Here is a 262,463-nt window from a genome sequence, read left to right on the forward strand (position 1 = left end):
TACAACTGAAATGGTACATTGAACAAACCTAGATTGTTAAGTTTTTCATCATTAAGAAAGGGTTTTCTGCTAAAAGATGAAAGACTTAATAATCTAAATTTGTTCAATATATCATTTCAGCTGCATGACACTGTGGTCTTTTTCTATAAAGTCCGTGTCTTATGGTCCTGCTCCACAGCTACGTGAGGAAGAAGCAGCGCTCGAAAGCTAGTGCTTCCAATTAAACCTGTTGGACTATAACCTGGTATTGTGTGATTTGTAACTTTGACAACCTCCTCAACTCTGTAAGTAGCCTTTTACATCTTACCTTGAATCCATCCCTGCTCATAGTGGTTCCTCTGCTAATGGAAAAACTACTTTCCTCTCTATGCCCCTCACGATCTTATGTAACCCTATCAGGACTCCTCAACTTTCCCCTTCTCTTCTTTGAAGATTTGTATTGGAGAAATTGCTCCCCTTTGTGGACTCTTGTGTAAGTCAACTTCCTCTGCCCTGCAGCTCTTCAACCATGTCCTGAAACAGACTCGCTACCTGTATTCCTGATGAAGGACTTTTGCCCGAAACGTCGATTTTCCTGCTCCTTGGATGGCAGTCTGAACTGCTGTGCTTTTCCAGCACCACTCTAATTCAGAATCTGGTTTCCAGCATCTGCAGTCATTATTTTTACCTCATGTGTAAGTCAGTCTATAGGACAGTGCAGCAGTGCAGTGCTGAGGGCAGTGAATTGTTCCCGAAGATTCCCGCGCTTAAAACGTTGGAGTGGAACTTGATATCAAAATCTTTTAACTTGGAGATGTGTGTGTGCGAGCGAGAGAGATATCTATCAAATGAGATTTAGCCATGATGTCATAGAGTCATAGAGATGTACAGCAAGGAAAAAGACCCTTCGGTCTAACCTGTCCATGCCGACCAGATATCCCAACCCAATCTAGTCCCACCTGCCAGCACCCGGCCCATATCCCTCCAAACCCTTCCTATTCATATACCCATCCAAAAGCCTCTTAAATGTTGCAATTGTACCACCCTCCACCACTTCCTCTGGCAGCTCATTCCATACACGTACCATCTTCTGTGTGAAAAAGTTGCCCCTTAGGTCTCTTTTATATCTTTCCCTTCTCACTCTAAACCTATACCCTCTAGTTCTGGACTCCCTGACCCCAGGGAAAAGACTTTGTCTATTTACCCTATCTATGCCCCTTATAATTTTGTAAACCTCTACAAGGTCACCTCTCAGCCTTCGACGCTCCAAGGAAAACAGCTCCAGCCTGTTCAGCCTCTCCCTATAGCTCAAATCCTCCAGCCCTGGCAACATCCTTGTAAGTCTTTTCTGAACTCTTTCAAGTTTCACAACATCTTTCCGATAGGAAGGAGACCAGAATTGCACACAATATTCCAACAGTGGCCTAACCAATGTCCTGTACAGCTGCAACATGACCTTCCAACTCCTGTACTCAATACTCTGACCAATAAAGGAAAGCATACCAAATGCCTTCTTTACTATCCTATCTGCCTGCGACTCCGTCTTGTTGAGAAAAATTTCAAGGCTGTGTTTTGTTTCTGTCGCTGCTGGTTTGGTGTGAGTGTCAATGCTCTTTCCTTGACAATTTGCCTCAGGGGTCGTTAACTGCAAATTGCATTCACTCCAAAGCATTTGAGCAGTGAGATCAAACACAGCAATTGGAAATCTGTCAGCATAGATCCCAGCAATCAACTTAACAGCGAGCCTATGAAACACGCTGTACCCAATCTTAATTATTGCATTCAGAACATGTTGCAGTAAACAATCAACACTCACACAGGGCAAAGGACAAAATAACTGCACAATGAACAACTTCTAAACAATTGCATTTTGGAAAGACAAATCAGGGCAGGACTTAATGGTAGGGTCCTGGGGAGTGTTGCTGAACAAAGGGACCTTGGGGTGCATGTTCATAGTTTCTTGAAAGTAGGTAGGCAGGGTAGCGAAGAAGGCATTTAGTACACCTACATTTATTGGTCAGTGCATTGAGTATAGGAGATGCAAGGTCATGTTGCGGCTGTACAGGACATTGGTTACACCACTATTGGGATTCTTCATTCTGTTCTGGTCTCTCTCCTATCGGAAAACTGTTCTGAAACATAAAAGGGTGCAGATAAAATTTGCAAAGATGTTGCCAGGGTTGGAGGATTTGAGCTGTAGGGAGAGACTGAATAGGCTGGAGCTGTTTTCCCTGGAGTGTCGGAGGCTGAGGGGTGACCTTATAGAGGTTTATAAAATCATGAGGGGCAATGGATAGGACAAGCTCTTTTCCCTGGGGTCGGGGAGTCCAGAACTAGACGGCACAGGTTTAGGGTGTGAGGGGAAAGATATAAAAGGGATGTATGGGGCAACGTTTTCACACAGAGGGTGGTACATGTATGGAGTGAGGGAGTGGTGGAGGCTGGTATAATTGCAACATTTAAAAGGCACCTGGATGGGAATATGAATAGGAAGGGTTTGGGGGATATGGACCGGGTGCTGGCAGGTGGGACTAGATTGGGTTGGGATATCTGGTCGGCATGGATGAGTATGACTGAAGGGTCTCTTTCTGTGCTGTACATCTCTATGACTAAGTTGAACAGGTGTTTGATTAAATTTGCACTTACCTCTAAGGCTTTGGTTTGTTGCACTTTTTAAACTACACGCAGTGTATTCCCTTCCAGTCGGCATGATGACAGTGACGGTAGGTTGAACGAATTCAGGGGCGCTGGTAGATTGGACGTTGGTTCCAAAGTGAGCGATGACTGCAGCCTGTGTCAGTGGGTCTGCAGTCCCATCTCCCCGAGCACAGTAACGTGCTGCTGTCTCACTGGAGTATGGCACTCATTCTCCTACACTGGGAGAGATTAGGTCCTTGAAGTCCCACTGTAGGACACTGACACTGACACAGATAAAAACAATGACTGCAGATGCTGGAAACCAGATTCTGGATGCACTGACACAGATAAACTAAGCTGACCCTCGAGTCTGGCACTCAGGCTTGGCCCTGTCACAGTTCCACCTTCCAGGTAAAACGTCACATTCTAGCTCCACCACCTTTCCCCACCTGCCCCCCACCCCCATCCCACACCAAGTAGATGGAATCATCTGAGGGACAAATTTGATTTTTGGGTCTTGCTGTGTCCAAATTCAGATGCTGTGTTTGGTACCATGTAAAATCAACCATATTCCAAAACATATTTCATTGAGTGTGAAGCATTTTGGAATGGAGTCCTGATGAAGGGCTTTTGCCTGAAACGGCAATTTTCCTGCTCCTCAGATGTTGCCTGACCTGCTGTGCTTTTCCAGCACCACTCTAATCTCGACTCTGATTCCAGCATCTGCAGTCCTCACTTTTGCCTAAGCGTTTTGGAATGTCCAGTGGCTGTGAAATGTGATTTTAAAATCCCCATAGACCAAGTGGCCATAATTGTGAGGTGCTCACTAATATGGCATGGACTTGATGGACCAGATGTACCCACCCAACCCCCCCCACCCAACCTCCCCACCCAAACCCCCACACAACACCCCCATCCAACCCCCCACCCAACCTCCCACCCAACCCCTCCACCCAACCTCCCCACCTAAACCCCCCAAACAACATCCCCATCCAACCCCCCATCCAACCTCCCACCCAACCCCCCCACTCAACTCCCCACCCAACCTCCCACCCAACCTCCCCACCCAACCTCCCCACCCAAACCCCCCAAACAACACCCCCATCCAACCCCCACCCAACCTTCCACCCAACACCTCCACCCAACCTCCCCACCCAACCTCCCCACCCAAACCCCCCACACAACACCCCCACCCAACCTCCCCACCCAACACCCCCCACCCAACACCCCCCACCCAACCTCCTCACTCAACTTCCCCATCCCGCCCTGTTTCTGTGTTCCATCACTTTCAAGATTTTTAAAGTCAGCAGTGAGCTCAGGAAAACCACATCACTCGGGCAGCATTAGAATGAGGAGCTCCGTAGCGTTGGGAACTGAATGGGAGAGATTGGTCAATGGGGAAGCTAGCCCAAACCACAAGGGTAGGGGAGAATAGGTTTTTCAGGAGAAATAAAGGGATAAGGAGATAGATTGTTCAGGTGTGATGGAGGGGTGGGGGAAGGGAGGTTGTTTGGGCGAGATGGAGGGGTGGGGGAAGGGAGGTTGTTTGGGTGAGATGGAGGGGTGGGGGAAGGGAGGTTGTTTGGGCGAGATGGAGGGGTGGGGGAAGGGAGGTTGTTTGGGCGAGATGGAGGGGTGGGGGAAGGGAGGTTGTTTGGGCGAGATGGAGGGGTGGGGGAAGGGAGGTTGTTTGGGCGAGATGGAGGGTGGGGGAAGGGAGGTTGTTTGGGCGAGATGGAGGGTGGGGGAAGGGAGGTTGTTTGAATGAGATGGGGGGCGGGGGAAGGGAGATTGTTCCGGTGAGATGGAGGGGTGGGGGAAGGGAGATTGGTCAGGTGAGATGGAGGGGTGGGGGAAGGGAGGTTGTTCAGGTGTGATGGGGGAGTGGGGTAGGAAGGTTGTTCAAGTGAGATGGAGGGGTGGGGGAAGGGAGGTTGTTCAGATGAGATGGAGGGGTGGTGGAAGGGAGGTTGTTCAGATGAGATGGAGGGGAGGGGGAAGGGAGATTGTTCAGATGAGATGGAGGGGTGGGGGAAGGGAGATTGTTCAGATGAGATGGAGGGGTGGGGGAAGGGAGATTGTTCAGGTCAGATGGAGGGGTGGGGGAAGGGAGGTTGTTTGGGTGAGATGGAGGGGTGGGGGAAGGGAGGTTGTTTGGGTGAGATGAAAGGGTGGGGAAAGGGAGATTGTTCAGGTCAGATGGAGGGGTGGGGGAAGGGAGGTTATTTGGGTGAGATGAAGGGGTGGGGGAAGGGAGGTTCCTTTGGACGTGAAGGTGGCGTTTGCTAGTTGGGAGATTTCTGTCCAGCTAAAGCCTACAGGTTGAAGAAGGCTTTAGCGAGGTTTGAGATTTGTGCGAGGTTTTCAAAGCCCTGAGTAGGCTGGCAGAGAGAAGCTGTTCCTGCTCATAGAAGGAACCAGAATGAGAGTTAAAAGTGATGTACAATTGAAGCAGGGACAATGTAAAGGAAACCATTTTTCACAGAACCCAGGAGTTAGACTCTGCGAATGGACTGCCTGGAAATGGGCTGCAGCCAGGGTCAGTCAAGATGGTAGTTGGGATAAAACAATGTGGGAGGGTTTGAGGAAAGGGCACTAGGTCATCATGCTCATCTGAAGAGCTGGAGCAGGCACAAGGGACCGAATGGCCTGGTTCTGCACTGTTCTAATACAGTCATGTCTGGTGCCAAAGTCTCTGACAGACGGACTGAGCAGGGTCTTGCTGGGATCTCTCTAGCTGGTTAAGAAGGTGTTTGCTGGGATATAGTCTCACACATACATTTACGGTACCATTTTCCGAGCAATCCAATGGCTGACCCTGGTGCGTGGGGAGATTGCAACCAACTCAGCCTGAAGCCTGAACATCTGGAACCCAGTCACAGAAATCACGTTTAGAGCAGGCAACTTTCTATACCGTAATCGCTACACTCTAAAGGACAGGATTTCGTCAATGTTGATGCAGGTTAGTGATTGAAAACTGATTGTGCTAATCTATCACTGTCAATAGCTACTTCAGTTACAGTGCGTACATAATAGGGAAAATGAACAAATTATATGTTTATATTTCCTCTAACAAATATGACATGTAGGTCATGATATGTCATTCATCTCCTGTTTACACCTGCTGGTTGAAGGCTCATCCTCATCATTATGGCATGCTTGGAGAGATCAAATGCAATAAAAATTTAACAACATCCCACAAATTTAATTCAACCTTCAATTCCTCATCTATCACTGTAACTCTTTCGCACACTGTTGCCAAACTGTGCCTGAAGTACATGGGATTGACAGACACAATTCACCAGTGGATTCCAACTAGTTTCCCCCAACACTGTGATATTTCACCGTTATCAACATTTTAAATCCTGAGGGATCTTGACATGGTAGGGAGTGGATATTTGTGGTTGTGGTGCCAATCAAGGGGGGGCTGCTTTGTCCTGGATGGTGTCAAGCTTCTTGAGTGTTGTTAGAGCTGCACCCATCCAGGGCAAGTGGGGAGTATTCCACCACACTCCTGACTTGTGCCTTGCAGATGGTGGATAGGCTTTTGGGAGTCAGGAGGTGAGTTACTCGCTGCAGTATTCCTAGCCTCTGACCTGCTCTTGGAGGCACTGTGTTTTATGTGGTGAGTGCAGCTGAGTTTCTGGTCAATGATAATCCCCAGGACGTTGATAGTAGGGGATTCAGCAATGGCAATGCCATTGAATGTCAAGTGACAACAGTTAGATTCTCTGTTGTTGCCTGACATTTGTGTGATACGAATATTACTTGTCAGCCCAAGCCTGGATATCGTCCAGATTTTGTTACATTTGAACACGGACTGCTTCAGTATCTGAGGAGCCGCAAATGGTGTTGAACATTGTGCAATCATCGGCAAACATCCCCACTTCTGACCTCATAGAGTATTACAGATGTACAGCATGGAAACAGACCCAAAACCTTAATTCTTTTTTTCTCTCCACAGATATTGCCAGACCTGTTGAGTTTCTCCAGTACTTTCTGTTTTTGTTAAGCAACTTATTGTTGAGTATCAGCAATACTTAATAAACACACGAGAACCTAAGGTTTAAGCAAAGACAAACGTCTACCCTGTATATGTTTAAATGTGAAACAAATATCAAGCAGGAGACAAGCTGTCCATAGAACTGTGGTTCTCAGTGGATTACTATGTCTTGATAGAGCTATGTAAAGTAACAGTTGGAATAGTAAAGGTTAATCTTCCAACTAGTTTCATGTTAAACTTGACTGTAAGACAAGGGGGAAGCAGAGGAACCACCTGGTGAATTGCAAATTCTTTATGTCAGGAAACACATTGTACAAATACATTAGGACAGTTCATGTTGTTAAATGGGCTCTATTAATGTGAGTGGTTTTGTTCTTAAACAAATGGCCTACTAGACTGGAGGGCGCTGACTGGAGGGCACTGATCATAGAGTAGTGATTGGAGCATGATGGGATCATGCTGGTTGGAGGCTACCGATTGGAGGATGCTGATTGGAACGTGCTGATTGGGGAGTAGTGATTGAAGGGTGCTGATTGGAGGGAACTGATTGGAGAGTGCTGATTGGAGGGGACTGATTTAAGGGTGATAATTGGAGAGGGATTGGAGCATACTGATCTGGAACTAAATGTGAGTATGAGTAAATATTTATTTCTATCCTCTCCTGACTGTAATTATATCTGCATAATATATTTTTCACAATCCTCTTCACCTCTGGAGATATTTCCCTAATCAAGTGTTCAGAGATGTTAGTATTTAATTTGATTTGATTTATTCTTGTCACATGTACCAAGATACAGTGAACAGTATTGTTTTCTGTGTTAACCAGACAAATCATATCTTACATAAATACATCTGAGAAATAGAACAGAATGCAGAATATAGTGTTACAGAGACCGAGAAAGTGCAGAGAGAGGTCAATTCTAATATATGAGAGTTCCATTCATAACTCTGATATCAGTGGGGAGGAAGCTGGTGAAAATCTATTGGTATGTGTTTTCAAACTTTTGTATCCTCTGCCCAATGGGAGAGGTGGGAGGGGGTCTCTGGTGATGCTGGCTGTTTTCCGAAGCAGCAGGGGGTGTAGGTGGAATTAATACAGGAAAGGCCAGTTTGTGTGAGGGACAGGGCTGTGTACCTACTGAGCAAATGGGACTTGAACCCAGGCCTCCAGGCTCAGAGGTTACGATGCTACCACTTTACTACAAGAGTCCTACGGCCTTCATATCTAGGCCCTGAGGCAGATAAAGAGAAGCTCTCGTTCTGCTGACTACGACCCAATAGCCCAGTGATGCCCAAAGCTCAGTGATTTATACCTTTAGCGGGCTGTGGTTTCAAATCCCACGCCTGGCCGTTAGAGCAGGTAATCCACTCCGTGCCGATGTACTATACTGAAGGGGGTTGCACTGTCAGAGGGGCTGATTTTTTAGCTGTGATATTAAATCAAGGCCCTGTTGGCTCTCTCAGGTAGGTGTAAAGGATCCTCTGGAGCAATTTGAAGACAGACAGACAGCTAAGCTGAACCATGGAGGCTGACACCCTCTTTCACTTTCCATATCGAGGAAAACTTAAGAGCCCAGAATGAAATTTGAATTTTGCTTATTTTTGACAGCTTCTGGATTAGTTATTTTTGACAGGGTGTGGTGCTAATGTCCCTGAGCTGGTAATTCACAACACCAGGCTCAAGTCCCAGGATGTGGGTTCAAATCTCACCAGGGCAGATGATGAAATCTTAAAAAAAAATCAGCAATAAAGAGCTGGTCTGATGGTAGGTATGTCATCGATAAATGTTTGTATTTGGACCTGTCTGTAGTATTCCCCTACAGCACAATGGGCTGATGGGCAGACGTTGGGTGACTGCTAAGCACTGGGGAAACTGTCGCAGGGTCTCAGGGAGTGTTTAGGTAGGATATATAAACCGTTCAATCCTTGGTTTGGTGCAAAGGTCAAAACAGCAAAGCATTAAACAGAAATATAGGTTTCATTAAGGATTAACCAGACTTGGAGTTCTCACAGCAGGTAGTTGTTTATTCTTGTATAGAATGCACAGTAAGGGTTTTTAATGGCTTCATTTGGTAGGTTCAACTGAGGGCATGGGATGATTATTGTTTCTCTTTCAATGTGTAAGGGTATGGTTAAGGGCAGGAGAATAGCCCTAAGTGATCATTTGGAGAGCCGGGAGTGCAGATATGATGGGCCGAATATCCTTCCTCTGTGCCATAACACTCAGATTCTGATATTGTGAAGTCCCATGTTTAATCCCTCAATTTTTCTCACATCTACCTCAAATCAAACCTCTTCAATGTTGTACAATCCCTACAGTGTGGAAGCAGGCCGTTCAGCCCTTCGAGTCTGATAATCCCACCCAGACCCACCCCCATGCCCTATCCCTGTAACCCTGTGTTTCCCATGGCTAATCCACCCTAACCTGCACACCTTTTGGACTGAGGAAACAGGAGCCCCTGGAGGAAGCCCACGCAGACATGGGGAGAAATTGAACCCAGGCCCCTGGCGCTGTGAGGCTGCAGCGCTAACCGCTGAGCCACCATGTCCCCCTAAAGGTCACCCTGTGCCATCTCTTTCTGCCTTCCGTTTTTATTGCGTGACAGTCTGGCCCAGTCCCAGTGTGTTCAGCTGCTAGTTGGCAAAAGCCAACACTTAGACAGCCAAGAAGGCTGGATAATGGTGCACTTCCCTTTATACATCAAACTGGGAGCTCCTCTCCCTTACAGGATGAGCAGCAGCTGAATACTCTGGGACTGGGCCAGACTGTGACCCAACAAGGACTGCAGACATAAAGAGAAGGCACAGAGTGTCGTTTAGGGGGACACGGTGGCTCAGTGGTTAGCATGATAGCCTCAGGGGGCCTGGGTTCGATTCCATCCTTGCCTGTGTGGAGTTTGCATGTTTTCTACTTGCCTGTCCTTGCAGGACTAACAGGAGTCAAGTGGAAAGTTCCCAACTGTTTGTGTTGAGGAAGACAGTGACTAACCCCCCCCCCCCCTCCCTTTTTAATTTCAAATCTGACATGGATTGAAGTGTCAATGAATGTGTTCTTAAAAAGGAAATTGAATGTCTTACTCTTAGAGAACAACATTACAGGATGCAACGCAAATCATTTTGAGATGTGGTTTGTGTAATTCAGGGGGAGCGTGCAGCATTCTGAGCCACAGGGAGCAGAGGAGGCCATTAAGCCCCTAACATTCAGTACAATCAGGACCAACCTCCATATCTGGTGTGTTCAAGCTTTCCAGCCTCAAGCTAAGCTGGCCTCATGCCTGGGTCTGTTCCAGACAGCTCACTGGAGATTACTCATTCTGACTGAGTCAGCCATTCTGATTGTGTTGTATTGTGTGACCATTACAATAGGAGAGAGGACTGGGATGAACTTTGTTTTATCTTTGACGGCCTCATTATGTCCCGATGATGGGTGGATTTATTGAATAAAGGGGGTGCCAGTTTAGCAACGACAAAAACAGAAGCTGCTGGAAAAGCTCAGCAGGTCTGGCAGCATCTGCGAAGAGAAATCAGTTAATGTTTCGGGTCAGGTCATCCTTCCTCCGAACCCGAGTGCCAATGTAAGTCTGAGATGAGGAGGTTTTTCTTCTGGGAGAGGGTCGTGAGTTTTTGGAACTCCTTGCCACAGAGGTGTGGGGAGGCACGGTGGGGGTGGAGGGGGGGGGCACAGAGGGGTGGGCGGGCACAGAGGTGTGTGTGTGTGTGGGGGCACAGAGGGGGTTGTGTGTGTGGGTAGGGGCACAGAGGGGGGTGTGTGTGTGTGTGGGTAGGGGCACAGAGAGGTGTGGGGGGGCACAGAGGTGTGTGGGGCAGGGTCCTTGTGTTTAAGGATGAGATCAATTCTTGATCAGTTGGGGAATCGAGGGTTATGGAGAAAGGGCAGTATAGAGGATGTGAAGAATGTTAGATCAGTCACCATCCTCTTAGACATTCTTATCTCCAGACAGCAGCCTAGATTTCACCGGACTGGCCGGTTTGCACCTGAACTTTGGTGCAGCCACACTACACACTGTTCCCAGAAGAACAAGAACAATAACCGGTTACATTTTCATGTTAATGTTTGAACAGGTTATAGTTTGGAAAAGCGAATGTGGACAAGGTGCAGACGGTGCTTAATCCTCTCAACTCGACACATTCTGTCCTTCTGCAGCTTCTTTCAAACTGACCGTCCAGCAGTTGTTATTGGTTAACCTTCTTTTACACAGGAAGACGAAGGGAAATTCTAATCCAATTTGCTGACTACAGCCAAAAAGCAATTGAACTTTAGTGTCTACAATTTGGATGTAGAGGTGACAGTGTTGGACGAAGTCAGAGGTCACATGACACCAGGTTATAGTCCAATAGGTTTGTTTGAAATCACAAGTTTTGAAATCACAAACTGATGTCATGAGACCTCTGACTCCAGTCTGGAGTTCAATAGAAGGTGTCAGCAAATAGAGCTTGGGCTCTAAAGGGTCACCACCTCTGAAACCAACGGGAAAATCATCTTCTGTCACGGATACATGATCGAGATTGGGAAAGTATCTTAGTGGGATTATCATTTGGTAAAGCCCAGGTTTCAGGGAAAGCATTTACAGTCTATGGCCTGTGAGGGCAGTGATGTATGAATTAAATTACGTGTTTGTTCATCTTTAGCAGGTTTAACGTGGACAGACGGGTAACATTGTGGCACTTGACAGAACAGTCTGCTCAAGGTAATTGTGAAAAATCATTGCCATGTCAAACTGAAGTAATATCAGCCGAGTGTCATATCGTGATGTGGAGGGGCTGGTGTTGGACTGGGATGGACAAAGTCAGAGGTCATACAACACCAAATGATAGTCCAACAGGTTTATTTGAAATCTTTCGGAGCACTGCTCCTTCATTGCCACTTCACCTGATGATGGAGCAGCGCTGCGAAAGCTTTTGATTTCAAATAAACCTGTTAGACTATCACCTGGTGTCATGTGACCTCTGACTAATGTAATATCAGTGTAATGTCCTATCAGGTGTAATACCAGAGCGATGTAATATTGATGTCTACTCCTAGTGCTTTCACCTAGTTTATAGCAACTTTCATAGAATCCCTCCAGTGTGAAAACAGGCCTTTTGGCCTACCGACCCTCTGAAGAGTAACCCTGCCAGACCCATTCCCCTATATTTCCCCTGACTAATACACCTAACTTACACATCCATGAACACTATGGGCAATTTAGCATGGTCAATTCACCTAACCTGCATATCTTTGGACTCCTGCAGGAAACTCATGCAGACACGGGGAGAACGTGCACCGAGACACCATGCCACTGTTAATCATGTTTACTGAAACAGCCTGGACACTAGGAAGAACGCCCCTACTCTTCTCCATTCTCTTTCCAATTGGCAGGCGAGATGACCAAGGACAGGAGTACAAGGCTGGGGTGGCTGGAGGTCATGAGACCTACCAGAGTGGCCATCTTGAAGATGAAGCAACCATTAAGAGCCACCAAAGGTTCGCTGGTGGAAATTGTGTGACACCCTGGCAACCATTTTCAACCCCCTATCCCCACCCCCCTTGTTAGCAGGGACGGACAGAGCGCGGGATCTATATAATTGATCCACTGGAATTGTTTCCCTCTTACTGTCAACTCCCACTTAACCTGGCCACGGGAGCTAGTTGATTGTTAATGGCGGCACGGTAGCTCAGTGGTTAGCGTTGCTGCCTCCCGGCGCCAAGGACCTGGGTTCGATTCCAGCCTCGGATGACTGACTGTGTGCAGTTTGCACACTTTCCCCGTGTCTGCGTGGGTTTCCTCCGGGTGCTCTGGTTTCCTCCCATGGTCCAAACATGTGCAGGTCAGGTGAATTTTCTGTGCTAAATTGCTCATAGTGTCCAGGTGGATTAGCCATGGGGAATGTGGGGTTACAGGGATAGGGCTGTGGGTCTGGGTGGGATGCTCTTCAGAGGGTCGTTGTGGACTAGATGGGCTGAATGGCCTGCCTCTCCACTGGAGAGATTCTATGATTAATTGGTTGTGGGTCTTCATTAATCCATTCAAATCAGAATCTGAGCACATTAGAGCGACCCACAGATACAGTAAGAGCAACAGGTAATGGAAGACTGTAGCTTCGATTGCTCTGCCTGTTGTGTGCTTTGACAGTGTCCTAGTCTTTATTCAATGTCTTCAAGGCAGAAATTGATAAATTCTTGATGTCACAAGGAATTCAGGGCTACGGGGAGAATGCGGGTAAGAGGAGTTGAAATGCCCATCAGCCATGATTGAATGGCGGAGTGGACTTGATGGGCCGAATGGCCTTACTTCCGCTCCTATGTCTTATGATCTTATGGTCAATCTGACAGTTTCCTCTGAGGTTATATCAGGGAGATTATCTGTGTTGGGTTTATCAATCACTGCACAATGATTTTTCTCTCTGAGCAGTGAAGCAAGTTTCCTTAAGTGAGACAAAGGAGTGTGACACTAAAGAGGGGAAGTGGAGTTAAATCACAAAGGGGATTTAGCTGTCACCTAACTGACCAGCAAACAGTCCTGAAGGCTCATTCCATCCCTCAGCTCCCAATCCACATTTCCAATTCTTGTAAACTTCTGGTTTCTCTGAATCTGGTAGACATGACTGAATCGCTGAAAATATAAACAGATAAGACTGAAAATACTCTACCAATCAGGCAGTTTCTGCAGAGACAGCAAGAGAGAGTTTTACACCAGTGACTGTGTTGTAAAAAGTCCCATTATTTGACCTGATATTTCAGACTGAATCACGTCACAGTCAGGGTTACGCCAGAGGTTAAGATTGAGCCAAAAAAACCTTTAATGTGAAGTCAATTTGTCTGTATTGTCCAACTTTAACAGGAAGTGGGTCAGTTATTTTACTGCTATAATAAAAGACCCATCTTTTGGGCCTGGTCTGTTTTGGGCCTGGTCTGTTTTGAACCTACTTTGGTCTGAGTGGAGCAGGAAGCAGCAGAGAGAGATTCTGTGTGTGGCCAAGTCATCAAACCCAGATGCACCACGTCGCAGTTAAAGACCGAATAAGGTACATCTGCTAAAACCCTCTCTGGGTATCAGGAGTTAAAGAACAAAGAACAATACAGCATAAGAACAGGCCCATCAGCCCTCCAAGTCTGCACTGACACATTTTGTCCTTCCGTACTAAAACCATCTTCACTTACAAGATCCATATCCCTCTATTCCCTTCCTATTCATGTATTTGTCCAGGTGTTTCTTGAATGCTGCTATTGTATCTGCTTTCACCACCTCCTCTGGCAGCATGTTCCAGGCACTCACCACCCTTTGTGTGAAAAACTTGCCTCACATACTACTTTTAAACTTTTCCCCCCTCGCACCTTGAACCGGTATCTCCTAGTAACTGACCCCTCTACCCTGGGGAAAAAGCCTTATACTTTCCACTCTATCCATGCCATTCACAATCTTTTAAACTTCTATGAGGTTGCCCCTCAGCCTCCTGAATTCCAGTGAAAACAAATGCAGTCTAAACAATCTTTCTTCATAGCTAAAGTTCCCCAGAATGTCCTGAAGAAGGGCTTATGCCCGAAACGTCGATTCTCCTGTTCCCTGGATGCTGCCTGACCTGCTGCGCTGTTCCAGCAACACATTTTCAGCTCTGATCTCCAGCATCTGCAGACCTCACTTTCTCCTTATACTCAATGGCCCTTCCAATGAAGGCAAGGATGCCATAGGCCTTTCTCACAACCATATCTGCCAGCGCTGTCACCTTCAGTGATCTGTGGACCTGCACACCCAGAACCCTCTGCATACCAATATTCCTAAGGTTCTCCCATTCACTGTGTATAGTCGTTAGGACAACACAACTCTCTCACTCCCTCTGTTTGAGCAGAGTGGTGAATTTGTTTTATTTTCTTGATGGCATTGACCTGTCTTCTAATAGATAGCAATAACCGGTCACTTCATGATTTAGCTTTCTTGTTTTGAACATTGAACTTTCATGTTACTTTGTGACTTTGCCAAATATTGTAGCTTTAAACTGACAGAGGCTAAAAACTGATGTACAGCAACATGTCAAGTTTCCGATCGCTTGTGTGCCCCATGTACTAAGACCCTTCATCCAAATAGTCGTCTGTGCTTTTCGCCAGACAGAATATATCAGCCCGCCTCTCTGCCTATTGAGTCTGAGTGACAGTGGGTCACATTCTCACCTTTACATCAGAAGGTGCTGAATTCAAGCCTCAATCCAGAGGTGTAAGTACAGGTCACTAGGCTGAAGCTCCAGTACAGCACTGAAGGAGTGCTGCTCTGTCTGGTACACCTGTCTCCGATGAAATGTTAAATCAAGGCCACTTCCTCTCATAGATGAAATAACTTCCCAGAGGCCGGTATCCTGTCACCAAGTCCACCTTTACACACGGAGAGTCCTTGACACTGATCCAGCTCCCTCAGAGCCTGCTCCCTCAGAGTGAACAGAACCTCTGACACTCCTGTTTATATCTGTCAGCCAGGGCTCCCTGATTGAACCAGGTTAACAGCCCCAATCAGGGAACTCATATTCTGAGGTGCACCCAGCTGACCTTGTTCCAATCACTACAAGAGACACAAATGAATGCATAGCACTATTCTGAAGAAGGGTATGGAGTGGTGATGGCCTAATGGTGTTATCACTGGGCTATCACTCCAGAGAAGAAAGTGAGGTCTGCAGATGCTGGAGATCAGAGCTGAAAATGTGTTGCTGGAAAAGCGCAGCAGGTCAGGCAGCATCCAGGGAACAGGAGAATCGACGTTTCAGGCATAAGCGGCTTATGCCCGAAACGTCAATTCTCCTGTTCCCTGGATGCTGCCTGACCTGCTGCGCTTTTCCAGCAACACATTTTCAGCTCTATCACTCCAGAGACCCAGGGAATACTCTGGGGACCCAGGTTCGAATCCCACCACAGCAGATGGGGGAGGTTTGAATTGAATAAAACAAACCTGAAATTGCCAATTGTTGGGGGAAACACCCAACTGGCTCACTAATGTCCTTTAGGGAAGGAAACTGCCATCCTTACCTGGTCTGGCTTACATGTGACTCCAGACCGACAGCAATGTGGTTGACTGTTAACTGCCCTCTGGGTAGTTAGGAATGGGCAGCAAATGTTGACCTAGAAAGCGACACTCTCATCCCGTGAACAAAGTTTTTAAAAAATCACCACCTGGTTAATATCAATTCCTCAATTTGATTGTGGGACCTTGCTGTGCACATCAGTTACCACTCTTCTGTATTGGCTATAAAGCCCATTGGGATACCTGAGGTTGCACAAAGTGTTGTGTAACTGCTGGCCTCTCTCCTATGTTATGTAACTGTTTTGGGGTAGTTCTTGGCTGGTGCAAGTCTCACTCACAATGTTATCGTCTGCCAACCCTTGCCAACAGGTAAGGACATCACACAGTGGTTCGTGTGCATTATGGGTAATATTCAGTAACAGTGTTGCCTGAATCCATGAGGCTTGTTTCACAAGAAGCAGTGGTTGTGTACAAGTTAGGATAGTGCTCTGTGCACCAAGATCTAATTATATCAACAGCAGAAACTCACACAAGGCAGAACAAACCAGGTCAAAGAGGCCATCTGTTCTACAAAATTCATAAACTCATCATTAATTAACAAGAGGATGGATTTCAAGCGTTCTGGTCCAGGCTCCATTGAGCTTTCTTGTGTCTGCTGGTTAATTTGTATTTGTGTGTGATTCTGGGCATGTCACTCATTGACCATTTCACACGCATTGAATTAGATAGGGGTCTGGAATCCACTTGTGAATGATCTACGGGAGCTTGAAGGACTGAACAATGGAGGTCCTCACCAGTCCTGCTCTGTATTTAAAGACTTATAAAGAGTCAGGATTGACTTAAAGCAAGTAATTCCCGGTGTGCCCTTGTTCCATTGCTACAGCCTCAGGACAGAGACTTCACCTTAACGCACATGGTCTCAGGTTCAGTGAGAGTTGGGACCAAGTTTCAATGGGACAAACTATCCTGTTTTTGTTGACACTGCTGCTTATTAACAGGACACCAGTGTCAGTCAGACTTGATCTGGATGACTCCGTGGTCTGCTGGCTCAGGGAGTTGTGGGTTCAAGTTCCACTCCTTGGAGTCCTGTACAAATCCTTCAGTGACGTGTCAGTGCAGGGAAGAGGGAATGCTGCACTGTCACAGATGCTGGTGGCTCAGGGTGAGGTGTTAAACCTGTGCGCCCTTCTCAGAGGGACATCATACAGCCTGTTGCCACTCATCTTCTGAAGAAGACCAGGATTGTTCTGACCAATGCCACTCCCTAAAACAACACCTAAATATAAGTTGTCTGTCACTACCTTCATGTCACTGGACAAGGGATAAGGTGTTTCCTCCAAGATAGCATTTCAGAAAATATTTAATTGGCTGTAAGGTGATTTTAATGCTGTGAAAGGTGCTATACAAATGTACATGATGCATGATTGAATACTGCAGACTTCAATACAAGGTTCAGCTCTTTGATGCTGATAATGGTATGGCTGTCTGTGAATGTTGTTAGGAAAGAATAGAGTAGAATAGAAATATCTTGTCAAGTGTACTTTTACATGAAAAATACAGTGAAATGTTTTGTGAGTCTCCACATCACGGTGCCTACCTCAGTCACACCATAATAATAAAAAGTAAAATTAAGACAAAGTTCAGCACAGGATCAAGATCAGAGTGGTGCTGGAAAAGCACAGCAGGTCAGGCAGCATCCGAGATGCAGGAAAATCAACGTTTCGGGCAAAAGCCCTTCATCATGATCCCTGATGAAGGGTCTTTGCGCAAAACGTCGGGTTTTTTTTTTTCCCTTGCTCCTCGGATGCTGCCTGACCTGCTGTGCTTTTCCAGCACCACTCTGATCTCCCGAATCTGCAGTCCTCACTCTCGCAAAGTTCAGCACAGTTCAGTTAATAGCTCCTGGGCTTGTGGAAAGCTGATTAAGGAACGATGGAATACCCAGAAGCTGGGACAAGGCTGCCATTCCGGGCCGCTGGAACTCTGGGCAACGGTCTCTGTTTGAATTTCCGCCTTTGACATAATAACATTATCTGGACTCCCACAGTGAGGAAGGGGGCAATGGACTTGAAACCTTGACTCTGTTCCTCTCTCCACAGACACTGCCTGACCTGCTGAGTTACTCCAGCAAGTTCTGGTTTTGCATCTTCCAAAATGCTCATTCACCACAAAGCAAGTTGGTTCAGCCCGTGGATGTGGAAGGTGCTACGTAAAGGCATCTTTCTCCATTGTTATTGTAGTTTTGCATCACTGATTTGAAGGTCTTACCAGGATAATTCTTGTCACAAGTAATTCATGTTTACACTGAAAGTCTGCATATCACACAATACCATTGTGTGAACATATTATAGAGATAGATTCAACAAGGACAGATTCACTCTAGGGTTTGGAAACTCCGTGTACCTGCCAGGTGTTTAAACCACATCACCTTCATTCACTGGAGTTCTGGCCTTATTGCATTTGTCCTTTCATCTTTCATCCACAGACATTGAGATCCTTTCTTCTCCATCATGGTGGCTCAGTGGTTAGCACTGCTGCCTCACAGCACCAGGGTCCCACGTTCAATTCCAGCCTCAGGCAACTGTCTGTGTGGAGTTTTCACATTCTCCCTGTGTCTGCGTGGGTGTGCTCTGATTTCCTCCCACAGTCCAAAGATGTGCAGGTCAGGTGAATTGGCCATGCTAAATTGCCCATAGTGTTAGGTGCATTAATCAGAGGGAAATGGGTCTGGGTGGGTTACTCTCCGGAGAGTCGGTGTGGACTTGTTAGGCCGAAGGGCCTGTTTCCACACTGTAGGGAATCTACTCTAATCTAAAAAAAATCTGTGCTTTGTGATTTCTCACCTTGGTAAGCAGCCCCCGAATGGGCCTTCAAACCTTCACTAAGGCTCATTAATTTAGCAAGAACATCAGCGTTTAAGATAAACTCAGCCTGTCATAATAAATGACAAACATTGCTGCTTCTATGTGGAAAGGTGATGTTCTCATAGAACTTGAATAACCTGAAGAGAATTCTACATCTGTGGGGGTCACTGTACTGATATATCGCATCTGATGAGGAGGGAGAAATCAGCTGACCTTTTATTTGACTTTCCCCCCTCATGGTTAGTCAAAACAATTACTTAATTTCCTCTTAGCATGAATTAAATTAATATGATTAATTAGTTAACAGATTAATTAGTTAACAGATCAATTAAAGTGTAATTCTTTAGATGTAAAAGAAACCGCCAACTACAAGGTTTCCTTGAGTGGAATAGAGTTTATAAAGATTAAAAATGTAAAAATATAAATAGGAATTTAAGAAAAAAATAAAGAACTACGTGTCAAACAAACACACAACTCCGGTAATAAGTTTTAGCCAGAGAAGAGGGAGTGGTACAGACAGCGAGATGGAAGGCGAAGCTGTTTAAACTTCTTAGAGTTTTTGAGAAGTTAGATTTTAAACTGGTGCCACAGTTGGTTAATTTATCACTCTTATCTACAGCAGCAGCAAAAGCAATACGCACTTTTGCTGTTAAAGAGTCATGGAGTGATGCCACATGGAAACCCTCCATATCTCTAACTCCCTCCAACTCCTCTATCCTCCCTATCTCTATAACACCTTCCACCTCCCCCACACTCCCTATCTCTGTAACCCCCTCCAACTCCTCAACCCACCATATCTTTGGTCCAACCAGTCCATGCCAACCAGGTTTCCTAAACTAAACCAATCCCACTTGCCTGTGTTAGTCCCATGTCCCTCTAAACCTGTCCTATGTACGTACCTGTCAAATGTCTTTTAAATGTTATAACTGTACTTGCAATTATCACTTCCCCTGGCAGTTCATTCCACATACGTAAAACCCTTTGTGTAAAAAAAAAACTGCCCCTCAGGTCCCTTTTAAATTTTTTCCCTCTCACCCTAAAATCATACCCTCCAGCTTTAAATGGCCCTAACAGATGGAAAAGACCTTGTCTATTTGCCCTCTCCATGCCTCATGATTTTGTAAACCTCAATAAGGTCACCCCTCAACCTCCGACGCTCCAGTGAAAACAGTCCCAGCGTATCCAGCCTTTCTTTATAACTCAAACCTTCCATACCCAGCAACATCCTGGTGGATCTCTTCTGACCCCTCTCCAGTTTAATGATATTGTTCCTATAACAGGGTGACCAGAACTGCACACAGTACTCCAGAACAGGCCTCACCAACATCCTGTACAACCTCAACATGACATCCCACCTCCTATACTCTGAGCTATGAAGGTAAGGATGCTAAACACCTTCTTAACCACCCTATCTACCTGCTGGATTTCTCTTGCATTTTCCATTTTAATTTCTATTTGAATGGAGCCAGTTATGCACAGCATACCGTCACAAACATTAATGGGATAAATACTCAGTTTTTTTGGCGTTGGCTAGGAGAGTAGGAAAGCTCCTTTGCTTTTTAGTAAATATTACCCAAGAGATCTCATAGAGTCATAGAGATGTACAGCACAGAAACAGACCCTTCGGTCCAACTTATACATCCTCCTGGGAGTACAGTCAGAGATTATCGTTCCCTGTAAAGACTGAGTCCTAAAACAGAGGAGCACTCCCTCAGCTCCACTGTGAAATATCAGCCTGGTTTATCTGCCCAGGATTTTGATGCAGGGTAACGTTGTCATTTCCTAAACTTTGAAGTACCCTTCCTAAACTTCCCTTTATGTCTTGTGTCACTCCCTCCCCCCCCCCCCCCCCCCCATTAAGGACGAACCTTTAACAAACTGTCCATTTGACCAGGACATCTACTCAAACCTAGACTCGTGTGGCTCAGTGTCAAACTGTGTTTGGGACTAAGTTAAAGGTGCTATATTAATGCAAGTTGTTGGCAATCGAAGCATTGAGCTGAGGTGTCGGGAAAAGCCTTGTCAGAGTTGATTATTCAAACACAGCTCCAGAGCAGTGCAGAGTGGGCCCTGCCACAGCCTGCCTGTGCTGGTGTTGTCTCCATAATCAGTCAGTTAATGGGAGGGTACACACTAACTGCAAACAACATCATTAAGGGAATTGGAACAGAATGGAAAAGCAAAGTTGCTTCAGTAGATAAGCTTGGATAAACAAGATAACTGTTTAAATAATCCAAATTAACTCAAAACCTACAGTCACTAATAATCCAAATGACTAACAGGATATAAGCATAGGGAATGATGTGATAGTCGGTAGTGTAACGGTTACACTATGATTTCATTGGACCACAGCTCACTCCCTCCAACTCCTCAACCCTCCCCATCTCTGCAACCCCCTCCAACTCCTCCAAACTTCCAATCTCTATAACTCCCTCCAACCCCTCAATATATCCTATCTCTGAAACCACCTCCAACCCCTTCACACTCCCTATCTCTGTAACCCTTTCAACTCCAGACCACTGCTTAAGATTCCAGGTAAATGCCATGTAGCACATCCATTCTGAAGAAAGGCCACTGAACCTGAAACATTAACGTTAAATGAACCGGGAGTTGTTAACTGGGGTAAAGGAATAATAGGGTTTCAATAAAAAAACTATTTTACAGCTTGCCTTTGTCCCTCCTCTGCCTTTTTCAGAAATATGAAAAACAAATCACCTTTTTCCAATTCCTTTCCATTCTGAAGAAAGTCATATTCAAAGTGGAAACGTTAACTCAGTTACTCTCTCCCCACAGATGCTGACAGACCTTTCCAAAATTCGCCATAAAATACAACAAAAACCTGAGGTCTGAAACACACAAGGGCACGGGGTTAGCACAGCAGGTCTGGTGGCAACAGAGAAGCAGGGTTGGCATTTCGGGTCCAGTGTCCCTTCTTCAGAAGAAAGGTTCTGGAGTGAGTGGGAGTTGGGTTGGGGGGGAATGTGGAGAGGGGGCAGGGGTTACTGGACTTGAGACATTAACTCTGTTTTCTCTCGCAGATGCTGCAGGATCCTGCGATGTTTCGCCTACAATTTCTGTTCACATTTCCGATTTTCCACCATCAGCTCTGGTTACCTCACGGCCGGACTGACGCCAGAGTACCAGAGAGGGTACGGGGAGGTTCACCAGGATGTTGCCTGGGATGGAGGAACTGAGCCATAAGGAGAGACTAGATAAGGCTTGGGTTGTTTTCTTTACAACAGCGAACACTGAGGGAGATAAGATTGAGGGGTTTGGAGAGAGCAGCTGTTCCCCTGGGTGAGGAGTCAGAGATTCAGAGGGGATTTGAGAAAAAAAACCTTTCACTCAGCGGGCGGTGGGAACCTATAACCCTCTGTCTAGGAAGGTAATGGAGGCCGAAAACCTTATAACCTCTAAAACATATTTGGATGAGCACTTGAAATATCATAACATTCAAGAATATGGAGCAAGCACAGAAAATTGGGATTAGAGCACCTTTATTAGTAATTATTTTGATACAGCATCGATGGGCCAAATGGCTTTTTTTGCACTGAATGGCTCTATAACTCCTCAACCCTCCTTATCTCTATAACTTCCTCCAACTCCTCAACCCTCCCTACCTCTATCACCCCCTCCAACTCCTCAACCTTCCCTACCACTATAACTCCCTCCAACTCCTTAACACTCCCTACCTCTATAACCCCCTTCAACTCCTCAATCCTTCCTATCTCTATAACCCTGTCCTGACTCCTCAACCCTCCACATCTCTAACTCCTCAATCCTCCATATTTCTATAACCCCCTCCTGACTCCTCAACTCTCCCTATCTCTATAACCCCCACCAGACTCCTCAGACCTTCATATCTTTAAAACCTTCTCCAACCCCTCAATCCTCCATATATCTATAACCACCTTCAGCTCCTTAATCCTCCGTATCTCTATAACTCTGTGCTGATTCCCCAACCCTCCATATCTCTATAATCCCCTCCAACCCGCTAACCCTTCATATTTCTGCAACCTCTTCCAGTTCTCCAGCCTTTGATGTTCTCCATGGTCCAATCTTTCCCAATTCCAGTCTTTTGCACATTCCTCACTTTGCGCTCTCCACCGTTGGTTGCCATGCCTACACTTGACTACATTCTAAGCTCTGGAAACCTCTGCTTTCTCCACCTAACCTCTTTCTCGCGACAATTTGTCGAACACTCCTCTTCAACCAAGCTTTTGGTCAGTTTTCCCCAGATCTCCCGATGTTTGACTTTATTTGAAAATGTTGCTCTGAAGTAGCTTGGAACATATAACTAGATGATGGCTGCTATACACGTGCACCTTGTTGTTGTTATTGGCTCTATTGAAGGGTGATTGAGTTGACCCAGCAAGTAGCAGGGATGTGTAGCTCATGAAATTTCAGAGCTCTGTCCTGATGTGCCTAGTCATTAAATAATCACAAGTTGGGAAAATGGAGTTAGCGTGGAAGGACATTTTGGTCGGCATGGACCAGTTTGGGCCAAAAGGTCTGTCCATGTGCTGTGCGACTCTAAGACTCTCTATAAGTTGTCTTTAACAATCTTAGCTTTGAAACATACAGTAGGAAAATTGGGAGATTTCTTGGGCAAAAACAATGATCATCTCCAATAAGAGACAATCTAACCAACAGCCCTTGACATTCAATAGCATTACCATGACTGAAAACGCCTAGGATGCTGATAGTGGGGTAATCATTTATTGGAAATTCAATTGGATTTGCCATATAAATATAGTGATTATAAGAGCAAGCCAGAGGCTGGGAATCCTGCAGTGAGTAACTCACCTCCTGACTCCCCAAAGCCTGTCCACCATCTACAAGGCACAAGTCAGGAGTGTGATGGAATACTCCCCACTTGCCTGGATGGGGGCAGCTCCAACAACACTCAAGAAGCTTGACACCATCCAGGACAAAGCAGCCCCCACTTGATTGGCACCGCATCCACAAACACCCATCCCTCCACCATTGGCGCTCAGTACACACTGCTGCTACTATCTACAGGGTGGACAGCAGAACGTCATCAAAGATACTTAGACAGTACCTTCCAAACCCACGACCACTTCCATTCAGAAGGACAAGAGCAATGGAACACCACTCCCTGCAAGTTCCCCTCCAAACTACTCCCCATCCTGACTTGGAAATATATCGCTGTTCCTTCACTGACGCTGGGGCAAAATCCTGCAATTCCCTCCCTAAGGGCATTGTGGGTCAACCCACAGCACATGGGCTGCAGCGGTTCAAGAAGGCAGCTCCCCACCTTCACAAGGGGGGCAACTGGGGACGGGGCAATAAATGCTGGGCCCGGCCAACAAGTGAACAAACAAAATGTTGCAGGTGTGTGTTTGAGATTTCTTCAGTTCCTGTAACTGAGAATCTGGGATCCCTGTTGGGATCTGTGCACCAAGGACACTCAGTTGGGGCCAGAATTGGGCCTGGCAGTGAATCCACCATAGTCTCCCGCAAACAATGGTAGGTTTTGCCAGGCACGAAGAGCATTAATGTTGCTTCATGGGCTGATTACCAGACTGGGGAGGATGGGGGCACCGAGACAGACATGGGAGAGAAGAACGATATGGAAAGAGGCAGCAGAAACAATATTTGAGCGGACCCAACAGGAAGTATACTGCCTCCCTGTCCCTTCAAATCAAATGGATCATTCTTTTCTTCAACTGCTTCATTGACCACTCAACGTGCTAAAGCCTTTACTCCCTGCACCCACGAGGGTCATTGTTCTGCAGTTTTAACATGACAGCGTAGTTACGGTACTTGTTTTCTTTGTGATGTATAAGGTTTTGGCAAACATGATCCGAATGAGATAGTTTGTTGTAGGAACATGACGACAAACAGGCCATTAGCACTCTCGGCAGGTCAGTGACCTGTTTGTGTAATGTTACTGAGCGGGAAGCAAACATTAATCAGGTGCTTAGAATTCAGCAGGAAAACACAACTTGGCAGTGCACCTTACCACTTGTAAACCGATTGTTCTGCTATATCGCGTGTTTCGTCAGCGCAAATTGGCTATAACGTGATTGATGAATTGTGGATGGTGTTTGGATAACGTAAACTTTCAAGTGAACAGTTATAGCGATTTTCGATTAGTGAGCATCTACAGCAGAATTTTCTCTCGCGGTTTTCCATTGAGCGACTGTCCGCAGCATGGCATTGCAGAGGAACTCAGCTGTTGAAACTTTATTGCTGGAACAGCACAGCAGGTCAGGCAGCATCCAGGGAACAGGAGATTCGACGTTTCGGGCACAGGCCCTTCTTCAGGAATGAGAGCCTGAAGAAGGGCCTGTGCCCAAAACATCGAATCTCCTGTTCCCTGGATGCTGCCTGACCTGCTGTGCTGTTCCAGCAATAAAGTTTCAACTTTGATCTCCAGCATCTGCAGACCTCACTTTCTCCTAGAGGAACTCAGCTGCCGTGTTATAGCAGATCGGCCCGTTCTCACTTATTGAGCTTCTGGATGGAGCTGGGTCACGGAGGTGACTGTGGTGATGGGCATTGCCAGGTCTGGAGTGTGGCAACAGCTCGGGGCCCAGAGTGGGGTCTGGAATGGTCGGGGATTGAACCCGAAGGGGGAAGAGCGAGTGTAACACTGCGGCGGGGGAGGGCCCTGGGATTTGCGGAGGTGGCGAAAGCAGGCAGTCCATGGTCTGCTGGGAATGGGTCAAGGCAGAGGAGATCAGGCCCTGCAAGGGAATGTAAGCCCAGGATGGCTAAGAAAGACTCTGGAACTTTTAACTTCTTTACTTTTCTATTTAGTTTCTAAACCGCACTGTAATATTTGGGCTTGTAGCCTTATTTCTTTATTTTTCTACTGAAGATTTTGTGTATCGAAGTTGGTGCTGGGAATGGTGATATTGTACACATTTCCCTGCACTCCACATTCTGAGTACATGTGGCAATAAAACCTCCATTCTAATTCAATTTTAGCAAACAGATTTTGATTCTTATTTGGCAGGAGTGATCGGCTGCATGTACCTTCTGGGTATGGTATCAGTGAAGGAGAAAGGATTACGTTTTGCTGGGAAAAGAGAACATAGTTAACCCTGAATCTTTGCAGTTAATGTTGGCCACATGAGTTCAGCTAAGAGTAACACAGCAATCCGAGAATCAATGTTAATGATCCTCCATGTCCCACCTAACCCCATCAGACCATAACGAGTGGAAAATCTTCAATCTGATGAGAATTTCCATTCTTATGGTGTAACCCCCTGTAAAATCCTTGAGAAAGTTTCACCTTATCCAGGTGTAACTCAGTTTTTAATGACTTCCTAAATTCCAAATGACTTCTAAACAGTCTCTCTGGCCCTGAAAAGATTACGTTTGTAGAATTTATCCATTAGGGTAAAACGTTCCATAGATTTTTCAAAAGACGTGAAGATTTGAAACAAAAATGGAAATTGCTGGTGAAATTCAGCAGGTCTGGCAGCATCTGTGGAGAGAGGAACAGAGTTAGCGTTTCAAATCCAGTGACTTCCCCAGAACATTTCTGAAGAACGGTCCCTGGACAATTGTTTTTAACAGTTTATTTGTCTTTGTTTGAGCTTCTATCATCATCTAATACAAATGATTTATTTCACAATCTGAACATTGAAATTAAAAGTGAAGGGATTTAGTGCTTTTAACATCCCCAGTTTTGCTGTCTGTGGGAATACTCCAATGGGATTGTTTGCTTACGTCATTGTGCTGGTGATCCTCTTGATATGATGTTAAATCAGGAAAGGCAATCCCCATCTCACAAAGATCACCAGATCTTTGTCACTCGTTTCCCTCAAGGTCAGCAGGATCTGTTCTGCAAAAACACAAAGGATTCTCATCATCAACCTTTTTTTTTAGATTAGATTCCCTACAGCGTGGAAACAGGCCCTTCAGTCCAACCCGACCCTCCGAACAGCAACCCACCCAGACCTATTCCCCTACATTTACCCCTTCACCTCACACTACAGGCAATTTAGCATGGCCAATTCACCTAACCTGCACATTTTTGGACTGTGGAAGGAAACTGGAGCAAACCCACACAGACACGGGGAGAATGTACAAACTCCACACAGACAGTCGCCCAAGGGGGCAATCGAACCTCGGTCCCCGGCACTGTGAGGCAGCAGTGCTAACCACTGAGCCACCGTGTCGCCCATTTGTTTATCAAAAAAGTTTTCAATTCAAATTTCTCATTTGTCAATAATGTTTTAAAAAGTTTAGAAGCCTCTGTGGGATAACTATATTAAATGTCTTTGAAAATTCAGAGCGCTTGTGTCTTGAATCATTGATCTAGGTATTTCTTCAAAGAGTCAGGTTGATTCTCCAATCAGAGCTTGCTCCTTCTAAACCGAAGTCTGACCTTTGACTTCTGCCTCCTCCGATAAGACTCACATTCCGGTCAGACCACATTCGGAATATTGTGAGCAGGTATGGGCCCTGTATCTAAGGAAGGATGAACTGGCCTTGGAGGAGATCCACAGGACGTTTATGAGAATGCTCCTGGGGATGAAGGGTTTATCATTGAGGAGCGGTTGAGAACTCTGGGCTTGTGCTTGCTGGAGTTTAGAAAGATGAGAGGGGAATCTGACTGAAACATGCAGAATATGAGAGGCCTGGATAGAGTGGACGTGGATGAGATGTTTCTATCAGTGGGAGAGACTATGACCCGAGGGCACAACCTCAGAGTGAAGGCACAACCCTCTCGAACTGAGATGAGGAGGGAATTTGTTCAGCCAGAGGGTGGGGAATGTGTGGAACTCCATGCTGCAGGGGGCTGTGGAGGCCTAGTCACTGAGTGGATGTAAGACAGAGATACATAAGTTCTTGATTAGTAGGGGGAACAAAGGTTAAGGGGAGAAAGCAGCTGAGAAACATCAACAATGAGTGAATGGCAGAGCAGATGGACCGAATGGTCTAATTCTGCTCCTATGGCTTATGGTATAAGACATTTTGATCTCTTTGACTAAATTCCTGATCATCTGCCCCACTATTGGCTTCCGTGATGCAATTTCAAAATTTACTCAGTAACACTGTGGACTCGATGGGCCGAATGGCCTGTTTCCACACTGTAGGGATTCTGTGTTTTATACAACTCCCAATCTTCACCAGTTCCAGTTTCCTTTAATTTCTTTTAAACAACTTCTCTTTACAAGACTCAAAGATATAAGGGAAAATTTAGGTAACATGTCGGGGGTGAAATAGCTCTCCATAGGCTGGTATGCTGAGACCACATTCCCCCTTCATTTACACACGGAGATCCTTGACACTGATCCAGCTCCCTCAGAGTGAATTGAATCTCTGACCCTCCTGTTTACATCTGTCAGCCAGAGCTCCCTGATTGGACCAGGTTAACAGCCCCAATCAGGGAACTCCATTCTATGACGTCCACCTGGCTGACCTTATTACAATCACTATAGGAGGAACCAAACATAAGTGACAGTCACTAATAGAAAGGCTTTAAAATCCCTCTGTCAAACGATAAGGGGTGAGGACGGTAAGGGGGAGCTGAAACCTAACATCAAGCATGGTTGTGTTGAATGGCTGCACAGCAGGTTCGATGGGCTGAAGGGTCTACTCCTGCTCCATTTCTTATGTTCTGCTGCATGAAGAGAGGTAAGGCAGGTTTGTGCTATATCAGGGCAGTGTGGTCTCCATACCTCCAATACACCGTCCGGACTGTGCCCAGCAGGCAGGGACTGGGGAACTGAAAGGTGAACAGCTCTTTGAAATGTACACGTTCAGACAAAGTGTGGAGATCAGACTGGCTGTAATGGGGCTGCAGGTAGGTAGAGCTTTAACAGGGCACTGGCTACCTTGACTGGCTGAGAGAGGTTACAGTGCAGAATGGTGGCTCAGTGTTCGCACTGGTGCCTCAAAACACCAGGGATCCAGGTTTGATTCCAGCCTCAGGCCATTTGTGGAATTTGCACATTGTCCCGTGTTGGTGTGGGTTTCCTCTGGGTCCCTCCCACAATCCAAAGGTGTGCAGGTTAGGGTGGACTGGCCGTGCTAAATTACTCATAGTGTCCAGGGATGTGCGGCCAGGTGGGTTAGCTTTGGGAAACGCAGGGGTAGGGTAAGGGGGTGGGATGCTCTCTGGAGGGTTGCCATATTCCTGATGGGCCGAATGGCCTGCTTCCATGCTGTACAGATTCTTAGAGTGAGGAAGACAAACAATTATAAGTTTGGATAAGTCCCATGATTCTCATTGGTTGCCCTGGAGTTTCCCATCATGCTCAAAGGTCAAACCAAAACAAACCGGTTTTATTAAAGCTGTGCTTTCCTTTTGCCATGTGGTCTCCACTCGTCGTCTCCAGTTTCTCTCTGAGACCGACAGGATGGTGGCCATTGGCAGTGAGCCCGGCCACTCTGGCCTCTATCTGGCTCTCTCTCCAGAGTGGCCTGGGGTTTTCTACATCATCCTCAGTGTTATTTTCCACTGCTCCTTCCTGCTTCTATTTATCCTTTCAGTTGCATGACACTGTGATCTTTTGCTGTAAGTTCTGTGTCTTACCATCCTGCTCCACAGTTACCTGATGAAGGAGCCGCGCTCCGAAAGCTAGTGGACTATAACCTGGTGTTGTGTGAGTTTTAACTTTGTACACCTTCCTGCTTCTCTCTATCTCTCTCTGTGTGTCACGATGCTCAGGCTTTTCCTGTGACATTCCAGGTGCCGAGTGATGAGGCGAAGGGGATGGCTTCTGTTTCCCTCAACTCCTTCAACTCAAGGGAATGTCAGATCCACCAGAACCCGGACACAGACGGCAGGATCCATCGGGAGAAGTAAGTATGATTATGATGTGACATTTGGCTGACACACCCCACATCTCACTGAGGGAAGCCTATAATATCAACAGAGCAGGTTTAATTTCATTTGGGGCTGCAATTGTCCAGCTAGAAAATGGAACTGTAAATATAACAGGCAGCAGCAAGGGAATACTGGAAGGGATGAATCTGTTACTGAAGTAAACACACTCCGCTGTGTGTAAAAACAGCTTCCTGAAAGACCTCATGCAAATTTTTAAATCTCTTCTGGATACAGTCATGGGAGAAAAATCGTTCCTCTCAATATACTCTTTAAACAAGTTAAATACCTCAAATTGCCCGAGAAGGGATCACCAAGGGGTTACAAGCCTTGTTTATGCAACTAGTTATAATTTAACTATTTTAATCCTACCTGATGAAGGAGCATCGCTCCGAAAGCTAGTGCTTCCAAATAAACCTGTTGGACTATAACCTGGTGTTGTATGAGTTTTAACTTTGTCCACCCCAGTCCAACACCGGCATCTCCAAATCATGTTTTAATCCAGTTCTCATACTGCTCAGGATTGAACACAGTAAGTCAACCTGATCTTCAATCAACTGTGGCATTAATTGCGGTTCCATTGTGTTGCAAATGCAAATTCTTCCACTAAAGACATCGCCTGATTCAGAGGCAATGATAGGTTTTCGAAATACACCAGTGTTCACTTCAGTACAATCACAGTGGGATTATTTTCTAGACTGCCCGGAGATGTGAATCTCACACTTATCACAGTGTAAAATGAGGCCATTCAGCCAACTGTACCTGTACTACCTCTAACATAGAGTCGTAGAGATATACAACACGGCAACAAATCCTTCGGTTCAACCCGTCCATGCCGACTAGATATCCCAACCCAATCTAGTCCCACCAGCCAGCACCCGGCCCATATCCCTCCAAACCCTTCCTATTCATATCCCCATCCAGATGCCTCTTAAATGTTGTAATTGTACCAGCCTCCACCACTTCCTCTGGCAGCTCAATCCATACACACACCACCCTCTGTGTGAAAAGATTGCCCCTTAAGTCTCTTTTTATATCTTTCCCCTCTCACCCTAAACCCGTACCCACCCCAGGGAAAAGACTTTGTCTATTTACCCGATCCGTGCCCCTCATGATTTTATAAACCTCTATAAGGTCACCCCTCGGCCTCCGATACTCTGGGAAAAACAGCCCCAGCCTGTCCAGCCTCTCCCTGTAGCTCAGATCCTCCAACCCTGGCAACATCCTTGTAAATCTTTTCTGAACCCTTATTATTATGTAGTGCCAATCTTTTGTCTTTTCTGCATACCCCTACACACCACTATTATGCTCAATAAAAAACATCGAATGCTTTCTTGAATGTCTGAGTGAAAATGCCTCAATCCCATTTCCAGACAGCGTATTCCACCCCCAACCACTCACTGAGTGTTTCTTTTCCCCGCACACATCATTCTCGCTTTGTTTTCACATCGATTTGAAGGGATTTTAGGGTTGGATTTGATCAAGTATTTCCACCTGCAGCTAAGCGTCAAACTTTGAGATAGTTCATGGTATTAAAGGCCCTTTGTAAATGTAATCTATTGTTCTTCGTGTCCTTTCACGGCAGAAATGCAAGCTTCAGCTGATGAATTTGAGTACTATGCATTTTCTTTTCATGGTGATTGCACTGAAACCCCGGTGGGCTCTGAACTCCTGCAGAAACGTGTTCCTGGACGATGAGAACATAATCCCATTGCTCTGAGCAAATGGATATTGGTCAGGGTCAGCATATCATCGCCCTCTGCTGGCAATGCACGCAGGTGCAGCAGCTGCATGGGGCAGAGATTCACGCAGAGACAAGTCATGTAGCAGTAGCAGTGCAGAAAGAGGTCCATCGGCCCGTCGACTCAATGCCAGCTCTTAGCCAGAGCATCCCCACGAATGTGTTGGCCTCAAACATTTCCTGTGGCAGAGAATTCCACAGGCTCCCCACTCTCAGGGTGAAGAAATGTCTCCCCACTCTCAGTCCTAACTAGCCGACCTTGTATTCTTAGTCTGTGACCCCTGATCTGGGTTCCCCAGTCATTAGGAACATCCTTCCTGCATTTATCTTGTATAAACACATTAGAATTTTACAGGTTTCTATGAGAACCCTAGTCATTCTACTGAACTCCAATTAATTTAGTCCTAACTGATCCTCTCTCTCCTCATACGTCTGTACTGCTATCCCAGGGATCAGTCTCTACTGTACCCTGTCCCCACTTTGAAAATTTGTCAATTTTGAAACTGTGCATTGATTCCTGAATCTATTAAGAGTCAACTTTAGGGATGGAAACTGCATCCTGGCCTGGCCTACATATAACTCCAAACCCACAGCAACATGTGGTTGATCACAAACAGCCTTCTGGGTAATTTGGGATGGGAAATAATTACCAGCATAGTCAGTGATACCCATGCCTCATGAATGATTAAGAGAAAGTCATTAATAAGGATTGGGAACCAATAAAAGAACAATCTCAAATCCTGCTGAATGATTAGGTTCGCATTGCTCCAATGGCTGACTCTAATACACACTGTTCCACAGTACTGTTACAGCCAATGAAATGCTTTCTGATGTGTGGCTTCCAGTGCATTGTGGGAAACAAAGCAGTCAATTTGTGCACAGCGCACGCCCAGAAACTGCGATGTGACAATAGTCAGATGGTCTGCTTTGTTGCGATGTCGGTTGAGGGATAGGCATCGAGCTGGAGATTGGAGAGAATTTCCCTGTTCCTCCCCTGGTTATGAATCCGTTTACAACCCCTTGAGCAGGTCCTCCATTTAACATCTCCTCCGAAAATCTCTGTAGCAGACCATTTCCCACTTTTCATCAGTCTGAGTTGACCGATGGCAGCACTGTTTACAAATCCATTGCCAACTTTATCCAATTTATTTCCATATATTTATATTGAGAATAATTCTGTTCCACACAAATTAATAGCAGCCGTAAAAGGCAAGGCAAAGCATTTGAGTAGATTCATTTGAGTAGACTACAACTTGGTTGGAAGTTATCATTTAAATGTGTATGTATTAATTTTGGTTACATGTGGTAGACGGGGAAAACAATATAAAATCAGTGACAGGAAAACATAAGAGAAAATTACAAAACACAGGAAAGCTGGTGGCTAGAGAGTCACCTTTCCTATTTAATTGTTTATAAAAGCAGCAAATGTGGTAATTGGCCACTTAAGGAGTTCTGGTACAAGAGCTCTGATCAGAGTTTTGTTTATTTTAGTGAACCCATTCAAAGTGGCAGATGCTCATGTGGAGAGCAGAGTATTTTCTGATAATCTCGACCCAGTGTGACTCTCCATCATTCTCCGGAACAGAAACCTGAGCAAACGTGCAGCTGGCTGAATCGAATTCATTCCCCGTTGGGCCAGGACTTGTGTTTCGGCTCAGTGAGCTCAAGATATGGTAAATCGAACCGCAACACATGTTGTCTTTCGATGCCCTCAACTGTTTATTTCACCGACAGTAATCTGAGTTCTTTTTCCCGCGGAGAAATGAAGGAGAGGTGCAGGCTGAAATACCCTGCCAGCTAACAACGAGGCTCGGGTTACACCTCCGCACTGATTGGAAGACCGAGGAACATTTGGGAGTACTGTGCGCAGTTTCATGCCCCACATCACAGGAGGGATGTACTGATCTTGGAGTGTGTTCAGAGGAGCTTTACAAGAGTTGCCCCAGGAATGAAAAGCTTAACCTTTGAGGACTCTGGGTTTATACTCAATGGGGTTTAGAAAGATGAGGGAGGATCTAATTGAAACATACAGAATACTGAATGGCCTGGACAGAGTAGATGTTGGGAAGGTATTTCCATTGGTAGGTGAGACTAGTCCCTCTGACACAGCCTTAGAGTAAAGGGAAGACCTTTTAGAACAGAGATAAGGAGAAACGTCTTCAGCCAGAGATTGGGGAATCTATGGAATTCACTGCCACAGAAGCTGTGGAGACCAGGTCATTGAGTATATTTAAGGTGGAGATAGATAGGTTCTTGAGTGTCAAGGGGATCAAGGGTTACGGGGAGAAAGTGGGAGAATGAAGTTGAGAAACTTATCAGCCATGATTGAATGGCACAGCAGACTCAATGGGCTGAATGGCCTAATTTCTGCTCCTGTGTCTTATGGTCATACGGACGTTGCAAAATCTTGAGGGTGTCAGATTGACTGTACAAGGCAGAGTGGTTAAACCTGACTTCAGCAGAATAGGCTGGTAAAGAAGACAGAGAACATGCAGGAAGTACAGATAGAGCTTCAGGCAAAAAATACGCAAGTTCAACATGTTAGATGTATCATAACAGACAGGGTGAGCATTAATCAGCATTTCATTTGAACACATCTAAAGTGACACTGACTGAAACTGTGGTGCTGTTACATTAGCAGGTACATGCATTTACAAAGTATCACACTGTTAATAAATAGAAGACTGAGGAAAGATTGGATCCAGTTCAACCATCGTTTAACAACTAGCTTTATAGATCAGAATGCAACGTGGCACTGGTATCCCAGTACTGGGGAGAGGAGGCCTATAGATGTTATCGCCAGACTATGAAGCTAGGGACCCTGGTAATATTCCAACAATCTGGACTTCAATCCCACCAAGGCAGATGGTGGGCTTTGAGTTCAATACAAATCTGGAATTAAGAGTCTAATGATGACCATGAAACTGTAGTCAATTGTTGGAAAGTCCCATCTGATTCACCAATGTCCTTTAGGGAAGGGAACTGCCAACCTTACCCAATCTGGCCTACACGTGACTCCAGACCCACAGCAATGTGGTTGACTCTTGAATGTTTGTCTGGGCAATTTGGGATGGACATCAAATACTGATCATGCCCATATCCTGTGAATGATTTTTTTTTTTTAAAGTACTGATTAAAAAAGAGTGACAGGGTTTATCCCCAAAGTGACATGATTTTCATGTCAGTTGAAATGAAATAATTATGATATGGTATTATTTTGGTGATCCAAAAATTGTGCTGTTTAGCTGTTAGTCTAATTTTGCACTGTTTGACTTTCTCTTCATTTTTCCTTTTTAATTTATATTGTGGGAGGGAGAGGGAGAGGGGATTCCACAGAATTTCACCAAATATTCTAGGATTCCTTTACCAAAAAGGGGTCCAACCCAGGAAGCTAGAACGAGAGGAGGGCTGTTTAATTCAAGGGGATTAGCCGAATGATATCGTAGAGGAGCCAAGTTCCTGGGTACCCCATCCAATCCTGCGGGATGGTTTTATATTACCTTCCCTCCAGCCCTGTGCTTGCCACCAGAACACATTTCAACAATGTTTTTTACATTGTCTAAACCCAACGCGATCAATAACCAAGTACTCCCTAGCAGACTTGACAACATGCATTGCCTTATTTCACTACATGTTGACAAACCCAGTGAACTCATTACTGCTTCACAAAGACTGTCCAACCCCCTCAACTCTTGGCTGACCCCACTGCAGACTGTAGACTGCACGTAACCTGTAGACTGCAGGACTCTGAGAAGGAAACTCCAGAGATCATTAAAAATAATGTTTTGGTACATATCCAGGAACTAAGATTTTAATAAGGGAAGTCTTTGCAAAGATGCATCTGTCACATGGTGCCATGGCTGCTCTGCTGAGACAGGTAGACTTAGGAAATGGGAGCAACAGCAGGCCATTCAGCCCATTGAACTTGCTCTGCTGGTCAAACAGATCATGGCTAATCATCTATCTCAACACCATCATCCCGCACTATCCACACCTGGAAATCTATTGATTTCCTTTCTGGAGCAGTTTGAATTGTGAAGCATGCTCAGCCCTCCATGGTCCAGAATTACAAAACCTCATGGCACATTAGGTGGAGAAATCCTTCCTATCTCAGTCCTCGATGGCCTTGAGCCTTATTCTGAGAGTGTTGCTCTGGGTCTGGATTCACTTGCCTGGGGAAACATCCCATCCCAACCTGGCATGCTGATCATGGTAGGACTTTTGGAAGCTTCATTGAGATCATCTCGAGACAATAGCCAGAAAGTGAGGACCGCAGATGCTGGAGATCAGAGTCGAACAGTGTGGTGCTGGAAAAGCACAGCAGGTCAATCGACGTTTCGACCATAAGCCCTTCATCAGGAAAGTGAGGGAGGCCCAAGAGGGCTGAGAGATAAATGGGAGGGAGGGAGTGGGACTGGGGTGGAAGGTAGTCGGGAATGTGATAGTTGGGTGAGGGGGGGGGGTGGGACAGGGGTGGAAGGTGGTCGGGAATGTGATAGTTGGGTGAGGGGGGGTGGGGCTGGGGTGGAAGGTGGTCGGGAATGTGATAGTTGGATGAAGGGGGGTGGGGCTGGGGTGGAAGGTAGTCGGGAATGTGATAGTTGGATTGGGGGGGTGGGGCTGGGGTGGAAGGTGGTCGGGAATGTGATAGTTGGATTAGGGGGGTGGGACAGGGGTGGAAGGTAGTTGGGAATGTGATAGTTGGATTGGGGGGGGTGGGGCTGGGGTGGAAGGTGGTCAGGAATGTGATAGTTGAATGAGGGGGGGTGGGACTGGGGTGGAAGGTGGTCGGGAATGTGATAGTTGGGTGAGGGGGGGTGGGGCTGGGGTGGAAGGTGGTCGGGAATGTGATAGTTGGATTGGGGGGGTGGGACAGGTGTGGAAGGTAGTCGGGAATGTGATAGTTGGATTGGGGGGGTGAGGCTGGGGTGGAAGGTGGTCAGGAATGTGATAGTTGGGTGAGGGGGGGTGGGGCTGGGGTGGAAGGTGGTCGGGAATGTGATAGTTGGATTGGGGGGGTGGGACAGGGGTGGAAGGTAGTCGGGAATGTGATAGTTGGATTGGGGGGGGTGGGGCTGGGGTGGAAGGTGGTCAGGAATGTGATAGTTGGATGAAGGGGGGGGGTGGGACTGGGAGAATGTTAGCTGTGAATGCAATAGATAGATGAAGTTGAAGGCATTACTGCCGCCTTCACCTACCTATCGCATTCCCAAATACCTTTCCCCCAGTGCCACCCCCCTCCCTCCCATTTATCTCTCAGCCCCCTTGAGCTGATGAAGGGCTTATGCCCAAAACGTCGATTCTCCTGCTTCTCGGATGCTGCCTGACCTGCTGTGCTTTTCCAGCCCCACATTCTTCAACTCTAGAGAAAAAGGCCCAGTTTTCTCAATGTCTCTTCAGAAGAAAGCTCTGCCTCCCAGGGTGAACCTCAGTCACATCCCCTCTATGTCAAGTGTATCCTCAGATGTGGAGATTGGTGAGTCAGGCAGTAGTCAGCTCATCCATTTTATATTGACTGTCAGCAGGAGGAGAGCGGTTAACAGATATTTCATCATGCTGTGGGAGACTGGAATGTTTTATCTTAGTGAGATTTTAAGGCAGAGACTGTGGCATCTTTTTTTAAAGGGGAAACTGTGTGAGTGTTTCACTCAGAGGAACATGCTGGGGCTGTTTGGAGAGAGATGTATAGGGGGATAATTTTAGCCACTCTTTCCATCGATCTTGTAGATAAAAAGGAAGGCACATTTCAATTTATTCTGGGAAACCTCACAGTCAGTTACACGCAATGGACTGGCAGCAAGAAATAGCCCATATTCCACACTATGTTGTTGAAAGCGGACTGCAGGTTTTATAAGGAGTCGAAAAGTGTGGTGCTGGAAAAGCACAGCAGGTCAGGCAGCATCTGAGGAGCAGGAGAGACGATGTTTCGGGCATAAGTCCTTCATCAGGAATATTTTATAATCCAGAGTGGTCTCAGGACCTCAATGAACTGAGCCTCCAATGAAATGCACTGTCTGAAAGTGTGGTGGACCCTGCACTGGAATTGTAACTTCCAAAAGGCCACTTGGCACAAAATTCTTTATTCTTTCACTGGACGTGGTTGTGGCTGGCTGGGCCAGCATTAGCAATCCCCCCACTCCCGTCCCTAACTGCCCCTTAACCTGAACGACATGCTCAGCCATTTCAGAGGGCATTTAAGAGTCAAACACATTGCTCTGGGCTTGGAGTTACGTGCAGGCCAGACCAGGTAAGGATGGTAGATTTCCTTCACTGAAGGTGATCCATTAGTGGTCACCATTTACTGAGGCTAGCTTTCAACTCCAGATGGTTTACCTTAACAGTATTAAATTCAACCAGTCACTGCATCCCCATGCATTAGGCTGGCTCGCTCGACATCACGAGCAACATTATTATTATTTCACCAGTCTCTGAAGGAAGAGTATGGGTGCAGAATACACAGAACTGTACAGAAAGGTCAGGAACTGGCATTTCTTGACCAACATGGACACATTGTCTTCCCTCTGCTCTGTGACACTGTATGACGTGACACCCCATCCTATTGTATACCCTCTTCCCTTCTTGAATACTGATCCAGAAATGGACTCTGAGCTTTCCTAATGCATTCTCAACCAATAAAAGGGAAAACGTTCCTGTGGGCTAGGGCACGTCTAAAAATGCGACCGTATCTTGAGTTTGGAATTTTTTGGTGTGGCTCTAACATCTCTGAGCCGAACAGTGGGGTGCTGGAAAAGTACAAGTGGGTCAGGCAGCAGCCGAGGAGCAGGAGAGTCAATGTTTTGGGCACAAGCCCTTCATCAGGAATGAGGCTTGTGGGCTGGGAGGCTGAGAGATAAATGGGAGGGGGATGGGGCTGGGGGGAAGGTAGCTGAGATTGCGATAGGGAGATGAAGGTGGGGAGAAGGTGATAGGTCGGAGAGGAGGTTGGAGCGGATTGATATCTCTGACTCTGGATTGGAATATTACTGATGATGCAGTCAACACCAATGTTGGGTTGCCTCCGGGTGCTCTGGTTTCCTCCCACAATCCAAAGATGTGCAGTGGAATGGCTGTGGGAATATGCTCATAGTGTTCAGGGATATGCAGGAGAGGTGTGTTATTCTTGGGAAATGCAGGGTTACAGGGATGGGGTGGGATGCTCTTCAGGGGGTCAGTATGGACTGAATGGCCTGTTTCCATACTGTGGGGATTCTATGATGCCCTAGTCATAGAGTCATAGAGATGTACAGCATGGAAACAGACCCTTCAGTCCAACTCGTCCATGCCGACCAGATATCCCAACCCAATCTAGTCCCACCCTGCCAGTACCCGGCCCATATCCCTCCAAACCCTTCCTATTCATATACCCATCCAAATGCCTCTTAAATGTTGCAATTGTACCAGCCTCCACTACATCCTCTGGCAGCTCATCCCATACATGTACCACCCTCTGTGTGAAAAAGTTGCCTCTAAGGTCTCTTTTATATCTTTCCCCTCTCACCCTAAACCTATGCCCTCTAGTTCTGGACTCCCCGACCCCAGGGAAAAGACTTTGTCTATTTATCCTATACATGCCCCTCTATAAGGTCACTCCTCAGCCTCCAACGCTCCAGGGAAAACAGCTCCAACCTATTCAACCTCTCCCTATAGCTCAAACCCTCCAACCCTGGCAACATCCTTGTAAATCTTTTCTGAACCCTTTTAAGTTTCACAACATCCTTCCGATAGGAAGGAGACCAGAATTGCACGCAATATTCCAAAAGTGGCCTAACCAATGTCCTGTACAGCTGCAACATGACCTCTCAACTCCTGTACTCAATACTCTGACCCATAAAGTCTTTGGAATATGAGACAATCATCAATCCTTTTAGAATTATATTAATTTGAAGCTGCTGAATTTAAAGCTGTTGTAAATTTGCATTTTATCAGGAGTCAATCAGAAAACGGTGTGAATGTTATTAAAAGAGGATAAAGGTCTTCGTACATATCACTCCAGGAGATAGCCAAGGATGTGCATACATCAGATTAGCATCACAATATGGTCCAACTGAACTTCAATTGCTTGATAGATACTTTCACATCAACCTGTTCAAAGATGTAATTACACACAGGTGGGACTTGAACCTGGGACTCCTGGCTCAGAGGAAGAATGGTATTCGAGGCAGTCCAGGGAAGGTTCACCAAGCTAACAGCAGGTATGGGGGAGAGGTTGAGTAGATTGCACCTATACTCACTGGAATATCGAAGACTGAGAGGCAACCTCGTTGAAATATGCCAGCTTCCTAAGAGATTTAACAGGGTCGATCCAGAAAGGTTCTTTATCGGAAAGTTTAGGTCCAGAGGCCAAAGTCTCAGAATAAGGTGTTGCACACTTAAAACAGAAATGAGGAGGAATTCCATCTTTCAGTGGGCATTGACTCTGTGGAATTCCTCACTGCAGAGGGTTGTTGAGGTTGGGTCATTAAGTATATTCACAGTTGATGTAGGTCTTTATTCACTGAGGGAGTCAAGGGTTATAGGGAAGAGGCAGGAAGGTGGAGTGGAGGATTATCCAATCAGCCAGGATCTCACTGAATAGCACAGCAGGCATGATGGGCTGAATGGCCCACTCTTGCTGCTACATCTTGTGGACAAACCCCAGATCCAAGTGTGTTTCTTCGAAATTCCTGATTATAAACCTCCTCCAGGTTCCCTGATCTGACACTGTTATTGAGATAATGCTGTCAGGACACTGAGTAATGACAGGTCCGGAACATCCTGGGGATTCTGACTGGGAAGCCATACTCCATCACATCTCAGTGTTCCTGCCGATGGACCTGTCACCAATTCCACATCTAGGAAAGAGAGCACTTGGTAATTAAGCTATTGACAGTCACTACAGGTTTTGCATGGTCCTACCAAAAGTTCCTGTGCATTTGATCATCTGAACCTTAGGGAAAACTGGTATGCAGTGGTATTGGCCAATTGACTGTCCACAGCATCTAATACTTTCCATACAAGTTGATCTACTGTGACGTTGTTCATTGGGTGGTCCCGAGTCTCAAACGTAAATGTAGCCTTTGACCTAGCTCCTTTTTTTAGTCACAGCCCAAGCTTCTGTTTGCGGGACAATTGGTCCTGAGGTCAAATAAATACTGAGCTCCAGCTGTTGAAATTACCTTCCTCTCAGGACAGCTCCCCTTTGGGACAGATCAAATTCAGAAATAAAAAATCACAGCATCAAGGAAGAGCAGGAGGCCGTTCTGCCCATCATCCCTGTACTGGCTCTATTAGAATCACCCAGTTTATCCCATTCCCCTGTCATTTCCCACAGTTCTGTGGGTCCTATCATCCTTCATTCTGGAATTTTTATTGAGGATCAGATGGCTCAGTGGTTAGCACTGCTACCTCACAGTACGAGGGACCCAGGTTCAATTCCCACCTTGGGTGACTGTGTGTGGAGTTTGCACATTCTCCCTGTGTCTGCGTGGGTTTCCTCTGGTTGCTCCAGTTTCCTCCCAGAGTCCAGAGCTGGTCAGGTTAGATGGATTGGCCATGCTAAATTGCCCCAGAGTGTTCAGGGTAGGTGGGTTAGCCATGGGAAATGCAGGGTTACCAGGGTAGGTGGGGTCAGACATCCAAGAAAACCTTTTTGAACCCTGATCATTAATATAGGAAATGTGAACTCCATGCAGAATGAAACCTCATGGACTGTAATCATGATTAAAAATGAGAAAGTCTGGCTCTATATTTGGGTGATGTGGACTAGTGGGGAATTAATACTGGCTCAGACCCCTGGGGAGAATTCTTCTTACTAATAGCTCCAGGGTCTGATATCTCAATGAAGACACTGCACCTCTGACAGTGCTGCATTTCCTCAGCAACTACACCAGGATTGGTAGGCCAGAGTTGCTGGTTAAGTCTCTGGGGTGAACACAGCACCTTCTCAGCTTGGACATAGCAACAGGGACCAAATGGCGGCTACAGCAACACAGAGGAAACTCTGTTTAAGTAAAGTCACCAGAGCGACAACTGATGCTAGTTTAACCCGAGGGTCAACATGCCTCAGGTGAGGGGAGAGGTTGACAGGGAGAGTCCTTCATAGAACTGACCCCAGAATGTTAGCATCACTAATCAGCTGTCCAGTGATCTGAACTAACCAGTTGATTAGATTAGATTAGATTCCATACAGTGTGGAAACAGGCCCTTCGGCCCAACAAGTCCACACCGACCCTCCGAAGAGCAACCCATCCAGATCCATTCCCCTACATTCATCCCTGACTAACACTGTGGGCAATTTCCTATAGCCAATTCACCTGACCTGCACATCTTTGGACTGTGGGAGGAAACCGGAGCACCCAGAGGAAACCCACGCAGACACAGGGAGAATGTGCAAACTCCACACAGGCAGTTGCCCAATGGCAGGAATCTAACCCGGGTCCCTGGCGCTGTTAGGCAGCAGTGCTAACCACTGAGCCACTGTGCTGCCCACTAAATGGTGGTCACCACGCTAATCTATCCCTGGTCAGACCCCACTTGGAGTACTGTGAGCAGATCTGGGCACCACACCTTAGAAAGGATGGATTGGCCATGGAGGGAGCACAACGTAGGGTTTACATGAATTATACTTGGAGAAAGTGAGGACTGCAAGGTCAGAAACCCCCTGGTCCTCACCTTCCACCCCACCAAGCTCCACGATTCTCCTGCTCCTCAGATGCTGCCTGACCAGCTGTGCTTTTCCAGCACCACACTCATGGTGAATGATAGCTGAACTTCAGGGGTTAGGTTATGAGGAGAGATTATACAAATGAGGCCCATTATCTCTAGATTTTAGAAGATTACGGAGTGGTCTGATTGAAGTCTTCAAGTTATTAACAGGAAAAGACAGGGTAGATAAAGATAAACTATTTCTACTAGTTGGGGATTCTCAAACTAGGGTCTGGACTAGGTACAAATTAGGGTCAGACCATTCAGAAGAGATAAAAACTGAAAGAACTGTGGATGCTGTAAATCTGAAACACATAGAAAAAACTCAGCAGGTCTGGCAGCATCTGTGGAGAGAAATCAGAGTTAACGTTTCAGGTTTGAGTGACCGTTCAGAGGCTGAACAGGCTGGGACTGTTTTCCCTGGAGCGTCGGAGGCTGAGGGGTGACCTTATAGAGGTTTATAAAATCATGAGGGGCAATGGATAGGGTAAATAGACAAAGTCTTTTCCCTGGGGTGGGGGTGTCCAGAGCTAGAGGTTTAGGGTGAAAGGGGAAAAGATATAAAAGGGACCTAAGGGGCAACTATTTCATGCAGAGGTATGTGTATGGAATGAGCTGCCAGAGGAAGTGGTGGAGGCTGGTACAATTACAACATTTAAAGGCATCTGGATGGGTATATGAATAGGAAGGGTTTATCATAGAATCTTAGAATCCCCCTAGTGTGGAAACAGGCCAATTGGTCGAACAAGTCCACACCGACCCTCTGAAGAATCACCCGCCCAGATCCTTTCCCCTACCCTACTACTCTACATTTGCCCCTAACTAGTGCACCTAGCTCACCCATCCCTGAACACAATGGGCAATTTAGCATGGCCAATTCACCTAACCTGCACATCTTTAGATTGTGGGAGGAAACTGGAGTGCCCGGAGACACAGGGAGAATGTGTAAACTTCACACAGACAGTTACCCAAGGCCGAGATCGAACCTGAGTCCCTGGTGCTCTGAGGCAGTGTGGGCTAAGTGCTGACAAATGGGACTAGATTAGGTTGGGATTTCTGGTCAGTATGAACGAGTTGGACTGATGGTCTGTTCCCGTGCTGTACATCCCTATGACTATGTGACTCTGGTTAACTCTGATCTCTCTCCACGAACGCTGCCTGACCTGCTGAGCTTTTCCAGCAATCTCTATTTCTGTTGGTTCAAGAGAGACACTAGGAAGCACTTCGATACAGAAAGGGTGGGAGAGGTTTGGAGCTCTCTTCCACAAACAGCAGGGTTGGTAGATTAGTTGTTAATCTTAAATCTGAGATAGATAAATTTAGTTAGGCAAAGATATTAAGGGATATTGGCCAACATCAAGTCACGATGTCATTGATAGGCGGAACAGGCTATAGAAGTGCCGAATGGCCTACACTAATCCTGTGAGGGGATCCGAGAGGGGTCTCCTGGGCTGAAGCATTGAACAGCCCCTTGTTTGAACAGACTGTCCCCAGCGATACCCCAACTGCACAATGTTCACACTGGCTAGTGCCCTTCCCCCCCCCCCCCCCTTCTCCTTCTGCAGACCTTCCTACCTCACCGGTAAACCGGTATCATGAAATCTGAGTGAGCAGAAACACAGGTAATCCTTCTCCAGTACAGACCCCATACTGGGTCCACAGTGGGGGTGATGTAGAGAGAATATAACTCTGGTCCAGCTGACTGGAAAGGTAAAAGCTAACAGCCCCAGTCCCTCTCAGACGGTGCAGAGATCTATCTGCTCCTGCTCCCCTGATCCAGTCGTCAGATCTCCCACAGAGAGACCGTCCCCAGTCCCTGACTGCTCTCAGAGAGATCGAGATATCTCACAAAATAAAACAACTCTCATTTTCCAAGACGTTCCTCCCCATTCCGAATTCATTCTTTTCATCCCAACGACCCATTTGGCGCGGATCACGTCAATTGAACAGAGACGGAGAGCCTGTGGGGTGCTGGAGATCTGAGCTTAATACAGGAAGTGCTGCAGAAACTCCCCAGAGTTTACAGTCCCTGTATCAGCAGTTAAAGGGTCCGGAACACAACCCATTCCGCGTGGGAAACAGGAACTCTGTTTCGCTCTCCAAACAAAACCTGCAGAGTTTCTCCAGCACTTTTTGTGTTTAGTTCTAATCCATTGGGCGATGACTTTGCAAAAGATTTAAGGTCTAATCTGCGGAGCAAACCTGAAAAGTCACAGTGTACTCCAAAACAGGACAGTGTGCGTGTGAGTGTGAGTTACTGGGAATGATCTCTCACCAAAACAGGACAGTGTGCGTGTGAGTTACTGGGAATGATCTCTCTCCAAAACTGGACAGTGTGTGTGTGTGTGTGTGAGTTACTGGGAATGATCTCTCACCAAAACAGGACAGTGTGTGTGTGAGTTACTGGGAAAGATCTCTCACCAAAACAGGACAGTGTGTGGTGAGTTTCTGGGAATGATCTCTCTCCAAAACAGGACAGTGAGTGTGTGAGTTACTGGGAATGATCTCTCACCAAAACAGGACACTGTTTGTGGGTGAGTTACTGGGAGGGATCTCTCTCCGATACAGGACAGTGTGTGTGTGAGTTACTGGAAATTATCTCTCTCCGATACAGGACAGTGTGTGTGTGAGTTACTGGGAAGGATCTCTCTCCAAAACAGGACAGTGTGTGTGTGTGAGTTACTGGAAATTATGTCTCTCCGATACAGGACAGTGTGTGTCTGAGTTACTGGGAGGGATCTCTCTCCAAAACAGGACAGTGTGTGTGTGAGTTACTGGGAAAGATCTCTCTCCAAAACAGGACAGTGTGTGTGTGAGTTATTAGGAGGGATCTCTCTCCAAAACAGGACAGTGCGTGTGTGAGTTACTGGGAATGATCTCTCACCAAAACAGGACACTGTTTGTGGGTGAGTTACTGGGAGGGATCTCTCTACAAAACAGGACAATGAGTGTGTGAGTTACTGGGAAAGATCACTCTCTAAAACTGGACAATGTGCGTGTGAGTTACTGGGAATGATCTCTCACCAAAACAGGACAGTGTGTGTGTGAGTTACTGGGAAAGATCACTCTCTAAAACTGGACAATGTGCGTGTGAGTTACTGGGAATGATCTCTCACCAAAACAGGACAGTGTGTGTGAGTTACTGGGAATGATCTCTCTCCAAGACAGGACAGTGTGTGTGTGAGTTACTGGGAATGATCTCTCTCCAAAACAGGACAGTGTGTGTGTGAGTTACTGGGAAAGATCTCTCTCCAAAACAGAACAGTGTGTGTGTGAGTTACTGGGAATGATCTCTCATCAAAACAGGACAGTATGTGTGTGAGTTACTGGGAATGATCTCTCTCCAAGACAGGACAGTGTGTGTGTGAGTTACTGGGAATGATCTCTCTCCAAAACAGGACAGTGTGTGTGTGAGTTACTGGGAATGATCTCTCTCCAAAACAGGACAGTGTGTGTGTGAGTTACTGGGAATGATCTTTCTCCAGTACAGGACAGTGTGTGTGTGAGTTACTGGGAATGATCTCTCTCCAAAACAGGACAGTGTGTGTGTGAGTTACTGGGAATGATCTCTCCCCAAAACAGGACAGTGTGTGTGTGAGTTACTGGGAATGATCTCTCTCCAAAACAGGACAGTGTGTGTGTGAGTTACTGGGAATGATCTCTCCCCAAAACAGGACAGTGTGTGTGTGAGTTACTGGGAATGATCTCTCCCCAAAACAGGACAGTATGTGTGTGAGTTACTGGGAATGATCTCTCTCCAAAACAGGACAGTGTGTGTGTGAGTTACTGGGAATGATCTCTCCCCAAAACAGGACAGTGTGTGTGTGAGTTACTGGGAATGATCTTTCTTCAAAACAGGAGTGTGTGAGTGAGTTACTGGGAATGATCTCTCACCAAAACAGGACAGTGTGTGTGTGTGAGTTACTGAGAATGATCTTTCTCCAAAACAGGACAGTGTGTGTGTGAGTTACTGGGAATGATCTCTCTCCAATACAGGACAGTGTGTGTGTGAGTTACTGGGAAAGACCTCTCTCCAAAACAGGACAGTGTGTGTGTGAGTTACTGGGAATGATCTCTCTCCAATACAGGACAGTGTGTGTGTGAGTTACTGGGAAAGACCTCTCTCCAAAACAGGACAGTGTGTGTGTGAGTTACTGGGAATGATCTCTCCCCAATACAGGACAGTGTGTGTGTGAGTTACTGGGAATGATCTCTCTCCAAAACAGGACAGTGTGTGTGTGAGTTACTGGGAAAGACCTCTCTCCAAAACAGGACAGTGTGTGTGTGAGTTACTGGGAATGATCTTTCTCTAAAACAGGACAGTGTGTGTGTGTGTGTGTGTGTGAGTTACTGGGAATGATCTCTCTCCAAAACAGGACAGTGTGTGTTAGTTACGGGAGTGATCTATATCCAATACAGGGCACTGTGTGTTAGTTACTGAGAGTGATCTATCTCTAATACAGGACACAGTGTGTCTTTTTTCTGGGACTGATCTATATTCGATATTCGAACACTGTGTCTGATAATTACTTTGAGTTGTCTATCTCCAGTACAGGACTGAGGCAATGGGCAAGTGCATGTCAGAGGGAGTTAATCAGGTGAGAGTGATTGCCCTTGACATCAAGGCAATATTAAACCAAGTGTGGCATCAAGGAGCCCTGGCAAAACTGGCATCAGTGGGAAATGGGGAAAACTGTCTGTTGGTTGGAATCATATCTGGCACAAACGAAGATGGTAATGGTTGTTGGAGGTCAGTCATCTTTGCTCCAGGACACCTTTACAGAAATTCATCAGGGTAGATAGTTTCCCAAAGTTCAGATCCATGTTAAGACACACCTCAACAGCTCTTGTCTCAGAGGTAGGGACACTATCACTGTACCAGAAGATCCCACAACCTCCTCCAATCCCATTTTCAGCTGCTTCACCAATGACCTTCCCTCCATCACAAGGTCAGAAGTGGGAATGTTCGCTGATGATTGCACAATGTTCAGCATCATTCACAACTCCTCAGGTACTGAAGCAGTCCATTCTCAAATACAGCCCGATCCGGACAATATCCAGGCTTGGTCTGACAAGTGGCAAGTTATGGTCGCGTCAGACAAACCCCAGGCAATGGGGTGGCACGGTGGCTCAGTGGTTAGCACTGCTGCCTCACCGCAGCTGGGAGCTGGGTTCGATTCCATCATCAGATAACTGTCTGTGTGGAGTTAGCTCCCTGTGTCTGCGTGGGTTTCCCCTTCAAACCACACACCATCCTGAGGTGGAAATATATTTGTGGTTCCTTCCCTGTTACTAGGTCAATATCCAGGAACTCCCTCCATAAGGGCACTATGGGTCAAACCCACAGCATGTGGACTGCAGTGGTTCAAGAAGGCAGCTCACTATCAACTTCTCAAGGGCAAATAGGGACGGGCTATCAATGCTGGTCCAGCCAGACACACCCACATTCCAAGAGACGGTAATAAAAAGTCCCAAGTTGAGCTGGGGTGTGAATGGTTATGCACTGCCTGGGGTCACATGAAATAGTCAGTTCAAATCCTCGAAATGCTAAACAATTGTTAGCCAACAGGGAAAGTGCCAGCAGTGGTACGTTGGGTTGAATGGCCTCACACTGTACGGTAATGATATTTGTGGGGGGCGTGGATCGCTGCGCATGCGCTCCCTCCCCTTGCTGGGGAGTTTGTGTCCGTATTGCCCCCAGTCAGAGAGAGAGCGGAAAGCAGGCTGCAGCTCAGCTAACCCTCCAGTAAACTTTCCTCACTTCATCACCTCCTGCAATTGGACTCTGGGATTATTTGACGCGTTGGGGAAAGAGAGAAGGGGAGAGAGAAGGAACTTCACACTGTGCTCAGGAGCAAGATGCTGCTGCCAGTTCCTGTCTGCCTCAGCTCCTGGACGGTGAGTTACCCACTCCACGTTTCTCAATATCTGCCCGTGTGTGTGGATCTGTTAGTGTGTGGTTCTCTCTGTGTGAATGTGTGTCTGTCTATTTGTCAGTATGTGAGTGTCTGTCTCTCTGTGTGAAATTGTGTGTCCGTGTGAGTGTGTGTCAGTGAGAATGAGAGTGTCTATGTGAGTTAGAGCCTGTGTGAGTGTCTGTGTGAGTGTGCCTGTGTGTGTGTATCTGTGCTTGAGTGTCTGTATGTGAGAGAGTGTCTGTATGTTTGATTATGTGTCTGTGTGTGTTTGATTGTGTGTCTGTGTTTGATTGTGTGTCTGTGTGTTTGATTGTGTGTCTGTGTGTTTGATTGTGTGTGGATCTGTGTTTGATTGTGTGTCAGTGTGTGTTTGAGTGTGTGTGTCTGTGTGAGAGTGTTTGAGAGTGTGTCTGTGTGTGTTTGAGAGTTTGTGTGTATTTGAGAGTGTGTGTGTGTTTGAGTGTCTGTGTGTGTTTGAGAGTAAGTGTCTGCGTGTGTGTGTTTGAGTGTCTGTGTGTGTTTGAGTATCTGTGTGTGTTTGAGAGTGTGTCTGTTTGTGAGTGAGTGTCTGTGTGTCTGTTTGAGAGTGAGTGTCTGTTTGTGAGTGAGTGTCTGTGTGTGTGTTTGAGAGTGTGTGTTTGAGAGTGTGTCTGAGAGTGAGTGTCTGTGTGTGTGTTTGAGAGTGCGTGTCTGTTTGAGAGTGTCTGTGTGTGTTTGAGAGTGAGTGTTTGAGAGTGAGTGTGTGTTTGAGTGTGTCTGTGTGTGTGTTTGAGAGTGAGTGTGTGTTTGAGTGTGTCTGTGTGTGTTTGAGAGTGTGTGTGTGTCTGTTTGAGTGAGTGTCTGTGTGTATGTTTGAGAGTGTGTGTGTGTCTGTTTGAGTGAGTGTCTGTGTGTGTGTTTGAGAGTGAGTGTGTGTTTGTGAGTGAGTGTCTGTGTGTGTGTTTGAGAGTGAGTGTGTGTTTGGGAGTGAGTGTCTGTGTGTTTGAGAGTGAGTGTCTGTGTGTGTGTTTAAGAGTGAGTGTGTGTTTGAGAGTGAGTGTGTGTTTGAGAGTGAGTGTCTGTGTGTGTGTTTAAGAGTGAGTGTGTGTTTGAGAGTGAGTGTCTGTGTGTGTGTTTGAGAGTGAGTGTGTGTTTGAGAGTGTGTGTTTGAGAGTGTGTGTTTGAGAGTGAGTGTCTGTGTGTGTGTTTGAGAGTGAGTGTGTGTTTGAGTGTGTTTGAGAGTGTGTGTTTGAGACTGTGTGTTTGAGAGTGAGTGTCTGTGTGTGTGTTTGAGAGTGTGTTTGAGAGTGTCTGTGTGTGTGTTTGAGAGTGTGTGTTTGAGAGTGTGTGTTTGAGACTGTGTGTTTGAGAGTGAGTGTCTGTGTGTGTGTTTGAGACTGTCTGTGTGTGTTTGAGAGTGTGTTTGAGAGTGTGTGTTTGAGACTGTGTTTGAGAGTGAGTGTCTGTGTGTGTGTTTGAGACTGTGTGTGTTTGAGAGTGAGTGTGTGTTTGAGAGTGTGTGTGTGTTTGAGAGTGAGTGTGTGTGTGTTTGAGAGTGAGTGTGTGTGTGTTTGAGAGTGAGTGTGTGTTTGAGAGTGAGTGTCTGTGTGTGTTTGAGAGTGAGTGTGTGTTTGAGAGTGAGTGTGTGTTTGAGAGTGAGTGTCTGTGTGTGTTTGAGAGTGAGTGTGTGTTTGAGAGTGAGTGTCTGTGTGTGTTTGAGAGTGTCTGTGTGTGTTTGAGAGTGAGTGTCTGTGTGTGTTTGAGAGTGAGTGTGTGTTTGAGAGTGAGTGTGTGTGTTTGAGAGTGAGTGTGTGTTTGAGAGTGAGTGTGTGTTTGAGAGTGAGTGTCTGTGTGTGTGTGTTTTGTTGCTTGTCTCTCTGCGGCTGTTGTTGGAGCTTCTCCCGGTGTCGGTTATCTATTGAATCCTGCCACGGCCCGGGACAGTTAATCCCAGGGAGAGCGAGAGCGATCTGGGAGAGGGAGAGGATCAGGGAGAGGGATAGGGACAGAGAGAGGGATAAGGACTGGGAGAGGGATAAGGACTGGGAGAGGGATAGGGATAGGGACTGGGAGAGGGAGAGGGACTGGGAGAGGGAGAGGGACTGGTAGAGGGATAGGGATAGGGATAAGGACTGGGAGAGGGAGAGGAACTGGGAGAGGGAGAGGGACTGGGAGAGGGATAGGGATAGGGATAAGGACTGGGAGAGGGAGAGGAACTGGGAGAGGGAGAGGGATAGGGAGAGGGACTGGGAGAGGGAGAGGGACTGGGAGAGGGAGAGGGATTGGTAGAGGGATAGGGATAGGGATAAGGACTGGGAGAGGGAGAGGAACTGGGAGAGGGAGAGGGACTGGGAGAGGGATAGGGATAGGGATAAGGACTGGGAGAGGGAGAGGAACTGGGAGAGGGAGAGGGATAGGGAGAGGGACTGGGAGAGGGAGAGGGACTGGGAGAGGGAGAGGGATTGGTAGAGGGATAGGGATAGGGATAAGGACTGGGAGAGGGAGAGGGAGAGGGAGCGGTTCCCGCGGTCTCGGAGCGGGACGGTGGGAGTTTGGGCTCTGTGCTTACAGTGGGGTGAGGGTGAGGATTCCCCCCTCCCCGCGGTTAGTTTCGCAGATTGGGAGGGGGGTCCATCAGAGAGTCCAGGGCCACACCATCCCAGCCTCAGGAATACAGCGTACTGGGAATGTTCAGTGTCTCTCTGCATTGCTGTGGCGCCGCTCTCATCCTCGCTGCCTGGTTTGAGAGGCGCGGATCAAAAACCGCAGCCCCATTCCAGACCCAATCCGGGCCCCGGGTATTACCCCCACCCTCAGAGTATTCCCCCCGCCCCGGGTATTCCCCCCGCCCCGGGTATTCCCCCCACCCTCAGGGTATTCCCCCCGACCCGGGTATTCCCCCACCCCAGGGTATTCCCCCCGCCCCGGGTATTCCCCCCACCCCCAGGGTATTCCCCCAGCCCCGGGTATCCACCCCACCCTCAGGGTATTCCCCCCGTCCCGGGTATTCCTGAGGGTGGGGATGTTTTGGGAGTTTTGATGTTGAGGTTGAGAGTCTGGGGGTGGGGGTAAGAGTGTGAGGGTTGGGGGTGAGAATGTGGGGGTTGGGGCTTGGGGGGTGAGAGTGTGAGGGGGTGGGTTTGAGAGTGTGGGGTTTGGAGTGAGAGTGTGGGGGGTGGGTTTGAGAGTCTGGGGTGGGGGTGGGGGGTGAGATTGTGGGGGTTTGGGGGTGAGTGTGGGGGGTGGGTTTGAGAGTGTGGGGGTTGGGGATGAGTGTGTGGGGGGGTTGGGTTGGGGTGGTGAGAGTGTGGGGGAGTGGGTTTGAGAGTGTGGGGTTTGGGGGTGAGTGTGGGGGGTGGGTTTGAGAGTGTGGGGGTTGGGGATGAATGTGTGGGGTGGTTGGGGTGGTGAGAGTGTGGGAAGGTGGGTTTGTGAGTGTGGGGTTTGGGGGTGAAAGTGGGGGGATTTGAGAGTGTGGGGGTTGGGGGTGAGAGTGTGGGGTGGATGGATTTGAGAGTGTGGGGTTTGGGGGTGAGTGTGTGGGGAGGTGGGTTTGAGAGTGTAGGGGTTTGGGGGTGAAAGTGGGGGGGTTTGAGAGTGTGGGGGTTGGAGGTGAGAGTGTGGGGTGGGTGGGTTTGAGAGTGTGGGGGTTGGGGGTGAGAGTGTGGGGAGGTGGGTTTAAGAGTGTGGGGTTTGAGAGTGTGGGGGTCGGGGGTGAGAGTGTGGAGGGGGTTTGAGAGTGTGGGGGTTGGGGGTGAGAGTGTGGGGGGGTGGGTTTGAGAGTTTGGGGGTGTTGGGGGTGTTGAGAGTGTGGGGGGATGGGTTTGAGAGTTTGGGGGGGTTTGGGGTTGGTGAGAGAGTGTGGGGGTGTAGGTTTGAGAGTGTAGGGGTTGGGGGCGTTGAGAGTGTGGGGGTGGGTTTGAGAGTGTGGGGATTGGGGGTGAGAGTGTGGAGGGGGTTTGAGAGTGTGGGGGTTGGGGGTGAGAGTGTGGGGGGGGGGGTTTGAGAGTTTGGGGGTGTTGGGGGTGTTGAGAGTGTGGGGGATGGGTTTGAGAGTTTGGGGGGGTTTGGGGTTGGTGAGAGAGTGTGGGGGGTGGGTTTGAGAGTGTGGGGTGGCGGATTTGAGAGTGTGGGGGTTAGGGGTGAGAGTGTGGTGGGGTGGGTTTGAAAGTGTAGGGGTTGGGAGTGTTGAGAGTGTGGGGGGATGGGTTTGAGTGTGTGGGGGTTGGGGGGCGTTGAGAGTGTGGGGGGTGGGTTTGAGAGTGTGGGGGTTGGGGGTGAGAGTGTGGGGGGCTGGGTTTGAGTGTGTGGGGGTTGGGGGGTGTTGAGAGTGTGGGGGGATGGGTTTGAGAGTTTGGGGGGGTTTGGGGTTGGTGAGAGAGTGTGGGGGGGGGGGTTTGAGAGTGTGGGGTTTGGGGGTGAGAGTGTGGGGGGGGTGGGTTTGAGAGTGTGGGGTTTGGGGGTGAGAGTGTGGGGTGGCGGGTTTGAGAGTGTGGGGGTTAGGGGTGAGAGTGTGGAGGGCTGGGTTTGAGAGTGTGGGGGTTGGGGGGTGTTGAGAATGTGGGGTGTGGGTTTGAGAGTGTGGGGGTTTGGGGGGAAGAGTCTGGGTGGTGGGTGTTACATTTGGAGCTGGCAGTGTGTTTGGTGAAAGATTTGAGGTGTATTTTGGGGAAGGTGGGAGTTGGAGCTGAGATAAGTGGGACGGGGGGTTAGAGGGTGGATTTATACCCAGACTGGGAGCACAATTCCCCCCAACCTGCGTCTCTCGGTACGTCTCCCCCAAACTTCAGCGGGACATCCCGAGGGAATGGTCAGCGGGGTGGGGTGGGGAGTTACGAGAAAGAGGGGAGAGGAGGGACATGTGAGGAGGGAGGGGAGAGTGGGGGGAGAATGAGGGAAATGTGAGAGTGGGAGGGGGAGAATGGGGTGAAGGGAGGGGACAGTGTGAGTAGAAGCCCCCCGCCCCCAGACCCTGAGGCTGTGTCTCTCTGAGGGTCTCAGGTGAGAGCTCATGATCTATGTCAGGGGCTCAGGGTGAGGGGTAGGGGATGGGGGTAATTCCAGCTGGGACCTGGAGTCTGACATCCCCCCCCCCCCCCACACCAGTCTACACATTCCCCCACTCTCCCATCCCTCTCCCCTTCCCCTTGCCCTTCCCTCCCCTTCCACTCCCCCTCCACATTGCTCCCTCTCTTGCATCCCCTCGACATTCCCGCTCTCCACCTTCCCTTCCACAGTTCCACTCTCCCACTCCCCCCTCCAACCCTCTCTCCGTTCTTCATCCTGTTCCCCCTCGACCCTTCCTCTAACCCCTCCCCCGAACCCCTCTCCCTTCCCCACCCCTCCCCCCTCCACCCTTCCATCCTTGACCACTCCCCAAATCCCCTCACCAACCCCCTTCCTGCCGCCCTCCACATCTTATTCCCCATCCCCCTGCCCCTCTCATTCCTCCCACTGGCTCTGAGCCCCCTGTTCTCTCTGAGCCCCCTGTTCTCTCTGAGCCCCCTTGTTCTCTCTGAGCCCCCTTGTTCTCTCTGAGCCCCCTGTTCTCTCTGAGCCCCCTGTTCACTCTCAGTCCCCCTGTTCTCTCAGTCCCCCCTGTTCACTCTCAGTCCCCCCTGTTCACTCTCAGTCCCCCCTGTTCATTCTGAGCCCTCCTGTTCTCTCTGAGCCCTCCTGTTCTCTCTGAGCCCCCCTGTTCTCTCTGAGCCCCCCTGTTCTCTCTGTGTACCCCCTGTTCTCTCTGAGCCCCCCTGCTCACTCTCAGTCCCCCGTTCTCTCTGAGCCCCCCCGTTCTCTCTGAGCCCCCCTGTTCTCTCTGAGCCCTCCTGTTCATTCTGAGCCCCCCCTGTTCTCTCTGAGCCCCCCCCATTCACTCTGAGCCCCCCTGTTCTCTCTGTGTCCCCCCCATTCTCTCTGAGCCCTCCTGTTCATTCTGAGCCCCCCCATTCACTCTGAGCCCCCCTGTTCTCTCTGAGCCCCCCCTGTTCATTCTGAGTCCCCCCTGTTCTCTCTGAGCCCCCCCATTCACTCTGAGCCCCCCTGTTCTCTTTAACCCCCCCATTCACTCTGAGCCCCCCTGTTCTCTCTGAGCCCCTCACATTCACTCTGAGCCCCCCTGTTCTCTCTGTGTGTCCCCCATTCTCTCTGAGCCCTCCTGTTCATTCTGAGCCCCCCCATTCACCTGAACCCCCCTGTTCTCTCTGAGCCCCCCTGTTCATTCTGAGCCCCCCCTGTTCATTCTGAGCCCCCCGTTCTCTCTGAGCCCCCCCATTCTCTCTGAGTCCCCCCTGTTCTCTCTGAGACCCCCTGTTCTCTCTGAGCCCCCCCCCATTCTCTCTGAGTCCCCCCCATTCACTCTGAGCCCCCCGATCTCTCTGAGCCCCCCGATCTCTCTGAGCCCCCCTGTTCACTCTGAGCCCCCCTGTTCTCTCTGAGCCCCCCTGTTCTCTCTGAGCCCCCCTGTTCACTCTGAGCCCCCCTGTTCTCTCTGAGCCCACCCGTTCTCTCTGAGCCCCCCCGTTCACTCTGAGCCCCCCCCGTTCACTCTGAGCCCCCCCCCCGTTCAATCTGAGCCCCCCCCCGTTCAATCTGAGCCCCCCCCCGTTCTCTCTGAGCCCCCCTGTTCTCTCTGTGTCCCCCCCGTTCACTCTGAGCCACCCTGTTCTCTCTGAGCACCCCTGTTCTCTCTGTGTCCCCCCTGTTTACTGAGTCCCCCCTGTTCATTCTGAGCCCCCCCCCATTCTCTCTGAGCCCCCCCTGTTCACTCTGAGCCCCCTGTTCTCTCTGAGCCCCCCGTTCTCTCTGAGCCCCCCTGTTCTCTCTGAGCCCCTCTTCACTCTGAGCCCCTGTTCTCTCTGAACCCCCCCATTCACTCTGAGCCCCCCTGTTCTCTCTGAGCCCCCCCATTCACTCTGAGACCCCCTGTTCTCTCTGAGCCCCCCTGTTCTCTCTGAGCCCCCCCATTCACTCTGAGCCCCCTGTTCACTCTGAGCCCCCGTTCTCTCTGAGCCCCCTTGTTCTCTCTGAGCCCCCTTGTTCTCTCTGAGACCCCCCCCCCCGTACCCTCTGAGTCCCCCCGTTCCCCCTGAGTCCCCCCGTTCCCCCTGAGTCCCCCCGTTCCCCCTGAGTCCCCCCGTTCACCCTGAGTCCCCCCGTTCACCCTGAGTCCCCCCGTTCTCTCTGAGCCCCCCGTTCTCTTTGAGCTCCCCGTTCTCTCTGAGCCCCCCTCTTCACTCTGAGCCCCCCCTGTTCTCTCTGAGCCCCCTTGTTCTCTCTGAGCCCCCCCCGTTCCCCCTGAGTCCCCCCGTTCCCCCTGAGTCCCCCCGTTCCCCCTGAGTCCCCCCGTTCCCCCTGAGTCCCCCCGTTCCCTCTGAGTCCCCCCGTTCCCTCTGAGTCCCCCCGTTCCCTCTGAGTCCCCCCGTTCACCCTGAGTCCCCCCGTTCACCCTGAGTCCCCCCGTTCACCCTGAGTCCCCCGTTCTCTCTGAGCCCCCCTCTTCACTCTGAGCCCCTCTATTCTGTCTGAGTCCCCTCTTGTTTGCTGTGTGCCCCCTGTTCTCTCTGAGCCCTCCCGTTCTCACTGAGCTCCCCCGTTCTCATTGAGCCCCCTGTTCTCTCTGAGCCCCCCGTTCTCTCTGAGTCCCCCCTGTTCACTCTGAGCCTCCCTGTTCACTCTGAGCCTCCCTGTTCACTCTGAGCCGCCCTGTTCTCTCTGAGCCCCCCTGTTCTCTCTGAGCCCCCCCATTCTCTCTGAGCCCCCCGTTCTCTCTGAGCCCCCCATGTTCTCTCTGAGCCCCCCATGTTCTCTCTGAGCCCCCCCATTCTCTCTGAGCCCCCCTGTTCTCTCTGAGCCCCCCATGTTCTCTCTGAGCCCCCCTGTTCACTCTGAGTCCCCTTGTTTGATCTTTACCCCCCCAATTTGCTCCATGCCCTCCCTCCCCGTTCACTGCGTATCCTCCACCACACCCCCGCCCCCCCACAGGAATCTGTGACTGACAGCAGCCCCCAGTACAGCACCCCCTGTACTGCCCAGTTCCCAGCCTCATGTTCCCTTCCCAACCCCTCAGCTCCAGCCCTGGCTCCAGAACCCCTGTTCACCTTTTAAACCCTCCCAACCTCATCCCCATCTCTCCTCTCTCTCTCCCTGTTCCTTGCCGGCTTCCTAATCCCCACCCACTCCCCTCCCTTTTCCTATCTCCCTCCCTTTCTCTATTCCCCTTCCCTCCCTTTCCCTACCCATCCCTCTCCTATTCCTCCACCCTCCAACCTTTGCCCTACGTTGACCAGGCGTTGGGCTGCTTGGGGTTATGTGGCCTCTGCACTGAGGGTGCGGGATGAGGGTGGGAGGGAGAGAATGCTCACTTGCAAACTCTGCCTGCGCGTCCTGTGCCTGTCCCTGCTCCCAGAGAGTGAGGAACTGCCAGGTCGATTCTCTCTGAGTGCGAACCTGCCTGTCACCTTCCTAACCAAGGCATCACCCTTCGTACCTCAGCTGCCCCACACTGCAGCCGTTCCTCAGGTCGTCAGTCAGGGTCGGAGCTGCGTTGGTCTCGCTGTTTATATGCAGTGGTTTGATCTGGAGACAAAAGGGAATATTGACATTGTAGCTGTGAGACTGGTTGGCATCAGTGGGGAGCTGGCTGTGGGTTCCTCTACAGCACCAAGGAGATAAGTTTTAATGATCTAGGATTCTCCATCCCAGGGTAAACTCTGAATGTGGTGAGATTTTCCCTTGTCTTTATAAGGTAATCACTCCGATATTCCTGGTTGCTTGAATTCAGGCATTGCAAACTCAGTAGCTGACTGTATTCGAGAGGTGACTGTGTGTGTGTCTGTTTGTGTAACCATGTCCAAATGTGTGAGCACGTCATTGTGCCTGGCTTTGTCTGTATGTATGTCTGCCTGCCTGGGAGACCCTGTGTGCGCCTGTGTTTCTGTCTGCTTGTCTTCATGTCTGTGTCCATCTGTGTCTGCCTGTCAGGCTGTTTGGCCATGTGTTTCTGTCGAGCTGCCTGTGTGTCGAGTTGTGTGTGTCTGTGTCTGTGTGTTTTTGTGTGTGCGTGTGTGTGTGTATGTTTGTGTGTGTCTGTGTGCGTGTGTCCCTGTGCTTGTGACCGGCAGTCTGCCTGTCCATCTGGGTGTCAGTCTGCATGTGTGTCCAGCTATGGGTGTGCAACTGACATCCAAGATTCTGTTTGAATGAAAGGTTGTGCATTTATATAGCCCTTTTCACATTTTTAGCACATACCAGCATGCTTTGTAGGCCACTTAATACTTTGGAAGTTACCTCTGTAGTAGTGTAGCCGAGAGTGTGTTGCTGGAAAAGCACAGCAGGTCAGGCAGCATCCGAGGAGCAGGATAAAGGGCTCTGCCCTTCGGATGCTGCCTGACCTGCTGTGCTTTTCCAGCAACACACTCTCGACTCTGATCTGCAGCATCTGCAGTCCTCACTCTCTCCTGTGTCATAGTATAGAACAGACAGCAGGTAATTTTCACACAGCAAGATCCCAAAAACAACAATGATCACATATTGATGCAAATTTCTGGAAGGGTCCTCAGAGTTACCTGCCAAGCCTCCCTGTTCCCTGGCCAATATCTGCCTCAGGCTTGCTGCAGTGCTCCAGTGATGCTCAGCATAAGCTGGAAGAACAGCACCTCAGTCTCTCTCTGGTGCCTCTCAGCTCTCAGCCCTCAGCATTCAGTTTAACAGTTTCAGAGTGTGTACAGCCACTCCATATTCAGTAACCACCCCCCACGGCCCAGGTCCTGTTCCTTTTGGGTTGCTCTCAGCATGGACAATACCTTTTCAATTATTCACATTCCTCATTAGCACCCATTTCAGCGTTTAGCTCCCTTTTGGCTTATCATCAGCAATCCCTTTGTTGTCTGTGCGTTTTCTTCTCTCTGTCTCTCTTTCTCTCTCTGTCTCTCTCTCTCTGTCTCTCTCTCTCTCTCTGTCTTTCTCTCTGTCTCTGATTGTTGATTGATTTATTGTCACGTGTACTGAAGTACAGTGAAAAGCTTTGTTTACGAGCAGAACAGGCAGGTCATAGTAAGCATAGTACAGATCAGAAGGATTTAGACAGAGGCATACAGGTTACATTGAGGCTAGAGAGTCCATTCATCAAACTTGGGAAGAAGTGGTTCCGGAACCTGCTGCTGCCTGTGTTCAGGCATGTTCGGATAGTTCTTTCTCTCTACACTGTCTCCTTGTACAGAGGAACCCCGGTTGTCCAAAGGGCATGGGCACAGAGTATTTCGTTTGGTTAATTGAATGCCGCATAATCGATGCTGGATAACATAGTTGGCCAAGCATCGGGACCTTGTAATCTTGTTCAGATAATCCGAAATTCAGTTAATCGAATGCTGGATAATTGAGGTTTCTCTGTACTCTGTTCACTCCCTTCTCCACCCCCTCCCCCACCAGCTTTTCCCACCTGCTTCCTGATCCAGGGTCACTGGACCCGAAATGTTAACTTTGCTCCTCTCTCCAAAATACTACCAGACCTGCTGAGTTTCTCCAGCAATTTCTGTTCATGTTTGATTTCCAGCATCTGCAGGTCTTTCTGTTACAATTTCAACCATCTGTTTTAGTCTGTTACATGGGAAGGGAAATAACAACACCATATTTATATAGCAACTTTAATGCAATGATGTGATTGAAGGCACCTCCTGGAGGGGAAATAGGAATTAAAGTAGGAGAAATAAATTACTTGGGAAGAAAAAAGAGAAATTGGGTAATTAAATGATCAAGAAACATAAAACAAAACAGTTAAACACTTTAAAAGTATATCAGCAAGAAAAAGAAGGTGAACATAGGAAAGGAATGTGATGAGGGCGGGTTGGATGATCCCACAGGTAACCACAGAGAAACAGCAGAAATCACAAACATTAAGACCAGAAGACAATGATTGTGTTTCGCTATTTACCTGAGAGTTTAGATTAGATTAGATTAGATTACTTACAGTGTGGAAACAGGCCCTTCGGCCCAACAAGTCCACACCGACCCGCCGAAGCGCAACCCACCCATACCCCTACATTTACCCCTTAAACCTAACACTACGGGCAATTTAGCATGGCCAATTCACCTGACCCGCACATCTTTGGACTGTGGGAGGAAACCGGAGCACCCGGAGGAAACCCACGCAGACACGGGGAGAACGTGCAAACTCCACACAGTCAGTCGCCTGAGTCGGGAATTGAACCCGGGTCTACAGGCGCTGTGAGGCAGCAGTGCTAACCACTGGGCCACCGTGCCGCCCACAGGTAGACAGGATGACACGTAGTGGAGTCAACAGAGTAGGGGCCTGTATCCATTAACTCCTGACTCACAAGGTGAGAGTGAAGCTCACAGGGCTGGCTAGGTTGAGGGTCCAATGTGCAGATATCACTGAGGGGTTATCGAAGTCCACAGGTAGAGCCAGCCTGACAGATCGAGGTGAACTGAGACACTTTCTCAGCACTTGGCAGGGCCATATCACTGCTAATTCCAGCAATCAGCATTACACTGTCATTAATATAACTTGGAGGAGCAGGGGTGGACAAAGGTAAAAACCACACAACATCAGGTTATAGTCCAACAGGTTTATTTGGAAGCACTAGCTTTCGGAGCGCTGCTCCTTCATCAGGTGGTTGTGGGTGAAGGAGCAGTGCTCTGAAAGCTAGTGCTGCCAAATAAACCTGTTGGACTTTAACCTGGTGTTGTGTGATTTTTAACTTTGTCATTAATATTTAATTTCACCAAAACAATTTATTAGGTTGTTGTGGTCCCGATTTTCTGTGATTTGGTGTTTGCCAGGGTTGGTTTGCCGTGATCTGTCTGCGTGATCCGTCTGCGTGATCTGTTTGCTGTGATCCTGTGTTCTCTGAGATACTCTGGGCCACCCACTGAGGACAAAATTGATGCCTTGCAGGAAGCTGGGTTTGATCTGATTTGACTTATTATTGTCACATGTACCTAGGAACAGTGAAAAGTTGTGTTTTGCGTGCAGTACAGGCCGATCATACCATGCAGAATTCGTAAGGTGATAGAACAGAGCGAGGAACATAAGGTTACAGCTGTGAAGACAGTGCAGAAAAAAAATTCAACATTCGATTTGAAATTTGAGAGGTCCATTCAGAAGTATAATAACAGCAAGTAACAAGCTGTTCCTGAGCCTCATAAGAATCCCTCCAGTGTGGAACCAGGCCCTTCGGCCCAACAAGTCCACACCAACCTTCCAAAGATTAACCCACCCAGACCCATTCCCATACGTTTACCCCAGACTAATGCACCTAACCTACACATCCCTCAACACTGCAGGCAATTTAGTTCAGCCAGTTCACCTGGTCTGCACATCGTTGGATTGTGGGAGGAAACCCACACAGATATGAAGAAAATCTGCAAATTCCACACAGACAGTTGCCCAAGGCTGGATTTGAACCTGGGTCTGTCAGGCAGTAGTGCTAACCACTGAGCCACCGTGCCACCCCAACTTGTTGGTACCTATGTTTAAGCTTTAGTATCATCTGCCTGATGGAAGCGGTTGAAAGCGATTATAACCGGGGTGGGAGGGGTCTGTGATGATGTTGGCTGCCTTCCCAAGGCAGTGGGAAGTATAGATGGAGTCAATGGATGGATGGTTGGCTTGTGAGATTGATTGGGCTGTGTTCATAACTCTCTGTAGTTCCTTACGGCCCTGGGTACAACAGTAGACATACCGAGTGGGTGGTAATAGCCACGAGGGTCTTCTATTTCTAACACCCAGATCAAAGGCCTGGGGATCAGCTGTGGTCCCCAGCTTCTAGCTTCACAAACAGAAACCACTACAGAGGGCAGCAGCGGGTAGAGGCACCTTCACCGTGGCCTGTCCACAATCTGTAATACACAGTTGCGAGACCACCTCCAGGCGCTGGTGGGTAGGCCATTGACCAGTGTGGACCCAGCAATGGTCCCGTGATGATTATCTTTAAAGTGGGTGTGGTTCTGCCCACTGTCACATGGTAATCTCTTCAGCATGGCAACACCAAAGGAAATGATCGCAATCTAACAGTAGCCCCTGACGTTGGAAAATGATGTTCCTAAATATATAGAACAGGTTTAGTTAGTGGTATTAGGAGCTGCAGGGAGGGTGACACTCCCAGTGGATAGTGCTTGTTTCCTGCACTTCCCTTACTCTCCTCTAGGGGAGTGTGTATGAATGATGGTAGCCTGAGGAGGTGATGGCCCAGTGGTACTATTGCTAGGCTATTAATGCAGAAACCCAGATGGCTTTCTGGGGACCTGGGTTCAAATCTTGTCACAGCAGGTGGTGGAACTTGAATTCAGTTCTTCAAGAATCTACCGATGACCGTGAAATGATTGTCAATTGTTGAGGAAAAACCCATCTGGCTAACTAATGTCCATCAGGGAAGGCAAACCTGGTCTGACCTACATGTGACTCCTGGACAACATGGTTAACTCCTCTGAAATGGCTTAGCAAACCATTCAGTTCAAAGGCAGCTAGGAATGGGCAATAAATGCTGGCCAGCCAGCAATGCCCATGTCCCATGAAGGAATAAAAATAACTCCTGTGTTCCAGTGAATACCTTCCCTAAGAAATTGTGTGGGTGTCACACAGGACCAAAATGAACAGATGCAGTTCATTTTCATTTGGCTACTTCAGGCACTTGGACACTGGGGGGGGGTGCTGCAAAGGTGAGGCAGCCACCTACCAGATGAGGTGCTACATTGAGGCCCTGTCCCCACTCTCAGGCGAGGGTAAACGGTCTCACGCTTCTATTTTGGGGAACGGGGGCACTCGGCCTGGAGTTCAGGCCGAATAAGTTGGATTCAATGTCATCAGATCTGTCCATCTAGCCATTGCCACATTGCTGTGTGTGGGAGCTTGCTGTGTACAAACTGGCTGCACAACCCCACTTCCAAAGTTCTAAAAGGGGCTAGTTTAGGTAGCCGTAAGTTTTCAGCCTGATGAAGGGCTTTTGCCCGAAACGTCGATTTCGCTGCTCCTCGGATGCTGCCTGAACTGCTGTGCTCTTCCAGCACCACTAATCCAGAATCTGGTTTCTAGCATCTGCAGTCATTGCTTTTACATAGTACGCTTTCAGCAGTACAGACTGAATGGACCGAAGGACCTTTTCCGTACTCTGTGCACCTCATTGGCTACGAAACACTTTGGGGGACCTGGAGGTCATAAAAGATGATGTATGGAGTCATAGAGATGTACAGCACGGAAACAGACCCTTCGGTTCAACTCGTCCATGCCGACCAAATATCCCAATCCAATCTAGTTCCATCTGTCAGCATTTGGCCCACATCCCTCCAAACCCTTCCTATTCATATACCCATCCAGATGCCTTTTAAATGCTGTAATTGTACCAGCCTCCACCACTTCCTCCGGCAGCTCATTCCACACACGTACCACCCTCTGTGTGAAAAAGTTGCCCCTTAGGTCCCTTTTATATCTTTCCCCTCTCACCCTAAACCCATGCCCTCTAATTCTGGACTCTCCCACCCCAGGGAAAAGACCTTGTCTATATACCCTATTCTCAATGCATATTATTTATTTTGACATTCTGCAATAAGTTTAAGCAACAAGTTTGGGGTGGGAGCGGAGATAGAAAAACAGAGGGACTGTTTACTTCTTGTTGCATTTCCAAGACCAACACCAGCATTTGAGGTAAAGGATGGGAAAGGGCTGAGAATTGAACCTGCTTTTGTTGCTATGTCCCTGAAAGGGGAGTGGGTGATTAGTCTAGAGTCTGTGCGGTTTATAGGGAGATATTAAGGCGAGCCTGGATTAGCAACAGATGGGGTTTCTGAGCTGCCAGTAACATTACTGTGACTACAGTGTCTCAGCAGTAAAAAGGGCATGTGCCTGATTGTCCACATTGTACAGTAGCTATTTGCAATGGGATTAATGTGACAGGGCTACGGACAGATTTATTACCAGTTATCTTCACTTTGCAAAAGAAAACAAGGTGGATTTTAAATCATGCTACTGAGCTATAGCAAACAGAAAAATAAATATGCTGGATTTAAAATATTCATCTGACATTTCAAAACAAGCTCCCCAGTGAAATTGAACACTCCCCCCCGAACTGAAACAACCAGCTCCCTCCCTAATGGAATACCTGCAATCTATCAGAGGGGAAGAGGAATAGTAAGAATGCATTATATAGCAACACAGAGGTACACAGGGAGAAGAGAGAGAGACTGTACAGAGCGTCTGCAGAGACAGTGGGAGAGCAGACAGTGAAATGTACAGAATAAGGGAGACACAGAGTTGGAAACCGAGATAGGTTTGGCTGGTGTGAATGATTCAGAGAGAAGAAATGAGAGGGAGACCAAGAATGGAATGCAGAGAGGGAAGAAAACTGGCAGGCAGGATCGGCACGGTGGCTCAGTGATTAGCACTGCTGCCTCATGGCGCCAGGGACCCGGGTTCAATTCCAGCCTCGGGTGACTGTCTGTGTGGCACTTGCACATTCTCCCTGTGTCTGCGTGGGTTTTTTCCGGTTTCCTCCCACTCTTCAGCGTGGTCTTGTTGGGCCAAAGGGCCTGTTTCCATACTGTAGAAATCTAATCTTTCAGTTTACTGAGCTCTGCTTAGAGAAGACAAGTGGGGAGTACTCCATCATATGCCTGACTTATGCCTTGAAGATGGTGGACAGACCTTGGGGTGTCATGAGATGACTTACTCACCGCAGTGTTCCTAGCCTCTGACATGCTCTTGTTTACATAGAGGAGTCCAGTTGCTTTTCTGGTCTGTGGTAACCCCCAGGGATTCCGTGATGGCAATGCCATTGAATTTGAAGAGGTGACGTTTAGATTTTCTCTTATTGAAGATGGTCATTGCCTGACATTTGTGTGGTACAAATGTTACATGCATCTTTCCAGCCCAAGCCTGGATAATGTCCAGGCCTTGCTACATTTGGATAGAATGCCCCAGTATCTGAGGAGTCACAAACGGCACTGAACATTGTGCAATCATTAGCAAATATCCCCACTCTGACCTACTGATGGAAGGAATGTCATTTGGAGTACTGTGTACAGTTTAGATCTCCTCTCGTAAGAGAGAAGATAATCACATTTGAAGCAATTCTAGATTGGATCACTCGGGGATGAAGCCTTTAATCTTAATGAGGAAGCATTGAGTCTGCATCCATTGGAGTTTAGATAAAAGTGAGATAATCTTTTTGAGATAAATATGAGATCCTGAAGGGGCTTGGCAGGGCGGATAGTGAGAGGATGTTCCTTTTTGTAGGGGGAGCGAGAACAAGGAGTCAGAGTTTAGAATGACCCCCTATTTAAGACAGAGATGAGAAATGTTTCCTTTCAGCTGTTATGGAGTCTTGGGAACTCTGTTCCCCAGAGTGTGGTGGGGGTGGGTCATTGGATATTTTAAGGCAGAGATGGTTAGATTCCCAACCAATAAGATAGTTAGTTAGGGGCTTAATTAGGTAAATGGAGTGAGGTCATAATCAGATCAGCCGTAATCTCATTACATAGCGGAACAGGATTGAAGGGCTGAATGACTGACTTCTCCTGATTTATATGTTTGTATCAGTGGAGCAAGTTGCAACTTTTAAACCAACTCACAGTTTTAAAGCATTAAATATCCCAAGGTGCTTTCCATGGATGTGTGAGACTGGTCGAAAGAGAAGGCTTAAGAAAGAAGGCTTAAGAAAAGTGCCTGATAGAGTCATAGAAACATAGAGATATACAGCATGGAAACAGACCATGACCAGACATCCCAACCCAATCTAGTCCCACCTGCCAGCACCCGTCCCATCTCCCTCCAAACCCTTCCTATTCATATAGCCATCCAGATGCCTTTTAAATATTGCAATTGTACCAGCCTCCACCACTTCCTTTGGCAGCTCATTCCATACACGTACCACCCTCTGTGTGAAAAATGAATTTGCTTTTTAAAGTAAGTTCGTTAGAGAACTTAACCAGGCTGTGGTTACAAGCAGTGGAAGTCAGAAAACATTGCTGGGCATGTCAAAGGTCAAATTTAACATGGATTTGAAAACAAAATTCCAGATAATGAGCCAATGGTTTAAACAACAAAAGCCTACTCTAATCATTAATAGCTACTGTTCACTCAGAACAGACTCCACAAACATACAGAACCTTAATAATCATGGAAAATAAATATGTGGCAATGAAACTTTAAAATCCTGGGCATGATAAAACTATTTGAGTCAGGACTTTGGGAAGAGTTATGTAGCAGTTTTTATTTAACTGCTGAGTCAGCAGGGGTGAAAGTTCAGATTTTCTTAATCACACAGATACAATGAGCATGATGGAAAAGCACCAGACTGATCACTCAATATTATTGTCTGATGATGTTCATTCCAGAACAGTTGGTCCTGTTGTTAGACTGACAGTTGATTATGAGCATCTTTGCCTGTTCTTTGCAGTCAAATTAAAAAGAAAGATAAATTTAGCATTTACATAGTGCTGTTCCCAACTGCCAGATATCTCAAAGCACTTGGCAGTCAATGGAGCACTCACAAAGAGTAATCATTGCTCCATTTACACACTGTAAACTTCTACATCAGAAATGTAATAATGACCAGAAAATCTGTTTTTCTGATGTTGATTGAGGGCTATATATTGGCCAGGGAACTATACCCTGTGCTGATCTTCAACATAGCATTGTGGCATTGTTTACATCTGTCAAGGAAGCAAATCAGCACTTAAACCATCTGACAGACAGCACCCCCAATAGTGCAGCACTGCATCAGTACTGCACTCGAGGGTTAGTTGTAATCAGGCGTGTGAAGGTTATAACACTGAGATATGAATGGGCAGCACGGTGTCTTAGTGGTTAGCAATGCTGCCTCCCAGTGCCAGGGACCCAGGTTCGATTCCAGCCTTGGGCAACTGTCTGTGTAGAGTTTGTACATTTTCCCCGTGTCTGTGTGGGTTTCCTCCAGGTGCTCCAGTTTCCTCCAGAGTCCAAAGATGTACAGGCCAGGTGAATTTTCCATGCTAAATTGCTCATAGTGTTTGGTGCATTAGTCAGAGGGAAATGGGTCTGGGCAGGTTACTCTTCGGAGGGTTGGTGTGGACTGGTTGGGCCAAAGGGCCTGTTTTCACACTGTAGGGATTCTAAAACAAATGAATGCTGCTAATTGAATCACAACTGATAGACATGGGACTGGGAAAGATCGTGAAAGCTGTTTCGATATTGAAACTGACATGCCACACAAAGTTGCTCAGACGTTATTCATGGTTATGGAATTAAAATCCTTGTCCCCTCAGCCTGTACACATGGTGGTAGCCCTTTTGTCACAGATATCCTCACAATCACCTTCTTGGGGCATTTAGGGGCCACCAATAATCCTGAGGATTATGTAGAGTGAAACAAAGATGTGACTGGCAAGGAGACGGGCTCAAAGGGCTGGCAGATCTGAGGGGAGCACCACCCAATTCAAAGCTAAAGGCAATCAGACTGCAAGAGTGAGGTTTGAAAAGTGAAAGATTAACAGGAATAGAATAAAGGACCAGTGAGTCATGGAGTATGGGTGAGCTGACGCTGGGATCAGAGGGAGATGCAAATTTATTCTAAAGCCCACTAGCTTTAGAATGTTAAAAATCACACAACACCAGGTTATAGTCCAACAGGTTTAATTGGAAGCACACTAGCTTTCTGAGCGACGCTCCTTCATCAGGTGATTGTGGAGGGCTCGATCGTAACACAGAATTTATAGCAAAAATTTGCAGTGTGATGTAACTGAAATTAGACAATCAATTCTTCAATGTATAATTTCAGTTCCATCACGCTGCAAATTTTTGCTATAAATTCTGTGTTAGGATTGAGCCCTCCACTATCACCTGATGAAGGAGCGTCACTCCGAAAGCTAGTGTGCTTCCAATTAAACCTGTTGGACTATAACCTGGTGTTGTGTGATTTTTAACTTTGTACACCCCAGTCCAACACCGGCATCTCCGAATCATAGCTTTAGAATGTGCTGTTTGAGCTATATTACAGGGCGAAATTCCTGATGAAGGGCTTTTTCCAAAAACCTTGATTCTCCTGCTCCTCGAATGCTGCCTGACCAGCTGTGTTTTTCCAGCACCACACTCTCGACTCTGAGTTATATTACAGGGGAGTTTGTCACACGTGGGGATATAATGGACTCCTCTGTTTGCACACACTATTTGGTCAAGTGTGTATGTGCAGAGCTTTATCAGCAAACAGATCACAGCCAATCAATGTCAGCAGAGTTCAGGGCTCTCCTCGGAGACAATAAAAGCACCGATGCTTTGCATTCTTGTAGTCATCGGCTGGACGAGCACCAAGTCAAATAGTGAAGTCCATCTGCGGAAGACAACCTTCAGGTTGTTTATTTGCAGAGACGGCATTTATTTTTCCCTCTTTTGCCCCCTCTCCTCACCTCCATTTTATTGTTTGAGAGCTCTCAGCTGTAATGTAGGACACACTGACACGGTGGGAGTCAATGACAGCGGCAATGCCCTCATGCAATGAGACAGATTGACACTGGGAATCACTGGCACAATAGATAGAGATAAAGTCTTGGAGATGTACAGCATGGAAACAGACCCTTCGGTCCAACCCGTCCATGCCGACCAGATATCCCAACCCAATCTAGTCCCACCTGCCAACACTCGGCCCATATCCCTCCGAACCCTTCCTATTCATATACCCATCCAGCACCTGGAGTTCTTTGGGGTTTTCATTTTGCCCAGGGTCTATGTTTTGTAACAAACTTAACTTCAAAGTAAGTTTGTGCCATTAGGTTAGATTTCGGTTCTTTATAGGTTTGGGGAAGGAGGGGGATGATGTGGGGAATGTGTGGAATATCTATGAATTCTCCTTTCCTGATGGTTTCCTCTCCGATTTAAACAAATGGCTGATCTGTGCAAGGGAGACAGGCAGGAGGCTGGAAAAACACAGCAAGCCAGGCAGCATTAGGAGGTGGAGAAGTCAACGTTTTGGCTGTAACCTTTCTTCAGGACTGGGAGTGGGGGAGTTGGTGGGGGGGGGGGGGGGGGGGGGCTGCAGATCTGTGCAAGAAGCCAATCCTAGTTCACCCAAAGGAACCAGCTGACTGGGCTGAGATTATCTGTTCAATGTCCAATTGGAGAAGGAAATCTTGTCAGTTTGAAGGTACAAGCTTATTGGGTAGGAGGACCCAGTCAGCTAAGGGCTTTGGCGGTTCAGTGGTAGTGTCTTAGGTTCCCTACAGTGCAGAAAGAGGCAATTTGACCCATCAAGTCCGCACCAACCTTCCCAAACCCACTCACCCCATCCCCATAATGCTGCATGGGGTTTTGCCCATGGCTAACCAGTCTAACCGGCTCGTCCCTGGACACTATGGGCACGAGAGCACGGCCAATCCACCTAACCTGCACGTCTTTGGACTGTGGGAGGAAGCCCACACAGACACGGGTAGAATGTGCAAACTCCACACAGGCAGTCACCTGAGGCTGGAATCGAACCCAGGTCCCTGGTGCCATGAGGCAGCAGTGCTAATCACTGAGCCACCGCCCTCACCTCAGGGTCAGGAAACCCGGGGTCACGTCCCACCTGCTGCAGAGGTATGTGTTAACATCCGTGAACAGGCTGATTAACATATCTTCAGATCCTGGGTTAGGAATACCTCTCTTGGATCAGGTTGATTGGCCTCAGAGAGCTGGAGGAGGCTTAGTCCATCAGAAGGTTTGACTCTTGAAGTCGCAAGTAGAGCATCCCTCAGTGGGAACACTTAGTCAGAGAGTCAGAGTGATGTACAGCATGAAAACAGACCCTTCGGTCCAACCTGTCCATGCCGACCAGATATCCCAACCCAATCTAGTCCCACCTGCCAGCACCCGGCCCATATCCCTCCAAATCCTTCCTATTCATATACCCATCCAAATGCCTCTTAAATGTTGCAATCATACCAGCCTCTGGCAGCTCATTCCATACACATACCACCCTCTGCGTGAAAAAGTTGCCCCTTAGGTCTCTTTTATATCTTTCCCCTCTCACCCGAGACTCCCCGACACGAGGGAAAAGACTTTGTCTATTTATCCTATCTATGCCCCTCATGATTTTGTAAACCTCTATAAGGTCACCCCTCAGCCTCCGATGCTCCAGGGAAAACAGCCCCAGCCTGTTCAGCCTCTCCCTATAGCTCAAATCCTCCAAACCTAGCAACATCCTTGTAAGTCTGTTTCCATCCTTGGGTAAAAACAATGACTGCAGATGCTGGATACCAGATTCTGGATCAGTGGTGCTGGAAGAGCACAGCAATTCAGGCAGCATCCGAGGAGCAGCAAAATCGACGTTTCGGGCAAAAGCCCTTCATCAGGAATAAAGGCAGAGAGCCTGAAGTGTGGAGAGATAAGATAGAGGAGGGTGGGGGTGGGGATAGAGTAGCATAGAGTACAATAGGTCAGTGGGGGAGGAGATGAAGGTGATAGGTCAGGGAGGAGAGGGTGGAGTGGATAGGTGGAAAAGAAGCTGGGCAGGTCGGACAAGTCCGGACAAGTCAAGGGGATCGTGTTGCTGGAGGTTAGAAACTAGGATGAGGTGGGGGAAGGGGAAATGAGGAAGCTGTTGAAATCCACATTGATGCCCTGGGGTTGAAGTGTTCCGAGGCGGAAGATGAGGCGTTCTTCTTCCATGCGTCTGGTGGTGAGGGAGCGGCGGTTTCCATCCTTGTAAACCCTTTGAGGTTTCACAACATCCCTCCGATAGGTTCAGGGAAGAGTGATCATAATACCATGACGTTTACATTAATGATGAAAAAGAACAAGGAATGGGGAGATGGTGCATTCCATGAGCTGCAATAAGACCTGACCCAGGCAGATTGGAAATGCAGGGTGATGGGGAAAGGTTAATGGAGCAATGGAAGGGCACCAAGAAGAGACAGACTCTGATCAATGGGGATTCTGTTTCCTACACCCAACTGCTGATCCTGAGTACGATTATTGTTCAGCCTCCAACTCTCTCGCTGCAGGCACTGTGAAACAGAGCTGGTGTAGGTGACCAGCATCGATTCCATGCAACAATCAGGAGCCCTTCTTCCTGCAGTGATAACGAACGCCATTAACCCCAAAATACAGAAGCTGGTAAACTTTCAACCAGAGCTTCTGTTCGCAATGTGTCCTGTGACCTGGCACAGGGTCCTTATTACGAAACATGGATTTTGGACTTTTTTAAAAAAACAAATGTACAATGTTTGATAATTGTCCTTCAAAATGTGCCTGAACTTTATTTACACATTGGTTCTGAAGAGGGGAAAAGTAAACTGTCACAAGGGGCAGAAGGGGAGAGACAGCACAAGGTTGTTCTGCTGGGAGGTAGAGAAGGAGTTTAAATGACCACGTTGCTGTAGTCCCACTTTTTAGCATCTTGCAGTAGATTCCTGACCATTGTGCCAGCTCTCCCCATCACTCTACGGAATATATCCCAGTCTATCTCACTGGAGTTTCGGAGAATGAGACGGGATCTCATTGAAACGTATCAGATTCTTAAGGGGCTTGACAGGGTCAATACTGAGAGGATGATGTTCTTCATGGGAGAGTCGAGGACCAGAGAGCACAGTCTCAGAATAAAGAGGCACCAATTTAAGGCTGAGATGAGGAGGAGTTTCTTCTCTCAGGGGGTTGTGAGTCTTTGGAACTCCTAGCCCCAGAGAGAGCTGTGGGGGCAGAGTCCTTGTGGATATTGAAGGCGGAGATAGATTCGTGATCAGTCAGGGAGTCGAGGGTCATAGGGAAAGGGCAGGAAAGTGGACTCGAGAAATCTTAGATCAACCATGATACTAGAGAATGGCTGAGCAGTTCTAATCATAGAACATACAACAGTATAGAACAGGCCCTTTGGCCCACTATGTCTGTACTGACCATAAAGCCATCCTAAACTAATCCCATCTGCCTGTATGTGGTTCATATCCTTCTATTCTCTGCCTGTTCGCATGCCTATCTAAATGCCTCTTAAACGTTGCCATTGTATTTGCTTCCATCACCTCCCCAGGCAGCACACTCCATTTACCTTCTGGATGTCTCCTTTGAACTTTCCCCCTCTCACCTTAAACCTATGCCCCCCGCCCCGTATTTGAGATTTCCATTCCTGACTTTCCACCCTATCCATGCCCCTTCTAATGTTATATACAGATCAACCTCGGTTATCCAAACATCAATTATCTGAACAAGATCTCAAGATTCTGTAAAAACAGCATTAGGAAACTCAGCATTCAGTTAAACAGCATTATGGTGTGCGTTGCCAGATAACCGTGGCATGTTCAATAACCAGCACTCATAAATCACTGCTTGTTTACAATCAGATCAATTATCCGAACAAAATACCCCCACCCATCTCGTTTGGATAATCAAGCTTGTTTTGTACTTATATCATGTCGCTCTTCAGCCTCCAATGCTCCTAGTGAAAACAATCCAAGTTTGTCCAAACTCTCCTTATATCGAAATCACTCCAATTCAGGCAACATCCTGGTAAATCTTTTCTGCATCCTCTCCAAAGCATCCACATCCTTCCTATAGTGTGGTGACCAGAACAGCGCACAACACTCCAAATGTGGCCTGACCAAAGTCTTACACAGTTGTAACATAAATTCTCAACTTTTAGAACATAGAACATACTATATTAAAATGCAGTACAGGCCCTTCAGCCCTCAATGTTGTGCCGCCCTGTAAAACCAATAGGAAGCCCATCTAACCTACACTATTCCATTCTCATCCATATGCCTATCCAATGACCATTTAAATACCCTTAAAGTTGACGAGTCTACAACTGCTGCAGGCAGGGCGTTCCACGCCCCTACTACTCTCTGAGTAAAGAAACTACCTCTGACATCTGTCCTATATCTATCACCCCTCAAGTTGAAACTATGCCCCCTCATGCTAACCATCACCATCCGAGAAAAAAGCCTCTCACTGTCCACCCGATCTAACCCTCTGATTATCTTATGTGTCTCAATTAAGTCACCTTTCAACCTTCGATTTTCTAACAAAAACAGCCTCAAGTCCCACAACCTTTCCTCATAACATCTTTGCTCTTTACCAGGCAATATCCTAGTAAATCTCCTATGAATCCTTTCCAAAGCTTCCACATCCTTCCTATAATGCGGTGACCAGAACTGCATGCAGTACTCCAGCATCTGCAGTCCTCACTTTCTCCTAGTACAGCATCTTACCCATGTTAATAGATACACCAGTGAAAGCATCCTAACTGGATGTTTCACAGCTTGGTATGGCAACTGCTCTGTCCGGGGCCGCAAGAAATTACAGAGAGTTATGAACACAGCCCAATCCATCCATCACCCAAACCCAGCGTTCCATCCATTGACTCCATCTCCACTTCCCACTGCCTCAGGAAGGGAGCCAACATCATCGAAGACTCCTCCCACCCAGGTTAGACTCTCTTCCAACCTCTTCCGTAGGGCAGAAGATACACAAGTTTGAAAATACAGATTTAAGACCAGCTTCTTCCCCGCTGTTATGAACAGACCTCTCATATTATTAGAGTTGATCCTTCCTGAACCTGCTCTGTCGCTGTAATGCTATCTTCTGCATTCTGTTCTATTACCCTGATGTACTTATGTAAGAGATGGTTTGCCTGGATAGCACACAAAACAATACTTTTCAATGTATCTCAGTATGTGCATCAATAATAAATCTGTCTGTGTGGAGTTTGCACATTCTCCCCGTGTCTGCGTGGGTTTCCTCCAGGTGCTCTGGTTTCGTCCCAAAGTCCAAAGATGTGCAGTTCAGGTGAATTGGCCATGCTAAATTACCCGTAGTGTTAGGTGAAGGGGTAAGTGTAGAGGTATGGATGGGTTGTGCTTCGGCGGGTCGGTGTGGACTTTTTGGGCCGAAGGGCCTGTTTCCACACTGTAAGTAATCTAATCTAATCTAAAAAAAATCACTCCCTCGGAGCTGTGCTGGAAAGTTTGCCGTGATTTTAATGTTCAGGCCCTAGAGTGGGATTTGAAACCAGAGGTGTCTGTGTGTAAACTGTAAGGTGCAGTTCCAGAGATGTAGAGGCATTGAACAGGGGAGTACTGAACACTGGAGGAATGAGAGCATTAGGATCCTCTAAAATACTCTCATTGAGAATGGGCGTGTCCTGCCTATCACTCTTAGTGATGATGTTACACAGTGTGATAACAGGGCAGTAAGTGGAGCCCTGTGTGAGTGATCCCATTTGATGTGGAGTTTATTTAACGTCAGATCCTGCTAATGCTGCTGCATGGAGAGGTACCAGACTGGACACTGAATGTTGGTATAATTTGTTGCAGTGGTTGAAAGCTTTGGAGGCACCTTTGATGGTTGGGATGTGGTTGTTTTCAGTCTCCCTGTGCACTTACCTGCCACTATTGCTGAGCAAGGAAACATCCTTTGAGCTGATAAATACAGAGCTGAGGAGAACGGGCCAGCCTTCGGTACCTCTGCTACTCCCAGTAGGAAGTACATTCACATGGGAATTATGCTGGTGATCTGTGACTGATCTCCTTGACAGGTTCAATAGATGACCCTTCCCTCACCTCTGACCTTCCACCCTTGTCTTCATTTTGCCAGTTGCTATTTATTTACTGCTCCAGGAATCACTCTGAACTCTTATAAATCGATTGTAAATCTCCTTGAATTTTTCACATTGTTTAAACTCATTCCTTCCCGCAGTCTCTGTTCGGAATGCCTCGGTTCTTCAGCTTTTCCTCCATTTTTCTTTCCTGCCTCAATCTACAGTGTGGGAGAGAGTGGGGACTGCAGATGCTGGAGATCAGAGCTGGAAATGTGTTGCTGGAAAAGCGCAGCAGGTCAGGCAGCATCCAAGGAGCAGGAGAATCGACGTTTCGGGCATGAGCCCTTCTTCAGGAGAAGGGCTGAAGAATTTCCTGAAGAAGGGCTCATGCCCGAAACGTCGATTCTCCTGCTCCTTGGATGCTGCCTGACCTGCTGCGCTTTTCCAGCAACACATTTCCAGCTCTCAATCTACAGTGTCTCAAGGTGGTGCCCCCTGAGCTATTGTTCCGTACACCCTTCCTCGTGTGCTCTTCTTTTCAGTCACGGGGCCTAGTTCTTCAAGAATCCATGGGATTTCTGATAAGTCAGATGTGAGCAACCAATGCTTGGACAAGTCACTAATAGAGGACATCTTAGGTTCGATCCTGCTCTGATGTGAATTTGATCTCCATCTGTTTTTCAGAGGCTGTGTTTGTAGTGTTGCTGTAACCTATTAAGGGGCAGTTAGAAGGCTCTGTCAGTTAGTTAAATTGCTTGCTGCTGCCCATTGGGTCCGGTCAATGGGATAGGGGCACCCAACCTCAGAAACATCAGTCCTAAATGGATCCTAGCTCAGAATCTGTCATACTATTGGAAAAGGAGACACATTGTTCATCAGGACAGGTACCAAAACCCAAAAGGCTACAAGTTATAAATTGTTGTTCTCTTTTGAGTTTTGGTGTTCTTGCCATTCAGTCCTGATGGGTGCAAGATGAGAAGCTTTGCTAGCCCGTCTCCTGTTTGTTCTCGATGATCATTCTGATCAGTGGTTCTCACGGTGGGCTCTGTAGACCACTGGTGTTCCTCCAGGCACCTCAAAGTGACTCCCTGCACAGGTTACTGATGCTCAGCTGAGGCTGAGACCTCAGAATGTTCTAGAAGCATTGACTGCTCATGTTTTGTCACGCACCAGCTCCCAAGTGCATGGCATAACTCATGATAAGTGTGAGTAAGTGTATTATTGTTTGATAAGTAAGATGTATATTGCTGCTGATAGTGTTTGGTTAAACTGGCTGCAAGAATAGTCTCAGTTTTTCAGAAGATAATGGTCATGATGATTTCACAATACAAATTAGATTGTTTCAAATAAATGTTTTCTCTTGTATTAATGTTTATCATATGAAAATGTTTTTATGGAAATAATTAATTATTTTGTGATTGAAATGAATGAATATATATTTATTGCATTTAGTGGCAGTGTTTCATTGACCATTTCTGTGAAATCCCATTCATTCTGATGAGTTCTTTTTGGCTGGGTGGGGAGAATGACTCGGCTAGGAGCACGGGGCTGGGGGCGCAGGGTCTGCATGGCTCATGTACCATCTCATGGGTCTGTAAGTGAAAGGGTTTGAGATTCTTGGATATTGGAGCTCCCCATTTTGGATTCCTGCCCAGATATGTGGTGATTCTATTGTTGCTTTGAACTAAAATCATGTAATTTTGCAATCATTTTTGAAGTTATTTGCTCATGTTCCTTTCTCTTACCCTTTCCCTCTCTCTCTCCCTCTCTCCCTCTCTCTCTTTCTCTCCATCTCTTTTTCTTTCTCTCTCTCTCTTCCCCCCTCTCTCCTTCTCCAAGTCTCTCTCTCCCTCTCTTTCTCCCTCTCCCTCTCCATCTCCATCTCTCCCTCTCCATCTCCTTCTCTCTCTCTCTCTCTCTTTCTCTCTCTCTCTCTTTTTCTCTCTCTCTCAGACTATCTGACCAGGCGGTTTTGTATCATTGTCAGGAGGGGGCAGATTCCGTTAGTGATCTCTGAACAGAGGGACTCTCCCGCAGATCAGTTATCCTGTAGGAGGGAGATGGGAACACTTTCACCTCTACTTACCAAGTCACCCACATACTCACACTCTCTCACTCACACACTCACTCACACACACACACACACTCTTACACACACTCTCTCAACACACACACTCTTGTGTCTCACACACCCACTCATTCACACACATTCACACATACACTCTCTGTCAAACACACTGTCTCTCTCTCTCACACACACACACACATACATACTCTTACACACACTCTCTCTCAAACACAGTCTCTCACACACATACTCACACATATACAACACACACATACTCTCTTTCTCTCAAACACACACACTCTCTCACACACACACACACACAATCACACACACTGAGATACACAGACACACACGTGCAAACACACATACTGACTCTTAAACACACAGGCACACACTCATTCTCATGCACACACCCTCACTTACACAAACCCACACTCTCACTCTCACATGCTCTCACTTGCTCTCACACGCTCTCACATGCTCTCTCATGCACTCTTGCATGCACTTTCTCATGCATGGATGCACACACTCTCACACTCACTCTTGCTGACGTGACCACAAAACATGGAGCAGAAGTAGGCCATTCGGCCCCTCATTCATTGAAGGTGGGTTAAAATGCTGCAATTTTGGAGTCACCTTTACCCCTCAGACTGAGGCAGATAGTGAAGACGTACCCATTCCATCAAAAGGGCAGTTAGGGCTGGCTAACAAATGCTGGCCTCTGCAGCCACACTTGCACTCGGTAAATAATGGAGCACGGGGCTGGAATTTAACATTTTCATTAAAACTCCACTGCTGCATAGTGAAACTGTCACGAGGGGAACCCAAAAGGGAATTGGAGTTAGCGAGGGGTTCATGGGAACGTGGACTTTGTAAACAGACCAATCAGCCAAGATCAGACTCAAGGGGCTGAATGGTCTACAAGATCCTGCTCCTATTCCATCTGTGTGGCCTTAATGCCATCTCAGTACAATGATGAAGTAGTTGACCCTTAGCTCCTTTCCCAAGTGGTCTATATGACCCTGCTGTTGTGCTAGATCAAGGCAAACAGGTTAGAAAAGATACCCGCTGTCTGACTGACAGAAATAGGAAAGATGAATACAAGTTTTATTGCTAAAGAATCAAACAGGGCTGAGTGGGAGAGTTTAAAATCAATGGAAAGAGAATTCGAAGAGATGTTATAGGGTCACAGAGATGTACAGCACAGAAACAGACCCTTCGGTCCAACCCGTTCAATGCAGACGAGATATCCTAACCTAATCTCGTCCCATTTGCCAGCACCCGGCCCATATCCCTCCAAACTCTTCCTATTCATATACCCATCCAGATGCCTTTTAAATGTTGCAATTGTACCAGCCTCCACCACTTCCTCTGGCAGCTCATTCCATACCCGTACCACCCTCTGTGTGAAAAAGTTGCCCCTTAGGTCTCTTTTATATCATTCCCCTCTCACCCTAAACCTATGCCCTCTAGTTCTGGACTCCCCGACCCCAGGGAAAAGACTTTGTTTATTTACCCTATCCAGGCCCCTCATAATTTTGTAAACCTCTGTAAGGTCACCCCTCAGCCTCCGATGCTCCAGGAAAAACAGCTCCAGCCTGTTCAGCCTCTCCCCATAGCTCAAATCCTCCAACCCTGGCAACATCCTTGTAAATCTTTTCTGAACCCTTTCAAGTTTCACAACATCCCAGATGTTTTTCAGTAAGCGTTGTCAGGAATGTTCTCCCTGAAAAGGGGCTGGGCGTAGTATCCATCATGGTGGACGGATACTCAAAGATGTTCGCCTGCAGGGAGTTGGTCAAAAACCAGGGATGGCTGTGAAATTACACAAACCTGCCCGGTCAAAGAGCTAACTCAGGGGCAACTCAATGGCCTCCTCATCTGCACTCTGCTTCTATCACCACAGGAACAGAAGAAGGCCACTAGGATTGTGCCTGATCCAACATTCCTCATGTCCAATTTCCTGCCCTTTCCCCATAACCTTTGACTCCCCATGCAATCAAGAATCTCTCTAACTCCGCCTTCAATATACACAAGGACTCTGCCTCCCCAGCTCTCTGTGGCAAGGAGTTCCAAAGACCCATGGCCCTCTGAGGGAAGAAATTCCTCCTCATCTTAGCCTTGAATTGGTGCCCCTTTCATTCTGAGACTCTGTCCTCTGGTCCTAGACTCCCCCATGAGGAGAAACATCCTCTCAGCATTGACCCTGTCAAACCGTTGAAGAGTCCTGTGGATTCCAATGAGGTCTGGAATGAACTTTATGAAGAAGTCTATTCTCTGGTACATGGGTCAACCTCACAGTTCTGCTTCTTTCCCCTTTCCCCTTTCAAGGCGGAGTATGAAACCTTTTAAGGAATATTGTAATCCCTTTTTCTACTTCATGCAATGCCTTCCAACTCTCTTCACAGCTAAACATGATTCCTAACTTCAGGCCATCTGAAATTGAGGTTAGCATGTTCCCCCATGTCAAGGCTGTCTCAATATTAAGAGAGAGGGTCCAAGCATCACTCCTGGAGGGGTTCCCGCTGATCACACCTTTCTCTCCCAAAATGCAGCCATTAGACACAAATCTGTTTTCTGTCCTTTAGCCAGATTCCTATCTAAATTCTCCCGCTGCCTTAAATAACATGGGCTATAATTGTATTAACCAGACTCCGATGAGGCACCACTCCTTTACAAAATACACATGTACAAGATCCTCATCACTTTCTCTAACAATCCACTCCTATTGCCTGTGAATAATGAAATGCCTTTGAGTGCATCTGGGAAAATTAACAAACAGTGAAATTCACAACTAATCTTGGTGGAACTGTTGGGTGAAGTTCACAGCACAGAATCAGATCAGTGAATTGTTTTAAGTGTGTGGATTCTTTCTTAATTATATGTTTTTGGAGATATGTCTCTTGATTAAACTTAAAATATAAGCCATAGCTATTAATTTAACCTGGGGCAATGTTTGTAGAGGAACAAGACGGTGTTATTTTCTGGGTCTGTAGATTGTGAAGGAGCAAAAATGGCCTTTGCAGTGATATGTACTTCTTGTCAGATGTGGGAGTTTAAAGAGAGTTTAAGGGTTACTGCGGATTATATCTGCCAGAAATGCTGTTGGATGCGAATCTTATCAGATCGAATGGATTGGTTGGAGAGACAGACAGAAGCGATGAGGAATTTGCAACAACAACAGTATGTGATGGATGGCAGTTATAGGACGGGGGGAAAGTCTCAGCTACAGTCATATAGATGGGTTAACTCCAGGAAGGGTAAGAGAGGTCGGCACCTAGGGCAGGAGTCTTTTGTGGATATACCCATTTCAAACAGGTATGCTGTTTTGGAAAATGTAGGGGGTGATGGATTCACAGGGGAATGTCGCACAAACAGCCAAGTTTCTGGTATTGAGACTGGCTGTAATGCAACGAGGGGTACGTCGGCTTCCAAGAGATAAATTGTGTTCGGGGATTCTGTAGTCCGAGGTACAGACAGATGTTTCTGTGGCCAGCAGAGAAAAAGCAGAATGGGGTGTTGTTTCCCTGGTGCCAGGATCATGACATCTCAGAGAGGGTGCAGAATGTTCTCACGGGGAGAGGGGCCAGCAGGAGGTCATTGTCCACATTGGAACCAACGATGTAGGAAGGGAAAAGCTTGAGATTACAGAGAGTTAGGCAAGAATTTAAAAAGGAGGTCTTCGAGAGTAGTAATATCTGGATTACTCCCAGTGCTACGAGCTAGTGAGGGCAGTAATAGGATAGAGCAGATGAATGCATGGCTGAGGAGCTGGTATATGGGAGAAGGATTCACATTTTTGGATCATTGGAATCTCTTTTGGGGTAGAAGTAACCTGTACAAGAAGGACAGATTGCACCTAAATTGGAAGGGGACTAATATACTGGCAGGGAAATTTTCTAGAGCTGCTCGGGAGGATTTAAACTAGTTAGGTGGGGGGGTGGGGCCCAGGGAGATAGTGAGGAAAGAGATCGGGGCCCAGGGAGATAGTGAGGAAAGGGATCAACCTGAGACTGGTACAGTTGAGAACAGAAACGAGTCAAACAGTCAGGGCAGGCAGGGACAACGTAGGACTAATAAATTAAACTGCATTTATTTCAATGCAAGGGGCCTAACAGGGAAGGCAGATGAACTCAGGGCATGGTTAGAAACATGGGACTAGGATATCATAGCAATTACAGAAACATGGCTCAGGGATGGGCAGGACTGGCAGCTTAATGTTCCAGGATACATATGCTACAGGAAGGATAGAAAGGGAGGCAAGAGAGGAGGGGGAGTGGCATTTTTGATAAGGGATAGCATTACAGCTGTGCTGAGGGAGGATACTCCCGGAAATACATCCAGGGAAGTTATTTGGGTGGGACTGAGAAATAAGAAAGGGATGATCACCTTATTGGGATTGTATAATAGACCCCCCAATAGTCAGAGGGATATTGAGAAACAAACTTGTAAGGAGATCTCAGCTTCTGTAAGAATAATAGGGTAGTCATGGTAGGAGATTTTAACTTTTCAAACATAGACTGGGACTGTCATAGTGTTAAAGGTTTAGATGGAAAGGAATTTCTTAATTCCGTACAAGACAATTTTCTGATTCAGTCTGTGGATGTACCTACTAGAGAAGGTGCAAAACTTGACCTACTCTTAGGAAATAAGGCAGAGAAGGTGACTGAGATGTCAGTGGGGGAGCACTTTGAGGCCAGCGACCATAGATTTAAAATAGTGATGGAAAAGGATAGACCAGATCTAAAAGTTGAAGTTCTAAATTGGAGAAAGGCCAATTTTGACGGTATTAGGCAAGAACTTTCAAAAGTTGATTGGGGGCAGATGTTCGCAGGTAAAGGGACGGCTGGAAAATGGGAAGCCATCAAAAATGAGATAACGAGAATCCAGAGAAAGTATATTCCTGTCAGGGTGAAAGGAAAGGCTGGTAGGTACAGGGAATGCTGGATGACTAAAGAAATTGAGAGTTTGATTAAGAAAAAGAAAGAAGCATATGTCAGGTATAGACAGGATAAATCGAGAGAATCCTTAGAAGAGTATAAAGGCAGTAGGAGTATACTTAAGAGGGAAATCAGGAGGGCAAAAAGGGGACATGAGATAACTTTGGCAAATAGAGTTAAGGAGAATCCAAAGGGTTTTTACGAATACATTAAGGACAAAAGGGTAACTGGGGAGAGAATAGGGCCCCTCAAAGATCAGCAAGGTGGCCTTTGAGTGGAGCCACAGAAAAAGGGGGAGATACTAAATGAATATTTTGCTTCAGTATTTACTGTGGAAAAGGATATGGAAGATATAGACTGTAGGGAAATAGATGGTGACACCTTGCAAAATGTCCATATTACAGAGGAGGAAGTGCTGGAAGTCTTGAAACGGTTAAAGGTGGATAAATCTGCATGACCTGATCAGGTGTACCCTAGACCTCTATGGGAAGCCAGAGAAGTGATTGCTGGGCCTCTTGCTGAGATATTTGTATCATCGATAGTCACAGGTGAGGTGCCGGAAGACTGGAGGTTGGCGAACCTGGTGCCACTGTTTAAGAAGGGAAGTAAAGACAAGCCAGGGAACTATGGACCGGTGAGCCTGACCTCGGTGGTGGGCAAGTTGTTGGAGGGAATCCTGAGGGACAGGATGTACATGTATTTGGAAAGGCAAGGACTAATTCGGGATAGTCAACACGGCTTTGTGCATGGGCAATCATGTCTCTCAAACTTGATTGAGTTTTTTGAAAAAGTAGCAAAGAAGATTGATGAGGGCAGAGTGGTAGATGTGATCTATATGGACTTCAGTAAGGCGTTTGACAATGGTCCCCATGGGAGACTGGTCAGCAAGGTTAGATCTCACGGAATACAGGGAGAACTAGCCATTTGGATACAAAACAGGCTCAAAGGTAGAAGACAGAGGGTGGTGGGGGAGGGTTGTTTTTCAGACTGGAGGCCTGTGACCAGTGGAGTGCCATAAGGATCGGTGGGTCCTCTACTTTTTGTCAGTTATATAAATGATTTGGATGTGAGCATAAGAGGTACAGTTAGTAAGTTTGTAGTTGACACCAAAATTGGAGGTGTAGTGGACAGCAAAGAAGGTTACCTCAGATTTCAACAGGACCTTGACCAGATGGGCCAATGGGCTGAGAAGTGGCAGATGGAGTTGAATTCAGATAAATGTGAGGTGCTGCATTTTGAGAAAGCAAATCTTAGCAGGACTTATACACTTAATGGTAAGGTCCTAGGGAGTGTTGCTGAACAAAGAGACCTTGGAGTGCAGGTTCATAGCTCCTTGAAAGTGGAGTCGCAGGTAGATAGGATAATGAAGAAGGCGTTTGGTATGCTTTCCTTTATTGGTCAAAGTATTGAGTGCAAGTGTTGGGAGGTCATGTTGCGGCTGTACAGGATATTGGTTAGGCCACTGTTGGAATATTGCGTGCAATTCTGGTCTCCTTCCTATCAGAAGAATGTTGTGAAATTTGAAAGGGTTCAGAAAAGATTTACAAGGATGTTGCCAGGTTTGGAGGATTTGAGCTACAGGGAGAGGCTGAACAGGCTGGGGCTGTTTTCCCTGGAGCGCCGGAGGCTGAGGGGTGACCTTATAGAGATTTATAAAATTATGAGGGGCATGGATAGGATAAATAGACAAAGTCTTTTCCCTGGTGTCAGGGAGTCCAGAACTAGAGGGCCTAGGTTTAGGGTGAGAGGGGAAAGATATAAAAGAGACCTAAGGGGCAACATTTTCACACAGAGGGTGGTACGTGTATGGAATGAGCTGCCAGAGGAAGTGGTGGAGGCTGGTACAATTGCAACATTTAAAAGGCATCTGGATGGGTATATGAATAGGAAGAGTTTGGAGGGATATGGGTCGGGTGCTGGCAGGTGGGACTAGATTGGGTTGGGATATCTGGGCATGGACAGGTTGGACCGAAGAGTCTGTTTCCATGCTGTACATCTCTATGACTCTATGATTTAAGTGGATGCTGGTTCCCGTAAATCGTCCGAAAAGCTAAGTGACTTTATGTTTTTAACAAAGCATCAGTACAATTCAGGTGAAGGTGCAAACAAATCCAATTTCCCAATGGATTGTGTTCAATTTCTCAACCGTTACTCAAAGCCAAGTGCTGAAGCAATAGGCGAAAAACAAAGAACAGCAGGAAATCTGAAACCGAAACAGAGATTACTGGAGAAACTCAGCTGGTCTGGCAGTATCTTGACACAGCCAATTCTTCAAGTCCAGTGACCCTTCTTCAGTTTCTCCAGCTCTTTCTGGTTTTGTTGATGAAACCATAGGCTTTCATTCCAACATCCCCGGTCCATCTGAATACCAATTACACAAAGCCGAACCAACCCAACACGGTACACCTTTTAGTTCTTTATTGAAGAAAGGTACATTGCAAAATACTGCAGTAATCTTATATATCATGACCTTAAGTTATCACGAGAATGTGACTTCCAAGAAGTTCTGGGATTTACATATTAATGAACCAAAACCTGCAACCCAATCTAAAGGATAAAAGACTTAACAGCAATCTAGGTTTGCTCAATATATCGTTTCAGTTGCATGACACTAATCTTTTGCTTATAAATTCTGTGACTAATGATCCTGTCCCATAGCTACCAGATGAAGGAATAGTGCTCCAAAAGCTAGTGCTTCCAAATAAACCTGCTGGCCTATAACCTGGTGTTGTGTGATTTTTAACTTTGTCCAACCCAGTCCAACACCGGCACCTCCACCTCATTGTTCCATTATAACAAAACCTTGGACTTATCGAACAACTTAACACAGTACGACCACGAGGAACATCCCAGGAGTTCAGTGCTCAGACTGACATTTGATATGTTTGGGAAAGCTTAGGGGTCATAATCCAAAGCTCAACCAGAGAGTTATTGTTAAGAAGTCTCTCAGAAGAGGAGAGAGAGAGGCGGAGAGGTTAAAGACACAGTGTGGCAGCCCCTTCTGCTCGCTGCTTTTGCCCATTCAATAGACAATAGATGCAGGAGTAGGCCATTCTGCCCTTCGAGCCAGCACCACCATTCATTATGATCATGGCTGATCATCCTCAATCAGTATCCTGTTCCTGCCTTATCCCCATAACCCTTGATTCCACTATCCTTGAGAGCTCTATCCAATTCTTTCTTAAAAGTATCCAGAGACTGGGCCTCCACAGCCTTCTGGGGCAGAACACCCACCACTCCCTGGGTGAAGAAGTTTCTCCTCAGCTCTGTTCTAAATGGCTTACCCTTTTTTAAACTGTGTCCTCTGGTTTAAGACTAATCCATCAGCGGAAACGTGCTTCCTGCCTCAACAGTGTCCAATTCCTATTGACTCTTTTGACACTCTGCCTTGGCAACTCCAAACAGCTTCCCAGTTCCAATGAATAAGTGCATTTATGTCCATGTCCATGTTTACCTTGCACAGTCCCAAGTACCACCTTAATTTTCCCAAACGACATCTAGAGGAAACTTAGCCTCAACCCAATGTTGTCCCGGAAGCATATACAGAGGGGTATCTAACCTCTCCAAGACAAGACTCTGTCTATCCCACTGAGTCCACAAAGTTCACAAAAGCACGTAGGTGTTCTGCTTCAAAGTATCTACGGTGCTTACTGGAATTGGAATGCATTGCCACAGAGAGCTGAAAGAGCCAAGTCATTGAGTGTATTTAAGCCTGAGATATTTAGGTTGCTGATTAGGGGTCAAAGGTTATGGAGAGAAGACAGGAGAATGGGGTCGAGAACCAGAGCCAGTGGGCAGAATGGCCTAATTCTGCTCCTTCTGGTCTTGTGGCTTACTAACTTCAGCCCCTCTCTGTGATAGCCCCATTCGATACATTCATCACTCCAGGCAGGATGACATTTCTCCTCAATTCCTGCTGGATTCCTCAGGAGCTATCTTATTTCGCGGCTTCTTTTCCTCACAATAGGAGACACTGTATCCACTCGATCAAAACCTTACATCATTTGGAAGATCTCTGTTCGGGTTTTTTTGTTCTTAGTGACACAGCCTGTCAATCCATTCCTGGAATCCACTCCTCTTTGGGGTCAACCTTGCAACTTTTCTCTGTCCCCCACCTCTCCTGGCTCTGTAGCCATTTCACGATGATTATATTCTAGGCGTGGTCTGACTAAGGCTTGATATGGTTTAGCAAATCTCCCTTGCTTTACAGACCTGGCTCTCTGGAAATGAAAGCCAGCGCACATGGTTTGACTATTTTTCGGTGTACGTATGAACTCTGATCCTTATGTTCATGTACCTCACTGAGACATCCGGCTTCCAAGTAGGAAGTGACCTCACTGATCTTCCTCCGAAAGTGTACCCCTTCATATTTATATGTACTGAAATCCATTTGTAAATTATTTGTCTATTCTGCAAGTTTAAAAAAGCCCTCCTGTAATTCTTCACAATCCTCCTCATTATTGGCGATCTCTCCCAATTTGGTGTCATCCGCAAATTTAGAAATTGTGTTTTTGATTTCAAAGTCCGAATTGCTGAGGTAAGTTGTGAACAGCAATGGTCCCAGCATTGATCCTTGCAGACGGTCAGCTTTTTTCACCTGTTCATGAGACGTGGGCATCGCTGGCTGTGCCCAGTATTTATGGCCCATTACTAGTTGCCTCTTGAGAAGGTGGGGCTGAGCTGCCTTCTTGAACCGCTGCAGTCCATGTGCTGTAGGTAGACCCGCAATGCCATTAGGGAGGGAATTCCAGGATTGTGACCCAGTGACAGTGAAGGAACGGTGGTACATTTCCAAGTTAGGATGGGGCATGGCTTGGAGGGTAACTTGCAGGGGGTGGTGTTCCCATGTATCTGCTGCCCTTGTCCTTCTGAATGGAAGTGGTCATGGATTTGGCAGGTGCTGTCTCAGGACCGTTGGTGAATTTCCGCAGTGCATCCTGTAGATAGTACACACTGAGCTGCTACTGAGCGTCAGTGGTGGAGGGAGTGGACGTTTGCAGAAGTGGTGCCAATCAAACAGGGTCTGCTTGGCCTGGATGGTGTTAAGCTCCTTGAGTGTTGTTGGGGCTGCACCCATCCAGGTCAAGTGGGAAGTATTCCATCACACTCCTGACTTGTGCCTTGTAGATGATGGACAGGTTTTGGGGAGTCAGGAAGTGAGTTCCTTCTAGAATGTCTAGACTTGCTTTTGTAGTTACAGTATATGTCTCATTCAGTTAATTTTGTAGCCAATGGCAACATCCAGGCAGCTGACATCCCACCTCTGTCAGTCCAAACAACTCCCTTTTACATCCCCTCTCTGTTTCCAGTCCTGAGGTCATCTGTTTGACTACATGTCCCCCATCTCCACATTCTCCTCTCTTACCCATTTGTTTATTTGGGTGCACCTCACCGAATGCCTTTTGCAATCCAGACCATTTTCATCTATTACCATTGTATGCTAACTTGCTCAGCTCCTCAAACTTGCAGAGTTAAGGCCTGTAGGTTGGAATGTATAAAACACAGTGTGGTTACCTTAAAGTATGATTGAGTTTTAAAAGCCTATGAATTTGAGCAAGGAGGTGAGACGGGGTGGGTGAAAAATTCCGCAGTTTTGATGCTTTGGAGTAGGAGAGTAACAATGTGGGTTTGTTTCAACCCAGTGAGGGTCGGGACACAAGGAGCAGAGATTCAGAAGCAGTCTGCAGTGATTAGAATGAACTGGAGAGCAAGGTTCGGGATGGTTCAAAGAATTGTAGTGCCAATGTTTGGAGGAAAATGGACGAGGGAATGGAGACCAACTGAACGTTTCTCTCTTTTATCTTCAATAGGCAGGAAGTGAAGAATGGCAGGAAACCAGGAGAGTGAGGGAGACAGGGAGACCAGGAGACGGAGGGAGAGAGGGAGGAGAGACCAGGAGAGTGAGGGAGAGAGGGAGACCAGGAGACGGAGGGAGAGAGAGAGAGGAGAGACTAGGAGAGTGAGGGAGAGAGGGAGACCAGGAGACGGAGGGAGAGAGAGAGGAGAGACCAGGAGAGTGAGGGAGAGAGGGAGACCAGGAGACAGAGGGAGAGAGAGAGGAGAGACCAGGAGAGTGAGGGAGAGAGGGAGACCAGGAGACGGAGGGAGAGAGAGAGGAGAGACCAGGAGAGTGAGGGAGAGAGGGAAACCAGGAGACGGAGGGAGAGAGAGAGGAGAGACCAGGAGAGTGAGGGAGAGAGGGAGACCAGGAGACGGAGGGAGAGAGAGAGGAGAGACCAGGAGAGTGAGGGAGAGAGGGAGACCAGGAGACGGAGGGAGAGAGAGAGGAGAGACCAGGAGAGTGAGGGAGAGAGGGAGACCAGGAGACGGAGGGAGAGAGAGAGGAGAGACCAGGTGAGGGAGGGAGGGCGAGAGAGAAGAGACCAGATGAGGGAGGGAGGGAGGGCGCGAGAGAAGAGACCAGGTGAGGGAGGGAGGGCGAGAGAGAAGAGACCAGGTGAGGGAGGGAGGGAGAGAGAGAAGAGATCAGGTAAGGGAGGGAGGGTGAGAGGTAGACCAGGTGAGGGAGGGAGAACAGTGAGAGAGGAAGAGAGAACAGGTGAGGGAGGGAAGATATCAAGCAAGGGTGAGAGAGAGAGAAACCAGGTGACGGATAGAAAGGGGCAAACCAGGTAAGGGAGGGAAGGAGGGAGTGAAGGAGGGAGACCAATAGAGGGAGGGAGGGGAGGAGGGGTGGGGAAGAGAGAGAGAGAGAGAGAGAGACTGAGAGGGAGGGAGGGAGGGAGAGAAGCTTGGACAGGGAGGGAGGAGAGAATGGGAGACCAGGAAAGGGGTGGTAGGAGGATCAGAGACTGCAAGAGGAAGACTAGGAAACTGGGAATGAGATGGCGGAAGACTGGAAGATGGATGTGTGGAAAATGTTGTCGCGCTGTAGTGGTTGACGAACGGGTTAAGGTCGTCAGCTGTGAGCTTCTAGGCTTCTTCACTGGGTCCCAAAATGCTTTGACTAAATATAGCTCGAAAGTCAGAATGACAAGGTAGTATGCGGGTGATTAATGAGCTTTTACTATCGAAGACTAATTTACTGTTTATCCTCCCACACAAATTTGAACAAAAGCTGACAATGTTGTCAAATGTCTTGCGAACATAAAAGGAAATCTTTCTCTTTCCTATGTCAAAGAGCCGCCATTCGAAAGCAGGAATAGTCTTAAAGGGATAAGATTGTGAGTTGGAGGAGGAGGCCTGGGATTCTCATTGACACATGGTCCATGAGTGAAGTAGGCCCGATGTAGAACATTTTCCTGCAGCTAATCTTTGTAAACTGTGTGGAAGGAATTGGTCCTTTAAGAGTTTTAAACTGATTGGGTGAAATAATAAGCAAAAACAGAGCTTGACCTTCAGTACCAAAGGATGTGTAACCACAGATATAATGCTGGGTGTTTTATTGTGGTATTTTCACAAAAGACCACTGCCGGTGCCTTGTCATTTCCACCTCTATATATAAAAAAAATGAAAGAACTGCAGATGCTGTAAATCAGAAACAAACAGAAGTTGCTGCCAAAGCTCAGCAGGTCTGGCAGCACCTGTGGAGAGAAACCAGAGTTAATGTTTTGGGTTCGGTGACTCTTCAAGTGTTCCCATGTATCTGCTGCCCTTGTCCTTCTTGATGTAAGTGGTCAGGGGTTTGGAAGGTGCAGGTTTAAGGAACGTCGGGTGAATTTCTGCAGGGCATATTGTCGGTGGTAAGCACTGCTGGTACTGAACGTCGGGTGTGGAGGGCGTGGATACAGTGCTAATGAAGCAGTTTGCTTTAAACGTGAAAATCCCATAAGGTCATTCTGCCTGTTGAGTCTGCATCACCATTCGATTGTGGCTGATCGGTTTCTCAACCCCATTCTCCTGCCTTCTCCCTGTAACCTTTGATCCCCTCAACAATCAAGAACTTGTCAATCTCTGTCTTAAATACACTCAGTGACTAGGCCTCCACAGCCCCCCTGTAACAATGAGTTCCACAGATTCCCCACTCCTAGCTGAAGAAATTCCCCCTCATCTCCCTTCACTCTGAGACTGTGCCCTCAGGTCCCAGTCTCTCCTGCTGATGGAAACATCTGCTCCATGTCCCATCTATCTAGGCCTCTCAGTATCCTGTACGTGTCAATCAGATCCACGCTCAGCCTTCTCAACTCCATTGAGTACAGGCCCAAAGTCCTCAAACCCCATTGAATCGTGAGCTGTGAATGCCTGTTAATGTGATCATGATGGATACAGCGGCCTGATGGCCATTATCTCAGTGTATCACTGAGTGAAGTGTCAGTGTTAACTGTATGTGAGCCAGCTGTCAACCTGAAGCCAGCAGAGATACTGAGAGAGGCCCCTGTTTGATCAGTATAACTCCTGATGCCAAACAGCCAGGTGCCAGGGGACAGTTGTCCGTGTGCTCTCGTTGCCAGGACATGTGTGCCTTCCTTCACCGTGATACTACTTTGGCCCTGGGCCAGTCTGTCACAACAACTTAAACTGGGTGAGGGGACGAACAACGGTCAGTCCGCTTTGAAAGAAATGGTTTCTTTCCTCCTAGCTTCATGGTATTCCCATGGAAAATTAATTCTCTCTGAGGGGGCAGCGGAGGGTGGGGGTGTGGGAGGGGGCAGCGGAGGGTGGTGTGTGTGGGTATGGGAGGGGGCAGAGGGGGGTGGTGTGTGTGGGTGTGGGAGGGGGCAGCGGGGGGTGATGTGTGTGGGTGTGGGAGGGGGCAGCGGGGGGGGGTGATGTGTGTGGGTGTGGGAGGGGGCAGCGGGGGGGTGATGTGTGTGGGTGTGGGAGGGGGCAGCGGGGGGTGTGTGTGGGTGTGGGAGGAGGCAGCGGAGGGTGGTGTGTGTGGGTGTGGGAGGGGGCAGCGGGGGGTGATGTGTGTGGGTGTGGGAGGGGGCAGCGGGGGGGGGTGATGTGTGTGGGTGTGGGAGGGGGCAGCGGGGGGGTGATGTGTGTGGGTGTGGGAGGGGGCAGCGGGGGGGGTGATGGGTGTGGGAGGGGGCAGCGGGGGGGGTGATGTGTGTGGGTGTGGGAGGGGGCAGCGGAGGGTGGTGTGTGTGGGTGTGGGAGGGGGCAGCGGGGGGTGGTGTGTGTGGGTGTGGGAGGGGGCAGCGGGGGGTGGTGTGTGTGGGTGTGGGAGGGGGCAGCGGGGGGTGGTGTGTGTGGGTGTGGGAGAGGGCAGCGGGGGTGGCGTGTGTGGGTGTGGGAGAGGGCAGCGGGGGTGGCGTGTGTGGGTGTGGGAGGGGGCAGCGGGGGGGGTGATGTGTGTGGGTGTGGGAGGGGGCAGCGGGGGGGGTGATGTGTGTGGGTGTGGGAGGGGGCAGCGGAGGGTGGTGGGTGTGGGAGGGGGCAGCGGGAGGGGTGATGTGTGTGGGTGTGGGAGGGGGCAGCGGGGGGGGGTGGTGTGTGTGGGTGTGGGAGGGGGCAGCGGGGGGGTGATGTGTGTGGGTGTGGGAGGGGGCAGCGGAGGGTGGTGGGTGTGGGTGTGGGAGAGGGCAGCGGGGGGGTGATGTGTGTGGGGTTGAGAGGGGACTGTGTGGGTGGGAGGGTGCAGCAGGGAGGCAGTGTGTGTGGGGTTGGGAGGAGTCATTGGGGGGCAGTGTAGGTGAGAATGGGCAGCAGGGGGTGGTGGGGGTGGGGGTGTTGGTGGGAGTGAGGAGTGGGCAGTGGGGGAGTGTATATGGGGTTGAGAGGGGGCCGCGGGGCGTGGGGGGAGGGTGTGCGATAGGGGACTGTGTGGGTGGGAGGGGGCAGCAGTGAGGCAGTGTGTGTGGGGTTGAGAGGGGGCTGTGTGGGTGGGAGGGGGGTAGCAGGGAGGCAGTAAGGGTGGGGCTGGGGGTCAGTGGGCATGATTGAGCCCGAAGTCAGGTGGGGGGTGGGTTGCTGTCGGTCAGACCCCTGTGAGGGGTGCAACCCCAGCATGGCCAGACGGTTATTGTCTGTGCTGATGAACTGTGTTTCTTTATTTTTTTATTTCTTTAGTAAGATGAACTGTAATGTTTAACTTTTTAACTTTGTTTTCTTTATTTTTTCTGCTTTGTACCAAGAATCTGTCCCTCGGTACCTTTGTGCCTAAGGATGACGCTGTAAGGGGCGATTTGTAAACTTTTCACTGAACTCATGTGAGTCCATGTGACAAGAAACCAAATATAATTCAATTCCATTCAGTTAACAGAGCAACTATTTGAGCACATTATCTTGGAAGTGCTGAGTGTAAGATACATCTGCTCCCTTGAAAAGCTGCAGTCAAACCGTTCATGTCCATCCCCAGACAGTGTGTGTGAGAGACATTAGGAGAGTGGGTGTAGCCAATATAACGTGAACATTAAACCCTTCAGCAACGTAATTACACAAGGAGGGTTCATCTGTCTAACTGCAGAGTGCACAGTGATCAACTTGGAAAGACAGTGATCAGAGCTCCTATTAATTCACTGGGGAAAAAAATGGGGCTTTTAACCTCAGGGTGCAGCTTTTGCATTATTTTGTAAATAATTTCAAGATACATTTTTATTGATTTTGTTTGGAGATGTGGGTACAATTACAACATTTCAAAGACATTTTGGATGCATGAATAGGAAAGGTTTGGAGGGATATGGGCTAAGCGCAGGCAGGTAGGACTGGTTCAGTTTGGGATTATACTCGGCATGGACTGGTTGGACCGAAGGGTCTGTTTCCGTGCTGCATGTCTCTATTACACATTAATAGATTATAATTTGAAAGTCTGAGACAGAGCTGAGATCATTCGTTGCCAGTAAAACTCCAAAATAGACCTGGGTTTGTGCCAAGATTAATTTGTCATCGGTTTTTAGTTTTCTGTCTTCATTATTTATGGTTAAGTATAAATCCAGTCCACTTCTTCCAATGGTGCTGTATTTATGTCTTTATTTTCTCTGTAAAGAAATGGGGAGCTCACTCACTGATCCAGTTGGCCAGAATATTGCTAACTGTGACATAGTGTCAGAGCAGCAACAATCAGGATCAGAAGCTCTAAGTCCATAGTGAGCAAATGTAGTTTGCCAATGGGATTTCTCCCTCAAGGCGGTAGACCACAACTCTCTGACATTTTGTCATTTTAAGGAAGGGAAAGGACAGACTATGTTTAGAGTGAGTAAGCAGTTTTGTTGAATGCTGTTAATTTGGATAATCAAAGCAAAATATATATTTGTTCATAGAATCCCTTCAGGTACAGAAACAGGCCATTTGGCCCAATAGGTCTATACTGACCCTCTGAAGACTACCCCTCCCCAACCCATGGGACTGGAGCTTACAGCGTCTGGTTGCTCAGACCTTTGAGTGTAGGACTTAGGCCGTCATGTTGTACAGGACACTGGTGAGGCCCTCGCCTGGAGGGCCGTGTGCAGTTCTGGTCACCCTGTTATAGGAAGGACATTATTAAACTCGCGAGGATTCAGAAGAGATTCGCCAGCATGTTCCTGGGAATGGACAGTGTGAGATATAAAAATGGACCGGGACATTTTCACTGCAGTGCAGGAAGTTGAGGGATGACCATGTTGAGGTTTATAAAATCATGAGGGGCATGGATAAGGTAAATGATGAGGGTCTTTTCCCTAGGGTGGGGGAGTTCAAAACTAGGGGGCAAATTTTTAGGGTGAGAGGAGAAAGGTTTAAAAAGGATGTGAAGGGGTAACTTTTTTTACACAGAGAGTGGTTTGTGTGTGGAATGAGCTGCCAGAGGAGGTGTTGGAGGCAGCTACAGTTACAGCATTTAAAATACATTTGGATAAATTAATGAATCAGGAAGGTTTGGAGGGATAGGGGCCAGGAGGAGGCAGGCAGGACTAGTTTAGTTTGGGATTATGGTTGACATAGACTGGTTGTACCGAAGGGTCTGTTTCCACGCTGTGTCTCTCTCACTATTTGACTCGAGATCGCACTCTACCCACTGACCCCACAAGACCTCAAAAGGAAGAGGTTGCTACTAACAGTCCAATAAAGTATTGCAGAAATGTCTTTACCCGGTGAGTTGGTTGAATTTGGAATTCATTACCACAAGAAATGTTTGAGGTGGGTAGCATTTACCAGAAGTGGATAAGGGAGGAAGGAATCTAGGGTTTGATGGTAGGGTAAGATGAGGAGAGGGCTGCATAAACACCCACTGTCAGACTTGAGAACTAACATTCATCAGCCATTTTCACTCAGAACTGAGGGAGAGGATTCAGAAAAGACTGACAAGAGTAGATCAGGAGATAAGCGACCGCAATTCCACAGATAGAATCGTGAAGTTGGGACTGTTCTTAGAGAAGAGAAGGTTTAGAGGAGATTTGACTGAGATATTCAAAATCATTAGGGGTCCACACGGAGTTACTGGGGAGAAGCTGTCCAGATAGACAGATGGATTATCAGAGGATGCCAATTTATTGCAAGTGGCAAGAGAAGCGAAATGTGAGGGAAGGTATTTGGGCCCTGTCAGTGTGGCGGTGGCAGGTTCGACCAAGGGTTTCAAAAGGAAATTGGATCCTTACGTGAAGGCAAAAATGCTGCAGTGTTAAAAGGCAGGTGAGTGCCTTTAGCTGAGACACTCTCTCAGAGAGCTAGCATAGAAACAATGGGCCAAAGGTCCACTTTCCACAATGTAACCAGGCAATGATTAGATTACTTACAGTGTGGAAACAGGCCCTTCGGCCCAACAAGTCCACACCGACCCGCCTAAGCGAAACCCACCCATACCCCGACATTTACCCCTTACCTAACACTACTGGCAATTTAGCATGGCCAATTCACCTGACCTGCACATCTTTGGACTGTGGGAGGAAACCGGAGCACCCGGAGGAAACCCACGCAGACACGGGGAGAATGTGCAAACTCCACACAGTCAGTCGCCTGAGTCGGGAATTGAACCCGGGTCTCATGGCGCTGTGAGGCAGCAGTGCTAACCACTGTGCCACCGTGCCACCCACAATGATTCTATGAAAGATTGGTGATGTAGGAGCACTGACTGATTACATGTGGCTTCTAACCCGGTGATACAGTCACGAGAATGTATGATGGCTGGGTCCATGTCTGGCTCTTGAACCTGTGGAATTCTCAACCAGGGAAGGTCTTGGAGGCTAAGGAAGAGATCAACGTTTAGAGGGTCCGGGGGGAAAGCAGGAGTATGTCATTGAGATAGAGGATCAGCTGTGAGTATATTGAATGGGGGATTAGGCTTGATGGGCTGAATGACCTACTCCCCCTCCTAGTTTCTGTCTCTCTGTCTGTCTCTCTGTCTGTCTGTCTGTCTCTCTCTCTGTATTTTTGTTTGTCACTGACCAAATCCTGAGAGTGACTCCGCCTGAAACCTTCAGACATTCCTCAGGCGAGTTTGTCTCTTTTTTCACAAGTGGATTCAGTCACCCATTGGTGGCCACTAACAGTCCCCATGAATAGCTACTCACCCTCCCAGCCAGATCGTTATCGATTCCTTTATCTGTCCAAGTGTTCTTCTCTTTCTTGGGCCTGTATCATTTACTCCTTACCCCCTGCCTGCCCCCCACCCCATCTTCTGCATACAAACCAACCCTTTCCTACCTCCCATCGGTTCTGAGGAAGGGTCACTTGACCTGAAACGTCAACTCTGATTTCTCTCCACAGATGCTGCCAGATCTGCTGAGCTTTTCCAGCAGTTTCTGTTTTCGGTGCGGCTCAGTGCTCTGCTCTCCCCCTCCTTTTCTTGAGTGAGTGTCCCAATCTCTGAGCCAGGAGGGGCTGTGTTCAAGTCCCATCTGCTCCATAAGGGCGTGATACCTTTCCCGAACAGATGGGTCAGAACATATAAATGGGGTCTTTAGGTTCCCCCAACACAAGCTGTTGCTTCAAGCTTCCCCCCACACCTCCCCGACTCTGATCATTCTGTGAAACTGCAGACCATTCTCCCCCCACACCTCCCCGACTCTGATCATTCTGTGAAACTGCAGACCATTCTCCTCAGGATAGATAGCAGAGGTGGATTCCAGCAGGAGGTCTACAGGGTGGTGCCTCACTGCTGTCGTCTGATCCTCTCTTCTCTGAAAGGCTGGGACTGTTTCAGTCAGAGTGGGTCACCATCCATCACTGGCGCTGCTTTCCCGTTCTCACTGCCTGTCTGACCCACCCCCCACAATCACAGGCAAAGATTCCTTCCCCTCTTTGCTCTCGGCTCATGCTGTCTGAGGAGGAGATTGCAAAGTGACAAACAAGTGGATTTATTTGACAAGCTTGCTGCCTTACACTCACAGCCTGCACTTCATCCTGTTGAAAAGCAGCGCAGTAATGTACACAACTTAACACAGCCATCAATTGCCACTTGACCCAGTCAGCTGTACGGAACAGAATGGGAGCTGACCCCAATAGCTCAGCCAGGTAAACAGAGTTAGAGCATCAGGAACTCTGCCCTGGAGAGCCGTGAACTCGGGCCACACACTCTCAAGAGTTTACCCCTCCTACAGGGTAGCAAGTGGAGGGACACGCACTGTTGCATGAAGGAAACGAGGGTGAGTTGAGGTCCTATTGCCCTGGGATAGAGAGAGATGGTGGGATGAGGTCCCATTACCCCTGGGGTAGAGTGAGAGGGTGGGATGAGGTCCCATTATCCCTGGGGTAGAGTGAGAGGGTGGGATGAGGTCCCATTACCCCTGGGGTAGAGTGAGAGGGTGGGATGAGGTCCCATTACCCCTGTGGTAAGGGAAGAGCCAAAACTTCCTTCCATTTCACAAACAGCTGGGAACATTTTCTTGAATTATTGTAGTCAGTAAAGAATAAAGCCAAGCCCAGGTGATGTCACAGCAAGATCATTCTAAGTTAGAATCACCTCCAGGTCAGTGCCTGTTCCTTCATTTCATTTCTGCAGAAGAACATACTATTGGTTTTCATTAACTTCACTCAAATGCTGCAAACTAATGAGAGTTTGGGAACCTTTTTAATTGTTTGGGTATCCCCATAACTTACAATGGTGAACCACAGTACAATGCTAGTATTGATTTTTGTGCTAAATGAATGCATTGTTATGTGATGCGGATTGACAGTTATTTCTCATTAATCAACTGCTATCGATCACTTCATATCAGTTAAAACTTTACTATTGTTACCTAAAGAATGACCATTGTTGGCATCCACCGCACCATATAGAGGAGGAGTTAACATTGAGTTTAACAATTTCAGAACATGAACATCTCTTCCATCTCTGACCTATCCCATACCCAGCTCCTGCACTTGGCTTTCAGCACAGCTGATGTCAATTCTGTTGCGACAATACAGGACATTGGTTAGGCCACTATTGGAGTACTGCATTCAATTCTGGTCTCTCTGCCACAGGGACAGATGTTGTGAAACTTGAAAGGGTTCAGAAAAGATTTACAAGGATGTTGCTATAGGGAGAGGTTGAATAGGCTGCAGCTGTTTTCCCTGGAGCGTCAGAGGCTGAGGGGTGACCTTATAGAGGTCTATAAAATCATGAGGGGCATGGAGAGGATAAATAGACAAAATATTTTCCTTGGGATGGGGGAGTCCCAAAGTAGAGAGCACAGGTTTAGGGTGAGAGGGGAAAGATTTAAAAGGGACGTAAGGGGCAACGTTTGCATGCAAAGAGGGTGAATATAGTCCTGTTGTCCCTGGGATAGAGAGAGAAGGTGAATTGAGATCCCATTACCCCATGGGGTAGAGACAGAGTGCGTGTATGGAATGAGCTGCCAGAGGAAGTGTTGGAGGCTGGTACAATTACAACACTTAAAAAGGCATCTGGATGGGTATATGAATAAGAAGGGTTTAGAAGGATATAGGCTAAGTGCTTAGAAATGGGACTAGATTAGGTTAGGATATCTGGTTGACATGGATGAGTTGGACCAAAGTTTCTGTGCTGTACAACTCAATTCACTATATAACCTCCTCATAGTCCCCATTATCACCTATCTAGCTTCTCTTCTTCCCTGGCTTACTCTCAACAATGCCTCGGCCAGCCCACCCCTTCTCTGTCTCTCCTTCTCTGAATCCCCCCCCCCCCCCATCCACAACTGCCACCGCCATCATCACCTTAAACACTGCAGTTTCCCAGCTGCGCTCAGTTCCGAAGAAGGGTCACTGGTTACGTTTTCTCTTCACGGTTGCTGCCAGACCTGCTGAGTTTCTCCAGCAATTCCTGTTTTTATTCCTTCCAAACTCAGAATGCTAGCCAATGTGATCCAGCTGACAGAGCCAAGATACCGCTTGGAGATATTTTTTTATCCGAGGTCCCAATGTCCTCTCGAATTGTTAGACATTTTAACGGAGTGGGAGAGAGTGAGAACTGCTGATGCTGGAGATCAGAGTGGGTAAAGTGTGGAGCTGGAGAATCCCAGCAGGTTAAGTAGCATCACAGGAAGAGGGGAATGATGTTTCAGGTCAGACCCTTTCATCAGGACTATTTAAAAGAAGCCCTTCACAAACACCTGATGAAGGAGCGTCGCTCTGAAAGCTAGTGCTTTCAATTAAACCTGTTGGACTATAACCTGGTGTTGTGTGATTTTTAACTTTGTACACCCCAGTCCAACACCGGCATCTCCAAATCATATTTAAAAGATAACCATTTAAAGAATACCTTTCTTGGGACGTGGGACAAAGCAGTATTAGTTGCCACCCACTAAATTATGAACACTGAATTGGTAAATCTGCCCGGTGACCAGTTTGCCTATGACACTATCTGTGTCTGTTTTAAAGGGTTCACTTTTCCCTAAGGATTTCTCTTACTCTTCAAGTACTTATAAAATTCCACTACCAGCCTTCACATTACTCATTTGTTTCACTGAGTCCTTATTTGCAGTTCTGATACTAGTGTATCCTTTATGTTTTTCAATATTTCTCTTCTCTTTATGAATTGGTCATTCGCCTGCTAATTAGTTTGATCATCCTTTCCTCCCAGTCTGTTGAATCATCACTTTCCTTGGCATTTTAACCTTATGCTGCCTGTGATAGCGAGACTTTCTAAGTCAAGGCTTTACTCAGGAAGGGGAAGCATTTGCATTGGATACCTCTCAGTTTTCCCCGAAGGTGTGCAGCTGACACTTTGATGCAGTTTAACGTGTTCAGCTTCTGCTGCGTTCTGTGAAAGTCAACCTCCCTGAGGTTAACTTTATAACCTTGGATCGCATGTGATCTTTCTCCTTCTCAAACTCCGTCGTCGCATGGTCTCTGTTCACCAGATGCTCACTTCCTGACAGTTTACTCATTCATTCAGATTGGTTACACCGTACCAAGCCCAATGTGGCATGGTCCCATATCAATCCTAACACATTTTATGAGAAGGTGGATCCGGAAACATTGGAGAAACTCATTGAGATATGCTGAGCATTAGATGGTCGATGTGAAAATTAAACTTTCCTGTGATGGTGATTTTGCCTTTGCAACCAATTTCACTGATCCACAGTCAACAGATTAGATTCCCTACAGTGTGGAAATAAGCCCTTCGGCCCAAACAGTCCACACTGACCCTCCGGAGAGTAACCCACCCAGCCCCATTTCCCTCTGACTAATGCACTAACACTACGGGCAATTTAGCATGGCCAATTCACCTGACCTGCACATCTTTGTGACTGTGGGAGGAAACGAGAGCACACCCACAGGGAGAATGTGCAAACTCCACACACACAGTCACAGGAGGCTGGAATCGAACCTGGGACCCTGGTGCTATGAGGCAGCAGTGCTAACCACTGAGCCACTGTGCCACACTAAACATGAGGCTGGAAAAGCATAGCAGGTCAGACAGCATCCAAGGAGCACCTGAATTCCAGCATCCACTGGAATCCAGCATTCCTGATGAAGGGCTTTTGCCCGAAACGTCGATTCTCCTGCTCCTTGGATGCTGCCTGACATGCCATGCTTTTCCAGCACCACTCTAATCTTGACTCTAATCTCCAGCAACTGCAGTGCCCACTTTCGCCTTCCAGCATCTGCAGTCCTCACTGTCCCCAAGTCTCTGATCTACATATCTCGATATTGTGTTCCGGCATCACTGGTGTCAGCTCCCACCTGCTTTGTTTATGGGAATTGGGCATCAGTTAACAACGTCTGCGCTGCCTTTGTAGCTCCTTTCCTATCTTGGTTTCTGATCCCCACCCTCTCCTTTCCCCATTTTAAGGTTATCAATTTTTTAGTCACCTCTAGACAGAAACTTGGCAATAAAACCAAGGAAGAGACACTACCAGAGCCTGATGCCACACCTCACCGACTTTGGCAACGCTACATATTAGTCAACCCCTGTTCAGAGATGTTGTGACTTACCTCTAAAGTGGGTTGGACTTGAATCTAGGTCTCCTAGATCAGAGGTACAGACACTACCACTGTGCCACAAGAGCCCATTCACGACATATGTACACGTATGTTAGTTATATTTGTGAAGAGTGTTGTGTACTGAGGTACTAGAACCATATACAAAGAGAGGCTGGGGTTTCATCTGGGTAATTGTTTGTCTTGGGGGAAACCTCCTGTTTAATTTTTTTTCCTTTTTCCTTCAGAGTCAGTGCCCTAAACTGGGGAGACTCTAATATATTTTTTTTTGGTTTTTTTCTTCCTTTTACCTCCACACTACCACCTAACTGCGGTAGTGCTTATATTATCCCCAGCACCGATGTTGTGTATGTGCAGGTGTGAGACACAGTGAGAGACACAAGGTGCACAAATCTCTATTCAATTCCCACCAGCAGGAAGATAGGAAACATTCAAGTCGTCAGTGACAAGCAGTGCCCTTCACCTCAAAGGGTGGGGGAGGGCAAGGATTAAATCAAAATAGAGTTGGAGGGCCAAATAAAACACTCCACTTCCCCCTCTCCCTGAACAGCTCAAGAGTGTTGGTGGACACCACGTGCTCCTTCTCCAGAGACACCCGGGCTCTGAAACCTCCTGTTTATAAGGGGCTGCCATCTCCTGGGTTTGTTGGTCTAACTAATTTATTTAAAATGGGGTGAAGAGAGGCTGCTGTATTAGTCAGTAAAGAATAGACAAATGTATTGCTGCAGCCTGTCACAGTACCTACTGTCAGGACCAGTATTAGTCTCCAGTTTCATATTTCACCAAATAGTTTGGGATCAAGTGAACGTGGCAATGCCACACATTACAAACCTTATGTGTAACCCTACGGACATTGGTGTACAGGTGTAAACTTTGTGTCTTCTTTCAGATTTCTTGGCAACCATTTGCTTCTGTCATTGACCCAGTGGCTCTTACCATATATCTACACTCTAACCTGAGTGTACAGAGTTACAGTCCTGGCCAAGCTGAGGAAAGCCAGCTGACTTTAGTTTACACTGAAAGACTCAAAGGTTACCCACTTCCCCATACCCAACACCATCTAATTTGTGTGGCCAATGTCAGGGCATTTGTTATTCCTGAAGTACAGATGGGGACCGTTCACGACCTGGACTCACATAGTTATTGTCCAGGTAGAATGTAGTTACCTCGGGACTGGCTAATCTTTCTAGCCCCATCAGAATGCCTCACGTGCTGCTACTGCTGCATCAGTCCATACAGACGGACTCTGAAGTGATTCATAATCCTCAGTTTATCCTGGCTTTACTGATACTTACCTTTTGTTTGACGTGCCCTGGTATACATGCAAGTTCCTTGATTGTTATCAATCCGCAACTGAAGGAGAAAGTAGGTGCCCACCTGCCTCAGAGAGAGGGAGAGGGAGTGGGAGTGGGAGAGGGACAGGGAGAGGGAGACAGAGAGGGAGTGGGACAGGGAGTGAGACAGGGACAGGGAGAGGGAGGGGGGCAGAGAGAGGGAGAGGGACAGGAAGAGAGAAGGAGAGGTCTAGGGAGAGGGAGAGAGGGAAAGGGACAGGGAGAGGGTCAGGGAGGGACAGGGAGAGGGACAGGGAGAGGGACAGGGACAGGGAGAGGGACAGGGAGAGGGAGAGGGTCAGGGAGAGGGGGACAGGGAGAGGGACAGGAAGAGGGACAGGGAGAGGGACAGGGACAGGGAGAGGGACAGGGACAGGGAGAGGGAGAGGGACATGGAGAGAGAGGGACAGGGAGAGGGAGAGGTTCAGGGAGAGGGACAGGGAGAGAGAGAGAGAGAGAGAGAGAGAGGGATGGTGAGGGGGAGAGGGAGGGCGAGGGGGTGAGGAATCTGTGATAAATGCTGGCCTTGTCAGTGACTGGCATGTTGCAAACATTTTTTTAAAAGTGTTTCTGTGTGCTGCGTACTTTTGTTTCACTTGTTTGCTTGGTTCTGTGTATAAAAGCCCTTAGCCTGCCTGCCACTTTCTGTAGAACTGAGGTCAAGCTGTGTGGCAGTGTTTACAGAATATGAGTCAGCTCATTGGTGACTGGTTTAGCAGATAGTTTTATAATCCGTCCTCTCCACATCAAATCAGGGTTTCCTTAACCTCACCTCGTTAGCCCAATCTCCCTTTTCCCGTCACATGACGGTGGGACCAACAGCAAGTGTCACCATTGGCTCAACAAACTGGTAGCTCTGATGGAAGATACCAACCCGCCCTAAAGGGCAGCTGAAGGCAGAGAGAAGCGTGCGCATTCCAGAAGCTAAACAATGACAGAGAGCGAGGTTTGAACTTTGGATTAGAGCTGAAACCAAGTGACCCATGTTTCTGTGTATATGACCATGAACTTCCCAACAAGAAGGAGCTGGGCCTGGGAGCTGGCTCCATCCTTTCTGCCTTGTGTGCTGTTGGGTATTTTAATTGTGAGCTGGCTAAATGACTAAATGACTAAACCACCTGCAGTAAAATGTGCTGACAGGTCAGGTATAACTGACACTCGACTGACCATTGTAGCCATTGGCATCTGGCTGATTACATATTGAGAGCAAGAGTAACACCATCATCGTCCATTTTATTGGCTATTTCTAAAGCCACGGAGGAAGCAATGCAGCTGCTAAGGGGTTTGGTCAGTTCAGTTGGCTGGACGGCTGGGTTTGAGGTACAGTGTCGCCAACAGCGTGGGTTCAATTCCTGCAACTGACTGGGGTCACCACGAAGGAATCTCCTTCTCAAAACTCCTCCCCCTGGAGGCATGGTGACCCTCAGGTTAAACCGCCACCAATTCCCTCTCTCTCCCTTTGTCTTAATGCTGGCTAATGTATTCAAAATACGGCTGGATATAACACTTGGGGTGAATGGGATCAAAGATAATCAGGAGAGAGCAGGATTAGGTTATTGAATTGGATGGTCAGCCATGATCATAATGAATGGCGGAGCTGGGCCGAATGGCCTCCTCCTGCACCTATCTTCTATATTTCAAAAGGGTCTATGCCAAGGGATAGAAACTGGTCCAGTGGCCGAATGGCCTCCTCCTGCACCTATCTTCTATATTTCAAAAGGGTCTATGGGAAGGGGTAGAAACTGGTCCAGTGTTTGGACAAGCAAGTGACTGACGCACTGTAAGGTCAGAAAGTGTGAGGTTGTTAATGAGGAAGAACAGAGCAGTAGATGCTTGAGAAAGTGAGGGACTAGTAAATGTTGCCGGGGTGAGTTAGCTGAATGCTGATTTGATGCAGTCTTACGGCAACAGGATGAGTCCAATCCGCAGCAGCTGAGGTTACCGTGAGAAGTCTCCTTCTTCCCCCTGCCCAGTTGTGCCTCTCTAATGGGAGAGTGGTCCTCTAGACCATGGCAACTTTAGTAAACATCGATATCTGGAGGGGAATTGGTTATCCTAGTGCATGGATCACAGAACTGTAACCTACAAGGACAGAAAGGAAGAGACATGTTAGCTCTAATGGCAAGAAGATTGGAGAACAAGAGTAAGGAAGTCTCATTATACAGGGTTTGGTGAGTCTACACCTGGAATATTATGTGCAGGAGGATATACCTGGCTTGGAGGGAGATCAATGACGATTCATTAGATTAAGTAGCAGCACAGTGGCTCAGTGGTTAGCACTGCTGCCTTACAGCGCCAGGGATCCAGGTTTGATTCCAGCCTCGGCTGACTGTCTGTGTGGAGTTTGCATGTTCTCCCTGTGTCTATGTGGGTTTCCTCCCACAGTCCAAAGATGTGCAGGTTAGGGTGGGTTGGCTGTGCTAAATTGTCCCATAGCGTCCAGGGATGTGCAGGTTAGGGTGGATTGGCCGTGCTAAATTGTCCCGTAGTGCCCAGGAATGTGCAGGTTAGGGTGGATTGGCCATGGGAAATTATCCAGTAGTGCCCAGGGATGTGCAGGTTCGGGTGGGTTCGCCATGGGAGGCATGGGAATAGTGGGGAGGGTCTGAGTGGGGTCAGTCTCCAAGCTTCTTGTAGACTCACTAGGCTGAATGGCTTCTTTCTGCATTGTAGGGATTCTATGATCATCCTTGAGATGGGAACATTGGCCAACGTGGTGAAGTTGAGTCAAATGAGCATATGCTCTCTATGGTTTAGAAGGACAAGAGGTGATGTAATTGAAATCTATGCAATTCCTGGAGATGCGTGTCATGGTCAATACTGCATGACCGTTCCCTATGGCTGGGGAGTCTAGAGAACCGAAATAAGCAATTGGCTGTTTTGGACTAAGATGAAAATGTCTTCCCTCAACATTGTGATTCATTGTAATTCTTTAGCCCGGAGAGCAGTGGATGTTCAGTCACTGAAGTATATTCAAGACTGAAATGGAGCGATGTTTGAACACTATGGGAATTGGGGGATATCAGATGGGGTGTGAAATTGGATTTGCTGTAAAAGTTCAATCATTATATTGAATGGCAGAGAGGACATGCCCTATCTACATCCATGGAGCTGAGGCAGAGAGGACATGCCCTATCTACATCCATGGAGCTGAGGCAGAGAGGGTCAAGAGTGTCAGGTTTCTCGGAGGGACAATCACCGATGATCTGGCCTGGACCATCCACGTGGGTGTGACAGTCAAGAAGGCGTAGCAACATCTCTTCTTTGTCAGCATGCTAAGGAAATTCAACATGTTCACCAACTTTTACAGATGCATTATTGAAAGCATACTGTCCGAGTGCATAACAGTCTGGTACGGTAACTGCTCTGCTCGGGACTGTAAGAAACTACAGAAGGTTGTGTGCACGGCAGGCCATCACGGAAGCCAACCTCCCATCCATGGCTCCATTTACACTTCTTGGTGCCACAGAAAGGCTGCCAACATCATCAAAGACCCCTCCCACCCCAGTTATAATCTCTTCCAACCTCTTCCCTTCGGCAGAAGATACAGAAACTCCAACACACGCATCAACAGATGCAAAAACAGCTTCTTCCCTGCTGTTATTAGACTGATGAATGGACTTCTCTAACTTCAGATAATGCTGATCTTGCTTTGTGTCCCTGTTGGCAGCTGTAACCCTGTGTGCCTCTCTGTCTGTCTAGGCTAGCTGTGATATGTATGTCCTTGTATGATATGTTCTGCCTGTTCTGCTCACAAATCTTTTCACTGTACAGAGGTACATGTGACAACAATAAATCAAACCCCACCCCCTCTCCGAGGGTCAGTATATCCTGCTCCTGTTTCACAGCCAGCGCTGAAGGAGGCTATTGAGCCCTGACAACTCAATTCTAGCCCCTTCCCCATGTCTCTCATAATATTATTCCCCATCAACCATTGAGCCAATTGTCCTCTGAAAGTTATGCTTGGATCTTGCTTCCAGGCAACTCCATCCATACTCCTTGTTTGAATGGTCATTTGGAAAATCAGGAGTTGGGTTGAGAGGATTTGAGCTATAGGGAGAGGCTGAACAGGCTGGGGCTGTTTTCCCTGGAGCGTCGGAAGCTGAGGGGTGACCTTATAGAGGTTTACAAAATTATGAGGGGCACGGATAGGATAAATAGACAAAGTCTTTTCCCTGGGGTCGGGGAGTCCAAAACTAGAGAGCATAGGTTTAGGGTGAGAGGGGAAAGATATAAAAGAGACCTAAGGGGCAACCTTTCCACACAGAGCATGGTACGTGTATGGAATGAGCTGCCAGAGGAAGTGGTGGAGGCTGGTACAATTGCAACATTTAAAAGGCATTTGGATGGGTATATGAATAGGAAGGGTTTGGAGGGATATGGGCCGGGTGCTGGCCAATGGGATGAGATTGGGTTGGGATATCTGGTCGGCATGGACGGGTTGGACTGAAGGGTCTGTTTCAGTGCTGTACATCTCTATGACTCAATGCAGGAAGATAGGGTCGAGGGTAAAAACTCAGATCAGCCACCATCTGATTGTATAGCAGATTGGTTTTTTAAGGGCCGAATGGCCTATGATTGTAAATTGTTCATACTCCAGATACCCCTCGAGTCAAACCCGTCTCTCCTCATTGTGCTGCTGGTTGTTTTGACCACAGTCATAGAATCAACGTTAGCAAATCACCAACTCACCAGCAACAATTGATTCTGACGAGAAACTTTGTGGTTTTGAGCATTTCTAATAAAGCACCCCCCCCCCCCCCCCCCCCCCCCCCCGCCCCCCCATAGGTTCTCTGCTTAAAGGAGAATAATTCTGACTTCTCTGATGTCTCTGTGGAACGGAAGCCCCTCATTACTGCTACCGTTCTGGCAAATCTCCTCCACACTACCCTCCTTTGCACGTTCCCCACTGCCCTGGTATCCTGCCTACAGAGAGCTGCGGAGAATTCAACTGGAGCTGGGGCAAGTGACCTGGGAATTTGAAAATGGGGAAAGAAGGGAACGTTTCAGTCAGTGTTGGAGACATCCTTCAGAAATGAGTTACCATCAACCATGAGGTGGTCAGGTGAGGAAAGGTAGCCCAGTACTGCTGGTCTCTGGGAAAGCTAACAAGTCAGTTCGGAATCGATGGGCTGAATGACCTCTGTCTAAGCTGAAATGTAATTGCACAGTTAATGCCTGCCCCAATATCCCCTTCACTGTAATTTATTTATCAAGACTCCCCCTAAATCTGACACTCAAATGCAGGACGCAATCCTGGCCAAGAATAACTAAAGTTCTCTACATTTGATCCATTAAATTAGTACCTTGCTAACAGTGTGTAACAATACAATCTAAATGAATATTTTGCCAGTGGCTCATTACAGTACAGTATAAATGGGCACTTTGCTAACAGTATGTTGCTGTTCAGTATAAATTAATGCTCTGCTAACACTGTATTTCAGGACAGTGTAAACTATTACTGGAAACAGAAAGTGCTGGAGATCACAGTGGGTCAGGCAGCATTCATGGGGAGAGAGCAAGCTAACATTTTGAGACCTGCTCTGATGAAGAGCCGAAACGTTAGCTTGCTCTCTCTCCACGGATGCAGCCCGACCCACTGGGATCGCCAGCATTTTTGATTTTCAGAGCAGACTCCAGCATCTGCAGTAATTCGCTCCTGCAGTGTGGATTAGTACTTTGCTAGCAGTGTGTTACAGGACAGTATATATCTGTGTGTGTCCACAGCTGGTTGCTCCTGCCGTTCACTCTAGGTTAGGTGTTTGATGTGATTGACTGATTGATCAGTGGTTCCTGTGTTTCAGGTGGCTATGTTAGCAGCTCCCATACCCTCAGCCACTCCATGTGGGCACTGAACGTTACAGGACGCCCCCTGATGCACCAATGATTTTGGCAGCACTACAGAGGCATGTTACAAGCACGATTCCTTATTCTCCTTGTACCGTTGTCCATGAATTTTCAGGTAAGGGTGCCATCTTTGTCCAAAACTGTCTCTTGCCTGATGAGCACTTGCTGTGGGTTCCATCTGTGTTGAGTGAGCTATGTCTGACAATGGCCCTCCAATGTGTGTTTACCAAGTGTCAGGCTAACACAGTGTCTTTAAATATGTGATTAGTACCTGTCAATGATTATTGCTTTAATAATCATTCTCTGGATGTGGGTCATTTATTTCAACAAATCTTGGAAAGCTAAGGGGAAATAATCAAACTGACCTCGATACTAACTGACCAGAGAGCAAAGGTTGAATCAAATGATGAAGCGAGTTTACACAGCCTTCCCTGAAATTCGGTGATTTGATCAAAGTTTTTGAGCTATTGAAAGGGACCATGTTAGGGTAATTTGAGAGAGGCTATTTTTCCCCTTTTAGGAAATCCAGGATCAGGAAACATCTTCAGGAAATTGCACCTTCACCTACCTGTCGCATTCCCAGCTACCTCCACCACTCACCCCCCCCCCCCCCCCCAACTCCCAGCCCCACACACCCCTCCCATTTATCTCTCAGCCCCCTTGGGCCACCTCCCATATTCCTGATGAAGGGCTTTTGCCAGAAACATCGACTCTCCTGTTCCTCGGATGCAGCCTGACCCACTGTGCTTTTCCAGCACCACACTTTTTGATTTGGGAAATGATGGAAAACTTAGATGCAGACCTTTTGGGAGGGAAGGTGCTACAAATGTTTTATTCATTCATGGGATGTGGGCGTCACTGTCCAGGCCAATATTTATCGCCCATTTCTGATTTCCCAGAGGGCAGTTAAGATTTCACCACATTGCTGTGGGTCTGGAGTCACATCTAGGCCAGAGCTGGTAAGGGTGGCAGATATTAGTGATCCAGGTGGGTCTTTTCGCAAAGCCCGGTTGGCATTTGGAATTCCACTGCATTTGGAATTCCCCTCCACAAATGGTCATTGATGCTAGATCAATAACTAATGCTAAGACAGAGTTTGAGAGAGAATTTTGTAAACCACAGTTAATGAGGCATTCGGGACAAAGACAGGGATATAGAATGAACAATCAAAACCTCACTGAATGGCAGTATAGGCTGGAGGGGCTGAATAGCCTCCCGCACTTCCTAGGAACAGATGTTACAACACGTCTCAACAGGAAGTAAATGATTGGACCAAGATTGTCCACATCAATAATGTTAGAAATAGATATAACAAACGCAGGCAGAGATAGAATCTACAATAACAGGAGATTCTGAAAGGTAAAGCTCAGAATAAAACTGCTCATCAAGGGATTGAAAAGCAGATTGGTCAGATAGCTGTGTTTGTGGGAATTATCTTTAAAGTAAACAATTACAGCTCTTTATACAAGGCCACAGTTTTCAAAGGATTCTGGGTACTGATACATCATGAGGTCTGATCTGTGCCCTGCACCTCTGATGTAATCAACTCAGAGATACAGAGAGAAAACTTTTCCAGGGTTTACTTGAAAAGCCTGGAGGATAGAGAACTCAGAAAGCTATTGTCAGCGCAATGAGAGAGCATCGTCTGATTAAGGTCTGTTCATTACACTTCAACATTACCTATCTCCTGGTTACCCAATCCATGTCATTGCAAACCATGCAAAAACCATGCTGGACAGTCAACCCAACAGCTGCTGGTTGATCCCTAGTTAATTCTGGAGAAGGTGATGGTGATGGTGGTCGTGATGGCAGTGCTGGCGGTGGTGGCAGCGATTATGGCAGCGATGGTGGTGATGGCAGTGATTGTGGTGGTGATGGTGGTGACAGAGATTGTGGTAGTGATGGTGGGGGTGGTGAGGGCACCACCCCACCACCACCACCCCTACACCACCACCACCACCTCCCTAACACCACCCACCACCACCACCACCTCCCCAACACCACCATCACCCCACCACCACCACCACCACCTCCCACCACCACCACCACCACTCCCCCCCACCACCACCCCCCACCACCCTCCCACTCCCCCCCACCACCCTCCCACAACCCCCCACCACCAATCCCCACACCACCCCCCCACCATCACCACTCCTTCCACCATCACCCCCACCACCACACACCCACCCACCACCACACACACCCCCACCAGCACATCCCCCACCACACCACCACCACCACACACACCCCCACCAGCACCACTCCCTCCACCACCACCCCCCACCACCACACCACCACCACCACACCAACCCCCTCCACCACCAACACATCCCCCACCACTCTGCCACCACCACCACCACCACCCCCCCACCACTCCCCAACCAATCACCACCACTCCCCCAACACCACCACCACTCCCCACCACCCCCGCCCCCACCACCCCCCCCCTCACCACCCCCCCATCACCACCACTACCAACCCCCCACCACCACACCCCCCCACACCCCCTCCACCACCACCCCTTCCACCACCCCATCCCTCTCCACCACTCCTCCACCACCATCACCACCCCACCCTCCTCGACCACCCCCCCACCACCACCCCACCTCCCCCATCCACCACCCCATCCCACCCCACCCCCCTCCACCACCACCACCCCCACCAACCCCCAACCACCCCCCACCACCGCACCCCCCACCACCAGCCCCCCTTCACCACCCCATCCCATCCTCCACTACCACCACCACACCCCCTCCACCACCACACCCCCCACCACTCCTGCACCACCATGTCCCCCCCCACCAATCACCACCACTCCCCCAACACCACCACCATTCTCCCCCACCTTCACCCCACCACCCCCGCCCCCACCACCACCCCCCTCACCACTCCTCACCCCCACCGCCTCACCACCACCACCACCAACCCTCCACGACACCCCCCCACCACCACCACCCCACACCCCCTTCACCACCACCCCACCCCCCCACCACCACCCCCCTCCACCACCCCCCATCACCATCACCCCACCCTCCTCCACCACCCCCCAACATCACCCCACCTCCCCATCCACCACCCCATCCCACCCCACCCCACCCCCACCAGTGTTGTACTGTTCTATGTTCCACCCAGAGAAGTTTCAGTTCTCAATCGGAAAAAAACTCGGCCCCTCTGACAGGGTCCGCATTCCCTCAGTGCATTTCCAAACCCAAAACCCCACAGAACCAACCGACAGTGCTGGAGAAACTCAGCAGGCTCTGGCAGCATCTGTGGTGAGAGGAACGGTGTTAACGTTTCCAGTCCGGTGGCTCTACTTCGGAGTGCTGCATGGGCTGAAACAGTGACCAAAAATCTCGGCAACATCTCGGCCGTTCAGATATCTGCACAGAACCAACGTTTCAGAGTGTTGAATAAACGGGCCTCATTAACTGGCTTTTGACTCGGAGGCAAATATTACAGGCATCAAGCCTGGCACCCCTGTAAGGAGAGAATCCTGTGTGACCCAGATAAGTGTTCACTGGGACATTTGCCCAGTTTGCGGTGATCTTGTTTAAACGATTTAGACAGCGTACAATATATCATGGTGGAGTTTTGAAATATTTATCCTCCATTGACTGAGTGGGCTTAAGGCCATTTCAGTGTACGCTGTTTCTCCTCATCAGGACGACAGTAATGCAGAGGGAGTGCAGGCCGATTGTGCCTGGCCCAGATAGTGCAGGGCTCCACACCAAGCAGGGCCTGTGATGGGAGCACAGAAATACTCATTGCTTTCTTCCAAGCACAGCAGGCTCAATGGGAGGGAAAGACTGAGACCAATATGTATTGTAACTCATCGGAATGAATTGATGTGGTCCTGTAACCTGTGGGTAAGAGACCCTAACTAATACAGGCACCATCTGAATAAAGCTCAGTGTCTCCCCTCTGTCCCTGGATGTTGTAAGCATTGGACCGCAGATGCTGGAATCTGAAACCAAAGGAGCAGAAGGTGCTGGAGTAACGCAGGCACAGCGGCTGGGTCTCCCTTTCCATTTCCGTTGCATGCTGCTGTTATTGTTGGAAATGTGGCTTACGGGGGGTTAATCCTTGTTAGAGTTCAAAGAGCGCAGCCACTCAAGGACTTGTGGTTGAATAGAGACAGATATTGCCTCCTCACCTCAAGTTGTCACTCTACCCACCCCCATCCCCACCCTCCCATCCCGGTTCTCCCGCTGGGATTTGGGCCCCCTTGCTCTTGCCAAAAGCTACCTTGCTGCGTCGACATGGTTATGGAGGGAGACTCCGAGAGGACGAGGGAGCAGATGCCAACTGCCTGTGGCCTGGCGCTGAGAGTTAACATACAGCAATGAAAGGCAAATTCATGGAGCTGAAATAACTAAACAACACGTACTTAGAGAGCACCTTGGACATGATGAAGCATTTTAAGGAATTTTCCAGGAATGCTAGCAAGCAAACCATGACAATGAAAGAGAAATAACATTAATATAATGCCTATCGTGACATTGGGATGCCCCGATTCTAGTGGAATGGAATTAAAATACAGGAATCAGATTCCTGGTGAAGGGCTTTTGCCCGAAACATTGATTTTCCTGCTCCTCGGATGCTGCCTGACCTGCTGTGCTTTTCCAGCACCACTCTAATCTAGAATCTGGTTTCCAGCATCTGCAGTCCTTGTTTTACCTATTTCATTAATCAGCACTTAAAGAAGCAGTTTTCCCAAATCCTTGTCATGGGGAAAGAAAATAAAAAAGAAACAAAAAATAAACAGCCTCCAATTGTGTCAGGGAATCTATTACATGATTGGCTAGGTTCTTTAAAATGTCTGACCAGGTCTCCTAATGTTGGCCTGGGAAAAATCACTTCCTATTGTCATCTTATTTCATTGATGCACTCGGACACTGGAGTGACAGTATGGCGAAGGGAGTATAGAATATAGATATATTAATAAATTGGGCCAGTTCTGTGAAGGTCTTTTTTAATTAAAAAGGTCAGAAAGTCATTCTGTAACAGTGATCCAGAACAGGACCTGAGGAAACCAATCCCCTCTTCCACCACCACCCCCACTGCAATCTTGATCTATAAGATGTTTATACTGAGGAGATTATGACTGGCAGAGTAAACTAACACCATTATTGGGTTTGTTTTGACTTCAGAGCGCAATATTCTTTTTTTTACTTCAGTTTAGAAAAATTCCAGAGTTCAGTTGAAAAGACAGAATAGTTTCAATGAGCAGGGAAAGCTAGGTTTTTTAATCCCAGTTCAGCTCAGGGAAACCAGTCACATCAGAAGAAATGAGTTCTTTTTAAGTTTTCAAAATACTTTATTTTTGATGCTTTTCACACACATCATTAAATTCAGTTGCAAATATATTAACATTTTCCTAAGGTTGTACAAATATCGGAAATTAAAAAGGATAAGCAGCAGAATAAATCCACTTAAGACACCAAGTTACAGTTTTAAATGCAAATAAAATTTATAAAACAGACTACATTTCACACATGCATACATACCCACACGCACAGACACACGTCGCATTTTACATTCAACACCTCTGCTGATTCCACACTGACAGTAGGCTCTTGATAGGAGAGAGTGAGCACTGCAGATTAGATTAGATTAGATTCCCTACAGTGTGGAAACAGGCCCTTTGGCCCAACAAGTCCACACCGACCCTCCGAAGAGTAACCCACCCAGACCCATTTCCCTCTGAATGATGCACCTAACACTACGGGCAATTTCCCATGGCCAATTCACCTGAGCTGCACATCTTTGGACAGTGGGAGGAAACCGGAGTACCCGGAGGAAACCCACGCAGACACGGGGAGAATGTGCAAACTCCACACAGACAGTCGCCCGAGGCTGGAATCGAACCTGGGACCCTGGAGCTGTGAGCCATCGTGCCGCCCTATGCTGGAGCTCAGAGTCGAGAGTGTGGTGCTGGAAAAGCACAACAGGTCAGGCAGCATCCAAGGAGCAGGAGAATCGACGTTTCGAGCATAAGCCCTTCATCAGGAATCAAGTAGGCTCTTGATATCAGTGTGACCTTAAAGAATGCCATCAATGTAAGTAACCAGCACACGTGCTTTTCAAAGAGGCTGCTTTGCAATGGAATTGAGTTCCATTCTGTGAAGCTACTGCACCAAGGATGCTTGTATCGAGTCTTCGATATGTCAGAATTGAGAACGCTTCAACCTTCAGAATTGTGAGGGGTTCGTGATTGCAAACTTGGGAATCACAAAATTATCTCTGTGGCCCCCGCAAAGCAAAAACCCAGGAGGCAATCAGTTAGGTCCAAACTTAGAGTTGAGATTGGTGTCTAATTTCTCTGGCCTTGAGTCCCTGTGATGGATTGTGTTGGGAAATAACTTGAAACTTTGTTTTGCTGTTTGCATTCGTTTCGTTCTGTGTTCTATTGTTGAGGAACATCTGCAGCCTCATGTGCACATTTTTCAGTCGCGTTCGCTACAAACAAAATTAGGAAGTATGATCTATCAAGCCAGCTTTCATACAGGGAACTGATTTGTCCAACACTGCCTTCAGCTGAAATTGTAAAGAAATGGATAAGATAGAAGCTGGGAGGTTGTTTCCATTGGCAGGTGAAACTAGTGGAAAGGGGTATAGCCTCAGAGTAAGGGGGGGAGGGGACAGATATAGGACTGAGTTGAGGAGGAACTACTTTACCCAAAGGGTTATGAATCTGTGGAAGTCCCTGCCTAATGAGGCTACCTTGTAGAATATTTATAGGCAAAGCAATTGATTTTTTGACCAATAAAGGAATTATGGATTATGGAGAGTGGGCGGGTCAGTGGAGCTAAGTCCAGGAAAAGGATAAAGTCCTTACAGTGTCAGATCAGGCCATTCAGCCCACAAAACCCTCCAAAGAGCATCCCACCCCCGTAACCTTGCATTCCCCGTGGCTAATCCACTGCTAACCGGCACGCTACAGGTGATTTAGCATGGCCGACCCACCTAACCTGCACATCTTTGCACTGTGGGAGGAAACCCACGCAGGCACAGGGAGAATGTGCAAACTCCACACAGACAGTTGTGCGAGGCTGGAATCGAACCCAGGTCCCTGATGCTGTGAGGCAGCTGTGCTAACCACTGAGCCACCATGCCGCCTTGCTATGTTGGTGTGAAGATCAGCCGTGATCTTAATGAATGGTGGAGCCGGCTCGCTGGGCCAGATGGTCGACTCCTGCTCCGTGTTCCCACCTAACAACAAAAACATTAACCTCCCTCTCCTGATGCACCTTCCATCCAGGTTGACTTGACATCCTGTTGGGTACAGACAAAATGCATTTGCTCATCCTGAGACACCCACCGGTCTGGGAGAATTGAGCAGATGTGAACGATAATTTCAAAGCTCAAAATTGCAGCAATTTGTCAGCAAAATTACATGATTAACGTCATCATCCACGGTGTGGGATTTTCTCACTATTTCATGTTCACAATCGGGCCTACATGAATCCTTTAGACAGATCATGGTCAGTGAATTCTCTGGTCCTGTTTTCCCAGTGTGTGTTCCTGAGGGCTGCACAATGGCCAAGCCCAGGAATGATTGCCAGGTCGTTCCTCAGCATGGCGTGTGTTTAGGGTGTGCTGGGCTAACGTTCCACAGCCATTCTCTCACTGGGAACATACGGCATGGATTTGTGTAAAAGTCTTATTTTTTGACACTAATTTTCTAGGCTAAAGGTCGCAGGGTAAACCTTTACATGGGACAATGTTTCACGGAGATTGACATATGTGAGCCCAAGTGAAACCCAAAAAGGCTCATAAGTGGAATTAAGTAAAAACCAACGAGATTAAAGAATTGATTACAATCAGAGTTTGATCAGTTTCATAATTAGAATAAATAAAACTAGACCATTAACATTTAAATGTTTTTAAGCATTTACTTGCCAGTATACAATTTTGTTAGCATTAATTTCATGAAATCATTATGAATTTGGACCTTTAGGTATGATAATGCTTTGGTTTCTAATCTAATTGTTGGCTCACAGTAGATAAGGTTACACATAGAAATTGACATGTTGCTGCAATGTCTGCTTTTTAACTTATAATGTGTTTTACTGTTTTAAATAAAGTACCCACAGGTAGCTGATTAATTGTTCAAATATTGTCAGTAACATGACACAGCCAGACCACATTGACATTGTTCAGACAGCTAAGTCACAGCCCCTGGTCATTCCTTTGTTTGGCTTAGCCACAGAACTCCTCCACTGTGGAAGCAGGCTGTTCAGCTCATCAAATCCACACTAACCCTCCGAAGAGCATCCTAACCAGACCCACCCCATTGCTATGTTTCTCATCGCCAATCCACCTAGCTTAGGTATCCTATGGACAATTTCCCATGGCCAATCCATCTACCCTGCACATCTTTGGACTGTGGGAGGAAACCAGAGCACCTGGAGGTGACCCACACAGACATGGGGAAAATGTGCAAACTCCACACAGACAGTCACCCGAGGCAGGAATTGAATCAGGGTCTCTGGTGCTGTGAGGCAGCTGTGCTAACCACTGAGTTACCGTGTGACCATCTAATCCTGCTCAAGCATGTATCATCCCTCCTGTTCACAGCACCATTAGCACCGTGAGCTGGGACTGAGAGACCTGAACAATGGATTTAACTATCTTTGGGAGTCTTAGACAGGAATGGGAGGATGTTGGAAAAGGGTGTGAATGGTGTTGAGGTCCCACACTTGTACCGGATCCAGTCTGTCAATGTACCTGACAGAGGGAGGGTTATTCACTCGGTCTGTCAATGTACCTGACAGTGGGAGGGTTATTCACTCGGTCTGTCAATGTACCTGACAGAGGGAGGGTTATTCACTCGGTCTGTCAATGTACCTGACAGAGGGAGGGTTATTCACTCGGTCTGTCAATGTACCTGACGGTGGGAGGGTTATTCACTCGGTCTGTCAATGTACCTGACGGTGGGAGGGTTATTCACTCGGTCTGTCAATGTACCTGACGGTGGGAGGGTTATTCACTCGGTCTGTCAATGTACCTGACAGTGGGAGGGTTATTCACTCGGTCTGTCAATGTACCTGACGGTGGGAGGGTTATTCACTCGGTCTGTCAATGTACCTGACGGTGGGAGGGTTATTCACTCGGTCTGTCAATGGTACCTGACAGAGGGAGGGTTATTCACTCGGTCTGTCAATGGTACCTGACAGAGTGAGGGTTATCCTCCCATACCCCCCTCACTGTTTTCACCCTCTGTGTCCTTTCTCACTTCCATATGAAGATACATGGAGTGTGGAAGCATTTACAATCTTCTGCTGTCTTCCAGGGAGCGTCCGTTGAAGTCCTAGAGAACACAGTGGAAAAGTGGAAAAGATATTCCGATGAATGTTTCCGAAACATGTCCCGGACCTCACAGCCGAAAGGTAGGATGACCCCCCCCCCCCATTCCCCCAATCCTTCCCCTCCCCCAACAGCCCCACTCCCCAACCTGAACTCCGAGGTTGTGATATAGTTTGAGGACTCAGGAGGAGACTCCTGGATTTGTGTCTCTGGGAGAGGGGTGGAGGCTGGAAGAGCTGTTACAGGATGATGAAAGCCTAATGGGGCACATCACCTCCCCAACCTGGATAGCCCAGCCTTCCCCATTTCCTTAAACTGCCCCCCCCATCCCCCTTTGGGAGTACATGCCCCACTTTGATTCCACCCTCTGTTTCCATCCAATGTGACAGCCTTCACAGCATTCTCCTTTTCCACCATCAGAATCGCTGACATCATTTGTTGTGAAGGGTAATAATAATTAATGCAAAGATTATATTACTGGATTACAGTAGTTGCTATGTGTCTTGCCGATCTTTCACACATTGGGATAAAAGACCAGCTTGAAGCATTTGCACCAATCTTCAGCTGAGTGGATGATCCATCTTGGGTTCCTCCAGTGGTCCCCAGCGTCACAGATACCAGTCTCCAGCCAATTCGATTCACTCCACGTGATATCAGAAGAACACTTGGATGCACTGGATACTGCAAAGGCTATGGGCCCTGACAACATTCCAGCAATTGTACTGAAGACTTGTACTCCAGAACTGGCCGCACCCTTGGCCAAGCTGTTCCTGTACAGTTACAACACTGGTATCCACCCGATGATGTGGAAAATTGTCCAGGTATATCCAGTACACACAGAACAGGACAAATCTAACCCAAACCATCACATCAGTCTACCCTCGATCAAGTTCATTGACGACTGCACAACGTTTAGCACCCAATATGGCTGCGCATAACCTGAAGCAGTCCATGTCTAGATGCAGCAAGACCCCGGACAATATCCAGGCTTGAGCTAACTAGTGGGTTCACACAAATACCAGGCAATGACTATCTTCAACATGGGAGGATCTGTGTTATTGGCCACTGAATCAACATCCTTGGGGGTTACCATTGACCAGAACCTGTACTAGACCAGCCAAGTAAATACAGTGGCTGCAAGAGCAGGTCAGAGGCTAGGAATACTGCAGCAAGTAACTCACCTCCTCACTCCTAAGTCTACAAAGTATATCTACAAAGCACATCTACAAGGCACAAGTCAGGAGTGTGATGGTATACTCCCCACTTGCCTGGATGGGGGCAGCTCCAACAACACTCAAAAAGCTTGACACCATCCAGGGACAAAGCAGCCCCCGCTTGATTGGCATCACATCCACAAACACCCACTCTCTCCACCACCGACGCTCAGTAGCAGCAGTGTGTACTATCTACAGGATGCGCTGCAGAAATTCACCAACAATCCTCAGACAGTACCTTCCAAGATATGAACAGCCCCCTACAAATGTCAAGGCCTCTTGCTTCAGGTTTCCATGTTGACTTTTCCACATGCTGCAGGAAGCAGGTGAGGCCAAAACATTGAATGTTTTCAAGCAGGTGACAGATCTTGTTCTGAAGGTAAGAGATTCGAAGGTATGGGGGGGGTGTGCGGGGGAAAGCAGAAACAGGGGCCTGAGTTAACATCAGCTTCCATCTGCAAACCTTCTGTCTTATGTGTTTTCTCGGTAGGTGTGGTGTGTAACCGAACCTTTGATAAGTACGCCTGCTGGCCCGACGGTCTCCCAAACACCATTGTGAATGTCTCCTGTCCCTGGTACTTACCCTGGTATAATACAGGTAAAAGTCTTATGCTGAGAACGTACCGTGAGGTCCTTTGATTTAAAGTGAAATAGATTTGCAGCAGGGATGTAGAATTATAGAGCCATCCAGTGCTAAAGAGGCCCTTCGGCCCATCGGGTCTGCACTGACCTTAAACCTCATCCCATTTACCAGCACTTGGCCCACAACCTTGAGTGTTATAATGTGCCCAAGGTACTTTTTAAAGGATATGAGGCAATTTGTCAGCAAAGCTCAGGACATCAATGGCCAATCTGTGCCATCCATGCATTTGTCCTCTCGGATCACAACACACTCACTCTCAGCATGGATTAATGCTCCTCTTCTTTGTTTAACGTATGCACCATATTTATGCTGTTGTTTCTCAGTAACTCACACATGTAGGAGTTTGCGATACTCTCCTTGCGCTAACCGGTCACTCATGAACACAAAATGCAGAACATTGTGGCTGAATCGTGAGCTTACCCATTTAATCAACTCATAGAGTCATAGAGATGTATGTCATGGAAATAGGTCCTTCGGTCCAACCCGTCCATGCCGACCAGATATCCCAACCCAATCTAGTCCCACCTGCCAGCACCCGGCCCATTTCCCTCCAAACCCTTCCTCTTCATATTCCCATCCAGATGCATGTTCCAGCCTCCACCACCTCTTCTGGCAGCTCATTCCATACACATACCATCCTCCACATGAAAAAGTTGCCCCTTAGGTCTCTTTTATATCTTTCTCCTCCCACCCTGAACCTATGCCCTCTAGTTCTAGGCTCCCCCATCCCAGGGAAAAGACTTTGTCTATTTATCCTATCCATGATTTGATAAATCTCCATCAGGTCACCCCTCAGCCTCCGACGTTCCAAAGAAAACAACCCCAGTCTATTCAACTCTCCCTAAAGCTTAAACAGTTTCCAGTCTTCCGGTGTCACCAGAGTTTAATGTAAAGGAGGTGATTAATGTCTCTGTCTTTTACAGTGCAGGATGGCTTTGTGTTCAGAAAGTGTGGACCTGACGGTAACTGGGTGATGGACTCCATTAGACAGCCCTGGAGGGACAGTAGCCAATGCAAAGATGACCCCAAGGATGACCGAGCTCAGGTAAGAGTGCGGATATCCCAAGCACCGGAACGATCGAGTAATTACAGGAGTCGCAGTGGGTTTTGCAAGTGTTTGTACAGGGGGCAGCAACACATCACAAGACAGTGAAAGCCCCACCTACACCAGTCCTGCTCCAAACTTTATTTGTTGAGCTAAAGACATGGAATATTACGCCAGGATTTTAACAATACTGCTGTTTAGCTGGGAAGTGGTGGACGGTTAATCCAGACATAGGTTCTGGATCAGTGGTGCTGGAAGAGCACAGCAATTCAGGCAGCATCCGACGAGCAGCAAAATTGACGTTTCGGGCAAAAGCCTTAATCCAGACACCCAGGTAATGTTCTTGGAGTACAGGTTCAAATCCCACCATGGTCGATGGTGGAATTTGAATTCAATAAAAATCTATGAGTCTCAAGATGGCCATGAACCACTGTTGATTGTTGGAAAATCCCATCTGGGTCACTAATATCCTTTAGGGAAGGAAACTGCCATCCTTACCTGGTCTGGCCTCCATGTGACTCCAGACCCACAGCGATGTGGTTGACTCTTAACTGCCCTCTGGGGTAATTAGGAATGGGCAATAAATGCTGGCATAGTCAGCGACGTTCACATCCTATGAATGAATAATAATTTTAAAAAGCTGAACTTTGAGTCATATTTTATAGAAACAGTTCTAACCCTGCACTGTGGAAAAGGAGTCAGGAGGTGGGGGGTCTCGGACTCGAGTTTCAAAGAGCTAGTAACAGCTCAGTGGGATGAATGGCCTCTGTACTATGCCTTCCTGTATTATATTCTTAAGTTTCCACACCCACTTTTTTGTATTGATTTCTCAGATATTCTCTGATCTCCATCCGTCATTTCAACATCAATCTCTCGGCTGTTTCATCAGAATGAACAAAAGTGTCCTCTTCCCCACATTTCTGTACCGAACAGTTCAGGGGTTCCATCTGGACATCACTGAGCTGCTGTGTGACCCATCATGCCTTTGTTAATCGGTATTTTCTGTCACTTTTCAGCAGGAACAGGGGAAGATATTACATGGCTTCAAGATAATGTACACAGTGGGATATTCGCTGTCCTTAGGAACCTTAGTGTTGGCCCTGGGAATTCTGGTGGGATTTAGGTAAGAATATTCTTTGGTAATGTTATCAAATATTGAACTGCTGTTAACTTGACCTTTCACCTTTAGTTCTCTGATCTTTCATTTCTAATTACAGTGCACTCACTTTTCACCTCTAATGTGCTACCGTCGCCTCTAGTCCTCTGACCTCTCACCTCTAGTCCTCTGACCTCTCACCTCTATCCAGGCCAGAGAGGTGGGTCAAAGTTGACCCATTCCCTCTCCAAGCTCATGCCAAGTGATTCCGTTGCAAAGAGTGCTCATATATTCTGCTGAGTGGTCAGCCTACACCAAGAGATGCTGGCCTCTTGTGGTGCAGTGGTATCGCCCATTCCTCTGGGTCAGGATGCCGGGCTTCAAGTCCCACCTGCTCCAGAGGTGTGTCACAACAGTCTGAAGGATTGCTTAGAAAATATTTTCACCAGGAGGTGTGATCAATGGGGAAAAAGTCAGGATGGGCCGTTGAAGATATTCTGGTGTTGGGGAAGAGTGAGCGGGGTCTAACTCCTCATCTCATTGCTCTACACCCAATCTTGCCATTCATGTCAGAGTCATGGTGTTTCCCAAAACTGGGGCAACATTCAACTTCCCCTCAGCTCAAACCTCACAGGATCAAATACCCCCTCCGCCAATATAAAACTTGTCTGACCCACGGCTGAATCCTGCATGGTTCCTAATCATCTCTATCTCTCCCCCAGGAAGCTTCACTGTATGAGGAACTACATCCACATGAACCTGTTTGCCTCATTCATCCTTCGAGCAGTCTCAATCCTCATTAAAGACGCTCTTTTCAAAACACAGTACAAACAAATCACAGAGGATGTTGACATTAAAGTCTGGTTTAACAATGAGGTAGGTCCTCTCTGGTGATTCTATGCTGCTTTGAAGGGGTAAGCACTCACTGGTAACAAGATCGTTGGCCACCATAGTTTTTTCTTACCCAATCCTTTCTTGGGATATCGGTGCCACTGGCAAGGCCAACATTTATTGCCAATCCTAGCTGCCCTTGAGCTGGGGTGGCACGATAGCTCAGTGCTACCTCACAGCACCAGGGTCCTGGGTTAAATTCCAGTCTCAGGTGACTATGTGGGGTTTACACATTCTCCCTGTGTCTAGGTTTCCTCCCACAGTCCAAAGATGTCCAGGTCAGGGTGGGTTGGGATGTGCAGGTTGGGTGGATTCACCATGGAAAATGCAGGGGTACAGGGATTGGGTGGGAACTCTTTGGGGGTTTGCTGTGCTAAATGGCCTGCTTCCCCAGTGTAGGGATTCTAACTCAGTGTCTTGCCAGGTCATTTCCGAGGGCAGTGAAGAGCCCCCACATACCTGTGGGTCTGGAGTCCCATGGAGGCCAGGTCAGTTCAGGACGGCAGATTTCCTTCCCTAAAGGACATTAGCAAAGTGGATGGGTTTTGACAATGGTCACCATTAGGGTTAGCTTTTAGCTCCAGAATATTGTTGGATTTGAACTCCACCCTCTGTTGAACTGGGATTCGAAACCCCCCCCCCATCTCATGGACATTACCCTGGAGCCTCTGGATAACTGGCCCAGTGACCTTAAAACTACACTACCATCTCCACTGTGACAGTACAGCAGCTGTGCTCCGCTGGGGATTGATGCTGCCTGATGAATCAGAAATATTCATGTCAGAAAATTGTCCAGCCAGTCAGGATTTGGGAAGTGTACATTATCAGAAGCATGTCACATGGGCCAGTGCATTTCTGGGCCTATTTGGTCCCTTCCCCCATTTCTAATTAAAGAGAGGGAACAAGAAAAAGACTTATGAGCTTTCTCCTAAGTCTTTGCTGTTCTTCAAATCCTTTTGACAATGGTCCAGTGTAGTTATCCCAAGGATCTAATGATTAGTGAACCGAACAGTATGCTTAGTTCAGGATTACACACGACGTTTAGTCCATAATTAGGAAATGAACACAGTCTTGATTGAATTCTGTTTCCCATCTGGTCTAGCCCAGGTTTAATGACAGACTATTAAAATGTTGGTGGAGTTTTTCAGGAACTGCCCAGAAGTGGGAGCTGATGTCTGGTAAGGTAACTGTCGGCTCGGGGGTATGGGGGTGTGTACGTTTTTCTGAGAGTTTCTCTGTTGTCCATCAGGGCCCTGCCTGAAGTGATGCTGCCTTGTTCCCCCAGACAGTTTCAAAGCCCACGGCAAGAAACTGACCTGAAAATGGGCAAATCTTAAAGAATGGCACCCAGAGCACTGAATGAGTGACTGGATGATTTTACTGTCATGTGTGTTTTACAGTGAGATAAAACAGCCGAATACGGTGAAAAGCTTTCATACTGTCACCACGACGTGGCACCATTTTGATTAAGAATAAGAGAAAGGTTTAGCTTAAAAAGAGACCATCACTCCTGGTCAGGCTGCAGCAGTGGGACAGTGTTGTCCATTGGTTTGCACATCTTGTTGAATTAACTTCATTTCAATGGAGCAGTTTTAACCAATTGCCCTCATTGGGATAGAGGAGCCATTCAGATTTTACAGCCCACTGGGTCTCACTGTTACTAAGGTCAGCAGGGGGTCATACAGGGTGAAGAAGAAATCCAAGGGGCTTTGCTCTTGCTGTGGGTGAGCTTGGGGTGGGATGGGAACTTAACTAGGCAAGGCAGTGCCTGGCATCAAACTCTGCTGCCCAACCAGCTCAAGGCGAAAGTGAGGACGGCAAAAGCTGGAGATTAGAGTCGAGAGTGTGTTGCTGGAAAAGCACAGCAGGTCAGGTAGCATCCAAGGAGCAGGGGAATCGACGTTTTGGGCAAATGCCCTTCAACTGAGGAAGGCGATGTGGCAGTGGTAGCGAGTCTGCTTCAGGATGTGGCTAAAAAGCTTCAGGGCTGAGGAGATGACCTGGAGGGTGCAGTGAGAGAGAGACTCACTGAGGTCATAGAGTCATAGAAATGTACAGCATGGAAACTGACCCTTCAGTCCAACCCGTCCATGCTGACCAGATATCCCAACCCAATCTAGTCCCACCTGCCAGCACCCGGCCCATATCCCTCCAAACCCTTCCTATTCATATACCCATCCAAATGCCTCTTAAATGTTGCAATTGTACCAGCCTCCACCACATCCTCTGGCAGCTCATTCCATACACATACCACCCTCTGCGTGAAAAAGTTGCCCCTTAGGTCTCTTTTATATCTTTCCCCTCTCACCCTAAAGCTGTGCCCTCTAGTTCTGGACTCCCCGACCCCAGAGAAAAGACTTTGCCTATTTACCCTATCCATGCCCCTCATGATTTTGTAAACCTCTATAAGGTCACCCCTCAGTCTCTGACGCTCCAGGGAAAACAGCCCCAGCCTGTTCAGCCTTTCCCTATAGCTCAAATCCTCCAACCCTGGCAACATTCTTGTAAATCTTTTCTGAACCCTTTCAAGTTTCACAACATCTTTCCGATAGGAAGGTGACCAGAATTGCACACAATATTCCAACAGTGGCCTCACCAATGTCCTGTACAGCCGCAACATGACCTCCCAACTCCTGTACTCAATACTCTGACCAATAGAAAGAGGAGGAGAACTTCTTCAAGGTAGGCATCCTTGGAAGAGGCTTTGCAGTGAGGTTAAAATCAACCTGGAGGCAGTGAGGACTGCAAATGCTGGAGATCAGAGTCGAGAGTGTGGTGCTGAAAAAGCACAGCAGGTCAGGCAGCATCTGAGGAGCAGGGGAATTGATGTTTCAGGCAAAAGCCCGTCAACTCCAACTAACCAGCTCCAGCTGAACTGTGTAAGGGAGCCACCCAAACTGCCCTGTTCCCACCTCACTCAAATGTCCCTATCCCCTACCCTAGACTCCCACACCCACCTTTCCATCAGCCCTTCCTTTACACGTCCAGTTCCTTGATCCAGGAACTTTGGGGAGGGGGGAGGGTGGAGTGTTGTCCTTCCATTAACGACCACAACCTTCTCAGGGGCACTATTGAGAGCAAGAACAGCCAGCATCTGATTGGCCAGCAGCCTCTCTCATTGGCAGGAAATGCCCCCACCCTCCCTCACAACAGGCAGGTGCGTCACTACCCAGCCACTGCCTGGTTGCTGCGTCACAAGCTGATGTCGCTGGAGAACATGACAGAGGGTCTCCCAACAACAGGCAGGACCTCGCCAACCTTTCAACAAGGTAACACCTGAGGCTCCACCCAATCCTGTGAGATTCCCACCCGGAGAGTTTGGGTTAAAGCTACGGGCTCCCTTCCGTGGAATCCCAGTCCAGATGCAGAGCTTCACTCACTCAGACCCACCTTCAGGAGTTGGAGCATTCACTTCCTGCAGGATTTCCCCACCCAGTATCCTGTAGCTGGAGTGAATTTGATTCGGCCTCTGAACCCACACAGTATTGGGATCTGCACTGCTCCATCAATCCGAGAATGAGGAAGTGTGGACCATTGACAGTCCTCAGCCTGGTGTAAATAATTGCCAATTTAGAATCATAGAATCCTTACTGTAATGGAACAGGCCATTCAGCCCATCAAGTCTGCACTGAGCCCCTCACCCCCCCCCCCCCCTCATTCACCAGCCAAAGCAACCCAGACCACCCCATCCCTGTAATTCTGCATTTCTCATGGCCAATCCATCCTGACCTGCACATCTTTGGACTGTGGGAGAAAACTGGAGCACCCAGAGGAAACCCACGCAGACACGGGGAGGATGTGCAAACTCCACATAGAAACAGTCGCCCGAGGCTGGCACCGATTCCGGGTCCCTGGCGCAGTGAGGCAGCAGTGTTGCCCTGTGTGTGGAACAATTTAGGGAGAAGGAAAGTTGTACGATTGGCTGTAATCTCCAGCTGTACCAGGAGGCTCTCTGTTTCTGTGCTGCGTTGACAAAACAGCTTAGTCATCAGTTGTGGGGAGTATTGCCCATGACCATCTTTCTCCCCCATGGCACCAAGCTCTGTCCACTTTAGGTCAGGGCCATCTGTAATCTCTGAAAGGGTTAATGCAGTGCTCACCTAATGATCCTAATCCATCACTGCGCTCCACTGTGTTGGAGACAGTCTTAGTTCCTCAATAAACTGGACTGCATCTCCCACTGACGACACATCTTTCATAACATATTCCTCGTCCGTTTTCCCATTGCTTGCAACTGATAGAACTATACCCCCTTTACACATGTTCCCCGCAACAAACCAAGTGCATTAACTAAATCTATTTCCCGTTAATCTGTTGCAATTGTCAGAAACAACACTCTTTGGTAACTTATAATGTCACACTGGCTGCTATGCTAACTCAGAAACTGTGTAGTTATTTTCCAAAAAGAAACTTCCTTCATAAAATTTGAACAAAAAAGACATTACAAGGTACTTTAACTTAAAAATGACAAGAGAGTGCAATAAAATTCAACTTGAGCATGTTTAAACCTTTGATGTCACACCACACTTCCAATTCTCTTGATATTTAAATTAGCACTTCATGTCAGTCACGAAGTCTGAGGACATAACAGTTCCAATTGCAAATTCCAGAAAGTGCAATCGAATTAATCTTTTTCTGGATGCATTAAACTGAGATGCTGTTAAAGATATGGAGCAGACAGGGAACTCTCCTTGTTTCCCAGCTCATGCTAACCCTAATCTAAAATCGGGAAAACAGGATCATTGTCATCTTGCTGTTGTTTGGATTCTGTGGGAATTCTCTAGGGAACGTAAAGGGGTAGCTGATGGAAAGTGGGTGTTCTGAGATCAAAGCTAGTCCACACAGTGTTGGGCAGAGTGGAGGCAGGGATTTACCTAACCGACCTGAGCATGGAGAGTGTGTACCTACACTGGTTACCAGGTTCCATCTCTCGCTGCGGATATTCCCTCACCTTGCTGAACACCTAAGTAGCGATGGGCAAAGCAGGATGTACCTGAAGGGTTTCGATCCCACTCCCATGGGAAGGGGTTTAACCATCTTGTGAGAATTTGATTTGACCGGGTACACGGGACAGTTTTCACATCCCGGCCTGAGTTTGCTCCCTGCCCCTGCCCACTCCTGCCAATTCTCACCTGGGCAGTGGGTGAAGTGGGGTTCAGTCTGTCTTCCTCATCGATCTAAGCCCCGACATTCCCTTACACATCCTGACCTCGTGCCCTTGATTTCCCAGTTAATACCAGTTGATAACAACTGGAGCATGCACTTGGACACACTCAGCTGACGCAGTATTTACAACATGAACAGCTCCTTGTTGTTCTTGACAGCGCAGAAAGAGACCATTCTTCTCCATTGGTCAAAGCTGGGACTTATGCTGCACACAAGCCTCCACCCAGGGCTCTTGTGGTGTCATGGTAGCATCCCCACTTCTGGGCCAAAAGATCAGAGTTCTAATCCCATCTACCACGGAGGTGTGTCTGAACAGATTCGTCAAAAATCCGTAACTTGCCTCCCACCCTTTTAAACTCACCCTCACGCCTCAACCACCCTTTTGCTGCAGCAAGTTCCACAGTCCAGCCACTCTCTGGATAAAGGCATTTCACCTGAATGCCCTTTTGGATTTGTGGATTGGTTGTATTTCTGTCCTTAGTCTTGGTCTTCCACAAGTAGAAACATCCTTTCTAAGAAAAAAACCCAAAATCAAAGTTATCAACAACTTTTGTTGCCTTTACCGTCTCTATCGAATTAGTTCTCTTTTCCGGGAAAGGAAGCCGCCCCCCCCCCCACCACCAAATGCGCAGTCCTTTGTGAACGATACGACCTCTCAGTTTCTGTAGCATTTCTGTGAAGCTGTTTCATGTTCTGAGTCAATTTTTTATTGGAGACAGAAAGTGTTTATGGTTCAGGGGTGGGCTAAGTGAGGTTCTGTACAAGTTTGACATCACTTCTCAACTCTATCCTCCCCCAGCCCCAGAAACAAACCCACATACTTCCTTTCATCTTCTTGTGGCCTCACTGACCTCTGCCTGTTTTCAAGTTTAACTTCAAATCCCGTGGCTCTTCAAACTCGTTGGGAGATTTGTTTTTGTTGGGATTATGAGACCTCCTGCCTAAATCGATGGGCTCTCGCTGATCTATCTCACCATTCATTTTGTTCTCACACATACTGTACATTCGCACACACACTGTACAGTCATACATACACATTGTACACACACATTACACTCACACTGTACACTCACACATATTGTACGCACACACACTATACATTCATACACACTACGCACACGCTGTACACACACACTTTACACACAAACAATATACACACACTACACTCACACTGTACAATCACACTGTACGCGCACGCACACTGTACACATACACTGAACACTCACACACTGAACGCTCACATACACACTGTACACACACTGCACACACACGCACACTATACACCCACACATTATACACTCACACGCACCCACACTGTACACTCACACATACTGTGTACACTCACACACACTGGACACACACACTGGACACACACACATTGTACACTCACACTGGACCCTCTCACACATTCACACATACTCTGTACACTCACATATACTGTACACTCACACTGGATACTTACACACACATTGTACACACACACACACTGTGCACACACACTTTAAACTCACACATTGTACACACACACTACACTCACGCTGTACAATCACACTGAACGCACAAGCACACTGTACTTACACACTGTGCACACACATTATATGCTCACACACTGTACACACACACACACACTGTGCACCCACACACTATACACTCACACGCACCCACAGTGTACACTCACACCCACACTGTACACTCACACATACTGGACATTCACACACATGTACACACACACACGTTGTACACTCATACTGGGCACTCACTCTCACACACTCACACATACTCTGTACACTCACATGTACTATACGCTCACTCACACTGGATACTCTCACACACACATACTGTACACTCACACATACTGTACACTCAAACACTGTACACTCACGCACTGTACACTCACACACACAGTACACTAACGCACTGTATACTCACACACTATACACTCACACACACACTGGGCACTCACACATGCACTGACACACACACACACACATTTTACACATTGACACATTGTACACATACGCAAGCATTTTACACATGATGCACACAAACATTGCATGCACACATATTTCATGCACATGCACACATTTCACACACACACACTCTTACATACACTCACACGCACATACCACACATTCACACACATTTTATACACATCCATTGTGCATACACACATACACGCACGCACACTGCTGCACCCATTGAGTGATAAACGGTCTAACCTGTATTTCCGTCTTTCGAACAGACTGCAGCAGGTTGCAGAACAGCTCAAGTGCTCATGCAGTACTGCATCGGGGCGAATTACTATTGGCTGCTGATTGAAGGGATCTACTTACACAATCTGCTGGTGATCGCCGTCTTCTCTGAAAAGAGCTACTTTAATATTTATTTATGCATCGGCTGGGGTAGGTGGTTCAGTTCACTCCTGCTCATTGTTATCTGGGAACAGGGATTAGCCAGCATCAGTCAGATCTCCATCATGACCATTTCCAACAGACCCCAGAACTTCCAAAGGAATCAGGGTTGGATCAGTGGATCATGCACTGACAGGTGTCTCCAACAACTAGAGTTACAGAGATGTACAGCACGGAAACAGACCCTTTGGTTCAACTCATCCATGCTGACCAGATATCCTACCCTAATCTAGTCCCATTTGCCAGCACTTAGCCCATATCCCTCCAAACCCTTCCTATTCATATACCCATCCAGATGCCTTTTAAATGTTATAATTGTACCAGACTCCACCACTTCCTCTGGCAGCTCATTCCATACACGCACCACCCTCTGTGTGAAAAGGTTGCCCCTGAGATCCCTTTTATATCTTTCCCCCCTCACCCTAAACCTATGCCCTCTAGTTCTGGACTCCCCGATCCTAGGGAAAAGACTTTGTCTATTTATCCTATCCATGCCTCTCATGATCTTATAAACTTCTACAAGGTCACCCCTCAGCCTCTGACACTCCAGGGAAAACAGGCCCAGCCTTTTCAGCCTCTCCCTGTAGTTCAAATCCTCCGACCTTGGCATCATCCCTGTAAATCTTTTCTGAACTCTTTCAAGTTTCACAACATCCTTCCTATAGGAGGGAGACCAGAATTGCATACAATATTCCAAAAGTGACCTAACCAATGTCCTGTCCAGCTGCAGTATGACCTCCCTACTCTGATGATATGAGGAAAGCGAGCTGTGAGTAAAAAGCACACACAGAGGCAATGTTCTGGGAGCACACTCTTCTTCTGAATGGATTCCCAGTTTGACATCACAGTAACCCAAGTTGTACTGTTTTCTGTTGGCTTGCAGGAGCACCGGTGTTATTCGTTGTTCCCTGGGTGGTTGTCAAGTATTTATATGAAAATACTGGGTAAGTTGACCCCATGGCATGAATGCTTGGTTCTGAAGCCTGTGTGTCCCTTTCTCTGACAATACTTTAAAAATATTAAGTTAAAAATCACACAACACCAGGTTATAGTCCAACAGGTTTAATTGGAAGCACACTAGCTTTCGGAGCGACGCTCCTTCATCAGGTGATTCTGGCGGTTAGTGGTGTCGATAGTAGTCATGATTCGGAGATGCCGGTGTTGGACTGCGGTGTACAAAGTTAAAAATCACACAACACCAGGTTATAGTCCAACAGGTTTAATTGGAAGCACAGGTTTAATTGAAGGAGCGTCGCTCCGAAAGCTAGTGTGCTTCCAATTAAACCTGTTGGACTATAACCTGGTGTTGTGTGATTTTTAACTTTGTACACCCCCCGTCCAACACTGGCATCTCCGAATCTTAAAAATATTATTTTGTCCTGGGCTTTTCTTGAAGAGAGTTCATAAAGACAGCGGTACTGAAGAGTCTAGGGAGTTTGACAGTTTAACAATGGCAGGGGAGTGGCCAGTACTCCCTGTTCAGGTTTTTTTCCAGTCTTTTATTTTGCTGTCGCAGTACGGGATATTGGAGTCCAGGGGAGTCGCAAGCTTCAGAAAACGATCCCTCTGACTTTCTCTGAAATCTCCCTCAATGCTGTTCCCTCCTGCCTGTAAGAATCTGTGTTTGACTTTCCCTTTTTGCCAAGAGTTGTGTATATGGGATGTTGCTGTATTGCAACAGATAATTAGTGTTCGTTGCTGTATCAGGTCAGTTAAGTTTTACAATAAGATAAGTTATTCTAAATTTCGCCTTTTTATTTGTTCGCATTTCAGCTGTAGTGTTTAAATAAATTCTGTTTTGCCTAAATCAGACTGGTTTGACCAATTTGAGACTTTGGAGAAGATTTGTAGCTCAGATTTGACCAGTTGTATCACCCTGGAATATCCACTTCACAAAGCAAATGGTAGGGTCTAGGCTACCTTCTGGAAATATTTTGAGGGGGGGTGGGGGGGGTCTGGCCTAGTCCATAACACCTTTTCCCAACTCCAAGATGGAGGGGGTAAGTGCACTGGCAATCAAGCCACCCCACTTCGCAAGCCTCAGACATGGGGAGATGACCAACTGAATGACCACGATGGCCCATCTGCCATCTAGCACAAAACAGACTCACACTAGGTTTCACCAAAATACTTGCCGGGCTAGTACAGACACAATGAGCTGAATGGCCTCTTTCTAAGTTATAACACGATGTGGAGATGCTGGTGGACAAAATCAGAATCACATGATATCAGATTATAGTCCAACAGGTTTATTTGAAATCACAAGCTTTTGGAGCGCTGCTCCTTCATTAAGTGAAGTAACAAAGTTCATTTCACGTAACAAAGGAGCAGCGCTCCAAAAGCTTGTGATTTCAAATAAAACTGTTGGACTGTAACCTGGTATGTGTGACTTCTAACTTACAATGATTTGCAATTAACCAAGACCATGTAAACTTAAACTTTATCACCTTCAAACCCAAACATTCATCTGCATATAGATAGGTCACACAGCTCTGCAAATTAATGGAAAATAAGTTTTAAAAAAAAACAAATTCTGTAGAACAACGGTGGAATAAGATTACTTTCTTACTGTTTTATTTTTGGTTTCTGACAATGATATCACGGTGTTGACCACAGTGCAATAGAAGAGCCTCGATTTGACAGCTGATCAGTTGGACCTAGGGCTCTGCTCGCGTTAGAAATTCTTCTTTTCAGGGTCATTGAGTGTTTAATTTTTTGGTGAGAAAGAGTGAAACCTAATATCTCTACTAGGCTTTCCAGAGTTATGATTTCAACTGGACTGAGACAAACAGTGACTTAAAAATCTCAAGATTATCACTCATCAATTTTCCAAAGACACTTGCTCACAGTTTGTCTGACAGTCTTGAAATAACAAGTCACCAAATCACCCTTTATTCGCCAGCGCACAGTGGACTTTGACCAACCAACTCAGAGCCAGTCCCTAGAGTGAGGGGAGACTCTGAATCTCCTGTTTATATCTGTCAGCCAGGGCTCCCTGATTGGGGTTGTTAAACTGGACCAATCAGGGATCTTATACTCAATGAAATCCATCCGCCCTGTTCCAATTACTATGTTTGAAAGTTTTAAGTGCAGCTTCTCCAACTGTAACGTGACCTTGTGTAACCAATGAATGAACACTGCATAGTTCTGCTTCTGACCATCGAGTTGCCAGATGAGCCAGAGCTGATAGGTTCTCTGTAACACGGCAGTGTCCATTTTTCACGAAAGGCAGAAATTGCTGGGGAAACCCACCAGGTCTGGCAACCTCTGTAGTGGCGAAAATGGCAATTCAAGACCTGCAACTCTTCTTCAGATGTTGCCAGACCTGCTGAATTTCTCCAGCGAGTTCTGTTTGTTGTTCCAGATCTCCAGCATTCACAGTTCATTGTTCCATTTCCATTTTTCGCAGTTTATATTCCAAAGAGACATGTGTAGTCTTTAGAAGTGCTAAAGCCACCTACAAATGCTCTCTTATTTTCTGCAGACTATTTGAAGGATCAGTCTAGGCCTGTTTATATGAAGCCTGAGTGTATGACAGTCATTTTGTTTTATTATTCTGATGATACTGCGGCTCTATGAGGTGTCCTTTCTTTTTTACAACGAAAGGTTGAGAACAAGGTGCCAATCTGTCTACTCAGAACCAATAATGTAAACTGCTAGTGAGGCCTTGGTGTTTTTGTAAAAGTTGAAACAATAGAAGCAGCCTGAATGGGTGGGATTAAACTCCCAGGATTTTTAGTTTTAGGTTTTCAGTAGCAGTTGCTGGGGACTTGAAGTTCGGTTTGGATGCTGCTGTATGCCTTTCCCTGCGGCACTCTCTCTCAGAGTTTTCCCTTGCTGGTCTTTCTTCCAGGAGTGGAGAAACATTGCCTGTGAGGCAATCTATTTTACTGAATATGCCTCTGCCAAGAGTGTGTTTATGGGATGTTACTGTATTGGAACAGTTGATGCTTGGTAGTTAAAAAATCTATTATCCCATTAAATTTTCCAATAGAGTTAATTTATTTCAATTCTTTATTTTGTTGTATTTTAACTATAGTGTCAGAATAAAGTGTGTTTTGCTTCACAATTGGTAGGTTGACCAATCAAATTACACCCAGAATGCAGCACCTCGCACTAGCCTATAAAACAAGAGAAAGTTAAGGTCTTGCCTAACCTCTTAATATATTTTGAGGGGATTTGGTCTGGACCGTAACACATTATTTAACCCATTTATCTCGTAAACTTGATCAGCGATGTTATTATGCACTTCTACGGTAGGTGACCCGGGATAGGGGCACTACCACTGCACCACAAAGCTGTTATGGAGCGTGAGTGCTTCACTCAGTGCAGTGATGACCATGTCAGAAGGGGAGCATAGAGTGTCCCAATCCATTAGAAAAGGTTGACTCTAAACGTGTCACCCACGGTGGGAAATGCTGAGTGTGTATCCATTCACTCTGAGATTATATCAGAGGTTCCCACACACACATTCAGCAATGGTTACAATCCTGGATGGATTTGGTTTCTTTATCGTGGGGCTGGGGGATGGAGTGAGGCTGGAAGGTTGGGAAAATTCTTCCTATGAGAACACATCCAGGACAAAATCTGGCCATTCTGCCCAAAGGGTCTCTGCTGGTGTTAATGGTCTACCTTTCTTCACGTCATGCCACCAATGTGTTCCTGTCTCCCTTCTGAACTCAGGCAACCTCAGTGAAGTGATGATTCTCTACAGGAGCTTTGTGGTGCTTTGGTAGTGCCCCTGCCCCAAATTCTACCTACCATAGCAGTGCATAATAACATCTCTGACCAAGTATATTAGAAATATGGGTTAAATAATATATTATGGACCAGACCAACCCCCCCACCCCCATATATATTATGACCCCAAGACCCTAACATTTGCTTAACTGCCCCTCCAACAAATAAAGGAGCAAGTCAAGGAGTTGAATCCTTGATCAGAACATTCTGGAAAGGATTAATGCTCATAGGGATCGGAGGCCCACAAATCTCCAAGGGTTAGGAGTCTTCAACACCCTTACCCTCTTCCATTGCCCATCCAGTGCATGCTCGGGGAACTGATCCTGGCTGAGGTCAGTCATACAGTCACTCAGGACAGAATAGGCCCTTCATCCCATCGACCTATCTGTACTAACCCCACTATCCAGCACCAGGCCCATAACCATGAATGTTATGACATTTCCAGTGCTCGTCCATGTGCTTTTTTTAAAAGGTTGTGAGGTTTCCCACCTCAGTTACCCTCCCAGATTCCTGTCACTCTCTGGATATCAATCCTAAAGGAAAAGTATTGAGCAATCCTCATGCATTTCTGTATCAGGTCAAAGTTTCATTGAGGCCTTGTGACAGTGACAGAGCCTGGGAGTTAGTGTTGATGGGCTAGCTGTATGGAAGCAGAGGAAGGAAGTGGGGGAGTCTGTCTCTGATGTTCAAACTTACTAACACCTTGTTTACCTCCAGGTGTTGGACAACAAACGAGAATATGGCGTACTGGTGGATTATCCGCTCTCCTATCCTGCTCTCTATACTGGTACAGTGGACAATATTTCACCCCATGTCCAAGATTTCATTGTCAAAATTCAAAACATACAGTCACATTAATTCTTGTGGCCTCTTGTTCTCTTATCTCCTAGATCAATTTCTTCATTTTTATCAGAATTATTCACATTCTTGTGTCTAAACTCAGAGCTCACCAGATGAGGTACACAGATTATAAATTCAGGTAAGACTCTCTCTATAGTCTCTCAGATTATCTTCCCCGTCCTGTCTCTCCCCTCCATTTGCCCATCAGTCACATTGCTTCCTTTCCCCACCCCTTTTCTTCCCTCCTGTTCTCCACACAACCACCTCCCCCCACCCCCCCAACAATGTGGTTTATTTTTAAGCTTTAGGGGGTTGAAAATGAGGCGTACTAAACATGGTGACCCTCGTGAGTAAGGCCATTAAAACAGAAAATATCGTTCTCGGGCCTGTCTTTAATGGGGACAGAATTAAAAAGTTGAGAGGTGACATTTAACTTAGAATAGAATCTAATCCATACAGTGTGGAAACAGGCCCTTCAGCCCAACAACTCTACACTGACTCTCTGAACAGTATCCCACCCAAACCCATTCGCCTACTACTCTACATTTACCCCTCAGTAACACATCCCTGAACACTGTAGGCAATATAGCACAGCCAATCCACCTAACCTGAACATCTTTGGATTTCGGGAGGAAACCCACACAGACACAGGGAGAATGTTCAAACTCCGCATAGACAGTCACCCAAGGCTGGAATCGAACCTGGGTCCCTGGTGCTATGAGGCAGTAGTGCTAACCACTGAGCCATCTTGCCACCCTTTACTCACTGTGAAAGTGGTTGAGGGCAATGATTTCCAAAAGGCGTTGGCTATAGTTGTTGGGGCTAAAGGGTGTAGGGAGAAAATGGACCAGGTTATGGAGTTGGATGACCAGTCATGATCATAATGGATGGCACAGCAGGTTTGAATGGCATTCTCCTGCTCCTATCTCACCAGCCACTTTCTATCCCCCCCTCTGCTCCAGTTTATCTCTCAGTGCTCCATTCTCTTCCCCACCTCTCCCTTGTCTCCCTCCTTTCTCCCTCTCCTCCCCTTCCCTCCTTCCTATGACCCCATGGTGGTGATTTCTCAAGCAGAGAGTTGCACAGTTGGACAGGAGTGGGATAGGTGTGTAACCCCTCTCTCAGCGCCCACAGTGGGGAATGCCTCTGCTCCTCAGTACAGTGACAGCGGAGGGTGGGAGGGTTGGGTCTATCTAAGTGACGTTGAATCTGCCGCTGTGGAAACTGAAGCGTTTCAGACATTTCGAGATCCGCAGCTGTCTGTCGAAAGAGTTACAGGATGGTTTTCCAATCCTTTGGCTTGATATCCTATCACCCTCACTCTAAGTGGGCATGAGATTGTGTGTGGTACACCCCCTTTGGGCATTGTGCCCAGGTTTGGCCTGCCAATTGCCCCATGCAAATTCCGTGGGGACCTGCTGAGGAGGGAGATGTGGAGAGCGAGCTGAAACTAGGTGGAGAGCTGCTTGTCAGGCAGATGGAGAGCCATGGCCAAAGGGCCAGTCCTGAGTCACCATTGGCGCAGCTAAAGCATAGAGGGCAAAGAAAAAATAGTCATGTCAAATTCCTGGGGTTGACAAAAATCTGCCCTCATTTGAACAGAAAGGGTGATGTTCCCAGCAACTGATGTCAGTGAGTGTAGTCTGGATGGTGGGTGTGGACGCGTGTCTGGATGATGCAGTCTGGATGGTGAGGCTAGGATCTAGTGAGTGAAGTTGGGATCCGGTCAGTGAGGGCTGGGATCCAGTCAGTGAGGGCTGGGATCCGGTCAGTAACCACTGGGATCTGGTCAGTGAGGGCTGGGGTCTGGTCAGTGAGGGCTAGGATCCGGTCAGTGAGCGCTGGGATCTGGTCAGTGAGGGCTGGGATCCGGTCAGTGAGCGCTAGGATCTGGTCAGTGAGGGCTGGGATCCGGTCAGTGAGCGCTGGGATCTGGTCAGTGAGGGCTGGGATCCGGTCAGTGAGGGCTGGGATCCGGTCAGTGAGCGCTGGGATCTGGTCAGTGAGGGCTGGGATCTGGTCAGTGAGCGCTGGGATCTGGTCAGTGAGGGCTGGGATCCGGTCAGTGAGGACTGGGATCCAGTCAGGGCTGAGATCCAGTCAGGGCTGAGATCTGGTCAGTGAGCACTGGGACCTGGTCAGTGAGGGCTGGGATCCGGTCAGTGAGCGCTGGGATCCAGTCAGTGAGGACTGAGATCCGGTCAGTGAGCACTGGGACCTGGTCAGTGAGGGCTGGGATCCGGTCAGTGAGGGCTGGGATCTGGTCAGTGAGCGCTGGGATCCGGTCAGTGAGTGCTGGGATCTGGTCAGTGAGGGCTGGGATCCGGTCAGTGAGGGCTGGGATGCGGTGTTTCAGGGGAGGTGCTGACAGAGATGGGGATTGCTGAGCCTTGCTGTTTATGGGGGAGCTGGGAGTCACAGGCAGACTCTGTCCATTCCACACTCATGACTGTCTCTGTCTGTCTGTCTGTGTATCTCTTTCTCTCTGTCTGTCTCCCTCTCCCTGTCTCCCCGTCTCCCTATCTCTCTCTGTCTCACTGTGTCTGTCTCTCTCTCTCTGTCTGTCTCTCCCTCTCCCTGTCTCTTTCCCTCCCTCCTTCTCTCTTTCTCCCTCTTTTTTGTCTCTCCCTCTCCCTTTCTCTGTCTCTTTTTCTTCTCTCCCTCTCTCTCTCTCTCCCTCTCTCTCCCTGTCTCTCTCTGCCACCCCGTCTCTCTCTCTCTCTCTCTCTCTCTCCGTACAGACTGGCCAAGTCTACGCTGACTCTGATCCCCTTGCTGGGGATCCATGAAGTGGTGTTTGCCTTTATCACAGACGAACATGCCCAGGGGACTCTCCGCCACGTCAAGCTCTTCTTTGACCTCTTTTTGAATTCCTTTCAGGTACTCAAGACTCTCACCACTGTCCCATTGGTCAAGTTACTGAGTGGTTTCTGGGTGCTAGGGAGCTGCTGGCTTGGGCATGATGACGTTAGATGCTAACTCACTGACTCCGAATCAACAAGGGAGGGCAATTAACGCCCCTTGAGGGTTCTTCCCCCCCACCCAGTATTTACCCAGAGATGGGCAGGGCCGTTGCCATGCTGGTAGTAGGCCGAGGTGGAGTTGTCAGCAGGTCTCCGAGTGGTGGAGGATCCCTCATTCAGAGCCTCTAGCTGAGGGGCCCAGTATTGCGAGGGTGTGACCCCCCCACTCCACACCCCGTGACCCTTGTCCCACCCTTGGCATTGCCCCAGGTCTCTGGTGGGCACCTTACCAGCAACAAGCAGCAACCCCCTCCTGGCATTGCCAAGCAAGGAAGAGGCACAGGGCCTCTATCTGGCTAGCAGCAATCGGAGGGGTAGATGGGCAGGATTTCCATTCCCCGCCCTCACCTCCCTGAAGGGGAGAGGCATGAGCCATGAGGCTCCTGATGAATTGGGAGAGTCACTCACCAGGCAAATAGTGTGGCACTGAAAAAGCACAGCAGGTCAGCCACCATCCAAGGGGCAGAGAGTCGACGTTTGGAGCATAAGCCCTTCAGCAGGAAACAGGTGGATTGGCCATGTGAGATTACCCACAGTGTCCAGGGATCTGCAGGTCAGGTGAATTAACCATGAGAAACATTCCTGATGAAGGGCTAGTGCCCGAAACGTCGACTCTCCTGCTCCTGAGATGCTGTCGGCTGTGCTTTTCCAGCCCCACACTTTCCCACTCTCCGGCATCTGCAGTGCTCACTCTCCCTCAGCGTCATTCGCCAGACTGGCAGGTATTGACCATCACTCAGAGCTGCCTCGCTGAGCTGGTACAGTCCTGCAGGGCTCCCTCATTCCTGTGAGGAAGGCCGGTCCAGGATGTTGTCCCAGAGCCGATGAAGGAACGCTGAGACAGTTCGATATCGGAATGTTGGGTGTCCCAGCCCTCTTCCCGCTAGCCCTGTGTTTTCAGGGGCACCCAGTGCTAAGGAGCTTTTCAAAAGAAGGTGACACACTGGGGTGGGCAGTCCAGCTGACAGACGAGACTCCCACCAATTCTAGAGAACTCCACTCCATGCTGATTCCAGTCCCGTCCCACTCCCCAGCTCTGTTCCCAAGGTGGCTACTTTTCTTAGAGGAGGTGCAGTGCGTAGTGAACCTGCCTCAGAGCTCGAAGTTCCCAGGATGGGTCCCCCTCCAGGACTTGACGACCTAAGGAGGGTTGGGGGTTGATGATGTAGCTAAAGAGGTTGGGGGGTCAACGTGCCAATCCCTCCAATGCTGGCCATTGGGAGGAAGGATTCCTGACCAACCAGGTGAAGAATATTGGAGGCTCTGCTGTCACTCTGCATTGCCCCAACATGCATGTCTGTTACCATGGCAACTCCCAACTCCTTGGTGGGCCAGTTGGCTAAGAGGGTGCTTTGTACCCGACTGCTGCTCCGAGGGTTGGGTTCACTTGCTGAGCTGTGCCCCTTACCCTCTCCATCATGGGGAAGATTTGAGTTGAACCTGTCTTTGTACAGAGCTCCGCTGCTTTAACCAGAGACCTCTCCCCCCTGCACTCATTAACCAGTGACCTTTTCCCCCGTGCTCATCGGGAACCTCTTTAACCAGAGACCTCTCCCCACTGCACTCATTAACCAGTGACCTTTTCCCCCGGGCTCATCGGGAACCTGTTTAATCAGTGACCTTTCCCCGCTGCGCTAATCAGAACCTCTTTACCCAGTGACCTCTCCCCGCTGCACTCATCGGAATCTGTTTAACCAGTGACCTCTTCCCACTGTGTTCATCGGAACCTCTTTAACCAGTGACCTCTCCCCGCTACACTCATTGGAACCTGTTTAACCAGTGACCTCTCCCCGCTACACTCATCGGAACCTGTTTAACCAGTGACCTCTCCCCGCTACACTCATCGGGAACCTGTTTAATCAGTGACCTCTCCCCGCTGCACTCATCGGAACCTGTTTAACCAGTGACCTCTCCCCGCTGCACTCATCGGGAACCTGTTTAATCAGTGACCTCTCCCCGCTGCACTCATCGGAACCTGTTTAACCAGTGACCTCTCCCCGCTGCACTCATCGGAACCTGTTTAACCAGTGACCTCTCCCCGCTGCACTCATCGCTACACTCATTGGAACCTGTTTAACCAGTGACCTCTCCCCGATGCACTCATTGGAACCTGTTTAACCAGTGACCTTTCCCCCGCACATATCGGAACCTCTTTAACCAGTGATCTCTCCCCCCTGCACATATTGGAACCTGTTTAACCAGTGACCTCTCCCCACTGTGCTCATCAGAGCCTCTTTGACCAGTGACCTCTCTCCCCTGCGCTCATCAGAGCCTCTTTAACCAGTGGACCTCTCTCCCCTGTGCTCATCAGAGCCTCTTTAACCAGTGACCTCTCCCCACTGTGCTCATCAGAGCCTCTTTAACCAGTGACCTCTCCCCACTGTGCTCATCAGAGCGTCTTTAACCAGTGACCTCTCCCCGCTGTGCTCATCAGAGCCTCTTTAACCAGTGACCTCTCTCCCCTGTGCTCATCAGAGCCTCTTTAATCAGTGACCTCTCCCCACTGCACTCATCGGAACCTGTTTAACCAGTGACCTCTCCCCACTGCACTCATCGGAACCTGTTTAACCAGTGACCTTTCCCCCGCGCATATCAGGACCTCTTTAACCAGTGACCTCCCACCACTGCACTCATCGGAACCTTTCCATCATTACTGAGGTAATATTGTTGCAGCTTGAGTATTTGACTGAGACCAGGGGATTACTTGCGTTTCTAGATTAATGATCTCACAGTAAAACCACTAAACCATCCATCCACAGTGGCAATGGATCAAGGCAGGTAGATCTAAAGTGACCCGAGAGCACAGCCAGTTGGTATTGATGAAGCACCCATGAGCCCAATTCCACTCTCTAATGCACATCATCCCAATAAGAAAATCTATTTGTCACCATGACAATATAATGGAGATACTAACAGCATCTTCTTGTCTTGCAGGGTATGCTGGTGGCCATATTGTACTGCTTTGTCAACAGAGAGGTAAAACGGCCAATGGAATTGGTTTCTGTCTTTTCTGTACTATTCCTGGTGTGGGCTGGATGGTGGGGGTCAACTTTCTGAAGATCACTGACCTTTCTGTGGGCCGAGAGCTTTGTTCCTGACTTGGAGTCAGGTCATGGGAAAACAATGACATGGCATGGTGTTGGAGGGCGGGGTGGGAGGGGGAGCGCCCCCCAGGGGCAGGGAATGGCCACTGAGGTCTGTTACTTGATTTCATCACTGGCCTAGGGCCAAGAAAAGTGGTACCTCAGGTGGAACCGTTCTTATCCTCAGCGTGAGGTAGACAAAAGAAGCAGCTGGCCTTTCCTGGTACACCTTGCGTGAGCTCCGAGGTTCCCCGTACGTTTTGTGACAGAGGGGACTGCAGCGGGCATTTGGTGCACAGGAAGATCCCACGGGTAGCGCTGGGGAGAAACGGTCACGTGGCCTGTTTTGACGGGGATTGCATTGGCAGAGTGCTGCCATCAGACCCCACGTGGGGTCTCAGTCATCCAGAAAGCCAAAACCTTTCCACAGCTCCGGCTCCATCTCTGGAAATGGGTGGGGGGGCATTTAGCTGTTCACCTTCTGTTTCAGAAACAAAAGTAATCTCCACCTGAGCTAGATGCTCCAACTGGAGAGTGCCAAACCAATAAGATCAGGAGAGTCTGAATGGTAGTCGACATTCCTAGGGAGACTGTGACAGAGAAACATTGACACACAAGAGCAGATCATTGAGGAGGAACTTAAGTGGGTAAAAACAAGGCCTGCAGATGCTGGAAATCAGAGTCTAGATTAGAGTGGTGCTGGAAAAGCACAGCAGGTCAAGCAGCATCTGAGGAGCAGGAAAATCGACGTTTCGAGCAAAAGCCCTTCATCAGGAATATTCCTGATGAAGGGCTTTTGCCCGAAACATTGATTTTCCTGCTCCTCGGATGCTGCCTGACCTGCTGTGCTTTTCCAGCACCACTCTGATCGAGGAACTTGAGTATTCCACACCTAACTCCGAGATGTACCATTTGTGAATCAGAGACACTATGAACCTGTAGGAGCGGATGTCTGAGAGAGTAAAGAATTAAAATGTTAAGGAATCTAAATTAGCCCCGAAATGGAGGGGGGTCGGTCACAAGGGACCAATGGGAGCAGGAAAATAGAGACTAAGACACTGGTGGGCCAGGGAGGGGAATGAGCTCCTGTCACTCAGAAATGGATCCCTTATCCCTCATGAAGTTGGAAGGCAAATGAATGAAATTTCTAAAAAACTGAAACAACTGCGGATGCTGTAAAAAGAAACAGAAGTTGCTGGAAAAGCTCAGCAGGTCTGGCAGCATCTGTGGAGAGAAATCAGAGTTGACGTTTCAGGTGGGGTGGCCCATGGTCGCCTTCCCACTCTGTGAGGGGTGTCACATTTCCCTTCTCCCTTGGCTAGTTGCCCTCCTTCAGGCTGGGAGAAAGTGAGGACCACAGATGCTGGAGATCAGAGTGTGGCGCTGGAAAAGCACAGCAGTTCAGGCAGCATCCGAGGAGCAGGAGAGGCGAGGTTTCAGCAATAAGCCCTTGATCAGAAATGTGGTGACCCTGATGAAGGGCTAGTGCCAGAAACGTCGACTCTCCTGCTCCTGGGATGCTGCCTGACCTGCTGTGCTTTCCCAGCACCACACTGTGTGACTTCTTCAGCTGCCTGTGACCCTCGCTCAGTCGTTCCTCTGAGACTTGCTCTTGCACAGTTCTGTTTATAAACCACCCAGCCCCTCTCGATGTTTCCTTTTTTCTCTGATCACTCTCCATTCCCAGGTCCAGTCGGAGCTCCTGAAGAAGTGGAAGAGATGGAAGCTGGGCCAGGACATTGAGGAAGAGTACAGACACACTTATAGCCAGCCTGCCCAGGCAAGGAATGGCAGTGCCAACCTGGAGAAACACAAGTTGGTCAGCAACTATCACAACGGGACAGGTGAGGTCTCCCAGCACACCGTGGGACCCCCGGCCCAATTCACTGAAAAGCCCGAGTCGTCATCTGAACAAATAACATTGAAGGGAAAGCCCCCCTACTTTGAGTGCCCGAAACAAACAGACCACAAAGCTTTCTGTCTGCTGGAGAGTCATTGTTAGATGCACCATCACCCCCAGGTTTCTGATGGGACAGACAAGGAGGAGGTGACTGGGAGCCCAAGGCAAGACTTTGAAAATCGCCGAATCTGGAGCCGAAAGCCGAGAGGAGCTCACCCACCATGATTCCACCAAAATGCTTGATGGGTTTTTTTTTGTCAGGGGACTTGGGTCATGTCCATTTTGACTTCATCCTGTTTTCAGAGCAATGTTCCTGCTACACGTGTGCCTGCCTCCAGGCTGACACTCACAGGACTCTTACTATTTTTTCAAAAACAAACATGTTGCAGTAATAAAACAATTCAGGCGACAGTGAACAAAAGCGCTATCTACCGAACGGGTAACTGGGAACAGTGTTAAGGTGACACTTGAAGGAGCACTGATGGTTCAAGAGGAAGAAGGATTATTTTTAATAGATATTAAATGTGCCCACAAAACACACCAGAGGGATTTAAGATAGTGTGAGGCTTATTGAGAGGGTGTGACTGGCCAGGTGGTGGCTACAGTAAGCTCTCGAGAGAAATCACCTCATCCTTGCTGCACAGATTTCCCTTCAGCTAATGCACCACCACCAACTCTGACTGGTTGAGCCCTGCTAAACCTAAATTTGTGTGTGTGTGTGTGTGTGTCTATCTGCATGTTTTTACCTGCCACAGGATGTGGGCATCACTGGATAGACCAACATTCACTGCCCATCATTAGTTGCCATTAGAAAGGGGGGACTGAGCTGCCTTCTTGAATCACCGAAGTCCATCTGATGGACCAACTGAGTGTACTTATTTGTGTGTCTGTGTGGCTGGCTGTGCCTGAGGCTTTTTGGTAGGGTTTGTGTGTGTGTGTGTGTGTCCACCTCAGCCTCACGAGAACAAGATGTTCGATGTGGTTTGGTCCCATTAGAAAGATGCTGTGGGATCAGAGATGAACTGATACATCAGCACACCAAACAGAAGCAGACAGCTGATGTACAGAGTTATATCTGCTGTTAACATGTGTGCATAAAGTCTCCACTGCCAGTGTGAATTATCAACGCCGTGGTGGGGAGGTGGGTGCTGGAAGCACCCAGTGAATTCTCAAGTTGGAAATCTAAACTTTAACATTGTGTTGTTAGACGGCAACAAGGTCTACCAGCTGTTTAAAAAACCCCAACAAGTCTTCATCCAAAATGAAGATCTTGACCATTTCTCAGTGATGGTGGATTTGAGGCTTGGTGAAATTAATGCTACTTATTCATAGTTTTCCATTGCCCAGTTCCTCAAAACATCAAGGAGTAACAAGTCTCTAATATTCCTCATCTCCAGTGAGAACGCAGCCTGGCCGGTCAGCAGGTATAAAATATACACAAAAACATAACAAACATTACTCTGGAAGTTAGGATGTGTGTAATACACACAATCACTTCTAGATACACACGCTCTTATAGACATGCACACTCACCCACACACACACAGTTATAGACAGATACATACACACCCACACACACACAGTTATAGACAGATACACACCCACACACACCCACACACACAGTTATAGACAGATACACACATACACACACCCACACACACAGTTATAGACAGATACACACACACCCACACACACACAGTTATAGACAGATACATACACACCCACACACACACAGTTATAGACAGATACATACACACCCACACACACAGTTATAGACAGATACACACACACACACCCACACACACAGTTATAGACAGATACACACAAACACACACCCACACACACAGTTATAGACAGATACACACACACACACACCCACACACACAGTTATAGACAGATACACACATACACACACCCACACACACAGTTATAGACAGATACACACACACCCACACACACACAGTTATAGACAGATACATACACACCCACACACACACAGTTATAGACAGATACATACACACCCACACACACAGTTATAGACAGATACACACACACACACACACACACCCACACACACAGTTATAGACAGATACACACAAACACACACCCACACACACAGTTATAGACAGATACACACACACCCACACACACACAGTTATAGACAGATACATACACACCCACACACACACAGTTATTGACAGATACACACACACACACACCCACACACACAGTTATAGACAGATACACACATACACACACCCATACACACAGTTATAGACAGATACACACACACCCACACACACACAGTTATAGACAGATACATACACACCCACACACACACAGTTATAGACAGATACACACACACACCCACACACACAGTTATAGACAGATACACACACACACCCACACACACACAGTTATAGGCAGATACACACACCCACACACACAGTTATAGACAGATACACACACACACCCACACACACACAGTTATAGACAGATACACACACCCACACACACAGTTATAGACAGATACACACACACACCCACACACACACAGTTATAGGCAGATACACACACCCAAACACACAGTTATAGACAGATAAACACACACCCACACACACAGTCATAGGCAGATACACACACCCAAACACACAGTTATAGACAGATAAACACACACCCACACACCCAAACACACAGTTATAGACAGATAAACACACACCCACACACAGTCATAGGCAGATACACACACCCAAACACACAGTCATAGGCAGATACACACACCCAAACACACAGTTATAGACAGACACACACACACACACAGTTATAGGCAGATACACACACCCACACACACAGAGTTATAGACAGACACACACCAACCCATCCCCACACACACATAGTTATAGACAGATACACACACACCCACACACAGTTATAGACAGATACACACACATATGCATAATACATTCACACATACAGTTATAGGCAGACACATACACACACCCATACACACACAGTTATAGGTAGATACACACACCCACACAAACACAGGTATAGACAGATACACACACCCATACACACAGTTATAGACAGATACACACATACATATCCATAACATGCCCACACACACAGTTATAGGCAGATATCCACACCCACATACAGACACAGCCAGATACACACACACACACACACACGCACAGTTATAGACAGACACACACACACACACAGTTATAGACAGACACACACACCTGCCCACACACACAGTTATAGACAGATACATACACACAAGGTTATAGACAGATACACACACACATATCCATATACACACCCACATGCAATTACAGGCAGATATCCACACCCACACACATACACACATACAGACAGATACACACGCACCACACATCCACACCCACCCACCCACAGTTACAGACAGATACAGACACACCCACACACATACACAGTTATAGACAGATACACATACCCATACACACATCCATACACACACCCATACACAGAGTTATAGACAGCTACCCACACACACCCCCCACACAGTTATAGACAGATACACCCACACACTCATACCCACACACTCATACCCATACACACACACTTTTATAGACACACACACACACACCTACATACTTATAGACACACACACTCTTATAGACACACGAACATTTACAGACAGGTACACACAGTTATAGATACACCCGAACACATATGCATGCAGATACACACTTATGCACAGGCATGCACATACATTCACACACATGCACATAATATGCCAGATTCTATGTGGAAATGAATACCAGGTCATTCAATAGAAAAGGTTTTGCATTATTCACTCAGAGGAGTGGTTGGCTCTGGCTAGACCAGGATTTATTGCCCGTCCCTAGTTGCCCTGGAAAAGGTGGTGTTGTGCTACCTTCTTGAAACGCTGCAGTCTGTGTGCTGTAGGTACACCCACAATGCTATCAGGGAGGGAATTTTAACCGAGTGACAGTGAAGAAATTTTATTCATGTACCTGCAAAGAAAGTGTTTTCATTGGCACAGGAGCCAGAAACCAGAGGACAGGGCTGTAAAATAATTGATAAAAGGACTGTGGTAGGAGCAATGGGGGCATGCATGGGGAAGGGCCTGTTATAACAGACAGGGGGAGAGATTATTTTACACCGGGGGTTGATATGACCTAGAATGCAGGGCCTGGCGGGATGGTCAAGTGCAGAATTCAAAGGGGACTCAGAGATGTATTTACAAAATTTTGCCAGAAGAAGAGGGGACTGGGATTAATTAGACTGCCAATTTATAGAGAGCCAACAGTGTTCCAATGTGCCTAATAGCCTCCTGTGTGCTGCAAGATTCTGTGAAAATTAGGGGGATCAACCAAAGATCCTGCTGTTTTGCTATCCACCTTACCTTTGACAATAACCCATCGCAAAACAACAAGTGGAATCAGAAAGAAATTGTACAGAGACTCCTGGGCATGAGGGTTATCAGTGATAGACTGAGATGGGTGGCCTCCCATTGTGGGATTGAGGCCTAGTACAGAGGCTGCAGGATAACCCTTTTCAGCTGAATTGACACAGAGGGAGAGCAGTGGAGGTTCACAAGGTTGATATTGGGATGGAAGCATTGTCCTTTGAAGAGAGATTGGTTCAAGTGGACCTGTGCTCGCTCGAGTTTAGGGGGATGGGAGGGGGATCGATTGAAACGTCCGACATGCTAACTGGGCCGGACAGACTCAATATACGGAGGAGGCTTCCACCCAGGCAGAGTAGCCTGGAACCAGGCGTTATATCCTCAGGGACAGACAATTCTGGACTGAGATCAGGAGCAACTTCATTACTTAAAGGGGAGTGAACCTGTCAAATTCTCTACCACAGAAAGCAGTGGAGGCCAAGTCACTGAATATATTCGAGAAAGCGATTTATAAGTTTTCAGGTTTTAAAGACATCAAGGGCCATGGGGAGAGAATGGACTCGCTATGATATTGAGTGGGGGAACAACCTCAAAGGATGAATGACCTACTCCTGTCGCTGGTTTCTGTGTCACTATGAAATGAATGGGAAGCAAAGTTGGGCCCATGTCAATGCCAGCTCCTTAATGGGGACCTTCTCCCAAGCCTCCTCAATTATCCACCCCACCTCACACCCACCCCTTGATGTATCCAAACTAGTCAGCCGTTCAGATGGTTGAATATAATGGCCAGTGTGGGGACACTGATGGACACCACCGTCCTGAGCACAGATCATCTTCCTGCTTCAGCACGTTCACTTTGACTCCTTGCAGTTGTGATTTGGTGTCAGTAGTGCATAGTGTTGTATCACTGCTTCCCAGAGTTTCAGGTCAGAGTTGAACAAGGAGTAAACATATAGCCAACATTCTGTGCCTCCACTGGGTTTTCACCTCACTCCAGTCTTATTACAACGTGAGGTAATAATCTGATCGGAACTCCGAGTTTCGGAATCCCACGTTGAGCTAGAACTCTTGAATAATTCACCAGTGCCTCAACTTTCGTAGAGTTTCCTGCTAGTTCAGATTGTAGCATTAACTAAAACTTGGGATGTGAACAATTGTTGCCAATCTTACAGTGCTAGGTCAGCCATACTGGAGTCACATGTAGGCCAGAGCAGGTAAAGATGGCAGATTTATGAACAAGATGGCTTCCGATGACAATCGATGATAGTTTCTGTTACTGTAAACAGCTTTCAATTCCAGATTCTTAATGGAGTGAATTTAATTCCTTAACTATCCTCGGTGGAAGTTGAAGCAGTTTCCCCAGAACAGCAACCATGGCCTGGATTACAGTCCAGAGTCTTGGGTCACCATTTCCTTAGCTTCACTGCTCAACCCTGGGCCTAGACCCCAGGCTATGGAGATCGGGCTGGAGGGTGGGACCAGCTGGGTAGGGTAGCTCCTTCGGGAGTTGGTACAGACATGATGTGCCAAAGGGCCTCCTACTGTACTGTAACATTTTCATTTACCTTCTAGTGTCGGGGAAAGAGTTCAAAGGTTACTCAGGTGGGATGGGTTTCCATGGGAACTGAGCCATCCAGGAGTTTGGAATTCTCCCTCTGGGAGTTATCCCGTTTGGGGCCTAGCATAAAAACCCAAGGAGGGATTTCAAACCTGCGATAACAGGATGGGGCAAGAGTGAGGAACATACACCATGTTCGGCAGGGTCAGGGGTCAGTGGGCTATAGCATCTCCTCACATTCCTGAGCTAAAGAAAGAGCAGAGAAACCACCTCATGGTTGGAGCTTCTGATTGCTGTCCAATAACAGCCAGTGGACAGTGAGCTGTGAGGCCCCTCATGGTCGATTGACTCCAGGTGAAGGTCAGAGATGCGTGTGGAGCCTGAACCTAGCAGGAAGTGGGGGAGGAGGAGCGGGGAGGAGGATTGGGTGCCCGGAATAGTGCTGTTGGGATCACTGAAGCTCTGTGCACTCTCTGGTTTGGACATGGTCTGTTAGCCCTTACCCCCAACCTCCAGCTGGGTGCTGAAGAGAGAGAACAAAGAGCTGAGGACACTGGAGAACTGAATGAAAGAAAATACACACACAGAGCTGGAGAAACTTAGCAGGTCTGTCTGTGGAGAGAAGAACAGAGTCAATGTTTCAAGTCAGATGTCCAAGAGGACACGGGGAGTGTCAGATCAGGCCTGATCCTAGACCAGGGTCAAATGGCCTACTCCTGTTCTGATTCCTTATTGTCTTCTAACCCTCAATGAAACATTAACTCTCCTTCTCTCTCCTCAGATGTTGCCAGAGCTGCTGAGTTTCTCCAGCACTTTCTGAGTTTGGAGGTCGAGCAGAGTTCAGTTTAATGAGGATGTCGAGGGTTGAGGAAGACAGAAAGAAGTCTCGACCCGCTCACTAAAGCAGACCTATCCCTCTCGAATGCAGTAAGATAGTCAGCGATATATCATTGCCCTCCAGACAGTGCGTGGAGATGAGAAGAGGGGGCTCCTCTGTGCAATGTCCTTTATAAAGAATGGGTTATTTCCTGGATACACAGGAAAACTCCTCTAAGAGAATGAACATCGACAGTAATTATCCCTTTTAGGGACAACCTGACCTTGGGCAAGGAGGAATCCTCTCACTTATTTTTGTATTCCATGGTTTTGCCTTTAATTTATAGATGGGATTGTTCCTTTCTTTAACCTGTAATGCAAACCTTGGGGCAGGGGAAGGTTGGGCTCATTAGCTGCTCTCTTTGATGTCCCTTCACATTCTTTTCCATCCCAATGCCTCACTTAGCGCCTCTTCATGTAATTTGCTTCAGTCGCTGGCAGAGTGTGTTGTGAATTGAGGTCAGGTACCATGTTCAGTGACTGTTACCGGCTTGCACAGTGGACCGCTGTGCACATGTTTCTTTTATTTTTTTTACGTTGTCTGGCAAATGCTTGGAGATGTTAAATGTGCAATGAGTTCCAAATGGGTTTTGGAAATGTGCGTGTAAAAATAACACAAAAAATCTAGAAATTGTTAAAGCCTATTTGCACAATTTAATTTATGTGAACATGTAAATACCAGTGTACAGATTATCTATATATATATATACACGTCATAAAGACTTTTGTACGTGACATTCCTAGGTAGACCTTCTCATCCATTTGAGCTGATGGTGTTGCTGATGGTTATAGTGCCCTCTTTACATTAAGGGCCCCAGGGACTGAGGGAAGTTCTGGGGCTAGTGGTGGATCAGACGCAGTCCTTCTGAATGTAGCTTTTCACGGAGAATGCTTACCCCCAGCATGATCACCATCTTTTTCCTGTGTGTGCAATAAGCTTGGCCCACACTTAGCTGTGTTTAGCTGACAATATTGATGAGAGGGAAGGTCCCTTTGGTGCTTTCAGGGGTCCTTCTCTTCAGCCCCCTCCCCACCCCTCGCACTCTGGGACCCTCCCCTCATGCCTCGGTCATCTGCTGATCTCCCACCAGCTTCCTGTAAACACATGCAGGTTTGTCTGTTGCCAACTCACCGATGAAACTGAAGAGGGATCAGACAAAATGAGTGAATGTTATGTTTAGTCCCTTGTACCACATTGTGAAAATAAAAGCAAAGGCAAGCTTTTGTTGATCACCTAAGGCCTAATAGTTTTCTGTTTCGTACTGCATGGTCTTAAAAAAACAATCCTGCATTGCTATAGCACCTTTCACAACATCAGGGCTTCTCAGGGTGCTTTACAATCGAGCGTTCGTTTGGAAGGGTAACATGGAGAGAGGTGTAGAGGAGATGGCCTGGTGGTATGATCGCTGTGTTATTAATTCAGAGACCCAGATACTGTTCAAGGGACCTGGGTATTCATTCCTTCATGGCAGATTCAATTTAAAAAAACCTGGAATTAAGAATCTAATGATGACTGTGAAATTGTTGCCAATTATCAGGGAAAAACCTTTAGGGAAGGAAACTGCTGTCATACAGCCATCCAGCACGGAAAGAGACCCTTCAGCCTAACCAGTCCATGTTGACCATAATCCCAATCTAAACTAGTCCCACTTGCCTGCGCTTGGCCCATATCCCACCAAACCTTTCCAATTCATGGACCTATCCAAATGTCTTTTAAATGTAACTGTACTCACTTCCTCTGGACATTCATTCCACATATGAACCACTCCCTGTGCAAAAACTTGCCCCTACTGTCTTTTTAAAATCTCTCTCCTCTCACCTTAAAGGTCGTGAAATCTCCCACCCTTGGGAAAAGGCAGCAACTATTCCTCTTATTGATACCCAACATGCTTTTATAGACCTCAATAAGATTACCCCACAGCCCCCCTACGCTCCAGTGAAGAAAGTCCCAGCCTATCCAATAATTCAAACCCTCCAGTCCTGGCACCATCCTGGTAAATCTTTTCTGAACCATCTCCAGTTTAATAATATTGTTCCTACAGCAGGGTGACCAGAACTGCACACGGTACTCCAGAACAGGCCTCACCAACATCCTGTACAACCTCAACATAACGTCTCAACTCCTAAACTAAAAGGTCTGAGCAATGAAGGCAAGTGTGTTAAACACCTTCTTAACCACCCTGTCAATTAGATTACTTACAGTGTGGAAACAGGCCCTTTGGCCCAACAAGTCCACACCGACCCGCTGAAGCGCAACCCACCCATACCCCAACATTTACCCCTTACCGAACACTACAGGGAATTTAGCTTGGCCAGTTCACCTGACCTGCACGTCTTTGGACTGTGGGAGGAAACCGGAGCACCCGGAGGAAACCCACGCAGACACGGGGAGAATGTGCAAACTCCACACAGTCAGTCGCCTAAGGCGGGAATTGAACCCAGGTCTCTGGTGCTGTGAGGCAGCAATGCTAACCACTGTGCCACCGTGCCGCCCAATCTGTGATGCAAACCTCAAAGAATTATGCAGCTGAACCCCTCGGTCTCTCGGTTCTACGACTCTACCCAAGGCCCTACTTTTAATTGTCTAAGTTCTGCTCTTGTTTGTTTTACCAAAATACCCCACATGTGACTCCAGACACACAGCAATGTGTTTGATTCTTAACTGCCGTCTGGGGTGGGCAATAAATGCTGACCATCCTATGGACACAGCCAGTTCATGAGAAGACCAATGGGGTCAATGAGCTGTCCCAGGGATTAATGTTGGCCAAGACGCTCCTCTGTACATCCTTGGATATTAGAGCAGGATCTTTCACATCATCTGATGGTTTAATATCCAAATTGGAAACCAGCAACTCTGATACTCTGATAACCCCTCAATGAGAGCTCAGCACGGGACACTCTGCCCTAGCATGGCGTTTTGCCAATTACCTATTTCATTTACAATCGGTTCTGCTGTAACACGTGTTTCTTCAACGCCAATTGGCTTTAATGTGATTGAAGAACTTAGACCATTATTTGTAGAATGTGAACTTTCCTTCCTGTATTCACAATAATTATCTTTGCCCCGGAGAAGACAACAGGTGAAATAGCCCAGTTGACCCTGCAAAGTCCTCCTCACGAATATCTGGGGGCTAGTGCCAACATTGGGTGAGCTGTCTCCCAGGCAACAGCCTGACATAGTCATAGTCATGGAATCATACCTTACAGACAATGTCCCAGACTCCACTGTGACAGGACAGACTCAGCAGAGGTAGCAGCACAGTGGTATACCGGAGGGAGTCCTCGACATTGACTCTGGACCTCATGAAGTCTCAAGGCTTCAGGTTAAACATGGTCAAGGAAACCTCCTATAGATTACCACATACCGTCCTCCTTCAGTTGATGAATCGGTACTTCTCCATGTTAAACAACACTTAGAGGAAGCACTGGGGTGGCAAGGGCACAAAATGTTCTCTAGGTGGGGAATTTCAATGTCCGGCAGTAGTACTCCAGATCGAGCTGGTTGGGTCCTAAATGATATAGCTGCTCGACTGGGTCTGCGGCAGGTGGTGAGGGAACCAACAAGAGGGAAAAACATACTTGACCACATCCTTACCAATGTACCAGCTGCAGATGTACTTGTCCATCTGGAAGAGTGACCACTGCACAGTCCTTGTTGGCACAAAGTGCCACCTTCACAATGAAAATGTCCTCTTTTGTGTGGCACTATCACTGTGCTAAGTGGGACAGACTTTGAATAGACCTAGCAACTCAAGACTGGACATCCATGAGGCACTGTGGGCCATCAACAGCAGCCGAATTGCACTCCAGCACAATCTGTAACCTCATGACCCAGCATATCCCCATCTCAATTATTACCATCAAGCAGGGGATTAACCATGGTTCAATGGAGAGTGCAGGAGGGCATGCCAAGAGCAGAACCAGGCATACCTGAAGATGAGGTGTCAACCTGGTGAAGCAACCAAACAGGACAAATCCAACCCGGCCATTTACCACCCCATTAGTCTACTCTCGATTATCAGTAAAGTGGTGGCAGATGTCATCAGCAGTGCTATTAAGCAGTACCTGCTCAGTAATAATCTGCTCAGCAATACCCAGTTTGGGTTCTGCCAGGGCCACTCGACTCCTGACCTCATTACAGCCTTAGTTCAAATATGGACGACAGAGCTGAATTCCAGAGGGAAGGGAAAGGGATAGCCCTTGACATCAAAGCTAAATTCAACCAAGTGTGGCATCAAGGAGCCCAAGCAAACCTGGGATCAACGGGCATCGGGGCAAACTCTCCAGTGATTGGAGTCATACCTGACACATAGGAAGATGGCTGTGGTTGTTGGACGTCAGTCATCTCAGCTCCAGGACATCTGTACAGGAGCTCCTCAGGGTAGTGTCCTAGACCCAACCATCTTCAGCTGCTTCATCAATGACCTTTCCTCCATCATAAGGTCAGACGTAGGGATGTTCAACAATGATTGCATAATGCTCAGCACCATTCGTGACTCATAGAACATAGAACATAGAACATAGAAGAATACAGCGCAGTACAGGCCCTTTGGCCCTTGATGTTGCGCCGATCCAAGCCCACCTAACCTATACTAACCCACTATCCTCCATATACCTATCCAATGCCCGCTTAAATGCCCATAAAGAGGGAGAGTCCACCACTGCTACTGGCAGGGCATTCCATGAGCTTACGACTCGCTGAGTGAAGAACCTACCCCTAACTTCAGTCCTATATCTACCCCCCCTTAATTTAAAGCTATGCCCCCTTGTAATACCCGACTCCATACGCGGGAAAAGGTTCACACTGTCAACCCTATCTAACCCCCTAATCATCTTGTACACCTCAATCAAGTCACCCCTAAACCTTCTTTTCTCTAATGAAAACAGCCCCAAGTGTCTCAGTCCTCACACACTGAAACAATATCCATGCTTAGGCTATTCAGTGGCAAGTAACAAATGCCAGGCAATGACCATCCCCAATAACAGATGATTTAACATTCAAAGGCATGTCAATCATTGAATTCCCCATTATCAATATCCTGAGTGTTACCATTGACCAGAAACTCAATTGGACTCAAGTGGCTACAAAAGCAGGTCAGAAGCTGGGAATATGGGCACCACATCCACAAACATCCACTCCCACCACCACCCCACAGTAGCAGCAGTGGGTACTATCTGCAAGATGTACTGCAGAAATTCACCAAAGGTCCTCAGATAGCACCTTCTAAACCCATGACCACTTCCATCCATAAGGACATGGGCAGTAGATACATGGGAACACCACCCCTTGTGGTTCCCCCCCAAACCACTTCCCATCCTAAGTTGGAAATGTAGCCCCGTTCCTTCACTGTCGCTGGGTAAATACCCTGGAATTCCCTCCCTAAGGACATTATGGATCTACCCACAGTACATGGACTGCAGCAGTTCAAGAAGGCAGCTCAACCCCACTTTCTCAAGTGGCAATTAGGGACGGGGCAATAAATGCTGACCCAGCCAGCGACACCCATGTCGCACAAGAGAGTGAACAATAGCTTCTGGTTATCCTTTGATTCCTAGGTGGTCAAAAGAGTAACACTTCAGGTTTGCAAAGTTTAAAAGCCGTTGTATATAATTCTAACCTTTGATGCAACCTGCCCAATAGACACCTTTCACCAATCGAAAGAAACCCAGAACACCGCTTTAAATACTGGAGATCTGAAACAGGAAGTTCGAGAGAAACTGAAGCTGTCTGAAGAAGAGTCATATCAGACTCAAAACATTGACTTTATTTCTCTCTCCACTGACATTGCCAAACCTGCTGAGTTTCTCCAGCACTTCCTGTCTGTGTTGACCAGTATTGTGTTACATAGCCTGACTCTCCAGGGCAGCCGTGAAAGTGACTCACTGTGAAACATAGACATATACCTCCAGGTTCATTTGCTGCTGGCTCTTTACACACCATGCAACATGGAACAGTTTTTGGGAGCAACTCTGAGAAGGACAGGCAGATGGGTTTAGGGAGGGATTTTAGATCGGTGGTAAGAAACGATTTTCAGTCATCGAGTGATGGAAATCAAGGCGTGCTAGATGCCAGAACTGGAGGGGCATGGGAAGGAGTAAAACAGGAAATCTCCTCCCACTGAGACGAGGGACGCACCAAAGTAATTCTAGTTCCTTTAACACACCCAGTTTGGTCCAATGGGTACTGTTTTGGTCAGCCTGTTTTAGGAAAGACATAGTTAAACTGGAAAGAGTGCAATGAAGATTTACAAGGACTAGTAGGCCTGAGTTATAGGGACAGGTTGGCCAGGGTTGGACGTTATTCCTTGGACCATAGGAGAATGAAGGGTGACCTTATTGAGGGTCTTGGATGGGATGAATGCAGGTAGTGTTTCTCCCAGGGAATTGAAAACTAGAGGACATAGATTTAAGGTGAGAGGGGAAAGATTTAAGAAGGGCTTCGTCTTCACACAGAGAGTGGTGCGTGTATGGAATGGCCTGCCAGAAAATGTGGTTGAGGCAGGTACAATAGCAACATTTTAAAAACATTTGGATAGGTACATGGATGGGAAGGGTTGAGAGAGCTATGGGCAAGTGCTGGCAATTGCAACTAGTTTAGTGGGTACCATGGTCAGCATGGAGCAGTTTGGGCTGAAGGGCCTATTTCCATGCTGTATTACTCTGTGATTCCACAAGCCCCATATAACACTTTAACAACACTCACAGACATCGCCCACTGCACAAGAAAAGCTTGATGGCTTTTCAGATCTGAGGGAAGGTTTTCCGTGTGTTTTGTCTGATTAATCCTGCCTCAACTCCACAGGTAGATAATAAAAAAAGACAGAGGTGGCATGAGATTCATTAAATCCCATCAGCATCATTCCCAGAGTTGACAGAGAGGACAGACTTTTGAAAGAGTAAACTGAATCAAATAAATGAATGTCAGAATAAATTGCAAGCTACTGTGAGGGGACAGGATGGTTATCATGACCTGACAGTCAATACATATTGGCATGAACTCCATGTCTGGCTCAGTCAGTAACTGAGACACACCAACCCCACTGACTCAAAAATCAAATGACAAACTCAGCAAGCGTCAAAGAGAGGCACTACAAAAATCATCAGTCGCTATCTCTTTCAACGTCAGCAATTATTGATCGACAGTATATTTATAAGTCTCATTAATGGCTTACTTAACTCATTACAGCTCTTTGCAAGAATTATATCGTTATGTCTGAGAATGCTTGACAATTAAAACTTTATGCTATCCAAGATCTTGTTTGTGGAGTTAGTGAATTAGGTGAATTCCTGCAGGGGGTAGAGGGGTGGGGAATATATAGAACGTAGAACATTACAACACAGTACAGGTCTTTTGGCCCTTGATGTTGCACCGACCTGTTTATTTTTGATTGACAATTAAGCATTTTCTGAAGTTCCCTTTCTCACATTCTCTTGCCCTTCCTTGTGAATTTGTGGATATTAATTTGAATGAATGATTGTCACAGTAAGAATACAATAAAATCTACTTGTCGCCATGATTGGGCGCCATTTTCAATCATTTAAGATTAAGGAAAAAGAAGGAAAGATACAGCTTAAAGACAGTCCATCAGGTCCTGAGGCAGCTCTTCACCATCAACAACACCTGGGCCATCATCCCATCTGAGCTACCATGCCTCCTCCACCACTTCATTTACATCGGAGCCAACTCATGACAAAGTCACTGATCCTCAGGCACCATCTTATGTTGCTGGGCCTACCTCAGCGACATTGCCTCCATCGATGTCGCAGCTGTTGATTCCAATGCCAGCTGCTATTCTTACTCAAGGTCCACATTGGGCCCATTCTCCCTTACACTGGGCCCACCCACACTCCCCCACACTGCGCTGGGCCGACACCACTCTGCACTGGGCTCACATACCTCCTTATTGGGCCCACACACTTCTGCAATGGGCCCACAAACCTCCATACTGGGCCCACACACCTCCACACTGGGCCCACACACCTCCACACTGGGCCCACACATCTCTGCACTGGGCCCACAAACCTCCGCACTGGGCCCACACACCTCTGCACTGGGCCCACAAACCTCCGTAATGGGCCCACACACCTCCGCACTGGGCCCACAAACGTCCACACTGGGCCCATACATTCCCACACTGGGCCCACACATCTCTGCACTGGGCTCACACACTTCATTATTGGGCGCACACACTTCTGCACTGGGCCCACACACCTCCGCACTGGGCCCACACACCTCCTTATTGGCCCACACACCTCTGCACTGGGCCTGCAAATCTCCGCACTGGGCCCACACACCTCTGCACTAGGCCCACAAACCTCCTTACTGGGCCCACACACCTCCACACTGGGCCCACAAACCTCCGCACTGGGCCCGCACACCTCCTTATTGGGCCCACACACCTCTACACTGGGCCCACACACCTCCACGCTGGGCCCACACACCTCCGCAATGGGCCCACACATCTCCTTACTGGGCCCACACACCTCCACACTGGGCCCACACACCTCTACACTGGGCCCACACACCTCCACACTGGGCCCACACACCTCCGCACTGGGCCCACACACCTCCGCACTGGCCCAACACACCTCCGCACTGGGCTCACACACCTCCGCTCTGGGCCCACAAACCTCTGCAATGGGCCCACACATCTCCTTACTGGGCCCACACACCTCCGCAATGAGCCCACACACCTCTACACTGGGCCCACACACCTCCACACTGGGCCCACACACCTCTACACTGGGCCCACACACCTCCACACTGGGCCCACACACCTCTACACTGGGCCCACACACCTCCACACTGGGCCCACACACCTCCGCACTGGGCCAACACACCTCCGCACTGGGCCAACACACCTCCGCACTGAGCCCACAAACCTCCGCACTGGGCCCACACACCTCCGCACTGGGCCCACACACCTCCTTACTTGGCACACACACCTCCGCACTAGGCTCACACACCTCCTTACTGGGCCCACACACCTCCGCACTGGGCCCACAAACCTCCGCACTGGGCCTACACACCTCCTTATTGGGCCCACGCACCTCCGCACTGGTCCCACAAACCTCCGCACTGGGTCCACACACCTCGTTACTGGGCCCACACACTCCACACTGGGCCCACACACCTCCACACTGGGCCCACAAACCTCCACACTGGGCCCACACATCCCCGCACTGGGCCTACACACCTCTGCACTGGGCTCACACACCTCCTTATTGGGCCCACACACCTCCGCACTGGGCCCACACACCTCCGCACTGGGCCCACACACCTCCGCACTGGGCTCACACACCTCCACACTGGGCCCACACACCTCCTTACTGGGCCCACACACCTCTGCACTGGGCCCACACACCTTCACACTGAGCCCACACACCTCTGCACTGGGACAACACACCTCCACACTGGGCGCACACATCTCCACACTGGGACCACACACCTCCGCACTGTGCCCACACACCTCCGCACTGGGCCCACACACCTCTGCACTAGGCCCACACACCTCCGCAGTGGGTCCACACTCCTCCACCCTGGGCCCACCCTCCCCCATGCTGGGTCCACTCTCCTCCATGGTGGACCCACTCTCCTCCGCGCTGGGCCTACTCTACTCCATGCTGGGCCCGCTCTCCTCGCACTGGACCCACACTCCTCCACCGTGGGCCCACTCCCCTTCATGCTGGGTCCACTCTACTCCATGCTGGATCCCCTCTCCTCGGCGCTGGGCCTACTCTTCTCCGTGCTGGGCCCACTCGACGTTCACGTGTTGGGCTTCCACCGCTGCTGTTGCCATCGAAAAGGGAGAGGAAAACAATGCAAGGAAACATGGAATGCTGGAGGAACTACGCTTTCAACACGAAATGTGGACTTCTCTGACAGGCTAATTATTGCCATTTATCGCCCATCCTTATTGGCCCAGAGGACCACATTGCTATGGGTCTGGAGTCACATGTAGGATATTCGTGATCTAGGAGGGTTTTCTTTGTTAAACGTAAAAATTGGTTAGAAATTTGCCTTTCAGCTAGTTGTTAATTCCAGAAGTTTTAAATTTCACCTTTTGCCCTGGTGGAAATTAATTTGAATCTATGCCCTAGAGCATTAACTTGGGGTCCTGAAGTCCTAGTCCAGTGAGATTACCACTACCCTGGAAATTACGATCCCTAGTTCCAGATGGTCCAGCCAGGAAGAGAATCCAGGAGCGAGTGTGAATGTGGGAATTCTCTAAGACTCTGGCGTTTCTCGCTGACTGGGACAGGAAAAGTGCGCAGTGCATTCGATAACCAACGAGATGAGATGGTGCAAGGATAAAGAAGATGGTACAGTATAGAGGGATGGGGGAATGCATTGACAGCTTCAACTGAACAACAGAGAGCTGCTATCTGAGACAATGATGTGGAGGTGCCTGGGTTGGACTGGAGTCAACTGTTCCAGAATCTTCCATCGGCCTCCGAAATCACTCCGGCGCCATTAACCACACGGCCACTACAGCGCCCACAGCAGCAACCGCCGCCGCGAACCATGACATCACTTCCGTCCCCACCAACCTCGTAGCCTCTGCGATCGCCGCCCAGACAACCGCCTCCACGATCGCCAGGAAGACCATCTCTGACAGATTCGTGACCTCCGCGGCTATCGGGAATAACACCGTTTCTGTCGTCGCCACAGCCACTTCCGCCCCCAGTGACATCACTAACCTGCACAACCACCGCATGTGTCTCCGCCCCCACGGTGATCTCCGTCACCATGCCTAACTCCGCCCCCACGACGATCTCCGTCACCATGCCTAACCCCGCCCCACGCCGATCTCCGTCCCCACCCCCACACCTAACCCCGCCCCACGCCGATCTCCGTCCCCACCCCCACACCTAACCCCGCCCCCACTCCCAGCTCCAGCTCCACACCAGATCCTAGCTCCCAGCCCTGCCGTGTTTTCACCATCCCTCCAGACCTACCCCTCTCTGAGGATGAAAGATCAGTCCTCAGCAGGGGCCTCACCTTCATTCCCCTACGCTCCCGGATTAATGAGTTCAACACGCGGCGTGACATCGAACAATTCTTCCGCCGCCTTCGCCTCCGTGCCTACTTCTTCAACCAAGACTCTCGCCCACCCTCTGACGACCCCTTCTCCCGCCTCCAACACACCCCATCCACCTGGACACCCCGTGCTGGCCTCCTACCTGCCCTCGACCTCTTCATAGCCAACTGCCGCCGCGACATTAGCCGCCTCAACTTCTCCACCCCTCTCACCCACTCCAACCTCTCACCCTCGGAACGTGCAGCCCTCCACTCCCTCCGTTCCAACCCCAACCTCACTATCAAACCAGCAGACAAGGGAGGCGCGTTAGTAGTTTGGCACACCGACCTTTACACCGCTGAGGCTAAACGGCAGCTCGCGGACACCTCCTCCTATTGCGCACTTGACCATGACCCCACCTCCCACCACCAAACCATCATCTCCCAGACCATCCATAACCTCATCACCTCAGGGGATCTCCCATCAACCGCCTCCAACCTCATAGTCCCACAACCCCGCACCTCCCGCTTCTACCTCCTGCCCAAAATCCACAAAACTGACTGCCCCGGCCGACTGTCTCGGCCTGCTCCTGCCCCACCGAACTCATCTCTGCATACCTTGACACGGTTCTGTCCCCCTTAGTCCAAGAACTCCCCACCTATGTTCGGGACACCACCCACACCCTCCACCTCCTCCATGATTTTCGCTTCCCCGGTCCCCAACGCCTTATCTTCACCATGGATATCCAGTCCCTGTACACCTCCATCCCCCATCACGAAGGACTCAAAGCACTCCGCTTCTTCCTTTCGCGCCGTACCAACCAGTACCCTTCCACCGACACCCTCCTTCGACTGACAGAACTGGTCCTCGCTCTGAACAACTTCTCTTTCCAAACCTCCCACTTCCTCCAAACAAAAGGAGTAGCCATGGGCACCCGCATGGGCCCCAGCTATACCTGCCTCTTCATAGGATATGTGGAACAGTCCATCTTCCACAGCTACACTGGCACCATCCCCCACCTTTTCCTCCGCTACATCGATGACTGTATCGGCGCTGCCTCGTGCTCCCACAAGAAGGTTGAACAGTTCATCCACTTTACCAACACCTTCCACCCCGACCTCAAATTCACCTGGACCATCTCAGACTCCTCCCTCCCCTTCCTAGACCTTTCCATTTCTATCTCGGGCGACCGAATCAACATGGACATTTACTATAAACCGAGCAACTCCCACAGCTACCTAGACTACACCTCCTCCCACCCTGCCCCCTGTAAAAATGCCATCCCATATTCCCAATTCGTTCATCTCCGCCGCATCTGCTCCCAGGAGGACCAGTTCCAAAACCGTACAACACAGATGGCCTCCTTCTTTAAAGACCGCAATTTCCCCCCAGACGTGATCGACGATGTCCTCCACTGCATCTCCTCCACTTCCCGCTCCTCCGCCCTTGAGCCCCGCCCCTCCAATCGCCACCAGGACAGAACCCCACTGGTCCTCACCTACCACCCCACCAACATCGTATCATCCGTCGTCATTTCCACCACCTCCAAACGGACCCCACCACCAGGGATATATTTCCCTCCCCTCCCCTATCAGCGTTCCGAAAAGACCACTCCCTCCGTGACTCCCTCGTCAGGTCCACACCCCCCACCAACCCAACCTCCACTCCCGGCACCTTCCTCTGCAACCGTAAGAAATGCAAAACTTGCGCCCACACCTCCCCCCTTACTTCCCTCCAAGGCCCCAAGGGATCCTTCCATATCCGCCACAAATTCACCTGCACCTCCACACACATCATTTATTGCATCCGCTGCACCCGATGTGGCCTCCTCTATATTGGGGAGACAGGCCGCCTACTTGCGGAACGTTTCAGAGAACACCTCTGGGACACCCGGACCAACCAACACAACCACCCTGTGGCTCAACACTTCAACTCCCCCTCCCACTCCACCAAGGACATGCAGGTCCTTGGACTCCTCCATCGCCAGACCATAGCAACACGACGGTTGAGGAAGAGCGCCTCATCTTCCGCATAGGAACCCTCCAATCACAAGGGATGAACTCAGATTTCTCCAGTTTCCTCATTTCCCCTCCCCCCACCTTGTCTCAGTCAAATCCCTCGAACACAGCACCGCCTTCCTAACCTGCAATCTTCTTCCTGATCCTCTCCGCCCCCACCCCCATTCCGGCCTATCACCCTCACCTTGACCTCCTTCCACCTATCACATTCCCAACGCCCCTCCCCCAAGTCCCTCCTCCCTACCTTTTACCTTAGCCTGCTGGACACACTTTCCTCATTCCTGAAGAAGGGCTTATGCCCGAAACGTCGATTCTCCTGCTCCTTGGATGCTGCCTGGCCTGCTGCGCTTTTCCAGCAACACACTTTCAGCAGAAATCACACCACACCAGGTTAAAGTCTGACAGGTTTATTTGAAATCACAACCTTTCAGAGCAATTCACCTGACGAAGGGGAACGCTTTGAAAGCCTGTGCTTTCAAATAAACCGGTCAACTATATCCTTGTGTGACTTCTGACTCTAAGACAATAGGAGGGTTGGTTCCGATTAAGAATTGTTGAACTTGACACAGCATCTGGATGGCCATAAAGTGTCAATTCTGAAATCTCAAGCTCCTCTCGAACACTGCAGAGTGAGGACGGAGATGTCAGAGTGGGAAGGGAAAAGGTCCAATTTTGAGTTTGCACGACCTCTCTTTGTGGGAGACACAGAGACACTTCCCCGTGATGAGGGTTGAGATGATGGACCTTACCATTTTGGGTGTTGAACCTGGATGGTGAGTCAGTGATTATTTAATCAAGGGAAGGGGGCATTTTCATTTGTTAATGGGCTGAGGATAGCACTGCCGAGGCATTTATGGTAATGCCCAATTACTCAACCACATTGCAGGGGTCTGGAGAATCCCTACGGTGTGGAAGCAGGCCATTCAACCCATCGAGTCCATACTAACCCTCTGAACAATATACCACCCAATCCCTGTAACTCTACATTCCCCATGGTTAATCCCCTAGCCTACACATCTCTGGACACTATGGGTAATTTAGCATTGCCCATCCACCCCAAGTAGCACATCTTTGGATTGTGGGAGGAAACCAGAGCAAACCCACGCAGACACGGGGAGAATGTGCAAACTCCACACAGACAGTCGCCCAAGGGGGCAATCGAACCCGGGTTCCTGGTGCTGTGAGGCAGCAGTGCTAACCACTGAGCCACCCCAATGTAGTCCAGACCAGGTAAGGATAGCAGATATTCCCCCCCTTGAAGGGCATTAGTGAATCTGATGGGCTTTTTGAATGACAAACCGTAGTCACCATTAGTCTACGGTTGTATAGCAATTCGTTTTAATTGAGCTCAAACATTGCCACCTGCTACGGTGGGATTTGAACCCACTTCACCACAGCATTAGTTTGGACCACTCGAGGGGCTGAATGGCCTATGGATACAGACTGAGCTTTCCCAGCCCAAGGGTGGCATGGAGAGCTCACTGCCCACTGCCATGACAATAGCCATTAAACCTGGAGCCTCTCCGTGGTGGCTGAGACTCAGGACAATGCAGTGCCTCTGTATTTGGGGCACGAGTCTCTGTAGAAGCAACCAAAACCTCCATCGTTCATACAACTGGAGATAAAAGGAATCAAACAGCATCTGGACAATATCCTTGATGAGATGAATTCAGGCAGAGAATGCGAGTTATGTCAGGCTAAGGTTCAGCTTGAATGACTAAAATGATAATGCCTCTCTTCTCAGAGTTTTATTTATATCAGAAAGTCGAATTGTTATGGCAAGCGGCAATTAAAATTCCACTCTTATAAACACTGCTCTTGGTGCAATTGCCCAATGGCACAAATTGTTCTGGAAAAAAAGACATGAACATGTGTAATTCCAAATCAGCTCTGGACAACAGCAAATACATAATACTTGTTTTATAAACTCTTGGTATCCCAGAGAACTCAGAATATAAGTCATCAGATCAGACAGTAAATATTTCATTTCTTTCATTTCGCCTCCTCTCTTTTTCACATTTTTGTTCAGATCTCTAGTACTGAAGACTTCTGGGACATTTAAGTATTCCCAGTCTGTACTCCATCCCTCTCCGTTTGAGGGAATGGTCACTATCTGGCACAGAGTCACTTCCTGGATGAAGGAGAAGTGTTTTCAGTTGGAATGCGGTTTCAGATCCAAGTCTAAGAATTCCTGGAATTCTTCCCGTAATCACTAATCCCGACGCAGGAAGGGTCTCAGCTCGATGACGGAGAAAGGAAACGGGTTAACGTTTTTGAGCTCAATGTGACTCTTCTCCAGTTTCTGAAGTAAAGTCATGTTGGGCTCAAAGAGATTAGGCTGTGTCTCACCATCACTGGGGAGAGAGAGAGCAGGTCCGGTGAGCTTGGTGGATGGTTTCTATTGGTGAGGCCTTGAGGGTTTCTCACCCCAACTCACCCGATGAGCTGTCTCAGCCAGCTGGCTAGTAACGAAGAGGAATCGGAGGATCATGACCTGCTGGAAAGTCCACCAGGACAAGGTGGCCAGCTCCCTAACACACAGGAAAGGCAAAGGCCCAACTCATTGCCTTGGCTGGCAGATGGAAACTGTGTTACAGCAGTTCAAACAGGGAGTTGCCGGAAAGACATGAACAGAGATCAGAGAAGCATGAACACATTCAGGAGTGGGATGGTAGTTGCAAGTTCAGATTGGCTTTAGGTGGTAGAAAATAGCAGTTTTAAAATCATAGAATCCCAATCGGCCCATTGAGTCCACACCAACCCACTGAAGAGTATTAGATTAGATTCCCTACAGTGTGGAAACAGGCCCTTCAGCCCAACAAGTCCACACCTACCCTCCGAACAGTAACCCACCCAGACCCATTTCCCTCTGGCTAATGCACCTAACACTATGGGCAATTTAGCAAGGCCAATTCACCTGACCTGCACATCTTTGGACTGTGGGAGGAAACCAGAGCACCCGGAGGAAACCCACGTAGACACAGGGAGAATGTGCAAACTCCACACAGACAGTCGCCCGAGGCTGGAATTGAACCTGGGACCCTGGTGCTGTAAGGCAGCAGTGCTAACCACTGAGCCACCGTGCCACCCCAATCAAACCCTGCCCTGCCCCCCCCTCACACCGAACCTATCCTTGTAACCCTGCATTTCCTTTGGCTAACCCACCCAGCCTGTACATGCTGGACACTATGGGCAATTTAGCATAGCCAATCCACCCTAATCTGCACATTGAGTCTTATAGTCATAGAGATGTACAGCACGGAAACAGACCCTTCGGTCCAACTCGTCCATGCCGACCAGATATCCAAACCCAATCTAGTCCTATTTGCCAGCAATTGGCCCATATCCCCCCAAACCCTTCCTATTCATATACCCATCCAGATGCCTTTTAAATGCTGGAATCTGACTGTGGGAGGAAACTGGAGCACCCAGAGAAAACCCAGGCAGACACTGGGAGAATGGGTAAACTCCACACAGACAGTAGCCAGAGGCTGGAATTTAAAGACAATATTCCACTGTTAGCCCTGACATATTCTTGGTGTGTCAGGATATGCTTCAGCGAGCTAGTACAGAAAATGATGGACATAATGGTCATGTATGCACATCTGTCAAGGATCATATCCTGGACCATTGTACAACTGATGAGAATGTTTCACTCACAATAAAAATGATATAATCCATCTATATACTTTAAACTTTGAGTTTAATGAATGAATATATATCAGACAGAGTGCGTACTGAAATCAGGTTGATTTGGAATTATTTGGAGTTCTCACATTCACTATATGTAGCAGATAACCCTGGGTCAGTCCCTGCTTCTTGTAGTTTGTGCGTTTGAGCCAAATTGCGTCAGCTCTTGCAATAAATTGTGTCAGCAACTCTCCAGAAACAGCTGCCGTTCCCTCCGTGTAATTAGAAAATCCATTTCAGAAATAACATGCTCCACAAACACTGTGAATGTGGACACCATGGCTGAAAGGACAGACTGTTCGGAAATGGAGGTGAAGCACCATCTCACAGCATCGTGGGATTTAACTCCTCAGCACTAAGCTGCTCCCATCTCCCAGGCAATGGCTAGCTGCTTCAGTCAGCTTACAAATAATAATTGTCTTTCACATAGTCATGTCACTCAGACAGGGATACATTCAATCATTATCCACAGCTATGTGCTGTACTCAGGCAGCAATACACATTCCCGAACACACTCCCTTACACATACCTGTGTCTACTTTCAGTGCAGAGGTAGTGGCCGTATCTCAGAGCCACAGAGTCCTTGTTCAAGTCCCACCTGCCCGAGAGGGGGGGGGGGTGTTCAAACAGGTTAATTCAAGTCACTTCACTTTCACAGTAATAAACAGAACCAAAATAAGCTCAGGGTAAATTAGAGTCATACCGCACGGAAACAGACCCCTTGGTCCAACCAGTCCGTGCTGACCATAATCCCAAACTAAACTAGTCCCACCTGGGCCCATATCCCTCCAAACCTTTCTTATTCATGGACATACCCAATTATCTTTCACCTTGATTGGCTCAACATGTTTTGATTTGAAATGGCTGCCTGAGTGAAGTCCTAACTAAATACCCAGAAGGTTTTCAGGAAGGTTTAAAGACTTTAAAAGGAGTCCAGACCACCTTGCATGTTGACCGTGAAGCAATTCCATAGTTCTTCAAGGCCCGCCAGTGCCATTACAGGCAAAAGTAGGGACATAAATCAGGAGGCAAAGGAATCATCAAACCACCACAGCTTGCAGAATGGGCAGCACCGCTCTTACTGATTGTGAAGCATGATGGGTCAGTTTGCCTTTATAGGGATTTTAAATAAATGGTAAATGGCTTTTCACAGCTGGATAAATACCCAATCCCTCGCATAGAGGATTTATATGCAAAGCTGGCAGGAGGCACTGTGCTTCATGAAGCAGGACATAAGCCAAGAGTACCTGTAATTGCAGTTCGATGATGATTCCCAGAGAACGCCACAATTAATATCCATAAGGGTTTGTACCAATATACCAGTCTGCCATATGGGTATCATCAGCCTGTGTAGTTTTTCAGTAGATGATGGAGAACATTTTACAAGGTCCACCCCAGGTCACCATTTATGCAAATGATGTGTTAATAACAAGGAAAATCAATAAAGAGCACTTTGAGAATTTGGACATAGTCCTTAGGCATTTCTCCCAGGCAGGTGTACACCTGAGAAGGGAAAAATATGTGTTCCAGGCACTGCAAGTGACCTACTGGGGTTACAAAGTTGACAAAGCCAGAAAGTGTGGTGCTGGAAAAGTACAGCAGGTCAGGCAGCATCCGAGAAGCAGGAGAGTTGATCTTTCAGACATAAGCCCTTCATCAGGAATGACGGAGTTGACAAATCCAGGTTACACCCGTTGGAAAATAAAGTGAGGGTGATGGAAAGTGCCCTGGCTTCCACGTCTGTACCAGAGCTTAGGGCTGGTGAATTATTACAGAATGTTCGTACATCAACCTGGCCTCCATCCTGGCACCTTTGCACCAGCTCCAAAAGGGGTCAGCCTTGGGAATGGTTGCATAGCCAAGTTGTAGCTTTCAGGGAAATGAAGAAACAGCTATCATTCTCTAAGGCACACTATAATCCCAAGCAAGATCTGGGATTGACATGGCGATGCCTCCCCACATGGCATCGGGTTGTATTAGCTCATAGGTGACCCAATGGAGAGGGACGCCCAATAGCGTATACATCCAGGTCTTTGACTAATACATTGTGTAAATATGCCCAGATAGTAAAGGAAGGTTTGGCAGTCATATCTGGAGTCAGGAAGTTCCACCAATACTTTTATGGACATTAATTTGTAATAATAACAGACCACACACCCCTACTAGGTTTACTTAGAGAAGACAAGGCAGCGCTACCATTAGCTTCAGGCCAAAATCAGCAGTGGGCTGTAATACTAAGAGCTTATAATTACTGGTTGGAACACTGTCCAGGAGGCCAAGGATGTATGCCGATGCACTAAGCTGCCTTCCACTGGCAGATACAACACCGATGGTACCATCATTGGGCGAGTCCATAATGGTTTTAAATTTTCTTGACACACTTCCAATCACAGCTGACAATATTGGATGAAGAAAGATCCAATCCTGGTAAAACTGAAACAGATGGTGGTGATGGGGAAACCAAAGGGCCCATCACAACCAGAATTGAAATCCTTGTGGACCCGCAGAGACCAGATCACAGTAAAGGACGGCACATTATTATGGGGAGCAAGAGTGATTGCTCCGAAGCATAGGTTGCTGCCAGATAGGGGCTGAACTCTGCCAGGGTCATCCAGGGGTTTCCAAAATGAAGCTGTTGGTGAGAAGTTATGTCTGATGGCTAGGATTAGATGGCCATGTTGGTGTGACAGTGCCCAGAGTGCACAAAATTTACAGCCAGCAGCTCCCCACGTTTATGGGAATAGCCAGGTCAACCCTAGACTATGCAGGTCCTTTATGGGCTCAGTGTTCTTAGTCACTATAGACGCCCACTCAGAGTGGTTGAACGTGCATAGAGTTCATTTGTCAAACATGGGGATGACGATAGAAAAACAGTGCACAGACTCCCAGAAGTGTTGGTCACAGGTAAGAGGCCAACATTTACAGGCAGGGAGTTTGAGTATTTCCTTAAGTTAAATGGTATTCGTCATACAAGGACAGCTCCCTACCATCCATCTTCTAATGGTCTGGCAGAAAGAGCAGTCCAAACTTTGAAGGAGGGCTTAAAGGAAGACCCTACAGCTTCACCAGATAACAAACTGTCCTGGCTCCTATTAGATTAATAGGACCAACCCTCATGCAACTACATGCACAGTTCCAGCACGGTTGCTAATGGGGAGAAGACTCCGCATGAGGTAAAATCTGATATTCCCGGACCTGTGGTGCCAGATGAAACTGCATCAGAAACACCACTGCTGGACAAAAGATTCCACTCAGGAAGAAAGACAATTTACTTTGGGGGACCAAGTTTGGTGTAGGAACCACGGGAATGGCCATGCATGGGTCAGAGGCATGGTCGACACGAGGTCAAATCCAGTGACGTATAAAGTTCAGGTGGGTGCAATGATCCTGAACAAGCAAGTCGACCATAAGAAAGCTGCTAGCTCATAAATGGTGCAGCAGCAAAACATACTTGGCTCCTCAACAGCCTTTCTGACTGTTGTGGAACCCGCGGGTTCTCCCTCTCCATCAAATATTGAAGATACTTCGGAATCTGAGGTGGACACGGTGGATAACGCCACCTCAATGCCTTTGCCGCTTGAAGGGCAGAATGAGTTTCTTCTAAGATGTTCTGAGCGGAAGAGGTAGGCTACTGTGCATTACAAGTGCCCATATCAAAGGCAGAGTTGGAGGAACTTGACCCAGTGCTAAAACACCCCAGAAGGAGCTGACTCATAGCAGGAAGGGATGTAGTGATTGTAACAAGGTCAGCCAGGGGTTCCTCATAGAATAGGAGTTCCCTGATTGGGGATGTTAACCTGGTCCAAACAGGGAGTCTTGGCTGACAGATGGCTCTCTCTGAGAGCTGGCTCTGAGGGAATTAGATCAGTGTCAATGATTCTCTATGTGAATATAGGGTGGACTTAGTGACAGAGATGAAAATGTGTTGCTGGAAAAGCGCAGCAGGTCAGGCAGCATCCAAGGAATCTTCCTGAAGAAGGGCTTATGCCCAAAATGTCGATTCTCCTGTTCCTTGGATGCTGCCTGACCTGCTGCGCTTTTCCAGCAACACATTTTCAGCTCTGATCTCCAGCATCTGCAGTCCTCATTTTCTCCTCGTGGACTTAGTGACAGGATACTGGCCTCCATGGAGTTATTTCATGCACCATCTCTAGGCCTCACTGAGGTTCCTTTATTAGCACATTTCAAACCCCACAGTGTCTCCCACTGAGAAGTACAAGGGCAGCAGATACAGGGGAACTCCACCATCCTGCAAGCTCCCCTCCCAGACCCACACAATCCTCACTTGGGAAAATATTGCCGATCCTTCACTGTCACTGGGAGGAATCCTGAAATTCCTTCAGCATTGCCGGGTACCTCAAACACACAGAATGCAGTGGGTTAAAACTCCCCAAGGGCAGGTAGGGAAGGACAACAAGCAGCAGTACTTAGTTCTCACAACCAGAGGGCAGCATGGTGGCTCAGCACTCACAATGCCAGGGACCCGGGTTTGATCCCAGCCTCGGGCGACTGTCTGTGTGGAGTTTGCACATTCTCCCTGTGTCTGTGTGGGTTTCCTCCCACAATCCAAAGATGTGCAGGTTAGATGAATTGATTACTTAGGTTACTTACAGTGTGGAAACAGGCCCTTTGGCCCATGAGTCCACACCGACCCTCCGAAGCGCAACCCACCCAGACCCATTCCCCTTGCTAAATTGCCCATAGTGTTCAGGGATACGCACACTAGGTGGATTAGCCACGAGCAGAGTCACAGGGATCGGGTGGGATGTCCTTTGGACGGTCAGTGTGTACACGATGGGCCGAAAGGCCTGCTTCCACACCGTAGGGATTCTGTGTAATTCTAAATGGGAAAAAAAATCCATCTGTTCTCTCTCAGTCGGATGTGAATTATCCCACAGCAATGTTTGTGTTGTTCCCTTTGGTGTTAAGGTTTACACAAGCATTAGATTAACATTATCCCATTGCTGGGATTTTCCCATCTCAGGCCATCACAGTCTGTTCCATTGGAAATCCCTGCATTGGCTGCTGAGGGAGTCTTGGCTGACAGATGGCTCTCTCTGAGAGCTGGCTCTGAGGGAATTAGATCAGTGTCAATGATTCTCTGTGTGAATATAGGGTGGACTTAGTGACAGAGCTGAAAATGTGTTGCTGGAAAAGCGCAGCAGGTCAGGCAGCATCCAAGGAACAGGAGAATCGACGTTTCGGGCATAAGCCCTTCTTCAGGAATCTTCCTCAGGCTTTGGAACAGCTGTAACTTGTTGGTAGCAGGTGCACACTTGGAGGGCTCTTGTGACGCGGTGGTAGTGACCCTACCTCGAGGCCGAAAGGTCCTGGTTCACATCCCATCCTGCCTCAGCTGAGGTGTATCAGCTCGATTATAAACTGACCCAGCTGCACCTTTGGTGGGGTGGTGGAGGGAATGTGGTTATGGCCTGGGGAAGGCTGCTTGTCCCTCTGGGCTTTTCCTGGACCTGCGAAAAATCCCGGAAATTCCCACATGGATTGGTCTCAGGTCTACCCTCCCAGGACATGATGGTTAGCTGTTTAAATCCGACATGCTGCATCATTAAAGGAAAAGCTTTAATGGGATTCAGCCATTGTTCCTATGACAGAATAATTCATAAGTAAATGTCTTGTCTTGAAAAGGCCCTTGAACCATTTATAAAGAAAAGGGGATCCTAACTGTCTGGGATCGCTGAAGAAAATAGCCCTAACCACTGAGGTCGGGAGTTAGATCCTGTCGTAAAATTTGTGCCGTGGTTGCTCAGGTCAATCTGGACTCTGCTCATGTCCTGACTTACTGTCCATCAGGACCAAGCCAACTTTGGGAACCCAACATACAAAGTCCACTTGCCTTTGGCTGAAAGACCAGCGCTGATTGTCACATGTACCGAGATACGGTGAAAATTGTAATGGTTTTGCGCGCTATCTGGGCAAATCGTCCCTTACATAAGTAATGGGACACAATGCAGAATGTAGTGTTATGGCGACATAGAAGGCGTGGGGAAAGACCAAGTCTAATATTCATAACAGTGGGGAAGAACTGCTCTTAAATCTGTTTTCAAACGTTTGTACCTTCTGCCTAATGGATGAGAATAGAACTGGGGTGGGAGGGGTCTTCGACGACGTTGGTTGCTTTCCCAAGGCAGTGGGAAGTGTAGGCGGAGTCAATGGAGGGTAGGCCGGTTTGTGTGACAGACTGGGTTATGTCACCGTTGTTAGTATGGCAATAAAGCAATAAATAAAATGAAGGTCTTTGTCATTGAGATAGAGAGTCAGGCCCAGGCACAGTTCTGTGGGTAAGACATTCATCAATCAGATCATGTAGCTGCCTGCAAGACAAAGCTGGCTTATAGAATGACGTCCGTTTCCAAGAATGGCCCAGCTACTGGAGTGAAGGGCTGCCCTGGGCATTGTATCAGAGTCAGTTCTGAATGTACAGGGTCGTGCAAAGATGATCACCCACCATGTATCCAAACAAACCTTCACATGGACAAGATGTACCTTTTCAGAGGCCTGTCTTTTCAGCAATGTGTTAAGTTCTGTCATTAGAACTCGCCCCCATTGATATGAATCACCGCTGATATTTTCACTTCCAAACATCAGACCATCTTTGTGCTGCTTATTGAATTCACAGCCTACAACAAAGCACCTGTCCTTCCACCTCACAGAAAGATCATTTAAAACAATATAATGGGATTGCGGTTACAGAGGAAACTGAAAAAAATGTTAGAAACTACTGTCGAAATTCTTAAACAAATGCAGAGATTGCTGGAGAAACTCAGCAGGTCTGGCAGCATCTGTGGAGGGAGAAACAGAGTTAATGTTTCGAATCCAGTACAACTCTCCTTCAGTTCTGAAGACAGAACTTGTATTCTGAAAGGTCATAGCAGATTCAAATGCCATTTTTCTCTTTCCACAAATGCTGCCTGATCTGCTGCGTTTCTCCAGCAATCTCTGTACTTGCTTCAGATTTCCAGCATCTGTAGTATTTTGCTTTTATTCAAATCTTCATTTATTAATTCACAGGATCGTGGGCACCTCTGCCTGGGCCAGCATTTATTGCCCATCCCTAATTGCCCAGAGGACAGTCAAGAGTCTGCCATTTTGCTGTGGATCTGGAGTCACATGTCGGCCAGACCAGGATGGCAGTTTCCTTCCCTAAAGGGGTCACGGTGACCCAATGGGTTGAAACTCTTGTTTGATTCAACACATGGTAAGTAAATAAAATCTCCATAGGCCCAGAGGCCTGCATTCCCATTAGTGGTGCTGGTTGAACCTGAGGGTCACCAGGCCTCACATGAGGGAAAAGGTTGAGAAGGAGAGTCTTTCATGGTAACCCCAGCCTATAGTAACATCCTCCATTGCTAGGAGGTTTCTTCTAGATGCTAAGTCTGTTCAGCAAATGATGGTAGTTATTCCCCACTCCCTCCCCCCCCCCCCCCCCACTCCTGTTTGTGGGTCTGTACTGAGCTCAGGAGGCAGTAGGAGGCATTGCAGAGCATTGCTCACTTTGCTAACATCCACCATCCTCTTGTTTCTCTGTCTCCACTCCACTCCCACACCCCGCTTCCCCAGCAGCTATCTCACTGAGAATGACCAGAGCCCAGCACTCTGGGATATTGTGCTACCAACTAAAAGGGAAAGGTGATGGCCTAGTGGTATCGTCGCTGGATTGCTAGTCCAGACTCCCAGGTAATGACCTGGATTCAAACCCCAGTGTGGCAGGTGTGAAATTTGTCTTCAAAAAAAACTTGGAGTTAGAAATCTAATGATGATCATAAATCCATTGTCAATTGTTGGAAAACCCCATCTGGTTCACTAATGCCCTTTAGAGTAGGAAATTGCCATCCTTACCTGGTCTGGCCACAAATGTTGACTCTTAACTGCCCTCTGGGTAATTAGGCTATAAATGATGGGCCAGTCAGCGATGTCCACACCTGGTGAATGAGTTTAGAACAATGTAGTGAGCCCATTTACTCGGTGACTCACAGACACAAGCCCTCTCTCCACTGCCACCACTGATGATGCTGTGGGACCCCCCCCCCCCCCCACCCCCACCCCCGACGCACAGTTCCCCTCCTAACCATGCAGTGTCGACTCATTGTTAACCTAGCCCCGCTAGGACACGTTATAAGCTGACCTCTGGGGCAGGTGAGACTTGAAAGGGCACTGTGCCGCAAGTGCCCTGTGCCCTGACTTATATTGCCATTTGGACAATCTGAGGATTGGACATCAGAGTCGAGAGTGTGGTACTGGAAAAGCACAGCAGGTCAGGTAGTATCTGAGGAGCTGGAGAGTCGATGTTTCGAGCATAAGCTCTTCATCAGGAATGTGGGGAGGGGGCACAAGAGGCCTGAAAGATAAATAGGAGGGGCATGGGGCTGGGGGACGGTAGCTGGGAATGTGGTAGGTAGATGCAGGTGGGGGGTGATTATGATAGGTTGGAGGGGAGGGTTGAGCTGATAGGTAGGAAGGAAGATGGACAGGTAGGACAGTTCAAGAGGGTGGTGTCAAGTTGGAAGGTTGGATCTGGGATAAGGTAGGAGGAGAGGAGATGAGGAAACTGGGGAAATGGACGTTGATGCCGTGTGGTTGGAGGGTCCCAAGGAGGGAGACGAGGTGTTCTTCCTCCGGGCATTGAGTGGCTAGGCTTTGGCAGTGGAGGAGACCCAGGACTTGCATGTCCTTGGCAGAATGGGAGAGGGAGATGTGTATCACCATTCCATCATCCTTGCTGAGTTAGATCAGCCCATCTAACCATTGCTGTCCCGGGGCCAGACTTGCTCAGACCACGCCCCCCTTCCCACTTCCAACCAACAACCCTCTTAACTTGCAAATCTTTTTGATCTTATCAAAGGATAATAATGGAAGGCCTCTCGATTCCTGCCCACACAGAGCCGGTGTGAGGTAGACTTGTAGGTTGAGTACAATATAGGAGCAAGAGTAGACCATTCAGCCCTGCTCTGCCATTCTAGATCCTGACTGATCTATCTCAGCACCATATTTGGTGCATGATCCTCAGATCCCTTGATGTCATTAATAATGAGAAATGAAGTGAGCATGCTCAGTGGCCAAGCTTGCACAGTGTGGTCAGGAACAACGCCGTTTTCCTCCTCCCAGCAGCAGATCCCACCCTGACTCAGCAAACAGGGGCCGTTTTCATTCTGAGTCTGACAGTAGCTCTCATGAGACATTTGTCAGGAAGAGTCTTTAACAAACGGCAGAACATTTTCGTTTTTGGCAAAACTATAGGAAGAAGAAAGGATTGGAACAGTGAGCTGAGATACCGAATCAGATAGAGGTCTGAGGCACAGAAATAAGGCCCTTTGGCCCAACAAGTCTGCATCCATCCAAAAACAAGCAGCTAATTATTCTAATCCCACTTGCCAGCAGGGAGACGATGGGGAGTGAGCCCCCTGCAGCAATGAGTTCCACACATTCCCCACCCTCTGGCTGAAGAAATTCCCCCTCATCTCAGTTCGAGAGGGTCATCCCTTCACTCTGAGGTTGTGCCCTCGGGTCCTAGTCCCTCCAACCAGTCTTCTGATGAAACCTGAGATGTTAGACCCAATTTTCACTCCAGGTGGAGGGGTTCTTACACGCCAACTGGTTCAGGCCTGTCTCCACAAAACACAGCCTGATCTTGCTCAGCATCTTCTGCTTTCACTCCTATATTGTGGGAGCTTGCTCTGCCCAGATTGGCTGCGACGTTTCCTACATTCTGACAGTGACCACACTTCAAATTTACATCAGGAAATCACTTTAGATTGTCCGGAGGGTCGGGGAACGCACCGAAGGGGAGTAGGAGGGTGACTATGTAGCACTGACTGAGACCTGCTGACTCTGAGTGCCCTGATTCTACTCCTTTATAATTCGATGTACTTTGACCTTACTCTTGCAGGAGCCCTAACACAACTAATCTCTCAGCCCACCGCTCCGAGCGATACACCAACCCTGCTCTGAGCGGTGAATGGATGCCAAGCAACATATGGCCTTGCTCAGGACAAGGAGAAGAGTTGAAGGTATCTTGCTGTGGCTCATGGACTGAGAGGATCATCAAAGTGAGACAGGCAAGGCAGCCGTTGTTAAACCTCTTCAAACCTCTTCAATAAATAAATGGCAACATGATTGAAATCAGGATGCTCATTAAGAACAGGCCCTGCTCTTCTGGATTCATAAATGGAATGGATATAAATTATCACTAAACACACGCACAGTAGGAAATTTATCACTGCACAGTCTGCTGTCTTCATTGTTGGCAACTGCTGTAATTGACTCATTGCATTTTAATTTAATTATGATACTGGCAGAACCCAGCGTGGACTATGACAGACCCTTTGTCATTCAGTCTCCTACAACCGGAAGTGCATAATTTACCATATTGTATTAGCCGGCCCACAGGCTAGGCCGAGGCTCCACGACTGCAGGTAGGCCCAGGCAGCTGAAGGAAAAGAAGTGATGGTCTCGGCTGGTGTAGTGGTCTTGGCCCGATGGTGGTCTCATTCAGTGGGATGGTCTGGGCCCAGTGGTGGTCATCTTGGCCTGGCATGGTTGTCTAGGCCTGGTGTGATGGTCTAGGCCTAATGTGGTGGTCTCGGCCTGTGATGGTAGTCTCGGCCTAGAGTGGTCTTGGCCCAGTGTGGTGGTCTCAGTCTGGTGGTGGTGGTCTTGGCCTGGTGTGATGGTCTAGGCCTGGTGCGGCGGTCTTGGCCTGTTGTGGTTGTCTCAGCCCGGTGTGGTGGTCTCAGCCTGGTGTGGTGGTCTAGGCCTGGTGTGGTGGTCTTGGACTGGTGTGGTGATCAAGGTCTGGTGTGGTGGTCTTGGCCTGGTGTAGTGGTCTCATCTGGTGGTAATCTTGGCCTGCTGTGGTGATCTAGGCTTGGTGTGGTGGTCTAGGCTTGATGTGGTGGTCTCAGCCCGGTATGGTGGTCTCGGCCTGGTATGGTGGTCTTCTTCATCTTCGGTTACCAGGTATTTTTCAGATGAACCTAACAAAGTGCTCTGCAAGCTCATGACTTCAAATAAACCTGTTGGACTATAAGCTGGTGTTGTGTGACCTCTGACCTAGTCCACCCCAGTCCAACACCGGCACCTCCACATCGCGGCTGTGGGCTCTGAACAAGAGATGAATTTGGAACATCACAGTCTGACAGCTGTCAGCTAAAGAACATTACCTGATAGCTTCGGTCAGGATAGTGTCTGGTTTTCACCTCGATTCCTTGGCATATTCCTTAGTTATTGACAGATAACGTGGTCATTTTATTCCACATTGCTAGGCCTCTGACTATTCCGCTGGTCACTGGTGAGACCTGGGAGCCGTTCTGTCTGTAAAGCATCGTAACTTCGGTCAGCGTCACATCTCAGTCACATCACTGCTGCAGCTCCCAACTGCAAAGGAAGAGAAAGGGCTTAAGCCAACAGAGCCCATTAAATCCCTTGGGGCGGGAGGTGGAAAGAGTGCCGACTGTATGAAGAAGAGCAGCAGAGCTTTCGCCAGCCGCTACAGGGTCATTATGGCACAGAAGGAGGCTATTTGGCCCATTGAATCCAGGATGGCAATCTGTAGGACAGTGCATTGTATGTCCCGTTCTCCACTCCTATCCCCACTGCCCTGGAGTATCTATCCAACATCCTTTCAAAATCACTGATTCCATCACCCTGGTAAACATTTTGAGTTCTGTTTAAAACATCTCCCCACCATAACCGCGCCCCTCACAAATATCTCTTTCAGCAACATCTCCCACCCCCCCCCCCCCCCCAACCCCCCCGCCCCCCTCCTTCTCTAGGTTAGACCATAAAATTTAGGAGCTGCATTAGGCCATTCAGCACATCACGTCTGCTCAATCAGGGCTGACATGTTTCTCAACCCCCTTCTCCCGGCAACTCTTCATCCCCTCACCAATCAAAAACCAATCTATCTCTGTCTTAAATACACTCAGTGACTAGACCTACACAGCCCCCTGCAGCAATGAGCTTCACACATTCCCCACCCTCTGGCTGAAGAAATTCCCCCTCATCTCAGTTCGAGAGGGTCGTCCCTTCACTCTGAGGTTGTGCCCTCGGGTCCTAGTCCCTCCAACCAGTCTTCTGATGAAACCTGAGATGTTAGACCCAATTTTCACTCCAGGTGGAGGGGTTCTTACACGCCAACTGGTTCAGGCCTGTCTCCACAAAACACAGCCTGATCTTGCTCAGCACCTTCTGCTTTCGCTCCTATATTGTGGGAGCTTGCTCTGCCCAGATTGGCTGCGACGTTTCCTACTTTCTGACAGTGACCACACTTCAGTAATCATTTGGGATTGTCCAGAGCTCGGGAAGTGCGCTGCAGAACGTAATCCTTTCTCCATCAGGGTTTACATGCAGTGCAGCCAATGAGAAAACCTGCAAATCGAATCACGGCTTTAGGTTCTGAGTAGTCCCCCAGAGAAACAGCGAGAGACCACAGAGAGAGAAATTCCATTATCCCTCCCAGAGTGAAACTGCGCTGGAGGGAGCTAAGTTGGAGAGGGTGGTGCTGGAAAAGCACAGCAGGTCAGGCAGCAACCGAGGAGCAGGAGAATCGACGTTTCGGGCATAAGCCCTTCATCAGGATGCTGCCTGTCTGGCTGTGCTTTTCCAGCAACATACACTTTGACTCTGATCTCCAGCGTCTGCAGTGCTCACTTTCTCCTGAAGGGAGCTAAGGTGGAGAATTGACAAAACAGCATTATCGATGTGTCTTTAAACCTGAATTCCCTTCAAGTTTGCTTTTATTGTTAAATTAATTATATTGCATGTTAACTTCAATGTACTCTTCAACATTTTGGCAATGTGGAAGGTTTAGGACTCCAGACATGGAAATGTAGTATCAGCATATCAAATTCAATTATCTTTACTGATGATTCATTTGGCTGCATAAACAGATGGCAGATACTATTCCGTTAATTCCACATTCTTGGAAGCAGATCCCCATCCCTTGGGAACACTCTTCAGGTGCTGCTTCTGTTCCAGGTCCAAAGCTGCTCAGTGATTTGAACCTCTCTGTATAGAAATGGGGGAAATATCACATCACATAACATTTATTTATTTCGAAGTCAGGGTGTCTACTTCCACAGCCTGACAACCCGGCAATATAGTACACAATCCAAGACAAACGTTTGCAGAAATATAGCAAGGGATCTCTATTCAAGCTCATCTGACTAGTACAGACCATCAGGCTGGTCACAACATATTCATTTAGCAGTGAGTCTACTGAACAAGAATAATTATTCAGCCTGGAGTTTGGTGACCAGTGGTGTTCCACAGGGATCCCCTCTGGGACTTCTGCTCGTTGTGACTTTTATGAATGACTTGGATGGGAAAGTGGAAGGGTGAGGTTAGTAAGTTTGCTAATGACACGAAGGTTGGTGGATAGTGTGAATGGCTGCTGTAGGTTGCAATGGGACACTGACAGGATGCAGAACTGGGCTGAGAAGTGGCAGATGGAGTTCAACCTGGAAAAGTGTGAAGTCATTCACTTTGGAAGGTCGAATTTGAATGCAGATTACAAGGTTGAAGGCAAGATTCTTGGCAGTGTGGAGGAACAGACAAATCTTGGGGTCCATGTCCATAGATCCCTCAAAGTTACCACCCACATTGATAGGGTTGTTAAGAAGGTGTTGGCTTTCATTAGCAGGGGGATTGAGTTTAAGAGTCGTGAGGTTATGCTGCAGCTCAACAGAGCCCTGGTTAGATCAAACTTGGAATATTGTGTTCAGTTCTGGTTGCCTCATAGAACATAGAACATTACAGTGCAGTGCAGGCCCTGAGGCCCTCGATATTACACTGAACTGTGAAACCAATCTGAAGCCCATCTATCCTACACTATTCCATTTTCATCCATGACCATTTAAATGCCCTTAAAGTTGGTGAGTCTACTACTGCTGCAGGCAGGGCGTTCCACATTCCTACTACTCTCTGAGCAAAGAAACTACCTCTGACATCTGTCCTATATCTATCACTCCTCAATTTAAAGCTATGTCCCCTCATGCTAGCCTTTGCCATCTGAGGAAATAGGCTCTCACTGTCTACCCTATCTAACCTCTGATTATTTTATATGTCTCAATTAAGTCACCTCTCAGCCTTCTTCACTCTAATGAAAACAGCCTCAACTCATTCAGTGTTTCCTCATAAGACGTTCCCTCCATACTAGACAACAGCCTAGTAAATCTCTGCACCCTTTCCAAAGCTTCCACATCCTTCCTATAATGCGGTGACCAGAACTGTGCACAGTACTCCAAGTGCAGCCATATCGGAGTTTTGTACGGCTGCAGCATGACCTCATGGCTCTGGAACTCAATCCCTCATATCATTTGGAATTAGGAAGGGAACAGGTCATTCAGTTCAAACAGTTCATGCCTCCTCCCAAAACCCCCTGTCTCAGCCAGCCCACCTTCTGCAAGACCTTCCTCTCTTATCCAATTACCCAGCATCCCCTTCATTCCACCCCCCCCCACCCCAATCTCCCCTGCATGAGTCATTTCCACCTGCTCCCCGCTCACTGGGGAAAAGAACTTTCTCTTGATTTGTAAAAATTCGTTCACAGGAAGGGGGCATTACTGACTGGGTCAGTATTTATTGCCCAGTCCCTAATTGTCCTGGCGAGGGTGGTGACATGCCAATTTCTGGTAAGTTGGTGGTGGGGCAGGGTTTCTAAGCTCAGAGCCCGTCCGTTCCATCCTCCTCTCTTTCTGTTTCGTTTTCTTTTTTCTCTTTTCTCTTTTCTCTCTCCTTTTATTTACCTTTTGTTGAGGAGCTCGGTTACAGTGATGGCAGCCCCCAGTGGGATCAGTACTCCTGCATCATCCAGGTGGGCCTAGAGCCGACCGGTGGCTGTGGCAGAGACGGGTTTGGGTTCCTGGTGGTGTCTGCCTCCCACGCAGATTCATGGAGTCGGTGGCGGAGTCCACTTTGGGTCAGGTTGGCACCCGGAAGCATCAGTGGCGTCTCCATTGGCGAGGTCCAGCAAATAGTGGTGTGGGCATCGATGGAGGTGAGAGAGTGCCAAAGAATGGGGACTTTTGTTGCAGCAGTGGCAGCGCGGTGAAGGGGACTCATGCCTGGCCTCCAGGCCCACGGCAGAGCATTTCAGAAGAAGCACTGTAATGTTGGACACTTTATTTCTCTACCTTTGTATTCTAAGTGTTAGTTTATTTTTCTGTGTTTTAAAATGGCACTGGAGAGTGGCAACATTATACAACATTGTATTTTGTAACAAGATGTACATGACAATAATAGTTAGATAGATAGACAGATAGACAGACAGATAGATAGATATATAGATAGATAGATAGATAGATAGATAGATAGATAGATAGATAGATAGATTGATAGATAGATAGATAGATAGATAGATAGATAGATAGATAGATAGATAGATAGATAGATAGATAGATAGATAGACAGACAGATAGACAGATAGATAGACATATAGACAGACAGACGGATAGACAGAAAGATAGATAGATAGATGGATAGATAGATAGATAGATAGATAGATAGATAGATAGATAGATAGATAGATAGATAGATAGATAGATAGACAGACAGACAGGCAGACAGACAGATAGATAGATAGGTAGATAGATAGTTAGATAGACAGACGGATAGACAGACAGATAGACAGATAGATAGCCAAACAGATAGATAGATAGATAGATAGACAGATAGATAGATAGGTAGGTCAATAGATAGATAGACAGACAGACGGATAGACAGACAGATAGATAGACAGTCATAGATAGCTAGATAGCCAGACAGATAGATAGACTGATAGATAGACAGACGGATAGACAGATAGATTGCCAGACAGATAGATAGATAGGTAGTCAGATAGACAGACAGACAGATAGATAGACAGGCAGACAGGCAGACAGGCAGACGGACAGACAGGTAAGTAGATAGATAGATAGATATAGGGAGATAGATAGACAGGGAGATAGATAGACAGGGAAATAGATAGACAGGGAGATAGCCAGACTTACAGACAGACAAATAGGTAGATAGTTAGATAGACAGACAGTTAGATAGTCAGATAGATACAGATAGACAGATAGCAGATAGGTGGATCAATACACCTAAATACATAAATAATATACACGAGTTTAACAACCACTCGAGATTATATCAACACCTTAAATCCCATTTTGGAGCAATCCTAGATTATACAGATATCTGAAACCCTATGAACAGAGATACCCCAGCCCCTGTTGTACACTGGGTACATTTCCTTCCTTTGATTCACAGAGTGACAAACTATACTTCTGGCCTTGTTTCCATCCTTCATTTCTGTAAATGGCCTTTGATGTGTTTATAATGTGAGACAAAGCAGCAATGAGGTTTTTTACAGGCACTCAGAGTTTACATAACACTCAGTCACAATGACATGTAACTTGTATTATAACATTTTATGAGCTCTGCTGTTATTGGTCAGAATGAGCTGAGCGAATGAATCTGATCCATCAACATTCTGCGTTCCACTTCAGAACACATGGGGAATCTCCGAAGAAAACCCACCAGTGACAACTTATAGTTGGCATTCTCACTGTGAAATTGGGAATGGCTGTTGGCCAGAGTGGGGCTAGTTGGGAATATTAGATGTGTGCAGTATTCTGTCCAATGATGCGATTTCATCTGCCTGGTCTACGTGGCATTTGCAATCCTTGTATTTATTGTGCCCAACACGGTAAGATTGGCTTGGAATCTCCTCAAAGGTTTGTACAAGCATGAGGGTTATCGATAAGGTCAATGGCAGGCGTATTTCCCTAAGGAAGGGGATTTCAAGACCAGGGGGCATATTGTCAAGAAAGATTTTAAGAAGACATGCGGGGCAATTTCTGTTACACAGAGAGTGGTTTGTATGTGGAATGAACCTCCAGAGGAAGTGATGGACGTGGGTATGGTTAAGAGATATTTAGATAAGTACATGAATAAGAAATAATTGGAGGGGAATTTAGTTTGGGGTTAGAGTCAGCATGGGCTGGTTGGACCGAAGGGTCTGTTTCTGTGCTGGCTGACAGTATGACCGTGACTATAGAGATTTTCACAGTGCAGTGATGCACTGAAATAAAATCCAAACAGGAGGCATTTCAAACAACAGGGAGAGACCAGGGCCTTACTGTCAGTAAGATGGACCAAAGGAGGCTGAATCCATGTCATTGCTGCTTGTGTGTAAAATTATTCCTCAAAAAAAAATTTGTGTCAGGCGATTCTCACTGAAAGTGTTTGCATTCTCTGGGGGTCCACTGAATCCATCACTTGGTCCTGTTGTGATTCATAATTCAAGGCTTAAGGTGTTAGAAGGTTTCTATTTTGAACTGACCCATGAGGAAGTACCCTGGATTTAAGCAAACATTAGAAACAGGTGGTAAGGCTAAGATAGCGAGTTAGAATCTTAGAATCTCTATAGATTGGAAGGAGGCCAATCGGCCCATCAAGTCCATACCGACCCTCCGAAGAGCATCCCAACCAGACCCACACCTTGCCCCAACTCTATCCCCCTATCCCTGCATTTCCCAAAGCTAACCCACCCAGCCTGCATATCCCTGGACACCATGAGTAATTTAGCATGGCCAATCCACCCTAACCTACATGTCTTTCTACTCTCAGAGGAAGCCCATGCAGACATGGGGATAGTGTGCACAGACAGCTGCCCGAGGGTGGGATTGAACCTGGGTCCCTTGTGCTGTGAGGCAGTCGTGCTAACAAGTTGGTTAGCTAACCAACCAGCGCTGGTTGGCGTCCTGGTCATATTGGGAAGATTTGAGAAGAGATTTTTGAGTGAGTCACCCAGAAGCCCCCCAGACAGAGACTTAATCAGTATAGACCAACCAATAGAAACAGCAGTCAGCCATTTGGCCCCCCGAACATACTCTGCCATTCTCTAGGATCATGGCTGCTCTGACATTCCTTACATCAACGTTCTTGACCTTTCCCCACTATACTCCATTCCCCAAAAGATCCAGAATCTGTCTCAGCCTTCTATACACACAGGGACTCTGTCCCCAGAGGTGGACAGAGCACACAGCCCAGACCCTGATGAAACGCACCCCACCCTGAACCCCTGCCTCCAAGCTCACCTCAGGGAAGGTCACTGAAGTAAATGCCACCCCTGGGGTCAGCCTTGGCTGAGGGGGTATCTGCCTGGTTTTAAGAAGGTTTGGTGTTTAGCTCCCATGGGGAGCTCTGAGTCTACGCTGAAAGCTCAGCCGCACGCCGAGGGAATACTGCATCAGCAGGAATCCCATCTTCCAGGCAGCATTGTTCAAACCGTGGCCCTGTCCCCGAGCCTCCGATTAAAATTCCAGATTCTGGGATATTATTTCAGGCGATCGCTATCCTGGGGAGGTCAGCTAGCACAGTTAGTTGGATGGCTAGTTTGCTAATGCAGAATTAATAACAACAGCAACACAGGCTCATATTCCCACTCCCACTGAGGTCAGCCTGAGGATCCTGCACCCACTTCCTTTCCCCTTGCTGGAGGGAGTTGGGACCTTCAGTCACACTCACCACCATATCCCTCTCTCTCTCTCTCTCTCCCTTCCTCTTTCTCTCTCTCTCTCTCTCTCTCTCTCTGTGACTGTATAGCATGGGAACAGACCCTTCGGTCCAACACGTCTGTGCTGACCAGGTTTCCCAAGCTAAACTAGTCCCACTTGTCTGCGTTTGGCCCATATCCCTGCTGTGCTTTTCCAGCACCACACCCTCAACTTTGACCCACGTCCCTCTCAACCTTCCTGTTCATGTACCTGTCTAAGTGTCCTTTAAGCTTTGTAACTGTACCTGCATCTACCACTTCCTCTGGCAGCTCATTCCCATACACAAACCACCCTCTGTGTGATAAAGTTGATCCTCAGGTCACTTCTAAATATTTATCCTCCCTCCCCTCATCCAAAACATTGACCTAGACTGTAGTTAGCTGAAATCCAAGAGCTGATCATTGTGGTATCTGACAAGTTACAACCTTCTGACCTGAAAATGACCTATTAAGTTCAGCTGTTAACAAGAATGTATGAATGAGGTGCGGGAGTAGGCCATTCAGTCCTTCAAAGCCTGCTCTTCCATTACATAATATCATGGCTGCTCTGAATATGGCCTCAATTTCCTGTACTCTTAGAATCCTCTGTCAATCAAGAACCTATCTAACACAGCCTTAAAAATATTCAAGGATTCAGCATAGTGGCTCAGTGGTTATCACTGCTGCCTCAGAGCACCAGGGAGCCGGGTTTGATTCCAGCCTCAGGCAACTGTCTGTGTGGAGTTTGCACATTTTCCCCCCCCCGTCTGTGTGGGTTTCCTCCCACTGTCCAAGGATGTGCAGGTTCGGTGAATTGGCCATGCTAAATTGTCCATAGGATAGTTTAGGTGCATTAGTCAGGGGTAAGTGTAGAGTAATAGGGTTGGGGAAATGGGTTTGGATGGGTTACTCTTTGAAGGGTCGGTGTGGACTTGTTGGGCCAAATGGCCTGTTTCCAAACTGTAGGGATTCTATGATTCAGCCTCCACTGTTCTCTGTAGCAGAGAATTCCACAGATCGATAACCCTTTGTTACACAAAACTATTAACAAACTGAACACTCTTTTTCTTAACCAATTACTATGTGACCCTAACTCGATAAAAATGCTGCTCCGATAATACATTTATTAACCACGACATTAACTTGATCTCAAGTCCACACAGTCTCTGTCTTCTGTTCTGTTTCCAATCTTCCATCTGCTGATCTCCCTGGGGTTGACTTCTTTCTTTTTACTGCGAGTAGTTTTACAGAAAAAGCTAACTCTTGATAGAGAGTTCTTATATCTTTGAGCACAAGGCATTAGATGAGCATTTAGCTCTCCGGCTCTACAGCAGTTGCTCTGCTGTTCTGTGGCAGTTGCTCTGACCAAATTCTCAAAATGCCTGTGCTTTTTATACCCCCAACATGGTTCTCTTTCATTGGTCTGATGTTGTCAAAACAATAAATTCAAGCTCAATTGGGTTTTAGAATCCTGAGCTTAATTTAAATTAATTGATTAAATTTGAATTGTTCTCAAAACAGCCACCAGAACTCAGGTATCCCTTGAACATCCAATTGTTGCATGTATCTATTTTGGAAAAGACTTTCTATTAGTTGTTCTGTGTTCTGGCAGCTGGCTGTATTCTAAATTTACTTTAAGATTCAGAAAACACTTTCTATCTTAAAGTGAACATACTCTCTTTTGACTTTGTAACACCTTTAAGAGAAAAAAGACTGTTGTCATCTCCATCCTAAACAGGAGCTCTTTTATTTTTAAACAACGCTCTCAAGATGTAAGGAGAAAAATCCTCTCTGTGTCCACCATGTCAAGACCACCCAAGCTTTTACATATTTCAATGAGATCACCTTTCACTCAAACTGTCCCAACCTCCCCTTTTCAATAAGATAACCCCCTCGTCCCAGTAATGAGTCAATCTTCACTGAACTGCTTTTAATGCTATTGTAACTTATCTCAAGGAAAGAGACCAAAACTGCATGCAGTATTCCCGATGGTGTCTCACCAACACAAGGGAGAGCTGTAGTAAAATTTTCATGCTCCTATATTCCATTCCCCTGACGATGGACACCGACAATTCTTTTGGCTTTCAAATTAATTGCTGCATCTACAAACTAATTTTTTGTGATTTCTGTACCATGATACCCAGATTCCTCTGCATCACAGAATCTTGCAAATCTTTCCCTATTTAAAGAATACACTGTTTTTCCATCCTCCCTTCCAAAGTGGATAAGTCCTCAATTTCCCACAATATACACTAGTAACAAATTTTCTGCTCAATCACCTAACCTATCTAAATCCTTCACATACCCGTTATTCCCACATCACAAACAACTTCCCTACCTATCTTTTGCATCGCCTGCAAATTTAGTAATCATATGTTCTTCTTTCAAACCGTTTACATTGGTTAGTTATTTAGAAGTGCTGAAAACAAAAAATGCTGGAAAACACAGCAGGGCAGGCAGCGTCTGTGGAGAGACAGCAAGCTAACGTTTCGAGTTGAGATGGCTCTCCATCAGAGCTGACGTGAAGTGTGGAAGGGGGCAGCGTCTATGCAATAGTGGGAGGGGTGGTGGAGCGTTGGGGAGAAAGGATGTATGGATAGTTCAGATGAAGTGATCAGAATGTGGGAATGGCAGAACAATGGAGTGTCTAACTACCCAACTGGAAGGAACAGACAGTATGATTGGGGTGGGGGGAACCTGACCCCACCCATTCAGGCTGCTTCTATTGTTCCAACTTTAAAAAAAACTTGCAAGCTGTTTACTTTATTGGCTTTGAATAGACAGCTCTTCATCTCTGCCTTAAAACCTCTCTTCAAAATAAAACAGGACAAAATACACCACTTAAAGCCATTGTATCATTACCATTAGCAGCCAATCTCTCTGCTGATATCTGTCCTTGTTCCAACCTTCTAGCAGAGTCCCTATCACATGACTACCATGGTCCCAGTTACATCACAACTATCTCAAAGGCTCATCTATCCATTGATTTAACTTTATCCCTCCACTGAGTATATTCCAGACAGAAAACAACAACTCTTCAAAGGCTATTGACATTAAATAATGGGAAAGTGGCATTGAGGTAGACAATCTGATCAAATGGTGGAGCATGCTCAATGAACTGAATGGCCTACTCCTATTCCTATGTCCATTAAGCATTCTAATCTCAACTAGATTCATTTCAAATGGCCTCAGTACCTGAGGGTTGAGGGGGGTCGGGGATAGGGAAGTGGAATGTAATCTTTATTCCAGCTCCTGATCACTGTCCAACCGTCTCTGATAGTCCTGACAAGAACATGACTCAGCCCAGTTGCAATGGCTCACTTAGTCAAATAGCTTGCTCAACCACAGGGAATCGTCATTTGGCAGGCCAGTCCTGAAGAAGGGTTACAACCGAAATGTTGACTTCTCCATTGCCTGGTGCTGCCTGGTTTGCTGTGTTCTTCCAGCCTCCTGCCTGTCTGCCTCGGATTCCAGCATCTGCAGTTTTTTTCTTATCTCTAACCAAGGTTACCCATCAACGCGAGAAAATGGAAAATAAACATGGCTGAGACTCAGAATGGTCAACAAGGTCTTTCAACTGAGACCTCCCCATTTCCTGGCCCCGTCTACCCGCCTGGTCTGGAGCGAAGGTCTTATGAGGAAAGGCTGAGGGACTTAGGTCTGTTCTCATTGGAGAGAAGGAGGCTAAGAGGGGATTTAATAGAGACATATAAGATGATCAGAGGATTAGATAGGGTGGACAATGAAAGTCTTTTTCCTAGGATGATGACGTCGGCTTATATGAGGGGATATAGCTGCAAATTGAGGGGTGGTAGATTTAAGACAGATGTCAGAGGCAGGTTCTTTACACAGAGAGTGGTAAGGACGTGGAATGGCCTGCTTGCCAATGTAGTTAACTCAGCCTAATTCAGAGTATTTAAACCGTCCTTGGATAAGCACATGGATGATGATGGGATAGTGTAGGGGGTTGGGCTTAGAATAGTTCACAGGTCGGCGCAACAGTGAGGGCCAAAGGGCCTATTCTGCGCTGTATTGTTCTATGTTTTATAATCCACCGCACTCTTCCCAGAGAACCAGCTTTCCAAGTTAATGGCGTGATAGTGGAAGGTGGGTGGATAAATTGTCAGCCTATTTCCCCTGGAGTTTATTTCCATAGCTTCAGGTGAGGTGGGACATGATCTTCAATCCCAACACCATCTGATTTGTACAATCACTAAGTTGGAGCCTAACTCATTCGTTTTCAAATCTTGTCCTCACCTTCATGTCTTCTACCTTCTTGCTCTTTGAATCTCCCTCTGACTCAATTCCCTTTCTGCATTCGTCCTCCTGCATCTCTCCCATTCACTCCATCTCCATCAATGAGGAGGGCTCCCATTGCCTCATCTTGTTGTCAGCTCCCTCAATCTCCCTGACCTCTCTTTCCCACTTTCAACAGGAAATCTCTGCCCATTTTCTCTTCCAGTCCCTTAAAACATCTTAAGATAAAACAAAGAACTGTGGGCGCTGGAAATCTGAAACGGAAACGGAAACTGCTGGAGAAACTCATCGCCTGTGCTGAGAAAGCTGATAAAACAGCTGCCTTTCTATATGTCTCACATCAATGTCCCCCTCTGAGGGGCTTTGGGTTGTTTTGTAATGCAGGCCACTGCCTGAGTTGTTGTTGTAAAGCAGCATCGGTGAGGTTCATGGACGAGCACAGGAGTTGGGCGACAAGCCGCAAGTAAATACTTCATTGAATGCTCCAAACACTTAACATTCAATAATTGTTCTCTGAATAACCTGGGCTTTTGTGTTGACAGCTGATTTGTACCAGTTTTTCGAAAGCTCTCCACCATCGGTGTCTGTCTCACTGTTTATGGATATTCCACGGGAATGATTGCTGTAATAAGTCAATAACTATTTATAGTTGTAGTTTAGAACCGCAAGGTGGTAGAAGGTTCACTAGACTGATCCCATGACGGAATAAAACCTCATTCTCCTGCCCTTAGGCATTTTACAGCTTTCAGGATTCAAGGTTGAGTTCAACAATTTCCGACCATGATCTCTTTCCTCCAGTTTGATTACACCTCTACGGCCACTCCTTCCTACCCCCCCCCCACCCCCATATTTTGTTACAATAGCTTAACTGTCAGCAGAGCTGAGCTATTCTCTACTAGTGATCATTAACACCTATTTTGCATCTCAATCTCTCTTTTACTGCTATTAGCAGTCGTTTTGTCTTTTGCCCCACCAATCACACCATCTATTCTACGTGCCCTTGCCATCAGCAGAAAGGCCATCATTTTCCAACCCTCTTCAATTTCAAATGCCTGACTCGAAAATTAACTCAGTCACGTCCTCCACAGACGCTGCCACCTGCTGGGTTTCTCCAGAACTTACGGTTTTCATTTTATTCAATGGGTCAAGCACTGCTCAGCATAAAGATATTGATCTTGACCTCAATCTCTGAACTTCCTTAGGAATCATTTTAAATTGATCATCCTATGTTGTGGTCTCCCAACCAGAAATGAATAAATGATCTCCTTAAACCACGGTGTTAAATTACTGACCCTTCTTTCCTACTTATTTAGCTGCAGACATACTTCTGTGAACTGACGGGGTTCCCATTGTGGAACAGACTTACCGGAGGATGCACCCTGACTGTCCTGCTGCTGGTCCCTCTTGACCTCAACTGGGCATCTACACAATGTTCCCCACCCTCAATCCCAAAGTCACTCCATCCCTGGGCTTCCTGACTGCCCCTCCAACTGCCTCTCAGCAGCATAGGAGAGAGTGACGACTGCAGATGCTGGACATCAGAATCAAGAGTGTGGTGCTGGAAAAGCACAGCAGGTCAGGCAAGCCTCATTCCTGATGAAGGGTTTATGCCTGAAACGTTGATTCTCCTGCTCCTCAGATGCGGCCTGACCTGCTGTGCTTTTCCAGCACCGCACTCTCGACTCTCAGCAGCATGTCTCAAGTGATGAAGGACAAGGGTGTATGTGAAAGATTCAAGTTTCAGCCTCATGGTTTCCCTGAGTTATTCACTGCTACAAAGTTGAACGAGTGAATGTTCACTTTAAAATAAAATTAAAAATCACACAACACCAGGTTATCGTCCAACAGGTTTATTTGGAAGCACTAGCTTTCGGAGCGCTGCTCCTTAATCAGGTGGCTTGTGCTTCTAATTAAACCTGTTGGACTCTATCCTGGTATTTTGTCATCTTTAACTTTGTAAAAACAAGGACTGCAGATGCTGGAAACCAGATTCTAGGTTAGAGTGTTGCTGGAAAAGCACAGCAGGTCAGGCAGCATCCGAGGAGCAGGAAAATCGACGTTTCAGGCAAAAGCCCTTCATCAGGAATCCTGATGAAGGGCTTTTGCCCGAAACGTCGATTTTCCTGGTCCTCGGATGCTGCCTGAACTGCTGTGCTTTTCCGGCACCACTTTAATCTAGAATCATCTTTAACTTTGTCCACCCCAGTCCAACACCGGCTCCTCCACAACATTTCTTTAAGATAGAAAGTGTTTTCTGAAGTTTAAAGTGATGTTAATTTTGAATGATTTTGCGGATGTTGTGTAGATGCCCATTTGAGGTCAAGAGGGACCAGCGGTTAATTTTTAATGATGAAAATTTTAAATTTTCAGACAAGCTGTTCTGAAATAGATATATGTAGCAATTGGCTGATAATTGAATACCTAAGTTTCGACAACAATTCAAATTTAACCAATTAATTTCAATTATGCCTAGGATACTAATACCCAGTTGAGCTTGAATTTATTGTGTTGACAACATCAGACCAATGAGAGGTAACGATGTTGGGGGGGTTAAAATGCGGGCATTTTGAAAATTAGTCACAGTAACTGCCACTGAATGCCAAAATAATTGCCGTAGAGCTGGAGAGCTAACTGCCCATCTAATACCTTGTGCTCAAAGATATAAGCAAGCACTCTCTCTCAAAAGGTACCTTTTCCTTAAAAAGCAGTAAAAAATAAGAAAACAATCCAGGAAGAAGACAGAGATTGTGTGGACTTGAGATAAAATTAATGCCACGTTTAATAGTGTTGTTGGAGCAGTACTTTTATTGAGTTGGGGTCAGACAGTAATTAGTCAAGGAAAAGAGGGCTTGGATTTGTTAATAGTTCTTGTTTGGTGTTCTGTTAGGAAAATAAATGGAAATTTTTGTTTAAATAGTGGAAACTCAGAGTTCTCTTTCACTCCCTCATACTTTTAACAGATTACGAGGTGTGCCGAGTGCTTTCTGAGTGCTTGGTTTTTAATTAACAGAGGGGTTCGTCTTCTGCATTGTAACATCATTCGCCCACGCACTTCTGAGAGAACTCTGGGTAATAATTATGCCTGCGAGGCTTCAGCAGAGGCTAGTGCCGACAGCAACCACTTCCCTTCATTATGGCACAACGAACTTTCCCAGAGGTTCCAACGTATGGATGAGTGAGTGTTTAGATTAGAATCCCTACAGTGTGGAAACAGGCCCTTCAGCCCAACCAGTCCACACCGACCCTCCAAAGAGTAATCCATCCAGCCCCATTTCCCTCTAACTAATGCACCTAACACTACGGGCAATTTAGCATTGTGAATTCACCTGCCCTGCACATCTTTGGATTGTGGGAGGAAACCGGAGCACACCACACAGACACAGGGAGAACGTGCAAACTCCACTCAGGCAGTCACCCAAGACTGGAATCGAACCCGGGACCCTGTTGCTGTGAGGCAGCAATGCTAACCACAGAGCCACTGTGCCGAGTGCTTGCATGGAAGAGACCAGTGGGTCATTTTGGGAAGGGGTGTAAGAGTGGCAGGAGTCAGGGGGAGTCGATCAGGTTAAGTGAAAGCTGGACCACACTGCAGAGGGGATAGGGAATTCCTGTTGTCTCTGGGAGAGAAAGTTCTGCTCTGACTCAAACAGAAATAATGAGGCTGTATGCTGAAGAAGAGCTTATGCCCGAAACGTCGATTCTCCTGTTTCCTGGATGCTGCCTGACCTGCTGCGCTTTTCCAGCAACACATTTTCAGCTCTGATCTCCAGCATCTGCAGACCTCACTTTCTCCTGTATGCTCTTAAACCCCAACCGAAGGAATAGCATCATGGAGTTTGAAGGAGCCGTTACCAGAGTCCAACAGAGAGTCATAGAATCCCTGCAGTGTGGAAGCAGGCCATTCAGCCCATCATGTCCACAGGAATATGAAGTGTCTAGACAAGGAAATGTTAAAAAGAGCTGAATTCCGAATGATGTCTGGATCAGCTTGTGACTATTGCAAATATTTACCACAGTATCATGATGTTACTACCACCTCAGCCTCCACGCTCAGTAGCAGCTCAGTGTGTACTATCTACAAGACGTACTGCAGAACTTCACCAAAGATCCTTAGACAACACCTTGTAAACCCACGACCACGTCCATTTAGAAGGGAACATCACCCCCTGCAAGTTTCCCTCCGAGCCACTCACCATGCTGACTTGGAAATACATCGCCATTCCTTCAGCGTCACTGGGTCAAGGTCTTCCCTCACAGCACAGTGTGTGTATCTACACCATGTTGCAGCAGCGCAAGGAGGCAGCTCACTGCTGCCCCCTCAAGGGCAATGAGAAATGAATGCGGGTCATGTCACTGACACCCACATCCCATGAGTGGATAATAAAACACACACTGGCTGTGGCCTTCAGTAGCTATAGGATGTTGCTGGAGCAGTAAAGATTGAGAAAATGAATCATAGTGTTCCATTGTTCCTTACACACAGTGCAGGCAGCTGATCTCTCCCTGACAAAAGTTAAACTCGAAATAACTTCTTTTCAAATCAAACAGCTATGTCTATTTGATTATGTCTCACTTCACTGAGGTAGAGTGTGCTAGAAATCAAGGCCTGTTATTCATTAAAGTTAAATATTTTAAAAGATAAATACAAAATCCCCGAACTATTTGATTTTCAGACCCAAACGGATAGAAAACACAGACTAAATTTCTGTCATTAACGAGTAATCATTATTTATTACAGGCTGTCCCCCATTTACAAGTATCTGACTTCGGAACATTCATCCTAATGAACAAGATCTCACGTTAATATTAATTTTAAAGATCCAGCCAGCAAACATTTGTTTATACTTACGAATGGCTATTTTACTTTGTCCCATTTTGTGTTCCAACCAACATACAGATCAACTAATGAATACCAACAGGAACCATTGTAATCCCAGGATTGCTTGTACTGTCTAATTAGATTCTAGCTGCAGGTAAACTATTAAGTTACATAAACTCTGCAAATTAATATGCCTTAATCCCTTATAATCTCCCCTTTAGACACACACACACACAAAACCAGACAAACATAAACATGGGGTAAAAAAACACATGGACGGAGAGAGACAGCTGAAAGGTTTGCTGCATGGTCTTTGTTCCAAAGATCGTTCAGGTTGTTTCTGCTCCCAGAAGACCATGCCTGCAGGGCCATCAATTCATTGAAAGACGCTCTTTGATCTGTCCAAAACAAGTTGGTCTGCCAGAGCAAGGAGTTGACCCTGACTGAGTGTTGCAGTCTAGCATATTCCAAGATCCAGGACTACGTGCTGAGGGATGCACTAACGCTTGGGGCAGCTGCTGCCAAGGTGCAGTGAGGAAAGACCACTGTCTGAGGGCTTCCTGCTGAAGGTAAATGGGGGTCCGTTCAGTTATTGGAACCTCCCGGGGTCTCAAATATATGTAAATATTAGCATTGTATTTTTAGAGAGGTATTTGGTTTTGTGGATAGAGTCAAAGTCCAATGATTTGTTTGTTTACTTGATACACAACTGTACAGAACCGAACTGCGTTTGTGACAATGTATATACAGAGATTTTTTTTATGAATAAAGTATATTTTTGAAATTAAAAAAGTGTTATTTCTGCTAATCCAAAGGTTTCTTTTTGATCTTCCCTTTCCAAAACGTTTCCACTCGTTTGCAAGAGGCACAGGGTGGCTGATTTACTCCAGTTCTACGTGACAATATGCAGCATCTGCTGAAAGAAGGAGAAGTTGGTTTGCTTCAGGTTTAAAGTGGCTTACTGCAGAGAACTCAGAGAGAGAGAGAGTTGCTTAAGTCCTATTGGTTTCTCTTCTGGTCTGACTAGGTTCTCTCTGTTTTTTTTTATTATTTAGCTGATTTTTCTAATCAACCCATTCAGAGAGGTTATGAGACATCTCTGGAGCAGGAGGGAGTTGATTTGGGCCTCTGAGTCCAGGGGTAGGGGCACTACCACAAGAGGAGTTCTCGCTATCTTGCTCACAGCTCAGTCTGTTCAGCAAAGTGACAATGAATCTCTTTGTAACTGGGTGACAGAGAACCTTTGTCACTGATAATTGGTCCCTGGTCACAAGCCAATCAGCTTCACTGGTAAACAACCTGTCAGCTTCAATTCACCTGCACATTGCTGGGACCCACTGCTACATAAACAGGCTTTACAAAAACTCTCAAATTTCTTGCTTTAGAAACTTGCAAAACCATCTTTGTACATCAAACAAAAAAACTCCAAAAGAATTGGTGGATGCTGGAAATCAGGAACAAAATCCAAAGCAGAAATTGTTGGAAAAAACTCAGCAGGTGGAGAGAAATCAGAGTTAATAGAGTCATAGAGTCATAGAGATGTACAGCATGGAAACAGACCCTTCAGTCCACGCCGACCAGATATCCCAACCCAATCTAGTCCCACCCTGCCAGCACCCGGCCCATATCCCTCCAAACCCTTCCTATTCATATACCCATCCAGATGCCTTTTAAACATTGCAATTGTACCAGCCTCCACCACATCCCCTGGCAGCTCACAGCATACATGTACCACTCTCTGTGTGAAAACGTTGCCCCTTAGGTCTCTTTTATATCTTTCCCCTCTCACCCTAAACCTATGCCCTCTAGTTCTAGACCCCCCCCACCCCCAGGGAAAAGACTTTGTCTATTTCATTTTTCAGGTCGAGTGACTGCTGTGAAGAAGGGTCTTTGGCTCCAAAATGTTAACGCTGATTTCTCTTCATGCCAGGCCTGTTGAGTTTTTCCAGCATTTTCCTTTTTTTGGTTTTTTTACATACTTGTAGGGTACTTCCTGTCTTTTCCTTTAGTGGGAGTTGGGGGGCAGTGGGGATGGGGTGTAGGCGGGGGGTGGGGGGGGGGGGGGGGGGGTGCAGTTACTGTGTTTACCAAGGGGCATTCAGAATTGTCTGTGCCATGTGTTGGAATTATTGCAGTGGGCACTGGATTGGCAAGATGCTTTGCTTATCAGTGATAGTGATCAGAATGCAGCTTGCATCCCATGAGTTGCTATGGGAATTGAACCCAGTATTAATGGAAGCTGTTAATAGATTCTTTTAATTCAATCTGACTCGGGCCATTGGTTTTAGCACTGAGGCAGGAGATTAATTGCAGTCATGTGAAACAGTTGAGTATCATTGTATTTTCACAACTGCACAGACTAAACAATATCCTCACTGGCAAGTCCTGGAAAGATGCATCGTTGCCATGGATACCAATCACAAAACCCATTCCCAAGACATTTGAGCCAGGATAGGATTTTACATCCCTGTCACTCCTGAAGATAAGACAGGAAGAATCTCAAAGCTGTGGACTTCCTCATTATCCCAGTCTTCCTTCCCTCCAGGAAGCCAATGGCTTTTTCATGTTAACCACAACTTATTTATCTACATCATGTCCTTTCGCAACAACTTGCATTCTTCTGGAACCTTTAACGTGGTTAACCTCCCCAAGTCACCTGCAGCCTGGCAGAGAGTGGCATAAATTGCTTTCATGCCAGTTGATCCAAGAGGTAGGTTCTAAATATATAAACCCAAACATATAAATAGAAAGCAAGAATCAAGCACAGTGCTTCACCCGGAGGCCCACTGAAGATGTTACCTAGTAGGGTGACGCAACGTCTGGAAATAAACCTTCCAGCTCAGCGAGCAAACCTACATCCAGAACCTCAACCTGAGCAAAAATCTTCTCAAAACTCACTAAGGTATTTTCTAAGGAGGATCTTTAATGAGGAGAGAAAGGTGGAGAGGGTTCAACAGGAAACTTGCTCAGGGCCCAGGCAGTAACAGCCAGAAACCAGGAGGTCAAGAGGGAATACCATCTCCCGTGTTGATGAAAGTAAGTGTTCTGCAGTAACTCTCTGCCTTTCAACTGTACATGTGCCAGGGAGGGGGGTGGCTGTGACCTGTTCAAGGTGGTACTGTGCTTTCATACTTCATAGAATAGAATCATAGGATCTCTACAATGTGGAAACAGGCCCTTCGGCCCAACAAGTCCATACTGGCCCTCCGAAGAGTAACCCACCTTGACCTATTCCCCTACCCTATTCTCACCCCTGACTAATGCCCTTAACCTACACATTCCTGAACACTATGGACAATTTAGTATGGCCAATTCACTTTTGGATTGTGGGAGGAAACCGGAGCACCTGGAGGAAACCCACGCAGACACAGGGAGAATGTGCAAACTCCACACAGACAGTCACCTGAGGTTGGAATTGAACCTGGGTCCCTGGCGCTGTGAGGCGGCAGCGCTAACCACTGAGCCACCATGCCACCCCTGGTGGTTATTCTATTTTGGAGCTGAGCAAGGATCAGTATAATATGTAAGGTGTAATATTCACTGTAATATGGCTCATGTCACTGTCAGGGCTCAGATAAGAAGCTTTACACCACACATTACACCAGCTCCTGTGTATTCACACACTCCGTATCCACTTGTGCACTCGGACACTGTAACCAGGGGCTAGAAATATATGATAGTCATTCCTAAAGGGAATTCAGTAGAGATCTCCTTATTCTGAGAATGAGAATTAGAATTACGGTTTATTCTCAGGTGTACTTGAGTACAGAAATACAGGAGGACAGTGAACAGTGTACAATGCAGCCATTCTCAGCATTATCTTTGGTACACAGTACCTAGGTACAAATTTTAGATACAAAACCGAGAAATAAAGACAAGTTACATTATCTTACAGTGATTTATGGTATAAGGGGCAGTGGATGGCCTAGTTTATTATTGCTGGACTGTTAATCCAGAAGCTTGGATAATGTTCTGAGGACCTAGGTTTGAATCCTGCTTCAGCAAGATGGTGGAATTAAGAATCTAATGATGATCATGGCTCCATTCCCAATTGTTGGGAAAATCCCATCTGGTTCACTAATGTACTTGAGGGAAGGAAACTGCCATCCTTACCTGGTCTGGCCTACGTGTAACTCCAGACCCGCAGCAATGTGGTTGATGCTCAACTGCCCTCTGGGTAATTAGGGATGGGCAATAAATGCAGGCCTGACCAGCGACACCCTCATCCTATGAATGAATAAAGAAACAAAAAGTTAGAATGCTGAGAACGTGGAGCTCGCTAAGACAAGGAGGCGATGAGCATAGAGGTATTTAAGGTCCACCGAGAGAATAAGAGGGAGGGAGGAATAGAAGGATGTGTTGATGGGGTGAGGAGGAGGGTGTGGATGCAGGTTCATGTGGACAGTAACATTGACATGGACTGACTGGGCTGAACGTGTATTCTACATCACCACCTCACATTCTTGGCTGTTTTTCTCAGTGGGCACTAAAGAGAAACTGGTTTGACTTAGAACGTGGAACAGTGCACCACAGGAACAGGCCCTTCAGCCTTCTGTACTGACCCTGATGCCACTCTAAACTACCTGCACATGGTCCATCGCCCTCTGATCCCTGCCTGTCTAAACGCTTCTTTTGTATGTACAACTTCTGCAGCAGTGTGTTCCAGGCACAACCACCCTCTGCGTAAAAACATTCCTCACACATCTCCTTTAAACGTTCCCCCTCTAACCTTAAGCCAATGGCCTTTGACCTTTCTACCCTGGAGGAGAGACTATCTCACCCTATCCACGTCCCTTATCATGTTATGTACTTCTATCAGGTTGCCCCTCACCCTCCGACACTCTAGTGAAAGCAATTGAAGTTTGTCCAATATCTCTCTTTATATCTAATCCAGGCAGCATCCTGGTAAACCTTTTCTGCACCCTCCCCAAAGCCTGCACATCCTTCCTTTAGCGCTGTGGCCAGACCTGCGCATTATACTCCAACCGCGGCCTGACCTAAGTCTTATCCAACTGCAACATGACTTGGCAACTCTTATACTCAATCCCCCAACCAATGAAGGTGACCATGTCATATGCCTTCTTTACCACCTTATCCATTTGTGTTGTCACCTTCATGAAGCTATGGACTTGGATCCCAAGGTCCCTCTGTATATCTATGATCCCAGAGGTCCTGCCATTTTATGTAGACTTTCCTCTTGCATTTGACTTCCCAAAATGCATCACTCCCACTCATCTGGATTAAACTCTATTTGCCATTTTCTCCATCCAACCTCCAGCTGCTGTGTCCTCTGATATCCTTCCTCGCTATCCACAGCTCCACAAATTTTTGGGTCATCTGCAAACTTACTAATCAGACCACTGACATTTTCGTCCAAATCATTTATATAAATTATATTTATATGCAGCAGACCTCCCAGCACTGATCCTTGCAGAACACTGGTGGTCACAGACCTCCAGTCAGAAAAACACCCTTCCACAACCATCCTCTGTCTTCTATGACCAAGTCGGTTTTGTATTCAACTTATCAACTCACAGGGAATCCCAAATGGCTTGATCTTCTGGACCAGCCTACGATGTCAAATGCTTTTGTAAAGTCCATGTAGACAACATCCATTGTCCTACTCTCATCATCATTTCCTCAAAAAACTCAATCAAGTTTGTGAGATAAGACGTCCTCTTCAGAAAGCCATGCTATCTCTAAGGTGCTTATTCTTCTTCAAATACAAATAAACCCTATCCCTCGGAATCTTCGCCAATAATTTGCCTCCCACCAATGTAAGGTTTATAAACCTGTAATTTTCCGGGTTATCCCTGCTGGCCATCTTAAAAGAACAGCCAATGGCCATTTCCCCAGTCTCCTGGGGCCTTGCCTGTGGCTAAAGAGGATACAAAGGTCTCTATCAAGGTCCCAGCAATCTCCTCACTTGCATCCCTTAGGTTTCTGGGGTAGATCCCTCAGGCCCTGTGAATTATTTACCTTAATGTTTTTCAAGAAACCCAACACTTCTCCTTCCTAACAGTGGCATGCATCCCTGAACTTAGCATCATCCATGTCTTTCGCCTTGGTGAATATCAATGTGAAGTACACATTAAGGACCTCATCCACTTCCTCTGGCTCCACATTCAAATCCTCCTTTGTCCTTGAGTGGACCTACCCTTTCCCTAGTTACTATCTTGTTCCTAATATATGCATAAAGTGCCTTAGGGTTTTCCTTAATCCAACATGTCAAGGACATTTCATGACCCCTTCTAGCTTTCTTAATTACTTTTTTTTTAAGTTCTTTTTGGCTGCCTTTATATATACATCATTTATATATACATCCTTTTCCTTTTTTAACAAAATTTATAACATCTCTCATAATGCAATGTTCCTGAATTTGCCATCCTTATCTTCCTCACAGGAATAGGCTGGTTCTGGATTCAGGGTTTTAATAGACTCCTACATGGATTTACCTTCAAACAGCTGCCCCAATCCTGCTTTCCCAGTTCCTGCCTAATACCACTGCAATTAGCCTTTGCCCTCAATTAAGCAGTTTCATCCAAGGACCAGTCTTACCCTTTCCTGTAAATTGCTTAAAACCTGTGGAATTATGATTCCCAAAATCCTCCCCCACTGAAATTTCCATCACCTGGCCAGGCTCATTCCCCGGTACAGACTTGGAAAAGACAGTGTGGTAGAGAGAGTGTGTGAATGGGCAGCACGTTGGCTCAGTGGTTAGCACTGCAGCCTCACAGCACCAGGGTCCTGGGTTTGATTTCAACCTCGGGCTACTGTCTGTGTGGAGTTTGCACGTTCTCCCCGTGTCTGTGTGGGTTTCCTCCGGGTGCTCCGGTTTCCTCCCACAGTCCAACGATGTGCAGGTTAGGTGGATTGGCCGTGCTAAATTGTCCACAGTGTTCAGGGATGTGTCGATTGGGCGCATTAGTCAGAGGTAAATGTAGTTGAATGGGTCAGGGTGGGTTACTCTTCAGAAGGTCGGGTGTGGACTTAGTCATAGAGATGTACAGCACGGAAACAGGCCCTTCGGTCCAACTTGCCCATGCTGACCAGCTATTCCAACTCAATCTAGTCCCATTTTATATCTTTCCCCACTCACCCTAAACCTATGCCGTCTAGTTTTGGACTCCCCCACCCCAGGGAAAAGGCTTTGTCTCTTTATCCCATCCACTTATTGACCTGATTCTATGATCCATAACTGGGGCAGCCAATTCTCTAGCTTCCCCAGCGACGTCTCCATTGCCCTGGGAAAGATGTGAGATCTGACCATTGGGGTGAATGGCTCAGGGTGCCATGTGCTGGGCAAATTGTGAGACGGAGAGCTCGGTTGCATTTCCAACAGGCCGCTGCCATCTGTCTGAGCCTCCACTTTAATCCTTTCAGTGAGCAGCAGCTGCAGCTGCCTCTGGCAACCCTGGGCTCTGTCAGTGCGCCTTTCACTGAGTGAGCTGATAGAAACCTCGATGGCTCCTGTCAGCCCCAGGCTGTCATGGTGCATGTGTTTCACCGTCACTGTCTGAAAGCTCAGCAATGACTGGGAGTCTGGAATGAAGTCAGAGAACATCAGGCTGATGAATCTGAACATATATACAGGGAGAAAGTGAGGACTGCAGATGCTGGAGATCAGAGTCATCAGGATTCATCATCCTAATGAAGGGCTTATGCCCAAAACATTGATTCTCCTGCTCCTCAGATGCTGCCTGACCTGCTGTGCTTTTCCAGCACCACACTCTCGACTCTGAACATTTGTACAGGTCTTGTCAGCTCAATGGCACTGACTCCCTGCCTCTGAGACACAATGGTTTGTTTGTCACCCCAGCAACGATGAGGAGGTGAGATATCTTGTGGAAGTGCTGCTCGTCGGAGGCCCTATCTGCCCTCTCAGGAGGTTGAGAAAGATCCCATCTAACCCTGGCCCAGCCTCCTGAGCAACATGCCCTCTCAACGAACACCAGTGCAACACCCATCCGTCGCTCATTGCAGTCTTGCTTTGCAAATTGATGCACTGGTCTACACTTGAGAATACATTCATTGGCTGTGAGGTGCTCTGAGTTGCTCTGAAAGGCCTTTTTTCACAGAAACAAGTCCTTGCCTCCTTTTTCAGCGCCTGACCGGAATGTTATTTTGTGGACATTTGCTGTAAATAAAAGATGCTGATGGTGTGGTATACGCTGACTAAAGTGCTTACTCGGGCCCTGAGAGTCAGCAGGTCCTCAGTGGGAAACTGACAGTCCATAACCATCTGCCACACACAGTCAAAAACAAACTGGGGATTATAGTTTGCAAGTTTCACTCACTTCATGGCCTGTTAGTGATAGTTGATTCATTTGTTCCTTTGTTTTATACCCTTTTGTGTGTGTGTGTGTGTGTCTCTCTCTCTCTATTCTCTGCATTTACTGGAGCATGAGGCAAATGGAGTGCACTGTGTACGAAGCAGACTTTAATGCATCGTAATTCTTTTCCTGATTATTTTAAGCTCAGGTATTGTGTGTTCAAGATGCAAAAAACAGCGTCAAAAAGCTATGTCTGGTTATAAACCTCTTAAAGGCCCAAGCTCCCCTCAGGCAAGAATGAGGAGTTGAAATGGAAAATCAGTCATGATCTTACTCTGAACATGCTAGAGGGTCCAAATGGCTTACTCCGGCTCCTAACTGATATGCACAAAGTCAATCAAACCTTTCCGAAGATAACTAAGGACATTATCGTATCTGCGAAAGTGGCTTTCCATCCCCCTCAGGCTCCTCAGTTTAAAACAGTCCGTTGAGTAAAATTCGGAACATTAACTTGACGAAAACATAACACTGCCTCCGCGTTTCTACCAGTTGCCCAGCCCTTTAAGATCAACGTTGCCAGGCTTGGTCTAATTGTGACCAGCAGCAGTAACCTAAAACACAAGGGACTGTTGTCCATCATGGACAATACCAGGACAAAATGCTGCTTGCAAAGCCTGCAGTTATTAAATATTAATACAGAAAGATGCAATAATTTATAAGCTTGCCTAAAACAGGATGCGGGATGGGGGGGGGTTGAAATCTGGTAGTGTAGCGATGATGACATTAGACTAACAATTCAGCAGGGCCCAATAAGGCCCAGAGGACATGCTCCCAAATACCATCAAAGCAGTTGGCAGAATTTGGACTTTAATGAAATGTCTAGAATCGAAAGCTAGGCTCAGGAATGCTGTCCATGAAAACTAAAAGCCCACCTAGGTCACTAATGTCCTTCAGGGAAGGAAATCTGCTACCCTCACCCTGCCTGGCCTAGATGTGACTCCAAGAAATTAACTGCCCTCTGAAATGACCAAGTAAGACTCCCAGTTACCAGGATAATTAGAGATGGACAATAAATCCTGGCCTTGTTAGAGATTCCCACAGCCCTTCAAAGCATAAAGAAACAGAAACAGCCCTTGGTAAAGGCAGACCACACTCAGGGAGGACTCTACATAACTCTGGCTTCCATATTGTAGAAAGGATGCAGAGGCAAGGATGTAGTACAAACAAGGATTTGCAAGGATGGTTACCAATAGTGGGACAAAATGGACAAAATGGACAGTCTTGAGACCTTTAACTCGAGAGAAACGAAGGTTGAAAGATGAGCAGAGAGAGTTTGGTGGGATCGAGATAGAGATGGATTCACTGGCGGAGGCAACTGGAAATAGAGTTAGTAAATACAGGATAGCCATGAACAAATTCAATGGAGAATTGAGAATGGTGAGAATGTGGGAGTTAGCACCACAGGAAGTACTCCGTTGAATAGCAGCTAAAGGGAAGTTATGCAGTTTACTCTCGCCATATTCCTCCTCATTTCAGCAGGAGGACTTTGGGGCATGGTGATGTGACAGAACTATAATTCGGTTCCTAATGTAACGTCTGGACTACAACTCTTTCTGTTAACGTGCAACTCAGAGAGAGAGAATTTCTGAGAAAATAAAATCTCTGCTGTCATTTTCTAAGCTTAGTGACAAAGCCATGTTCCCACAGAGAGGAGGAACAGTCATGCATGGGACTGAAAGGTACCCAGATAAGGAGGAAATAAACCAGGCACTTCCCTTGGAAGAATAAACACCTGTGTTTAAGGATAGGGTTGGGTACTCAGTCACACCAGTGTTGCCCCATCATTAGGAAAATATGAGTGATCTAACTACTCTACAGTCCTGCCCCTTGATAACCTCTTACCCCCTTATCATTACAAATGGCCAGTGAGATGGCAGTGCAGGGGAGATTTCACTAGATTGGACAGCAGGGGACCAAACTGTATTTTCCTACAGACAGGGAGAAGAAATGGATTCTTGCTCAACTGTCAGTCATTGAAGGAGTTGAGTCTTTACCAGTTCGGGGGAAGGGTCACTGGACCTGAAACGTTAACTCTGATTTCTTTCCGCACATTCTGCCAGACCTGCTGACCTTTTGCAGCAATTTCTGCTTTGGAATCTTTGCCAGTCAGGTCGGAGCTCGGACAGTTAGCCTGGGATTAGCATTGTGATTGCTTTATCCCTGAGAAATAGAATTCTGCTACTTCAGCCATGCATCCAAATTCCTAGTCCCTTGAATGTGTGGGCGGCACGGTGGCATAGTGGTTAGCACTGCTGCCTCACAGCACCAGAGACCCGGGTTCAATTCCCGCCTCAGGTGACTGACTGTGTGGAGTTTACACATTCTCCCTGTGTCTACGTGGGTTACCTCCGGTTTCCTCCCACAGTCCAAAGATATGCAGGTCAGGTGAATTGGCCATGCTAAATTGCCTGTAGTGTTAGATGTAGGGGAATGGGTCTGGGTGTGTTGCGCTTCGGCGGGTCGGTGTGGACTTGTTGGGCTGAAGGGCCTGTTTCCACACTGTAAGTAATCTAATATAATCCCTTTAAAACCTAATTATTGACCGAACTGTTGTTGTAAATTGCTTTTGAGGCCACACTATGGATGTGGAGAAAGTGAGGGCTGCAGATGCTGGAGATCAGAGCTGAAAATGTGTTGCTGGAAAAGCGCAACAGGTCAGGCAGCATCCAAGGAACAGGAGAATTGACGTTTCGGGCATAAGCCTGAAGAAGGGCCTATGCCCGAAACGTCGATTCTCCTGTTCCTTGGATGCTGCCTGACCTGCTGCGCTTTTCCAGCAACACATTTCCAGCACACTATGGATGTGCACTGGCATTTTTTAAACTGTGCTGTTGGCACCAGACAAATGCACATTGTTCCTTCTGAGAATTAGAGATAGAAGAGATGGGCAGGGATGCCTCAATGGGGTCGAATGGCGTCTTTGCACGGTGGACAGACATTAGCAGATGAAGCAGGCCCCTCAGACTGAAGATCCCCCAATAATGCATGTTCCAGTAATCCCACTGGGATCGACTGCACTCGGAACACAGAGTGTTGAACTCGGCCTGGACAATCACGAAGGCCAACCTCCCATCTACAGAATCCATCTACCAGGCCCACCGTCAAGGAAAGGCCGCCAGCGTTCTCAAAGATCCATCCCACCCTGGCAATGTTTTTCTACAACCTCTACCATCGGGGAGAAGGTACAGAAGCCTGAACACACGCACCAGCCGGTTTCGTAACAGTTTCTACCCTACTGCTGTTAGAATACTGAATGGACTCACAAACTCTTAACATTCACATGTAGCTGTGTTTTTGTTTTTGCTGCTATTTATCTACTATTTACTATCTATGCTACTTAACTCTATGATCTGCCTGTATTGCTCACAAGACAAAGCTTTTCACTGTGCCTCGGGACACGTGACAATAAATTCAATTCATTCATTCATCCACATGCAGAGAGTCAGGTAGGGAGTCACAGTCTGAAATGTAACTAGAATCAGATCAGGATCTACAGCCAGATTCTGAGCAGAGTTGGACTCAGGAATCCAGAGTAGGACTCAGGAGTACGGAGTTGGAGTCAGGAATCCGAGAATTGCTCGGAATTTTGAATCGGCTTTGAATCCCAATCCAGGTCTCTCCCCATGTGAGCCCCAAGAAAACAAGACCAGGAATTGATGGAGAAACTCAGCAGGTCTGGCATATCGGGGGAGAGAGAAACAGAGTTAATGTTTCTTTAGAACTGGTACTTGGATAGCAATTGGTACTTTGTATGTTGCATTATCATTATCTGTAAAAATTCAGGTCAAAGTCTCTCACTTCAGGAGCAAAGAAAGTCAAAGACATGGAATGAGGAACCAGGTTCTGCCACAATTAATGATTAATAACGATTGGGGGGAGCGTATAGAGCCTCCTATAAAAATATTCTGTTTTTAGAGCACCGTCAGCCAGAAATGTTTATTTCTGTTCACAGTTAAATAGTGGCAATTTAAACGGACGAGAAATCGGCACCCTAATTGCTTGTTATTCACTCCCAGGTTAATGTTTTGCCATCTGTCACTGCTTCATCCTCAAACCACTTGCCCATGGTCTCTCGATTCTTCAGGATGTGCAGGAAGGAGGAGTCAGGTAAACAGCAGCCAATTTATTTAGAGAGCTGCTTCTCAGTGAGAGATTGGACAGATCTCAAGGTCAGCCCTGGCTGTCATGAAAAGGTCTCTTGACTGATTGGGTCAGTCTCAGAATAACATTATCGAGAAAGGGACCATCACCCTCACTGTTGACAATGACCAGAAGTAGGACTAAGGTTTGGAGCCAGGAGGGTGGGAGGGGATAGGTCTGGGGAGGAGGTGGGACACGGAGAAGGTGAGAGGCTGGGGTTCGGAGGGAGGATGGGGCAAGGAGCGAGGTGGGGTTAGGAGGGAGGGAGGTGGGACCGATGGTGAGGGGTGTGGCCAGTGGTGAGGGGTGCAGCCTGTGGTGAGGGGTGTGGCCAGTGATGAGGGGTGTGGCCAGTGGTGAGGGGTGCGGCCAGTGGTGAGGGGTGCGGCCAGTGATGAGGGGTGCGGCCAGTTGTGAGGGATGGGTCGAGGAGTGGGGGTGGTGGGGCCAGTGGTGAGCGATGGGTCCAGGAATGAGGGAGGAGGGGACAGTGGTGAGGGGTGGGGCCAGGAGTGAGGGAAGAGGAGCCAGTGGTCAAGGGTGGGGCCAATGATGACGGGTGGGACCAGGGTTGAGGGGGTGGGGCCAGGGTTGAGGGGGTGGGGCCAGAGTTGAGGAGGGTGGGTATGCATCAGCAGGTTTAGTCGAATATAGTGACTACACTTGAGAAGAGTTTTGTGTGAGGCACTTTGGGATGGTCAGTGGGTGAAAGAAGTGGGGCATCGCTGTGTTCTGTAATGGACCTTAATCACACTCTTTGGTTGTCAGTGAGGAGTGTGGCTGGGTGAGCTGGCACCTGGAGCAGCTGCTGACTGCCTGGAGGTAGTAACCTGTGGTGACCTCTGTAACCAAATAAAAACACAAAGGAAATCTCCTTCCCAGATGAGGAGCAACCGAAACAGAGAGGACCAGCACTTGGGAGAATTAACATGCACACAAACCAAAGGCTCACTCTGAAATGAAACAGCCCCTCTGACTAAACTCATCATTTACTGATAACATCATACATAGCAATTTAAAGCAATTATTGTCAATGGAAAATCTGCTTTGGTGCACACTTTTGCTAAAGATTAATGCACAGACCTTGTACAGTTGTAAAAGAGTCAGGTGACATTTTGCAAAAAATACGTACCATCTGGATAGTCAGTAAGGATTGGAAACCCTTGAGTACACAATATGTGATGGAACCAAAAGGAGAGATGCGTTTTCCTCACTCTCTCTTTGCTAACCTATCCTTAAATTACACTGTCTAATGGTTGAATAAGTTGGGGCTATTTTTTTGATGCGTTGGAGGCTGAGGGGTGAACTTATAAAGGTTTATAAAATCATGAGGGGCATGGATACGGTAAATAAGGTCATTTTCCCAGGGTAGGGGAGTCTAAAACTAAAGGGCATAGGTTTAAGGTGAGAGAGGAAAGGTTTAAAAGGGACCTAAGGGACAAATATTTCGCACAGAGGGTGGTGGGTGTATGGAATAGGCTGCCAGAGGAAGTGGTGGAGGCTGGTACAATTACAACATTTGAAAGGCATCTGGATGGGTATATGAATAGGAAGGGTTTGGAGGGGCCAAATGCTGCCAAATTGAACTAGATTAATTTAAGTTATCTGGTCAGCTGCTGGATACTGGAATAAGAGCAGAAAGTCCTTCTGAACCTGAACACAGGAGCTGTCTGATTTCCCAACTCAACTCTCAGGTGAAACTCCACAGGCAGGTTCATGCATTGATCCCACCTCTCCGAGCAGCTTTGATGATCCTGGAAACGATCACTGTGACTGCTGAGCAGTGACACCTCCCCACCATTCCACCTCACAGCCCCCCCCACCCCCACCCCCATCTCCCCCTCAACCCCTTGCATGCTTGGTACCCCATGAAGGAAGCACTCAGAGTCTTTGGGCCAAGCGTAAGTGGCCATGAGCTGAAAGGTTGATTCCATCAACAGTCTCCTATACAACACTGCAGATGCTGGGAATCTGACATAGAGCACTGACAGGAATATGTCAGGGTGACTTCGGGAGGTCAGGTTGGGAGAATTTGAGTCCAGTCTAATTCAAAGTGTGTCACAGGACTGTACAGAAAGCGAGCCTAGTTATAACAGGAAACGCACAATCGCCCAACAACGTACAACATCTAGTTTCTTTATTCAAAGGATGTGGGCACTGCCTTCCAGACCAGCGTTTAGTGCCCATCCCTAATTGCCCAGAGGGCAGTTAAGAGTCAGCCACATTGCTGTGGGTTTGGAGTCACATGTAAGCCAGATTGGGTAAGGACGGCAGATTTCCTTCCCCAAAGGACATCAGTGAACCAGGCAAATGTTTACAATTGATAGTGTTTGTGTGGCCACCATTTGCTAAGCCTTCATTTCAGAATTTTGTTGTTAAATGATATGCAAATTTCATCATCTGCCAAAGTGGGATTCCAACCCATTTTCCCAAAGGATTAACACGAGGTTCTAGTTCACTAGTCCAGGGACATTACTATTACCGTTTCACCTTCGGCACCCCATTCTATCTTCAAATGGAATGAAACTGGGAGAATTGACAGAGGGGCTGCCATCAGCTTTAAATAAAAGCTTCATTGGCCATGGGGATGTACTGAGGCTGCGAATGGTGCTATGGAAATGCACCTACCTTGCTTTTATCATTCAGGAACAAAAAGACATTCAGCTGAAAGTGTTAATGGGGAGCGAGGTCACTGCAGAGAATCAGAGAAAAAGATAGGAAGAGGAGAGAACCTTAATGTAAGGTTAATGACAGAAATAAAAGTGCAAAAGGTTGCAGGTCATGAAATTTCAAATGTCATCTTCACATCTGACTGAATTGGCAGAGAGTAGTGTTACTCAGGGAATGAATGGAAATGAGGTCAGTGCAGCTTCAGATAGGCTACAGTCCATTAACTCAGAAGCACATTAGAGTGAGTGTCAAAACTGCAGCATGGTTCCAAAGCCTGACATTGCTGATTAGAGTCAGTCTGTGATAAAAATAAACCCCACGGAAAGGTCAAGCCAGTGGAAGATAGCTATTTAGTAAATCACGCCATTAAGTGTAATGCATCGGTTATTATCCGGGGTTTAAGAAAATAGTTTTTCAGTGGAACAAGAAATGAGCATCATAGAACATTGAACATTTCAGCACAGTACAGGTCCTTCAGTCCTTGACGTTGCACTGACCTGTGGAACCAATCTGAAGCCCATCTATCCAACACTATTCCAATTTCATTGTTGAAAAGACAGAGACACAGAGACACTGTGTTGGTGAAGCTTTGTGTTTAACATTCATCAGGACACATACAAGAATACCAAGTCGGTGTATACACTAATTTATATTGCAGGAAGGATTGGATGCTGATTGGTTGATGACCAGACTCAGATTACAAGAACGAGGAGCAGGAGTAGGCTGTCTGGCCCTTTGAGCCGGCTCCGTCATTCAATAAGATCATGGCTGACCTTTCCATGGCCTCAGCTTCACTTACCCACCCTCTTACCATAACCCTTAATCCCTTTACTGTTCAAAACATCATCTATCTTAGCTTTTAAAAACACTTACTGAGGAAGTCTCAACCACTTCACTGGACAGGGAATTCCACAGATTCACAACCCTCTGGGTGAAGAAGTTCCTTCTCAATTTGGTCCGAAATCTGCTCCCTCTAATTTTGAGGCTATGCCTTTGTGTCCAAGTTTCACCCTACAGTGGAAACATCCTCTCTACTTCCATCCCATCTATTCCCTTCATAATTTTATATGTTTCTATAAGATTCCCTCTCATTCTTCTAAATTCCAGTGAATACAATCCCAGTTTACTCAATCTCTCCTCATAAGCCAACCCCCACAACTCCAGAATCAACCTGATGAACCTCCTCTGCACCCCCTCTAGTGCCAGTACATCCTTTCTCAAGTAAGGAGACCAAAACCGCATGCAGTTCTCCAGGTATGGCTGCACCAGCACCCTATACACATCTGCAACATAACCTCTCTACTTTTAAACCCAATTTCTTTTAGCAATGAGGGACAAAATTCCATTTGCCTTCCTAATTATCTCTTGCACCTGCAGACCAACCTTCTCTGATTCATGCACAAGGATACCCAGGTCCCTCTGCACAGCAGTGTGCTACAATTTCTAACCATTCAAGTAATAGTCCTTTTCACTGTTATTCCTACCAAAATTGATGACTTCACATTTATGAACATTCTACTCCATCTGCCAGACTTATGCCCACTCATTTAAACTAACTATGTCCCTTTATAAAGTTTCACAGTCCTCTGCACATTTTGCTCTACCATTCATCTTAGTGTCATCCACAAACCTTGACACACTACACGTGGTCCCCAACTCAAAATCATCTACATAAATTGTGAGTAATTGCAGTCCCAACACTGAGCCCTGAGGCACACCACAAGTCACAGACTGTCAACCACAATGGCACTCATTTATTCCCACTCTTAGCTTTCTGTTGGCTAACCAATCCTTGATCCATGCTAACGTATTGCCCATAATGCTCTGCATCTTTATCTCATGCAGCAGCCCTTTGTTCAGCACCCTGTTGTCAAATGCCTTTTGGAAATCTAGATAGAGCTCATCTACTGGGTCCCCTTTGTCCACCATGTTCATAATGTCTTCATAGGATTCCAAAAGATTAGTTCAGCCTGACCTGACCCTCATGAACCCAGGCTGCGTCTGCCCAACGGGACAATTTCTATCGAGATGCCTTGCTATTTCTTCCTTGATAATACACTCAAGCATCTTCCCTGCTACAGTGGTTAAGCTAACCAGTCTATAATTCCCCATCTTTTGTCTACCTCCCTTTTTAAACAATGGCATTACATTTGCTGTTTTCCAGTTTTCTGGAACTTCCCCAGCCTGGGATACATTCCATCAGGACAGGAGACTTGTCTACCCTTAGCTCCATTAGCTTGCCCAACACTATCCCTTTCATGGTAATGATTGTTTCCAGGTACTCACCCACCTTTGTCTCTTTGTCAATTACTGGCATGTTATTCATGTCCCCCACCATGAAGATACCTATTCAATGCCTCAGCTTGCTGCCATGGTGATAATCTCAATTCCCCTGCTCCCCCCCTACCCTCAATCCCCACGATATTCTTTTGAAATTCAAATTGGGCAAGTTGTTTTTGATTGGTTGAGGCATTGCCATGGGGAATGAATATTACCCTTGATAATCACTCCCTGTTCCCTCAGTATGTGTGTGTTTTGTGCAAGTGTGTGTGTGTGTACATGTTTGTGTGTGTGCGCATGTGTGTACATGTTTGTCTGTGTGTGTGTGCGCGCGCATGTGTGTATGTACATATTTGTCTGTGTGTGTATGTGCGCGTTTGTCTGTGTATGTGTGTGTGTACATATATGTCTGTGTATGTATGTGTGTGTACATGTATTGTGAGTATGGGTGTGTACATGTATGTCTGTGTATGTATGTGTGTGTGCATTTATGTGTATGTGTGTGTACATGTATGTGTGTGTATGGGTGTGTACATGTATGTTTGTGTATGTGTGTGTACATATATGTATGTGTATGTGTGTGTACATGTATGTGTGTGTATGGGTGTGTACATGTATGTTTGTGTATGTGTGTGTACATATATGTATGTGTATGTGTGTGTACATGTATGTGTGTGTATGGGTGTGTGTACATGTATGTCTGTGTATGTATGTGTGTGTACATGTATATCTGTGTATGTATGTGTGTGTACATATATGTTTGTGTATGTATGTGTGTGTATGTGTGTGTACATGTATGTCTGTGTATGTATGGGTGTGTACATGTATGTATGGGTGTGTATGTGTGTGTACATGTATGTCTGTGTATGTATGGGTGTGTACATTTATGTCTGTGTATGTGTGTGTATGTGTGTGTACATGTATGTCTGTGTATGCATGTGTTATTCATGTCAAACTGAGCAGATTGGCGAAAACAATAACTTGGCGTTTAATGAATAAGTTTTACTATGAAAGCAGAGGTTCCAATCAGAAAGGAATGGAGATGCACCTGAACACATTGCTCTGGGCCACATGAGTGACGTTGATCAGCACAGATGCCAGAGTAGTCCCACGAATGGGATTGTAATGTTGGAGCCTCGCTGCTGACGGTATTGCTCCACCTCACTTTCCTTCTGGGAGGCATTGTTTTGTGTGGCTGAAAACAGCGATGTTCCTGCAGAGAATTGTTTGCAAGGTTCTGAGGGAGAATTTCCCACCTCTTCCTCACCAGCGTCCTATCTGCGGGACCAGCTGCACTCCCTGAGTAATGCAGCACAGAGCCAGCACGGGCTGTGAAATGAAGGGAGCCCACCACCAGAGAGAGGTGCACTACCCACTGTGTACAAACCTGAGGCCCAATCATTAACATGCAGCGTTAATTTTACAACCCGTTCCACTGTTGGCAATACACCGTTGTGTGGTATTGACTCTGAGCTGACTGTATGAGCTTTGATCAGACCTGCCCAACATTCCCAGGCACTCAGTGCTGGTTAAACCTCTTCACCTGTTGCAGGAGCACAATTGAAGAGTTAGGATGCTTTTCTTTCAGACTGGCTCCAGAGTGACTGAATGCCTTCACACACACGTCTCCTGCATAGCACAGTGCAGTTATTGCACACAAGCGTCTAAGAACCACTGATATCAGTCGGATAAGCCATGTGGACAGGATTGTGAGAAGCCAGAGCAAGACCAGCTGCACGTCCGCAGACTCTGTCATTCTGTACACAACATTGCAAACACAGTCCAAACAAGCTGCCTTTTCAAATGACTGTAAAAGAGTCCGTGGTACAGTTATAAGGAAGAACAGGGAAGCCCTGCTCATTCTCCTGGTCACAGCCATCATAGGTAAAAGCAAATGATCAGGATATTACGGTATTTCCATTTGTGGGAACGTGCTGTGTTTTATTTTACAAGGCATACACTTCAGGAAGCATCACAAAGTAATTTGGGACCTTCCAAGCTCACAAAAGGCGTTACATAAATGCAAGTTTTCGCTCTTTTGTGGTGAATGAGGAAAGATATAAAAGGGGCCTAAGGGGCAATGTTTACACACAGAGGGTGGCCCGTGTATGGAATGAGCTGCCAGAGGAAGTGGTGGAGGCTGGTACAATTACAACATTTAAAAGGCATCTGGATGGGGATATAAATCGGGAGAGTTTAGAGGAATACGGCCCAAATGCTGCCAATTGGGACATATAATGTGGTAAAGGGCAGGGGAAAACCAGAGGATTGGGAAGCTTACAAAGACCAACAAAAACAGAAATAAGGAGGGAAGAGATTAAATATGGAACGGGGAGGGGGTGGGGTCAGTGGCTGGTGGGTAGCGGGACGTGGGGGCGGTGGGTGTGGCAGTGGTTCTGCAATCATCTCACTGGGGTACCTCCACACAGTCTTTTCGTTAAAAGGCAGCCCTCAAATCCAATCACAAGAAGCTTGGGCCCACGCCCTGGAGTATCCTGTGATCACCGAGACTTCTCCGTGTCCTATGTAGCACAGTGTTCACTGCCTTGGTCTGTGTTTCCCATTTACAGTACCAGTTCTGTAAATCTACACCTTCTCTTGTGAATGTATCTTTGATGGAATGAGTGCTTTGCTGTGGTTATATTCCAGGGATTGCACGAATAAATCTTTACCTTCTCTTCAAACTGACCGGTAAATCTATCTATCATTAAAAGTCATATTTAAGTGGGTTAAAACGCATTCCGTGAGTATGCATCTTATTAAGGGAAAAGGGCAAATGGTTTCTCGTCACCATTTCTCTGTCTGTATTGCCCCAGTAACCAATAATTACCCCAGTAACCAATAATTACCCCAGTAACCTAATAATTACCCCAGTAACCCAATAATTACTCCAGTAACCTAATAATTACCCCAGTAACCTAATAATTACCACAGTAACCAATAATTACCCCAGTAACCTAATAATTACCCCAGTAACCTAATAATTACCCCAGTAACACAATAATTACCCCAGTAACCAATAATTACCCCAGTAACCCAATAATTACTCCAGTAACCTAATAATTACCCCAGTAACCTAATAATTACCCCAGTAACACAATAGTTACCCCAGTAACCAATAATTACCCCAGTAACCCAATAATTACTCCAGTAACCTAATAATTACCCCAGTAACCTAATAATTACCCCAGTAACACAATAATTACCCCAGTAACCAATAATTACCCCAGTAACCCAATAATTACTCCAGTAACCCAATAATTACTCCAGTAACCTAATAATTACCCCAGTAACACAATAATTACCCCAGTAACCAATAATTACCCCAGTAACCCAATAATTACTCCAGTAACCTAATAATTACCCCAGTAACACAATAATTACCACAGTAACCAATAATTACCCCAGTAACCCAATAATTACTCCAGTAACCTAATAATTACCCCAGTAACACAATAATTACCCCAGTAACCAATAATTACCCCAGTAACCAATAATTACCCCAGTAACCCAATAATTACTCCAGTAACCTAATAATTACCCCAGTAACCTAATAATTACCACAGTAACCAATAATTACCCCAGTAACCTAATAATTACCCCAGTAACCCAATAATTACTCCAGTAACCTAATAATTACCCCAGTAACCTAATAATTACCCCAGTAACCAATAATTACCCCAGTAACCCAATAATTACCCCAGTAACCAATAATTACCCCAGTAACCTAATAATTACCCCAGTAACCCAATAATTACTCCAGTAACCTAATAATTACCCCAGTAACCTAATAATTACCACAGTAACCAATAATTACCCCAGTAACCAATAATTACCCCAGTAACCTAATAATTACCCCAGTAACCCAATAACTACCCTAGTAACCTAATAATTACACCAATAACCTAATAATTACCCCAGTAACCCAATAATTACTCCAGTAGCCAATAATTACCGCAGTAACTCATATAGTTACTCCAGTAAGGAGAAAGTGAGGACTGCAGATGCTGGAGATCTGAGCTGAAAATGTGTTGCTGAAAAGCGCAGCAGGTCAGGCAGTATCCAAGGAGCAGGAGAATCGACGTTTCGGGCATAAGCCCTTCTTCAGGAATAATTACTCCAGTAACCAATAATTACCTCAGTAACCCAACAATTACACCAATAACCCAATAATTACCCCAGTAACCTAATAGTCACTAGGGCTTACCCCTAGTCCATCCTCTTTCAACATCTACTCATGGCCTACTTGGTAAGGACATGAGTTCCCCAGGTACACTGATAATGGCCAGCACAGTGGCTCCACTATTTCTCTCACTCTCTCTGCTGCCCTGCCTGATATCTGCACTAGGATTCTACGTTTCGGGTCAGGGTTAAAAACAGGAAGGGTCATCCAACCCCTGTATCAGGACCATCACCCAGGAAGTTATTTCCTCCGAATGAGCTTATTAATGGCCAGAGGGCAGAGCACTGGGCTGAGAGACAGCAGCAACCTTGACAATCACAGAGTCATACAGCATGGAAACAGACCTTTCGGTCCAACTCATCCACATTGACCAGATTTCCCAAACTAAACCAGTCCTATTTGTCTATTTTTGGCCATATCCCTCTAAACCTTCCCTATCCATGTAGCTGCCTAAATGTCTTTTAAATGTTGTGACTATACCGGCATCGACCACGTCCTGTGGTTTGTTCCATACACGCACCATTCTCTGCATGAAAACATTGCCCTCCAGGTCCCTTTTATATCTTTCTCCTCTAGTTTTCAATTCCTCCACCCTAGGGAAAAGACCTTATCTATGACCCTCATGATTTTATAAACTTCCCTCAATTTCCTACTCTCCAGGGGAAAAGAGTCCCAGCCTATTCAGCCCCTCCTTCAAGCTCAAACCCTCCAATCCTGGTAACATTCTTGTAAATCATTTCTGCACCCTTTTCAACCTAACAACATCCTCCCACAGTAGGGTGACCAGAACTGTGTCCAATACACCAAACGTTGTCTTACCATTGTCCTGTAGAGCCACAAGAAGAGATTCCTTCCTGAGGTACACTCTCTCCAACTGTTAAAGCTTTTACCTTATAAAGTGGCCTCAGCAGGAGAGACTGGTATCTCACCTTTGCTCAATTTACATTTGATCCTGCCTCTGTCGAAACTGTACCAACACCTCATGAACCATGTGCCTGCGTTAATTACAAGGAGTCTTATCAATTTAGATTGATATTTTTTACCTGAGCTATTGAGAGATATTATGAGATATTTCTGGAGCAGATAGGATTAGATCAGGGACCTTCTGTCCCAGAAATAGGGACAATACTACTGCACCATAAGGGTGATTCATTTTTTTTTTTGTCAGTCACACATATAACATCTTTTTTTAAAAGTCAACCTGAACAAAGATTACATTACACACTCTGAGAGAGGTGGGATTTGAACCTGGTCTCTTGTGGTTCAGATGGAGGGACATTAACGCTATGGAGCCCTCTTAATAGCAATAAATTTTCCAATCAATCTGCTCAGGGATGTTAACACATATCTTTGAACCCAGGCCTTCTGCCTCAGATGAAGGGACACTACCAGAGTGGCACAGTGGCCCTCTTATTGGCGATGCATCCACATCACCAAAAGTAAGATGGCTGTCCTTGCCATGCTGCCAATCCACTTCCTGTGCTTCTGCACAAAGTGTTAATGACATCACTGGGCCAGCACTGCTGAGATTCTTCAGTCTGGACTGAACCTATCACATTGAACAAACATAGAGTTAATCACTGGCTGTAATCACTGCTAAAGGGTGAGACACAAGTGTCGCTATCAAACTGGGAGACCAGAGGAAATAACAGGGCTCAACTCGTGATACAGAGGCTCAGCTCCCATATTATTCTCTAATCATTACCAAACTCTGCAACCCACTCTGAAAGATGAAAGGCTTAACAGCAATCTCGGTTTGTTCAATATATCGTATCAGTTGCATGACACTGTGATCTTTTGCTATAAATTCTGTTCCTTATGATCCTGTTCCACAGCTACCTGATGAAGGAGCAGCACTCCAAAGGCTAGTGGTTCCAAATAAATCTGTTGGGACTATAACCTGGTGTTGTGTGAGTTTCACTTTGTCCAGCCCAGCCCAACACTGGCACCTCCACATCACTACGTCAGTGATTGTGAGGGAGGGAAGTGAGACAAACACAGCAACAATGAAATGGGCTTTCCGACTTTCACTCTGTATCTTTTACTCAACTGTAAATGAGATGGACAGTAAAATAGAATCGCATCTCCCAGACTGGTCTGTCTCTACCAGTCACAGGCTGGAAAGCTTCAACTGATAAGAGGCAATGTTTGGGGCATTTACAGGACCGAATTATTTTGTGCCAGAGGAACCCACTGTCCTTTCTTCTGTTCTCAGGGTATACCTGTCACCGGTAAGCCCAGTGTTTATTGGCCATTTCATTTGACAGGGCTGTTAGGAATTCTCATCATTGCTATGGTTTAGAGAGAAACAGAAGCCAGGTCTAGTGAGTGTCGCAGATTCCCATCCTGAAAGGTCTTTCATGACCCAGATGGGTATTGATGGCAACAGCCTCCAGGTCATCATTTTTTGTTCATTTAATTGATCCAAGTGGGATTTCAAACGCACTTCAATGTCACTGGTCAAGCTGCTTGGGTTCCCAGGCCAGTACAGGCTTATTTTGCTTTACTGTGCGTTTCGTGAACGCGATCTCGCTAACGTGATGGATGAATTGGGGACACTGTTTCTAAGGTGTGAACGTTTAAAACATGCGTTGGCTGTGACGCGATTACATCGCCAATGCTTTAAGCGCGGGGTTTCTAAAGTGGGATTTCTCTGTAACATAGGGTTGCACAATAATGCTACCATCACGTTATAGAAGAGCTGCCTGTAATATAACCAGTCAGCTTCCCTCCCACCCCCCAGATCTAATCGAGACAGTGACATGTGAAAACGCCATGAGATTGTGGTCCTGATCTTTCTCAGGTTGAGTTCCAGCCTCGGTCTGGCCTCCATATCAGGAGAAACATTACGGTATTTATCATCTCACGCAATCCTCCGAGTATCAGAGGCAGTGTCCTCATTGGGTAGAGTAGGTCAAAGGTCACAATACCTAAAGGGGAGGGAGAAGTTCCGGCTTTAGTCCCGCGAGCATGGTCACTGGGGACATCAGTGCACATAATCAAATCTGTGGTCATCATGTTTTACAACGCTTTTGATGGAAATTATCCTGATGCACTTTCCCCTGTATTATCACACAGAGTCCTGCTCCCCCCCCATCGGTATATGATTAAGGGCCTGAGGTGCCCATATAGTTTGCTGTCCCTCTATCTGTTTCTGACTGAGCAATCTGGTTTTATATTGGATGGACTAAGGGAATCACTCTGCAGCATAATGGAATGCGAAGTAGGTGTTATTGTCATATGTATACAGCTACAGAGATAGTGGGCGGCACGGTGGCACAGTGGTTAGCAGTGTGCTCCCCTCAGTTGCTCCATGCTGGGTCTCCCCCATGAGGGATCAATCTCTCTCCCTCCACACTGGACTCGCTCTCTCTCTCTCTCTCTCTCTCCCCCCCCCCCCCCCCACTGCACTGGGCTCAATTTCTCTCCATTTACCTGCACCCTGGGCTCTATTTCTCTCTCTCTCCCACAATCTCTGAGTGGGTTTCCTCCGGGTACTCCGGTTTCCTCCCACAGTCCAAAAATGTGCAGGTTAGGTGAATTGGCCATACTAAATTACCCATAGTGTTAGGTGAAGGGGTAAATGTAGGGGAATGGGTCTGGGTGGGTTTGCTTCAGTGGGTCGGTGTGGATTTGTTGGGCCGAAGGGCCTGATTCCTAAGTAATCTAAGAATCACCGTGAAAGGTTTACAATGTCACCACTCATGGGTACCAAGTAATAGGGACAAAATCATTGGTACTAAATATAAAGGAATAAGTTTAAACTGCAACATTGCAATTCTTCCTTAGCCATGGCCCTCAGTTGCTCCATGCTGGGTCTCCCCCATGAGGGATCAATCTCTCTCCCTCCACACTGGGCTCGCTCTCTCTCTCTCTCTCTCCCCCCCCACTGCACTGGGCTCAATTTCTCTCCGTTTACCTGCACCCTGGGCTCTATTTCTCTCTCTCCCCCCACAATGGACTCCAAAGCTCTCTCCCTCCACACTGGGCTCGATCTCTCTCTCTCCCTCCACACTGGGCTCGATCTCTCTCTCTGCCCCTGCACTGGGCTTGATCTCTCTCTCTCTCTCTCTCTCTCTCCCCCCCTGCACTGGACTCGGATCTCTCTTCCCCCGCACTGGGCTCGATCTCTCTCCGTTTACCTCCACACTGGGCTCTATCTCTCTCTCTCCCCGCACTGGGCTCGATCTCTCTCTCTCTGTCCCCTCACTGAGCTCGATCATTCTCTCTTTACCCCCACACTGGGTTTGATCTCTCTCTCCCTCCACACTGGGCTCGATATCTCTCTTTCTCCACACAGTGCTCAATCTCTCTCTCTACCCCCTCACACTGAGCTCGATCTCTCTCTCCCCCTGCACTGCGCTTGATCTCTCTCTCCCCCCTCACACTGACCTCGATCTCTCTCTCTCCATCCTCACACTGGGCTCGATCTCTCTCTTTCCCCACACTGGGCTCGATCTCTCTCTTTCCCCACACTGGGCTCGATCACTCTCTTTCCCCACACTGGGCTCGATCACTCTCTTTCCCCACACTGGGCTCGATCACTCTCTTTCCCCACACTGAGCTCGATCTCTCTCTTTCCCCACACTGGGCTCGATCTCTCTCTTTCCCCGCACTATGCTCAAACTCTCTCTCTCCCCCCTCACACTGAGCTCAATCTCTCTCTCTCCCCCCTGCACTGGGCTTGATCTCTCTCTCCCCCCTCACACTGGGCTCAATCTCTCTCTCTCTCCCCCCTCACATTGAGTTCGATCTCTCTCTCCCCCTGCACTGGGCTTGATCTCTCTCTCCCCCCTCACACTGGGCTCGATCTCTCTCTCTCTTCCCCCCTCACACTGAGCTCGATCTCTCTCTTTTTCCACACTGGGCTTGATCTCTCTCTTTTCCCGCACTGGGCTCGATCTCTCTCCCCCCTCACACTGAGCTCGATCTTTCTCTCCCCCCTCACACTGGGCTCGATCTCTCTCTCTCTCCCCCCTCACACTGAGCTTGATCTCTCTCTTTCCCCACACTGGGCTCGATCTCTCTCTTTCCCCACACTGGGCTTGAACTCTCTCTCTCCCCCTTCACACTGGCTCGATCTCTCTCTCCCTCCCCTCACACTGGGCTCGATCTCTCTCCCCTCCCAGCACTGTGTTGCCTGCTCTGTGTCACAGCTCTGCTCAGCCTGTTAATGAAACACTTGCATTTACAAAGCACCTTCGACAACCGCGGGATCTCCCAAAGTGCTGTCCAACCAATGAAGCATTTGTGAAGCATGGTCACTACTCTACGTTCGGAAGCACAGCAGCCATTTTACTGAGAGCAAGCTCCCACTGAAACCCATCTCAGTGTTGTTGGGTATTGGCCGCCATTACAGGTCAGTCTCCATTAGACATCGGATCAGACATAGGCCGTTCAGCCCATTGAGTCTGCTCCTGCATTGACTGTCCAGCAGAAAAACTCTGCACTCTGGAAAGGGTTGACACGAGTGGCACCTCTTTTATTTTACAAACTTTACGATGTTTTCTTGTATGCAATTGTTGCATTGTCTTTGGTCGATGCTGTCAGTGCTAATTCAGCCTCACTTTGTTCCTTGCCGCTCTGTAGGTTTCCTCTTGAACTCCTTAAAGTGTTTCTATAAATGTCACGGGTTACAGCCATCCCTGAAGATAGAACACGCAACTGGAAGAAAGGCCTAATCTCAGTGTGGCTCCCAATGCCCAGTGGCCCTGTGTATATGCTGCCTGTCCAATATCATCAGACTCCTTACATTGTCTCTGTATATCTGGGAAACACTGAGTGTCACTATGAAGGACTTTGATAGGACTATTTCTGTAAAATTTCACACAGCTGTTCACCCTCATAGCGGCTGGAAGCTGTTCCAAGGAATCTATTACTGGAAAAATGGTAGAAAGAAATTGAACACGACCCTCTTGCAACACTGTGTGGCTATATCTATGTCTCCTGAATGTGTTGGTGTGTACTGAGTACATCATGTGTGTTTTTTTTCTGAATAAACAGCAACCTTAATCCAATAAGTATCGCTCGTAGCTATGAGCACTCACTTGACTTACAGAATAAACATCAACTTCAAAGAATTGATCCATTAACTCTTTAAGTACCAACTCCAGATTCTACAGTTGGATATTGACAAGGTGAAATTGACTCATTTGCAGAGATATTGGAGGGCGTTAGTCACCAAACCATGTGTTCCTGCTCCAACAATGTCCCGAATTTAAAATCCAAACCTGCGTGTGCAAATCCACAGTCTCACTTCCTCACTATCTCTGTGACCTCTTCCAACACAGCAGCCTCCCAAAGTCTCAGCACTCCTCCCTAAATGAGTATCTCTGATCTTCAAGGCTCCAAATACAGCACTCTAGAATTTCCTCCTTACAGCACCCTATCTGTCCTCCCGTCAGACTCTAGGTTTGCATCAAATCAGTTCTGAACAAGAGTTGACTCTGCTTTCTCTCCACGGATGCTGCCAGACCTGCTGAGTTTCTTCAGGAATCTCTTTTTATTTCTGATTTCCAGCATCCTCAGTTCTTCCAGCGTTTTTCCCTTTAAATCTATCCCCTTGACCAAGCAGATGTTTTAGCTGGAGGGCTATATCTGGGATATTAGTTACATAACTACTCACAAAGTGTACAATTATAACCAAGACAAATGATGGAAATAAACATAAGATCTGCGATAATTCTAGCATTGTAACTATGCATATAATAAAAAGAATCTCCTGTAGCCACTCGTACATGTCTGTGAGTACAATGTGAACACTGCAGTCACCTCTCTCAACAACGATACCTCCCTCAGGGCACACTGATACTGCCTGATCTGCTGGGGACCTCCAGCGTGCTCTGTTTTCAGCCTCTGATTTCCAATGTCCACTGTAGTTTGCTTTAGTCTTGACAGTATGGATGCGGCCTTCCTGAGATCCACAGTGTTGAGAGACTGAATGACAGCACCAAGATATCCCCACATCCTGGAGGAAGGACAGTGACCTGTCACCCCTCACATTCCTGCAGCTGGGAATTAGGAACTGTCATCTGTTCCGCACCCAGAAGGGAACAAATTTTTAATTTCTTCAGAATGTAAAATGCTCGTTTAAAACCACCCGGTCTTCACCCTCCATTACAATCAGCATCCTTCTTTCAATACTGAAAACCTTCTGAGCCAGGACAGAAGAGCCTTCGTGAGTTCTCATTGTTAAACACACAGGAGGAGGTAGGTAGCTGGTGAAGTGATAATATCACTGGGTCAGTAACACCAGAATCCGAGGCTGATTCTCTGGGTTCAAATCCCACAACAGCAGATGGTGAAGATTTTGAGTTCAATTAAAAAGGTTCATTAGTGTTCTTTAGGGAAGGAAATCTGCCATCCTTACCAGGTCCTGAAGAAGGGTTACATTCAAAACGTTGACTTCTCCACCTCCTGACGCTGCCTGGCTTGCTGTGCTCTTCCAGCCTCCTGCCTGTCCACCTTGGATTCCAGCATCTGGAGTTGTGTTGTCTCTGTCCATGTCCTTACCCGGTCTGGGCCTACATGTGACTCCAAACCCACAGCGATGTGGCTGACTCTTAACTGCCCTCTGGGCAATAAATGCCTGCCCACTCAGTGACACCCAGGTCCAAGGAATAAACGTCTTTATTTCTTCATTTTTCTGCGTTTGTAGTCTATGTTTTGTTTTTTTCTTGCGATTTAAGATGCAGCGGAGGGTATTGAGACAATACAGCATCTTTTACTATTTTGTAACAAAACACACATGATAATAAATAAATCAATCAAATAAAAGAAAGATCATAAACAAAGAAATCACTGAAACACCCATCAAATAGTGATCAATGTACTTTGGGTCAAGGTTATTTTGAAATTTGCTGCTAATAACAACATTTACGCTTCCATATTTCAATCCTTGGAGATCCAGTGGAATTGTAGATCATATTTTTGCTCCGTCTACAAATCTATAGCCCTCTGATTCTTTCAACAATTCCCTCAAGTCACTGCCACCAGAAACAGTTTCTCCTTTTTGACCTAACAACTGCAAGTTGGTTAGCTCATTTGGCTGGATGGCTGGCTTCTGATGCAGAATGACGCCAACAGCAGCATCTTCAATTCCCACATCATAAAGGCCTCTCCCTCTCAATCTCTCCCCTTGCCTGAGACATAGTGACCCTCAGATTAAACCATCCCCAGTCATCTCTCTCATTAATGAGAGAGTAGGACTATCGCAACTTTACCCTTTACTCTTCAAGATTTGAAATGAATGCTGCCCTTAAACATGCTCAGCTCTGAGAATAACCCTAGCTTCACCCCTTCCCACCCCAAAGCCTCGGTACACTTATAACCCTGGCTACAGGAATTCACAATGTACAGAGGAACCTCAATTATCCGAATATCGGATTATCCGGCAAGATTGCAAAGTCCCGATGATCGGCTAAACTATGTTATCCAGCATTCGATTATCCGGAATTCAATTAACCAAACTAAATACTGCCCATTCATGTCCTTTGGATAATTGAGGTTCCTCTGTAAAAGGCATGATTCTTTTTTCTAATAGGTCCTTGACCTATAACCTTTCTGGTTGCCATAGACATTGTTCAGTTCAAAGGTTGTAGACCATTCCCTTTGTTGCTGTCTCTGCTCCTGGTCATATACTCACTTCACAGCAGTTACACGGACTTGCCCCCATGAGAAGATTGCTTTGATTAATGACTGACTGTTAAGTACAACGAAGTACTTAAAGCCATAGAATTATACAGCACAGAAACAGTTTGGTCCAACTCAGCCATGCTGACCCGATAGTCCCATTTGCCAGATGTTGTAATTCTACCAGCCTCCACCACTTCCTCTGGCAGCTCATTCCATACACACACCATCCTCTGTGTGAAAATGTTGCCCCTTTCACCCTCAAGTTCTGGACTCCCCCACCCCAGGGAAAAGATTTTGCTTATTTACCCCATCTATGCCCCTCATGATTTTATAAACCTCTATAAAGTCACCCCTCAGCCTCCGACGCTCCAGGGAAAACAGCCCCAGCCTGTTCAGCCTCTCCCTATAGCTCAAATCCTCCAACCCTGGCAACACCCTTGTAAATCTTTTCTGCACCCTCTCACGTTTCATGTTATCCTTCCGCTAGGAGGGTGACTGGAATTGAGCGCAATATTCTAACTTGCCCTGGCTTGTTGTACACCTGTTAAAGATCTGCTTATCCCCTTCACTGTAACTCTTAACATGGACAAGCCAATGGGCACTCAGCTGCCACTGCATTGCCTGGGCCGTGTTCAGTGCTAGAATCAGGGCATCACTGGCTGGGCCAGGGTTTACCTGCCATCCCACAGAGCAATTAAGAACCAAACCACCTTGCTGTGGGTCTGGAGTCACATGTAGGCCAGACTGTGTAAGGATGGCAGTTTCCTTCCCTGAAGGGCATTCGTGAGGCAGATGGGCTTTTTGCCCCTGACAATTTATTCATGGTCAGTATTAGCATCAATTCCAGATTTTTATCACATTCAAATTTCACCATCTACCACAGCAGGATTCGAACCCAGGTCCTCAGATTAACAGTCCATTGATAATACCACTAGGCCATCGCCTCGCCTCAGGTGGTCTCTCTGCTGTTGTTGTGAGCTTCCTATTGGCAGATTGTGACTCCATGATCTGCTCTCGTATCTCCTGCAGTTGAATTTCAAGTATTGTCTGGCTGCGAAGCACCTTTCCAACCTTGGTTATTAATTTATGCATTCCTGTGTTTTTTTTTTAATGTGTCAATTCTGTCCTCAAACAGAGAAGGACTCCCGTGGATAGGGAGAGGCTTTAATGGGTTCAATTCTGTAAAAACACATCAACATGAGGGCCCCAAACACCCTCATGAGATGATCACCTCAATCCTTTTTTGTCAGGTTTTTGACAAAATAAAAGGCCACTCTTTCACCTTTGGAACCCACTCTGAGTCAGTACTGGAGCCCTTTTGGATAGACATCTGACCATTGTAACCTTCAACCCCTGGCAACATTTGTACATGACAGATATTCGTCACTACGTTAGATGATTCATTAAGACATCATGAAACAAAACTACTTGAATAAACTTTGGTTCTGCTGTAAATAAATGACCCTGGATTCAATCTGGCCTTCAGCTATTACTGCATTGCGCCCTTTCAGTTCAGATTACACATTTCTGCGATAATAAATGATGATCTCTTGCCCACAGTGAACGAACGCTGAACTATACTTATCCTTGAGAACGAAGGGAGCTGGGTGGCTGGAGAATGGATGTGTGCTAACTGTGGGAGTATGAAGAACATATAGGTAAAATCCAACATTGTCCCACACAATCAGGGGCCTGCATTTGGATGGAACCAAGTGCACAATGCCCTATCGCGCTTTCCAAACAATAAATCACCTTCTATGGTGTGGCCGTTTTTGTAAAGTCAGACGTTACTGGCTAATTTGATGGTGTAGCAAACTCCTGCAAATCGTCCATGTGAAAATTACTGATATTGTGATTGAATGATATTGATTGAGTAATGAGGCCCTGGTTTCTGATGAGGGCTCTTCCTGATGAAGGGCTTATGCCCCAAACGTCAATCCTCCTGCTTCGTGATGCTGCCTCCAGCTGTGCTTTTCCAGCACCTGATCCCAGTTTATAAATCCCCTGCTTTACTTTGAACCAGTGCCATTGGATGTTTGGTGTACACCTGAGAGAGTGGACAGGGCCATTATTTAATCACCTCTCTCCAGAATCTGCCGTATGTGATCCCTAGTGATATGGGCAGGCTATTGGAACTTTGAGTATAATCCCTTCCCTCTGCATCTCCTCCCACCTCTCCAACTCTACTTACACCATGCTGCAGTTGTCAACTTTGGCAGCAAGTGTAGAAAAGTGGCTATTCCTTGAATAGAGACACAGGGGCCTCAGTGGTTTGCACTGCTGCCCTAGCTCCTCCATCCTCTGACCCTCCCATAATCTCAATTACCTTCCACTGCTAATGTAAACCATCCCCAAACCAACTCTTTCCATCTTTTCCTATTATACAAATCTGTGTCACACCCATGCAGTGGTTAGCATTGCTGCGTCCCAGCGCCAGGGACCTGGGTTTGATTCCCACCTCGGGTGACTGTCTGTGTGGAGTTTGCACATTCTCCCCGTGTCTGCGTGGCTTTCCTCCGGGTGCTCCGGTTTCCTCCCACAGTCCAAAGATGTGCAGGTTAGTGGACTGGCCATGCTAAATTGCCCATAGTGTCCAGGGATGTGTAGGCCAGGTGGGTTAGCTATGGGAAGTGAGGGGTTACAGGGTTGAGGTGGGAAAGGGTGGGATGTTCTTCAAAGGGCTGAATGGCCTGCTTGGTCTTTATTGCAAGAGAATCAAAGCAGGGAGGTCTTGCTACAATACTACTGGACATTGGTGAGACTACACCTCAAGTACAGTGTGCAGTTTTGATCTCCTGACATGAAGTGGGACACATTAACATTGAAAGTTCACTGGGCTGCTTCCCAGGAGGAAGGGATTTTCTCATGAGGACAGGTTAAGTAGGTTGGCTTATACACACCAGAGTCTGGGAGAACGAGAAACAAATTTATTGTAACCAATTAGATTCTACAGGGCCTTGACAGGCTAGTTATTGAGAAAATGTCTCCTGTCTGAGAAGGTATCTAGAATTAGGGCCCAGTTTAACAACAGAGATGAGGAGAAATTACTTCTGTCAGCAAAACACGCAAAGTGCAGTTGAGACTATATCAACTCAGCCCAAATCTGACAAATGGGGGAGAAAGAGCAGAGGGCCGAATGATCTCTTCCTGCGCCTGTGTTCCAAAGAGTAATTAATCTTTGGAATTCTCGACCCCAGAGAACAATGGAGGTTACTCCAGTTCAGTTTCTAGTCGATGGTAACCCCCAGGATGTTGACACTTGGGCGATTGAGTCACGATAACGACATTGAGTGTCAACGGGCAATGGTTAGATTCTCCCCTCTTGGGCATAGTCATTGCCTGGCCCTTCCCACACACTTGTCAGCCCAAGCCTGGATGTTGTAAAGGTCTTGCTGAATGATGGTTCCATGCTACCTGCAGGAGCAGCTCATCCAGTCCCATTCCCCAATGGCTTCACAGTTCCTCTCTTTCAAGAATCCAGTTCCACTTGAAGGCCACAATTGATTCTGTCCCTCACTGCCCACAGTCACAAAGAGGGCTTCCCACACCCTAACCACTCAGCTCTTGGAAGCTGGGGCCTTGTGCGATTATCCGGGGAACAGGAGAGTTGACGTTTGTACCTGACACTGGAGGAAGAACACCTCATTTTCTGCTTATGGACCCTCCAACCAAAAAGCATCAAAGTTGATTTCATCAGTTTCCTTATCTCCCCTCCCCCCACCTCATCACAGATCCAACCCTCCAACTCAGCACCGCCTTCATGAACTGTCCCACCTGTTCATCTTCCTACCCACCTATCCGCCCACCCTGTCCTCCGACCTATCACCATCACCCCCCACCTTCACCTACCTATCGTATTCCATGCCACCTTTCCCCCAACTCCACCCCCCTCCGATATATCTCTCAGCCCCCTTGGAGCCCCCCCCCCCCATTGGTGCTGGAAAAGCACAGCAGATTAGGCAGCATCCGAGGAGCAGGAAAGTCAACGTTTCGGGTATAAGCCCTTCACCTCCAAGTTCATAGAATCCCTTCGATATGGCCATTCCACCCATTACATCCACACCAAGCTTCCAAGAGCATTCCACCCAGAGTTATGTGCCCATGACTAATCCACCTAACCTGCACATCACTGGACTGTGAGAGGGAGGAAGAGCAAATCCATACAGACACGGGGAGAACATACAAACTCCACGCAGACAGTCAGCCGAGGCTGGAATCGAACCTGGATCTCTGATACTGTGAGGCAATACCACTGAGCCACTATGTCGCCCAAGTTAATGTATTGAGAAGCTTCCCCCATGACTGTCTTCAATCATACTTTCTAACATCTGCCACTGGGTATTTATTTTTACAGCTTGCAAGGGGACAAAACAGATGATTTGTGAAAACTGAAATATTATTTCCAAAACCATCTTGCAAATCGGCCAGTTTCCACACAGTGTGGTCCGAGAGAAGTCTGGAATCAGCAGCAGGTTTGATGGTGATGAATGGCTCACAGAGGACGATGTCATGGCTTGAATATACACTCTCTCTCATAAAGTTAATGATCACACAACACCAGGTTAGAGTCCAACAGGTTTATTTGGAAGCACTAGCTTTCAGAGCGCTGCTCCTTCATCAGGTGGTTGTGGAGTACACCACTGTAAGACACAGAAAGCTCGTGTTTCCAATTAAACCTGTTGGACTATAACCTGGTGTTGTGTGATTTTTAACTTTGTACACCCCAGTCCAACACCCCACCTCCACATCATGAACACTGAGGAAGTTTCTGAGTCACCATGGTAACCAGTGTTGACACTGTTTTAATCGTGTTTACCCAGCACAATCCAAAGAGTCTGCTATTTTGCATAAACACATTCCACAGGAGGGCAAAAAAAGACAGAAATTATTTTTTCTGGATAATTCCACAACAAAACAAACAAATATTTTCAATATTCCGGCTAATGGGAACAGGAGCGAAGACAAAAATACATACAAAGAAACTCAGGCTCCTGGATCTCATTTATCCAAAAATAACGTCTGCAGCTAATTCCTTTGCTGTGAGACTCTTTGCTACTTCCCGAATGTTGAGAACATTTTTAAAAGGAAAGGAGAATGAGACAATTCGGATCATTCTTTGAAAAGGAGATTGTGGAGCTGTGTGATTCTTGTGAGAAAAGGTGTACATTACGGTTTGGATTACGGAGGGTAAAATAAAGGCTGTATGAATGTGGGTTAGTTCTGTGAAGGATTCTTTGTTAAATTGGCCAGAAAGTTATTTGGAACAGTGATCTCAGTACATCACTGGTGGCACGGTGGCTCAGTGGTTAGCACTGCTGCCTCACAGCGCCAGGGACCTGGGTTTGATTTCAGCCTCGGGTGACTGTCTGTCTGGAGTTTGCACATTCTCCCTGTGTCTGCGTGGGTTTCCTCCCACAGTCCAAAGATGTGCAGGTCAGGGTGAATTGGCCATGCTAAATTGCCCCTAGTGTTCAGGGATATGTAGGTTAGGTGCAGTGGGTAGGGGGAATGTGTCTGGATGGGTTACCCTTCGGAGGGTTGGTGTGGACTTGTTGGGCCAAGGGGCCTGTTTCGACACTGTAGGGATTCAATGGATACATCAATTCCAAGGAAACCTATGACTGCATCAAATGCTGGGGGGAACCTCTTTGGGTGTTAATGAATGGAATGCATTTATTGCTGAGTTTACCACAGCCCTGAAATCCATTCCTTTGACTTCAGAACACAATAGTCGAGGTTTCAATTCAGAAGAATCCCAAGTTCAGTTCAGAGGACTCGAGCAGTGGAGCAAGTTTTGCCAATTCAGTTCAGGGAAACCAGTTACTTTCTGTTCGAAGAGTGTAGTAGTCTCTTACTTTCTGAGCTGGATGAGTTTGAAGAGTATTCTTCAAATTGCTAGAACTGAGAGAATTTGGACAATCATAACTGCCAGAGTACACACAATCGGACTTGGAAAAGGATGATAACATTGTACTCCACACTCCAAGGAAAACAAACTAGGAGACAATGAATCATAAATTCAAACAGTTGAGGCTGGAGTGAAGTTCCTCTATGTTTTAAAAAAAATTCATTCATGGGATATGGGGTCACAAGCGTTTATTGCCTGGCCCTAATTGCCCTTGAGAAAGTAAGGGTGAGCTGCCTCCTTGAACCGCTGCAGTCCATGTGCTATGGGCAGACTCACAATGCTGTTAAGGGGGGAGTTCCAGGTTTGTGACCCAGCGTTAGTGAAGGAACGGCAATATAATTCCAGATCAGGATGGTGAGTGGCTTAGAGGCGAACTTGCAGGGGTTGCCGTTCCCATGTATCTGCTGCCCTTGTCCTTCTAGATGGAAGTGGTCATAGGTTTGGAAGGTGAATTTCTGCAGTGCAGGTAGTACACACTGCAGCTAATGAGTTGGTGGAGTGAGTGAATGCTTGAGGACGTGGCACCAATCATTTGGGTTGTTTTGAACTGGATGGAGTCAAACTTCCTGATCTTTGTTGGAGCTGCATCCATCCAGGCAACTGGGGAGTATTCCGTCACCCTCCTGACTAAGGCAGACAAATTACAGCAGGTCAGTCAGCCTTTGCCAAGACTGGAGGGAGAATCTGCTATTTGAATTCTGAAGGAATATACACACTTGAAATATCCTAACATAGCTGACATTGTTTGCGATGCAGAGTGATGCCAACAGCGTGGGTTCAGTTCCTGCTGAGTTTACCATGAAGGTCTCTCCTTGTCAACCTCTCCCCTCAGCCGAGGCATTGGTGACCCTTAGGTCATCTCTCTATCTCTAATGAGAAAGCAGCCAGGTCTGGGACAGTGATGGTGGCTTTATATTTACCTCAGCGATGTCATAGCAATATAGGCAATGTGAATACACATAGCACACTGAGCATCCAGAGCTGTGTCCACTTTATTTAGAAACTGTCAATAAAAGATTATGCCCAATAAAGGAGTGATTAGATTTTTGGGAAAAGTCCAACTCATTCTCCGTATTGTTCTTTAACGGATTTCCTGGGAATGCCCAACATTGGAATGTCTTGCGACTTGTCAACATTAACTCTAGCTATAGATTTGTTTTAATGTTGTTGCTACATGGGATCAGATACCTCAATACATTCTTAATCCCTGCTTGTGATATGCTCTTGATCTAAGTAACAGAGATGATTTATGAGGGAATTGTGCTTTGAGTTTTCACTGACCTATGACCCAAAAGGCTGTAAAAGTACCAACTGGGAAAGATGGTGAAATCACCGCACCGAGCCTGGTATCCTGTCACCAGGTCACCACGTCACCATATCACCAGGTCACCCTTTATTCACTTGAGCACAATCCATGGGCTCTGACCTCACTCCCAGACCAGAGTGAACCAGCAACCACATCACTCCCAGATCAGACTGACCCTGCATCCACCTCATTCCCAGACCAGACTGATCCTGTGTCCACCTCACTCCCAGACAAGACTGACCCTGCATCCACCTCATTCCCAGACCAGACTGACCCTGCATCCACCTCATTCCCAGACCAGACTGATCCTGTGTCCACCTCACTCCCAGACCAGACTGATCCTGTATCCACCTCATTCCAGACCAGACTGATCCTGTGTCCACCTCACTCCCAGACCAGACTGACCCTGTGTCTGCTTCATTCCCAGACCAGACTGATCCTGTGTCCACCTCACTCCCAGACCAGACTGACCCTGCGTCTGCCTCATTCCCAGACCAGACTGACCCTGTGTCCATCTCACTCCCAGACTAGACTGACCCTGTGACCACCTCACTCCCAGACCAGACTGGCCCTGTGACCACCTCATTCCCAGACCAGATTGACACTGCGACCACCTCACTCCCAGACCAGACTGACCCTGCAACCACATCACTCCCAGACCCTGCATTCCAGTTCCTCACAATTTGCCAGTTTTGTTAGAAAGACCTGATTTCCACAATTCACTGAAATTTAGTCAATTTCCCGTTCAGAGATCCCAAGCCATACATTTCCAGCACTTACTCATTTTGTTTTGTTATGGGTTGTGTTTTGTTTTGTCAGTTGTGTTGTCTATAACTGAGCAAGGCACCCTGGACCCACCGGGGTCTATGTATTCAGCTACACCCTTACCCAGTCCGGGGTTGTAAGCAGATGCTCTTGGTTATGAATCAATCATGTCCTGTTGGATTAAAACCCAGCCTGTTACACATTAAAGGGGCTGATATTGGTCTGGAGATTGCATTGGTCCCATATTCAACAGATGGCAAAGCTCCAGTAGATACAAGTCACGTCACTCACACGTTCCAGATCTCACTTGGTAATGTCAGGGGTCTAATGCTGACGTGCCACATCGTTGAATTGTGAAGTCAGTAAACACAAGGGCCTGTTGTTGCAAATGGTTACTATGGAAGGAAAATATTTTGCCGATTCTCATTCTCCCAGTTAGGGCCCATGATGGGAACCTTCCCCTTTTCACTCAGTTTGCCAGTGTAAAGGTGATGGGTTATTGTTAAGATAACACCCCACATCTCCCCAACCCCTTTAAAAAGTCTTTGCTGGTCCTTTCTGTTTAGAATGATGCCCCAGACACAGGTGGTGCCCCTGGTGAGGCTGGGTCAGCTGGTACAAGTGATGGATCGGAGAATGAAGGCTAGGTATTTGCTAGTGCTGTTCACCAGGCCTGCCAACACCCACACTGGTATCCAGAGGGAAAACCAAGGCATTGTGTTTAATCATGTTGTTAGGGAAAGCGCAAACATAGAACATAGAACATTACAGTGCAGCACAGGCCCTTCGGCCCTCGATGTTGCGCCGACCTGTGAGACCAATCTGAAGCCTATTTAACCAGGCTATTCCATTCTCATCCATATGCCTATCCAATGACCATTCAAATGCTTTCAAAGTTGGCGAGTCTACTATTGTTGCAGGCAGTGCGTTCCACGCCCGGATTACTCTCTGAATAAAGAAACCACCTCTGACATCTGTCCTATATCTATCACCCTCAATTTAAAGCTATGCTCCCTCATGCTCGCCGTCACCATCCCAGGAAAAAAGGTTCTCACTGTCCACCCTATCCAACCCTCTGATTATCTTATATGTCTCTATTAAGTCATCTGTCAGCTTTCTTCTCTCTAATGAAAACAGCCTCAAGTCCCTCAGCCTTTCTTCATAAGACCTTCCCTCCATACCAGGCAACATCCTGGGAAATCTTCTCTGCACCCTTTCCAAAGCTTCCACATCCTTCCAATAATGTGGTGACCAGAACCAAGTGCAGCCACACCAGTGTTTTGTACAGCTCCAGCATGACCTCATGGTTCCGAAACTCAATCCCTCTACCATTAAAGGCTAACACACCGCATGTCTTCTTAACGACCCTACCAACCTGGGTGGCAACTCTCAGGGATCTATGTACAAACATAGATTACCAAGGATAAAACAAGACCTGAAAGGTTTAGGAGTGTGGACTTAGCCTCCCGTAGAACTATCCAAATAACTAACAGTCAGCAGGGAGAGGGGATTGACGTTGAGAATCATTTAATCAGCTAATGGTGTTTCTGGTTGGTTTGTGATTGGCTGTGTGAGGCTGGGGTGCCAATTCCGGATGGATCAGTTGACCGCTGAGGGTCTGGGGCAGTGGAGTGGGTTGTGAGGCGGTGAGACAGGGAAGGGAATGTCATGAAACCTCCATTAACCTGTGCAACAACTGGTTTCCATTTGGAGCCAGTGTGAAGGAAACAGCCTGTGATGGGGGGGTCTGGATGGTGACCAGTTCTTTTCCCTGCCCCCGAGACTCTATCCAGGATGTGGTATCCATGTGATTGTGGATTGTGTGCGTGTGATTGTGATTGTGTGTGTGTGAGAGAGAGAGTGAGTGTGTGTGATTGTGTGCGTGGGGGTGTGTGTGATAGAGAGATTGTGTGTGTGTGATTGTGTGTGCGTGTGTGAGAGAGATTGTGTGTGTGTATGTGTGTGTGATTGTGTGCATGTGGGATTGTGTGTGTGTGTGTGAGATTGTGTGTGTGTGTGAGCGTCTATGAGATTGTGATTGTGTGTGTGAGATTGTGTGTGTATGAGTGTGTGAGTGTGTGATTGTGTGTGTGAGAGAGAGAGAGTGAGTGTGTGTGTGTGTGTGATTGTGGATTGTGTGTGTGAGAGAGAGATTGTGTGTGTGTGATTGCGTGGGTGTGGGTGCGATTGAGAGAGAGATTGAGTGTGTGTGATTGTGTGTGTGTGGGTGTGTGTGAGAGAGAAAGATTGTGTGTGTGAGAGATTGTGTGTGTGTGTGTGTGCGAGAGAATGTGTGTGTGTATGTGAGAGAGAGATTGTGTGCGTGTATGTGAGAGAGAGAGAAATTGTGTGTGTGCGAGAGAGATTGTGTGTGTGTGATTGTGATTGTGTGTGTGTGAAATTGTGTGTGTGAGTGTGTGATTGTGTGTGTGTGTGTGTGATTGTGATTGTGATTGTGTGAGAGAGAGAGTGTGTGTGTGTGATTGTGTGTGAGAGAGAGATTGTGTGTGTGTGTGATTGTGTGTGTGTGGGAGAGAGAGATTGTGTGTGTGTGTGATTGTGTGTGTGTGATTGTGTGTGTGAGAGAGAGAGATTGTGTGTGTGTGTGATTGTGTGTGTGTGGGTGTGTGTGAGAGAGAGATTGTGTGTGTGAGAGAGAGAGATTGTGTGTGTGTGTATGTGAGAGAGAGAGAGAAATTGTGTGTGTGTGTGTGTGTGTGAGAGAGAGAGAGATTGTGCGTGTGTGATTGTGTGTGTGTCTCTCTCTCTCTCTCTCTCTCTCTATCTCACAGGGAGATAAATGCCTACAGGACCGTATCAACTATGGAAGGATGGGCACAAGTCTGGGAAAAGAAGGCCAATACCAGTTAAGGTGATCATAATGGTGTCACAGTGAAAACCCAACTGGTTCACTAATGTCCTCTAAGGGATTAAACCTGCCACCAGAGCTGGGCATATATGTGACTCCAGTCCACAGCAACCCCTAGCACTAGTCTTGGAAGAGACACAGCAAGATATCCCATTGTCCTAAAAGCGTTGTCAAGGGTTCAAGATTGAGCAGCACAAGGAGGGGTCACCCAGGAGAATGTCATAAACAAGGAACACCTCAACAGAAATACACCCACCCCGATAACAAATTTCCAAAATCTTGGAGGAGAAGAGTGAGGAAGCCTCAATGAAGGGTGACCTTGGACTACAGGAACCTAATGCTTTGCACGTGATCCATGTGTAAGTGAGATTGGCATGTGCTGAGTTGTGTTGGATATAAACAAGTCCTATCCAAACTGTATCAAACACATACATTATAACAAATACAGTGCTGCTATATTCAGCAGCAGAGTATTTACCCACAAACACGATCAGATGCCATTTCTCCCTGTTTGTGTTTGTACTGTTTCTATAACGGTGTTGGTCACGTTACCCGATGCAGTGAGTTACCTGGAGCAGGGGGGCTGCAGACACACCTCAACCAGAATCGGGGGGCATTGGTTTGACATGGGGGGCACTAACTGATAACTCAGCCTCCATGATCAGATGGTCCTCTTGCCCTTTGGCTGATGCCCTCTTGTCAGTCAACAGACAGCGGGACATTGACACTGTCCCTGGTCAGAAACCAACCATTCCTGTGTTAAACCTCTGACAAACCTGCTGGGGACCAGCTGCCTGACTGAAGCCAATTCAAGTGATGGCTAACTACACGGACAGACAGTGGACCATCCCAGTCATAAAAGTGGGGAGGCGACGGCTGAGTGGTATTATCACTGGACTATTAATCCTGAGACCCAAGTAATGTCCTGGGGACCTGGGTTCAATTCCCATTGCAAAGTTAGGATTCAATAAAAATCTGCAATTAAGAACCTAATGATGACTGTGCAACCGTGGTTAGAAACAAAACATTAGTGCATTTATATACTTTATGGGGATGAAACTGCTGGTCTGGCCTATGTGTGACTCCAGGTCCACCAGAGTGTGGTTGACTCTCGTCTGGGCAATTAGGGACGGGTAATAAATGTTGGCCTAGCCAGTGACGCCCATATCCTGACAATGCATTTTTAAAAATTACCATCCAATATTATTCTGAAGCCCAATTTCTCATTGGCAACACCTCAGGAGTGGGCACTTGTGCCAACGTACAGCTGCTCCATGAATTTGCACTAATGTGGTCATCCCGCTTTAGGGAGACATGCAAAAATGGGTGGAGAATTGGAGAGCCCACCAGTGTTCTGCACGCAGGAATGGGCCAAATGTTAAAACAGATACTCAATGCTCACACCCTGCATAATGTCTCACTATTCCAAGCATTAACGAGTTGGAAAACCCAAGGCACTGGTCTCGTTTCTTCCCAAACATCTCGTCATCTTTACCAGAAATGTTAACAGCGATTGGAACCTTAGACATGTCAGCCAATCCATGAGAATCTCTATACTTGGATCAGCCAATACGCAGCAAGGCGAATGGTTCCCTTGGTCGGATCTTTCTTGATGTTGGCACTTAGTTCTGTTTTCTGACTTGTTTGATTAAACTAATGAAGTACGCCGTTTTGTTAGAAGAGACACATTGTGTATAGAGTCTCCTAGGACACACTGCAAGCCTCTCTACGGAGATTTATGAACATTTTGAGAGTCGACACAGATGCTATGTAACACTTTATTAAGTATGCATTGCCTGTAGAGTTTCAAGACTCCAGCACTAAATATATCCCTGTCAGCCTTGGACTTCCATTGTCATATCAATGCAAAGTACCATGTAAAAGGGCACTTAGGAAACCAACTTTGATCAAACTTATTACGTCCATTTATAGCAGAGCTAAGTATAGCATTTAATTCTCTCGAGTGTTTTTGAGAACGCCTAATAGGTACCAAGAACCCATTGGTATCCCATGTTGAAAACCCCTCAACCCACGCCTGGGGTTTGTTACTTTAAGTTGTCAAGGCAACCAGCACAGCACTGAGAGCCTGCAGGTCCGTTTATAAACAGATGTAGCTGGATATGGGATAGCAATGGGCCGTGGTTCACATGGAAACCAGGAAGGTCCAGGGTTCCATCGATCATCTGCATTGGGTTTGCTCATCTTGGGATGAGAGATGCTAACAACGTAGCAAGTCTAAATATTCCGGACGCTGGGAACGTTCACTGAAGTTCTGAAGGACAATCTTTCCAGATTGGAAACGTTAAGTCTTGTTACTCTCTCCCCAGGGAGGCTGCAGGACTCTGCTGCGGAGTTGCCGCATGGATGATAACCCGCTCTAACAGTCTGTCCTTCCTGGACTGAAAACCAGGCAGCGCTCTTATCATGTTGTGATCCTACAAGCAACAATCAGCCTTGCTTTCAATTTGTCAATTTGGGCGGAGGGTGGGGGGGAGGTGGGGAGGTGGTGCGGTGTTTCAAGTCAGCACAACATCGTGGGCCAAAGGGCCTGTTCTGTGCTGTACTTTTCGATGTTCTATGCCCTAAGTCAAACAGTGTGGCGCTGGGAAAGCACAGCCGCTCAGGCACAGTCCCAGGAGACCAGCTGTGCGCCAGGGATCCAAGTTCAATTCCGGCCTTGGGGTGACCGAGTGGAGTCTCTCCATGCCTGGGTTTGCTCTGGTTTCCTCCCACAGTCCCAGATGTGTGGGTTAGGTAGGTCGGCCCATCGTGCAGGCTAGCTGGGTTAGACTGGGTAAACAAAAGCCCCATGTGGGGTTATGGGGGTGGTGTGGCTCGATTGGGTTGGGTGCTCTTTGGGGGAGGAATCTGTCATTTGTCCGAATGGCCTCTTTCTGCAATAGTGCTGAGATCTGGCTACCTATCAGGAAGCCCATTGGAAAATTAAATGAGACAGAACTTGGGCATTAAGTTATTCCTGAAATAATGCTATTTGCTTCACATCCACACCTCACCGCGGTAGAGAGATTCCCCCAAACTACAGCATGGGAGAAGCCACCTTTTCATTCAGGTGTCAATCTGAAGCTATTGGGACTGCCTAAAGATCCCATGAAATCTTCCGAGGAAGAGGAATGGGAGTTGGCCTTGGTATCCTGACCACTGTTATCTCTCAATCAACGTCACCAAAAGTAAAAGGAAGGAAAGTAACTGGTCACTTGTGGGATCTTGCTGTGCGCTTCCCAGACTGCAGCGGTTGGTGCACCTGCCAAAGTTGGCCTGCGAGTCACCTTAAGGTTTTGAAAGGTGCTATGTCAATGCGGACCATTCTTTGTAGAACTTGCCAATATTCACACACAGCAAAGTTTCTATGGCTGTTGAGCCAGACCTAGGAACACAAGCAGAGCACAGCATGAAATAATCAGGACTGTAATCTAAGTGGAACCATACCTGTTTACCCCAGGATTAAATGTGTGCTCTAGACTAGCGGTGCCTTGTGATGTGTAATGTTACCCTGCAGTAAACGTTGGTATCTCGCTGCCCTATCTCTGACTCTTCTGGCACAGTATACACAACATGCTTGTTTCCACACACCTAGCCAAAACAATTCCTCGATGTCTTTGGAGTGTTGTTGAACAAAGAGACCTTGGAGTGCAGGTTCATAGTTCCTTGAAAGTGGAAACGCAGGTAGATAGGATAGTGAAGGCAGCGTTTGGTATGCTTTCCTTTATTGGTCGGCGTATTGAGTATAGGTGCTGCGAGGTCATGTTGTACAGGACAGGGAATGACCCCACCCCCCTCTGAAGGGAAGAGAGGGGGACCTGGCTTCTGAGGGCCATGGGGCAAGGGGAGAGCAGTGCGGCCACAATGAGTAGGAATGGTGTATGTTCCTGAGTTTGGGAGCTCACAGCCAGGGGTCAGTGACTGTGATAGCCAGCCAGACAGCAGGAACACAGAGGAACCCCAGGATTAGTGGCGCCCGGTCCCTTGGGAATGAGTGAGGGTCCCAGGTTTTAAACAAGCTGACAGTTGATGTACGGAAAGCAGTGAGTGAAACAGCTGGAACAGCAGCTCAGACACAGCACCCCTCCAGACTTGGTCACTGAGAGCAGTCTCACATACACACATACACTCTCACTCACTGACTCACATACACACACACACTTTAAGACACTACTTACACACACACTCATTCACACTCACTCTCCCTCACATACACATACACACACTTTAACAAACTACATACACACACTCACTCACTCTCACTCACGTAGACACACACTAACACACACTCTCTAACACACTCACACTCACTCACATACACACACACACTTTAACACACTACATACACACACACACTCATTCACACACACACTCTCACTCACATACACACACACTCTCTCTAACACAACACACTCTCACTCACATACACACACATACACACACATACATACACACTCTCACTCACACACACACTCACACATTCTCACTCACATACACACACACTCTAACACACACACTCTCTCTCTAACACACACACTCACTCACTTACATACACCCACACACATTCTAACACACACACACACTCTTACTCACATGCACACACTCTCTCACTCACATACACACACATTCTAACACACATACACACTCACACACTCACTCACATACACTCTCACTCACAAACACACACAATCACTCACACACACACGCACTCACATTTACACACACTCGCACACACATACTCAAACACACACTTTCTCACAAACACATATACACTCATACACACACTCACTCACATACACTCTCACACACACTCATTCACAGACACACACAATCTCTCACACGCACACACTCTCACACAGGCACACTCACACACACACACTCTCACATACACACATACACACACACTTACACACTCACTCACATACACCCGCACTCATTCACACACACACACAATCTCTCACACACACACACTCTCACACAGACACACACACTTACACACTCTCACTCACGTACACACACTCTCACTCACACACGCATACAATCACACACACACATGCACTCACATATACACACACTCACACATACATACTCAAACACACACTTTCTCACAAACACACATATACACACACACACACTCTCACTCACATACACACACTCTAACACGCACACACTCTCTCTAACACACACACACACTCACTCATACACACACACACACTCACTCATACACACACACACACTCTAACACGCGCACACTCTCACTCACATATACACACACACTCACACACCCTCACTCACATACACACACACACACTCACACACCCTCACTCACATACACACACACTAACACACACACACTCTCACTCACATACTCTCACACATACACTCTCCCACACACTCATTCACACGCACACTCACACACACACACAATCTCTCACACACAGGCATATTCTCACACACACACATTCTCACACACACACAAACACACACACACTCACTCACACATACACTCACTCACACACATAGACACACACACATGCTCTCTCTCACACACACTCAAAACGCACACGAGTGCGCACACACAGACACGCACGGTCACATATACATATACACACACACACACACACGTAGACACACACACACAATCACACTCTCTCACACACACAGACACACACTCACTCACACATACACAAATACACAGATACACACACACACACACAGACACAATCTCACACACACACATACACACTCATTCACACACACACACATAGTCACACTCTCGCGCACACACACACATAGATACACACACACACACACACACTCTCTCTCTTTCATAAACACACACACAGAGGCACACACACCCGGCAGATGCTTTTGGGTGTGAAGGCACACACTATTCATTGGTGGATAATTTACCACATCACAAATTTCCAACTCAAGAAACATCCACGTTCCCCAGTATCTGAGGAGAGAGTCTAAGCTTCCTTTCAAAGTGACGTTATATTGCCCTGTCAAACTGACACAGAATGAAGCATTTCACAGACAGCAATACCATCTGCTTTCTCCTGCGTTTCAGATATTTTCTCCCTGAAGCCAGTCCTCAAGTTAATGTCACCGAGTTAAAAGCACAGGCAATGGGAAGGGAGCCACTCAGATGTTTCTTTCTTTAGTCATTCCCAGGATATAGGCACTGCCAGCATTTATTACCCATTCCTGGTTGCCCTTGAGAAGGTGGTCATGCCTCCTTAGACCTCTGCAGCCCACCTGCTGTGAGTTGACCCACAATGCCCTTAGGGAGGGAATTCCAGGATTCTGACCCAGTGACTGTGAAGTCAGAATGGGGAGTGGTTTGGAGGGGAACTTGCAGGGGGTGGTGTTCCCATATATCCTCTGCCCTTGACCTTCTAGATGGAAGTGGCTGTGGGTCTGGAAGGTGCTGGGTCTGCAGGCCTGTGGGGTTACCTATTACCCAGGAGGAGTTGCAGGACAGAGGAGGTAATGAAGGTGATTCCCAAGTCTCAGTGATGAGGGTCAGTTAAGGAGGCTAGTACCTCACTATCTCACTGTTCCATGGGATCTGAGTGTCACTGGCTGGGCCTGCAGTTATTGCCTATTCCTGTGTGCCTTGCCAGGGCATTAAGAGTTGACCACATTGCTGTGAGTCTGGAGTCATGTGTAAGTCAGACCAGGTAAGGTCAGCAGTTACCTTTCCAAAGGATTTTTGTTATAATCACAATCACCATAACTGAGATGCTCTTCTTTATTCCATACATTATATTTTACTCTGTTGAATGTGACTTTAAATTACCCAACTGTCCTGGTGGGATTGGGCCACTGGGTCGGATTCCACAGGATACTGATAGTACACAGGGCTTTCTGATGTTCTGGGCGGTCTATGTCCAACTGTCCAATTTGACATGTTTTCTCCATCAGCTGCATTCCTGAAACAAACAAAACTTCCCACAAACTCCAATAATATAAACCAAAGGAAGTGGAAAGTCTATTACATGCAAAAACAGACAGTGTTGGAGAAACTCAGCAGGTCTGGCAGTATCTGTGGAGAGAGAAAAACAGAGTTAATGCTTCGAGTCTGGTAAATATTAACTCTGCTTCTCTCTGCACAGATTCAGAATGTCTGACCTCCATTCAGTGAAATCATGATCTGACAATCCTCAATTCCACTTTCCTGCCTTTTCCCAGACAGCAAGCACTCAGCAAACAGGCATCGCCCAATTCAAAAAGGCATTGGATGCTCATTTGCTCAAAATAGTGTGTAAGGGCACGGGGAAATAGCAGGAAATTGGCACTAGATAATGACCTTGATTTGATGAGCCAGTATAGACACAATGGGCAGAAAGGCTTCTGCCTGCCCTGGGCCAAGGCTGAGATTCTGAGAACAGTCTGGCGTACTGGCTCTTTTCCTCCGTTTGTCATATTAGGGAAACAAGGAGCATTCCTGATGAAGGGCTTATGCAGGAAATGTCGATTCTCCTGCTCCTCGGATGCTGCCTGACCTGCTGTGCTTTTCTAGCACCATACTTGGTAACACCAGAAGCAAGTAAAGCAGGAGCAATGGTCTTCACCTGAGACAGAGAGAAGGTGGGGGTGAAGGACTGACTCTTTCGGCCTTGGTACCAGCTCATTGATGCACCTTACCTCAGTGGATGGAGTGGGGAAAATCAAAGCTTTGAGAAACACTTTTCCAAGAATGCCACATCCCCAATCACAACTCAACGCTGACTATTCCTCCAAACCTTCCTGAGAGATTCTCCTGTAAAAGCACCTGATATCCTGGACTCATTATTTAAGGCTGGAATTATTTTAATTGGAATAAATCTGAAAGAATTGGCAACGGAGTGTGCATTAATCAAGAATGGCTTTCATTCCAGGAGATGAGTAAAAGGCTCAAACGCACCATCTTCAATCATCTTTATGATCTAATAATGAAAACATGTTTTTTTTTTATCAGTTCTTTATCTGTGGAGGCCCAGTCACGAATTAGTTCTCATTCTGTCAAGCCCACAGAAACAGTTTCACTAAACAAAGGTTTAAACAGGAGATGCCTGCAGTGAGTACCTCATTCTGTTGTGATCACCTTCGGAGAGATTTGCTACCACAAACCCCTCTGGATGTAGGTTTGCTCGCTGAGCTGAAAGGTTCATTTCCAGACATTTCGTTACCTTACTAGGCAACATCTTCAGTGGACCTCAGGCGAAGCAATGCTGAAAATTCCTGCTTTCTGTTTATATGTTTGGGTTTCTTTGGGTTGGTGATGTCATTTCCTGTGGTGATGTTATTTCCTTCTCAAAATTTGCTACAAATCCCTCTGTTTAGAAGTTTAGAATCCCTACAGTGTAGAAACAGGCCATTTGGCCCAACAAGTCCACACCAACCCTCCAAAGAGTATCCCACCCAGACCCATTCCCCTACACCTATTACTCTACATTTATCCCTGACTAATGCCCCTAACCACGCATCCCTGCATACTATGGGACAATTTAGCATGGCCAATCCACCTAACCTGCACATCATTGGACTGTGGGAGGAAACCGGAGCACCTGGAGGAAACACACACAGACACAGGGAGAATGTGAAAACTCTACACAGACAGTTGCTCGAGGCTGGAATCAAACGCATGTCCCTGATGCTGTGAGACAAAAGTGTTCCTTTAAATTAGAGTTGCAGGCAGATAGGATAGTGAAGAAGGCATTTGGTATACTTTCCTTTATTGGTCAGAGTATTGAGTACAGGAGTTGGAAGGTCATGTTGCGGCTGTACAGGTCATTGGTTAGGCCACTGTTGGAATATTGCGTGCAATTCTGGTCTCCTTCCTATTGGAAAGATGTTGTGAAACTTGAAAGGATTCAGAAAAGACTTACAAGGATGTTGCCATGGTTGGAGGATTTGAGCTACAGGGAGAGGCTGAACAGGCTGGGGCTGTTTTCCCTGGAGAGTCGGAGGCTGAGGGGTCACCTAATAGAGGTTTAAAAAATCATGAGGGGCATGGATAGGATAAATAGACAAAGTCTCTTCCCTGGGGTGGGGGAGTCCAGAACTAGAGGGCATAGCTTTAGGGTGAGAGGGAAAAGATATAAAAGGGACCTAAGGGGCAACTTTTTCACGCAGAGGGTTGAGAATGTATGGATTGAGCTGCCAGAGGAAGTGGTGGAGGCTGGTACAATTACAACATTTAAGAGGCACCTGGATGGGTACATGAATAGGAAGGGTTGGAGGGATATGGGCCAAGATGGGACTAGATTAGATTAGGATATCTGGTCGGCATGGACAAGTTGGACCAAAGGGTCTGTTCTGAGCTGTACAGCTCTACGACTGTACACTAACCACTGAGCCACTGTGCTGCCCTCTGGTTATGAGGTTTTACAAATATTAAGTGGTGAAGGATTAACCACTGTGACAGAAGAACCACATACTTGAGAACAGTTTATAGTTTAACGATAGTTTATTATATATTAAGATAACAGATTAAATTAGCTTGAGACCGATTTAACTAAATTACACTTGGTCATAGATGTTATTATCTCCGAAAGATAGCAAGAAGGTTTGTGCTATGTGGTTGTAAACTGTCTAAGTACCGCAACAAACTCCAAGTGCTACTTAGAATCACAGCTTAGAACTAACCAGTTCTTCCCAGGCATAGTCGTTTTGTATATCAGTGGATGGAGATTTTCCAAAGCTTCTGAGTTAACCCCTTCAGACCAACTGCATGATACAACAAGGAGACCACTTTTGGAGTATTGTGCACTGTCCTGGCCACCCTGGGGTGAGGGGTGACCTTATAGAGGTTTACAAAATCATGGACGGGCATGAATAGTGGGAATAGCTAAGTCTTTTCCCCAGGGTGGGGAAGCTCTAAATGTGATGGCATAGGTTTAAGGTGAGAGGGGAAATATTGAAAAGAGACCTGAGGGGCAACTTTTTCACACAGAGGGTGGTGTGTTTATGGAATGGGCTGCCAAAGGAAGTGGTGGAGGCTGGTACGATTACAGCATTTAAAAGGCATTTGGATGGGTATATGAATAGAAAGGGTTTGGAGGGATATGGGCCAAGTGCTGGCAAATGGGACTAGCTTAGTTTGGGAAGCCTGGTCAGCATAGATGAGTTGGACTGAAGGGTCTGTTTCTGCACGACTGCACGACTCTATGACTCTATAACTGCGTAGGCCCAGTCTAACCTCGATCTTCAATCTCACTTGGCAGTACAACCTCACTGGGTTAAGACTGCAATTCTGCCCTGATGACATCCTTAGAACACCTCTGACATATTTAAAGAAGGACCCCAGATGGCCTGAGGTGTCCTTTATTATTCCAGCTCAGCACCGCCCTCATGACCTGTCCTACCTGCCTATCTTCCTTCCCACCTATCCACTCCACCCTCCTCTCTGACCTATCACCTCCATCCCCACCCCCACTCACCTATTGTACTCTATGCTACTTTCTCCCCATCCCCTCCCCCCTCTCATTTATCTCTCCACCCTTCAGGCACCCTGCCTCTATTCCTGATGAAGGGCTTTTGCCTGAAACATTGATTTTCCTGCTCCTCGGATGCTGCCTGAACTGCTGTGCTTTTCCAGCACCACTCTAATCTAGAGCGTCCTTTAATAATGCCTGTTGAGAGGAGCAAGTTCAGATTCAAAGCATTGGGCAGACAGATTTTGACAAGGACAACAGCAATTACATCTCTCAACCAATTCAAACCCCCGTTATTTGCCAGTTGGGCATGGGCAAGGACTGATATTGCTCTCTTTGAGTCCAAACTCAGAAATTCGGTGAGTGGTTTCATGTCAAAGTCAAATTGCATTCCTCCCTCAGGATCTGTACGATTTACTGAAGTGAAGATTTTCAGGTGGGAGGAGGAGATAAAATTAAACTTGTCAAGAATCCACGACATCTTACCCCCTCCCACGCCTGCCTCCCACAATCTCATCCTTCTGTGTCAATACTGAGCCAACCATCACCTCCTTTTCCACTTGCTCCATGAGCAGCTGACTGGACCTGCTCAGTAATTAGGTTATTGCACACTTAGTTACATCAAACAAAACCAACAGTGTCTACACAGAATCCCAACTGTGTGGAAGCAGACCACTCAGCCCATCTAGTCCACACTGACCAGCATCCCACCCAAACATTTCCCATGGTTAACCCACCCTAACCTTTGCACTGTGGGAGTAAACTGGAGCAAACCCACACAGATAACTCCACGCACACAGTCACCCGGGGCTGGAATTGAACCCAGGTCCCAGGTGCTAAGGGGCAGCAGCTCTAACCACTGAGCCACCATTTCTCCTCATCTCTGTTTTAAATCTGCCATCCCTTATCCTAAAGCTATGATATCCTGTTCGATTGCCTCACATGGGGAAACATTCTCTCTATGGAGAGAGTGAGGATTGCAGATGCTGGAGATCAGAGCTGAAAATGTGTTGCTGGAAAAGTGCAGCAGGTCAGGCAGCATCCAAGGAGCAGGAGAATCGACGTTTCGGGCATGAGCCCTTCTTCATGAGCCCGTCAAGCATGTCAATACTTTTAAATGGATTGGTTAAGGGTTAACTAACATCCAGGATACTGAGAGGAACAGCCCCCTTTTACTTTGCCTTGGGATCTTTTACCTCCACCTTAGACGGAAGACAGGCCCTTGGATAGAGAAGGCAGCACTCCCTCAGCACTGCACTGCTGTGGGCACAGGCTGGAACTCAAGGTCAGAATTTTCCGACTCAGAGGTGTATAGGCCACTACATTCAGAGCTGCTTTAGGCCTCAGTGTTAACACCAAGATTGTTTCCAGTTGAAGTAATGGACTCAGGAATGCAGATGACTGCAAATTCAACCAGTATGATAGAGTTAAAGGAAAACTCCAAGAGATAACAGCAAGTTCCAAGAGTCAACAGCCAGGCAATGGCAGCTGAAACCAAAGATGCTGTGAAACCTGAAAGGGTTCTGAAAAGGTTTACAAGGATGTTGCCAGGGTTGGAGGATTTGAGCTATAGGGAGAGGCTGAACAGGTTGGGGCTGTTTTCCCTGGAGCGTCAGAGGCTGAAGGGTGACCTTATAGAGGTTTATAAAATCATGAGGGACATGGATAGGGTAAGTAGACAATGTCTTTTCCCTGGGGTGGGAGAGTCCAGAACTAGAGTTTTAGGGTGAGAGGGGAAAGATTTAAAAGGGACCTAAAGGGGAACTTTTTCACGCAGAGGGTGGTACGTGTATGGAATGAGCTGCCAGAGGAAGTAGTGGAGGCTGGTATAATTGCAACATTTAAAAGGCATCTGGATAGGGATATGAACAGGAAGGGTTTGGAGGGATATGAGCAGGATGCTGGCAGGTGGGACTAGATTAATTTAGGATATCTGGTCGGCATGGACGGGTTAGACCGAAGGGACTGTTTCTGTGCTATATAATTATGATTCCATAAATGAAGGCATGTGTAAAGTATTGTTCACAGGAGGGAATAATGGGTGGCAGATGGAAGACGCACTTTATTCCTCGTATCCAAACAGATGGAGTGCAAATAACCCAAGAAATCTAAATTGACTGAGGGACTGAGCTATTTTGCCAGTGTACATGCAGCAATCTGCTACACATCACCGAGATCCCCAGAGCTCAGACTCCAGATCAAGGGAAGTCAGGGTCCGATGTACGGCGGCCACACCCTTGTGATGGTGTTCAGTCATGATCACCAAGGAACGGGGAGGGGGAGGGAGATATTTGAACACTGGAGCCAACATGATATCGCACTGAGGGGTTCCTCAGCATATGGAAAATGAAAGGAGTTCAACAACTGGGGGGAGACAATGGGGAGAACAGTTCAAACCAGGAATTATACAGTTAACACAGCTGGAGCCTTTCCTTCAGATAGAAAATGGTGTCAGGGAATTGCCGAGAGAATGTGGCAGATGAAGCACTGAGAAATTTCTTTTGATGAAAATTTCCTTAACCTATAACCTTTGACCCCTCTGTCACAGGGTCGGTACTGAGGGAGTGCCGCGCTGTCACAGGGTCAGTGCTGAGGGAGTGCCGCGCTGTCACAGGGTCGGTACTGAGGGAGTGCCGCGCTGTCACAGGGTCAGTGCTGAGGGAGTGCCGCGCTGTCACAGGGTCAGTGCTGAGGGAGTGCCGCGCTGTCACAGGGTCAGTGCTGAGGGAGTGCCGCGTTGTCACAGGGTCAGTACTGAGGGAGTGCCACGCTGTCACAGGGTCAGTACTGAGGGAGTGCCGCGCTGTCACAGGGTCAGTACTGAGGGAGTGCTGCACTGTCACAGGGTCAGTGCTGAGGGAGTGCCGCGCTGTCACAGGGTCGGTACTGAGGGAGTGTCGCGCTGTCACAGGGTCAGTACTGAGGGAGTGCCGCGCTATCACAGGGTCAGTACTGAGGGAGTGCCGCGCTGTCACAGGGTCAGTACTGAGGGAGTGCTGCGCTGTCACAGGGTCAGTACTGAGGGAGTGCTGCGCTGTCACAGGGTCAGTGCTGAGGGAGTGCCGCGCTGTCACAGGGTCAGTACTGAGGGAGTGCTGCGCTGTCACAGGGTCAGTGCTGAGGGAATGCCGCGTTGTCACAGGGTCAGAACTGAGGGAGTGCCGCACTGTCACAGGGTCAGTGCTGAGGGAGTGCTGCGCTGTCACAGGGTCAGTGCTGAGAGAGCGCAGCACTGTCGGAGGGTCAGTACTGAGGGAGTGCCGCGCTGTCACAGGGTCAGTGCTGAGGGAGTGCCGCGCTGTCACAGGGTCAGTGCTGAGGGAATGCCGCGTTGTCACAGGGTCAGAACTGAGGGAGTGCCGCACTGTCACAGGGTCAGTGCTGAGGGAGTGCTGCGCTGTCACAGGGTCAGTGCTGAGAGAGCGCAGCACTGTCGGAGGGTCAGTACTGAGGGAGTGCCGCGCTGTCACAGGGTCAGTGCTGAGGGAGTGCCGCGCTGTCACAGGGTCAGTGCTGAGGGAGTGCCGCGCTGTCACAGGGTCAGTGCTGGGGGAGTGCCGCGCTGTCACAGGGTCAGTGCTGAGGGAGTGCCGTGCTGTCACAGGGTCAGTACTGAGGGAGTGCTGCACTGTTACAGGGTCAGTGCTGAGGGAATGCCTCGTTGTCAGAGGGTCAGTACTGAGGGAGTGCCGCACTGTCACAGGGTCAGTGCTGAGGGAGTGCTGTGCTGTCACAGGGTCAGTGCTGAGAGAGCGCAGCACTGTCGGAGGGTCAGTACTGAGGGAGTGCCGCGCTGTCACAGGGTCAGTGCTGAGGGAGTGCTGCGCTGTCACAGGGTCAGTGCTGAGGGAGTGCCGCGCTGTCACAGGGTCAGTACTGAGGGAGTGCTGCGCTGTCACAGGGTCAGTACTGAGGGAGTGCTGCACTGTCACAGGGTCAGTGCTGAGGGAGTGCTGCGCTGTCACAGGGTCAGTACTGAGGGAGTGCCGCGTTGTCACAGGGTCAGTACTGAGGGAGTGCCGCGCTGTCACAGGGTCAGTACTGAGGGAGTGCTGCGCTGTCACAGGGTCAGTACTGAGGGAGTGCTGCACTGTCACAGGGTCAGTGCTGAGGGAGTGCTGCGCTGTCACAGGGTCAGTACTGAGGGAGTGCCGCACTGTCACAGGGTCAGTACTGAGGGAGTGCTGCACTGTCACAGGGTCAGTACTGAGGGAGTGCTGCGCTGTCACAGGGTCAGTGCTGAGGGAGTGCCGCGCTGTCACGGGGTCAGTACTGAGGGAGTGCTGCGCTGTCACAGGGTCAGTACTGAGGGAGTGCTGCACTGTCACAGGGTCAGTACTGAGGGAGTGCTGCGCTGTCACAGGGTCAGTACTGAGGGAGTGCTGCACTGTCACAGGGTCAGTACTGAGGGAGTGCTGCGCTGTCACAGGGTCAGTGCTGAGGGAGTGCCGCAGTGTCACAGGGTCAGTGCTGAGGGAGTGCCGCGCTGTCACAGGGTCAGTGCTGAGGGAGTGCCGCGCTGTCACAGGGTCAGTACTGAGGGAGTGCTGCGCTGTCACAGGGTCAGTGCTGAGGGAGTGCCGCGCTGTCACAGGGTCAGTACTGAGGGAGTGCTGCGCTGTCACAGGGTCAGTACTGAGGGAGTGCTGCACTGTCACAGGGTCAGTGCTGAGGGAGTGCTGCGCTGTCACAGGGTCAGTACTGAGGGAGTGCCGCACTGTCACAGGGTCAGTACTGAGGGAGTGCTGCGCTGTCACAGGGTCAGTGCTGAGGGAGTGCCGCGTTGTCACAGGGTCAGTACTGAGGGAGTGCTGCGCTGTCACAGGGTCAGTGCTGAGGGAGTGCCGCGCTGTCACAGGGTCAGTACTGAGGGAGTGCTGCGCTGTCACAGGGTCAGTACTGAGGGAGTGCTGCACTGTCACAGGGTCAGTGCTGAGGGAGTGCTGCGCTGTCACAGGGTCAGTACTGAGGGAGTGCCGCACTGTCACAGGGTCAGTACTGAGGGAGTGCTGCGCTGTCACAGGGTCAGTGCTGAGAGAGCGCAGCACTGTCGGAGGGTCAGTACTGAGGGAGTGCCGCGTTATCACAGGGTCAGTGCTGAGGGAGTGCTGCGCTGTCACAGGGTCAGTGCTGAGGGAGCGTAGCACTGTCGGAGGGTCAGTACTGAGGGAGTGCCGCACTGTCACAGGGTCAGTGCTGAGGGAGTGCCGCGCTGTCACAGGGTCAGTACTGAGGGAGTGCCGCACTGTCGGAGGGTCAGTACTGAGGGAGCGCAGCACTGTCAGAGGGTCAGTACTGAGGGAGTGCCGCACTGTCGGAGGACCAGTACTGAGGGAGTGCTGCACTGTCAGAGGGTCAGTACTGAGGGGACGCAGCACTGTCAGAGGGTCAGTACTGAGGGAGTGCAGCACTGTCAGAGGGGGATATTCTGGATTCCGTGATGATACATTGAATCAGAGCGAGGGAATTATTCCTGGAGTCTGGAATAATATTTAACAGTTTAACATCACTAAAACAAATTGGTCGTTATCCCGTGGCTGTTTTGGGGATTTCGCGTGTACACATTAGCTGCCACATTTCTGACGGTCCCATGGTGACACCACCCTGAAAGCACTTCATTGGCTGTAAAGAGCTTTGAGACATCTAGTGGTCATAATGAGCATTGGACGAATGCAAGTCTTCCTTGATCTGCTCTTGCACTTTCAAATAACCCATTGCACTTACACTCTCAAAGGAAATGCATCCTGCTGCAGTAAGTTAGGACTGGCATTTAACAAAGTAAGGAGTGCTTTATAAGATGCAGGGGGCGATGTGGTCCATTCAGCCCCTGAAGTCAGCTCCGCCATTCAATGACATCATGGCTGAGCTTACAACCCTCAATATAATACAACCAGGAACTATGGATCTCAAAGAAAGGCAGAAATTGCTGATGCTCTGCGTCAATAAGTCTGACAGCTCCTGCGGAGAGAAAGTTGAGATAACATTTTGATTCCAAGAACCTTCAGAATGACAATCCTCAACTTCATGAACTTTATCCACACCAGATGTTTTACCTGATACGACAATATTTATATTTATCTCTCGTAACATAAGAAACGGAGCATGGACATCATGATGTTGAAGGTTTCAGTGGATATTTATTGCGACTAGCAATTATATACAAATGTTACAGTCGTCAGGGACATAAGTGTCTGGGTTAATATTAAGCCAGTGGTTTACCACAAGAAGCAAGCCTCCAGTAGTGTGCCATGCTTTAAGTGATCCCTGGGTAAGATAGAGTCCGAGACCTTAATGCCCTCAGGTCACATGCTGTGATGCAGTGATGGCCTAGTCATATCCTGACCAGAGAGATAACACTTTGTGAATCTGCACTACCTTCCCGAACCCATCGCTTGTTCGACATCTCAGTTTATCGAGCAGTCATAATCACCTTCACAGTGAAATTCCTCTCTGTTTCCCATGTGGAGCAGGCCAGGGGTAAGGTAAGTCACTGTCCAGGCTAGCTAAGGGATGAGAGCGGTAGGGTTGGGGATTGGAGATAACCATCAGGTTTGGTAACCCTTTGGAGGTGGGTATCAAGGCTCCTTGTGAACTGGGAATGGTCAAACAACAAGGTCTCACCTTCCTGGGGTAACAGGGCCCACGGATTCTCTGCTCATCCTCACTGTGTACAGTTGGTATACGCTGTTAAAATTTCCTGTCAGTGTAAAGTGTTTGCCATTTGCAGCTTCCTGCTGTAAATACACTGTCTTCACTCCCTTGATAGTATGGCATTTGCCAACTTTGTAAAGTTTCATCATACCTTGAGCAAACATTGGATCCAAACCAGCTCAGAGTCAAGGACTTTGTACTCTGCAGCTGGTCTGAAAGCAGATGCTGGAAAACCAAAATGAGAAAATCAAAAGTGAAACTGTTCAGCAGCTCTGACAGTTTCTGCAGTGAGAGAGAGAGAGAGATGCCAAGTTAATGTTCCATACCCATGCCCTTCCATCAGAATGCTGACCAATGGCTAGACTAAGAATCCAGAAGAAAACAGGATTAAACGATGCGAAGTCAGTACAAGAAACTTTGAGTGCAGCTGAAATAAAACAGTAAAAATGACCAGGAAATTAATGTTGAAAACCCCGATTGATAACTCTGCCGTCTGTTGTTTGAACCCCAACTTGTACAAGTACAGAGACTCAAGAAGATAGTTCACAGTATAAAAGGCATTCAGACACACATACAGACAAAAAAGGACAGCACTTTGACTGGGACAACACACACATCCTAGGACAGGTGAAACAAAGGCACACACGAGAATTCTTAGAGGCATGGCATTCTAACCAGAACCCCATCAATAAACACATCGATTTTGACCCTATCTATCTTCCCTCGACAAAAAGAACCAGAAATGACATCACCCACCTTAAGAAACCAAGACCCATAAATAGAGAGCAGGCCATGCTACCAGCACTTCCTCAGAGACTCTCACTGGTGATGTTACCTAGTCATGGTGATGAAACATCTGAAAACAACCTTCCAGCTCAGCGCCCTCAGATGCTGCCTGACCTGCTGTGCTTTTCCAGCAACACCCTCTCAACTGCTGTATTGACTGGTCACTGCCCAGTGTTGAGTCTATGAATCAGACACCATTGGAAGCTGGGGTGTCCCTGAGAGTTAGTAACTCAAGCCTGGTGTTAGAGATAAATCTCCAGGAGTCAGGGAGCAGTACCAGAGTGGCTGTAACAGAAGCTGTGAGATTCATTAACACTGTCTGACAGTCAATAAATCCTCTCAGCTCCAAACTGAGACAACCGCTGGGCCCTTTCTCTAAGGATCACATTGTCTGACAGGATGTGTTTGTTCAACTAATTAAAATTCAAATGGAGGCGAACAAAATGGGTTTGTCCCAAACTCCATCAGTATCATGCTTCCAGGCTTGAGGTGACTGTACAGTTCAGTACAGAGTGCCCCCTGCTGGGGGTTGCTGAAGCTGCTAGGTTGGATGCTCAGATTTTCACTGCCTCCCCTCTCCCCTCCCCTCCTCCTTGACCTACATTGAGTGTGTTGCAGATGTTTGAGATATTTGCCACTACGGGAGTTTGGGTATTCCAGGGTAAGAGATTCTCTTGAGTCATTAGGAACACTGTGTTTTCTCAGTGAGGTGTGGAGGAGGCCCAGGAGACGTTTACTCTGGCCATGACAGAGCTCAGTGTAAGAGAGCTCTCTTTGAAAAATCTTGTATGATGGGGTGGGTACAGACCGACCAATACAGATGGACAGTAACTAGTGACTCTGTGCTGGAGAAACTCAACACAATCTGGTGAAACGTCATAGGACTCAAAACGTTAACTCTGCTTTCTCTCCACAGATGCTGCCAGACCTGCTGAGTTTCTCCAGCAACTTCTGGTTTTGTTTCTGATTTCCAGCATCCACAGTCCTTTTGTTTTGCTTCACTGGTATATTTCTGAAGGGATTTGGGGCACACACAGATACACACAGACACACAGATACACACAGACACAGATACACACAGGCAGACAGACACAGACATAGGCAAACAGATACACACAAATACACACATACACGCACAGACTGGTATCACTGACAATAAGGGGAGAGATGAGGGGGAAGACAGAGAGTGGGGAGACGGTAGGGAGACAGACACAGAGTGGGTGGAGAGAGAGAGAAAGGGAGAGAAGGAGGGGTGGAGAGACAGAGGGAGGGGAGAGATGGGGGAGAAAGAGGGGGGGAGATAAGAAGGGGAGAGACAGAGACAGAGTTTAGACAGACAGAGGGGAGAGACAGAGGTGGGAGACAGAGAGAGGGGGAGACAGAGAGAGGGAGGAGACATAGAGATGGGGGTTGACAGACAGAGGGGACAGAGAGAGAGCACGGGGGACAGAGAGAAAGAGGGGGAGAGACGGAGAGAGGGGGGGAGACAGAGAGAGGGGGAGAGAAGGGGGGGAGACAGAGCAAGGGAGGAGAGACAGAAAGAGGGGGGGTTGACAGACAGAGGGGACAGACAGAGCGGGGGTGAGAGAGAGACCAGAAAGCAGACAAAGAGTTGGGGGGAACCAAGACATGTGAAAGGACATTGGTTGTTGGGCTCAATTGCATTCTCACTGTTCCAAATTTCCAAATTTCCAGATTTCCTTTAACTCCAATCAGACAACAAGACTTTTTTTATTGCTAGGAGCAGTTTGTTGTTGAGGAGATGATGGTGAAGATGTGAAGAGTCATTTATCGGTGAGGAGTGTACGGTGAAGATGTGAAGAGGGATATATCGGTGAGGAGTGTACGGTAAAGATGTGAAGAGGGGTTTATCAGTGAGGAGTGGATGGTGAAGATGTGAAGAGGGGTTTATCGGTGAGGAGTGTATGGTGAAGATGTGAAAAAGGGTTTGTTAGTGAGGAGTCTACGGTGAAGATGTGAAGAGGGTTTATCGGAGAGGAGTGTACGGTGAAGATGTGAAGAGGGTTTATCGGTGAGGAGTGTACGGTGAAGATGTGAAGAGGGATATATCGGTGAGGAGTGTACGGTAAAGATGTGAAGATGGGTTTATCAGTGAGGAGTGTACGGTGAAGATGTGAAGAGGGTGTATCGGTGAGGAGTGTACGGTGAAGATGTGAAAAAGGGTTTGTTAGTGAGGAGTCTACGGTGAAGATGTGAAGAGGGTGTATTGGTGAGGAGTGTACGGTGAAGATGTGAAGAGGGGTTTATCGGTGAGGAGTGTACGGTGAAGATGTGAAGAGGGGTTTATCGGTGAGGAGTGTATGGTGAAGATGTGAAGAAGGGTTTGTTAGTGAGGAGTGTACGGTGATGATGTGAAGAGGGTGTATCGGAGAGGAGTGTACGGTGAAGATGTGAAGAGGGGTTTATCGGTGAGGAGTGTACGGTGAAGATGTGAAGAGGGTGTATTGGTGAGGAGTGTACGGTGAAGACGTGAAGATGGTGTATCGGTGAGGAGTGTACGGTGAAGATGTGAAGGGGGTTTATCGGTGAGGAGTGTACGGTGAAGATGTGAAGAGGGTGTATTGGTGAGGAGTGTACGGTGAAGATGTGAAGTGGGTTTATCGGTGAGGAGTGTACGGTGAAGATGTGAAGAGGGGTTTATCGGTGAGGAGTGTACGGTGAAGATGTGAAGAGGGCGTATCGGTGAGGAGTGTATGGTGAAGATGTGAAGAGGGGTTTATTCGGTGAGGAGTGTATGGTGAAGATGTGAAGAAGGTGTATCGGTGAGGAGTGTACGATGAAGATGTGAAGAGGGTGTATCAGTGAGGAGTGTACGGTGAAGATGTGAAGAGGGGTTTGTCAGTGAGGAGTGTACGGTGAAGATGTGAAGAGGGTGTATCGGTGAGGAGTGTACGGTGAAGATGTGAAGATGGGTTTATCTGTGAGGAGTGGACGGTGAAGATGTGAAGAGGGATTTGTCAGTGAGGAGTGTAAGGTGAAGATGTGAAGAGGGGTTTATCAGTGAGGAGTGTACGGTAACAATGTGAAGAGGGTATATCGGTGAGGAGTGTACGGTAAAAATGTGAAGAGGGTGTATCGGGGAGGAGTGTACAGTAAAAATGTGAAGAGGGGTTTGTTAGTGAGGAGTGTACGGTGAAGATGTGAAGAGGGTGTATCGGTGAGGAGTGTACGTTGAAGATGTGAAGAGGGTGTATCGGTGAGGAGTGTACGGTGAAGATGTGAAGATGGTGTATCGGTGAGGAGTGTATGGTGAAGATGTGAAGCGGGTGTATCGGTGAGGAGTGTACGGTGAAGATGTGAAGAGGGGTTTATCGGTGAGGAGTGTACGGTGAAGATGTGAAGAGGGTGTATCGGTGAGGATTGTACGGTGAAGATGTGAAGAGGGGTTTATCGGTGAGGAGTGTACGGTGAAGATGTGAAGAGGGTGTATCGGTGAGGAGTGTACGATGAAGATGTGAAGAGGGTGTATCGTTGAGGAGTGTACGGTGAAGATGTGAAGACGGGTTTGTCAGTGAGGAGTGTACGGTGAAGATGTGAAGAGGGTGTATCGGTGAGGAGTGTACGTTGAAGATGTGAAGAGGGTGTATCAGAGAGGAGTGTACAGTGAAGATGTGAAGAGGGTGTATCGGTGAGGAGTGTACGGTGAAGATGTGAAGAGGGGTTTGTTAGTGAGGAATGTACGGTGAAGATGTGAAGAGGGTGTATCAGTGTGGAGTGTACGTTGAAGATGTGAAGAGGGTGTATCAGAGAGGAGTGTACAGTGAAGATGTGAAGAGGGTGTATCGGTGAGGAGTGTACGGTGAAGATGTGAAAAAGGGTTTGTTAGTGAGGAGTCTACGGTGAAGATGTGAAGAGGGTGTATTGGTGAGGAGTGTACGGTGAAGACGTGAAGATGGTGTATCGGTGAGGAGTGTACGGTGAAGATGTGAAGTGGGGTTTATCGGTGAGGAGTGTACGGTGAAGATGTGAAGAGGGGTTTATCGGTGAGGAGTGTACGGTGAAGATGTGAAGAAGGGTTTGTTAGTGAGGAGTGTACGGTGAAGATGTGAAGAGGGTGTATCGGAGAGGAGTATACGGTGAAGATGTGAAGAGGGGTTTATCGGTGAGGAGTGTACGGTGAAGATGTGAAGAGGGTGTATCGGTGAGGAGTGTACGGTGAAGATGTGAAGGGGGTTTATCGGTGAGGAGTGTACGGTGAAGATGTGAAGATGGGTTTATCGGTGAGGAGTGGACGGTGAAGATGTGAAGAGGGATTTGTCAGTGAGGAGTGAAAGGTAAAGATGTGAAGAGGGGTTTATCAGTGAGGAGTGTACGGTAAAAATGTGAAGAGGGTATATCGGTGAGGAGTGTACGGTGAAGGTGTGAAGAGGGGTTTATCGGTGAGGAGTGTACGGTGAAGATGTGAAGAGGGTGTATCGGGGAGGAGTGTACAGTAAAAATGTGAAGAGGGGTTTGTTAGTGAGGAATGTACGGTGAAGATGTGAAGAGGGTGTATCAGTGTGGAGTGTACGTTGAAGATGTGAAGAGGGTGTATCAGAGAGGAGTGTACAGTGAAGATGTGAAGAGGGTGTATCGGTGAGGAGTGTACGGTGAAGATGTGAAAAAGGGTTTGTTAGTGAGGAGTCTACGGTGAAGATGTGAAGAGGGTGTATTGGTGAGGAGTGTACGGTGAAGACGTGAAGATGGTGTATCGGTGAGGAGTGTACGGTGAAGATGTGAAGTGGGGTTTATCGGTGAGGAGTGTACGGTGAAGATGTGAAGAGGGGTTTATCGGTGAGGAGTGTACAGTGAAGATGTGAAGAAGGGTTTGTTAGTGAGGAGTGTACGGTGAAGATGTGAAGAGGGTGTATCGGAGAGGAGTATACGGTGAAGATGTGAAGAGGGGTTTATCGGTGAGGAGTGTACGGTGAAGATGTGAAGAGGGTGTATTGGTGAGGAGTGTACGGTGAAGACGTGAAGATGGTGTATCGGTGAGGAGTGTACAGTGAAGATGTGAAGGGGGTTTATCTGTGAGGAGTGTACGGTGAAGATGTGAAGAGGGCGTATCGGTGAGGAGTGTACGGTGAAGATGTGAAGGGGGTTTATCGGTGAGGAGTGTATGGTGAAGATGTGAAGAAGGTGTATCGGTGAGGAGTGTACGATGAAGATGTGAAGAGGGTGTATCGGTGAGGAGTGTACGGTGAAGATGTGAAGGGGGTTTATCGGTGAGGAGTGTACGGTGAAGATGTGAAGATGGGTTTATCGGTGAGGAGTGGACGGTGAAGATGTGAAGAGGGATTTGTCAGTGAGGAGTGTAAGGTGAAGATGTGAAGAGGGGTTTATCAGTGAGGAGTGTACGGTAAAAATGTGAAGAGGGTATATCGGTGAGGAGTGTACGGTGAAGATGTGAAGAGAGGTTTATCGGTGAGGAGTGTACGGTAAAAATGTGAAGAGGGTGTATCGGGGAGGAGTGTACAGTAAAAATGTGAAGAGGGGTTTGTTAGTGAGGAGTGTACGGTGAAGATGTGAAGAGGGTGTATCGGTGAGGAGTGTACGTTGAAGATGTGAAGAGGGTGTATCGGTGAGGAGTGTACGGTGAAGATGTGAAGATGGTGTATCGGTGAGGAGTGTATGGTGAAGATGTGAAGCGGGTGTATCGGTGAGGAGTGTACGGTGAAGATGTGAAGAGGGGTTTATCGGTGAGGAGTCTACGGTGAAGACGTGAAGAGGGGTTTATCGGTGAGGATTGTACGGTGAAGATGTGAAGAGGGGTTTATCGGTGAGGAGTGTACGGTGAAGATGTGAAGAGGGTGTATCGGTGAGGAGTGTACGGTGAAGATGTGAAGAGGGGTTTATCGGTGAGGAGTGTACGGTGAAGATGTGAAGAGGGGTTTATCGGTGAGGAGTGTACGGTAACAATGTGAAGAGGGTATATCGGTGAGGAGTGTACGGTAAAAATGTGAAGAGGGGTTTGTTAGTGAGGAGTGTACGGTGAAGATGTGAAGAGGGGTTTATCGGTGAGGAGTGTATGGTGAAGATGTGAAGCGGGTGTATCGGTGAGGAGTGTATGGTGAAGATGTGAAGCGGGTGTATCGGTGAGGAGTGTACGGTGAAGATGTGAAGAGGGGTTTATCGGTGAGGAGTGTACGGTAACAATGTGAAGAGGGTATATCGGTGAGGAGTGTACGGTAAAAATGTGAAGAGGGTGTATCGGGGAGGAGTGTACAGTAAAAATGTGAAGAGGGGTTTGTTAGTGAGGAGTGTACGGTGAAGATGTGAAGATGGTGTATCGGTGAGGAGTGTATGGTGAAGATGTGAAGCGGGTGTATCGGTGAGGAGTGTACGGTGAAGATGTGAAGAGGGGTTTATCGGTGAGGAGTGTACGGTGAAGATGTGAAGAGGGTGTATCGGTGAGGATTGTACGGTGAAGATGTGAAGAGGGGTTTATCGGTGAGGAGTGTACGGTGAAGATGTGAAGCGGGTGTATCGGTGAGGAGTGTACGATGAAGATGTGAAGAGGGTGTATCGGTGAGGAGTGTACGGTGAAGATGTGAAGACGGGTTTGTCAGTGAGGAGTGTACGGTGAAGATGTGAAGAGGGTGTATCGGTGAGGAGTGTACGGTGAAGATGTGAAGGGGGTTTATCGGTGAGGAGTGTACGGTGAAGATGTGAAGATGGGTTTATCGGTGAGGAGTGGACGGTGAAGATGTGAAGAGGGATTTGTCAGTGAGGAGTGTAAGGTAAAGATGTGAAGAGGGGTTTATCAGTGAGGAGTGTACGGTAAAAATGTGAAGAGGGTATATCGGTGAGGAGTGTACGGTGAAGATGTGAAGAGGGGTTTATCGGTGAGGAGTGTACGGTAAAAATGTGAAGAGGGTGTATCGGGGAGGAGTGTACAGTAAAAATGTGAAGAGGGGTTTGTTAGTGAGGAATGTACGGTGAAGATGTGAAGAGGGTGTATCGGTGTGGAGTGTACGTTGAAGATGTGAAGAGGGTGTATCAGAGAGGAGTGTACAGTGAAGATGTGAAGAGGGTGTATCGATGAGGAGTGTATGGTGAAGATGTGAAAAAGGGTTTGTTAGTGAGGAGTCTACGGTGAAGATGTGAAGAGGGTGTATTGGTGAGGAGTGTACGGTGAAGACGTGAAGATGGTGTATCGGTGAGGAGTGTACGGTGAAGATGTGAAGTGGGGTTTATCGGTGAGGAGTGTACGGTGAAGATGTGAAGAGGGGTTTATCGGTGAGGAGTGTACGGTGAAGATGTGAAGATGGGTTTATCGGTGAGGAGTGGACGGTGAAGATGTGAAGAGGGATTTGTCAGTGAGGAGTGTAAGGTGAAGATGTGAAGAGGGGTTTATCAGTGAGGAGTGTACGGTAAAAATGTGAAGAGGGTATATCGGTGAGGAGTGTACGGTGAAGATGTGAAGAGAGGTTTATCGGTGAGGAGTGTACGGTAAAAATGTGAAGAGGGTGTATCGGGGAGGAGTGTACAGTAAAAATGTGAAGAGGGGTTTGTTAGTGAGGAGTGTACGGTGAAGATGTGAAGAGGGTGTATCGGTGAGGAGTGTACGTTGAAGATGTGAAGAGGGTGTATCGGTGAGGAGTGTACGGTGAAGATGTGAAGATGGTGTATCGGTGAGGAGTGTATGGTGAAGATGTGAAGCGGGTGTATCGGTGAGGAGTGTACGGTGAAGATGTGAAGAGGGGTTTATCGGTGAGGAGTCTACGGTGAAGACGTGAAGAGGGGTTTATCGGTGAGGATTGTACGGTGAAGATGTGAAGAGGGGTTTATCGGTGAGGAGTGTACGGTGAAGATGTGAAGAGGGTGTATCGGTGAGGAGTGTACGGTGAAGATGTGAAGAGGGGTTTATCGGTGAGGAGTGTACGGTGAAGATGTGAAGAGGGGTTTATCGGTGAGGAGTGTACGGTAACAATGTGAAGAGGGTATATCGGTGAGGAGTGTACGGTAAAAATGTGAAGAGGGGTTTGTTAGTGAGGAGTGTACGGTGAAGATGTGAAGAGGGGTTTATCGGTGAGGAGTGTATGGTGAAGATGTGAAGCGGGTGTATCGGTGAGGAGTGTATGGTGAAGATGTGAAGCGGGTGTATCGGTGAGGAGTGTACGGTGAAGATGTGAAGAGGGGTTTATCGGTGAGGAGTGTACGGTAACAATGTGAAGAGGGTATATCGGTGAGGAGTGTACGGTAAAAATGTGAAGAGGGTGTATCGGGGAGGAGTGTACAGTAAAAATGTGAAGAGGGGTTTGTTAGTGAGGAGTGTACGGTGAAGATGTGAAGATGGTGTATCGGTGAGGAGTGTATGGTGAAGATGTGAAGCGGGTGTATCGGTGAGGAGTGTACGGTGAAGATGTGAAGAGGGGTTTATCGGTGAGGAGTGTACGGTGAAGATGTGAAGAGGGTGTATCGGTGAGGATTGTACGGTGAAGATGTGAAGAGGGGTTTATCGGTGAGGAGTGTACGGTGAAGATGTGAAGCGGGTGTATCGGTGAGGAGTGTACGATGAAGATGTGAAGAGGGTGTATCGGTGAGGAGTGTACGGTGAAGATGTGAAGACGGGTTTGTCAGTGAGGAGTGTACGGTGAAGATGTGAAGAGGGTGTATCGGTGAGGAGTGTACGGTGAAGATGTGAAGGGGGTTTATCGGTGAGGAGTGTACGGTGAAGATGTGAAGATGGGTTTATCGGTGAGGAGTGGACGGTGAAGATGTGAAGAGGGATTTGTCAGTGAGGAGTGTAAGGTAAAGATGTGAAGAGGGGTTTATCAGTGAGGAGTGTACGGTAAAAATGTGAAGAGGGTATATCGGTGAGGAGTGTACGGTGAAGATGTGAAGAGGGGTTTATCGGTGAGGAGTGTACGGTAAAAATGTGAAGAGGGTGTATCGGGGAGGAGTGTACAGTAAAAATGTGAAGAGGGGTTTGTTAGTGAGGAATGTACGGTGAAGATGTGAAGAGGGTGTATCGGTGTGGAGTGTACGTTGAAGATGTGAAGAGGGTGTATCAGAGAGGAGTGTACAGTGAAGATGTGAAGAGGGTGTATCGATGAGGAGTGTATGGTGAAGATGTGAAAAAGGGTTTGTTAGTGAGGAGTCTACGGTGAAGATGTGAAGAGGGTGTATTGGTGAGGAGTGTACGGTGAAGACGTGAAGATGGTGTATCGGTGAGGAGTGTACGGTGAAGATGTGAAGTGGGGTTTATCGGTGAGGAGTGTACGGTGAAGATGTGAAGAGGGGTTTATCGGTGAGGAGTGTACGGTGAAGATGTGAAGAAGGGTTTGTTAGTGAGGAGTGTACGGTGATGATGTGAAGAGGGTGTATCGGAGAGGAGTGTACGGTGAAGATGTGAAGAGGGGTTTATCGGTGAGGAGTGTACGGTGAAGATGTGAAGTGGGGTTTATCGGTGAGGAGTGTACGGTGAAGATGTGAAGAGGGGTTTATCGGTGAGGAGTGTACGGTGAGGATGTGAAGAAGGGTTTGTTAGTGAGGAGTGTACGGTGAAGATGTGAAGAGGGTGTATCGGAGAGGTGTATACGGTGAAGATGTGAAGAGGGGTTTATCGGTGAGGAGTGTACGGTGAAGATGTGAAGAGGGTGTATTGGTGAGGAGTGTATGGTGAAGACGTGAAGATGGTGTATCGGTGAGGAGTGTACAGTGAAGATGTGAAGGGGGTTTATCTGTGAGGAGTGTACGGTGAAGATGTGAAGAGGGCGTATCGGTGAGGAGTGTACGGTGAAGATGTGAAGGGGGTTTATCGGTGAGGAGTGTATGGTGAAGATGTGAAGAAGGTGTATCGGTGAGGAGTGTACGATGAAGATGTGAAGAGGGTGTATCGGTGAGGAGTGTACGGTGAAGATGTGAAGGGGGTTTATCGGTGAGGAGTGTACGGTGAAGATGTGAAGATGGGTTTATCGGTGAGGAGTGGACGGTGAAGATGTGAAGAGGGATTTGTCAGTGAGGAGTGTAAGGTGAAGATGTGAAGAGGGGTTTATCAGTGAGGAGTGTACGGTAAAAATGTGAAGAGGGTATATCGGTGAGGAGTGTACGGTGAAGATGTGAAGAGAGGTTTATCGGTGAGGAGTGTACGGTAAAAATGTGAAGAGGGTGTATCGGGGAGGAGTGTACAGTAAAAATGTGAAGAGGGGTTTGTTAGTGAGGAGTGTACGGTGAAGATGTGAAGAGGGTGTATCGGTGAGGAGTGTACGTTGAAGATGTGAAGAGGGTGTATCGGTGAGGAGTGTACGGTGAAGATGTGAAGATGGTGTATCGGTGAGGAGTGTATGGTGAAGATGTGAAGCGGGTGTATCGGTGAGGAGTGTACGGTGAAGATGTGAAGAGGGGTTTATCGGTGAGGAGTCTACGGTGAAGACGTGAAGAGGGGTTTATCGGTGAGGATTGTACGGTGAAGATGTGAAGAGGGGTTTATCGGTGAGGAGTGTACGGTGAAGATGTGAAGAGGGTGTATCGGTGAGGAGTGTACGGTGAAGATGTGAAGAGGGGTTTATCGGTGAGGAGTGTACGGTGAAGATGTGAAGAGGGGTTTATCGGTGAGGAGTGTACGGTAACAATGTGAAGAGGGTTTATCGGGGAGGAGTGTACAGTAAAAATGTGAAGAGGGGTTTGTTAGTGAGGAGTGTACGGTGAAGATGTGAAGAGGGTGTATCGGTGAGGAGTGTATGGTGAAGATGTGAAGCGGGTGTATCGGTGAGGAGTGTACGGTGAAGATGTGAAGAGGGGTTTATCGGTGAGGAGTGTACGGTGAAGATGTGAAGAGGGTGTATCGGCGAGGATTGTACGGTGAAGATGTGAAGAGGGGTTTATCGGTGAGGAGTGTACGGTGAAGATGTGAAGCGGGTGTATCGGTGAGGAGTGTACGATGAAGATGTGAAGAGGGTGTATCGGTGAGGAGTGTACGGTGAAGATGTGAAGACGGGTTTGTCAGTGAGGAGTGTACGGTGAAGATGTGAAGAGGGTGTATCGGTGAGGAGTGTACGGTGAAGATGTGAAGGGGGTTTATCGGTGAGGAGTGTACAGTGAAGATGTGAAGGGGGTTTATCTGTGAGGAGTGTACGGTGAAGATGTGAAGAGGGCGTATCGGTGAGGAGTGTACGGTGAAGATGTGAAGAGGGGTTTATCTGTGAGGAGTGTATGGTGAAGATGTGAAGAAGGTGTATCGGTGAGGAGTGTACGATGAAGATGTGAAGAGGGTGTATCGGTGAGGAGTGTACGGTGAAGATGTGAAGGGGGTTTATCGGTGAGGAGTGTACGGTGAAGATGTGAAGATGGGTTTATCGGTGAGGAGTGGACGGTGAAGATGTGAAGAGGGATTTGTCAGTGAGGAGTGTAAGGTGAAGATGTGAAGAGGGGTTTATCAGTGAGGAGTGTACGGTAAAAATGTGAAGAGGGTATATCGGTGAGGAGTGTACGGTGAAGA

At 47.4% G+C, this 262,463-nt stretch overlaps 2 protein-coding genes across 2 annotated transcripts; both read left to right on the forward strand.

Annotated features, from left to right (window-relative positions):
* The first annotated feature begins 47,349 nt into the window (after window positions 1-47,349).
* gcgra (glucagon receptor a) lies at window positions 47,350-149,024 on the forward strand. Its single transcript, XM_043715013.2, has 14 exons — window positions 47,350-47,620; window positions 105,477-105,634; window positions 114,815-114,911; window positions 116,533-116,640; window positions 117,609-117,730; window positions 118,747-118,853; window positions 119,549-119,702; window positions 127,126-127,285; window positions 128,178-128,238; window positions 132,752-132,821; window positions 132,925-133,013; window positions 135,616-135,754; window positions 138,832-138,873; window positions 140,668-149,024. The coding sequence occupies exons 2-14, from the start codon at window positions 105,581-105,583 to the stop codon at window positions 140,980-140,982; spliced, it is 1,518 nt and encodes a 505-aa protein (XP_043570948.1). The 5' UTR covers window positions 47,350-47,620; window positions 105,477-105,580; the 3' UTR covers window positions 140,983-149,024.
* Window positions 149,025-156,027: 7,003 nt separating this feature from the next.
* Window positions 156,028-158,046, forward strand: LOC148145338 (uncharacterized; the record flags this gene model as incomplete). Its single annotated transcript, XM_088000807.1, has 2 exons — window positions 156,028-156,625; window positions 157,994-158,046. Coding segments are annotated over 2 exons (651 nt in total), but the record flags the coding sequence as incomplete, so codon positions are not given.
* Window positions 158,047-262,463: the final 104,417 nt, after the last annotated feature.

The sequence above is a fragment of the Chiloscyllium plagiosum genome, unplaced genomic scaffold (genome assembly GCF_037043375.1).
Source record: "Chiloscyllium plagiosum isolate Xiang-an unplaced genomic scaffold, Cpla_swu_hap1 HiC_scaffold_25, whole genome shotgun sequence".
Classification (NCBI taxonomy): Eukaryota; Metazoa; Chordata; class Chondrichthyes; order Orectolobiformes; family Hemiscylliidae; genus Chiloscyllium; species Chiloscyllium plagiosum.

Excerpts from the sequence above, each read along its gene's own strand:
- gcgra (XM_043715013.2), top strand. The coding sequence starts at position 105,581 with ATGTTACAAGCACGATTCCTTATTCTCCTTGTACCGTTGTCCATGAAT. Across the intron at positions 116,641-117,608 it reads CTTACCCTGGTATAATACAG|TGCAGGATGGCTTTGTGTTC; the intron begins GTAAAAGTCTTA and ends TGTCTTTTACAG. Across the intron at positions 135,755-138,831 it reads TCTTTTTGAATTCCTTTCAG|GGTATGCTGGTGGCCATATT; the intron begins GTACTCAAGACT and ends CTTGTCTTGCAG.